Source organism: Taudactylus pleione, unplaced genomic scaffold, assembly GCF_031769625.1.
Source record: "Taudactylus pleione unplaced genomic scaffold, aTauple2 ptg000703l, whole genome shotgun sequence".
NCBI classification, from domain to species: Eukaryota; Metazoa; Chordata; class Amphibia; order Anura; family Myobatrachidae; genus Taudactylus; species Taudactylus pleione.
In genome coordinates, this window is record NW_028285105.1 from 158,127 (window position 1) to 446,484 (window position 288,358).

At 44.0% G+C, this 288,358-nt stretch overlaps 2 protein-coding genes and 1 pseudogene across 2 annotated transcripts; 1 reads left to right on the forward strand and 2 right to left on the reverse strand.

The window, feature by feature from the left end:
• Positions 1–14,087: 14,087 nt before the first annotated feature.
• LOC148477631 (5S ribosomal RNA) lies at positions 14,088–14,206 on the reverse strand (annotated as a pseudogene).
• Positions 14,207–50,192: 35,986 nt separating this feature from the next.
• Positions 50,193–170,347, forward strand: MCUB (mitochondrial calcium uniporter dominant negative subunit beta). The gene is made up of 8 exons (XM_088456436.1): positions 50,193–50,493; positions 137,129–137,198; positions 138,350–138,520; positions 143,185–143,289; positions 148,472–148,632; positions 157,124–157,327; positions 162,205–162,321; positions 170,158–170,347. The coding sequence occupies exons 1-8, from the start codon at positions 50,440–50,442 to the stop codon at positions 170,233–170,235; spliced, it is 960 nt and encodes a 319-aa protein (XP_088312562.1). The 5' UTR covers positions 50,193–50,439; the 3' UTR covers positions 170,236–170,347.
• A 44,780-nt stretch (positions 170,348–215,127) lies between these two features.
• FAM241A (family with sequence similarity 241 member A) lies at positions 215,128–263,075 on the reverse strand. Its single transcript, XM_088456414.1, has 2 exons — positions 262,598–263,075; positions 215,128–215,497 (listed from the first exon to the last, which is right to left on the reverse strand). Exons 1-2 carry the CDS (start codon positions 262,781–262,783, stop codon positions 215,258–215,260), a joined length of 426 nt encoding a protein of 141 aa, XP_088312540.1. The 5' UTR covers positions 262,784–263,075; the 3' UTR covers positions 215,128–215,257.
• Between the last annotated feature and the right edge of the window lie 25,283 nt (positions 263,076–288,358).

Here is a 288,358-nt window from a genome sequence, read left to right on the forward strand (position 1 = left end):
ACACAACAAGCTTTAATGCACTGTGTGTTCTGACATTTTTATCATATTCAAACAGGGAAAAGAACAGGACAGTACTCCTATCGGCGGGGCACACTCAGAAACTAAGTACATGCCGCTGATAGATTGGGAGAAGTGATTATGGTCTTGTTCACATTTCTCTTTCCCTCACTTTGAGTATGTATCTAACTTTGAAAACACTTTGAAACTGTGAAGTTACTAATTAAGTAATTATTGGCCTCGTTCCTATCTCTTGAGTATTCCAATGACTGAATAATTAAGCTGCATCAAACAACACCTCCTGCTCCCGCGAGACCCTGCTAGTGTTGGGAGTCTCTTTTGCGTCTAAGTCGAAAGGACACAGCAGGAGACTGTGCTGATTAATTTGACATGTGACGCTTGTATATCTGTGTGTGACTGAGTCTCTCAATTAGAATTTAAATTGCTGTGATGTAACGGCTGCAGTATTTCCCACACCAAGTTCCGTTTTCAGTCTCCGTTGCACACAGATATACAAGTGTCACACATCAAATTAATCAGCACAGGCTCCTCCTGGTGCATCTTAAGGCCCCCATACATCAGAAATTGATTGCAGCAATCGTGCAATTTGCAATCGATTGTGTATAAAAAATCTTTACATTTTTCAATCGATTGCAGATTTGCCACAATTCATTGAAAAAGGGAAAGATTTTTTATACACAATCGATTGCAAATTGCACGATTGCTGCAATCAATCTCTGATGTATGGGGGCCTTTAGTCGCATCACATTTCAACTTGGACGCATTTTCAGCAAAAAGATGCCTCACTCTAGCAGAGTCTCACAGGACCAGGGGGCTCACTCACGCCAGGCTTATTGCGCTGCATGGTGTATTGACGCTAGATGAGGCGGCCATATCTGTACCAATGTGGTCATATTTAACTGGACAATTAACAGGTTTGTGGTGATGTTTTTAATTTGTGTGATTACACAATTTATTATTTTTTTTCTCTTTCATCAATGGGGGACACTGGAGACATTGGGGTATAGTAGGTGCCGGAGGAGTCAGGGCACTCCAAGGTTAAGTCTGCACAGGCTCCTCCCCCTCTATACCCCAACCCCTGCCTCCACAAATCAGGTTTGGTTTTTTTTTGTCTGAGTTTTGGCATGTTTTTTGAGCTGCTTTAGTAGCTTAGTTTACTTTATTTGTTTTATTGTTTATTTTTACATAGAGCCAGACTGCACGCTGTACAGTCCGTGCTCCTCCATGGGAGCCTCTCTGTGGTCACAGCACTCGCTGGAGACAGTTGCCTTGATGCAGTGTGCTCCAGCGGGGATTCAGAGGATCCCCCTGTCCTGGCTGTAAACCGTTGCAGTGCGGCTGCAGGTAAGGGTGTTCCGCTTGGAGCTTGGCTCCATTAGTGGCTAGGTCTCCCATGGTAGTGGAGGCTGCTGCCAGGGGAGTACGGGCCAGTGATAACTTGGTTTACCAAGACCTCACTGGACAACCAGGGATAGAAGTATACCTATATTTGTCATAACAGGACGCCGCATTGTGTGACAGTGTTGTCCCTGGTCTGCTCTGGGGAGAGGTTTCTTCCCATTTTCTCTCCCTCTCTCTTAGAGCACTTCCTCTATTGGCTGCCACCCAGGAGTCACTCTCCTCATGCTGAGCAGCCATCTTCTCCAGCATTAAATTCTCCTGCAGTTGAGAATTTAAATCCTCCTCTATACCTCACAGTTGCTCTGTAGATATAGTAATAGTCTCTATACATTCTATAGAAATGGTATAGTTAGACCATCGTTTCTCTATTTCTTCATTTTGTGCATGAATGCTGGTTGTTGCTACAGATGGGTCCACATACTGTACATCTAACCTCTTTGCACGTTCAACAGCCCTTCTAGTTGTGCCATTCTGTGGCATGACTCAGTAGCGCTGAGCGTTTTTTCGTGCATCTTTTTATCTTCAAATGCATCTTGCACACAGCATAGTGAATAGATAGCACAAGCAGCTTCTGCTGCTTAAAATTATATGCTGCATGTCTATGTTCTATGTGCGTGTATCTTAATGCGAAACGCCACATTACAGTGTCAGCGGCTGTAACAATGTAGTGTAGCTTTTTGTATGCAGATACACACAGAACATAGGCTTGCAGTATATCATTTTAATCAGCTTGTGCTATCTATTCGCATTGCTGTGTGAATAAGATGCATTTGAAGGTAAAAAGATGCACAAAATTACCATCGGTGCTACAGTCACACAGAGCTCCCACGTTATGTGTAACGTGACTTGTAGCGCAAAAATGTATGTAGACACATCTGTATGTTATGTCTATAATGCATTTTCATAGCCTTGTGTAAGCTCCACAACTAAACTTGGCCTAATTTAGGTGCATTTTAGTTGTTACAAAGTACACAGCCCTTGTCACTCCTCTACCTGGTTTAGTGACTCTTAAAGTGGGTACACACTGCACAGATATATCTGCAGATCGAGTAATCTGCAGATGATTGTCGTTCATACACACTGAATGACCATCTGCTTCTGGCTGCGACTCCCGCTGCCCGGGGGGATCGTTTCCCGCACCCCTCACCACGGCCTCTGTTGTACCCACTGCCCAATGGACAGATATGTCTACAGATATATTTGCCATCGGCTGTGCAGCACATCCGACATAATATGTCTGTGAACGATGTTCACAGACATATCGGTGGTACACACTGGCCGATGGGCACCAGGTGTATTGGCCGATCAATTGATCAGCCAATATATCTGTGTACCCAGTTTAAGGGGTATATTTACAAAAGTGTGGGATTATAGAAGTGCCCACAGCAACCAATCAGATTCTCCTTATCATTTATCTAGCACCTTCTAGAAGATAATAGCTATAATCTGGTTGGTTGCTATAGGTAACATCTCCACTTCTATAAACCCACACATTAGTAAATATTCTCATGGCATCTATGCAGGAGCCCCCATTGGTCTCTGGAACATCCTAGTCTGTACAGGACCTAGTGCAGGTGTCATCCTCTCTACAGAGGATGCTTGACCGTACTGTACTACTTGGTTCCTAGAAGCGCCCAGTACCTACACAGGCTCAGCAGGAAGACAATTCAGATTCTGATGTTTCCTCTTGTGGAGAGGAGTATTTCCCACAGGATTCTGAGCTACTGTAGAGATGTCCTGGGTACAGGAGGAGGTACCTGGACAGCTTCATAATTGTAGCTGCATTAATTGCTTCTCTTAAAGGATGGCGATGATGCTCCAGAACAGGGTGCTTCAATGTTTAAAAGTAAGAAAAGGGAGTAGATACCTTTCCTTATTCTGGAGACAACCTTATCATAGGTGTCAGTCTTCAAGGTGGGTTATTAATTTTTAGTCTCTCCCTGCAGCTGATAGGACTAAATGGGAAACACTTCCTCTGGTGGAAGAGCCCATTGGGAGTTTAGAAAGAGCTACAATAACTCTGAACACAGCTTCTCTTAAGAATGTTACGGCTATGGAAATTTTGTCTACCTCAGTTATGTCTCTATGACCGGTCCTTGCTTACTCGTGAGCCTCTTGTTGTGAACATCATAAAAGCAGCCAGGTATATGGGAGAGGCAGCCATTGATTCAGGCGTTTTTGTCTGCTGGGATCTCCGCTTCAGCCATTGCGGCCTTAGAATCACTTCCATTTAATGGGACAATTCTTTTTGGAATAGAGTTAGAAAAGATTATTGCAGCTGTAATGGCTTCCAAAGCTTCCTTCCTCCCATCTACTACAGGGGAGGCCAAGGTCATCCCCCCCCCTTCACCCTGGGACCACACAGTCTTCTCGAGGGGGGCTCAACTTAGAGGCCATTATGCCAGGTCTGGACACCGTCCCTACCGCTGAACCACCAGAGAAACTAGCAGCATGACTTTGTTCTTTTCTTTCCTCTCTCCCTCCCTATCTTCATTAGCCTTTGGAGATTTAGCGGTGGGGTCCCATCTTCTAAAATTCAGTGACCGATGGCTTCTCTCCATATCAGAAACATGGATTCAAAACATTGTTACCAGAGGATATGGGTTGGACATCTGAGGTCCTCCTCCAGGTCATTTCTTTTCAAATGCCCTTGACAGTGTCCCTGAGTTCATTTGTTCCCTAATGGTATCAGCGGACATCATCTACTCCAACCTGTTCCTCGTACCAAAGCCAGATGTGTCCTATTTTTTAAATAATTAGCTCAGCTTATGTGCATTTTATTTGATGGTGTTTAGTTTATTTTAATTGGACTAAATAAGTTATATTTTAATTTTAGAGTGTGCCCCACTGATAGGAGTACTTTTCTGTTTTTTTTCCCTGTTTGCATACTTATTGTTCACTCCTGGGGGCACCTCTCTTTCATGATTATATTTATGGACTAAAGCAGAGTTTCCCAAACTCTACCATTACAGTCCAGGTTTTAAGGATATCCATGCTTTAGTCCAGATGGTTAATTCAAATTGATTAAGTCACCTGTGCTCAAGCATGGATATCGTGGACTGTAAAGACGGAGTTTGGGAACCACTGTACTAAATTAAAATTTGCTATCTGATCTCCAGTGATATCCCAACCATCCCGTCCTCATACCGTACACCTTTCTATCACAGCCAGCATTACATTTTTCAGTAATTTGTGCTACAGTAGCTTTACTGTGAGATTAGACTAGATGGGCTAGCCTTCCCTCCCCACGTGCATCAGTGATCCTTGGGTGCCATGACCCTGTCCACAGTTCACCGGTTGTCCTTCCTTGGGCCACTTTTGGCAGGTACTAATCATTGCACACCAGATAAACCCCACAAGACTCTGGCCCAGTCCTTTAGCCATCACAATTTGGCCCTTGTCATTGTCACTCAGAGCTTTGTTTCAATATTTTTCCTGCTTCCAACACATCAACTTCACTTTACCTGTCAGTGGTTTTAATGTTATGGCTATTTATAATATGCATAGTAATCCATCTCAGCATGCCCTTCCACAGTTTTAGCATGCCCTAACAACAAACCTGTGGCAGGGCATGCTGGGATGCAGTTTCACAGCAGCTAGAGGGCCACAGGTCATACTTGCCTACTCTCCCAGATGGATCATATCCTTGTGGCACTTTAATGAGAGGGAGGGACAGAGAATACCACCTATACAGGCTCCAATGAATCCCCCTTTTCAGGCCAAGAAATGGGCCAAACTCAATTCCTTTGCTTTGTAGGCAACTATATGACCTGGGTTCAGAGAATCCAGGCCCCTGAAGTGGCTCCCTAAGCCTCTGAGCCCCATGACATGGCACTGCCTGCACCCACTATAACTATACCCATGCCTGTATTAGGGAATTTTTTGCATTGCAGTGTCAAGCAAGAAAAGCTAAGTTAAATCGCTCATACCAGTTGCAAACTGCTAAAACCTAAAGCTCTGTATCAAACCTCAGTTGTAAGACAGGATATTAATAACAGTCTCCTCCTATATTCATAGGACACAGGTTCTCAAACTTGGTCCTCAGGACCCCAAACAGTGCATATTTTCCAGGTCTCCTCACAGAATCGCAAGAGCAATAATTAGCTCCACCTGTGAATCTTTTAAAATGGTGTCTGAGTAATGAATACACATTGAGTAATGAATACACTTGTGCACCTGCTGGGGGACCTGGAAAACATGAACTGTGTGGGGTCCTGAGGACCAAGTTTGAGAACCACTGTCATAGGAGACTGTTATCGGGACCAGTGGCGTAATTTCATCCCAGGCGCCCGAAGGCAAGATAAATGTTGGTGCCCCCCCCGCCCCCCCAATTAAAATGTACCACCCCCCAGCACCTATGCCAGCTTCAGCTGCCGCCCCCATATGCAGTTCCCCCAGTAGTGGTCCCCCTGTGCAGTGCCACCTATGTAGTGCCCCCCAGTAATGGTCCCCCTATGCAGTACCCGTGCTAGCAGGTGGGTGGAAGCCACTGTAGTGCCCCCTTTAGTAAGCTCCCTGTAGTGCCCCCTGTAGAAAGCCCCCAGTATTGCCCCCTGTAGTAAGCCCCCAGTAATGCCCCCTGTAGTAAGCCCCAGTAATGCCCTCTGTAGTGCTCCCTGTAATGCCCCCTGTAGTGAGCCCCCAGTAATGCCCCCTGTAGTAAGCCCCAGTAATGCCCTCTGTAGTGCTCCCTGTAATGTCCCCTGTAGTGAGCCCCCAGTAATTCCCCCTGTAGTCCGCCACCAATAATTCCCCCTGTAGTGACTTCTAACCCCCCCCGCGCGAGCGTACACGCATACAAAAAAAAAAACCAATACTTACCTGAAACCCCGCTCCAGTGCTGCTGCCTTCCGTCCACGGCGCTCGCTCCTCGGAACTATAGGAGTGACGTCATAACATCACTCCCATAGTGCATTGCGAAACCCGGAAGCGGAGCTCAGGAATGAGCTCCGTTCCTCCGGCTACCGCTGGGGGGAAAGGAGGAGCCGGGCACCCGCTGGTAACACACTCAGCGGGCGTCCGGCAAATAGGGAGTGCGACTGCACCCCCCATATTGACGCCGCTGGAGGTGGAGCGCCGATCAGTGGCGCTCCATCTCCATAGCAGTGCCCGGAACAGCCCGGGGGACAATGGAGCCAGGTGCCCCCTTAAGTGCTGGAGCCCGGCGGCAAATGACTCCATTGTCTCCTGGAGTTCCGCCACTGATCGGGACCTTATTGTTATTATCATGTGCACTAATTGTGTCATAGAAGGCCAAAGTGTAATTTCTGGAAAATAACAGAGACTTTTCCTTATATAACAGCTGATATTATGGCAAAACAATATGACACATAAAATGAGCTCACCACAGTTACTTCATTAAGAGCAAAAACACCAGTGGCCTCCTTAATAGGAAAGTGCAGTCCGTTGACGTAGATATTACCGACCTGAAGTGTGTGGGGCCATCTCCCCCGCAGAACTGCCCGCAGCTGCGATATTAGCAAGGAGCCTGCGGTGTTCACTTTGAGACAGCTCAGACGCGTCGGCTTGTGGGTAGCATCTGCTTGACTGTGTCGGCGGCTTCCACCCGCCTGCTAGCACGGGTATCACAGGCAGCTTGCACTTGAGTGGAACCTCCAGCTCCCTGCAGGGGAGTGCTCAATAGGCATACAATGGCAAGGTCTAGAGTCAGAGGTGGATTGCAGATAGGGACAGCGTTGCATTTTGTCTACCCGGTAGACTTTTTCAAGCTTAATCATAATTTAGACATGGGGCCTGATCAGGGGCTGGCTGGCAAGTTTTAGCCTGGGGGGCAGACACAAGTAAATGACCCGGTTTTTCCACCAGCACATTGCAATGGGGAAAGACATATGATAAAAGCCTCTGTAGGTAAGGTTTGTCTAATGTGGGTGTGCTTTACTTGGCCAATGGAATATATGAAAAATTTGTATGTCAAAGAGCTATAAACAAATACAACGACCAGCCCCATTCCAAACCATTCTAGTGACCCCTACAAAATGCACACAGCACTCTAGTGACGGATATACAGCCATGGCCAAAAGTTTTGAGAATGACACAAGTATTGGTTTTCTCAAAGTTTGCTGCTTCAGTGTTTTTAGACCTTTTTGTCAGATGCTACTATGGTATACTGAAGTAAAATTACAAGCATTTCATAAGTGTCAAAGGCTTTTATTGACAATTACATTAAGTTTATGCAGAGTCAATATTTACAGTTTTGACCTTTCTTTTTCAAGACCTATGTAATTCACCCTGGCATGCTGTCAATCAACTTCTGGGCCACATACTGACTGATGGCCGCCCATTCTTGCCTAATCAATGCAAGGAATTTGTCAGAATTTGTGGGTTTTTGTTTGTTCACCCGCCTCTTGAGGATTGACCACAAGTTCTCAATGGGATTAAGGTCTGGGTAGTTTCCTGGCCATGGACCCAAAATGTCAATGTTTTGTTCCCCGAGCCACTTAGTTATCACTTTTGCCTTATGGCAAGGTGCTCCATCATGCTGGAAAAGGCATTGTTTGTCGCCAAACTGTTTTTGAATGGTTGAGAGAAGTTGCTCTTGGAGGATGTTTTGGTACCATTCTTTATTCATGGCTGTGTTCTTAGGCAAAATTGTGAGTGAGCCCAATCCCTTGGCTGAGAAGCAAACCCACACATAAATGGTCTCAGGATGCTTTACTGTTGGCATGACACTCACTCACCTTTCCTTCTCAGCATTTTTCCAGATGCCCCAAATAATCTGAAAGGGGATTCATTAGAGAAAATAACTTTACCCCAGTCATCTGCAGTCCAATCCCTGTACCTTTTGCAGAATATCAGTCTGTCCCTGATGTTTTCCTGGAGAGAAGTGGCTTCTTTGCTGCCCTTCTTGACACCAGGCCATCCTCCAAAAGTCTTTGCCTCAATGTGCTTGCAGATGCACTCACACCAGCCTGCTGCCATTCCTGAGCAAGCTCTGCACTGGTGTTGCCCCGATCCCACAGCTGAATCAACTTTAGGAGACGGTTCTGGCACTTGCTGGACATTCTTGGGCACCCTGAAACCTTCTTCACAACTATTGAACCTCTCTCCTTGAATTTCTTGATGATCCGATAAATGGTTGATTTAGGTGCAATCTTACTAGCAGCAATTTCCTTGCTTGTGAAGCCTTTTGTGTGCAAAGCAATGATGACTGCACGTGTTTCCTTGCAGGTATCCATAGTTAATGAAGGAAGAACAGGAGGGGCGTGGCTTAGCGGCTGACTGAGGAGGACGCAGATTTTGTAGCTACTGCTCCTAAGCAAGATTTTTCCAGATAGATACCCATCAGTACCCTGTAATTACCATCCCCGGTCCCCACCTACCACAAGCAGACCTGATCGTGGAAGTCAAGGAGGGCTCCGTGCAACATTTCATATCCAGGCCTGGTCCTCGTGTTGAAGCCGTTGCCTCAGTTACAGCGCACCTCCGCTACTTCCGGTCTGAACACTCGTGGCGATTGCCGCATCCTCTAAGAAATAAGATGCACACATTCTCAGTCTGATGCGCGGACACCAGGTACCCTGTGAAGTGTCTTGAGAGGATCTAGTATTTTATATATACTCTTCAATATTGGGGCAACCCTGAGAGGACCCTGTATTCACTATAAGCCCTGATAGAGGGTACACAAGAAAAGCACACCATTCTAGATTGCCCCCAACAAGCCAGGGCATAATGATTGAGGTGGCTCTGTAGACTTGTTAATATACAAGTTATAGTTATTTCCGGTGAGCGGGCCTCAGCAATGGCCACTTTTAACTGATCTCCTCTATCCCTCCTCTTGACATACAGTACAAGGGTCCGGCTCCCCGCAGGCGAATACCGCCGGAAGATAGAAACGCTGATTCTCCCAGTGCAAGAGACGGCCACTGCTAACTGATGTGGCTGCATAATGCGGGTGTACAGACATACAGAGTAACACACACTACCTCCCTCAGCTAATGTGGCGTCCAGCAAAGACCCTTACTATATATCCACTCGCCAAGAAAACGCTCAAGATTACTGGCAGAGAATTCTTGGTGAAATTATCCATCTAATATTCAATTTGAAATAAAACACCTTATTGTTCATAATCATATCTACTGGGACATATTCGGAGTATAACTGGTTGTTTGCATGGAAAAATACATGGCTACACAACAGCGTGGCCCAAGAGGAGGCACTATTCCCAAAAGCAAAGAGAAAAATACTGTCTCAGACCCACCTTGTCTGTCGGGATCCCCAGCAAAGGAGAGTACACCCGACATGGCTGAAGAGAACTCCCAGTATAGTGCTCAATTACTTCAGAGAGCTCAGGAAATATCTGAAATCATATCTCCTTTACTAGATCAAAAATTGGCAGGGGACTCTGAGCTAAAACAATTTGTAGAATCAGCATTAAGCCAGCTACTACAACATTCACAACGTCTCAATGAGACGGAACAGAGAATTTAAACTTTAGAAGATGAACTCATGGAGTCTAAAGCTCTAATTCAGAAGCATGAGTCCACAATGGCTGTATTTCATGACAAATTAGAAGACCTGGAGAACAGAAACAGGTGCAACAATCTCCATATTATTGGTCTACCTGAATCCGTAAAACCAAGAGAATTGATTGATTTAGTATCACAATGGCTACCTACAACACTAGGTATAGATATCAAATCTCACCCTATTCTTATTGAACGTGTGCACAGGGTGGATCCGGAGAACCGCACCGATCAACGTAAACCACGACGGGTCATATTAAGAGTCCTAAACTATGCTGAAAAGGTTCATCTCTTAGAGGCTTACCGAAAGCACCTTGACCTCACATACCAGGGAGCAAAATTGTTAATTTTCCAGGACTTCTAACAATGTCGCTATGCCCAGACGTGAATTCTCCCCAGTTTGCAAAGAACTGTTCGAAAATGGCTTCAGATTCACCTTAATATACCCGGCTAAACTGCGATCTATCTGGTTCGTTCTTAAATGAAAACACACCAGGCTCCAGCTCTTACAATTGGAGATTCCCCACATATCTTAATAATTCAGAAGATTTCAAGAAAATGTTAGAACACAATTTTACAAATTACACCACGGACAACTCACAACATATTCCTGATATTAATCTATTCTGGAACGCCTCGAAACCGGTGATGAGAGGCCATATATATTTGTCACTCACCGCCATAGAACTCTTTTTAATAAACTAAGTGAACTTAGTCAAAAACTATCAGTGACATACTCTTATTTCATACAACGCCCCACGGAAGACAATAAAAACAAATATAAAGAGGCCAAGATACTCTATGACAATGCCTGTGCAGAGCAAGCTTTATTAGACGTTGCATATCAAAAACAAAGATATTTCAATTGGGGTAATAGGTCTGGCAAATTGTTAGCTTCCTTGCGTAAACAACACACAACCCCCAAACATATCATTAAAATTCATTCTTCCACTTCGGAGATTCTCATGGATGATAACAAAACAGTGGAGGAATTCCTCCAATATTACCAACAACTTTGACACCCCTACTACTGACCAGAACTTGGGGACTGAATTCCTACGTCAGGCAGGAATACCTAAACTCAATGAGGAAGAACGCTTTAGTTTAGATGACCCAATAACCGAGGAGGAAATTAAATGTACTGTATTATCAAATCCTTACCGGAAGGAAAAACCCCAGGCCCTGATGGACCGAGTGCAGAATATTACAAGATGCTGCTACCACATATCACCCCCTATCTCAAAGATTTATTCAACTCCATTTTGAATGGTAACACAGCCCCAACACAATTTAATGTGGCTTGTATTATAGTTCTCCCAAAGCCTAATCGAGACCCTACCTCAGTGTTGGCTAACCTTGACACTCCAGCTGTTATGGAACTACATAACCCAGCATGCACTGATACAGTTTTGCTATTAGGGCATGCTAAAACTGTGGCAGGGCATGCTGGGATATATAGTTCCACAACAGCTGGAGTGTCAAGGTTAGCCAACACTGCCCTACCTTGACTTCATCTTACCGCCCCATCTCTTTGTTAAACCAATATTTGAAAATATTCTCCAAACTAATAGCACAAAGATTACAACCTATTCTTTCTAGAATTATACACCCATCCCAGACGAGTTTTACAAAAGGAAGACACTCCGTACACAACATAAGAACCCTTATAGCGGCAATGACACACACCCATCAAGCCAAAGAATCATCCAACATCATTGTTAGCTGCGACGCCGATAAGGCATTTGACAAGGTTTATTGCTCTCGCCTGATCAGAATTTTTCAGCTACAGCACTTCGGCCCACACTTTATCCATATTTTTGAGACATTGTTTAGCTCCCCATTGGCCTTCTTAACGATAAAGAATCTGAATACCAGAAATTTTACTTTGCTGTGTAACTTAGCGATTGACCCATTAATAAGACATTTTATGCACCAGAAGGGATAGAAAGGTATAACTATAGCTAACCAAGAACTCAAAGTCTCAGCCTTTGCCGATGACCTACTATCATGATCAGGGCTGGCATTCTGCCAAAATCGCGGTCCTTACCGCTCTGGACGCTCTGGCGCGGGGCCTTCGGCGGGGGTGCAGGATCCTGGAGAGCGGCACTAGGTGCTGTGAGCCTCCGCAGACTAAAGGCTTCCAGCTGGAGGCAGGTGAGAGGGGCTGAAACTGGCAGCGCTTTCGCACTGTGAACACACTGGGCGTGGCCATCTTGGATTTAGACCACATGTCTGATCGGGCCAATCAGGTTACAGCCTGGACTGGTGAGGTTAGCAGCCAATCCTGCACTACCTGAGGGTACTAAAGGGCTATCAAGAGGCTCTTTAGTTGCCAGTGCAATGTCGCTGTGAGCTAGTTCTCTGAGCTTCCCATACTCCTAAAAGTGCCATAGCTCCAGTGTGTTTTTCTACAGTTACCCTCTCAGTCTTGTTGCGGTCCTGCTCCGGTTACTGTCCGTTCCCGGTTCCTGATACCCGCTATTCGGCCAGCCGACCCCGCTTCTCTGAGTACCAGCTGTATCTCAGCTTCATCTGCCTACGTGTGTACCCTTTTCTTCATGAGTCATACCCCCTAAGACCGGCTGGTTTCCAGTACCAGCAAACGAATCCTCACTTGCCATCTGACTCCACTCCGGGTCCAAGTGCACGCCCAGCCGTGACAGTTTGAACTGGGACAAATGGATTCGGCTAGTGGACAGGATTTGAGGGCCGACCTGCTTCAAGGTATCGCCAGTGGCTTAGAGGGACTAGAAGCCTCACAGCGGCAAATGGCTCAGTTCCTGCAGGAAATGTCTCTCCGTCAAGACACATTACAAGCCTCCCTGGTTACAGTCGATATGCCTGCCACCACAAACCAGCCAGTAGCTCCAGTCCCGGTTCCATTTACACCTTCCCACCTGCATCTTCCCACTCCCAATAAGTTTGACGGAAACCCCAAATTGTGCCGATGCTTTCTCAACCAGTGTGACGTCCATTTCACCTTACAGCCTACAAACTTTCCGTCCCCTAAATCCAAGGTGGCGTATATTGTATCTCTGCTGTCCGGCTCCGCCCTAGATTTCGCCCCTCTGGGAGAGGTCTGACCCCTTATTAGAGAACTATTCCGAATTTCTCACGTCCTCCCGAAGGATTTTCGATGAACCCGGAAGAACTACTTCAGCAGCAGTGGAGATCCTGCGCCTTCGTCAGGGGAATTGACCCGTTAGCCAGTATATCATTCAATTTCAAACACTGGCTTCGGAGCTGAAATGGAATGAGGAGGCCCTGATTTCTGCCTTTTGGAGTGGGCTGTCAGATCGTATAAAAGATGACCTTACCACCCAAAATCTTCCGCCTACCCTCAATGAACAGAGCTCCCTCTGTAATAAAGTGGATCTGCGGTATCGAGAACGACAGAGTGAGAAGAGCAGGAGAGATCGCATTAGATTCCGGCCGGCCACTACGCCTACCACCCTCCCTCCTGAAATGATGGATGAAGAACCCATGCAGATTAATTAGGCTCGCCTCACTGTAAAAGAACGGCAACGGCGCCGGCGGGAGAACTTGTGTATGTACTGCAGGGAGACCGGTCATCTGGTCGCAGCCTGTCCACGTCGTCCAGGAAACTCCCGATCCTATCCTGTACCGGAGACACCAGGTTGGGAGTGATGTCCTCGTCTCCATCAAACACTGAATCTACCTGAAATCAAATAAACCAAATCAAATGTAATCACTTATTATACACTGTGGGCCTGACTCAGAACCGGTCGCTCTGAATCAGGGCCGGTCTTTTTTTTTTTTTTTTTTTTAGAACGGCATCCTGGCCGCTCGCATAGCTGACAATCGGGCTTGCGACGAGACCCTCGTTGCCGCAAGCCCCAGAGAGATTTCGGCTCTAACAGTGATGTCAGTGGGGACGCCCCCAAATGGAGGCGTTCACATGGGAACGCCTCAGTTTGGGTAGCCACTCCCCTGGCTCACCCACCTAAGGGGGTGAGCTGTCACTCAACATCGACAGCTCGCCCTCTTTTTTGCGAGACCCAGAGCGACGGAGTGCCCGTCGCTATCCGGCTCTCGCGCATGCGAACGACGGAGCCAGCTCCGTCGGGCGCATGCGCACTGGCCCACCATCGACCAGGTTGCGAGTGCACAGCGCTTGCGACCGGGTCTGAATCAGGCCCTTAGTCCCATTCTGCTCCTAAATATTCCCTACAACACCCAATATTCCCTGGTGGTCTCCCATCCAAGTACTAATCAGGCCCAATACTATATAGCTTCCAAGATCAGACAAGATTGGGCATATTCAGTAAGGTATGGTTGTAGGACTATATAAACAGGAGATTGGGGGTCCTGGTGTAATATAGTTAAGGGCATTATATAGGACTAACTCAGAATGAGAAGTCCGCTTTGATTAAACAATGGACATAAATTCCAAACAAAGTATTGCACCAGCATACTTTGATTAATGAATACTTTGGTTATGTTACTTTTTAAAGTATGTATATCATATTCATATAGCCATATAAACAGATAATCTAAATGCAGGTATAAGTAATGTCAGTCTAATAGTGCCTGTGAATAATCATATCACATGTAAACAACATTTATATAGTATTCATATGATTGTACATGGGTATGCAAATCCCATATGTTTCGGTAGGGATGGTGCTAATTTATATTCCCCCTAGAGCACTTAGCAGACACCATACATTGTAACCAAACAATACGTAGCATAATTTTTATTATTAACATGAAATACGGATGTACATTGAATAAGTCATCACATGTTCACAACACACAGTGGTAATAAAAAAGAAAGCGAAATGTATTGCTAGTGTCCATTCCTCTAAGTCACCGGGGCAGAGACCGGGCGCCAATCAAGCCCTCATATAGGGATTGTACTAATCTGTATTCCCCTGGAACGTTTAATAGATAGCATACATTGTTGCCAAGTAATATAGTTGTACACAGTGTGTTTTGCTATATTTACAATGGATACAAGTGTCTCAAAATCATCACACAGTGATAGTAAAAAAGAGCCAAATAGGTAATTCAGATCTATTCCCCTGAATGATGGGGGAAAGAAAGCCGGACATAAATTATGTCCTCATGTGTGCAATGAAAAAATAACCATGTGAAATAATATCAAATCTACCCCAACTAAAAACTGGTGAGTTTACAGCAGTACATCCACTGTGCTGCCACAATAGTCAGATCATAAATGAGCCTGTGTAATCAGATGCCTGCAAGAAAGCATGAGCCATAGGGCAGACAGGTCTCCAAATTATACTATAAGATCAGAGTGCTGTATCTCCGTTCATGTGGAGTGTAATAGGCTGAACTGACGCTGCGGCCAGACAGGCAGTGGGTGGCACCCAGATTATCAACGGAGTCGTCTCTCTTCGTACCCAACCCGTGTCAGTTCATGTCGGGGCCCTTCATACAGAAACTATTACATTTTTGGTGATTCCCAAAGCCTCACATGGGATCATCCTCGGATATCCCTGGTTACGCAAGCATTCTCCCAATATTGACTGGGGCAACATGCAGATTCTGTCCTGGGGAAAGCTTGTCTAGCGTCCTGTCTTCCTCAAATCAAGCACATCAAATTCACATTGCAACCTCTACTCCAATTCCCAGCCAGTACCTCTCCTTCTCTGACATCTTCTGCAAAACAGGAGCCGATACTCTACCTCCTCATCAGGAGTGGGATTGTCCCATTGACTTGATCTCTGGCAAAACTCCACGTGGTCGCACTTATCCGCTGTCCCTGCCCGAGACCGAGGCCATGTCAGTGTACATCCAGGAAAATCTGCAAAAAGGTTTTATTCGACCATCTTCTTCACCAGCTGGTGCAGGCTTCTTTTTTGTGTCTAAAAAGGATGGAGGCCTGCGCCCCTGCATCGATTACAGAGGTTTAGACGACATAACATTCAAGAACCGCTACCCGATACCCCGCATTACCGAACTTTTTGATCGAGTAAAAGGAGCTTCTATTTTCACCAAGCTGGATTTAAGAGGGGCTTATAATCTCATCAGGATACGGGCCGGTGACGAGTGGAAAACAGCATTTAATACTCGGGACGGTCATTTTGAATATCTCGTAATGCCCTTGGCCTTTGTAACGCTCCTGCCGTTTTCCAAAACTTTGTGAATGAGATCTTTCGGGACTTATATGTTTCCATAGTGGTTTATCTAGACAATATCTTGATATTTTCCTCCAATATTGATAAGCACCGGTCTCAAGTCAAGGAAGTTCTAATCCGTCTTCGAGAAAATCACCTGTACTGTAAAGCAGAAAAATACATGTTTGACATTTCCTCAGTTCCATTTTTAGGTTACATCATCTCAGGTTCCGGTCTCAAAATGGATCCCAAAAAGGTACAGGCAATTTTGGACTGGTCCCGTCCAAATTCGTTGAAAGCGGTACAAAGAGTTTTAGGCTTTGCTAATTATTACCGAAGATTCATCAAGGGATTCTTCACCCTCATGGCACCCATTTCCGCCCTGACTCGCAAGGGGGCAAACCCATCACCATGTCCTCCAGAGTCCGAAACCGCCTTTCAGCTTTTAAAACAAGCCTTAATTTCTGCCCCAGTACTGAGACAACCTAACGTCAATTACCCATTTTTTCTAGAAGTGGATGCCTCCTCTGAAGCTGTAGAGGCGGTACTATCCCAGAGAATCGAAGATAACAAGTTTCATCCCTGCAGGTTCTTCTCTAAGAAATTCTCCCTAGCGGAGAAGAATTACCCCATTGGAGAGCAGGAATTTTTGGCTGTTAAATTAGCCTTTAAAGAATGGCGTTATCTTCTCGAAGGAGCTACGTTCCCGATCACCATTTATACGGATCATCGGAATCTCCTATATTTGAAGAATATCCAATGCATCAGTTCTCGTCTGGAGCGGTGGGCAATATTCTTTTCTCGTTTCAACTTCACTTTGACCTTTCACCCCCGGCTCACTGAATCAAAAAGCAGACTCTCTCTCCCGTTCACTTTCCTCCGACGCATCTTCTGAGAATCATAAAGAGACCCCTGTTCTTGACTCCAGAGTATTTGCTGTCACCTGCATCCAACCTCCTCCTGGGAAGACCTTTGTGACCTCAAATTTATGCAAACAGCTATTGAAGTGGGCTCATTCCTCCGGATTCTCCGGACATCCAGGCATACGAAAGACTTTGGAATTTCTGCAACGTTCCTATTGGTGGCCTGCTATGAAGTCCGAAATTGAAGATTTTATTTCCTCCTGTCCACAGTGCGCCCAGCATAAAACATCCAGACAAGCTCCTGCTGGCACACTGCAACCCCTGTCGATATCAACTCGTCCATGGACACACCTATCCATGGACTTTGTAACAGACTTACCCATTTCTAATGGGTTCACCACCATCTGGGTAGTGGTGGACCGCTTCTCCAAAATGGTACATTATGTGCCTCTCAAGAAACTGCCATCCGCTCCTGAGTTGGCCCAGTTATTTGTCAACAAAATCTGTCTCCATGGACTCCCAACTGAAATTGTCTCCAACAGAGGGGTGCAATTTGTAGCAAAATTTTGGAGAGCTCTTTTTTTCCATCTTCCAAATCAAATTCAAATTCTCAATGGCTTACCACCCCCAGTCTAATGGTTCTACAGAGAGGGTCAATCAGGACCTTGAAACCTTCTTACGAATCCATATGTCCTCCTCTCAAGATAATTGGGCAGACACTCTATCCTGGGCAGAATTTGCCTATAACAGCTCTTATCATTCATCAACAGGGCAAACCCCATTTTTTGTAGTGTTTGGTCAGCATCCTAAGGTACCAGAGTTCAAAGAATTGCCAGTCTTCGATGTACCAGCAGTAACCTCTACACTACAGAAATTCTCCCAAAAGTGGACTCAACTTCATTCCGCTTTACATAAAGCCTCCGTTCGTTACAAACTAGCGGCTGACAAGAAAAGGAGAGCGGTGCCCAACCTAAACATGGGTGACTTGGTGTGACTATCTACTTGTAATCTTCGCCTTAAAGTTCCGTCTATGAAGTTTGCTCCCCGCATCATCGGTCCATTTCCCATCATTCAAGTGATCAATCCAGTGGCCTGCAAACTGAAACTCCCGTCTTATCTCAAAATACCAAACTCCTTCCATATTTCCTTGCTGAAGCCTCTTATCCTGAATCACTTTCGCAAGGTCCTACCATGCACTCCCAAAGTCCTTACTGTGCGGGGAGTAGAGTTTGAGGTCAGGCAAATCCTGGACTCTCGTTTTCGCTACGGCCAACTTCAATACTTGCTGGATTGGAGAGGTTATGGTCCTGAAGAGTGGTGTTGGGTGAAGGCTGAGGATGTCCATGCCCCTCGTCTGGTGCTTAAATTTCATGCAGAAAATCCTGGAAAACCCAAGGAGTGTCCAGCGGCCACCCCTAAAGGAGGGGGTACTGTCACGATCAGGGCTGGCAGGCTGCCAAGATAGCGGTCCTTACCACTAAGGGGTCCTGGCGTGGGGTCTTCGGTGGGGGTGCAGGATCCTGGAGAGCGGCGCTAGGTGCTGTGAGCCTCCGCAGACTAAGGGCTTCCAGCTGCAGGCAGGTGAGAGCGGCTGAAATTGGCAGCACTTTCGCGCTGTGAACACACTGGGCGCAGCCATCTTGGATTTAGACCACATGTCTGATCGGGCCAATCAGGTTACAGCCTGGACTGGGGAGGCTAGTAGCCAATCCTGCACTGCCTGAGGGTACTAAAGGGCTGTCAAGAGGCTCTTTAGTTGCCAGTGCAACGTCTATCACAGCGTAAGCTGTGAGCTAGTTCTCTGAGCTCCCATACTCCTAAAAGTGCCATAGCTCCAGTGTGTGTTTCTACAGTTACCCTCTCAGCCTTGGTGCGGTCTTGCTCCAGTTACTGTCTGTTCCCGGTTCCTGATACCCGCTATTCGGCCAGCCGACCCCGGTTCTCTGAGTACCGACTGTATCTCTCAGCTTCATCTGCCTATGTGTGTACCCTTTCCTTCATGAGTCATACGCCCCTAAGACCGGCTGGTTTCCAGTACCAGCAAACGAACCCTCATTTGCCATCCGACTCCACTCCGGGTCCAAGTGCACGCCCAACTGTGACACCTACTTTTATACTTCCAGAATCCCAGACAGGCAATTCCACTACTTCAAAATACACTTAGTATATTTGAGTTTATAGCGATATTTCAGGTTAATGCAGTCAAAACATAGGCATTGGCTCTTCACCCGGAAACACGTAGAAGCTGGGGTGACAATTTCCCCTTTAAATGGGCTTCCTCGCATATACGCTATTTAGGTATCAACATACCAACACACCCCTCCCAATTATATGCTGCTAACCATGGTGAGGTTCTTGCTCAAATACTGAGGGACTTTAAGATATGGTCTAATCTACCCTTATCTTACATTGGATGCTGTCATGTTATTAAAATGGTGAGTTTTCCTTGCATCCTATATATAATTCAGATGTTGCCTTTGCCTATCGACTCTTGAACAAAGAAATTCAGAAATTTATCTGGGCAGGAAAGAGACCTAGAATCTCTCTCTTTAAACTTCAACAAACTAATGATTTAGGGGGAGTGCACTTACTATGCATTAAAACCTACTCTTTAGCGGCCAATTACTGGATTGCTATGTACTGGATAGGTTGTCATAGTCACTTCAGCAATTATAGTATTGAACAGGCGTTTAGCCCTAAAACACATCTGGCAGCCTTATTACATATACACCCAACTTCTCTCCCGATGGACATTAGAGAGAATATACTCTTGTCCACCATGTGTGCAGCCTGGAGACAAACTCGCTCAACATTAAAGTTTTCTTGGTCCCATAGTCTCCTTCTCCTATTGTCAGATAATCCCCTCTTCCCTGGTGGTTGAAAATCCCCACACACAAAGTTTTGGTCCCTTCAAGGTCTAAGATATTTGCATCACTTGATAGATACTAATACTAAGCAGCCATATTCACATGGCCAGCTTCAACAACGATTTCCTAACCTACTTATTCCTATATTTCTTTACTTACAAATGTCTAGCTACTTACAAAAAACAATGAAACTTGTTCAAAGTTCAAAGAGACAGACAGGCAATTTAAGCTCGATGATGTGCTCCGTCTTAGACTCAGTGATCCTTTTTCCTCTTTTCCCTTTTCTTGTATATATTCACATCCCATTTTGGACTTCTCTAATATTAACAGGAGGACTAGCTAAGTGGAGGAATAATTTTTCTGAGTTAGATTAATCCTTCTTAACCCAAGCCACCAAAAAACTAAATAAAGACATGATTTCCATTTCTTATGCAGAAATGAATCATACAATTTTACATAGGGTGTACTATACCCCTAGGCTACAATTCTTAACAGGGAGATCTACACACTCAATCAGCATGACAGAGTGATCTCCAGCCTTGTCCTCATTAACACTGTCACCTGTGTTAACGAGAGAATCACTGACTTAATGTTAGCTGGTCCTTTTGTGGCAGGGCTGAAAAGCAGTGAAAATTTTGTTTTTGGGATTAAGTCATTGTCATGACAAAGAGGTACTTTGCAATTCATCTGATCACTCTTCATGACATTCTGGAATATATACAAATTGCCATCATAAAAACTGAAGCAGCAGACTTTGTGAAAACCAATACTTGAGTCATTCTCAAAACTTTTGGCCATGGCTGTACAATGCAGGAACCATGCTACTCACCAATATACAATACAGGGACCATTCCTGTGATCCTTCTACAATACAGGGATTATTCTCGTAACCAAAATACAATACAGGGGATAAATTTTGTAACAGATATACAATAAAGGGACCATTCTAGTGACCAATATACAATGCAGGGACCATTTTAGTCACTAATATGCAATATAGGGGACAGTCTAGTGACTGGTATAGAATGCAGAGACCATTTTAGTGACTGATATATAATTCATGGACCATTTTAGTGACCAATATATAATACAGGCACAATTTTTGTAACAGGTATATAATATAGGGGCTACTGCAGTGACTGGTATATAATACAGGGACCATTCCCGTGATTATGATAATTTATAAAAAGTATGGTTAATAAATTTCCATTCTATAAGTAAAAAGTAAATAAAAACATTACAAATGTGGCATAATAATAATGTATTCTACTACTTGTTAGTGAACAATAAGCAAACAGCCCAGTTAGAATATCTGCATTATGCTCATAGGCTATGAAGCTGCAGCACATGTACTGTTTTCATTGATAAGTTCAAAGGCGATGGAATGGCAAATATCAATTAATTAAAAACCTCATATGAGAACTTATAGGCCACAGTCAAGCAAGAAATCAGCACATCTAACAATGGCAGCAGCAGTGAAAGTGTGAAATACATGTTTTTACTCATTCACTGACTTAAAATAGTTCAGCAAAAAACTGTAAATATAAGCAGGCTACCCAAGACACTGGGTCTGGCTCTTTTACAGAGCTATGTCCTTTGTCTAGTCGCACTGTTATATAGCTGTACCTAGACATTTTTGCACCCTGAGGACCCTGTCCTTAAGAATTCTTTAATTTCACCTAACATATTTATTTTTCTAGCATAAGGCAGGAGAGACTTTAGATTTGCCAGTAACCGGTATATAATATACAGAGAGCGTTGCAGCGACCACTATTGTAATTCAGAGAATATTACGGTGACCGCCATATAAAGCAAGGAACATCACAGTGACAGCCATATAATGCAGAGAATATTACGGTGACCACCATATAATTCAGAGATCATAACATTGGCCACAAGATAATGCAGAGAACTTCATAGTGACCAGCATATAATGCAGAGAACATAACAGCAACTGCCTGAAAATGCAGAGAACAACGCAGTAACTGCCATATAACACAGAGAACATAAGTCTCTGTTTTTGTGTTTGCTCATTTGCTTATGTACTTTGTGAGGTGCTACGGAACCCTTGTGGCACCATATAAATAAAGGATAATAATAATTGCAGTCACTGCCATATTATACAGAGAGCATCTCAGTGACCAACATATAATGCAGAGATCGCTATATAATACGGAGAGCATTGCAGTGACCGCCATATAATACAGAGAGCATTGCAGTGACCACCAATTAGTGCAGGGAACATCGCAGTGACCACCGTATTATTTGCAGTAACCGCCAGATCAGGGAGCGTTGTAGATGCGCACGCATCTGCCCCAAGTTAACTAGCGTCTTTATATCAAACCCCGCATACTCACACATTACATATCCACATAAAAGGTTTAATAAGCTTTAAGGTATAAGATTTAAGTTGGTTCAGTTAGTATAAATGCTGTGAAATAAAGATATTTGATAACTAAGGTTTTATACATGCAAAGAAAGCCGTGTTTGGTTTCGTATTGATGCGTACTCTTTCAACAGAATTCCAGTATTATCGGTGTGGATATCGCATCATGCATTCTCAACTTATGGACCGCAGAGACTTCAAGCAACAAAATGTATATTATGAACAACTGTTAGGATGATTGCATGGGGTGGGAGGGCAGAGACCCCCAGTTGTTAGAGGCTGGGATGAGTCTATTTGAACCAGCCTGTTAAACGCTCTGTAACAGATGCTTTCCCCCTGGGAACCAATGGCATAAGCAAGAAACTTCTCTATTGTCCTGTCTATTCTGGGGGGGTATAAATATGTGTGCTCCAACACTGGGTTCTTAGTCTTCTTGCTGAATGCTGACAGGGGTTTCTTGCTGATGCCTAACATCTGGTACCGGAAGCGCTGCATATGTATACTGTACTTGGGTCTGTATAATTCCTTTGCGCCGAATTGTGTCTGGATCAATAGCGTGTAACTGACTGTACTTTTACCTGAATAATACTTGTGCTTTGGAACCACAGATTCCAGGTCTTAAGTCTTTATTTACTGTATGACTGCGTACGCAAATTAGCGTCATCCTTAGAGGTTTATAGGTAGGATATTAGAAGGTATAGGCAGGGGTATATAGAGGTTCTGATCCAGTATCATCAAGAGCTTTGCAGTGACCACCATATAATGTAGAGAAGTTTGCAGGGATCCCCATATAATGCAGGGAACATCGCAGTGACCGCTGGATATTTGCAGTGACCACCAGATCAGGGAGCATCGCAGGATCTGCCAGATAATGCAGAGAAGTTCACTCTAATCGCCAGATCAGAGAACATCGCAGGGACTGCCATATAATGCAGGGAGGTCTGCAGTGTCATATAGAACACAAATATGGAGTGCAAATTCAAAGAAGGCCTAATAATACACTTGAATATATAATAAAAACAATTTAATATTCCATTGGTGGAAAAAGAAAAAAAGAGAATTAAGAATAGGACTTTACAGTAAAGATAAGACCCCAAAAAAAACAAAGAAAAAATGAAGAAAAAAAATATATGCATAAGATAAAAGAAAAAAATTAATAAATAAAAATATAAATAGCAATTGAATTACATACAATTATACAAAAGTATTAAAAGTAAAATATATTGGAATTGCAAACCACTTTGGTATCACTTCCGTGGTAAAAATTAACCTGCGTATCCCTAATTGTTAAATCAGCACTGGTGAAACACTGTTGCCAGTTTCTATCAATGTTATGAAACACTGTTGCCAGTTTCTATCAATGTTATGAAACACTGTTGCCAGTTTGTATTGTAGTGTATTTAAACCTCCAATTTCATGCTTATACTTATGAACATCAAGGAACTGGTTGAGTATAAATGTATACAGTGGTCAGTCACAGAGAGATTTTTTATATATAGCAGGTATCACTCCAATAGCACATAGACCTCTCTGATAGGAATCAATGGTTTATATTGTGCAGGGGAACTGAGAAAGATTCATCAGAAAACCACCGCTGTTAAATCTCCTCTCAGTAGAGGAGCTGCCTGCAGAGAAAATTTACAGCTTCCATATAAAGTTTAGATAGTCACCGGAGATACTAATGGATCTCAGACTTTAGATCGAATCACAAACTGTGAAAGGTGGTTTATTCCAACACTGGTTACTCGTGCGGTACCTTTATGTCCCAGTTAAATTGCTGCAAGTCGTCGGGTTTTACGGGATTAATCCATTGCAAGTGCACTCGCGACCACGACTGCTAACTCATTTGGGCTTGCTGGTCTATTCAGATGGAGATCTCTGCAGCGTGGGCCGGTATTAGACAATACTCTGCGGTGTGCAGGATGGTTTTCTCAGAGGATTCAGCTGGAACATCCTGCAACATGAACCTGTAAGTAGTCGTATTTGTGCGGTGTGTAAAATCTTAATCCTCAGAGGGCTCAGCTGTGCATCATGAAGCAGTTAGGGCATGAGGTTTGCAGTGTCCACCATAAAATGAAGACAACATCGCAGTGACCACTGGATAATGCATAGCGGTTTGCAGTGATCACCAGATCAGGGAGCATCACAGCGACTGCCAGATAATGCAGAGAGGAGAGCATCTCAGTGTCTGCCATATAATGCATGGAGGTTTGCAGTGTCCACCATAAAATAAAGACAACATCGCAGTGCGCTGGATAATGCATAGAGGTTTGCAGTGATCTCCAGATCAGAGAGCATTGCAGTGAATGTATATAATGTAGAGAGATTGGCAGTGACCGCCAAATCAGGGAGCATCGCAGTGATGTGCTATATAATGCAGAGAGGTTCACAGTGATCGCCAGATCAGGGAGCATCGCAGTGGCTGCTATATAATGCAGAGAGGTTCGCAGTAATCGCCACATCAGGGAGCACTGCAGTGACTATATAATGCAGAGAGGTTTGCAGTGACAACCAGATCAGGGAGCGTTGCAGTGATGTGCCACATAGTGCAGAGAGATTTGCAGTGACCGCCAGATCAGGGAATGTCGCAGTGGCTGCCAGATAATGCATAGCATCGCAGTATTCACCGGATAATGCAGTGACCCACATATAACACAGATATTATGAATACACCCCTCACACACAATAATAATACCCCCCTCATAATCATACCACTCCCACCACAGACAGTATAAAAAAATTAGATATATCTCCTTCCCAAGAATAAAACAATTACACCCCTTCCCATTGCATAAGTATCCCCCACTCAAATATAACTTAACTTCACACCTCCACTGGCACACCTGTCTGGAAGGAGGATCTGTCTGGTCCCTGCGGAGCTCCAGGGTACAGGAAAAGATAGCAGAGACAGGATAGACTAGTAAGGGGCGGAAACTCTAGGTGAGGGGGTGGAATCTTCAGCAGGGACAAGAGGAAGTAGATTAAAATAGTCAGACAGGGTAAGAAAGGGGGCGAGGTCTCCTGGTGAGGGGGCGGGGTCTTAGCCGGGGACAGGAAGGAGTTTAGAACAGTCAGGGAGGGTAGAGATGGGGGCGGGGTCTTAACCAGGGACAGGAGGGAATAGATTCAGTATTAGAGTGAAGAGTCAGATCTAGAGTAGTGACAGATAGGATAGAGAGGATAGCAGGGGCAGAGACTCAGGGGTCTCAAGAAGGGAGGGCCCAAGGGGAGGGACAGACTTAGAAGATACCAGTGCACACTGCACAGCCCCTGCAGCGGAGCCGTCTCGGAAGGAGTACTCATTGTGCAGCCACGAGCTGCATGGATGTGACAAACAGCCCGGTAACAGGTAAAGAATGCTGCCCAGCCGCTCTGATGGTGCTATAGTACACTTTCTGTCCGTCACCCAGCCGTCAGTTGTACATTTGCAATGTGTGACTGGGGCCCTCACTAAAGTAAAAGTGTACCGGCCCGGGGGGCATATGGAACCCTGCCCCCTGGCCCAGCCCTCCCCTGGGCCTGATTCAGATGTGGACAGTATTGTACAGCTGCAAGGAAGTGGTTGTGCAATATAATGCAAATGCAGCAGGAGGTGTCTGTAGGAAATAGACACCTCCTGCTGGCATCTGTGATCTGAGTTCATAGATGCTGTCTCGGGTTGCGATGATTGCTACTTTGGCCAGGCTGCGAAAGCTGAAGCTTACTCTGGCCAGCTCCTGACAACTTACTAGACCAGGAAAGCTGCATTCTTATTACCAGGGCCGTCCCAAGCCTACATTTTTTGGTAAGCGAATATAGATTAGCGCCCCTTATATGTATGATACTTGTGTGATTTCAATTTAGATGAAATATTGGTCCTGGACTCCAGGCACACCTGATATTAATAATTGTATAGTTTTTAATAATCTAGTTTATATATGGAATAGAAATAGATTTATGGGTTTCGTTTTCAGAAGATTTACAATAAGGCCAGATATAGCTTTAGGCATTATGGGTGGCAGACAGGTAAAGCTGAGAAAATTAGAAAATGTAACTTCATGTAAATGAGCCTAGAGGTGAGGATAAATGATGTAAGGTCTGGCACCACATTCAGCTCTGTAACACATAGCTACAAACAATGTGAGTATTGGATAAAGGTGCCCCAGTTATGCCCCAGGTTCAGGATAATAATGTGACAATACACGAGGTGAATCTTTAGATCAAAAGACCAGTTTTATATTAAAAAAAAAACATGTCATGAACACTCATAACATAATGGAAATGTGCAAATTTTGTTTAAAGTTTCATAAAATAAGATCGAAATAGCCCCTGTCATATACAAGTAATGCATTAAAAGAAGGCTAAAAACAGAAGGTATTCTCATAACTACTGTAGCAGATAACAACCAGCATTAGAACACAGAACAAAACAATCCTAGCAATTCTGAAGAACTGTTGTATTCCTAGACAGCACCAGTGGTATCTCAAACTTTCCAAGCTAATTATGATTACATTTTTCAGTGAAAGATATAGAGCACAGGTTCTCAAACTCGGTCCTTAGGACCCCAAACAGTGCATGTTTTCCAGGTCACCCAGCAGGTATACTCATTACTCACTGACACATTGTAAAAGATTCACAGGTGGAGCTAATTATATCACTTGTGATTCTGTGAGGAGATCTGGAAAACATGCACTGTGTGGGGTCCTGTGGACCGAGTTTGAGAATCACTGATATAAACACTGTTGCACTTATACAGTACTCAACCAAAAATGCAATACTTCAAGTAAAAATATTGAATGACTTTAAACTCTGTGAGCAGGCAGATTGCTCTAAATGCTTAAATACAGTTAGGTCCATATATATTTGGACACTGACTCATTTTGTTATTTTAGCTGTTTTCCAAAACAAATTCAAGTGACAATATATAATGAATATGGTTCTAAAATGCAAACTATCCTCTTTAAATTGGGGGTATTCAAATCCAAAATGTAGGAAGGGTTAAGGAATTACAGCTGTTTAATATGTAGCCCACTATCAATTCCTACCTATCTATACACTCTAAAATTGTCGCTATTTAGTGTTATGAGTCACACAAGAAATAATTGCTTTCAGACTTTGATTGTGGTTCCAAAGCACAAAAAGTTATTATTCACAATAAAAACAGATAGATACACGCTGTGATCTAAATTACAATTAGCGCAAACAAATTATACAGTCACAAGATACAGTTGTTACATATGCACGCGCTCTGGATCCAGATCCTGGCATCAAAGATGAAACCTCCGTCAACAGCAAAGAAAGATGACTGGCATCTAGTTTCAGAGAGCCTGCATATATACGCTTACAGAGATAGGCAATACAATAGAACAGGTTGGCATGATTCCATTGGTTCTTCCTGATTCTTCTGTTACAGTACAGTTCATAGGTCAGTTCGTATGGTCACAATCCAGCCTCCAACAGCTTTTTGTGTCCATTTTCCTGCTGCATAACAAATCTAGACTGGCTGCATTACAGGGTACATTTTAATGCCTAACTCTCTATGTTCCATAATTTGCAGACACATGTTGCGATTTCTTCACCGATGGAACCGGAAATCTGCAAAGACACAATGGTTTAAAATGACACCAAACACGGTCTGCTTATCGTGCACTAAACCTTAGATATCAAATAACATGTATTTCACAACATTACTGATAATGAATAAAACCTTAAATATTAACCTTAATGCTAGGGAACCTTTTTATGTAAGTGTGTAGTGTGTAAGTATTGGGGTATCAAGAAAAGACGCTAGTTAGCGTTGTGCGACTACGTGTTTGTGGAGTACACCGTGGAACGTGTTTTGCTGGATTTGGTCATATATGTTTTAGTAACTGGCTGTATTTATATAATGGAGACTTTTAACATCTTTCTATTGCGTGGGAATCACACGATGCTAAATAATAGCATCGCCATATGTACTTATAATGTGTGAGATTCGCTAAAATGGCACTGGGCGGCCAGTTGCAAAATGGCGTCTTGCGGCCATTCGCAAAATGGCGTTGTGCAGATTTTATTTTAAACAGATTCTGTCTCAGCCAATAATCCAGCTTCGACACCCTCTTTTCAAAGGGACCAAAAGTAATATTTTATTGGACAGGTGTGTGCCGTTCCTTTGTTATTTATTTTCCAATAAAGCAGGCAAAAAGGTTTGGAGTTGATTCCAAGTGAGGCAATTACATTTAGAAGATGTTGCTGTGAACCCACAACATGAGGTCAAAGGAATTCTCAATTTAAGTGACAGAGGTCATCCTCAGGCTGTAAAAACAAAAAAAAATCCATGAGAGAGACAACGTGAACCCTAGGAGTGGCCAAATCAACAGTGTGCCACATTCTAAGAAAAGAACAAAACACTGGTCATCTTGCAACACAAAAAGGACTGGACGTCCATGGAAGACAGCTGGATGATCGCAGGAGCCTTTACATGGTCAGTGATCGCGCTGAGTGAAAAAAATTGTGGGTCCCAGGGAGCCCTCAGTTTAAGAAATTGGGGTCCTAATCCACTGTTTCCGGGTCCATCACATATTATGGGGGGGTGAGGGCAGACAGCAGTTGTGACAGTGCTGGGGGGCAAGGAGGAGGCTAGGGGTAGGAAGTGGGGGCACGGGTAGATAGCAGCTGACAGTACTAAAGGGGCAAGGAGGGAGTTAAGGGCAGGCAGTACTGGGGGTAGGAAGATGGTAAGGGTAGATAGTAGCTAGCACAGTACTGTGGGGCAAGGAGGGGGTTAGGGGCAAGCACAACTGGAGGTAGGGAGGGAAGGCAAGGGTAGATAGCAGCTGGCACAGTACTGGGGGGCAAGGAGAAATTTACAGAAGGCAGTACTGGGGGTAGGAAGATGGTAAGGGTAGATAGAAGCTGGCACAGTACTGGGGGGCAAGGAGGGGGTTAGGGGCAGGCAGTACTGGGCGGTAGGAAGGTGGTCAGAGTAGATAGCTGCTAGGGCAGTACTGGGGGAGCAGGATAGCATTTGAGGCAGCACTGGTTGTAGGAAGGGGGCAAGTTTAGATAGCAGCTGGGTGCACACAATGTGCACTGTGACAGCATGCCCACCCCCCTTACAAAATGTATCAGCATCGTCCAGTTACAGTCACAAATTGTGACAGCACCCCTCTACTACACACAGGGCAGGCTCCAGGGGTAGCCGTGCCCTGTGCCAGAGTCCTCTAAAGTGTCCATTATTCGCACGGGCAAAAATGGGGGCGTGGCAAATTACCATAGTCCATGCCCCTACGTGGCTTTATTTGGGGGCATGCTAACATGGCACACCTCTCCCATGGTAACGTCAGGCTGTGGGCGAGCCCAGCACTCTGTCACTAGCTGGGCTTCCCTCAGCCCTCTCCCGGCACTGAATGGATGCCGCGCGCATGCGCGCAGCATCCATTCAGCTACTCTGGGGTCCAGCAGCACTGCATAGCTGCGGCGGTGGTGGTGCCCAATCTCCCGACCAGACCACCCGTAGGACACTTCGTCCCACAGGTGGAACACTGGGACAGTGCTGACCCCCTTGAAATCAGGATGTTGGGAGGGGTGCGCCCTCTATGAGGTAGCGCCCCTGTTCGGCTGCACTGGTCGAACACCCCAAGAGCTGGCCCTGCCTACACACACAGAAATTATAGCTTCCTCACCCAATACACACATACACAATGTATGACAATACCATTATACACAAAATGTGACAGAACCCTCTACCTCTAAAAACACACCATACCCTCTTACACATACTGTACACACTGCGACAGATACACCCCTTACACACACAATAGAGTGACAGCATGCCCTCCCCTACATGCACAAAGTGTGACAGCACCTCTACTCCTTCATACACAAAGTGAGACAGCACCCCTTCCCCCCCCACACACAGTGTAACAGTACCCCCACCCCCTCTACACAAAATGTGACAGCAGCCCACTCCCTCTACACAAAGTGTAACAATACCCCCACCCCCTCTACACCAAGTGTAACAGTACCCCCTTCACAAAATGTGACAACACCCCCTCCCTTACATGCACAAAGTGTGACAGCACTCCCTAAAATGCACACAAAGTGTGACAGCACCCCCTTCCCTTACATACACAAAATGTTCCAGCACTCCCTAAAATAAACACACAAAATGTGACAGCACACCCACTACACACATACAAAAAGTGTAACAGCATACCCACTTACACACAGGAACAGTGTGACAGCACCTACCACCACCACCACTTACACACACACACATACAGTGTGACTGCACTCCCCCTACAAACACACAAAGTGTTCCAAAAGTGCCCTCCTCCTGTCATGGAAGCATACCCCCACTCCCCGCTGTCTACGGAACCATACCAGCCCACTCCCATTCATAAAACCCCCTTACCTGACACACTGACAGTGTTATACCAACTTACCAGCAGGCAGCCCTGGGCCAGGAGGAATGTGGATACCCTTCCCGAATCCCGATGACGGCAACTGGAGGCCCGGGTGGGGCGGTCCTGCCACTCCAGCCCACAGGACAGTACTGGCAGTAGAAAGATGGCTGCTGGCACCAATATAACTCCTAACCAAACGCAGGCCATGGCTCCCATCCTGCTCTCTACCACCCTAGCCCTGTTAGCGAGATGTGCCTGCAACCTTGCAACGTGATGTCATGACGTCACGTCGCCCCATACAAGCAATCGGATGGCCGCCCATTTCAACCGCTGTGCAACTGTGTCACAGTGACACAGTCTGCCCGTGATCTGCCTCTGCTGCTGGCTGTATTGTTTAAGTAATAAATGAGCATGGTCGTGGCTGTGGCGCCTTATTCGGCCGTGTACCATGCATAATCATAGAACCGGCCCAGCCTACGATGCATACCCTAGGCCTCGGCACTTCCAGGAAACAGACGACATGCCCCTGTTTCCAGAAACACATGGCCTGATTCAGAACTGGACACTACGCCGCGAACACACGCAATGAGCGATTGTCGACTGTCTGCGCATGCGTATGCGGCAATATGCGCATGTGTGAGCCACACTGTGCTTGGGAATCGTGTGCTCGTAGTACATAGACTGGACGCTACTTTGAGTGACAGATAGTACTGTTTGTGGGTGGTAACAGGGAAAGGTGCTTGTGAACGGGAGAGTCATGCTGCGAACGCAGGCTTGACTGGGCGTCAAAAGGGCATTTAATGGGCATCCATAATTAGCATGAAAGCGTCATTGTACACATCACCTGGTTGTATTTCAGCCTGCAGTGAACGCAGTGCTTGCAGTGGGGTAGGGTCTACCTCATAGGTTGCGAGCATCTCCGATGGCTCTCGATGTTACTGATTAGTCATACACTTCCTGGAGATGACGTGTGCTAAGATAGAAAATAGTGGGCGTCTTTACACCGGTGAGCATTCACTCTGCCGTCGCTCTCTAAGACATAGGGGGCGTCCTTATGCTTGGACGTGCGATTGTGGCATTTGCATATCCGCCCCCTGACGGCTGCAAGAGAGCGCAGCTTAGCGTCCGGTCTGAATCGCCCCTACAGTTTGGCGTCGCCCCTTCCCCTTCTGCTAACAGCTGCAGCATGTCATGTCATGCTGCAACTTGGGAACACTGCGTGCTAACATGCAGGACTCGTTCTGCAAATGCGCAGACCCACAAACATCAGATATGTACGTAAACCAGTCATTATGTCGACATACAAAATATGGACATTGTCATAATGTTGACATTCTAAATATAGTAATGCCTATATTATGAATTCCTAAATTTGAATGTCAACATTTTTACATGGTCAGAAGGTTGACATATAAAATAGAGACATCTAGGTAAAGTTTGTGGACATGGTTCTTTTTCTTTCTGGCACATTAGAACTTTAAAACTAACTTGATATTAACCTAATAAACAGCATGTCTATTAATAGCATAACACACATTTCCGATAATAATGAAAGTCATAGGTTTTTTTTTCGGTCACGAAAATTACATAAGTTATTATTTTGCAACTAAACTGTACTAATTGGTAAACAGTATAAGACTTAGGCCATATTTAAAATGCATTTTATAAAAATGTCTACAGTCAAAATGCGCATGTGCAGTGCTCAGTAGGCAACCTGTGGCACTCCAGACCCTGCCAGCATAACCAGACAAAGATTTGCTGTAAGGGTATGCAGGCATATGTAGTACCACAGTAGCTGGAGTGCCACAAGCTTGATATGACAATTAAGCCATACATGCCTACTATCCCGGAAGTTGCGGGAGGCTCCCGATTTTTCGGGTAACCCCCCGAACTCCCGGTAGAGTAGGCATTTCTCCCGCATTCTGCCCACTCCCCAGTGAAGTGGGCAGAATGGGGAGAATTTCCACGGCGATTGCGGGTCCCTGTGTAGGGAGCTGGACTTAATGACGCGATTCTTCATGAATTGCGTAATTTAGCCCTGCCCCCTATTAAATTTGCTCCAATCGTAGCAATTTACAGTGAAGGGGTGGGGCTTAATGTCATGAACCATCAGGCCCCCGTCCCTGTTGGAAGTATGAATTAGGCATATCAAACAATGTGGCTGACATGACAGGATCAGTGTTTTCTCATTGAAGTGCTCTTCCCTCAGTGAGACACTATCTTGTACATTTATCCATGATGAATGGTGAGGTTTTTATTACAGAGTATTGGACCTAGCCCCACCAAATTTGGCATGATAGTGTAGTTCGAGCAGGATTAGGATTTTGACAAGTTTAAAGTTTAAACTTAGTCAGGGCCATACAATCGCTAAAAATAGGGACACTTTTAAATTACACAGGTTCCAGGGCTGGCTCTAGTGGAAATGGTAGTGCCAAAAACCTGTGAGAATGCACCCCTGGGTGCAACTAGAACTTTGTAGGCCACATAGCAAGACCTTAAAAGCCCCCATAGGTAAAAAAAAAAACACATACATTTGCCCCTACATAGACCCCATTAAGATTATGCCACACAGTAGTACCTTTTATACACATTATGCCATGCAGTAGTAGTGCCCCTTATACATTATGCCACACAGTAATGCCTCTTACATATTATACCACACAGTAATGCCCTTTACAGATTATGACACATACAGTAGTAGTATTGCCAAATATAACATTATTCCACTCAATAGTAGTGCCCCTTACGCATTATGCTCTCCCAGCAACTTACTTCACCCAAGTCACTCCTGCAGCCTCTTGCCTGCCTGTGTGCCAGCAGCAGCAGACATGGAAAGACAGCGCCAGTGTAATTATAATCAGGGGCCCGTCCTGAGCCAATTGGAGCTTGCTGACCGGCAGCCAATCAGGAGCTGCCACTGCTGATTGGCTGGCAGTCTGCGAGCTCAGATTGCCTCGTGACCGGTAATGCTGTCTCTCCATGACTATCTGCCAGTGCATCAGCAGTTATTAGCAGGCGGGCTGGCACAAAATCAAAATTGCCGACACCTGGTCCCCCCTTCGACGGCTCTGACTGGGCCGGCCCATCTTGTGTGCGTGACTGGGTGCAGGGGGAGTAGCGGGCCCAGAGGCAGCTCGGGCACCATAGCAGCCGCACCCCTTGCACCCATTAGAAATGACGCCACTGTGTGCAAGCATGTTAGCAAACAGTGGGGTCCTTTTCAGGGTGAACGGAATGGGGTTATAGGCAAGGACAATGTAAGCAAATAAAGGCTGTCGGTGTACTTCAGGGCAGAGTCGTAACTAGACTTTTTCGTGCCCTGTGCCAGAAAGAGCATTGGTGCCCCCCCTTTTTCAAATAGGGACATAACGTACTCAAAAAAGGGGAATGGCCTCATAGGAAGGGCCAGGGAAGAGATAGGGGAGGCCAGGAGATGCTGGGGATGAAATAAGAGGAAAATACAAGTGAGAATAATAATAAACAGAAAATGGACAGGGCCAAACATCGCCACTTGTCCTGCGGTGCCCTGTGCCATGGCACAGGCCGCACTACCCTAGGTCAATTGCGGGTATCCTAGCTAGTTTTATGTATGTAGACATTATGACTGTCATCATTTTGATTGTCAACATTTTAACTGTTAACCTAATGACCCTGTCTACCTCATGCCCATGTCGTCCTTTTGGTTGTCTGCATTTTGACCATGTCGACAATATGTCAGTCAACATTCTGGTGTTGACCTTATGATTATTTAGATTTTCATTGTTGATATTTTGACTAAATCCCCTCCATTTGGTTTCCACTACTGTAGGGTCAGCAATGGTGCCATCAAACAAATGCAATCCTGAGGATCTTGTACAATAATTGCTCTCTGTGACATTAGATTTATTTATTTTTGCTTCAGGACTATGGGTCTGATTTTGCAAGGATCGTAATTGCAAAGCTGCACGCAGGCTATAGATATATGATGTATGCACGCAGGCAGCTTTGCAATTGCGATCCTTGCAGATATGGTAATGCAGCAGGAGGTATCACGTCTCCTGTGCATTACTTATACGAGCTGCTTTGTTCAACACAGCATCGGATAATCTATGTACCATCGGCTGGCTGCGGTGACCCAGGGGGTCCCGCAGCCAGCCACCACAGTTTAGAAGAAGAGGCCAGGAAATCTCTGTCAGCCAACGGAGATCCTGGCTTCTTCCCTCCCCCGCAACTGCGGCAACACGCCTCCGTTTCGGGAAACGGAGGGCTTCGCCGCCCCCTCCCCGACCACAAATGGCACAAGACTGTCAATCACTGACAGTCTGCTGCCAGTCTGTGAGCGAGTTAGCAGGACTCTCTCTGCACACTCACAGAATGGGGCCTGGGCAGATTACCAAACATCCTGAATCTGCATTCAGCAGTGCACTAGCGTAACCTGCTGAATCAGGCCCTATGTTCTTTGCATGGAAAAGTTTGTTTGCTTTAATGTCCCTGTGTGACTATGGGAATGAAAATACATTATTCAACATTATCTAAAATGCAACTGAAACCAGACATTTGCTGTTAGCAGGCAAATAAATAACTCTCTGTAATCCCTTTACTTTTGTTTAAGAAAAACTTTCTACATTAATTGTCAGAAAATGTTGGCTGATTTCACAATGCAGTGTATCAAACTTCAATAATGATGAAGTGTGGAGGTCCATTCAAAAAATGTACTTACTAGGGCTAGAAGCTATGGCTCAGTCTGGCTATCAGAGTAGCACTGGAGCAGTGAGTGGAAAAGTGCTTAGTGGCAATCTCAAAATATAATGATTACATTATTGAGACTCAGAGCTCCACGGCCACTTCTCTGCAAACACAGATGCATGGCAGCTCACCGGAGCTCCCACTGTTATGTCCCCTCCTTAGACGTGCAGGCTTCTTCCATGTCTCGCGACGCGGGTGAGCGGCTGGATCACCCAGTCTCCACGCCCGCGTCCATACACACGGTCAGCCGGTACTCACGTCCAGGACTCGCACCCCAGCATCCAGAGTGTGTAGCCGTACTCCCTCTCCGGGAAGATATCCCCGGGGCACCTACCTAACAGCTCAATAGTCAGCAGGACGCCGCTGCAACCACTCGAGACATTTGTGAGTCATATCTCTCCATTTAAGTACATTCCTACTCAGACTGTTCTTACTCTGGTTTCCGTATACATCGTGCAACCCGCCGTGGTCAGATTCTACACATTGGATTGTTGTCACCGGTGTATGACCCGCCGTGGTCAGTAATCATGGATGGTTATTAATACCTATGATTTTAGATTGATCTGCCATTTTAGCGTCACGTATCATACGGCATTATCACATCAGCACTTCTGTTGACTTCATGTGTGCTATGAGTACTGTAATCAATGTAACTAATTTGATGCAGTAAACAATTAGTTGCTTTATCATTATTATTCCTTTGCATTGCTCAGTTATTTATTATATACATTTCTAGCCACACTATTTTAGACCATTGCACTGTGACACACTACATATTGATTACATAGGGTGCAGCGCTCCGAGGCTACCATTAACAATTTATCTTTAAGGAGAAGGGACATCTCCATTCTCGAAGCAGCTCCCCTTAACACCTCAAACGCTTATCCTGAAGTGCAAGGTCTCTTTTCTATATTAACATAGGGGGTGGGGCCAGCCAGCAACCCGAAGCACGGCAGCTGTATACACGGCAGGGTGCCTGCCAGTAGCAACCATTCCAGGCACCCTGCTAACCAGAAGCAAGGGCCATGGGGCTGCGACGATGCCTCCCACAGAGCCCTGGCTGCACACCCCTGGTTATGGCCCTGATTAGGTGGTGTTAGTGTGTGGATTGTACTCTGCTATTCATAATATCTCAAGCCCACCTTCTGTGGGTTGCTTGCTATTGCTCTCGGTGTTGCACAGATGTTGTCCTCTATTTTCCCCTATCATCCCATATTGTTCCCCCTTTCTCCCTCCCATCTCTCTTGGTACAACCTCTCTTAGCTTACGCTCCTTCTTTTCTCTGTTTCCCCTTTTTCCCTTTTCCTGGGGCTATAATACATGTAAGTAGCTGTGCACCATATTGCTGAGCAGCTTCTGGACTCTGTCTGCATCCCCTGAACTGTTCATGCCCGAGACTGATGGGAACATTGATTTAATCCAGGAAGAAAGAGAAGAGGACTCTCATTGAGATGTCAGCAGCCATGGAAGATGAGTCAACAAAGGAAAAAAATGGTATGGGCCTGCGGGAATCCTACTGTTACTTTGTAATTATAAACAACGTAGCAAGTCTTTTACAGTCATTTTCTCTACTGCTCCCCTTTAAATAGCCCCAATCATTTGCAAATAGGAAAACACAAAATAAAGGTGTGCAAATGGTGAAGTACATTTTTAAAAAGTTATCCCTAATGGATTAAAAACACGTACAATTTGAAAATGAGTAAAGTGCATATCAATTTATCAATCCTGTGTATCCCAGCACATTCGTACATTAGCTGTGCCTGCTTGTCTACATCAGATGCATCTGATGACGTCTCTGGATCTAAGCCTCTCTTCAGGATTAATGACTTTGAAAAAGGGTACAAAAAACAAATTATATTCTGTCTGGTAGTGTGTGTTAGTCTCTCACTACCTAGGGAACCGTTCAGAGGCCTGCTGAGATACACTGTGATTACTGAATGTAAGTGCTGTGCTAAGACTACTGTTCTGTGGTAGGGTTGTTAGGTCCTTACACTCTGAGAGAGGAAATAATTTTGTTTAGTTAGAGCCAAACAGGCCAGGATTTACTTTCATGTTTTGTTTCTTTTTGTGATGCTAATAAAACTAGCTGTACCAAGGACCTAGATTGGTGTACTACTACTTGGCTGCTGCATGACAAGTGCAACCGTTTACTCCAGGAGACTGCACACTTACCCTGATCTTGCCACACACGGTGCAGAAAGAAAGTATTGCACCTAAATTGCAGCAAAAAAACAAAACAATTTTTACAAAAACAGCAGAGAGAGAAAGTTGGCCTAAAAATCAGTGTGCAGGCCTTTTGGCACCCTTCCTGTCAGGGGAATCGCAACTGGCATATTTTGACTTAAGCCTTACTGATGCCAAGGACTATAATAAATGAAAAACTGCTATTTTGACTCATCTTACCAAGAAGTGGCTACAACTAGAGACTTAACAGGGTCGTAGATCATGCAGCTCTGTGGAAGTGGGTGGACCACAGGGACACTAAAACAGCAGACCAGCTGTAGGAAATGGTGAGAGGTATGCGGTGGCTGAGGAACTTTTGAGTGTACCTTAATGCCCCCTAGTTCCGCAACAGTGATTTCCAGTGAATTTTGGTGAAACAGTTCCAGGGGAAAAGTTTACCTGGTGGTGCAGTGAACTTAAAAATCAACAGACTGTAGGCTTGGAACCTGGAGATTGGCCAGATATGTCAGAAAGATTCCTGACTCATAAAAGACTTGATAAAAATATGATCAGAGTTTGTGGCTTGGGTCATATTGCAAATTGTCCACTTGCCACAAAACCTATGCACTGTGATACTGGTTATATATCTTTCTGTGCTCGGCTAGCCTGCACTGTAGATCAACAGATTTAGCCAGATAAACAAATGTGCATAATCACTGTAGATGGCAAACTAGCAGAGGCTCAGGGCCTGATTCAGACCAGGTCGCTATGAGCGTACGCTCTCTCGATGCGTATGCAAATATTTGAAAGTGACGCGGCGGGGATCGATCGCTTGCCAAGGCATAAGCACACCCATCTTACCTGTACGAGCGTTCGCTTTGTGTATGCAGACTCCCTTTAGCGAATGCAGAGACGCCCAATGCCCCACGTCATCTCCTGGAAGTTGGTGAAAACATTGGTACATCGACCAGTATCGGATGTGAACGCAGTACTTGTGGTAGCTTTTTTTACCGCAAGTATTGCAAGGAAAACAGAGGAAATAAATGGCTGGTGATGTGTACTATGACACTGCCTGTTAATTATGCACGCCTCTAAAAACGGCGTTGAAACACTCAGGCACGCCTGCGTTCACACCTCCACTCCCCCGTTTTTACTGGACTGCCCCTGTTACCACCCACAAACAGCCTCTCCTGTCACTCACTCTGCTGGGGTGGTTGTGCTGTGCGAGCGAGGGATCTGCGAACGCACTGTGTAGTTTGCGCACGCGCACTGCGATGAATGTGCATGCGCAGATTAGGAACCATCGGCAATAGCGAGCGCACTGCGGATAGCGTCCGGGTCTGAATCAGGCCCACTGTTAGATTCTGGTAGCCTGGTTACTCTTGTAAAAGCAGAGTTGGTAAACCCCTCAAAACTTCAGGAAAAACTATGTATGTAGCCTATATACATGGGTATACTCTGTGTTATGTTACTGCTGAAGTGAACATAAAAGCACAGTGTGGTCCAACTGTAGTCACTGAAGGATTAGTTCCTTTTTTATGTATGATGCTATATTGTGGAGAAACTATTCCCGACGCTGGAAGCTCAACCAGGGACTAAAGATAGGCGTCTAAATCCTGATGCATCCCGAACAAAGGTAAGCTGGGGCATTCTAGCTGTTAGCCGCGGGGGTAGGAGGTTTAGGTTCAGGCACTCCCCGGGGAGGGTTAGGCACCACTGGGGGGAGGTTAGGGTGAGGCACCCCCCCGGGAAGGTTAGGTTTAGGGTGCAGGAAGGGGGGGTTAGGGTTAGGCACCACTGGGGGAGGTTAGGTTAGGCACCACTGGGGGAGGTTAGTTTTAGGTACCACTAAGGGAGAGTTAGGGGGGGGGGGGAGAGGGGAGGGTTAGGGTACTTACCAGCCCTTGTCGGGATCTTTACTGTTCGGGCTTCCAGCATCGCTATTTGGTCTGCCGGGAATAGATCTGCCAGCATTACATACCGATTCTGAGAAAATATATATTTGCCTCAGAACAGTTAAAATACCGTTGTCTGGTAAAGGCTAGAGAGAATGTAATAGTGGTTGATGGAAACCCAGTAGAGCCTGATAGTAGGGTGTCATACCCTCACGTGGCAATACATCAAGATTTGTTGTATAAAATATCCAAAAAGGGAGAAGTTATTGGGGAACAATTGATAGCTCCTAAGGCATATAGAAGAACGGTGTTGGACCTGGCTCATGTTCACATAACGATAAATCTAGAGGTAGAGAAAACCCTTGAGATAATGTTGCAGCTGTTTTTCTAGCCAGTGGTCCATAAAACTGTATCTGTCTACTGTGCATCCTCCCCTGAGTGTCAGTACCATCCTCTCAGACCACATTATAGAAGTCATCTTGTCCCATTTCCCATTATTGAGGTCCTGTTTGAGAGAATATCTATAGATTTGGTTGGACCTCTAATAAAGTTTGCTCATATATATATATATATATATATATATATATATATATATGTAATGTATATGTGAATGACAGCAATCTCACTTCAAGAGACCACAGAGTGTGTTGGCATACCATGGGCCAAATGTAATGGGGTAAGAGTTTAGAAGATGTGAGCGTTTTCTCACACTTTTGAAGATACAACTCGTAATAGTGTGAGAGTTTACTGCTAAACTGTCACATTTTCTAAACTCTCACCCCATTACATTTGGACCCATATCTGTATTGTAAAGAACATATCCATTAAGGCTTTAGCCTTAATGATCAGAATTTAATTGCTTTTTGAGTTTGAGTGGTAGACATGCAATAGTTTTCTGAAATTTCTGATCATGTGTAAGAAGCCTTAATGGGACATGTTGAACCATACACAGTTTTTTGTCTATGGAATTTCATAGCTTTTTTAAAATTAAAAGACGGGCGAACACTGACGGAGAGTGGAGGGGAGATGCTGAGGGAGGGAGGGACACTGAAGGTGGGAAGGGGGTCACTGAGGGACAGAGTTAGGGACACTGAAGGAGTGAAAGGGAGACACTGAAAAATAGAAGGGGAGATGCTGAGGGAGAGAGGTTGAGACACTGAAGGAAAAAGGGGGGGGAGGGGGTTAATTGAAGGAAAGAGGGGGACATCGATGGAGAGAGAATGTACACTGAAGGTAAGAAGGGGGAACACTGAGGGAGAGTAGGGTGGATGCTGAGTGAGAGAAAGGGGGATGCTGAGGGAGGAAAGGAGTGTACGCTAAATGCTGGCTGCTGTGCGGGGGGAATGTGGTGGGGCTGGCTGTAGTATGGTGGGATGGAAAAGTGATCTGAGCTGGCGGATGCTGTGTGGTGGGATGATGTGGCTGGCTGCTGTTCAGGGTGATACATGATCTGGACTAGCTGCTGCGTGGGGGGTTGGGATAGGTGATTACTTTAAGGGGTGGGGAGGTGATGTAGCTGCCTGCTGTGCAGTGGGGGCACAGCTGGTCCTGTCCAATTTGATGCCTTAGGCAATATATTAAGTGCTCCCCATTGCCCAACCCTAGCATAGGGATGGACATAAATCATCATTGGTTCTGCAACTATCAATGGTCTATGGCCAATGGCAAATATTTTTGTTATTGATGGTGTGACATTGGGAGGGATCCGATTGGATCCCTCCCAAGATCCCTCCCAAGGGTAAGCATCCCGATAAGAAGCCCATAGGCTTCTATAGGGCAACGCGACCTGAAGATGGCGTTACCCATCAGTACGAATTGCATTCCGGTGCTTTGTGCATATGAGTAATGCGGTAAAACCCCAGAAAACTGAATTTTCTGGGATTTTACCGCATTTTCCCCTTTCGTGCATCCCGGCCAAAAGGCTCTATTTATCTTTTTTTTTTTTTCTAAAATAATAACATTATTTTAGTTTCACTGAAATGTATTAAAGGGCTTTTGGAGCAGTTTTCTTGAAAAAAACTCCAAGCCCTTTAATCTCTAGCAAGCAGATCACATTTCCCATACTCGTAATTGGAAATGTGAACTGTACTAAGGGGGCGTTAAGAAGGGTTCCCTTACAGGCAGAGCAGACCCGGGAGCCGGCCCCCTGTGATCAGCTTTGTGTCCACAAGCTGATCACCATCGGCAACACATGCCCAGATGTACTCTCAGGGCCGGTTCTAGACATTGTGGAGCTCAGGGTGAAAGTTCCCAATTGCGCCCCCCCCCCAAAAAAAACTTTTTAGATGGCGTTCATCTGCGCGTGCTGAAAGCGCGAGCGCTTCCGGAAAGGGGGCGTGTCCTTGTGGAACACCCCCAATTCATCACACTGTGGGGCGTGCCCAGCACTTACGAAGGTGCTGGGCTTCCCCCAAGCTCTCCCCTCATGGCGAATAATTGCCATGTGCAGTAATGCGCCTTACACAGTATGTCTTACGCAGTAATGTCCTGTATGACACATTATGCCACACACAGTAATGCCCTTTATAACACATTATGCCACACGCAGTAATGCCCTTTATAACACATTATGCCACACGCAGTAATGCCCTGTATAACACATTATGCCACACGCAGTAATGCCCTTTATAACACATTATGCCACATGCAGTAATGCCCTTTATAACACATTATGCCACACGCAGTAATGCCCTGTATAACACATTATGCCACACACAGTAATGCCCTGTATAACACATTATGCCACACACAGTAATGCCCTTTATAACACATTATGCCGCACGCAGTAATTCCCTGATTAACACATTATGCCACATGCAGTAATGCCCTGTATAACACATTATGCCACAAGCAGTAATGTCTTGTATGACACATTATGCCACACACAGTAATGCCCTTTATAACACATTATGCCACACGCAGTAATGCCCTTTATAACACATTATGCCACACGCAGTAATGCCCTGTATAACACATTATGCCACACGCAGTAATGCCCTTTATAACACATTATGCCACACGCAGTAATGCCCTGTATAACACATTATGCCACATGCAGTAATGCCCTTTATAACACATTATGCCACACGCAGTAATGCCCTGTATAACACATTATGCCGCACGCAGTAATTCCCTGTATAACACATTATGCCTAGGGGTGAGCTGGTTCGGATTTCTGAAATCCGAGCCCCCCCGATCTGAGGCCGATCCGAGTCAGGCTCGACTTTTCCCGCCTGACTCGGATCTGAAATCGAGGCAAAACGTCATCATCCCGCCTTCCGGGTCTCACGGGTTTTGGATCCTATATAAGGTACCCACGTCGGCGCCATTTTCTCACTCGGCTGTGGACAGTGAAGAGGGAGGGTGGGAGTTAGGGCTGGCTGGGCTGTGTAGTGTAGTGTAGTGTTGTAGTGTAGTGTAGTGGAGTGTAGTGTTGTGCTGTGCTGCGCTGTGCTGCTGTTGTCCATAGGGGCTGTGTCCACTACTTCAAAGTCCATAGGGGCTGGCTGGACTGTGTTGTGCAGTCAGTTGTCCATAGGGGCTGTGTCCACTCCAAAGTCCTGTGCAGTGTCCCAGTCCTAAAGGGGTGCTGTAGTGTTGTCCAGGGGATGCTCTGTCCGTCAGGGGTGCTCCCCCCAAGTGCTAAAAAAAATAATATTTTTTCTGTGTTTGTGAATTGTGTGCGCAGTAGCCGCACGTGCATCAACAAAGTAGTGCCAAGCGTGCGCCTGTATCCCATAAGTAAAAGGCCGGTTGGCTTGTCCGTTAAAGGGTGCTGTAACCCCCAAAGGGCACTCCAAACAAAATTAAAAAAAATATTTTTTTGTTTGTGAATTGTGTGCGCAGTAGCCGCACGTGCATCAACAAAGTAGTGCCAAGCATGCGCCTGTGTCATAAGTAAAGTGCCGGCTGGCTTGTCCGTTAAAGGGTGCTGTAACCCCCAAAGTACACTCCAAACAAAATAAAAAAATATTTTCTGTGTTTGTGAATTGTGTGCGCAGTAGCCGCACGTGCATCAACAAAGTAGTGCCAAGCGTGCGCCTGTGTCATAAGTAAAGGGCCGGCTGGCTTGTCCGTTAAAGGGTGCTGTAACCCCCAAAGTACACTCCAAACAAAATAAAAAAATATTTTCTGTGTTTGTGAATTGTGTGCGCAGTAGCTGCATGTGCATCAACAAAGTAGTGCCAAGCGTGCGCCTGTGTCCCATAAATAAAGGGCCGGCTGGATTAACCGCTAAAGGGTGCTGTAACCCCCAAAGTACACACCAAACAAAATAAAAAAATATTTTCTGTGTTTGTGAATTGTGTGCACAGTAGCCGCACGTGCATCAACAAAGTAGTGCCAAGCGTGCGCCTGTGTCCCATAAATAAAGGGCCGGCTGGATTGACCGCTAAAGGGTGCTGTAACCCCCAAAGGGCACTCCAAACAAAATAATAAAATATATTTTTCTGTGTTTGTGAATTGTGTGCACTGTGGCTGCACGTGCATCAACGAAGGAGCAGCGCCAAGCGTGCGCCTGTGTCTCATAAGTAAAAGGCCGGCTGGCTTGTCCATTAAAGGGTGCTGTAACCCCCAAAGGGCACTCAAAACAAAATAAAAAATATATTTTTCTGTGTTTGTGAATTGTGTGCACTGTGGCTGCACGTGCATCAACGAAGGAGCAGCGCCAAGCGTGCGCCTGTGTCCCATAAGTAAAAGGCCGGCTGGCTTGTCCATTAAAGGGTGCTGTAACCCCCAAAGGGCACTCCAAACAAAATAAAAAAATATATTTTTTTGTGTTTGTGAATTGTGTGCGCAGTAGCCGCACGTGCATCAACAAAGTAGTGCCAAGCGTGCGCCTGTGTCCCATAACTAAAAGGCCAGCTGGATTGACCGCTAAAGAGTGCTGTAACCCCCAAAGGGCAGTCCAAATAAAATAAAAAAATGTTTTCTGTGTTTGTGAATTGTGTTCACTGCGGCTGCACGTGCATCAACAAAGGAGCAGCGCCAAGCGTGCGCCTGTGTCCCATAAGTAAAGGGCCGGCTGGCTCATTTCTTAAAGGGTGGTGTAACCCACAAAGTGCACTAGTCTCCAGCAAAAATAAAAAATTATTTTCTGTGTTTGTGTGCGCCTTAGCCGCACGTATATATCAATATAACATAAATGGAGGACCAAACTTTCTCCGATAAAAATAAAATAGGGAAAGATCAAGAACCACTTCCTCCTAGCAAGAACCACTTCCTCCTAGTGCTGAAGCTGCTGCCACTAGTCATGACATAGACGATAACATGCCATCAACGTCGTCTGCCAAGGCCGATGCCCAATGTCATAGTAAAGGCCACATACAATCTCAAATGACAAAGTTCAGGAAAATGACCTTGAAAAAAACATTTAAATCGTCTGAAGAGAAACGTAAACTTGCCAATATGCCATTTACGACACGGAGTGGCAAGGAATGGCTAAGGTCTTTCCCTATGTTCATGACTAGTGGTTCAGCTTCACATGACGATGGAAGCCCTCCTCCCACTAAAAAAAATCAAACGAGTTAAGCTGGCAAAAGCACAGCGAAGAACTGTGCGTTCTAAGAAGATATCACAAATCCCCAAGGAGAGTCCAAGTGTGGTGGTGGTTGCGATGCCTGACCTTCCCAGCACTGGACGGGAAGAGGTGGCTCTTTCCACCATTTGCACGCCCCCTGCAAGTGCTGAAAGGAGCACCCACAGTCCACTTGCTGATATGCAAATTGAAGATGTCACTGTTGAAGTACAACAGGATGAGGATATTGGTGTAGCTGGCGCTGAGGAGGAAGTTGGCGAGGAGGATTCTGATGGTGATGTGGTTTGTTTAAATCAGGCTCCGGGGGAGACAGTTGTTGTCCGTGGGATGAAAAAGCCCATCACGGTCATGCCTGGGCAGAAGACAAAACATTCCACCTCTTTGGTCTGGCAATATTTCTATCTAAATCCGGACAACAACTGTCTTGCCATATGTACCATATGTAAAGGTGGAATAAGTAGGGGTAGGGACGTTAACCACCTAGGAACATCCTCCCTTATATGGCACCTGCAGCGCGTTCATAAAAAGTTACTGTCAAGTTCCGAAACTTTGGCTAAGACCGTAAGCAGTCCAGGGACACCTAAATCCCGTTGTCCTGTTGTATCCAAGCGCCTGCAAACCACACCGTCAACTCCCTCCTCGTAAATTTCCTCTTAGTCAGGATCGGAAGTAGTCCTGCAGGCCATGTCACTGGCATGACTGACTCTCCTATCCGGGATTCCTCCGGAGGATCCTGCATTGCTACGCCTCCTGCTGCCGCTACTGCTGTTGCTGCTGCTGGGAGTCGTTCATCATCCCAGAGAGGAAGTAGGAACACCACTACTTTTACTAAACAATTGAACCTCCAACAGTCCTTAGCGAGGAGGATGAAGTACGACAGCAGTCATCCTGAAGCAAAACGTATAACTGAGGCCTTAACTGCTATGTTGGTGTTAGACGTGCGTCCGGTATCCGCCATTAGTGCAGTGGGATTTAGACAATTGATGGAGGTAGTGTGTCCCCGGTTCCAAATCCCGTCTAGATTCCACTTCACTAGGCTGGCGATACAGAGACTGTACAGAAACGTCAGAAAAAGTGTCCTCAGTGTCCTGAAAAATGCCGTTGTACCCAATGTCCACTTAACCACGGACATGTGGACAAGTGGAACAGGGCAGACTAAGGACTATATGACTGTGACAGCCCACTGGGTAGATGTATCACCTTACGCAGCAACAGCAGCAGCGTCACCAGTAGCAGCATCTCAGAAACGCCAGCTCGTTCCAAGGCAGGCTACGCTGTGTATCACCGGTTTCAGTAAGAGGCACACCGCCGACAACCTCTTAGAGAAACTGAGGGAAATCATCGCCCAGTGGCTTACCCCACTTAGACTCTCCTGGGGATTTGTGATATCTGACAACGCCACCAATATTGTGCGGGCATTACATCTGGGCAAATTCCAGCACGTCCCATGTTTTGCTCACACAATAAACTTGGTGGTGCAGAATTTTCTGAAAAGCGACAGGGGCGTGCAGGAGACGCTTTGGGTGGCCCGAAAAATTTCTGGCCACTTTCGCCATTCAGCGACTGCATGCCGAAGACTGGAGCGCCAGAAAACACTCTTGAACCTGCCCCGCCATCACCTGAAGCAAGAGGTTGTGACGCGGTGGAAGTCAACCCTCTATATGCTTCAGAGGATGGAGGAGCAGCAAAAGGCCATTCAAGCCTATACATCCACCTATGACATAGGCAAAGGAGGGGGTATGCACCTGACTCAAGCGCAGTGGAGAATGATTTCCGTGTTGTGCAAGGTTCTCCAGCCCTTCGAACTTGCCACACGTGAAGTCAGTTCAGACACTGCCAGCTTGAGTCAGGTCATTTCCCTCATCAGGCTTTTGCAGAAGCAGCGGGAGAAAGTGAAGGAGGAGCTAAGATGGAGCGATTCCGCTCGGCATGTGGGACTTGTGGATGAAGCCCTTCATTCGCTTTGCCAGGATTCCAGGGTGGTCAATCTGTTGAAATCAGACCACTAAATTTTGGCCACCGTGCTCGATCCTAGGTTTAAAGCCTATGTGGTGTCTCTCTTTCTGGCCGACACAAGCCTGCAGAGGTGCAAAGACCTGCTGGTGAACACACTGTCAGCTGAAGCGGAACGTGACACGTCAACAGCTCCTTCTTCATTTTCTCCCGCAACTGGGGCTGCCAGGAAAAAACTTAGCTATCCTAAGCAACCCGCTGGCGGTGATGCAGGGCAGGCAGGACCAAGTTTGGACATCTGGTCCGGACTGAAGGACCTGGCAACAATTTCTGACATGTCTACTGTCACTACATATGATACTGTCACCATTGACAGAATGGTGGAGGATTACATCGGTGACAGCATCCAAGTAGGCATGTCAGACAGTCCATACCTGTACTGGCAGGAAAAAGAGGCAATTTGGAGGCCCCTGTACAAACTGGCTCTATTTTACCTGAGTTGTCCCCCCTCCAGTGTGTACTCCGAAAGAGTGTTTAGTGCAGCCGGGAACCTTGTCAGCGAAAGGCGTAGGAGGTTGCTTCCACAAAATTTGGAGAAGATGATGTTCATAAAAATGAATTATCAACTCTTCCAAGGAGACCAGCCTCCAGAACGTACAGAGGGACCTGTGGTGGTGGATTCCAGTGGGGACGAGTTAATACTCTGTGAGGATGAGGATGTACACAACACTGAAGAGGGTGAGGAATCGGTGGATGAGGAGGATGAGGACGACATCTTGCCTCCGTAGAGCGAGTTTGTGCAGGGACAGATTAATTGCCAGCTTGTTTTGTGGGGGCCCAAACGAACCAATCATTTCAGCCACAGTTGTGTGGCAGACCCTGGCGCTGAAATGATTGCTTTGTTAAAGTGTGCATGTCCTGTTTATACAACATAAGGGTGGGTGGGAGGGCCCAAGGACAATTCCATCTTGCACCTCTTTTTTTTCTTTGCATTATGTACAGTTTGGGGCCTAGTTTTTCAAACTGCCATCCTGTCTGCCACTGCAGTATCACTCCTAGATGGGTCACGTGTTTGTGCTGCCCACTCGTGTCGCTTAGCATAGTCATCCAGCTACCTCGGTGCAACCTTTTGGACATAAAAACACTATTGTGAGGTGTGAGGTGTTCAGAATAGACTGGAAATTAGTGGAAATTAAGGTTATTGAGGTTAATAATAGCATAGGAGCAGAAAAACCAACACATTCTGTGATTTTAGCTGTTTTTATGCTTTTTTTAAAAAAAATACAGATCCAAAACACAAAACCCAGAACCCAAAACACGGAAGGGTGGTTTTGGCAAAACCAATCCAAATCCAAAACACGAAGAAAGATCCAGATCCAAAACCAAAACACGAAAAGTGGCCGGTGCACACCCCTAATTATGCCACACGCAGTAATGCCCTTTATAACACATTATGCCACACGCAGTAATTCCCTGATTAACACATTATGCCACATGCAGTAATGCCCTTTATAACACATTCTGCCACATGCAGTAATGCCCTGTATAACACATTATGCCACACGCAGTAATGCCCTTTATAACACATTATGCCACACGCAGTAATGCCCTGTATAACACATTATGCCACACACAGTAATGCTCTTTATAACACATTATGCCACACGCAGTAATGCCCTGATTAACACATTATGCCACACGCAGTAATGCCCTGTATAACACATTATGCCACACACAGTAATGCCCTATATAACACATTATGCCACACGCAGTAATGCCCTTTATAACACATTATGCCACACGCAGTAATGCCCTTTATAACACATTATGCCACACGCAGTAATGCCCTTTATAACACATTATGCCACACGCAGTAATGCCCTTTATAACACATTATGCCACACGCAGTAATGCCCTTTATAACACATTATGCCACACGCAGTAATGCCCTTTATAACACATTATGCCACACGCAGTAATGCCCTTTATAACACATTATGCCACATGCAGTAATGCCCTTTATAACACATTATGCCAATGCAGTAATGCCCTGTATAACACATTATGCCACACACAGTAATGCCCTTTATAACACATTATGCCACACGCAGTAATTCCCTGATTAACACATTATGCCACATGCAGTAATGCCCTGTATAACACATTATGCCACATGCAGTAATGCCCTGTATAATACATTAACATTATCTACAATTCAAATTACGCCACACAGAAGTCCCTTATTCATGTTATGACACACAGTGGTGCCCCTTATTCATGTTATGACACACAGTGGATGCCGCGCATGAGCGCGGCATCCATTCAGTGCAGGAAGAGGGCTGGGGCCAGCCCAGCTACTGACGTAGTGCTGGGCTCGCCCCCAGCCTGATGTTAACAGGAGGCGTGCCATACGGGCTCACCCCCCAAATAATGTCATTTAAGGGGTGTGGCTTATTGTAATTAGGGCACACACCCATTTTTGATCATGCGCAGTTAAGGGGCGACAATTACCTACCCTGCACAAGGTGCTGCTCCCCCTAGAGCCGGCCCTGCCCATGAGCAGTGGCAAATGCAGGATTTCTAGAAAGGAATTTCCAAATTCCCGATTTTAGAGTGTGGCCAGTCCATAAAGAGGGCATAATTAGCACTTATGCAGCTTTGATATACATTATACAAAGTGTATAGTGTGTCATAATTCCAGCATTTCCAGGACCAGCGATCACAGTAAGCCACTAGATGCGGCAGTAGGGCCATCATGCCTGAGCTGAGTGTTTTTATGTCACGTGCTGGAACCATTCCAGAGCATGGGAGCAAGTCCGAGAGTCTGGGGGAGCAGCAGAAGTACCTAGCACTACCCTGGATACAGTATACATGTACATATTGGTCTCCTTATGCACTGGATAACAGTATTAATAATTAACCCTATATATGGTCTATAGCAGTGCAACCCTAAAAGGGTATGTTTTCCAGATCTCCTAGTTGGTGCACAGGTGCATTCATTACTGGCTGACACGTGTTAAAAGATCCACAGGTGATGCTAATTACTTCATTTGTGATACTGAGGAAAATATGCAGCAGTAGTAAAATTGCATTTTAATACTATCTCTAATCTGTTCATGGCGTGGACAGGGAAGGGGGGTTTCCAGGCAACTGAAACCCCCCCTGCGTTTTCCTATGATGAGTACTGATATGAGTAAGGGGAAGTGGGCTTCCTTATGTTAGGCTGAGATCGCATTACGAATGCAAATATTTATATATCACCGCTGATATTAGCAACTGCGTTGCATGCGTATATACAGAATAGCGATCCAGGCCCAGTATCCCTACATATTGCTGACCTTTCAGACAGCTCTCTCATCATAACTATCACATTATTTGATCCTTCCTAATCCTATCCACATTAAAAAGAGACTGTCTGTTGTATATGCTGCATTAATAGTGACACAATAGCAGCACATGAAATAAGTAACACGGAGCAGCGCATATTGCTCCTCTCCCTCTAGCGGCCAGGCCGCGTATCGCAGATCCGAGTGGCGAGGGAGGCGGCCGGGAGGAAGTGAGTGTTACAGTATATGCACAGAGAGACATCCACACAAGCAGCGGCAGCCGGGAAGAACGCGTGCTATGAGCATCGGGGTACAGGAGAAAGCTCGGTGAAGCGGCTGAGTGTGTCTGAAAGATGCCTGTGCTCGCAGAGCTGTGGAGGAGGCTCCCTCTGGCTGCTGGCTATCAGGTGAGAGCCCCAGGAGAGTGCAGAGAGCGCACAGGAAAGTCCTATCATATGCGCACAGACTTTTCTGTTATTGTTGTAACTTTGTGTTTGTGCCGTGCACCAGCTCTGTAACACGGACTAAGCTTTGTGTATCCCCCTGATCTGCCATATCTTCCTTACTTATTCTTCTCTGCCCCCCTTGTATGTGTATTCCTTCCTGATGTCCGGTGCTGTCACAGTGAGACCATTCTGTACTGCTGTCCCTATAATCTGTTGTTGTTGTTTCCTCCCCACAGCCCTATTATTATATGACTCATCCAGCTTACGGCGGCTTTATTAATGCTCTTCTGTAATGGGGGTTTTACATGTTTCGTTCTGATCACCCACAAGTGAGTCACTGCAACCCCAGGAACGGGAATACTACAAAAAAAAAAATTAGGAATAAGTATGTACCATGGTATGATGGTGTTGTAGAAATGAATAACAAAAAATGGGTGCATACCCAGCCCACTAGTGTGGCAATAATAATAATAATTTGTCTAAAATGCAAGTAATTGGATCTGACCCAAGAAATCATTGTCCTTAGTTACTATGTGCAGTTTTTTTTTATTCTGCATTTCTGTAGTGATTTTCAGACTTTTTTTTTTTTTTTTTTGCTCCATTTCCACATGGGTAGTTCAATAAGTACTAGTAAAAACCACATATTGAATGCATTTTATATTTTAAAAGGTACACTTAAAAGGCCAGATGAGCCATAGGGATTCATTTACTAAGCAGCAGATTTTCAAAACCATCGATTATTTTTTTTTCTTTGCAGATTTTTCCTCCCAGATTGAAAAGGGCGATATTTAATACAAACCAGCCAGATTTTACTTATTCTATTATTGTCATTTTAAATATGGCAGGCAAAATTTGTGAGTTTTGAAAATCCATTACTTGGTAAATATGCCCCTTAGGGAGTGCCGGTCAACTGCTTGGATAAAACTGATCTGTATGAAAAGGGTTGCAGCTTTTAATCAGCCCGCTGGCATTTTATGAGATTACTGTAATCCCTGCAGCTGTGAAAACAGGTGTGTGCTTTTTTTTTTTTTAATGAGGATCAATGCCACACATTGGGGGAGATTTTACTATATATAGTTTTTTTTACTTACCCAGTGAGGCGGAGGGAGGTTGAGACCAGAGCGGGCTCCTGCTTTTGGCTCCGAGCCCCAGACCCGCTCCGGGGATAGTGGCAGGGGGGGAGTTTGACTAGGGCAGTCAGTACACCTGCTAAACCATAACGCAGGTGCGCTCAGGGGGGACAGAAACCTCCTTCATCCCCCTCGCCCCCGCCCCTTCCTGGTGCTCCGTGCAAGAACCACAGGGCATCAGCCTAGTGCTGATGAGCTGCAAGATCTTGTGCGCAGCTGGACCTCCACAGAAGCTGCTGCAGGTTTGTTCACATACTCGCGGTTAATCGTGCGCTTATCATTTTTGTAAAATATCTGAATGATTTTCTGTCATCTAGTATGGCAACTGCCAAATTGTTAGATGTTTGCTGATAATGCACAGAAAAGTGATTTTTCTCTACGTTATCTGCTTTTATACATACCGAGGTTCGTTGTGTCAAATAGCTTTGGTTGTGTCAACATCAAATTGCCAAGATGTAATAAAGTTTAGTGTCCTGTATTGTATATATGGTATGTTAGGTGTATGTTATAACATATATGATTTTAATATAGTTAATATTTTAGTAAATTCAGTGTTCTAGTCAACAATGTAAAATGCATATTTTCCTTTTACTGTATGTGTAAAGGCACACACCCACTTGCTGATTTCTATGAGCGATTGAATGATAACAATATCGGTAAATCGCTCATGAATTGTGCATGAATCGGCCACATGTGGGAAACGACCAGTGATTCTTGTTCCCGCTGATCGTTTCCAACGTCAATCATCGGTTGAACAACCTGATAACGTCAGGTTGAGCATGTTAGGGGATGATTGATATGCCTACACTGAATGACTGAACGTTCGGTATAGGCACAGCGCAGACTGTCAAACGACTGCACGATTACAATGTCATAATTGTGCAGTCATTAGGTCTGCTAGTGGATGTGTGCCTTAAGACTTTATATACAGGAACATTGGAATAATGCTTATTGAAGTGTAGTGTAAATGTTGTGTTACAGCTTTTGGCTCTATGGAAGAAATGTATCAAACCTTTTAAAGAGGACAAGTGTAGAAGTGGCCTATATCATCCAATTTGATTCTAGCTATTATTTTATAGGATGTGCTAGATATGGGGTGCACAACCTTTTCTTGTCAGAGGTCCACATTGGAAGATCGCAGCTATTGAAGGGGCCACAATAAATCTTTACTTTCATAAATGTAAAATACATACAATTTACTCTTGGATAGATCTGTGTTAAAAGGTCCCTATGGAGACAGGTGTGTGCAATGCCGCAAAGCTGGGGGTGCCACCATATCTGCATTCAGGCTATCTCTGAATCTGTCCCTAAATGCGGTCTTGTGTGCTTTGCAAGCAAAAATTAGTTTGAAAGTAAAAGGGGCCTATTTATCAAGCTGTCTGCATAATTGTATGTATCCCTGCTATGTACTAATAGTGTAATGCAGGAGATTTCAGAGAAACCTCCTGCAAAAATCTAATTACCGCTGCGGACCGCAGTCCCCATTATTAGAATAAGCGTAGCTTTTTACAGTTTGACTTTTAGTTCATGCCATTCACAGATGGCGTAAACTGCTTTATGCCTCTGGAGGCATTCTCGCAGGAGAGGGATCGTACGATCCCCTCCTGCAGCTTCCATCCAGGTGGAGGAAAATTACTCTGTGCTCATGCACAGTGTCAGATTCTCAGGAGGAGTCTTTCAAAAATGCGATTAGCCCGGGATGTTACTTGCAGGTACAGCGGTTCTCGCAAACCGCTGTCCCTGCGAGTTACATCTTATACTTAGGGCCGTATTAAATTAGCTGCGAAAAGTGCCGTTTGGAGAAAAGTTTTTGCCGATTTGGACTTCTCTCCCTATTCAATTGAAGGCGTTTTCGTCTAAGCGGAAAAAAAACAGGAGAAAAGTTTTTTTCTATGTATAGGCAGGTGAATTGGAAATGCAAAATCTCTATATTAGGGTGCAAATGTGGGGATTTGGTCAAGAACCCTTTGGACACCCCCCCCCTAATGACTAATCAGTCCAACAAACTTTAAAACATTTTTAAGAAGATCCCAAAAATTATATGTCTTGACAAGAATGAAACAAGTGCTGGAAAATGGGTAAAAAGTGGGGGGCCTGGTACTTTAGGGGGCTATATAGATGGGACAGGTGTTTTTGGGATTGCACGAGGCTACAGCAGGTGTAATTTTTTGAGACCTCAAAATATGCTAGTACCCATTTTCATGTACCTCAAATTTGACCTTGGTACTTATTTTTCCAAAAATAAATTACTTTCCATAATTTTTCACCACTTATGCATATAACAGCCAATTCTGACACTTTAAGAACACAAAATACTTTTATTAGGGCTATTTGGACACTTCTATTGTAAGTGCAGTTTTTTTTCTGGGGTACAGACTGATTTCCCCAAAATCTTAGGACTTTTTGACAATTTCACTTTCCGCCGATTTCGCCTGTTTGCCTTTTCGCATATTTTGGATTTGAATACGGAGATAAGCCGGAGCGCACAGGGATAAAGTATTGCTTAAAAACAGGCAAAGGCAGTGAAAACATTGCGGCTCGGCTTTTCGCGGCTAATTGGATTCGGCCCATAGCGGGGATACTTTAATAGAACTTTAAAAAGTCTGTGAAGATACGGACTGATGATAATAGTGGCGCTGCCACTATTACTAATACATTGGCCCCCAGTTTGACTCTGGTTTCTGTTGCATTTTAGAGAATTTTGTATAATTTGTTTACTTTATTGTAGCCAGACATGATGCTCTCAGGCAATTAAATAACTCTATAATTCTTATACTTTTGTTTCAAATAAAAACCATTGGAAGTTTCCAATTAGCTTAATTAGTCAGTAATTTCCAAGGCGGTGTCTTCCTCCAGCGTCGGGTTCTGGTCTTCTGCAACAGCGATGTGTGTGTAAGCAGCAGCAGCAGCCAGCTATATCCCAGCAGCCTCCTCCCCAGTGCAGAGATGGAGGGGAGATGACCGGGAGCCACGGAGACCAATGAACCGGATAGTATTTATTTGTTTTCATTCCTCATCCTGCTGGGTTTTCTAAACAGAAAACCCTGTGTGCATTTGTTTTAAATTGGATACCGCAGTTTTTGAGAGCGCACATACCTGCGGTAATCCAAAATTGGCAACGAGGCCCGCAAGGATTTTTGCAGTGAAAACCCCGTACCCCCCATGTGTTTTACATAGTGCTGTGTCAGGCGTTCCCATTCAGTGCATTGCTATTTTACTGAACATTAACGATTGTGAACTCTGCAGGAAACTGTGAAACTGAATCAGATGCTTGTCAGAAAATGGAAGTACACAGGTTCATTTGATTCATTTATATTTCTTTTTTAAAACTGGGAACAGAAAGTGTTTTTAAGACTTTGATATGTGATTGTCAGATTTTAATGTCTGTGTGCGAACACTATGGGCTGTGTTACACAATGTTAGTGATTTGCCCAGTGTCTTCAGAAGCTAAACGCTGCACTGTTACAGAAATGTTCTTTAGAGGTTGTCCTGTTTCTGGTAAATTTTAATGACTAATTAAAGAAAATATCTTTTTTATTCTCTATAGAGTAAAATTTACTTTTTAGGTCTTTTCATTTTAATTAAGTCCCCTGCTCAAGTAACTTTGCTGTATCATGCTGTGAGAGGCGCTGGGTGCTGTTTCATGCAAATTGTACCCTGCACACTATTGTAAACACATTTTCTGGGTGCATAAAGATGACTTCCAGCTCAACATACAAAAATCCTTTGCACAATGGATCTTGAACGATAAGGTGCCGGGAAACAATTTATGCGACGTGGGGGGCTGTCTAATTATACAAAGGAGAGCGTGAAATCAATCAATCTTTTCCGTACAAAATAGAATTTCATGCCAGAGTCACACAACTCCTCTTTTCTTGCCATTTGATTCCCTAAAAACAGCAGGCCTTTTATGATCCCCCTCTCACACTACAAACAATAACCCGTGTTATTGCACGTGAACGCGCAGCAACCGGCATCTCAACCCTGGTCACGAGAAAGATTGAACACGTGTTCAACCCGGCTCGCGGTGCAGTGTGAACGATGCGACCCGGGTCCCGTTCACTGCATAGGAAGAACCGGCACTTGGAGAGGGTCTCATCTCTAAGTGCTGGCTCAGCACGTGATGGCGGTGACGTTATTGACCCGGCATTAGCGGAGGGTCGGGCCGCAAGTCTGAAAGGGGTCTCAGCCATGTCTCATCCGGGATGGACGCATGAACAAAATCCTGGGAGCGACCCGGCATTCAGATGTAAGAGGTATTACTGATGCAGCCATGCAGCCCCCATAGGTCTCAATTGGGATTGATCACTTCTGCTATTTATGAAGAAGAGAAAAACTGCTCACCTCCAAACTTTTCTGCAAAAGATATTGCTAGTTCTATATAGTGTTATGGTAGGAGAAGGCAGAGAAACACAATTCATCATGCAGACAGATTTATAAAAAAAATAAAAAAAAAATTACTAAAATTTAAATTTGAAATTTAAAAAAAGGATTTTTAAGTGTTATATACACATACACAATACAAACACCAAGAGGGCGCCAATAGTGTAGTAATTATATAAATATGCTGGATTGTTATAAAGTCAATAGTTAAGCATACATTTTAAATTGTCAATTTTGCTTATCTGAACTCTTTGGCGGTTCAAACCTTTGAGTCAACTCCCTTCTTTGGGGCAATGGGATGGATGGATCCTATAACCATACCCTCTTACTTAATGCACCTGAAAAAAAATGGCCACCCGCTGTTCAGTATTCAAATATTTATTGTTTAAAATACTTACTTTGTCACACAGTAATACAGTTTTTGGTAAAATGGTAATGACTTGATGTCACATCTCACTGCAGAGTGTGCGCTCTTAACAGGAATAACTTGTTTCTTAATCTGAGAACATTTAGAAGCCAATTCAATTCAGCATGATGTTCCAGGAGTTTGGCCAAACTAAAATTGTGGGTAAAGCTGGGTACTCACCTGTACAATCAGCGGCTGGTTGGGTAAAACTCTACCGATCAGCGGTGCAGTGTGTCTCCAGTGTGACCTGTCAGCTGCAGATATTGCACAGTGTGTACGGGCCTCTATGGGATCAGGGAGTCGGCTCGATAAATATTGAACAGCGCATGAGATTCAACCATCCGATCTCGGCTGTTGTAGAAGTGGTACTGAATAAGCCATTTATTAACGTTCCTGTATCGGGACAGTGTACACACCTATGCAATCCAACGGCCGTTCTCTCGATATCGAAAGAACGACCCGACGATTGTAAAGGTGTGCACCCAGATTTAGAGTCCTCTCCTCGATTTTTGCAAATCCATTCCAAACTCCCTGACATTTGTCAGAGCAAAATCAAATTTTTTTCTTGCTCCCCCCTGAGCAGAGGAAAAGTTGGCGAGTCCTTATCTTAAAGTCTGGACACAGCACGGAACCTTTGGTGCACCCCACCCAATGAATAATCATGCACTTGGAAGGGTTTAAATATTATAATTTGGCCAATAAGGACTGTCATTTTGTAAGTGGTTTTCTCTCAAAAGTTTCAAAGGTGGGCTGAGGTGTTGTATTGATGGAAAACTGATTTTGACCAAGCAGATGGGAACTAAAAGTGTTTTTTTTCCCATCTTTTTACAAACTTTTATAAAAAATATAACTTTACAGACCTTTTTCTGTACCCCAAAATACTGGAAATACTTTAATTTGCTGAAAAACACTTGCTATATTTTTTTTACCATTTCGAAAAGATGTAAAAATAAATAATTTCACACATTTTAAATACATCCAATACTTTGCTTATAGAACTGTGGTATAAAAGGTTGACTATATATAAAGGTTGACATTTAGAAGGTCTACAAGTTTTGAATGCTGACAGTACCAAGGTCAACATGGTCATTTAGGTTGACTATCATTCTGTAGACATGTATTCAGATCAAGAGGGTTTAATGGTTGACAGTCAAAAGGTCAACATTTACCATGTCAACACTAAAAGGTTGACATGTTGTTGTTTTTTTTTTTTATATTTTAGCCTAACCTTAACAATTCTAAAAAAACATGTGCCAAACTTTTAATCGTGCCAACCTAAATACATGTCTACAGAATGATGGCCGACCTAATGACCTTGTCAACCTTTTTCTGCTGATATTCAGAATATGCCATCCTTTTTTATTGTCGACCAATTGACCAGTATCAACTTATACTCACTGACTGTCTTTAAATACTGTTCTATCTTATTTGAAAATTTTGGGGAGGGGGGTTTCAGGACGATTTTCCCATTCTTTCACGCACTTCTCCCTGGTTGGACACTATAGAATTAGCGCACTACATTACTGCGAATGGTTAATTGCATCTTGAGAATCATTGGAGCCGCTTCATGAAAATTAGTTGCGCTGTGTGATTTTTAAGGTGCAAATTTGCGTCTCCAAGCTTCTGCAGAATTGAATTGGCCTCCTTAACAAATCATTGAAAACCTATACAGCATAAATACGTAGAACTCTTAAAGATGTGTCCACATAAATTTATTCTCTATATAAGTCTTATCTGTGCCATGTGACTTTTACATCAATTCCTCTGTGACTAGGACACAAAATTAAGGAAAGTATGCAAACATGGGAATCGCTACCTGTGGCAGAGTGTCTAAATTGCATCAGGCATCTTGGGCCAAACTGAGCTTCCCCATAGCTTGTGTTTATGTAGTGGAGTGGACCGTTAAGTTACATGAAATAGTGACTTCTACATCCCTTACCTCCTTAGTAGTTGCTGTTACTACTGTATCTAACTAGTGTCTTTTTACAACCAAATGTATGATTTAGTATTTTTTGGTCTTGAACTGTGGTAGCCCATCACTACTGCCTAGCACAGTGTTGGCTAACCTTGACACTCCAGCTGTTGTGGAACTATATATCCCAGCATGCCCTGCCACAGTTTTAGCATGCCCTAATAGCAAAACTGTAGCAGTGCATGCTGGGTTATGTAGTGTCAAGGATAGCCAACACTGGCCTAGCAGGTCTAACCTGTTGTATAGTGTAGAAATCCTTGGGGCATTCCACAGGTAACCTCTCCCTCTTGTGAATGCATTCCATTTACTACTGTTCTGTTGTCTACCCTTCAGCCAATATCTTATCCACTCAACCATCTTTCAATACAAGACCAATCTATTTATCAGTCTTCAATGTGAGGCAGTGTAAGGTCTTACTAACATCTTTATTAGCTACATTTATGGCTCCACCTTGATCTGGTTATCCATTCCAAAAAGAAAACAAAACATGATCTAGCCCAGTAAATCTGTTCTACTTGGGGTCTTAGTGAATTGAGAGATACTGCAGGTGTTCTTTCCATCAGTTTCTCAACTACCACTGTTAGGCTTAGTGGACTAATTATATTATATTATTTATATTGCTTGCATATTCTTTTACAATTGGGAACAAAACCATATTAAAACACTGGGTAATAACAGACAGAGAGGACCCTGCTCGCAGTCTTACAACCTATAGAATAACAAGTTTACTAGATAAGATATGTGCCAGATATTGTATATTGTAGTGTTCATTCTAGCACCCTGCACCTGTTACAACCTATGCAGTTCTTTTTCCTGCCTGGGGTGTCGCTCTCTGTTTTGGTGCCTCCAGCAGAGTCAGCTAATGCTACAAACTGCTGAGATACAGACCAGAGTGTGCTAGAATCACCAGAGCAGACAGAGAGAGACCCCAGGCAGGAAAGAGGAACTGCACATGTTGCGATAGGTGCAGGGTGCTAGAATGAGCACTATATTGATTCAGCCAGATAGCAAAAGGAAATTGATCTTGGGATAGATAATCCAGTCATCATACAGCAGTGTTGGTCTGGGGTCAGAGTTTCTTTTTTTTTTTTTTTTGTGTAGAAGCACATGCAAGTTTTGCGTGAACTGTATACAGAGGTGATGGTTGGTTGGGTAGAGTAACTAAATTTCTTACGTTGGTAGTTGACAGAACCTTTTCAAAAGCTACATACAACTGCTCTATAAAGTCATTTGGGACTACTGTTAATTAATTAAATAACCCAACACCCATTTATGCTCTTTAAAATATATGTAAGAATACTATCAGCCCCCACTGACTGGTCTATTTTCCATTTTAAGAGTTCTGTCAGGATCCTGCTGTCTACCCTGTTTGCAATATAATTCCTTGTACTTAACTGATATCCTTTTCTTTCTATTGTAAACGTTGAACAAAAATACTTGTTTAGATGACTAACACTATCCCTATTTCTCTCTGCCAGACTTATTATATACCTTCTATCATTTTTCCTTTACCTGATAGAGCTTTAAAAAACAAACAAGCTTTTGTCTTTCTGCTTGTCGATGGTGCCATTTTCTTCTCATCCTGACCCTTGAACTTTTTTTTGTCTTTTACCCTCTCTGCTTGACCAGATTTACTACTTGGGTGCGAAAAGTCCCAGACGCCGTAGTTTCTGCCGTCATCGCTGGTTTTGCATGCGGAAAAGTATTGCGCGCGTCCCCGCTTATCCCCCTATTCAATTCCAAAGAATGTGAAAACACGTCCCGGCGAAACTCTAACAGACGACACCCCCCAAATCAGCCTGACACACCCCAAAAGAGGCACTAACATTGGGGATCATGATAGATGCCTCCGATTAGCCCTGCTGAAGCTATTTGGGATACTTAAATGCTCTAATTAGCTGCTAATTTGCGTCTTTGCACAAGTGGTGAAGAATAGAATTTAGCAGGTTTTTTTGGTAGAAATAACTAGTCCCAGCAAATTTGGGGTAGATTAAAATGGGTGCAAGAATGGTTAATATTGCAAAAATGAGGTCTTAAAAAGTGTTAAAAACGCACCTTCAGCAAGCACCTGCAATTAAAAAATCACCTCCCCCATACTTGTAGACACCCCCCCCCCCCCCCAGTCTGTTTCGCTAGTTTGTACCCCAACTTAGTACTTTTTCGCCCTCTATTTCAAAGTAATTTTTTTATTTGGTCATTATTTTTTTTTAAGAATTTTTTGACACAGTTTACCTTTTGGAGACCTGTCCTAAGGGTGCAGGGTGGTTTCCCCACCTTTGCACCCCAAAACCGCAATTCTGCACTTTTTTCCGACAGCTGTTCATAGGCAAAACTTTTCTGGCAGGTACATTGCATTGCGTTTTCCACACCGGCGAAAAGTCACCACAATTGAATATGGGGATAAGTTTCCGCTGGCGAAATGACGTAATCGCCGAAACTAAATGCTTCCTTCCCTCTCCAGTGGCGTAGTGCTAGAATGGATAAAGCCGTTGCTGCGGTGCCACCTCCACTCGTTAGTATGCTCAGGGTTAGGGCACACTGCTCCGCCTTCCTCCCCTTATGTCAGGTATCCGCTTATCCTCCATGTGCCACAAGGAGACTGCCTTAGCAGTTACCAGGTTGAACTTGACCAGCTCACAGATCTGCTGGATGGTAGGTAGTCCTCAGGCTGAGCCTCAACCATATGGATGTGCCTAAAAGTAAGCCTTCTGACAGTCTGAGGCCTAAGTAACTTGTCCTTACCCAGCCATAGTAGGACTAAAAGCCTCAGCATACCCAGCCAGCATTTGGCATGTTAATGGTGTGTTAGTGATGATAATGAGGGATGCTTCCGAAACGGTGTCTTCTTCCTCCAGCATCGGGAGGCGGGTCAGTATATATAAGTGTGTATGAGTGTGACCGCCCCCCCTGTGAGTGTATTCCCAATGTAGCTACATCTCCCAGCAGCTTTCGCATCTCAAAGCAGTCCCCGGAGCCTCCCAGCAGCGCCCTACCCAAAGACAAGATGAAGGGTAGCCGCGGAGACCCCCGGTCAGGTCATTATATTTTATTTTTCTTTTAATTGGATACCGCGGGTATCAGGAGAGCACATACCAGCGGTAATCAAAAATTGGAAGCAAGTTTTTTTACTACGCTAAACCTCGCCCTCAATTGAAAATGCCCCTAAGAGCTTAGTGCATACTTAGTCTGGTAAACATAGAAAATAATTTGAGGATGCACTAGCAGATATTATTTATATTTTTATTCGGTCAGTGACAGTTCATAAAATAATAAAATGCATACAGTATGTGGGGAAAAAAAGCAATAGATATTTATCAACTAATACCGGTGTGCAACATAAAACTCATACAGTACAATACGACATTAGACATAAACTGTTAATTGTTGCCTTGATTGGAAACGCAGATTCTGGCTCCTTTGTGTGGAATAATATATCTTATGCTATGCTTACATTAAGACACGCCTAAGTGTTTAACTCCCCCTGTGCACCCTGCGTTTTACACCCTACCACGGGGGGTGATGGGAGGAATCCGATTGGATCCCTCTCAGGGGAGGTATCCTGAAAAGAAGAAGCAAATAGGCTTCTCTTGGGTAACGCCACAGGTATATGACGTTACCCATCAGGATGCATATGGGGGTATGCATTTTCGGAGGTTTCATCGCATTTTTGCATCCCGCCCTATATCTGTTAAATTCAGCGACAGAGCAGTGGCACAAACACAAGGCAGTTTAAAAGAATATAGCACGTCTATGAAAAACGATTGTTCACTTCTAACAAACCTACAAAATAACCTGTTTGCACTGGATTGCAGGTGCAACCAACATGCACTGTGACAAAGATGCCTGCAGTCTTTTACACAGTTCCCACCCACCCACTCTGCCTACAACTGTCCCTAATGTGACTAGTATGTAGTAATGCAGCATGAACTACATCTCACACCCTTTCCATACACTATGCTCTGTGAAATGGCACCTGAAATAACCAGGGAGGGACATAATGCAAAACATGCAAGATCCGGTTTTGAGACCTGAGATCTGAACTTACGAGAATACCTGGGTCAGGACTCTGTTCTCCTCGGAACCCCAAAGTGATTCTGAACCAAGTCTCTATTTAATGCGGAAGATTGATTGTGTTTGGTTTTCAGTAAGACCAAACCTCAATTACAACTAGATATATATATTTGAAATCATTAAGCTGTGCACTAGCAAATAGTTCCATGTGTTAGGTGTTTGACTGCTGTGTATGAGGTTGTGAGTTTGAGCCCCGTGTATGACAATGCTGAGAAATGTGTTTAACTAGAGGGAGAGAGCTCTCACACAAAGTGTATGAATAGAGTCCTGCCATTGTGTCCCAATTTTGGGGGTATCTGGGAGAAATTTTCCTGCTGCACAGAGGGGAAAAGGTTCCTCCAATTCACTTAAATGGTGTTTTTCCAGCTCTGAAGGATATGGTCACGCCCATTATAATGTGGCCACACCTGAGTGCCTATTTTATCCTGACTTTAAAACCTGGCTATGCCACTGGCCCTTTCTTAGTGCTATTTTCTTTTGTTTGCTTTCTAACTTCCCTGATGCAAAGATCACATTCTGCTAAAGTGTGTCCAGCTATCAAAATGTTAGACAGGGACTTATATTTTGAATCTGTAAAATAATTTGGCATTTAACCACTTGCCTGGCATAGTTGCATCAGATGCGACCACACCAGACTGGGCTTTCCCTGACATGGTCGCATCTGATGTGACCAGCCAGAAATGCCCACTAGGCGGCTGCGATAAGCTAATCTTCCCACAGCCGCCTATATCAGAGGTACCTGCTGGTCCCTCGGATTCCCCATTAGTGTATCCCGATCACTGCTGGCCACAGTGATCGGGCACCCAGCGGGACCCCCTCCCGGCGTGGCTGCGAGCAGCCGTGTTTTCAATAGAAGCAGCTGCTGCGTCCTGATCACTGTGGATAGCAGTGATTGGGCAGCCTGCTTGTCCCCCCTCCTGGAGTGGCTGCACTGGCTGTGTACCCCAACTCGGGTAGCTGGCTGCCAGGACCCTGTGGCAACTATGGAGGCAGCAGCTGTGACCGGCTACTGCTCAATCCCCAGCCCTAGAAGCCGTCGGGACCCCCCTCCACACACTCCTACCCCGGCTCAGCTACCCTGATCTGTCCCTGGCCCCTCCTTCCGACCACAACTCCGCCTCTGTCTCCCCTTGTCCCGATCACTGCTGGTCACAGTGATCGGGCATTGTATATTGCGAAAACACACACACGCGCAGATATATATATATATATATATATATATTATATTATATAATGTGTATGTATGTATCTACATGTTTATGTGTATGTACAAGTCGAGTCTCCCATATCCAAAATGCTCGGGACCAAGAGCATTTCGAATATGGGATTTTTTCAGTATTTAGAATACCTGGTGCTTTGGCTGCATAGGCAGGGGCCTGGTGGGGGTGCTTGGGGATCTGGATTGAGCTGCAAGGGTTCATCGGCGTCCATGGTGGACTGTCTTGTTGGATACATTTTAAAAAGACGTTCTTGACCTAATTCAGTCATAAAAAAACAAAATGTAAATTTTTGAGCTGTTTTTGGGGAAAAAATCATCAGTTAAGTGGTTAGGAAGTTTTACTTTGGCAACTTAAAGTATTTTGGTTTTGTTATAAAAAATTTGTCATAGACAGATTTTCTTATTTTGTTGTTACCTCTCTTGCTTGTTTACACGTCACATTTCAAAAAAACAAAACAACCTGTCAGAGTGGAGGGCTATTATCCTACAAGTTGTCTGTACTAATATAATAAGAACGTTGTGTCTGTCTGTCTGTGTCTGTTCCAAGTTGGCGCAAAAACTACTGAACTGATTCCCAGGAAACTCCTAGAAATAACATGCGCTTTGTTTCATCCCGATCCGTCAAGTTAAAGCTGAACAATAACAAAAAGAAAATGTATTGACATCATCAATGCAAGAGATAGGTGGCCAGTAAGGGGAGATGTGCTTTGGGCCCGCGTTTACTTGGATAGGATACATAGCAGTCTGTGCACAGGGTACACAGTGACATTGGTGTTAGTGGTGGGTGAAGGCGCTGCTGTCACCAGTCTGCATAGCACTGCGGTCACATGGGCAATGACCGCGACAGGGCCCTATGCAAAGCAATAGAACTGGAAAACATCATATAAAAAAATGTTGGCAGAAGAGATTTCATTATGGGAGAAGCAGCGGGCAACAGCGTACATACACGCTATGTTTAATTGGTTAGGCAGTTTTCAATGTAAATGACTGTGTTTGTTGGTGAACAGACTGCTGATCTCGATTAGGTTCTATCAGATGTTAAAGCTAGTTAGATGTGGTCATTAATGTAAATGGAGCTTTGTTGGATCCATACATTTAACAGTTTGTGGTGAAATCTGACTAAAATCCTGCCAGCCGGAGTTGCCAGATCGTTCCATTCCAATCTCAGAGGGGTATATTTACTAAATAGATTTGAAAAGCCACCAATTGTCAGCCGTTTTGCCTGCAGGATTTACAATGGTAATAGCAGAGCCAGGCTAGTTTTTGATTTTTATATTTTTGCCTTTTTAAATTTTGCAACTGATTCTGAGTAAAAGACGTACACGGACGCTGCTGCATTTTACGCTGTATCAGCCCTATTGAATGCTGTGCTCCCCACCGTTATTGTGTTTTTTACAATTTCATGCTAGATGCATTAAACATAATACATTATTAAATAGATTTTTTAACATTCCTAAGGAGGAATTCAAATGACGCAATGTGCTGTACTGTGACGGCACATCGCGCCCTCCAGCATCGCAAATTATCCCTCGCACTCAGAGGTCCTATGCAAAACTTGTGTAGTAGGCGCTACCGTAGCTGGCCGATATGTGTGCAATGAGGCATTGCCACGACGCACGGCGGCACATCACATAATATTGAATTTCCCCCTAGCCAGCAAATATTGTGGCTTTATTAGATGCCATGCCTAGACTATCTCACAAATATGGCAGCTAGATAGAACAGGTAGATAGAAGCAGGATCATTCATAAGCGAGATATCCACTAGTGCGTTCTCCTGGGAACATTCTTATATACACTGTTTCCTATGAATAGTAATAATATTCACCATGTATATAGTAAACAAACAAGATGTGTATATGTGTCTTGGAAAAGTCAGTATGCAAACTGGAGTCATTACAATGTTATCTGCAGTGTGAGTAATGGTAGTCACATTTCCTTTTCTCCAAATTATCAATAACTATATATTTTAATCAAACTACCTGCGGGTTGCATGTCCTTGTAAATAACACACAGCTTGGTGATTTGATTGATTTTGATTAGACAAGTGCATTAAGTTGTTATATACTGTAATTTGAAAAAACAAATTGGAAGTTCCCTTTCACTGTTTGCCCCTAGCTTGTAGACAGACCTGCACACAATTTATACACAGGTATACTGTTAAAGAATAAGGGTCATTAATCGTGAACTAGTATTTTATTAGACTTTACTGCCTTGGCTAATTTAAATTGATTCACAGAAGAACGTTTAGTGCAGAGCATTGATCTCCATGATTAAAATATGATAGCGGCTGTTCAGTATAAAGCTAGTAATCACTTCTCCAGCGTTTTTTTTGCTGACATAACTCCATTTCATTATTTGATGGCTTGGGTATTTGGCAGCCTTCTAGGTTTGCTTTGTTGCCATCTATCCACTACCCATTAAAACATCATATATAATAAATACAATATTTTGTTATATTAAACTCCTGCCCTGGTTCCTTCTTTTTTCCTTCTCTCTTCGAGAACTTAGTGACTTTGAAAAAGAGGTGACTGCTGGGGCATGTTTGGCAGAAGCTTCAGGTACCATGACATCTCAACTTGCTAATGTTACATTAAGTAGAAAAAAAGGGGGGGGGGTTAACCCCCTATTGTTCCTTAGCCCACTGAATTATACTTGCAACATTATATGAAGACTATATGGTAATAGAGATTCAGAGGTATTAGATGCATGCATTTGCAAATACATGGGAAGCTGCTAGGCTACGTCACGGTTTCTCTGTCACTAGCAGTCCCTAACACTAAGGGGTTCACATCCGGGGTGCAGGGCACCCCAAAAAAAAAACATCCAGCCCAGGACTCCCTCAGGGCATCACACGAAAAATGGGAAAAAGGGTGACAGTGCAGTGTAAAGTATAGATGTGTGCGAATAAGTGTTGAAAAAGGGGTTAAAATACAGATGTGCCCAGCTAGTTTGTTGCTCATAGCGCGCCACTCAGGCCTCCTGTGTTGCACCATGGAACATTACGTGATGGCTGTGCTGTGGCGTACCATGGTATTCTACAATGAAAGATAAGCCATGGCATGTAATGCACTGCTTAACCTCTAGGTGGCGAGTGCTCCACTGATAAAATTTGTACTGCGGTGGGATGCTGAGAGAAATGCTTTTAGTTCAGTAGAGTTCTTTTAAATAATTGAACTTTAGTTGCTCTATCATTATGTAATGCTTTAGTGTGCGTCTTCTGGTCAATGTTAGCTACTGTACGGCTGCTTTATTGGGACTCGGTACAGTAATATGCATCTACTGTAGGGTCACTTTTGGGGACAGGCACTTTGCAGCAGAGTAATAGAGATATGTCCACATATATCTGTCCTCCGTGCGCTACAACTTGCTCCACACATAGCGCAGGAGTGGCTCGGTAGCACCGAGCATCTTTTATGCGTATGTTTACCCTAAAATGCATCTTATTAGCACAAGCAGCTTCTGCTGATTAAAATGATATGCAGCATGCCTATATTCTGTGAGCCAGTTCGGGTATATCTGCACGCAAAACATTATGCTACACTAATAGCGACTGTAAACACTTTAACGTAGTGATTTGCTTGCAGATAAACCTGTACTGGCTCAAAGAGCATAGGCATGCTGCATATCCTTTTAATCAGCAGGAGCTACTTGTGCTATCAGTTCGATTCGCTGTATGATTCAGTTGCATTTGAAGGTAAAAAGTTGCATAAAAGACGCTCGCGCTACCGATTCACCCCATGCCATAACAGAATTCACAGGAGTGCTGTGTGACTCGGTAGCACCGAGCGTCTTTTTTTTGCATCTTTTATGCGTCTTTGTACCCTAAAATGCATCTTAGTAGCACAAGCAGCTTCTGATTAAAATGATATGCAGCATGCCTATATTTTATGAGCCAATATGGGTATATCTGCAAGCAAATCACTATGTTAAAGTGTTATAGTCGCTATTAGTGTAACGTAACATTTTGCATACAGATACACCTGAACTGGCTCACAGAATATAGGCATGCTGCATATCATTTAAATCAGCAGAAGCTGCTTGCTCTATCAATTCAATTCACTGTATGATTCAGATGCATTTGAAGGTAAAAAGTTGCATAAAAGACGCTCGCGCTACCGAATCACGCCATGACATAACAAAATTCACACACACCATCAAGTGATTTATTTTTAAACTAGTAATGAAGATTCTAAAGAAAAAGAAAAAAAAACTCCCATTCCATGATTCGAACCCCAGCCCTCAAGTGCAAGGCGCAGACCTTACCCACTAGCCTACATACTTTAGCCATGTTGAAAGCTGCACCTGTCGTCTAGTGTACCCAATCACAGCTTCTGTCAGTCAATCATCGGGCGGTGATGCAGAAAATGCATTGGAGCACTGACACATGTGCTGTGTAGTTTAGGAAAAGTGACACCTGGTGGACAAAAAGTTGTATTACACGATATGACTTTTTTCCAGTTCAACATTATGTTCCAGTTAAGAAACATTCTGTGTGGCGCGCGCTACATGGCTGTATGGAGCAACAAACTAGCTGTATATGTGGAAAAAATTACATGAATAAAAAACAAACTTAAAAGTGATGTGAAAAGTAACTATGTTTTTTAAGTGGTGATGACCTGAGGAGGCCCAGCCAGAGTAGCCTCGGGGGCCCTACGCCCAAACGCTCACCCCAAGTGTAATATATACCAATTATAAGGCCTCATGATAAAGGCACATATATAATTTGTCAAATGTAAGGCCTCATGATAAAGGCATAAATGCATCCAAATTCGCTTACCTGGGAGTCACCCCTGGGAACTCCAACTAGCACTACTAGAACCAGCATGCCCTAATACTGGCTCATTCATGCATCTCATGACAACAAACAAAAAATGGCAGCTGCTCAATCAATCTGGCAGTACTTTTCAGGTGCATGAAAGGGAGGGGTCATACCAAGTACAAAAAGGGGGGGGGGGTAACCCCCTATTGTTCCTCAGCACACTGAATTATACTTGCAACAATATAAGAAGACTATATGGTAATAGAAATTCAGAGATATTACTTGCATGCATTTGCAAATACATGGGAAGCTGCTAGGCCATGTCACTGCTTCTGTCACTAGCAATCCCTAACACTAAGGGGTTCACGTCCGGGGCACAGGGCACCCCCCAAAAAAAACATCCAGCCCAGGGCACCACACGAAAAATGGGAAAAGAGTGACAGTGCAGTGTAAGTATAGATGTGTGAGAGTAGTTAATAAGTGTTGAAAAGAGGGTTAAAATGTCCCTGAAAAGTACTGCCAGATTGATTTGCGCAGCTGCCATTTTTTGTTTAATGTTACATTAACAATGGTGTCTACAGTGATGCCAACATGGAACACTATGGGGTGAATCCAATTAGGTGCTAGTAGGGTCCTGTAAGCTTTTTTCACGCCAAACTCGTACTGCTAAGTGCAGTTGCAATCCAGTTCCAAATTCACATTGCTTTTCCAGAGGAAAGTCACATTTTTATTGTGCACTCCCCCTCAGGGTGTGAGTTGGTAGGGAAAACCTGTACAAAAATGTCAGGACACAGTGCAGAACCCCTTGGACACCCTCCTACCCAAAATGACGAATTAGCCATTGAAAAGTTTTCAATTTGTTTAATTGTCCCATTTAAATTCAAAATGGCCTCACATTACCAATTTTTACTTTTTTTTGCATTTCATGTTTAATTTATTTGAGATTAAACGAAAAAAGTTTTTGTTTTTTTTAACTTTTTTTTTTCTTTAAAAAAAATGCACAAATCAGCTATTTGACACAGTTTAAAAACCTCCAGTACTTTTCCTTATGCCCACTAACAGCCTTTTAGTTGTCACTATTTTGGGGTCCAGGATGGTCTCCTCAATTTTTTACACACTTCTCCCAGGTCACATGTTGTTGAAAAATCACACACACTTATGGCGTTTACCGCGAATAGGCATTCCTGTTTGGATCTTGCATTTCTCTGGTGTGCGATGTTTGCGATTTTAATGAAACAAACCTTCGTTTGCAAGCTAGCACCTAAAATGGATTGAACCCTATGCAGCACATTCTACAGGATCCTGATATTTTGGAATTCTTGGTGCAAGACAAAACGGAAAAACTGTATTTGTGTTGTCTGCAAATTATAACCTGTGGTTGAAAGAAACCGTTTAATAAGAAAAAAAAAAAAATTGGACAGTGCAGGATTTTATTCTCTGGTTTAAGTGCAGTGAATTGCTGATCAAACTCAATTGAGAGTTTATAAAGGCACAGTGCACAGGCGATGTACTACAGATTACTGGAAATAGGTAATGTGGTCAGATGAATCCTCTGTCACCATATTCTAGACAAGCTGTATTGGATGGTTCAGTATTGTTTGTATTGCCTTTTCCAATTGTGTCACATCTATCCACATTAATCATTTGTTTATAAACTAATTCCTGCACCCACTACTCACATACCTCTCCTTTATATATCACTTTTGGAGCTGCGCTCATACATTAGCAGCACTGTTCTTTACATGTATTTTTGAACATTTAACAACTTTAATCCACACTGACTCTATATCTCTCTGTCTCTACATCACACAGCCTCCACATTACACTGTCTCTATATCACACTGACTCTATATCTCACAGCCTCCACTCCAGTTTACATCTCAATTATTACCTTGTCCACAGCATGAACACCCTTACTTCACACAACCCCCATATACTATGTCCACATAATCCTCTACTTTATCCGTCCCTCTCTTCCCCCTCCTGTTTCCTTCACTTGCTGTTCTTCCTTTTTTTCTCTCATCAGTCTGCTTCCAACCCTCTGCTTCTTTCCCCCACTTCTCCTATACCTCCACTCTCAACCACCTCCCTCCATGGTCTTGTTACCCCACTACTAAGCCCCATTCCCTCCTCGTTCTGTCTGTCACCTCCAGGGCTGCCAAGAGAAATTCTGGGCCCGGGTACTGCAACATCCTGTGGGACCACATCATGTATGGCTGCACCCATTTGTGAGTGGGTCTAGCATGTGAGATGCACCCACTCACAGGAGCATGGCATAGCACCCAGCAGCTGGAACTAAAGTAGTCACTACTGTATTAGGATGGCGGGACAGTCCCATAATAGCTGCATTTCTTGTCAGGCTGTATATAGATGCTAAAATGTAACACACAGATTAAAGTGCTTCTACTTTACTTTGTACATCTCTCATGTAAATAACACAAACAATCTATTTTCTATCATAGAGATAGATGTATGAAGGACTTAATTTTTACAAAACATCAGGTCGTCTTATACACACACATTCCGCAGCACATATCCTAACCCACTGCTCCATGCTCCTTCTTCACTATCTACCCCTCTGTGTCGCCCCTGTCTGTCTGCCCTTCCCCTTTAGAATGTAAGCTCTCACGAGCAGGGCCCTCATCCTCACGTGCTTCTCCTCCCCCTACTTATAGTATAATTTACTCCTAACTCCCTACAATGGCACCTACCACCTGGTTGCTCATGTCCTGCTGCTTGTGTTTTGCAGCTGAGTTTATAACCTTGTCCTTGTCCTGCATTGTTTTGTATTACTATTAACTGTTTTTCTTGTGTGCTCATTTATGTACTGTGTAAGGCGCTGCGGAACCTTTGTGGCGCCATATAAATAAAGGATAATAATAATAATAATAATATTGTTGTGGGGTGTATTTTTCTTTCATGGTTTGAGTATAGTCGTTTCCCTAGGAGGGAAGGTTAATACAAATGGTCAATTCCCTTCACTCCACATTGACCATATCTATTAAAAGGGACAGTTTCCCCCCAGATGACAATACTCCATCTGTGTAGCACATGTATTGTCCCAATGGACTGATGTGGCTAACATCAGTGCCAAACTCGTGTCAGTGCCTTGTCATTTATATATATGTGTGTGTGTGTGTGTGTGTGTGTGTGTGTGTGTCAGAATTTTTAGGTTTCAAACCATTCCCCCCCCATAACCTTGCAATTGTAAACCTATTTGTTGAAGCTCTCAACAGTGATACCAGTAAGTTTTCCAATTGCAAATGTTAGATGCTTGTGTGTATGTGTGTGTGTGTGTATATATATATATATATATATATATATATATATATATATATATATATATATACTCAAAAAAAAAATTTCACACACACTACAGTGGTATACACATTTGTTAGTCATATTGACATTGTAATTTTTCAAATTAGACGTAGTGCATTCAATTTTGTATTTCTAATGTAGTAATACTATTTTGCAGAGGCTTTTGCTTCTCTGGCTGACAGAGATGTATTTTTCCAGCTTGTGAAGCTACTGACACAAGCTCTCTGAATATTATCCCCAGGACCTAGGTCTCTAGCTGTGCTGTGAAAGGACAGCTGCGTCAGAAAGCAGCAGGGATTTAGGCTTGGCCAAGGAATGCATGCAAACTGTTCATAATTAGATCTTCCTCAGATGGGCAGTTGAATCATCATGTTATTATGTATTATGAGTAATACTTTTTGAACTGCTCTGTAATCACAGTGGCTGTAATAATGAGCCTAAGAATACTATAACCTAAGTTCAAAAACTGAATGATTGAAATGGCTTACGGCTATGCATCTCGGTTATAGAATCCAGTGACTGCGCACAGATCCTACGCTAAGGATACTATTTAAACACTGATATTAATTGTCAGTTTACTGATCTTAGCTTATGTGCAGTTAGTGATCACTGATTTTGTAATGTATGAGTACTTGGTAGAATAAATTATTCATCATTGTGTCAAAACCCCTACTTTGTTTCAAATAGAAGCAACCTATCATTTTTTAAGTCTCATAAGGGCAGATGTATGAAGCCCTGGAAAATGATAAAGTGGAGAGTGATAACCAACCACTTAGCTGCTGAGTGCGTGGTCCTTTATTACTCTCTTTATTACTCTCCACTTTATAGCTTCTCAGCACTTCATACATCTGCCCCATGGTTTTATTTAATGGCTTTGCCTGATGTAGCACCAGTCTTTAGCAGCCATGAGCAAATATGGCCTTGAATGGGTGTACTGGTTTCTTGCAGAAATAGGCTAGACCAGTGGTTCCCACAGTGCCGTGGAGCACTTGCAGTGGTGCCACGGGTTGGTGGTTCAGGACCATATAAAATTATTTATGCTCCATGTTATAGGTAAAACCACTGCTGGGGCTGCCAATCATAAAATATGTGGCCCAGCCCTGTCCTCCACTACACAACTGAACCCAAGGATGACAGATGAGCATTATTTATTTAATTTAATATTTTTTCAATAAAGATTTTTTCTACTTCAGGGTCCATAGGGTATCCACAGGATACCTTGGGGTATAGGTGTGACGTCAGTCGCAGGGCACCAAAGAGTTAAGCTTTCAGCCTCCCAGGATGCACTAGGTCCCCCTCCTATACCCCGCCCCCGGGCCAAGGCACCCCAGTTTAGTTTGGTGCCCGGCCGGCGTCGGGTGCACCTGTCGGAGTGGGGGCTAGAAGAGCCCCTGAAGCTTTCTTCAGTGCAGCTGTGGCTGCACATCTGGATGTACAGCATGGACAGTCAGTCCTGACGTCCATGCTGTCTTCCCTACACCCCCGCCGGTACCAGAACGCCGGTACCGATCCGGGGATGCTGGTGAGCATCTGGGGTTACAGCTAGCGGTGACCCCAGATGTTCCGGACCATGGCCGGATCCAAGGGGGACAAAGGTAAGCAGCGGGGTCCCGCGGTGGGTCCCCGCTGGTCACATGGTCCTAAGTCCCCAGGCAGGGGGCTCCCTGGGGACTGGCTGCAGCGTGGAGCCAGGTACTGAACCTGCGCTTTCCACTACCCCCTGGGACAGCGGACCGCAGCAGAGCGGTAGCGCTGCGGCGTCCCAGGGGTTAAATGCATGCCAGGGGAGCGCGCCTTCCCTGTCTCACAGCCGGCGCCTCCCCCGCTGCACACAGCCCTCTCTGCACTGTGCTGACTGGTCCTGTGTCAGCGCTCCTCCCCCAGGCCAGCTTCTCTCTGCTCCTCGGCGGCCATCTTCAACGCATGGTGAACGCTGCTGGAAGTCTGGAAGGAAGCATCGTGGTCTGGGTCCCCCCGCATACCTCTCCTCCGCTGTGGCTCAGGTCTGTGTATGCAGCGCTGTGTCCTACCAGGCCCTGTGTCTGTGTAGTTGAGTGATCAGCGCTGTTAGTGCAGGAATTGTTATTTCTCTGCATTGTATGTGACTGGGCTAGCGCTGCCTGTAATCTTTTCTTCTCTAAACTGTCAGCTTTATTACTGTCCCTGTTCTTTCTGCTAAAGCCCTTGCGGTGCGGTGCTGCAGGGTGGTCTTTCGCCTATTTAATACTTAATTGGTGAGAGAGGTCACATACGTGGTGCCATCATGTCTGAAAGTGATTTTCCCCTCCGGCTACAGTGTACCACGTGCAAAGTACCGTTAGCGGAGGGGGAGGGTAGCGCGGAGGGCCTTTGCCGGCAGTGTTTGTCCATGGCGCGGCCTATTACGGTTACAGCACCGGTACAGGAGCCGCCCTGGGCTTGTTTCGCTCAGGCGTTAACAGCTTTAGTGGGCCAGTTAGCTCCGCAGCCCGCGTTTACTCCGATGGGTTTGTCCCAGCAGTCTGTGGTGTCGTCACCCATGCAGGGGTTCCCACGACAATTGGTGGTACCCCACAGTCTCCCTATTTCCCCGCTCCCGGGTTCTCAGGAGCCAGCGTGGGTTAACTCCCTGACGAGTTCTGTACAGCACTTGTCGGATGTGTTGCAAGGGGAGTCTGTGATGCGGCCTCATAAAAGGCCGGTGGCGTCTCTGTCCGCTCCTTATGAGGATGACGAAGGGACGTCTGATGATGGGGAGATTCTGGATCCTTACGATCAGGAACCTCTCCATACTAAGGACGCTGATGCTAAGTCCAAAGTATATATTCCTGGACTTATTCGGGTGGTCCGCACAGCCTTGGTGATTGAGGACGAAGTTCCCCCAGCGGCTAAATCTAAGTATGCCTTTTTCAAAGATGTGAAGGGCGATGCCAGTCTTTCCTCTTTCGGGTCAGTTGGTGGACCATTTAGAGGAGGCGTGGAAACAACCTGGCAAAAGATACCAGCCGCAGAGACGCCTGGCGGTGGCTTATCCGTTCGCGGATAAATATTTTGCTAAGTGGGAATCCCCTCCACAGGTGGATTCTCACGTGACCCGTCTTGTCCGTAGTGCCACATTGCCGATGCCATCCATGTCCTCCCTTAAGGATGCTACGGACCGCAAGGTAGAAATCTGCCTGAAGTCCGCTTATTCCCTTGCAGGGGGGGCAGCACGGCCGGCTATGGTCATTTGCTGGGTTGCCAGAGCGATGGAGCGCTGGGCGGATTCATTAGAGGCTTCTTTTGAATCCGACTGTCCGGCCGAACAGGCGGAGTTGATTGGCAATCTCCGTGATTCGGCCACCTACATCAACGAGGCGGCTCTAGACATTAGTACTCTGGTGTCTAGATTTCTTCAGCAGCGGTAGCTGCTCGTCGCACCTTGTGGCTACGATCCTGGAAGGCGGACGCAGATTCCAAGAAAGGTCTGGAAGCGTTGCCGTTTACCGGAGAAGTTCTCTTCGGTCCGGATCTGGATAAGATTGTGGCCACGCTGGCGGCAGCCAAATCTGCTTGTCTCCCGTCGGCCGCTGCTCCTTCTGGTTCTGGACCATCGTCCTTTCGGTCATCTAGGGCCCAGGGCAGGCCCAAACCACAGTCGTTTCCTCGACAGGCTGGCCCTAAGAAATCGGTCAAGCCCCGGAAGCAGGCATGGAGTACCAGACGTCCGGCCCCCAAGCCAGATGACAAGCCTGCGGCCTGACGGTCCGGGTCTCCCCTTGGGGGATCCCAGGGCGGGAGGCCGCCTGCTGCAGTTCTCCCGGTGTTGGTCGTTCACTACGACAGACACTTGGGTTCTGGAGGTGGTCTCCCACGGGTATGCCCTCTCCTTCCGGCACAGACCCCCGGCTCGATTCTTCACCACGGGTCTACCATCAGACCGGAACAAGGCTACGGAGCTGCGGAAGGTATTGCACACTATGCTCCAGGCTGGAGTTATAGTGCCTGTTCCATTCTCCCAGAGGGGCCAGGTTTTCTATTCAAATCTATTTTTGGTACAGAAACCCAATGGGTCATATCGTCCGATTCTCAACCTCAAAGCACTCAACAAGTCTTTGCGGGTCCTGAAGTTTCGGATGGAGACCCTACGGTCCATCATTCTGGCGCTGGAACCTGGGGACTACATGGTGTCATTGGACATACAGGACACTTACCTGCATGTCCCTATTCTTTTGCGCCATCAAGAGTTCCTTCGGTTTGCAATCCGCAGCGACCACTTCCAGTTTCGGGCGTTACCTTTTGGCCTGGCGACAGCACCACATGTTTTCACCAAGGTGATGGCGGTCATGGCGGCTTCTCTGCGGCTGCAAGGAGTCCGCATGTTGCCGTACTTGGACGACCTGTTATTGGTGGCAGGATCTCCAGAGCTCCTGTTACACCACTTGGACCTGACCATTGCACTGCTGCAACGGCACGGCTGGCTAATCAACTGGCAGAAGTCCACTCTAATCCCGTCTCGGAGGATTCTGCATCTTGGAGCCTTATTGGACTCGGGACAGCAAAGGATCTTCGTGACGGAGGACAAGATCTCTGCTTTACAGTCAAGGGTGCGCAGTTGTCTGCACAGCCGCCGGGTGTCCTTACACTCGGCGATGAGGTTACTGGGCTCCATGGTGTCGGTGTTCGACATGGTGGAATACGCCCAGTTTCACTCCAGACCTCTGCAGCACCTGATCCTGTCCAAGTGGAACGGGCTGCCTCAGTCTCTGAAGTTCCAGACGATTGTGCTCACCCCGGAGGTTCGCCTGTCCCTTGCGTGGTGGTTAAAGACGACCCACCTCAACAAGGGACGTCCGTTCTGGGTTCCAAATTGGGTCCTGTTGACAACGGACACCAGTCTTCGGGGCTGGGGAGCAGTTTCGGGTCCACACTTGTTCCAGGGCAGGTGGACGCCGACAGAAGCGGAGCTTCCAATAAATATCTTGGAACTCCGTGCGGTCTTCAATGCTCTCCTGCAGGCACAGCGGTTTCTCCAGGGTCACCCGGTGCAGGTCCAGTCGGACAATGCTACCACCGTGGCCTACATAAACAGGCAAGGAGGAACTCGCAGTCGGGCGGCTCTCATAGAGGTCTCTCGGATCCTGGTTTGGGCGGAGCGCAATATTCCGGCCATATCAGCGGTCTTCATCCCGGGAGTGCTAAATTGGGAGGCGGACTTTCTAAGTCGCCAGGACGTTCATCCAGGGGAATGGTCCCTGCACCCGGACGTTTTTCAACTACTGGTGGACAGGTGGGGTCTTCCAGAAATCGACCTCATGGCGTCCCGGCACAACAGCAAGTTGCCGGTGTACGGGTCTCGCACAAGAGACGAAGGGGCGTCTCTGGTGGATGCTCTGTCCGTCCGGTGGACGTTCAGGTTCGCATACCTGTTCCCTCCGGTCTCCCTTCTTCCACGGGTAATCCGGAAATTCAAACAGGAAGGAGGGACGCTCCTGTTGATAGCTCCCGCGTGGCCCAGACGGCACTGGTTCTCAGACCTTCAGGGTCTGTCCGTGGACAGTCCTCTGCGGTTGCCGCTACGACCGGACCTTCTGTCTCAGGGTCCTTGTCTTCACCCGGACCTGACTCGGCTGTCTTTGGCGGCGTGGCTGTTGAGACGGCCATGCTGAGGTCCCGGGTGTTTTCCAGCTCTGTGGTGCGTACCATGTTACGAGCTCGGAAACCGTCTTCCGCGAGGATATACCATCGCGTGTGGCATACGTTCTTCCAGTGGTGTCGACCGAGAGGTTATGCACCGCGGGAGTTTCGTCTGTCTCGGATTCTCGCCTTCCTGCAAGCGGGACTAGATCATGGGCTTCGCCTTGCTTCTTTGAAGGTACAGGTTTCGGCCCTATCTGTCTGGTTTCACCGTAGGATTGCTACAATCCCGGATGTGCGCACCTTTATGCAAGGTGTTCTCCGTATTCAGCCGCCCTTTGTTCCACCTGTGGCGCCTTGGGATTTGGCTGTGGTCCTGAGGGCTCTCCAAGGACCGCCGTTTGAACCACTGGGCTCAGTGGATATTAAATGGCTAACAGCTAAGACTGTTTTCCTTCTGGCCGTTGCTTCGGCCAGACGTGTTTCTGAGTTAGGGGCTCTTTCTTGTAGACCCCCTTTCTTGGTTTTTCATGGGAACAGGGCAGTGCTCCGCACTCGGCCCGAGTTTCTTCCCAAAGTTGTTTCCCAGTTTCATGTTAACGAGGAAATAGTTGTTCCGGCCTTTAACTCACCAGGTCTTTCCGTGGGTGAGGCCTCTTTGGATGTTGTGCGGGCCTTAAGGACTTATGTTGACCGCACTTCTTCGTTTAGGAAGTCGGACGCTTTGTTGTCCTCTATGGCTTCTGTAAAAAGGGTTGGCCTGCTTCAAAGCAAACTTTGGCAGCCTGGATCCGTATGGCTATTTCTGAAGCTTATCTTCATGAAGGCCTACCGGTCCCTCCTTCTCTGAAGGCTCATTCCACTAGGTCTGTGGGTCCTTCGTGGGCAGCTAGACGTGGTGCCTCGGCAGTTCAGATCTGCAAGGCTGCTACGTGGTCTTCTGTCCATACCTTCGTGAGGTATTACAGGTTTGACACCTTCGCCTCTCAGGATGCTTCCTTCGGGCGGCGGATTCTCCTTTCTGCACAGGAGCGTTCCCACCCTTAAAGGATACTGCTTTGGGACATCCCCAAGGTATCCTGTGGACCCTGAAGAAAATATGAGATATGGTAAGAACTTACCCTTGTTATCTCTATTTCTACGAAGTCCATAGGGTTCCACAGGACTCCCGCCCTGTCGCACCTGTGCTGCAGATGGGCTTTGCTCTGGTCACCGGTTTTCCGTCTCCCTCTGGTGAGAATGTGATTCTTGTATGTGTCCAGATCTTTGTTCTCTCTCTTCCTTCTCCTCCTCCGGCCTAGGGCTTGGTAACTAACTGAGGTGCCTTGGCCCGGGGCGGGTATAGGAGGGGGACCTAGTGCATCCTGGGAGGCTGAAAGCTTAACTCTTTGGTGCCCTGCGACTGACGTCACACCTATACCCCAAGGTATCCTGTGGAACCCTATGGACTTCGTAGAAATAGAGATAACAAGGGTAAGTTCTTACCATATCTCATATTTTTCGTTTAAGGTTGCTCAAGAAAGTGTGTGAACCACTGGGCTAGACTTTACAATTCTCATTGCCACTACTGACTTATGCCCTAAATGATGATTCCTGAGCGCACACACAGTTGTCATGACTCCTTGTATTTTTTATAGTCACCTTTCCTGTATACTCTACTCTGATGTATTAATGCATACGCATATGTCTGATTTAGTTCATACTAACCAGTTTTGTGGCAGCCACCTCTGGGAGGGGGAAGCCAGGTCTGTGCAGCAGGGGGATTGGGGTGCGGCTTATGTGGGCGGTGCGGGGGCCTGCCAGCGCAATCACAGACCGACATTGTTAAGAAGGGGGAGGGGTTACGATGATGCTCTGCTCCCTTCTTGGACCGCCCACTTTTGCTCACTAAGTGGGTGCTACCGGGTGCAGGTGCAGGGTGCAGCGGCCATTCTTGGAGATTTGCCTACTCTTGCGGGGGGCTGCGAGTGGTACATGAGTTTTGGGAGGCTCCCATCCGTCCTGGGGGAGTAGGCAAGTATTATTTGGTAGGAAGAGGAGAAAAGGGGACATTTAGTTCTGCTAAGGAGCATCCCAGGTCAGGTAATTGAAATGACCTAACAGACAAATTAATTGTAAGTCCAGAAAACCTACTGGAAGAAAGCAAAGTTGAAAAAGAAAAGAGAAAAATCCCCCCCCCCCCTGTTATAGTTGGATGCAGTAAACAATGAAACAACATTTAATTTACAAACCCTTTCATTTGTTGCACTGTGCTAGTATAATGCCTTCTCAGGTTTTATTATTTGCAATACTTTCCTTTGCCATCCCAAGCATTGTTAATCATGCAATGCCGCAGCATAATCGTGAGCTACTTGTTTCAATACAGCTGTAAGAAATTAAAAACTGGGTTATAAACTGTAGCTGTTGCTAGTTGAAATCAGATTATGTGGTTTACATTAATCCTGAGAACTAATATTTGCTGAAGGCTGTTGCAACTGACATTCTCATTTCTTGTGAACTCGGTGGGTCAATTGCAGCTAGGCATGGAGGAATAGACAAAGCCATTTCAGTAATCTACGTGGGACTTTTTATTAGGTGGTTGAAATGTTCCTGAACTTTTTTATTTATTTTTTTTATTTGCTGTTTTTAAAAAAAAAAGTGAATCTATAATGCACATTGTACATTTTAGTGATATCTACAGTTGTATTTTTAGCAGTGACTATCAAACGCCATTATACGCAAGTATACATTTTATATTTCTTTGTTTATTTGTTGAAAAACTAAAATAATATGGTTACTTGCTGTTTACTTTTTTTTTTTTAATTGACTATAACTGTGCCTGATCTTTTGTCTAGAGTACATAATTTCCTGTAGATGTTTTGTAGGGTTGTGCAGGCACACTATGGGGCATATATATCAAAGTTCGATGTGTGATATACATACATACATACATACATACATACAGTCAGGTGCATAAATATTGGGACATTGACAGTTTTCATATTTTGGCCTCTATTCACAACCACAATGGCTTTGAAATGAAACAAACAAAATGTGCTTTAACTGCAGACTTTCAGATTTAATTTGAGGGTAATTACATCCAAATCATGTGAACGGTGTAGGATTTACAACTGTTTCTATATGTGTCTCCCACTTTTTAAGGGGCCAAAAGTAATGGGACTATCAACTCAAAAGCAATTTCATGGACAGGTGTGGGCTATGCCCTCATTATTTCATTATCAATTAAGCAGATAAAAGGTCTGGAGTTGATTCTAGGTGTGACATTTGCATTTGGAATCAATTGCTGTCGACTCTCAATATGAGATCCAAAGAGCTGTCACTATCAGTGAAGCAAGCCATCATTAGGCTGAAAAATCAAAACAAACCCATCAGAGAGATAGCAAAAACATTAGGTGTGGCCAAATCAACTGTTTGGAACATTCTTAAAAAGAAAGAACGCACCAGAGAGCTCAGCAACACCAAAAGACCTGGTAGACCACGGAAAACAACTGTGGTGGATGACAGAAGAATTATTTCCCTGGTGAAGAAAAACCCCTTCACAACAGTTGGCCAAATCAAGAACACTCTCCAGGAGGTAGGTGTATATGTGTCAGTCAACAATCAAGAGAAGACTTCACAAGAAGGAATATAGAAGGTTCACCACAAGATGTAAACCATTGGTGAGCCTCAAAAACAGGAAGACCAGATTAGAGTTTGCCAAACAACATCTAAAAAAGCCATTACAGTTCTGGAACAACAGCCTATGGACAGATGAGACAAAGATCGACTTGTACCAGAGTGATGGGAAGAGAAGAGTATGGAGAAGGAAAGGAACTGCTCATGATCCAAAACATACCACCTCATCAGAGAAGCATGGTGGTGGTAGTGTCATGGTGTGGGCATGTATGGCTGCCAATGGAACTGGTTCCCTTGTATTTATTGATGATGTGACTGCTGAAAAATGCAGAAGAATTAATTCTGAAGTGTTTCTGGCAATATTATATGCTCATATTCAGTCAAATGCTTCAGAACTCATTGGACGGCGCTTCACAGTGCAGATGGACAATGACCCGAAGCATACTGCAAAAGCAACCAAAGAGTGTTTTTAAGGCTAAAAAGTGGAATGTTATGCAATGGCCAAGTCAATCCCCTGACCTGAATCCGATTGAGCATGCATTTCACTTGATGAAGACAAAACTGAAGGGAAAATGCCCCAAGAACAAGCAGGAACTGAAGACATTTGCAGTAGAGGCCTGGGAGGGCATCACCAGGGATGAAACCCAGTGTCTGGTGATGTCTATGCGTTCCAGACTTCAGGCTGTAAGTGCCTGCAAAGGATTTGCAACAAAGTATTAAAAAGTGAAAGTTTGATTTAGGATTGTTTAGTTTATCCCATTACTTTTGGCCCCTTAAAAAGTGGGAGGCACATATAGAAACCGTTGTAATTCCTACATCGTTCACCTGATTTGGATGTGATTACCCTCAAATTAAATCTGAAAGTCTGCAGTTAAAGCACATCTTGTTTGTTTCATTTCAAAGCCATTGTGGTGGTGAATAGAGGCCAAAATATGAAAATTCTGTCAATGTCCCAATATTTATGCACCTGACTGTATATAATTATCCAACCAATCAGCTTCTAACTTACATTTTGCACCCTGTGTTTAAGAAATGATAGTTTGGAGCTGATTGGTTGGTGATATATATTTCACAATTTTATCTCACATCAAGCTTTGATACATATGCCCCTAAGACAAATAGTATGTTCTATGCCAATGTTTTCTACCATTGGGCTCTCTGTAGCTCAGCCAAGGAGATGTATCCCAACTGCATTCATAGCATAAGGCTATGCTTTTGAGATCTGATTCCTCATTGTATATATTTATCATAACTATTGGGAAAAAGACCTTGTTTGCCATAAACCCTTTATCATAAACCAAAAAACTTACTATGAGTCTATTGTATACTTATCTTGCAATACAACAACTTGATAGTACAGGTTCAGTATACCATATCCAAATATTCTGAATTACGGAATATTCCAAAATACAGAACTATTTTAGCATGACTGAGATAGTGAAACCTTTGCTTTTTGATCGTTCAATGTACACAAACTTTGTTATAAGTCATAAAATTCTTACAAATATTGTATAAAATTACCTTCAGGCTGTGTGTATAAGGTGTATTGTGAAACCTAAATGAATTTCATGTATATACACAAACTTTGTTTGAGCCACAAAATTATTGAAAATATTGTATAAAATGACCTGCAGGCTGTGGTGTATAAGGTGTATATAGAACATAAATGCATTCTGTGTTTAGATTTGGGTCCCATTCCCAAATGGTATGCAATTATTCCAAAATACGGAATATTCCAATATCCAAAATACCCCTGGTCCCAAGCATTTTGGATATGGGAGACTCAATCTGTAATATAAAGGGTGTGTCATCATTTGAGGTGTGACCATGCCAAATCTGCCGAGGGCATGTAAGGGGGAGATGGACATAGGCTCTTGAAATTGTGCGTAGCTTGTAAAGTGCAATAGTATAGATTGATGCATACTGTACAAGTATTAATCATAAATAAGCATACTGTAGAAATACTGAGTATGTCAAGCCAATAAATAGAGCAATGCATCGTATTACTGTTGAATTAGAATACTCAGCATTTTTTGTCTGCTTTTGGATGGAAGAGCATTCCATAGTAGTTGCCTGAGGCATTTAGGTATAACTTTTATTCCTTTCAGTCCTTAGGATATGCAAATAGTTTGGTTATTTTTTAGTTTTGTCCATTTATTTTTTTTTTGCATATAACTTGAATTTCTGAGCACTATACTGCCTATATATAACTCTTCTCAGGATTATTTTATTAAAGATTATGGTTATGTAATTGTCAGTTGTTCATTTATGCATGCAATTGCAAGAATTGGGTGTGTAAACGTATTCTCCCTCTGGCAAATTATATTACTGAGAACGTTTGGAAGCTTTCATTATGAAAGTGTACAGTACCTGTTGTGGGATTGAAGAGTCTTAAGCTGGCCATACATGGTGCAATTTTCTGTTGTTTAGATGTGTTGTACGATTGCCCTTGAAATTCTTCCCTTGAAATTCTCCATACGATGTGGTCAAATGGTGTACGATTGATCGTTACGATCATACGATCCCCATATGCATATGTATCACATTGTACATGAGAGATCGCAATCTTACAGTTTTGTCATTAGATCTACGATCCAGCTCTACGACGGCGGGGATGCGCATTGGCATTGTAAATGGACATAAACATTGTTACAATCAATCGCAGTCGTGCAAAAAATCGCACCGTGTATGGGCTGCTTTACATTACAGAATAACTCAAGTAAAGCCTAAAGGTGCATACACACACACGATTTTTGAACGATTATTGTTCAACCGTTGAAAAAATAGTTAACTTTCTGAGTTAAAACGATGAACGATTATCGTTCATCCGCGTTCACGTTTGTAGTTCAGTCAGACTGACCAACTCAACGATTTTCAGTAAGGCAATATGCAAAAATCGTTTGTAGTTCAAAAAAATCGTTCATTACATTTAGTAAATGAACGAAAATAGTCTACTAAAATCGTTAATTTACTAAATCGTTGTGTATGCAGCTTAAGTATGAATAATAAATTGTGAAGGTATTGAATGTTCCCATTCACTGTAATTTGTTGGCACATAGATATTTGAGGACTATTAACACTATTACTTAGAGCAATCTAAGTGACTGTGTGACACCAATCAATGCTGCAATGTCAAAGGGATCAGATGTAATTCTAAGGGTTATCCTTCTAATAAAATCAAGTACTGATAACAATTATGTAATCATGTTGGTGCGTGCATGTTGGACAATGTGTATGAGGCGTGCTTACCGCAGAATCTTATTTAAAAAAAAAAAAAAATGAACCACACTCTAACCACCCCGCAATCCTTCTCCCACCCCCAAAATAAGTGCAAAACTATTACACTCGCCCTCCTTTAAAGTTTTTAACCACAATCCAGATCTGAAAATGTGCATGTTAGGTACAATGTGCATATGAGAGTAGGCCAACGTAGTGATGTGAACAGCGCATGCTGCAGCCAGATTCAGGTTGGCACAACAACTGGAAGAACTAAAGGTGGACCCGCAGAGTGGGTGATACTGAAGTCTAAAAAGAGAGGGGGAGAAAAGCATGAAACAGAGGAGCAGGAGAGACACATCAGAGGCTGGAGAGCGAGAGAGGGGGTGGGGGTAGAGTGTCGGGGAGAAAGAAATAGAGAAGGGAGTAGAGTAAGATGGGGACAAGATGTAATTGAATAATAGGTAGAGAGAGGAGCAGATAAAGGTGAGAGGAGGAAAGAAAAACCAAGTGGGAGATGTATCAAACCTTCAAGAGCGATGAAGTGGAGTAGTTGTCCATAGCAACCAATCAGCTTCTGTCATATTATATTCTGTGCCAGATAAATTATATCTAGAAGCTGGTTGCTGTGGGCAATTTCTCCACATCAGCAAAGGTTTGATACATCTACTACCTGATGCAGTGGTAGATGTTGCTGGGGGGCTTGTGTAGCTGATTATACAGCTTTTTAGACTGTTGGTTCTGTATAAATCGAGAGAAAGATTTAAAGTATAAAATACAATGCCCTGGCAGAGCACTACACTGTTTCCGTTTGCTGCTTTATGAAGTGAATCGGTGGTAATAAATAAGAAACCTAAAATAATGTATGAGTTGGCAAATGCTGTGATGTTCATGTAGCAGTTTATATAGTATAGTCTTTATCACTGACAGTGGGCAATTAATCAACTGTACTGGATAAATATAAGATGTTACACACACATCCAGATTGTGCAGGACGGCTTTTCCTTTTCACTAATAGGAGAAAACATACCACATTTCTAATTATTGAAAATTACTTACCTCTGTATGAAACCTTTTATTGCATGGTTTTTATCTATGGGTTAGGTCTTGAAACATACTATGTTATTTATGGTAGATTGCTGATGGAAATCCAGACTGTGAATGTATCGGCCAACCCTAGGAATAGGGGAATACATGTGGTAGGAATAGGAGAATATATGTGGTCAGTCGTCTTTGCATATAAATTATCTGATGTTAGTAAATTAGACTTCCGTGATGGCCAGAATAAGTTACAAGTTTCCATATTGCAGTATACTGACTCTTATATCCAGGAACAGTTTTGGCATGATCGCTATTTTCCATTATTGGCTATCTGTACAGTAGTAGTGGTCGGAAGAAAGGACTGCAGAGCCACGAACAGATGTGTGGGTCCTAACACCTCATTTGTTTCTCCAATTGCTGACAGGACCGTCACCAGAACGCATGTAGCTGAACAGCAGGGACATGGCTAATTCAAACCCTAGAGAGATAAAGTGGAGAATTTGCCCATAGCATACTTCCCAACATGACCCTCTCCAGGAGGGACACAATGCTCTGGTCCTGGACTTCCCTGGTAATTTATGATTGGTGGAGGCTCCAGAGGTCGGGCTGCAGGACAGTCCAAAATTCAAATAGGGGAGTCACACCAACTGCCAGTGAGTCCCAGCCAGTGATGTTAGGCAGCGTGTGAAATTACAGTTGGTGTTGCTCCCCTATTTGAATTTTGAACTGCGCTGCAGCCCCACCTCTTACCAGGGAAGTCCAGGACCAGAGCATTGTGTCCCTCCTGGAGAGGGTCATGTTGGGAGGTATGCCATAGCAACCAATCATCTCTGTCCTTTTTTAAAGTATGCTAGATAAATGACAGCTAGAAACTAATTGGTTGCTATGGGCAACTAATTCACTTTCTCTCCTGTAGGTTTAATACATCTCCTCCATAGTGGCAAGCCAGGGGGTTACAGTGAAGAAGTTACCCATAGCAAACAATCAGCTTCCAACTGTCATTATATAGACCAGGTGTAGGCAATACCTGCTGTGGAACTACACATTCCAGCATGCCCTGCCACAGTTTTAGCATGTCCAAATGGCAAACTGTGGCAGGGCATGCTGGGATGTGCAGTTTCACATCATCTGGACTTCCACAGGTTGCCTACCCCTGGTGCAAGATAAATGATATCCATACCTCCCAACTGTCCCGCTTGCCCACCCGCGGGCCTCAGTGTCCCGCGGTGGGGGGGAAGTTGGGGGAAGCATACACCGCTGCTCTGCATAGCAGAGCAGCGAGTATGCACAGCGAGAATAGATGCTGTGCGCATGTGTACAGCATCTATTCACTGTTCGGGGGAAACCCGGGGGCAGCCCAGCACGCCCCACTAGTGATATAAACAGGGGCGTGTCTTCAGACCACACCCCATTTACGATTAGGCCACACCCCCTTTTCGGGGTCCCGACTCTGAATCACAAAATGTTGGGCGGTATGGATATCTAGAAGCTGTTTTATATGGGTAACCTCTCCACTTTATCGCTTTATAAGGTATGATACATCTCCCCCCCCCCTGTGAATAAATAGGTGAGCATTAAGGTGTGAGGTACACTGAAAAGGATCAATGTTTTAAGACTTTTGGGTAGTGTCGGCAATATCCAGTAATCACCAGCATTATCTCAGCAGGGGGAGGCTCAGTGGATTGTCTGTACTTATTGGGTATATAACGGTTTTATAAGGTGCTGCTTCCCTGGGGTTGCAGGCGAAAATATAAAATGGCACCAGCAGTCAGTGTAAAGCCCGTTGTGCTTTGTGAAGTTTCACCTGCAACCAGCCAGGAAGCCCCTGCTTCGTAGATAAATCCCTTAGTATTTAGATATAAAAATTTCTTCTTCAGGGTACGTAGTGTCCACAGGATCTACCTTGGGGTATATAGTTGGAGTGATCCATTGCACCAAACCGCTTACAGCTTTGAAGCTCCCAGCATACCCCGGTCCTCCTCCCTATATACCCCGCCCCCAGCCACAGGCATTCAGTTTTTTGTTTGGTATGCAGTAAGTATCCAGACGCACCATTTTAACAGCGGGACTGCCTAGGCAGTCCCAGACTTTTTTCTTATTTAATTTACCTTAGTTTTTTTGAACTTCTGAGTTAGCAGTATTAGGCGCTGAATACGACGCATATACTATGACTCCTTCTACCGATGCCGAAGCGACAGTACCACTATATGCCCTGGGGATTTCGGCGTACCTCAGCGTGGCTTAGCTAGCAGCATCACTGGGGTACGGACTGCGATCAGATTCACGGAGATGGCATTTAAGATGATTCCTCATGTGAGGAGTCATGCGCGGAGCAGTCCAGGCATCCGGTGTTCGAGACACATTGGAGGCAGCTGCGGGTGAAGGTCCCGTTCAACGTGTCCTCACTAAGGTGGCCGGGCCATATCATCTGTCGCCAGGGACGGCTAGTAGACGCACTTGGAGCGTCTACTACTGTGAGGCCAGCTTACCAGTGCCTTCAAAATCGCAGCTAAGGGGAGGTAGGTGCTCCCTCGGCCGCTCCTCCCCCAACTTCGGTTGTGATTCCCGCGTCTGGTTTGCTACTTCTGACCACCTCGTGTGTGATACGCTCATAGTCCACTTTTGGTGCGCTGATGAAAGCTGTTTGTCTCAGAGGTTAGGTCTCTCTCCTACCAATACCCCTGAGGGGCTGGTCAGTTGAGTCCATTTGCATTAGCATTTGAATATATGTATGCATTGTATGTGACTGTGATGCTAGCTGCTGTATTTATACTGCCTTTTTGTTTTCAAAACGGTCAGATATATCTATCACTGTGTTTCTCCTCATTCCTCTGAAGATGTGTGGGTTTTTCATTTAAAGTCGCAGTGCATTTATACTCTATACCGTATACCTGTTACACATTATGTCTAAAGGTAAAGGAGAGAAGAATGAGCCTCCTGTGCTAAAATCATGTAAATCCTGTTTTGCAGGCCTGTCTGAACAGGATTTTGTGCAAGATGGGTTGTGTAGTGTCTGTTGTAAATGGCCACCTTTTCTATCTTGTACACCAGCACCAGAACCACCCTGGGTGGCCTCTTGGTCTCAGGTGTTTCTCGCATTTGGTGGACAGGGCCGCAGCATCGCGTGCTCCTGCCACGATATTGCCTCCTGCTATGGGGTACCCACAGCATTTGCATCCTTCTATGTATGTCCCCCATGATCCCTATTGGTTTGATTCTTCTGCTCACTCTAGTCAGAATATGCTTCATCTATAGCTCCTTAGCAGGTGTTCCAAGCGAATAGACCAGTGGCAGTAAAGAAGCAGGGACATAAGAGAGGTTCTCTTCAGACATTGCCTCAGGATTCTGACTCAACCTCCTCATCACTCTCTCTGATACTGAGCTCAGGGTCTTGCTCAGTTGAAGAAGACCATCAATCCTCTGTGGATGTCCCCTCTCTGGTGAGAGCGGTAAGATCTGTCCTAAGTATAGAGGAAAAGGAGGTTCCGCCGAAATCTAATGCTGGCCATATACGGGACGATTTTAACACGATTTTGGCATTTTCTACAGGTTGGTAAGACCAATCGTTTGCAAATAGTTGTATTTTGAGTCTTCTGCGGCCCCGATGCGCGTCCCCGCCGTCGTCTAGTTGGATCGCAGATCAGATGGTTTTGCAGAGAGCTCTCATCTGATCGTGTACTATGTGATACACTTCTATGCATCTTATCCTATGATCTTAATGGTCAATCGTGCACCATTTTACCACATCTTATGAAGAATTTCAAGGGAAATCGTACAACTGATCTTACCAACTTTGAATCTCACCGTGTATGGGGGCCTTAAGACTCCGGTCTTTAGGCGTCAGAAGGTGACTAAAGATTATTTTCCTCAGTCTGAACAACTGACAAATCTCATGTCTGTAGCATGGTGTACTCCAAGTAAGCATTTTTCATGTTACAAGGAATTTAACCTCTCGATACAAATTTGCACTTGGTGAGTGTAACTAATGGAAAGTTCCTCCATCAGCCCACCTGCCTCTACGACCGCATTTACTAGTGCAGGGTCCCTGCCTATATCCGGATTCACCTCGGCTGGCTTTGACGGCACGGCTCTTGAGTCTTCCGTCTTAAAGGCCAAAGGTTTCTCTCTTTCTGTGATGCAGACAATGCTTAGGGTAAGGAAGCCTGCTTCGGCCCGCATCTATCACAGGATTTGGCATTCATTTTTTTCTTTGGTGTTCCCATAGAAATATGATCCTAGAGTTTTCAGGGTCTCGTGAGTGCTTGCTTTTCTTCAGGCGGGTTTAGACTTAGGTCTTCGCCTGGCTGCCCTGAGAGTTCAGGTTTCTGCATGGTTTCAGCGCAAAAGTGCTCCCCTTCCGGATGTTTATTTTGCAGGGTGATTTTTACAGGGGGTTCTCCGTCTGTAACCTACTTTTGTCCCTCCGGTGGCACCGTGGGATTTATCTTTGGTTCTCAGGGCACTGCAAGCTTCTCCTTTTTAGCCCTTGGGTAAGGTGGACCTTAGATGGTTGACAACGAAGACTCTTTTTCTCCTTGCTATTTCCTCCGCTCGCAGAGTTTCTGATTTGGCAGCACTGTCATGTCGCTCTCCATAGTAAAAACTAATTGTGGCGCCCGTGGCCATATACAATAATCTAGTTAAAATGTAATGTAGGGTTGCAGCAGACTATAACAAACTCTGTGTAAATTTGTAGTGGAGAAACAATGAGAAAAAAATTTATAGTTTGCGCTACCTCTATATTACCAGTCAATAAAATTATAATAATGTGAAAGATATAAAAATATAAACAAAAAGTACAAATATTTATTAACCACTAAAATATACCCATGTTGCCATGAGAAAAAAACATTTATTATAATAAAGCAATAGAAAATACTTAGTACAAAAGGAAAACAATAAAACAAATAATTAGCAATATTGCACAGTATCATATAAAAGTAAAAGTGTTGCTAATCACTTTGATACTGAATACCGCATGTATCCATTCTAATGTATGTGTGACCAGTCCGGAGCTAATAGCTCCTGTGTACATGTCACTGATCACATGTCGAGCAGACATATATTTAGACAGGTGGAATACGTACGGTATGATCGTATTATGTAAGCGGTGAAATAGTAGTAGTAAAAAACTCAGTCCAGTATACAGCTGTTTGCTTCAGATAGTTAGCTCAACATTAATACAAGTATACGTATGTTTAAAATCACTTGCACCTGCTTATTCCAAGGGTTGTTAATTCCACCTCAGGCTGTGTCAAATCCTGTGGACAGTTTAGATCATTGAAAAATAATTCTCGTTTCAGAAGCTCAAACCGCTGTAGATGAACATAAATAATTCCTATGCATAGTCCCTGCTCGGCAAGGCTGATATTGCAAGTCACACATTTGCAAGTCACAGTATTTTCTATTGCTATATTATAATACATGTTTTTTTCTCATGGCAACATGGGTATATTTTAGTGGTTAATAAATATTTGTACTTTTTGTTTAGATTTTTATAACTTTCACATTATTATAATTTTATTGTCTGGTAATATAGAGGTAGCGCAAACTATTAATTTTTTTTTCTCAATGTCGCTCTCCATATTTGATTTTTCATCAAAATAGAGCGGTTCTTCATACTAGAGCGAGTTAACTTGCAAAGGTGGTATCCCGTTTTCATATTAATGAAGAAATTGTAGTCCTGGCCTTTCAGCCTTTATACTTTTCTAAGGTGAAGCTTCCTTGGATGTGGTTTGTGCCTTACGTATCTACGTGGATCGTACCAGCTCCATCAGGAAATCAGATGCGCTCTTTGTGGTATATGGGTTTCACAAACGAGGCTGGCCAGCTAACAAACAGACTTTGGCTTGCTGGTTGCGTATGACTATTTATCAGGTCTATACACCGGCTGATCTCCCTGTCCCGAACAAGATGACGGCGCATTCTACTCGGTCTATGGGACCATCGTGGGCGGTTAGACATGGCGCCTTGGCTGAACAAGGCGGCCACTTGGTCTTCCGTCCATACCTTTATCAAATTTTATGCATTTGATACTTTTGCTTTCCAGACTGCTTCCTTGGTGCGGCGGATAGTCCTCTCTGCTCAGGAGCGTCCCCACCATTAAGGGAACTGCTTTAGGATGTACCAAAGGTAGATCATGTGGACTCTATGGACCCTGAAGATAACAACATACTTCAGTTAACTCTTTTTCTTCGAGGTCCACAGGGCGCCTTCCCCTGACACACCTGGTCTCAGTTGGGATTTGTTCTTTACTTTTTTTTTTATCACTGATTCCCTCTTCGTATTTTGAGTGAGTTTCTTCGGTACATTGTTCTTCCTTCTCCACTTTCTGTCTCTTGCCGTTTGGCTTGTTTACAAACTGAATGACTGGCTGGGGGCAGGGTATATAGGGAGGAGGACCATTGCATGCTGGGATCAACATTGCTGTAAGCTGTTTGGTGCAATAGATCACTCCAACTACGTATCCCAAGGTAGACCCTATGGACCTCGAAGAAAAAGAGTTAACTGAGGTATGTTATACCATAACTATGATTATATCATACGTTCGCTGTGGTTTGAGGTCAAAGCACCGCAATTACAATTTAATCTAAAATATCTACTGACATGGTTTTTTGAGCGCCAAAGGAACAGGGCATGTTTGAGGACACAAACACCATGGGTTTGGTATAAAAGATACAGTAAAAAGATAAACAATGTCTAGAGAGACACCAAATGGTAGACAGTTGTGGCAATATCATGCTAGGTGGTGGTAGTGAGCCATGGATTCTGTGTGGGGCTGGGGGGATCCGTCCACACAGGGTATAAAAACTAAGTTTGACCACACCTAGAGGCTGCCCAGTGGATTCGGTCCAGGGAGGACTGAGGCAGACCAGTCAGGCTGCCAGAGAGTCCAAATGGGACAGTGGCAGCTACAGAGCCCAGTGTGCCTGGAGGCTAGTGGGGGCCAGGCTTGGCCAGTGTCCAGACCTGCAGTCAAGCAGGGAGGACCGCGACTCAATGGGACTGTTTCTGTGACTTTGTGGAAGTCAAGCCAATGGCCAATGTCCAGACCTGCAAGGCAGGCAGGAAGGACCACAAGAGAGACTTTGTGTGAAAGCCAAGAGAGGCTGTGTTTCTGGGACTACAAGAGGCTGTGTTATATTTGCAGAGTAGCTGCCCATTATAGTCAGGGTTCAATCAGTGAGGTAATGCCCTGCATGAGGGGCTAGGTGACTTATTATTTTGTTCCTGAAATGCTGACAGGAAGAGCGTGTGAATCTTTATTCTGCACCTACTCACTGACCTCTGTACTGAGATAATTACCCCAGATATATCATACAGTCAATAGGTAGACAGGGACAAAAGGTTGACACACACAAAGGTAGACATGGATGAAGATAGAGGGGTACAAAAGGTTGACAGGGTCAAAAGGACAACATTGAAATAGTCAACACAAAAATGGTTTCTTATGCAAGGCTTTTCCTATACAACTGTTCATATATTTTGGTTAGGGACAGTGGGCTTGATTCAATTGAACGCAAATTAAATAGCGCTGGGTGGGAGCTCCCGGAGCACTTCAATTCAGCGTGCTGTTAGGTCGGAGAATGCCTGTTCTCCCGCCCCTTGCGCCTTAAACAGGGTGTTTTAGTTGCGAGAACGGGCATTCTCCGACTAAACTGCCCGGCGCTATGCTGTTTCCACGACGCTAAGGGCAGGAAACAGCATTTTGTGTGTACTTTTGTCGGATGTCTGCTTGCACCCCTGGAGGGATGTGAGAAGAAATCCTTGACAGCGCACTGAATTGAATTGCTCCGGGAGATCCCTCCCGACACTATTTAATTCACATTCAATTGAATCGAGCCCAATGATGTGGCTCCTAAACTTTTAAGCTGGCTCTTAGATTTTGCAAAAATATGTCAACCCCTTACCTAGACAGCACTACACCCGATATGCTTGGTGCTAAAACTTTACTGGAATGTAGCCCTTGAAAATTCATTAAAAAATCTTGTCATCTTGGAAAAATAGGTTTTCTGGTATTTGCCTGTAGACCAGTTACATATAAACAGTAGATGCAAGTGGGAGTTAGCGGAGCTAGTTCAAGCAATTAGGACAAAAATCAATTGTTTGCTAGAATGTTACCCAGCAGTGCAGAGACACATTCAAAGGAAGAACACGTATGAGAATAAATAATACCTGTGTGAATACACTCCCAATATAAACTTGTCAAGTGCTGCCTTCTAGATTGCTAACATTTTAGAAAATTAGATAGGGAACATACATTGTTACTGGAGGAAGTCCAAGAACCAAACAAAATATCCAGATGCTATTTTTTTTTTTTGCGGGGGTAGAGTTAAAGAAATAATGCTTTTAATTATTGGTTCTTAGATCGTGGTTAGAAATTCTGTGAGCTTTGTATGTGTTTGTGTGTGTATATGTGTGTATATTTGTATATATATATATATATATATATATATATATGTATGTATGTGTGTATATATATATATATATATATATATATATATATACATACACATACAATTAGTCAGACGCTGGGTCTGGCACTCAACGTATAGGATGTTTATACTGGCTTCGGTGCCTGCCTTAGGAGATGTGCTGTCCCTCAATCTTAAAGAAAATGAAGATGGCGGCATTGGTGACTTTTCTCCCCAAACAAGAAATCCCCAAGTCATGTAGAAGAACTCAGCCCGCCCCGCCCCCCCCCTCCCTCCCACTCAGGTGTGTGTGTAATAGACTGCAACTGCTGACCCGGCATAGAGGCTCCCACTACCGCTTTCGCACAGCTGTAAGACCTCACAATCCTACGTATACATCGGTAACATTGGACCCTCATGCAGAATTACAGCAGGTCTGACCTTTCTCAGAAATTGCATTCTCGTCGTACACAGTGACTACTCTGCGTATGCCATCACAGTGGCTAATTTATGCACGCCTAGGAAACTGTGTTCAAATGGACAGGGACGCCTGCGTTTCTCCAACCACTTCCCTGTTACCACCCCCAAGCGCTGCCGTTCCCGTCACTCACACTGTGATGGGTTTGTATCTGCTATGATTAGTCTTCCATTTTTGTTATTATAAAAAGCCCTTTTCCTGCATTTGCTCTCTGCTTGCTCCTGCTGTGGTATGGAGCACAGATGGGAGATTAAATACCCAGGAGTAAATTAGCTATGGAATATGCTAAAATATTATTATAAATTTTTTTTCTTGTAAGGTAAAAGGAAATTGTGAAAAAAAAATATAAAGCTTAAGGCAATCATCTGTACATGGATGGACGGTGGGTACCACGAATCTGCTCATACAACTTGTACTGCTTTTTAAAACGTGAACAATCCTGGCTTCACTTTCTTGGCTGTGGTATGTTCCATAATCATGCTTAGTGATGAACCTGACAGAAACCATCTCCTCTGCTAACAGGATTTGTTTAACACTGGATACCAAGGTGGATAATGGGAAATATAATTAAAAAGGTCAAATTTCATACTGCAGCTGCTCAGTGTTTATCAAACACCCAGCCTTGATAATAAATTGCCACCTCCTAGTCACTGTGAAGAGCACTGCTATGCAGGCTGGGGAGTGGAATGAGTGGCCAATTATAGGAAAAGAAGGGACATTTTTAAAATAACTGAATGATATTTTGGGCATGGTCTTCTAAGTAAAGGAATAAAAAATATCCAAAAACCTGAAGTCTTTAAACATTTTGAACAACAATCCATTCCCTACTTAGTTAACATGGTTTCTGATTTTGACTGTCGAGGCTTTTTGCTGCTGGAGAATTTCTTTCCTGTGAACAGTGTGTTCTTTAGGAGCACGCTGTATAACATTGACAGATCCTTTCACAATGTAAATTATACAGGCACAGCAGGTGCCTGGCAGGCTCATCAAGTCCTTTGTGTGGTGCGTTGCTGAGCTTTCTGTAGGAATGATGTAGAGAATGTGTCCCATCTAGACCCACTCCCTGCTGGTAAATACAGGTGATGAGGATTGCATGTTTTTCAGCTCCCTTTGCCTTAAAATTTTATATACTCTAGCCAGCCATAACATTAAAACCACCTGCCTAATATTGTGTTGGTCTCCCTCGTGCTGCCAAAACCGCTCTGACCCATTGAGGCATGGACTTCACAAGACCTCTGATGTGTCCTGTGGTATCTGGCAAGAAGACAGCAGATGCTTTAAGTCCCGTAAGCTGCGAGGTGGGGTCTCCGTGGCTCTGGATTGCTTTTCCAGCACATCCCACACATGCTCGATCAGATTGAGATCTGGGGAATGTGGAGGCCAAGTCAACACCCCGAATTCCTGAAAAAATGTAGCAGTGTGGCAGGGCACATTATCCTGCTGAAAGAGGCCACTGCTGTCGGGGAATACTGTTGCCATGAAAGGGTGTACTTGGTCTGCAACAATGTTTAGGTAGGTGGTATGTGTCAAAGTTACATCCATGTGAATGCCAGGACCCAAGATTTCCCAGCAGAACTTTGCCTAGAGCATCACACTGGCTCCGCCGGCTTGCCTTCATCCCACAGTGCATTCTGGTACCATCTCCATCCCAGGTAAACTATGTCCACGCACCCGGCTGTCCACATGATGTAAAAGAAAATGTGATTCATCAGACCAGGCCACCTTCTTCATTTGCTCTATGTTCCAGTTCTGTCACTTACGTGCTCATTGTAGATGCTTTCATTGGAGGACAGGGGCCAGCATGGTTTCTCTGACCAGTCTGCGGCTACACAGCCCCATGTGCAGCAATCTGCAATCACTGTGTGTTCTGACACCTTTCTGTCATAGCCAGCATTAACATTTTCAGCAATTTGTGCTACAGTAGTTCTTCTGTGGGATAGGACCAGACCAGCTAGTCTTCGCTCCCATCAATGAGCCTTGGGTGCACATGACTGTCGGTTCACCGCTTGTCCTTCCATAGACCACCTTTAATAGGTACTAGCCGCTGCATACCGGGAACATCCCACAAGACCTGCCATCTTGGAGATGCTCTGAGCCAGTTGTCTAGCCATCACAATTTGGGCATTGTCAAAGTTGCTCCAATCCTTATGCTTAGCTATGATTCCTGCTTCCAACTCATCGACTTCAAGAATTAAAGGTGCGTACACATGGGAAGACAGCACGACGATCAGATAACGATAACTATCGTTATCTGATCATTCTGCATGTGTTGGATGATTATCGAACATCCAACACATGCATTAACCTATAACAACCCGTAATTAACGATCGCGGGTCCCTATAGTAAACAGGCTAACATGGTCGAAATTGACCATGTATGCTGGTTTTCCCTGGCGACGGTCGATAACGTCCATTTGTGCCCGCGCATCGACCATCGTTTGGTCATTTGCAGGGGCATTAAAGTGAACAATAATGATATCCTTCTTGTTATCGTTTAAATCGTTCACTTAATCTGAACGTGCGTACGCAGCTTAACTGTTCACTTACTGCCTAATATATCCCACCCTTTGATAGGTGCCATTGTAATAAGATAATCAGTGTTATTCACTTCACCTGTAAGTGGTTTCAATATTATGGCTAATCGGAGCATGTACTCCTTTTCCAACTGGTCTTTTGCATGACCATGAACACCAGGTATATAAACCAGGAAACATCCACAAACTGGACCTACTAAAGGCACCACATGTTCCTGTTCTTTAAATAATTGACATGCAAAGGTCAAAGTGATCGATTCATATCCCAGTATGTCAAGAAACTCCACTGGGAACTGGAATAAGGTTTTGTGGTGGACCTTTACAGTTGTAAAAGAAAAATGCAATTTGACCCATTTATAAATATAATTTTCCCTTAAAATGCATTTTATGGATGACTCTCACACTCTGCATAATGGCCCATTGCCTCTCAGTATTCCTAAGGTTTTGTTGCATGATCTTACTTTAAGTTTAAACGTTTCAGATTGCACATTTATTTCTAAGATATAGATGAAAAATGTATTTCTACTTCAGGGTCCATAGGGTATCCACAGGATACCTTGGGGTATAGGTGTGACGTCAGTCGCAGGGCACCAAAGAGTTAAGCTTTCAGCCTCCCAGGATGCACTAGGTCCCCCTCCTATACCCCGCCCCCGGGCCAAGGCACCTCAGTTTAGTTTGGTGCCCGGCCGGAGTCGGGTGCACCTGTTGGAGTGGGGGCTAGAAGAGCCCCTGAAGCTTATTCTTCATGCAGCTGTGGCTGCACATCTGGATGAACAGCATGGACAGTCAGTCCTGACGTCCATGCTGTCTTCCCTACACCCCGCCGGTACCAGAACGCCGGTACTGATCCGGGGATGCTGGTGGGCGTCTGGGGTCACAGCTAGCGGTGACCCCAGATGCTCCGGACCATGGCCGGATTCAAGGGGGACAGAGGTAAGCAGCGGGGTCCCGCGGTGGGTCCCCGCTGATCACATGGTCCTAAGTCCCCAGGCAGGGGGCTCCCTGGGGACTGGCTGCAGCGTGGAGCCAGGCGACCAACCTGCGCTTCCACTACCCCCTGGGACAGCGGACCGCAGCAGAGCGGTAGCGCTGCGGCGTCCCAGGGGTTAAATGCATGCCAGGGGAGCGCGCCTTCCCTGTCTCACAGCCGGCGCCTCCCCCGCTGCACACAGCCCTCTCTGCATGCTGCCGACTGGTCCTGTGGCAGCGCTCCTCCCCCAGGCCAGCCTCCTCTCTGCTCCTCGGCGGCCATCTTCTCCAGAACGCATGGTGAACGCTGCTGGAAGCGCTGGACGGAAGCATCGTGGTCTGGGTCCCCCCGCATACCTCTCCTCCGCTGTGGTCAGGTCTGTGTATGCAGCGCTGTGTCCTACCAGGCCCTGTGTCTGTGTAGTTGAGTGATCAGCGCTGTTAGTGCAGGAATTGTTATTTTTCTGCATTGTATGTGACTGTGCTAGCGCTGCTGCCTGTAATCTTTTCTTCTCTAAACTGTCAGCTTTATTACTGTCCCTGTTCTTTCTGCTAAAGCCCTTGCGGTGCGGTGCTGCAGGGTGGTCTCTCGCCTATTTAATACTTAATTGGTGAGAGAGGTCACATACGTGGTGCCATCATGTCTGAAAGTGATTTTCCCCTCCGGCTACAGTGTACCACGTGCAAAGTACCGTTAGCGGAGGGGGAGGGTAGCGCGGAGGGCCTTTGCCGGCAGTGTTTGTCCATGGCGCGGCCTATTACGGTTACAGCACCGGTACAGGAGCCGCCCTGGGCTTGTTTCGCTCAGGCGTTAACAGCTTTAGTGGGCCAGTTAGCTCCGCAGCCCGCGTTTACTCCGATGGGTTTGTCCCAGCAGTCTGTGGTGTCGTCACCCATGCAGGGGTTCCCACGACAATTGGTGGTACCCCACAGTCTCCCTATTTCCCCGCTCCCGGGTTCTCAGGAGCCAGCGTGGGTTAACTCCCTGACAAGTTCTGTACAGCACTTGTCGGATGTGTTGCAAGGGGAGTCTGTGATGCGGTCTCATAAAAGGCCGGTGGCGTCTCTGTCCGCTCCTTATGAGGATGACGAAGGGACGTCTGATGATGGGGAGATTCTAGATCCTTACGATCAGGAACCTCTCCATACTAAGGACGCTGATGCTAAGTCCAAAGTATATATTCCTGGACTTATTCGGGCGGTCCGCACAGCCTTGGTGATTGAGGACGAAGTTCCCCCAGCGGCTAAATCTAAGTATGCCTTTTTCAAAGATGTGAAGGGCGATGCCACAGTCTTTCCTCTTTCGGGTCAGTTGGTGGACCATTTAGAGGAGGCGTGGAAACAACCTGGCAAAAGATACCAGCCGCAGAGACGCCTGGCGGTGGCTTATCCGTTCGCGGATAATTATTTTGCTAAGTGGGAATCCCCTCCACAGGTGGATTCTCACGTGACCCGTCTTGTCCGTAGTGCCACATTGCCGATGCCATCCATGTCCTCCCTTAAGGATGCTACGGACCGCAAGGTAGAAATCTGCCTGAAGTCCGCTTATTCCCTTGCAGGGGGGGCAGCACGGCCGGCTATGGCCATTTGCTGGGTTGCCAGAGCGATGGAGCGCTGGGCGGATTCATTAGAGGCTTCTTTTGAATCCGACTGTCCGGCCGATCAGGCGGAGTTGATTGGCAATCTCCGTGATTCGGCCACCTACATCAACGAGGCGGCTCTAGACATTAGTACTCTGGTGTCTAGAATTTCTTCAGCAGCGGTAGCTGCTCGTCGCACCTTGTGGCTGCGATCCTGGAAGGCGGACGCAGATTCCAAGAAAGGTCTGGAAGCGTTGCCGTTTACCGGAGAAGTTCTCTTCGGTCCGGATCTGGATAAGATTGTGGCCACGCTGGCGGCAGCCAAATCTGCCTGTCTCCCGTCGGCCGCTGCTCCTTCTGGTTCGGGACCATCGTCCTTTCGGTCATCTAGGGCCCAGGGCAGGCCCAAACCACAGTCGTTTCCTCGACAGGCTGGCCCTAAGAAATCGGTCAAGCCCCGGAAGCAGGCATGGAGTACCAGACGTCCGGCCCCCAAGCCAGATGACAAGCCTGCGGCCTGACGGTCCGGGCCTCCCTTTGGGGGATCCCAGGGTGGGAGGCCGCCTGCTACAGTTCGCCCAGTGTTGGTCGACCACTACGACAGACACTTGGGTTCTGGAGGTGGTTTCCCACGGATACGCCCTCTCCTTCCGGCACAGACCCCCGGCTCGCTTCTTCACCACGGGTCTCCCATCAGACCGGAACAAGGCTACGGAGCTGCGGAAGGTATTGCACACTATGCTCCAGGCTGGAGTTATAGTGGCGGTTCCATTCTCCCAGAGGGGCCAGGGTTTCTATTCAAATCTATTTTTGGTACAGAAACCCAATGGGTCATATCGTCCGATACTCAACCTCAAAGCACTCAACAAGTCTTTGCGGGTCCCGAAGTTTCGGATGGAGACCCTACGGTCCATCATTCTGGCGCTGGAACCTGGGGACTACTTGGTGTCATTGGACATACAGGACGCTTACCTGCATGTCCCTATTCTTTGGCGCCATCAACAGTTCCTCAGGTTTGCAATCAGCAGCGACCACTTCCAGTTTCGGGCGTTACCTTTTGGCCTGGCAACAGCACCACGTGTTTTCACCAAGGTGATGGCGGTCATGGCGGCTTCTCTGCGGCTGCAGGGAGTCCGCATGTTGCCGTATTTGGACGACCTGTTATTGGTGGCAGGATCTCCAGAGCTCCTGTTACGCCACTTGGACCTGACCATTGCACTGCTGCAACGGCACGGCTGGCTAATCAACTGGCAGAAGTCCACTCTAATCCCGTCTCGGAGGATTCTGCATCTTGGAGCCTTATTGGACTCGGGACAGCAAAGGATCTTCGTGACGGAGGACAAGATCTCTGCTTTACAGTCAAGGGTGCGCAGTTGTCTGCACAGCCGCCGGGTGTCCTTACACTCGGCGATGAGGTTACTGGGCTCCATGGTGTCGGTGTTCAACATGGTGGAATACGCCCAGTTTCACTCCAGACCTCTGCAGCACCTGATCCTGTCCAAGTGGAACGGGCTGACTCAGTCTCTGAAGTCCCAGACGATTGTGCTCACCCAGGAGGTTCGCCTGTCCCTTACGTGGTGGTTACAGACGACCCACCTCAACAAGGGACGTCCGTTCTGGGTTCCAAATTGGGTCCTGTTGACAACGGACGCCAGTCTTCGGGGCTGGGGAGCAGTTTCGGGTCCACACTTGTTCCAGGGCAGGTGGACGCCGACAGAAGCGGAGCTTCCAATAAATATCTTGGAACTCCGTGCGGTCTTCAATGCTCTCCAGCAGGCACAGCGGTTTCTCCAGGGTCGCCCGGTGCAGGTCCAGTCGGACAACGCTACCACCGTGGCCTACATAAACAGGCAAGGAGGAACTCGCAGTCGGGCGGCTCTCGTAGAGGTCTCTCGGATCCTGGTTTGGGCGGAGCGCAATCTTCCGGCCATATCAGCGGTCTTCATCCCGGGAGTGCTCAATTGGGAGGCGGACTTTCTAAGTCGCCAGGACGTTCATCCGGGGGAATGGTCCCTGCACCCGGACGTTTTTCAACTACTGGTGGACAGGTGGGGTCTTCCAGAAATCGACCTCATGGCGTCCCGGCACAACAACAAGTTGCCGGTGTACGGGTCTCGCACAAGAGACAAAGGGGCGTCTCTGGTGGATGCTCTGTCCGTCCGGTGGACGTTCCGGTTCGCATACCTGTTCCCTCCGGTCTCCCTTCTTCCACGGGTAATCCGGAAATTCAAACAGGAAGGAGGGACGCTCCTGTTGATAGCTCCCGCGTGGCCCAGACGGCACTGGTTCTCAGACCTTCAGGGTCTGTCCGTGGACATTCCTCTGCGGTTGCCGCTACGACCGGACCTTCTGTCTCAGGGTCCTTGCCTTCACCCGGACCTGACTCGGCTGTCTTTGACGGCGTGGCTGTTGAGACGGCCATGCTGAGGTCCCGGGGGTTTTCCAGCTCTGTGGTGCGTACCATGTTACGAGCTCGGAAACCGTCTTCCGCGAGGATATACCATCGCGTGTGGCATACGTTCTTCCAGTGGTGTCGACCGAGAGGTTATGCACCGCGGGAGTTTCGTCTGTCTCGGATTCTCGCCTTCCTGCAAGCGGGACTAGATCATGGGCTTCGCCTTGCTTCTTTGAAGGTACAGGTTTCGGCCCTATCTGTCTGGTTTCACCGTAGGATTGCTACAATCCCGGATGTGCGCACCTTTATGCAGGGTGTTCTCCGCATTCAGCCGCCCTTTGTTCCACCTGTGGCGCCTTGGGATTTGGCTGTGGTCCTGAGGGCTCTCCAAGGACCGCCGTTTGAACCACTGGGCTCAGTGGATCTTAAATGGCTAACAGCTAAGACTGTTTTCCTTCTGGCCATTGCTTCGGCCAGACGTGTTTCTGAGTTAGGGGCTCTTTCTTGTAGACCCCCTTTCTTGGTTTTTTATGGGAACAGGGCAGTGCTCCGCACTCGGCCCGAGTTTCTTCCCAAAGTTATTTCCCAGTTTCATATTAACGAGGAAATAGTTGTTCCGGCCTTTAACTCACCGGGTCTTTCCGTGGGTGAGGCCTCATTGGATGTTGTGCGGGCCTTAAGGACTTATGTTGACCGCACTTCTTCGTTTAGGAAGTCGGACGCTTTGTTTGTCCTCTTTGGCTTCCGTAAAAAGGGTTGGCCTGCTTCAAAGCAAACTTTGGCAGCCTGGATCCGTATGGCTATTTCTGAAGCTTATCTTCATGAAGGCCTACCGGTCCCTCCTTCTCTGAAGGCTCATTCCACTAGGTCTGTGGGTCCTTCGTGGGCAGCTCGACGTGGTGCCTCGGCAGTTCAGATCTGCAAGGCTGCTACGTGGTCTTCTGTCCATACCTTCGTGAGGTATTACAGGTTTGACACCTTCGCCTCTCAGGATGCTTCCTTCGGGCGGCGGATTCTCCTTTCTGCACAGGAGCGTCCCCACCCTTAAAGGATACTGCTTTGGGACATCCCCAAGGTATCCTGTGGATACCCTATGGACCCTGAAGTAGAAAATATGAGATATGGTAAGAACTTACCCTTGTTATCTCTATTTCTACGAAGTCCATAGGGTTCCACAGGACTCCCGCCCTGTCGCACCTGTGCTGCAGATGGGCTTTGCTCTGGTCACCGGTTTTCCGTCTCCCTCTGGTGAGAATGTGATTCTTGTATGTGTCCAGATCTTTGTTCTCTCTCTTCCTTCTCCTCCTCCGGCCTATGGCTTGGTAACTAACTGAGGTGCCTTGGCCCGGGGGCGGGGTATAGGAGGGGGACCTAGTGCATCCTGGGAGGCTGAAAGCTTAACTCTTTGGTGCCCTGCGACTGACGTCACACCTATACCCCAAGGTATCCTGTGGAACCCTATGGACTTCGTAGAAATAGAGATAACAAGGGTAAGTTCTTACCATATCTCATATTTTCAAATACAGCATTAAAACCATAAGTGTATGTTTGTTCATTTCTGTGTACATCTGACAGCAGGGTAACTAGGATACTCGTCAACATGATTTTACAGATGTATAGAGAGATGCATACTGTAACACACAAGTGCCCAATTTATAGCTGCCCACACACACAGCGATATTTTACCCAATCTGGCCGATTCCGACGCATTGGAACGACAGATTGCGTAAAATATGCCAAAATCGTGAGTCCCCACTCACGATCACGATGCGATGTGCGTCCCCGCAGGTCGCACATCGCATCTTCAGATCTGATAATCTCAAGTCAGGATGCACTGGAGTGGTTAGGAGGCAAGATAGATCGTGTGTCACATTGGCAGCTTTTTCATAACAAATCGTGTGCAGGACTGCCGGGGAGAGTTCAGGGGGAAATCGTGTACATCGGCTGATCGGGAACACATCGCTATGTGTGTGGGCATTAGTGTTTGAAGCATATTCCGCTTAGCAGCAGATAACACCTCAATCATACTTGCCTACCTTTCAGAATCTCTTCCCGGGAGAAGCCCGGGTAAGAGAAGCAGCAGGGGGCCGATGGGGGTGGGGCCTAACAAATCGCGTCATTAAGCCCCGCCACCTCGCGGCAAAACTGCCGCGATTAGGTGAAATTTACATAGGGGGCGGGGCCAAATGCTGTGATTCATGCAGAATCACATCTTAAGGCCCGCCCCCTTCACGGAGACCCGCGATCGCCGCGGGTATTCTCCTCATTCTGCCCACTTCACTAGGAAGTGGGCAGAATGCGGGAGAAATGCCTACCCTTCCGGAGGCACGGGGGGGTTACCCGAAAAATCGTGAGCCTCCCGCGAAAACCGGGAGGGTAGGCATGTATGACCTCAATCCACTTACGACAACTAAGATAAGACAAGAGTACAAGAGGGGCCAGGAACAGAAGCACTACTATACTTTGATGCCATTATATGGCATAAATAAAGTAAGTCAATGAAGCTATTGTGTCAGGTATGAACAAGACGAGTGGCAGTGTGAGCATTTACAGATATGTGCATCATATAGAAAAACAGGTCATAGACAGGAATTGTTCAGGAATGGTTCTAACTTAACAAATTGCATTGAGCATGTGTGGATTGAGGTATAGAAAGTTCAGTAGTTACCTACCAATGTCAAATAGACCTTGTGAAAAAAGTTCCCTGGGGATTTTTGGCTTGTCTTTTTGCCAAGATGTTTTTGACTTAATTGTAGGAGATTTTAGGGCTGATTCAAGTCTGTTATCTGGACAAACCTTGCTATTTTCCCCACTGTGTCATGCAATATCTGCAATATGAGATGCAGTTGAAATGCCCTGCATGCGGGATGCCAGCGCTCAGAATGCTGCGCCGGAATCCCAACACCAGTCGGCATTCCGGCGGTAAGTAGTGGGGTTAGGGGGAGGGTTAGGAGCTAGGAGGAGGGTTTGGCACTGGGGGGAGGGTTAGGGTTCGGTACTGGGGAGGAGGTTAAGTTTAGGGTGCAGGGAGGGTTAGGGGTAGGATACTTACCTGACAGGGGTCTGTATCCTAACCATGTCTGGATGCCGGCATCGGGATTCTGACCGCTGGGATCCCAATCGCCAGCATCCCGTACCCAACCCCTGCGATATAGCCACTAAATTTAAAGTGGGAATCAGTTTTAAGGCAAAACCAGGTTCATACTGGTGTCTCCAAATCTCAGGCTATTACTTTTAGGTTTAAGAGTCTCAAAGATACCAAGTTAGGGGCCTATTCATCAAATGATAAATGGCCCGGGAACCATGCTGTAACGCTAGTTTCCGCATATATAAGTTACTGGGCCATTCATTATGAAGGGTCCGATAGGACCCTCTTGGTATTAAGCAAACTCAGAAAACTAAGTTTGCGGAATTTGCTGCCGAGAACAAGTGCCATCTTCAGACGGCGCTTGTTCTTGGATCCCCACTCCTTCCTATGGGAAGGAGTTCCGGGGATGTGAAGAGGGATCCGAGGAGATCCCTGCGCCGTCTCCTCACTACCTCCCTGATGTCTTTGCGCATGCATGACCCGAGGTCATGCATGTGTAGCCGGAACAACGGGGAGCAGGAAGTTAAGCAGCTACAGAAGTAGCTAGGAAACTAACCACGGGAACAACTGCTTTTCGGAGCAGTTGTCCCCTTACCAGAGCAATAATTGCTCTGGTGTCACTTTTACCCCACTGCGAGTTGGATACTTAAGTATCCCTCGCAGCGAGTTCAATACTTCATCATCGGAGGCCATGTTGCCTTCGATGATGAATAGGCCCCATAGATAGCACATGGGCTGTCATAAACTTTGGAGTTCAGAGCACACATGTATGTATGCCATGGCCGGACTGCTCATCTGGCCCTTCTGGCAAATGCTAATGATCAGTCCCCCATGAACCATGCTTTGCTATGCTCTGCAAGATGGTAATTTGTGAGGGGGTGGGTATTGCCCCACCTATTTATTGAAGTGGGGGGTGTATATAAAAAATATATATACATGTACACACACACATATATACACACACACACATATATACACACACACACACACACACGTGGGTCCTGCACTCACATCACATCTAAACGTGGTGGGGTGCTGATAAAAGGCTTTTTTTTCCACATGGTGGAACAGACCCATGATATACCACATAGATCTGAATATGGAAATGATGGCACTCACCAGACTAGTGCATTTAATGTCCATATAACACAATCCAGAAACAAAATATATACATACCATGCCAATGTTTCGATCCCACCCAGGACCTTTGTCAAGGCAGTATCATCAGTGCAATATTGATTAAATTGAGCCACAAAAAAAAACAGCAAAAAAGAGCACTTATTGAGACAGACATGTCTCCCCGATCCCCATACTTACGTTGGCATGGTATGTACAGTCAGGTGCATAAATATTGGAACATTGACAGAATTTTCATATTTTGGCCTCTATTCACCACCACAATGGCTTTGAAATGAAACAAACAAGATGTGCTTTAACTGCAGACTTTCAGATTTAATTTGAGAGTAATTACATCCAAATCAGGTGAACGGTGTAGGAATTACAACGGTTTCTATATGTGCCTCCCACTTTTTAAGGGGCCAAAAGTAATGGGACAAACTAAACAATCCTATATCTAACTTTCACTTTTTAACACTTTGTTGCAAATCCTTTGCAGACAACTACAGCCGGAAGTCTGGAACGCATAGACATCATCAGATGCCGGGTTTCATCCCTGGTGATGCTCTGCCAGGCCTCTACTGCAAATGTCTTCAGTTCCTGTTTGTTCTTGGGGCATTTTCCCTTCAGTTTTGTCTTCATCAAGTGAAATGCATGCTCAATCGGGTTCAGGTCAGGGGATTGACTTGGCCATTGCATAACATTCCACTTTTTAGCCTTAAAAAACTCTTTGGTTGCTTTTGCAGTATGCTTCGGGTCATTGTCCATCTGCAACTGTGAAGCGCCGTCCAATGAGTTCTGAAGCATTTGACTGAATATGAGCATATAATATTGCCCGAAACACTTCAGAATTCATTCTGCTGCATTTGTCAGCAGTCACATCATCAATAAATACAAGGGAACTAGTTCCATTGGCAGCCATACATGCCTACGCCAGGACACTACCACCACCATGCTTCACTGATGAGGTGGTATGTTTTGGATCATGAGCAGTTCCTTTCCTTCTCCATACTCTTCTCTTCCCATCACTCTGGTACAAGTCGATCTTTGTCTCATCTGTCCATAGGATGTTGTTCCAGAACTGTAATGGCTTTTTTAGATGTTGTTTTGCAAACTCTAATCTGGTCTTCCTGTTTTTGTGGCTCACCAATGGTTTACATCTTGTGGTGAACCCTCTATATTCACTCTTGTGAAGTCTTCTCTTGATTGTTGACTTTGACACATATACACCTACCTCCTGGAGAGTGTTCTTGATTTGGCCAACTGTTGTGAATGGGTTTTTCTTCACCAGGGAAATAATTCTTCTGTCATACACCACAGTTGTTTTCCGTGGTCGTCCGGGTTTTTTGGTGTTGCTGAGCTCTCCGGTGCATTCTTTCTTTTTAAGAATGTTCCAAACAGTTGATTTGGCCACACCTAATGTTTTTGCTATCTCTCTGATGGGTTTGTTTTGATTTTTCAGCCTAATGATGGCTTGCTTCATTGATAGTGACAGCTCTTTGGATCTCATACTGAGAGTCGACAGCAATTGATTCCAAATGCAAATGTCACACCTAGAATCAACTCCAGACCTTTTACCTGCTTAATTGATAATGAAATAACGAGGGAATCGCCCACACCTGTCCATGAAATAGCTTTTGAGTTGATAGTCCCATTACTTTTGGCCCCTTAAAAAGTGGGAGGCACATATAGAAACCGTTGTAATTCCTACACAGTTCACCAGATTTGGATGTATTTACCCTCAAATTAAATCTGAAAGTCTGCAGTTAAAGCACATCTTGTTTGTTTCATTTCAAAGCCATTGTGGTGGTGAATAGAGGCCAAAATATGAAAATTCTCTCAATGTCCCAATATTTTTGCACCTGACTGTATATGCTTTGTTTCTGGCTTGTTATTTGGACATTACATGCACTGTTTTATGCTCCACTTAGTCTGGTGAGTGCCATAATTTCCATATTCGGATCTGTGTGGTATATCATGGATCTGAGAAGGGGTACCTTTGGTGTGCTACAACTTTGAGTATTAATTGAATAGAAGAAATTTCCACCACTTAGGGGGATTTATTGCAATATTAGCTGTTGGTCAAACACAACCTTCTAGTTAGTCTTCAAATCACCATAAGTTTATGTTTTGGATATTGTTCATAAAATAAAAGCCCTATGGCAGCCAATAATTCTTATACCTGAATATTTTATTATTGATATATCAACAGAGGTAAAAATATAAACAATTTACAATACAAATAAATACATAAATAACATAAAACAACTTTTAGTAAACCTGCCCCAGTACAGAAGGATATATGTTATCTGCCACCTACACCTGTATATGATTGTGTGTGTGTGTGTGTGTGTGTGTATGTAATGTATATGTATATATGTGTGTGTGTGTGTGTATATATATATATATATATATATATATATATATATATATATTATATGATAGATACAGATGTGTGTGTGAATGTATATAAGTATAAACCACAAAAATCTCTCCCTGTCACTGTGTAGAACTCGGTGCGGCTGACTCTAGGCAAGGTGTTTGCAGTCAATGGAGCGGACAGTGCCGTGGTTCTTCTACCGCAGCTTTCTGCTTCGGCTTGCATCTTGTCCTGCCTCCTCCTCCTGCTCTGCCTATGAGGCTGTGGTGGCAGGGAGGGAGGCAGGGACAGAAGGTCCAGTACAGGTGCAACATCGCGCGTCATTCATAACTATTGCTGGTGACTTCATTGCTTATTTGTTAATGTGCATGTAGCTGCTGTAACTCTCGACCCGGGATGGGTGTACCCTTTGTACCCCCCTGTTGCCTGGCCTGTATATACAGGGTGGTCCATAAGTGTGGAAACAACCTTAAAAAAAAGGAAATGAGTAAGGAAATAGTAATCCAATGTCTACATGTATGTTATAGGAGTGGGGACAAACTTTTTAGGTTATGTCACCAGTATGGCGGCCATCTTGGATGCAACTCTAATTTTTTAAATGGGAAGTTAGTCATGACATAGCTAACAGATGCAGTATTTCATAAGAAACAAATGGTGTTCCTCGTATTAACATTCATTCTTGAGTTTTAACATTAAAGTTTATAGGATATGTTCAAAGTGCTGTCCACCATGTTGCAGTGTTAACGTGCTGCTGTTACTGTTCCATCAATGAAGAATGGTCCCACAATACCCCACAAATCACACATACCAAGTGTTTTGTGAGGATACAACCCTACAAGCATCCATCCAGTGAGGGTTTGGATGCTTGTAGGGTTATAGCCTCAGCACTGGGGATCTATAACCACTAGGGGGTGGGGAAAATGCCAGTATGGTTCTATCACCGCTGGGAAATCTGTTAACACTTGATGGTGGGTGGTACAATTAAAATGTGGGCCTATGTAGATTGGGGGGGGGGGGGGGGGAGTTGCGAGGACACCCTCAGGAATATTTTTTATCACATTTTTAAATACATTTAAAAAACACATTCTAAATGTCATTAAATAATTTAAAAAAATGAGCCAGTTAAAGGGTTATGGTCTGTAATTACATTTCTTTGCTGAGTTTTATGGATGGACTTCAAAATCATGCTTCACATTTTGGTGGCGTCTTTGGAACTGTTCTTGATGCAACTAGAAAAGGTCCAGGGAGGGAGAGGCTCGTGTCGCTGTAATTTTTGCATATCTCAAAACAGGAAGACAAGTGTGTGTGTGTGTGTGTGTGTGTGTGTGTGTTTTTAGGTAACCATTAATGCTATATATTTCCTGAGCTAACTTGTGAATCAATGTTTTTAAATGCATTTCCTCCTTTAAACCTTCCAATTCTTTTTCTTGCTAAAATTGCATTCTAAGCATGACTTGTTAGATTAGCTTCCATTTGAGCTCTCCTAGAAAACTATTTCCTGTTCTGTTGCTTTGAATCAATTTAATTCTGCACCTGCTTCATCCATTTTATCATACTGATGCTTAAATGTTTTTCCATCAGTCTCCTCATTTCTTGTTCCAGTTTCTGATATACTGTATCTATTTTTCTTTTCAGCCTTGTAGTGTCATCTCCTCCATTCATAGCTGCTTCTTCTGCGACCCCCATTTGCTTACTGTCGTCTGTTGCTTCACGCTGTTTTCTAGTGTTTTCAGTATGCTCATGTACTCCATATACCTGGATTACAAGAACACTATGGTATTTGCACCCTTCTTTAATTTCATTTTTCCTTAATCGGTATCTTGTCAGAGCCGGATTAACAACAGGGAGGCCCCACACATAGCTACATCACCACCGTGGGCAGGGGCGAATTGGGATGAAAAACCAGCCCGGGGAAATTTCTGCAACAGCCCTAATTGGTAGGAGGTGGAGTCTGTGAAGGGGGCAGGATCTGATGATATATAGGGGAAGTGGATGAGAGACAGCAAGAAATGTCAGAGAGATGGAGGAGGGGGAGAAACAAACAAGAGAGATAGATGAGAGCTGTTTTTTTCTTCATCATTTATCAATGTACAGTCGGGATGAAGTCAGGAAGCAGACGGTCGAAATTCCGACTACCGGCTTCCCGATTGTGCAATTCCGACAGGGGACTAATGATAGGCTTTTGAAATCCTGACGCCTATCGTTATCCCGATGCCGGGAGCCCGACGCCCGGTATACGGAATGAAGGTAAGCCGGGCAGTGGGCACGGACAGTCGCTGGGGGGAGGGTTAGGTTAGGGGGTCCCAGGGGGGGGAGGGGGGAGTCTTAGGGTTAGGCATCCTTCCCGGGAGGGTTAGGATTAGGCATGGGGAAGGAGGGGTTAGGGTTAGGCACCCCCACGGGAGGGTTAGGTTTAGGTTGAGGGGTTAGGGTTAGGCACTAGGGGGGGAGGTTAGGGTTAGGCATAGGTCCGGCGGTCATTCATACCGATCCCGTACAGTCCCACCTCCTCTATATAATAATATATCAGTGTGTGCTGGGGACTGTTTTATTCCCCCTCATATCACTGTATAGTGCCTTCACCTCGATATTATAATAATAATACCACATATGAGTGTGTGCTGGGAGCTTTGTTAATCCTCCTCATATATCACTGTATGATCTTCTCTCTATATAATAACAATACCAAATATCAGTGTGTTGGGAGCTGTGCTATTCCACCTCATATAACACTGTACTGTCCCCTCTCCCCTATATAATAACAATACCACATATCAGTGGGTGCTGTGTTATTTCCCCTTCTATATCACTGTACTGTCCCATCTCCCCTATATAATAATAATACCATGAATATTATCTGCTAGGAGCTGTATTATTCCCACTCCTATATCACTGTACAGTCACCTCTCCCCTATATAATAACAGAACATATCAGTGTATGCTGGGAGCTGTGTTATTCCCCTCCTATATCACTGTACAGTCCCCTTTCCGCTATTTAATAATTAATAATACCATATATCAGTGTGTGCTGGGAGCTGTGTTATTCCCCCTCATATATCACTATACAGTCCCCTCTTCCCTATATAATAATAACAATACCACATATCTGTGTGCTGGGAGGGGTGTTATTCCCTCTCATATATCATTGTTTGGTCCCCTTTTCCTTATATAATAATACCACCACTTAATATAATAACAGAACATATCAGTGTATGCTGGGAGCTGTGTTATTCCCCTCCTATATCACTGTACGGTCCCCTCTCCGCTATTTAATAATTAATAATACCATATATCAGAGTGTGCTGGGAGATGTCATTCCCCCTCATATATCACTGTACTGCTCCCTCTCCCCTATACAATAATAATAATACCACATATCAGTGTGTACTGGGGGCTGTGTTATCTCTCATCATATATCACTTTATGGTCCCCTCTCCCCTATATAATACCCAGGGGCGGATTGGGGATTTACAGTGGTCCCGGAAAAAAACGTGAAAGTGGCCCCATGTGCGCGTACCCGAAAAAGTGGGTGTGGCTGCATGTTAAATGCTAACCACGCAAGCCACTCCCCTTGTTTTAATCAGGCTGGGGGCATGCCCACCGCTCCGGGAGCTGATGGATATGACCACCGTCCCTCTCTCCAGTGAATAAACACAGCAAGCATGTGAATAAGTATTTTATTTTCTATATGATTTCTCTGCAACAAGGAATCTCTGAAGAAATTGATCCTCCCAGGACAGGCTGTGTCTTGAGTCGGTATTCACTATTCATGGAGGAGATCACATGGTCCGGAAGACGCCTGTTATTGTAGGAATAAAGACAATGTCATCAACATGCAACAGAGGTTCTCGCCAGCACCGTCCCCCTGTCACTCTCCAATACCATCCGCCTGGGTCTCTCTAATACAATCCACTGTCCAGCTCCTCTTTGCCCCCAGGGCATCTCCTTTTTTTCCCCAACACCATCTCATCTGTGCCCCTAGTGTCAACCCCCTATGTGCACCCAATGATATCTCTTCTCTGTACCCCCAAGTGCCACCTCCTCCTGATCAGTGTGACAGGGTGTGAGTGGCCCCTGGTCAGTGTGACAGTATTTGAGTGGCCCCTGGTCAGTGTGAGTGTCTTGTCAGTGTGATAGTGGCCCCTGATCAGTGTGAGTGTCCTGGCCGATGTTGGTAGAGCCAGGGTGATGCTCTGAGCTCCGGCAGCCATGACCTCCACTCTAACCCCCATCTCCTGCCCTGGCTGGCCATGCACATTACCTTGAGGACCTGGTGAGGACTTCTGTCTGGCCTGTGTACTGCTGAATCTGCAAAGCTGGAAGGGGTGAAGACGTGGCGGCTGCAGCTGCAAGGGGAGCGTCGGATCCAGGCTGCGCTGGCCGCAGGGCAAGTGGAGTTTCGGACAAGTGGATCCTGAATACTGCTGGGTGCTGCTGCAGGCTGCGATGGCCATGGGGTGGACAGGCGCTCCAGTAGGGACTGGTGGCCGGCCTACTGTACAGGGGGATGGTCCGACTGATAGACTCAGCGCAGCATCCACAGCAATAATGGTGTGCACGGTATCAGGAAGAGGGGGGCTGGATTGATCCTGAAGCACAGCAATAGGTGGCTGGTCCCTGGGGAAGGAGGGGCCAGCCACCATCAACAAATCAATTTCTGTTTCAGCTAGCTCCCGAATAGTGCTGGCCGGGAAAAATCCCGCTGAGGTCTACGGCCAATCCGCCACTGACCGTGGGGCAGGGCTGTCTTAACAGCAGTGTGGGCTCTGGGCAAAGCAATGCATCGGGGCCCCTACCCACCCATTCATGGGAATAAAATATACTCTGTCTGGGTAATAGATAGGCTACAGCTACCCAAAATTACTTGCAGTCAAATCATGTGATGTACCTGCAATTTTTTTTCCCCCACATGTAAATCAATTTCCCGCTGCAATGGAGATAGGCTGCCATGTATGAGCAGTCATGTCTCTCACACTGCCCCGGGGCTTATTGCTGCAGTAATACCATATTATACTATAATATGGTATTATACCTTATCATAGTATGATATGGTATTATTGCAGCAATAAGCTCTGTCATACTGTGATTTTGTCATGTTATTATAATTATAGGATTGCGCAGTGATTTGATTCAGCCCTTACCTTTGCATTGCAGTGGGTGCGTGCGCCTGTGGCCGGGTGTCGCCGGGGCAGTGGCTGGCAGAGGAGTCTCTTGAGGAGGCTGAGACGGGGCGAGACGACGGATCCTCCAGTCCTGGACACCACACAGCAGGGGCGGATTGGGATGGGAAACCAGCCTGGGAAATTTGTAGAAGCAGCCCTAATGGGGGCAGGTTTGCAGAAGGGGCGGGGTCTGTGGAGGGGCGGGATACTTCCTCCTCATAGGGTCTGATTCTGAGTCGGATGTAATTGCTGCTTTCCTTGCGTCTTTTGCTGCATCTGCGACTTTATGCTAATGCAGCTACAATGCCGTTCCCTGGTGTACATCCATGTGCCCGAATGTGCAAGGACTGAGACGCCCAGTGTCAGTGTCTATAGATGCTGCAATCATGCTTTGTGCTTCTGTACATGCCAATCATCAATTGCACAATTAAAACTTGCACCAGTTTTGCTAGGTGCAGATCATCCGTCTGAGTATGGCCTCCAGTGTAAGCAACGCAGCGTCTCTGTACGCAGCCACTTTCATCAACACCCCTGTGTCACTCCAATAACACGCCATACTGCGCTACATATGCGTCTGATTAGCCACCCTTCTGTAACCACCCAGGATCGCCCAAAACATTTCTATTACCCCTCAATATGTGCCTCCCTAATGTGCCGCAGTACACACAGAACCCCCATAATACCTATCAGTATGCAGTGTCCTCCACCACACTAGTCCTCAGTACACACAGCGCATTCACAGAATTACCGCAGCTGTGACCCCCCCCCCTCCCCAACCACCTCCACTCACCTCCCTGTTCCCCACCTACCTGGCCGCTGCAGACACCGACCTCCCGTCCGAAGAGGAGAAAACCGTTCCAAAAGAAAACTTTTTTTTTAAACTTTACTGTGTTCTGCTGGGAGAACACAGTCTGAGAGGCAGCCGGAGCCGAGGAGGACCTGCCCAGCTGAAAGCAGGAATCACCCGCTATATGCCACCTGAGAGTGGCATATAGTAACACTATTAAATTCCGAAAATACATAATTTTCGGAATTTGATGAATAGCCGAATCTCTCCATCCTCATACTGATGTATGGGGAGTGTGGAAATTAACGCAGGCGGACTTAACCAAGAGATATCAGTGATATCTCCTGTATTAAGTGTGTTAATGAATGCTAAAATATCTGTAATTAAGGAAAATGTCCTTTAAAACTGTTATTTTAGTGTTGATGAATAGGCCTCCAAGTATGAAACTCATGCAATCAATATTTTCCCACCCGATGTCTGTTTTGAGATAATTAGGGTACGGTAATTTACCCATCAGTTCCCGTCTCTAGATGAAAGCTCATGTGTAACCCTTAACTATTTATGTCCACCAGCTGCTCTGCTTCTAAGAACAAGCTTAGCAATTAATTTGCTTCTTATTTCTGAGTGCACATATAATGTAACATTACGTAGCATAGACCTCATACATATATTACTCAAAATACAGCTAGTGTCATTTTTACAAAATTAAAACTACACATCCATATATAGTTGTGCAGTGCCGTGTCTGAGAACTTGACTTGATCAACATTACTGTCTAACCTTTAACACTGGAAACGATTACCATTTCTAGAAGGGTACAATCCAAAGGGCCCATTAATAGCTTTCTTTGAATCATATCTCTGACAAGCAATAGTTACCTGCGATTAGTCACTCACCTTCCCCCATCATCTTCATATTACCTCTAGAGGTAATAATCCGAGTGAACAGATTTGCAGGCGATACACACTTGCCAATCTGCCGCTCGATATGTCAGGCCTGATATCACAATTGGTTGGGCATTTAAATTTGCCCAACCTGTTGTGATGTCAGTGTCAATGGTCTCTGTAGCCAGTGTACAGGTGGTTGGCGGGTCGCCCGTACACACAGCCAGACATACCGCTAAATCTGCTTCGGCTGTGTTGCAGAGCTGACCTGATATGTCTGTGAACGACGTTGTTCACTTGCTGTTTCACTGGCGATATATATATCGTTCCACAAACGAACAACATATATCGACATGTGTGTGCCCAGCTTTACCTGCTGAATAAATGGAAGTGCATGCTGGTTACATCAATACACACCAGAGAGTATGTTCATAAACTGCTTGTGACCATAACAGGAAACAACTGCTGTTGTGATCATTAAGTGTGTTGCATTTTATAGTTTTTCAAAATACCATGGAGACTGCTCAGAGATCAGGTCCAGAGGTCAGAAGATCAGGGTAAGGGTATAGCTTTAAAAAACTTTAATTATAAATGCCAGGCAATTAAGCCTGGAACTAGTGAAGTGTCTATTTTTATTTTTTTATGTTTTTTTGTAGCTTTAGAGTTTTTTTTCCTCTGGTTTAATATAGTTTCCTCTTTGTCATGCCAGAGATGAGTTCCGTTTTCCTTTAACATTTTACTTGAAATGCTTTATCCTCAGGTAGAGTTCCACGTAATGCATAATCATAATATATCTCTTTAATATTCCATTACACCTGTTTATTCTAATAGCTTGTCTGGTGGTTGCTGATTAAGCCTACTTGTCTTTTCTGCCCCTGGTGTGTTATAGCTCCCTTAGCTAGCAGACAGGTTAATGCACAGATAGCAAAAAGCATTAAGATCATGATTAAAAAATACTCCAGAGCGAGAAATTTTACAATTTGTGTTCCTGAAGCAGGAAGCAGAGTGTTAAAAAGATTTGTCTACTGTGCTCCAACAGTATTGATTATGGCTTTGATCCTTGAAAACAAATGTGCCATCAGCAGTTCTTGAAGTATATATTACTACTGGGCACACAATTTACTATGCCACACCAACTCTTTTTAGAAGGACAGGTGACGTTTAATCTGTATGAGTAGGGAAGCAGTATCTCAAGCATTTGTCTGGTTGCAGAAGTCAGCCGAATTGAGAAGAATTTAGGTAATAGAGTTGGTAAAACCACCTTAGCCATGATTTATGTATTTTTAAACACATGTCCTAATTAACATATTGCTGAAATATCAGCGACCATTACAGCTGAAAATGAAAAAAAAAAATGGGGGTGCGCCTTACTGAGATTTCTATTCTTCGATCAGAGTCCTAGCTTTTTTGATGGTTGGATGACTGTGAATGAGCCCACCTCTAATGCCAGTTTGAATGCCCCTAGGTTATTTCATAGTCTAGTCCAGTGGTTCCCAAACTTTCTTGAATCGCGTCACCCTAGAGTATCAGCATTTTTTGCACTGCACTCCCAGGCCAAAAGTTTCTTATTGAGAAATTCAGCAAAAAAAATGACATTAAGTAAATTGTATTTTCCTGTCATCTTTAGGATCAGATATGTGGAGGACAGGGTTGCGCTTCTGTTTATCCACATATTTTATGATAGGCAAAACCAGTACCAGTAGCTGCCAATCACATGGACCATAAATAATATTATTTGGTTGTAGACCAACAACCCATGGCACTCTGTTTTGGGAACCACTGGTCTTGTAATTTTTTTTTTAACCCACTGGAATGTTTGTGTATTTCTTTTATATGCCTTGAATCACTCCAGAGAAAAGTCTAAATAATTATTTTTTTAAAAGCTCCTATTTATTGTAGGAGGTGGTCCATAAGCTGTGCTGTGGTGTTGTTGATATTTATCATACTTGTGTTTTGTGTATATCTTTGTTTAAATATTTATTTTGTTTGCTAAATATTATTCTGCAAAACGGAATAAAAGTTATTGCTCCTAATTTTGTTGCATATTTGGATTTGTTAATGTGAGAGCAATGTTGATGAATTTGCTAAAGAAATTATTCACAATGGGGAAACTATCTCTTATGACAGATCTTCTACGTTTTGCAGTAATTCTGATATATTGTGTCCTTAAAAAATGATACAGTATGCCTAGCATGTGCCCATCTTGGAGTTCATTTCTAGATATGTGTTGGAACTACTGCTATAGGAAAATGTGTGTTTTAAATGTGAAAATATGATGACTAGTGATTATTACAAGCTTCCAGTCATTAGATTGTAACATTTTGGATTTCATATGCCAATAGCAACTTCTGAATAAACCCAAGAACTCATTAGCAGTCACACTGTGTTCTTAATTAATCCGACAATGTGCCTCAGAGCCTATGGAACATCTAGTTCTCTAAAATGTTATCACTACATTTGTTCATGTATTTTAGAACAAGATGTGTCTCCAAATTTGCTAGATGTAATACAGATACATGATAAAGAATGATAAAGAAGACACTGTGAGAGCCGACAGTTCTGCATTTTTATACCTTGTAACATTAATATAAATATATATACAGTATGTGTGTGTGTGTGTGTGTGTATATATATATATATATATATATATATATTTCATTGGTCTTTGTTCAAATAATTACAGGAGTGAGTGAGGAGCACAGCTCTGTGTGTTATGCAACTGTTATACACACTATACTAGTCCACAAAATGGTCACAGTTGAATGTATACAGTAACATGGAGGCCCCGTCACTGCTCTGCGCAGCTCCCCTGCTCCACCCTCCAGTAATAACGGACCACATTTCATATAAAACAATGGTGCAAGAAAGCCCCCTCCCCTCGTGGTCACATCACTATCGTTCTGTAGCTGCTCCGCAATCCCTGGCCATGCATAGACCCTATTACTGGGGAACTCTATGCAGCCTGAGATAGGAGACGGTAGACAGCCGGGACATACAGGAGGATCAGCGTAGACTGAGACAGACAGCATGGGTCAGAGCAGGACAGGATGGAGAGGAGTCATCAGCGCAGGATGGAACGGACAGGAGTCATCAGCACAGGCCAGGACGGACACAGGCACAGCAGTCACCGCAGGTGACACTCAGCACATGCACTCCTGTGCATGAAATGAACGCCGCAATACTATAGGTACGAATCTCCGTGGGGGCTGATGAGGATCTGCTTCCTCCCTCACTGCAAAATTTGGTAGCCAGGCAGCAAAATCTGGTAGCCATGGTGACCTGGCACCTGGGATTTGTCAAGCCCTGTAGTATGCTACCATAAGTTTGGGGCAGTTTGTCCATAAAACTGCTGAAATGTCCATAAAATATATTTTAATTGAGTAATAAAATAAAAATACAACACATTCATTTGAGCAGATCAACTCCTATAATGGTTGTTTGGCATAAACAAATGTTTCTTCTACTAATTTGCTTTGAAGTTTTTGGGGGTGTGTATGCTTTTTTTTTTGGTTAGGGTCGTTTTGTAGTTTACTGAATGTTTTCACATTCATAATCATGTGACACTAATGTAGATTCTGGGTGTGGTGTGTTAGATCGACAGTTACCATGTCGACATGGTTGACATGTTGCATTGCAGCATGTTAATAGTGACCATGAACATTGACATGATAGAATGTCGACCTAAAGAGCATGGCAGTCAAGTGGTCACTTACCTTGTTGAGACGTCTGCAGCGTCTCCTGGTATTGGCGGTCATGTCACTGCCACTTCCAACACCAACATCTAATGGAGCTCCCCATAGTCCCTAACCCTCTCGGTCAGTGTATTAACCTAGCCTGTCAACATTCATTTCATAGGCGTGTGCAGGGTGTACACCAGGGGTATACAATATGCGGCCCTCCAGTTGCTGTGAAACTACACATACCAGCATACCCTACCACAGTTTTAGCATGCTATAATAGCAAAACTGACAGGTCATGCTGGGATGTGTAGTTTCACAGCAGCTGGGGGGGGCGCATGTTGAATACTCTTCGTGTACACCCTTATACCCTTTAGGCGACGCCAACTCAACTCTGCACTCGCTAATTCCTGGGATTGGCAGACCCCTATCTTGGTCATGTTCCTGGGGGAGGGGCGGCAGAGCAGTGCCAAACAAGGCCAGACTGTCTGAGCTCCCTTTCTGAGGGCTGATGTGACCTGGGTCCATTTTACTAGTAATTGTATGTGCTCTCTGAAAGTTCCTAATGCCAATGTGTAAATTCCATGACTTCATAACTTACACTGAGCTGTGTCCTCTAAAAGCAAACTAAGGGGTCAATCCAATTAGGTCGAAGTTACGAGTTTGTTTCATGAAACTTGCAGACTTCGCACAAGTGTGCGCACCCGAGAATTATTCAATCCAATTAAAAATGCCTATTCACAGTACTCGCAGCGGGGGGTTTGCAAATTTTTGGCCAAATGGTATATGAGAGAAGTGCATGAAAAAGTGGGGTGACCTTCCTGGACCCCAGGACAATTTTATTTGCAGAATCATACATATGGTTGTTAGTGGGCATAAGGAAAGTACTGGAGCTTTTTAAATGATGTTAAATGGCTGATTTTGTGCATTTATTTAGAAAAACATTTTTTTAAAGAAATTATTTAAAAAAAAAAAGCAAACTTTTACATTTACTTTCATACAAAAAAAGGAAAAAAATGCACAAAAAAATAAAGATAAAGATGCTTTTGGGTACTTTTGAGGTGACTTAAGATGTAAACCAAATAAAAAACATATATTTTTAAAAATAAAATAAATACTTTAAATTAATTTGTGGTGCATAATCAAACTAAAAAGTTGATTTTGGGGTAACTTGAGACCAATTTTTTTTTTTTAAACCCAGAAATACTTGAAATTATTGGACTAATTAAGCTAATTGGAAACTTCCAATTGCCCAATTAGTCATTAGGAGGGGGGGGGGGTGTGCAAAGGGTTCTGCACAGGGGGCCTGATTCAGACCTGCTCGCAAGCGGGTCGATGGTGGCCCAGTACGCATGCACGATACCTGGATAGCGACGGGCAAGCCGTTGCTCCTGGTCTCGTACCAAAGGGGGCGTGCTGTCGATGTTGAGTGACAGCACGCCCCCTTTGGTGGGTGTGCGGGGGCGTGGCTGCCCAGACGGAGACGTTGGGAATGCCTACCATCTGGGGCCGGCCCCACTGACATCACAAGTGATGTCAGTGGGAGTGCTTTCGGCTCTGTTTGAGCCGAAAGCACTCCAGGGCTTGCGGCAACGAGACCCTACCACAAGGGTCTCATCGCAAGCCCGATGGTCGCTATGGTCTTGACCATCGCGACCATCTTCCTGGCCGCTCGCTATAGCTGTGGGTAGTCACCCACAGCTATACGAGCGGCCAGGAGGCCGGTCTTAAAATCAAGAAGGCCGGTCCTGATTCAGAGCGAGCGCTCTGTCAGAGCGTCCGGCTCTGAATCAGGCCCAATGTCCTGACATTTTAACCTTTTAAAATAAAGATTTTCCCTACCATCTCTCCCCAGATCGGAAAAATTGGATTTTACCCTGACTTTGTTCAAGGCGAGTTTCTAATTGTATTGCAAAATTCTCAATGTGAATTTGCTGAGAAAATTGCAACTTGCACCAAATTGAATGGACCTCTAAAGGTGCCCATCCACTAGACAGGCAAAAGACTGCACGATTATGACATTGTAATCGTGCAGTCGTTTGTCAGCCTGTGATGTGCCTACAATGAGCGAGCAGTCGTTCAGTGTAGGCACATCAATCATCTGCAGACATGTTGAACCTGACGATATCATCAGGTTGTACAAAATATTTGTACGATGATAATGTCTAAACGACCAGCGGGAGTGCGCATCGCTGGTCGTTTTAGACATTTCTTAAACAATCTGCAAACAATTATCGAACGATTATTGAATGATATCGTTATAGTTCAATCACTCAATTGTGTAGTGGATGTGTGCCTTTAGGGGCATAAGGTATATATCGATGGATGAAGAGCCCTTGGTGTTAGGACTCCTAGTTGGAACAGCCAGCATGTGAAGAGGGTTACCACTGGGGAGAATATTATTTTAACTGTCAGTAAGATTTTAAAAGTATTTCAGTGTGGTGGTAATAGAATATATATTTTTTTCTTTTAAATGCTTTATTTTTGGATATTGTGTTTTGTTTTTGTTTTTATTGTAATTTTCAGTGGAACTGAAGCTATCAGCTCCACTATGCATGTGAACAACTTCTGTGACTTCAGGCCAGCCTTGCTGGGGCACTGTGTATCGCTCACAGGCCTTGGAGAGATTTTGTTTTTGTTAGTTTGCTGCGATAGCTGAGCTCCCCTAAGGCCACTAAAGTCACTGATCCTTATGTAGCTAGTAAGTAGAGATGTATTTCTATCATGGAAAGGGTGGGTGCGTGTAAATATTTTTTAAAACAAATATTGTGACTTTGTCTGTGGACTTCCCAGTGTTAGTGCAAAATATTTTAGCGGATTAATTCTAAATTATGAACTTCTTAATTTTGTTTTAAACTATTTTTAAACCAGATGAGTATCTTCAAAGCGGAAAGGTTACCTGCACTAGATTGGTGCTGTATAGTTCAGGTATTACTTGTGCATGTGTAAGATGGCAAGCTGGCCATCGCATGGGCACATATGGCCAAGCGATGCTGTAAGTTAACTTTTATTACTCCGGGCCAGTATTGCAGGGCCAGATGAGTGTTATTCATTTGACCAGTGATCCCTTTTTGTTAAAGCTCAGCATTTAACTGATTTATTACATTGATTAGAAAAATGTAATTGCCTTATCACTGCATTCAGGACTCTGAGCGAGAGGCACGATAATGTCAAGGTAGAGAGAGAGAGTCCCAAACAACAAGCCTGTAAAGAGTATTTTGCCAGATTACAGTATTGCTCCTTAAATAGTCTGCTGCCATGAGTTGAGGGCAGTTTGCCCATTAGACTGTTAAACTTAAATTGGAAAAATATCTTGAAGAAATAAAATTAAAAATCCAGTCAGTGCGAACTGTGGGTGACGGGGGTGCTCCCTGCAGTTCTTTGCTGCCAAGCTGCTATACACACGTCTAGCTGCATTAGCTAAAACAATGATGTGTTCTTAGCGGCAGAGTATCTCCACAACCCAATTCCAGTACCAGGTTGTCTCTCTAAAGCTCGACCAGTAAGTCTATAATATTCCCACAGTGACTCTAATGAGCCCCATGTTCCAGAGTGTGCCAATAAGGCTCTGCCACTTCCAGAGTGCCTCTATAATGCCTTTACCTTGTCATAGAGTGACTCCTTAATACAATAGAGTGCCTCTATAGTACTCCACAAGAGGTGTGATACAAAAGGTCGACATCAAAAAGGTTAACATTGAAAAGGTCTACATGACAAAAGTTAGCCTGTACAGAAGGTCGACAGGTTGAAAGGTTCAAAAGGTTGACATGAAAATGGTTGACTCAGAAATGGTCATCACATTTTTTATTTTTTTTTCTAACCCTAATTGTCATCCTAACCGTCCTACCTAGTCCCTAACCGTCCGGTAAGTGCCTAACCCTAACAAAAAAAAAAAGTGTCAACCATTTCTGTATTGACCATTTTCATGTCTGCACAGAAACAGACAAATCTCAGGTGCACAACTCCAAATTATTAATATATATAAATGCAATAAAATTTTGCCATCAATAGAGGTTTTTAGCATAATCATGGCCAAGGTTATGGGCCTACCCACCATATCCAGGTAACCTCTTTCGGGTAGGTCCCTAACCTACTAGGGTTCAAATACAGAGCGCAGGACCCCCCAAAACTGGCCCAGCCAAGCCGCCCCAGGGCACCACCATAGTAAGAAAAGTGCAGTGTAAAGAGATGGTTAGAAGCAGCTGCATATAAAGAATGAAAATAAACAAGTGAAGTACATATATATTAAACAAGCACAGTGAAGGGTTAAAATGTGTTTATAAAGGAAAAGGTGTTATAATGCGGTGCCCTTTCCCATATACTCCATTTAATGTGCTTTATTGCACTTCTGAGGGAAAGGAGACGTCCTATTCTGGACTAGCACCCTTCCTTATTGGTTTCAAAGCATGGAGTATGGTAATGTATATGCACACTGTATTAGGCACAATTCTAGGTAAGTCCTACAAGTTATATACTGTAGTGCAACTTTGGTTAATTTTTGGGGTGTGGGTCCCCCTGGATTGTATTGGTTAATTTGTCTCAGGGCAACGCACAGAAATCTTTCCCATATACTCCATTTTCATGTCGACCTTCTGGTTTTGACCAAATCATTGTCAACCTTTTTTTTATGGAACCCCTCCACAAGTACCAGAATAACTGTATAATGCACCCCACGTCATATAGAGGCATATTTATTATGTTGTTCTGTATTCCCCCATTAATAAAGATTCCTTATCACTGCAATTTACGTCACTATGGAATAATTGGTCACTGGAATAGATCATTACTGAGCTGTAGGGACAGAGGCTCCAAAGCAGTGACGTATGGTGAGGTAAATGGTTGTGGAGGCATATATATATATATATATATATATATATATATATATAGAACAGTTTTTTTTATCAAAACTCTGTAGCATGACAGGGTATATGATAGGGGAGGGAGTATGACAGGGTATATGATAGGGGAGGGAGTATGACAGGGTATATGATAGGGGAGGGAGTATGACAGGGTATATGATAGGGGAGGGAGTATGACCGGCCTGCCTCCCCTGACCGCACATCCCAGCTCCAAAGGGAGCTCAACCTGGCGATCAGTAAGAAGTAAATAGATTGCATATGCGATCACTTCCTCCTTCTCCCCTACCCCACCTAGGGCCGGCATCAGGGGTAGCCGCACCCTGTGCCGCCTGGGTAGTCGTCGCCTTTGACGTGCATGACCAAAAATGGGGGCATGGCCTAATTATCATAGGTCACTTCCCCTAAATGTTGTTATTTGAGGGCGTGCTCGCACAGCACGCTTCCCATGTAACGTCAGGCTGGGGGAGAGCCCAACGCTTAGTCACTAGCTGGGCTTACCCCAGCCCTCTCATGGCACTAAATGGATTCCGCGCACATGCGTGCAGCATCCATTCAGCTACTCCCGGGTCCGGCACTGCTGCGGTGGTGGGGGTGCCCAACCTCCTGACCAGACCTCCCACAGGACACTTCGGCCCACGGGTGGAACAGCGGGACAGTGAAAATCGGGATGTTGGGAGGGGTGCGCCCTCTATGGGATGGCGTCCCTGTTCGAACGCACTGGTCGAACATGCCTAGAGCCGGCCCTGGTGAAACCAGCTTGCTAAATTTGTCAGTGAAGCAGCCCCCATCCATGTTTGTTTGTTTTTTTTTCTTTCATTGCAGGGTCTGACTGCCAAATGTTAGTCTGGTGGCCAAGCACACAGCAGTGTAGATATGTGCCTGCATAAGCCAGCTAACTGGTTACTTTGGGCAACTGCTCTACTTCTCCAATCTTTAAACTGCTTGATACATCTTCCCAGGCTTACCTACCCTCCCGATTTGGTCAGGAGCCTCCTGAATATCAGGTGCCGCTCCTGACCCCCCGGAAAGGTAGTAAAGCCTGCCGTCTGCCCCCCCGGACTACCGCTAGAGACCCCCGCAGCAGGGGGGGTAGATGATGCAATGCGCGTTGAATCGCGTCATCGTGGCTCCACCCCCTGCTTCACAATGCCTTTATTTTCGGCATTGTGAAGAGGGGTCAGGGCCATGTTGACGCGATCGTCACACCCCTGGCCCCGCCTGCATGCGGAGTCAGTGCCCGGCCACGCCCCCCACTGTATGCAGGCATTCGGCTCCTTCACGGAAGGAGGGAGCTGAATGTCGGCAAGTATGCATCTTCCCCAAAGGTTTTTAGAAAGTGCTAAGATGATTTTACAAACTGTCAGTTCTTGGTGATCAGTCTATTGGGTATACTTTCTAGACTTCAGTTTCTTAACTTCAGTAGTCACCTTAATCAGGTTTTGTTTTAAACCTTATATAAAGTCTTTTAAATCACCTCATAGTTCCTCCACAATTTCAGATCTATTTTAGAGAAAAGCTATCCGATTCCCCTCAGATAATTCAGATTGCTCCTTCTAGAAAGAAATGTCTAAATTCTGTGATATTGTGATATCAAAATACCTGTTAAAAGTGCACTTACAGGTTTGATGGAAATCTCAGGCTTTGAATAATTAAATATCTGCAATGTGAGAGGTTTTAGTCGCCGTTTCTCCTGTCGTCACCTCAATAACCATATTGTCACTACGTGTTTTATAAGATAGATTTGTATATCTCCGATGCTGAACTAGGGACCACCAAAAAATCATAGTCTAGTTATATGAAGTACCCCCAAAAATGTGCAAACCATAAGAAATTGTGGGCTCTAATTTGAGAGTAATTCTAGTAAACTGTGTTTAAAAATAGGAGATCTGCTAATTACTCCTTTTCATGAGATATCAATAATAGAGAGATATTCCAGTAGTAAAATAATATTTTATTTGGGGTGTTCAATCATTCACTATGTTTAAATACAAACAGGTGACAGCAGGTAGAGAATGTTAATCTCTTTATTCTCATAGTAGGAATAATAATTGTGAATAAATAACCTTCTAGTAACATATATAATAAAATAAACAACCTAAAAATAACATACAATTAAAAAAAAACCACTTGTAATAATAAAGCATAACATAAAAGATGAAATCTCACTCATACCTCTTATATGGGCCTATTCATCATCGAAGGCCGCATGGCCTCCGATGATTAACTTTATAACTCGCTGCGAGGGATACTGTAGTATCCAACTCGCAGCGAGGGAAGCATCACAATGGAGCAATTCATCATTGCCCCGGTGAGGGGACAACTGCTCCGAAAAGCAGTTGTCCCCGTGGAAAGTATCGCAGCTACTTCTCTGCTCCCCATCGTCCTGGCTGGAATTAAAATCTGGTAATGTATGAGAGTAATTGACAATCAGCCTTGTCAACTGTGTAATGTTAACTGCACAATGCCGACATGGTATCAATGTGATTTTAACGCATTTTAACTGTGTCCGGCATTATGTTTAAAGTTATAACTGTTGAAATGAGTGACCGTTGCAATGAGTGACAGTTGCAATGAGTGACAGTTGACCATTTTTTTAAGAACTGCCTCCAAAGAAGTTATGGCTAAAACAAGTACAAATGTTCATGCACTATTTCCATCTAATAGGCAGGAAGATTTTATCCTATAAAGCTTTAATGAAAACTGATATATTCATAAGAAATGATAAAAAAACAGTCTGTATTACAAGTATAAGTACCCTTGACTTCACAGCTTTTATTACATAGTTTCTCCAGCAACATAAACATGATCATTAGTTACTTTCACATACTGTATTGATTTAAACTGAGCACATTGTAAATGAAATGCCTCTGGTACTAGTGGTATGTGAAAGCTCTGAATTACTTGGTAGTAATTTAGGAATGCTGTGACATTGGGCTGATTTATACATGCAAGCACAAAATTTATTAACCGTATCGATTGCCTGATTCTTTCAAGTACTGTCAAAGGAGTGAGCTAAAACCTTTGTGCTTTGCAGCGTTCTGTACTTTCCTAATTATTGAACTTGCAACCTCATTTTATTTCTTTCACACCCGGTGCAATAGGTTGGTTTGTGCAATACCGCTTATCTAACTAGCATTCCCCATTCTGAGGGTAATGAACACACAAGGTTAGGACAGCTGTTCAATGTCGTTTTATAGCTACCTATACCATATAATTAATGATTGCAAATGAATAATCAGTATGACATATACAAAATACACTGCAGTTTGTTTCATTTTTATTTAAAATATTAAAAAATTCTACTAGCTTTTATCCATATACTGTCATTAATGCAAATATCTAATCAGTCAATCAAGTGGTAACAGTGCAATGGATAAAAGCTCGCAGACATTATTAAGAGGTTCAGTTATTGTTTAGACCAAACACCAGAATGGGGAAGAAGTATTATCCGAAGTAATTGTGGGGCCTATTCAGCAAGATCTCCTGACCAGATAGTATTGCAGAAGCGTTTGCGTTATTTTTATGACAATAAGGCCCGTATTCAATTTGAGCCGAGCCGCGATACTTTTTCGCCTACATCGAGTGTTTTGCAGGCGGAAAAGTATCGCGCGCGCGCGTGCGTATCGCCGTATTCAATTTGAAAGGCAAAAACGGGACCCGGCGGAAAGTCATGTCAGATTTGGGGAAATCAGCCTGACACCCCCCATAAGATGCTCTGACATGGGGGTTAGGTATGGTACCCCCCGATTTGGCTTGCTGAAGGTATTTGGTGTTTTTAAACGGGCTCAATAGCTGCTAAATAGCATTTTTGTATAAATGGTGCAGAATAGTATTCTGCAGTTTTGTTTTCAGAAAATAACTTATCCCAGCGAATTTGAGGTACTTGAAAATGGGGTCCAGCATATTTTAAAGTTGCTAAAGTTAAGTTGAAAAAATCGTGAAAAATCCACCTGCCGCAAGCCCCTGCAATGAAAAAAACACCTGGGGCATATTTGGGGACCCCCCAGAGTCAAGTTCGCTAGTTTTTCTTTGTCCCCCAACTTATTTTTTTCCCAAAAAAAATCAGTGATTTTTTTGGGTGTCCATAAGTGTTTTTTTTATATATTTTTGACAGTTTACCTTTGGGGGACTGTCTGAAGGCTGCACGGGGGTTCCCGCAAAGTTGCACCCCAAAACCCAAATTCTGCACTTTTTTCCGCCTGCTATTCATAGGCGAATCTTTTTGCCTATTACATTGCATTGACTTTCCGCCTAGGTGCAGAGTCTTCCAAATTGAATATGGGCCTAAGTATTGTCTCTATTAATGAAGGCAGGGGCATATTAAAAAATGGGGGGCCCATGTGCAGCCACCATGAAGTGGGCCTCCACCCCTATGAAGTGGGACCCCGCTCCTCTAACCCTCCCCAGTACCTGATGAAGTGTGCCTCTTGCACAGTGCGCCAGCTCGTTATGTGTTCTTCCGGTGATAAATTCGGAAAGATGTGCATGTGTAGAAGTGAGCAAAGACTCCAGCACAGTGCCAGAGTCTTTGCTAGCCCCTGTGCGGCACCATCTTTCTGAATACATCACTAACAAGATTGCGCTTTGCCAGTGGCGCTCCCTGCGGGGAGGGATGAAGTCCATGCAGGAAAGGGGTGTGGCCACGTGGGAAGGGGCGTGGTCTTGCGGGTTAAACCCCCGTGTTTATCACTAGGGAGGGGGGTTGCTGCAAGTGCGGACTGATCTGTGTGCAGTGCTGGCTCCCTCACTGTGACAGGAGCCGAGTCTACAGTTATAATGCTACAGTGAAGCACCCGGCTTCTGTCACTGAGGGGGAGTCGGCACCTTGGTGTCACCCCATGGTGGGTGACATCTGGGTGCTGCGCGCAACCCCTTGTACCGCCACTGTGCTTCGCAAGGAGCATAGGGAGCCGGCGCACTGCACGGGTTGCATAGTGGTCAGCAAAGGAGACGTGTTCCCTGCAGAGAGACAAAAGAGAGCCAACAAGTGCACACATATCGGACCTCAACCATTATTCAGTCAAGAGAAGCAGAGTCCCAGGATATAAAATAGCAAACAGTTGATCACTGGTTCCCAACTTTCTTGAATTATGGTGCCTTAGAATATCATAATTTTTTCATGACTCCACTTAGTAAGTTATTAAATTAAGTAAACTGTGCTTACTCGTTACCCTTGGGGCCCGTTATGTGGTGGTGGACAGGCCTGAGTTTCTGTTTGTCCACATATTTTATTATTGGCAGCCACCAGCACTAGTTTTGCCTATCACTTTGACCATAAATAAGTTTACTTGGTCCTTGATCATCAACCTGTGGCACCCCAGCAAGTGCCCTGCAGCACCCCTTATGCTTCTAGCTGGTATTACTTAGATACTTGGCTGGATACTTACTGTTTTCGATTTCCTGATGTACTCACTGTAATTTTGACATCGTATAGGGGTTAATCCATTACGTTGTCTTTTTTTCCGACTGTCACTGTGCATTCGATGCTTATTTTGCCATCTTTCTGCTTTCAAAATCCCCCTATACTACATTTAATAATAGATTGGCTTCTCAATCCCTTCCTTTACTCCACCTGGTCTTTAGAACTTAAGGTGTGCTTTAACTAAGCCAGATCTGATGATGCTTCTATTCACTCCTTGTCTGTCATCGGGCTGGCAGAAACCATCACCCAGGTACTTCTGTCCCATATTGATAGGTGGGAGGAGAAAATCTATTTCAAACTAAATGCTGCTTTCCCTAAAACTGAGTCACCAGCAAATTGTGAAACCATGGTTGTCGATGGTCCTGGCGGTCTGGAAAACATCTCCGATTGTTATGGATTTGCTCCTGCACAGGACCCGTTTTGCGCATATGTTGAATGGGTCCTGCAATCTCACTAGCAGACCCTCTAAGCCTTAGCATGATTGACATGCTGTGGCGTCTGGGCAGCAGAGTGGGGGGGGGGCATGCCTAGTCACCATTCCCAGAAACGTTGCCCCTGTTTTCCGGGAGGATCGAGGACATGGTCTGCGTCGACGGACGCAGATTCCTGACCTCTTGTGTGTTCTGCACCTGTTCAGCTCCCACAGCCTGATGGAAGGAGCAACCATCACGACCATTGGTTGCAATGGTGATCCCAGTCTGCGATGTCGGACGCAGTGCTGGGATCGCGAATACATTAAAGAAGTGTCTGACACCTTCTTCTGCATTTGCATTGGAGATGGACGGATTTGCACAGCCGCTTGCGTGCGGCTCTGCAAATCCATCATCTCTGAATCGGGCCTTGGGAGAGGTACAATTATAATGCAAAATGTGCAACTCCATTCCAGAATCTCCCAGATCTCCCAGAGGGGGGCTCTAAAATGTCAGCACGTATGGGTAAGAAGCATGCAGAATGCCATCATTTAGTTTACATTATTAAAAACACACCCTCATCCCTATTGTTGACCAAGTGAAGTGTGTTTTTAATTTAAATGTCATTCATACAGCGGGAGATGTACTAAGCCTTGGAGAGAGAGAAAGTCGGTGGAGATGAAGTACCAACCAATCGGCTCCTAATTGTCACTTTACAGGCTGTGTTTGAAAAATGGCAGTTACAGAGGTGTCCTCATACATCTAGACTAATACGCCACACAGCGCGACTTGCCTGGCGTAAGTGAGCCACCATGCAACTAGAACGCGCCAGCAGACTGAGCTGTTTAATTTGATATGCGGTACTTGTATATCTGTGTGCACCTGAGTCTGTATACACAACGGAACTTGGAATGAAAAAAGCTGCGTCCAATGCATTGTAGCACTTCATATACAGATTCAGAGACTCTGTCGCACACAGATATACAAGTGTTGCATGTCAAATTTATCAGCACAGTCTGATAGTCACATCGCTTTGCGACTTAGATTCATTTTTGGCAAAATAAAAGATGCCCGGAGCAAGCAGAGTCTCACGCTACCTGGCGTGCCGAGAGGGGCATTTTGGCGCAACTACAGCAAAGATGTGTATGACACATCTGTAGAAGCAGATTTGTTGGTACTTTACTTTCTCCAACGCTTAGTACATCTACCCCTCCAAGTTTAGGTGCCTCTTAAAATGTTGGTGATATATGCTCACATAAATAGACCTTTTATTTGTGTTTCTGGGCAAGCACTCGACTCTGCAGGCTTTTCCCACAGTTTCTTATAGAATACTGCATGCTGTACAGAGCTGTACATACCAGAAAGGGACTTAAACACTACAATAATATATAATGCATGTGAAATAATACCATTCTGATTTATGATGATGCTAGTGGGATTTATTGAAAAGCAACTGTTTCTGGATCTTTAGAGCAGATTGAAAAGAAAGGAAATGTGTGCTTACAGTGCTGATTTCTGTCTCATACTGATTATATATGTATATTTATTATGGGATATTTAACCTTTTCCTGACCAATTATGGTATTTATAAGAGAGAAATGTTTGAGACAGGTTTTTTTTAGACTCTTTCCCCTACAGTCTATACTATGGACCATCTATAGTTTTAATTATTAATACTGTATTACGTACATTATCCAGTGTATAAGGAAACCATTGTGTACGTTTATGTTCAGGGCGGGTGCTAGGTTTTTCTGCCACTCCCCCAGACTCCTGGACTTGCTCCAATGCATCACAGAGCAGGAGACTTATTGTGGAACGGTGACCACATCTTGGGGGAATAAAACATTTGGCTCAGACTAACTGGGCTGAGTGCCGCATGTAACTATTTACTGTGGTCGCTGGCCCTGAATATGTTATACATTTGCCTTTTGTAAGAGGCTCACTATGGCCGGTATCCAATTAGCAGCGAAGAAAAATAGGGTTGTTGTTTTTTTTGTTTTGTTTTGGGTTTTTTTGCAGATTTTCCAATCATTTTAGCAGCTTTTTTTCGTGGTATCCAATTAAATTACGTTTTCTGCGTCCGAAAGTGTTCTATTTTTCTCACGAAAACACATAGGATCTGCGATAAGTCGCGGACCTATGTATTTTCACTTACCACGATTGGGAGCAATGTGGCTTCTTGAAATAAATAAATAGGAGCACATAGCTGTATCCAGAATACATCATGTCAAATTAAGTAGCCGTTATGGGTGATTCACAGCTATAAGCCCAATACGTCTGTTAAACTCTTCTGGAAACTTCCTATGTCTTCTAGGAGTTTTTTTTATCATGGATATACACAGCATGCAGATTTTAGGGTCTAATGCAAAAATAATTAAGAGTAATGTGGACATGATTTCAGTACTTTTGATTTTTTTTTGGCACCTGATCGCGCTATATGGATAACAAAACATGGTTTACACCTATTCTGTCAGGAAAAATACAGTTTGTGTAGGTACAGATGTGTCCTCATACACTATTGCCACAGTCATGACCCAACAGCCCTTCTTGGCGCACCAAGTTCTGTGCCACTCAAGTTGACGTCTTTTCCGCTCAAATGTGCGTCCTAGTGGCAACACGATACAACAAAACCATTTCCCGATACCGCACTGATTAATTTGATATGCGACATCTTTGTGACACTGAGTCTGAATCTGCTACGATTCAGAGGCTTTGGCTTTTTTCACACCCAGGTCTGTTCTATAGATTCAGACTCGGTCACACAGATATGCAAATGTTGCAAATCAAATTAATTATTACCGTGAAGCAGGTTTGTTGCCGCATTGTGACTAAGACATACATTAGAGTAAAAAATACATGAAAAAAAAGCTGCACCGCTCAGCGCAGCTCATTTACGCCAGGTGTCTCGTGCCACGTGACATATTGAGGCTAGGTGTATGAGGATACATCTGTATTTGACAATCGCTGTGGCTGCTTTTATGTTACTTGCTGGCCAGGTCAAGGCTCTGTTCTTGGACCATTACAGATTTCTGTAACTTTAAATGAGCATCCAACAATCTGTAACTCTGCTTCTATATTGAACAGTATCCATGCTATTTGGTACTAAGGCAAAACGTGAAAGTACATTACAACTGATTTACTATTTAGAACAAAGTCTAACAGCTTTGTTTTCCACACTGGTTGTGTGGTGTTTGCCTCACACACATTGTCACTAACCCTCATTTTGGTTGCTATGCTGTTCTGTCAAGTACATTGTCAGGTGAGCGCGTCTATTCATATTTACGTACTGTGTGGATCTTGTGGCTTGATGTTAACCTTTTTTCATCTGGTTTGCATATAGGTCACTTGACATGCAATAAGTATTCCAAATTGGTCTTGCTGTTACAGATACTAATCCTAGTTATAGATTATGTAGATGTAGTTAATGGTGTAAGATCTTCAAATTCACTTTACCAACCTTTATAGACTTTAAAACTCACTCTGACATTTTCATTGTTCTTTTCTATCAAATTGAGGGGCCAATGTAACCAGATGGATTTCCCCAAAGAATTGCAATGAACTATCACATGATAAATGTGAAAATATAGTATGACATATTATTAAGCAGGAAATTAAGATTTGTTTTCATGGTAATGATTGTAATATCTATTTAGTGAAGATTGCAAAACCGCTGTCTTACAATTGAAATATAGTAGAAATGCAATATTCTCGTATGTATCATTCAAACATCGCAAATCTTTCTCAGATTTTGTTGCTCCTGTTTATCGCATGCCTCAGATGGCGTAGTAATAGCTTTTTGATAAGAAGAAGGTTTAGGAGATGGAAATCTAAGAGCCCACCCATGAATGAGAAGACCTCCCATGTAGTGCAGCTCCTCCTTTTCCTTGGCCTACTTGTTACTAGTGAGCAGGAGCCTTCATCACAGACCACGTCAATTGAATATTGTATCACTATTAATCTGCATGTGTAAGTAAATGGATCCTCACTATTTCATAGGATTACAATTACTGAATTAAAATATATCTTACTGGTAATGGGTAATGTAAAAATACTTGCAAGTTATTCAGTATGTCATGTGTCTATTATTTCAAACCATATACATATTTAATCATTTGTTGGAAGTATGAGAATGTTATAATTTGTTCAACTAGGGCCATATTTATCAATTATTGGGTCTACACCAGATAATTTCATATTGCTACTTACTGTGACAATGTGTTTGTTCTTGCTTGATTGTGCAAGCTCTATTTTTTTGCGTGGTCTGAGCACTAAGAAATTCCAGGGTGAAAATGCGATATCAAGAATAAATAGAGCTCGCATCTCAAAAATGATTGTGTAACAGTTTTCACAAAGCTACTTTTGCATCTTTACATTCCTGCAAAACAAATGTTTAACGCATTGTGAAACTAGGCATCATGGTGTGTGGATCATCGCATTCTTTATGCATAAAATGGTACATGGATCCCCAGACTGACTGTGCCTGGAGTTTAGATATAAAAACAATCTTTTTGCACTTGGTTCCACCATTCTTTGGGCCCCCTTTTTTCTAGGCCCCACAAAGAGTTCATAATATGACAATGGTAGTGTGCCACATGAATGCCAAACAATATAGATAGCATCCCAGTTTCTAATATAATCTGTGCCCTTGTTAATCAAATTATAATATGTGCCTGCTTTAATCAAATAATTTGTGCCCCCTTTAAACTCACTAGTATCTGATGTCAGCAGTGCTGCTTGGAGGCTCCGCAGATAGGTCTTCTGGCAGAGGCAGACTGATGGGTAAAAGCAGAGGGTAATGGGCAGATGGTGATTTAGGGAGGGAGACAGGGAGGGTCCTAGGGTGACCTGCAGTCTAGGCGGCAGCGGATCAGTAATCGGAGGACTTGCAGGGGCGCTCTTCTCCCGATTGTGGCACTAGCAAGATCACCTTACATAATCCCCCGCAGCTAGTGCATGCACAGCAGCCCTGCCCGTCCGAGATTGCTGACAGTCTAGATTGTCCAAGACAATCTCAGATTGATAGCAGCCACTGACAGCTGTCAGAATGATGGCTACTGATGCTACAAGTGATCAGTGATGATCCGATCAGTGACGGGGCCCAGAAGGCCCTTCCTATCCCCAAGGGTAACAGTGCGACAAACCGGCAGCAGTTTCGCCCTGTATAGAATTTTATTATAAGTTTCACGTTAATTATTTTCAATACTAATTGGACAAAAGTTTATAAAATTGCCTACTCCTGCAGTACTTACATTTAAAATGTGACTCCAGGCGCCTGCTAATGGTTCGTAAACTCAATACGGGATCTGGCATTCTGGCATCTGATATTACGGCCCCCATTTTTGGAACATTGTACTGCAGTCCTTTAATTCTGCCACCTTTCTCTGGCTTTTCAAAACTTCTGTCAATCAGCTCTGGCTGTAATAGTTATGCTTAATCTTAATTTGTTTTTCTGTTTTGGGCAATCTCAGCACTTATGGATGTGTTTTTCTGCTTAAAGTTTGTTGGGACAGAGAGAGACTTGAACTATATTGACTCTACTTTGCTCTTCATTACAGGAACATAAGGAGCTTCTAATCTGACAAACACTTCTGCTTAATGCCAAAAATGCAAAGATAGTATCTAGCATTCAACTAATTAATCAGCTGCTGTAATCGGAGACTCCAAATGTCTTACTTTTATCAACACTATACAGAAACAAAATACAGCACTCTTATAACATGTAGGCGAATGATCTGCAGCTGAAATTGTGAAAGTATATACCTTTTTTAATGTAGAAGATATAAAAAAAACATATTGTAGAAACTATAAGGGCCTGTTGCTGAGTTGAATGCAAATTGGTCCTAGATGCTTCTGCTTTGCATGCTTGCAAAGAAGTGTGTATATTTGAATACAGTATATGCAGAGTTTTATGTATCTATCTGTAGGCTTGGTTTGCTACTCGTCAACAGTGCGGTCTTGAAACAACCAATACTGGATACACCTGGAATGAGCCGTATTAATACTCTAATCCAACCCTGCATGGCCCACAGATCATACTTTCTTACTTTTGAAAAAGCATGTCAGGGAGATTGTGAAAGCAACACCTATGAGCGTGGCGGTATAGTGGACGTGTACTGCTACATCTGAGAGGCGTGTCATAAAATTGACTTTCCTCCAAATGTAAACAAGCCCCATAGCAGTTAGTAAAATCCACTAGTTTAAAAAAAAAAAAAAAAAGTTTTATTGAATTCAAAAGTACTAAAGACAAAAAAATATTTTCTATCTTCTGTTATCAGAAATGAATAACAAATAGTATAAAATATCTGATGGAAAAAAACAGAATACATAGAAAAATAAATACATAAGAAATATCGTCTGGATCACAGAATCTGTATCACATAACATTGTACTATGAAAGATATATGTAATAAAATATTGGAGATTAGCTGATTTTAGTATTTTTCAAATATCCATTCAGAAACAGTGTGTTCTAATTATCTCAAGAATTCTATTTTTTTTTTTAGTTTTTTTAAATAATCGATAACAATAAAACTCAGAAAAAAAAAAAAAAAGCATATTTCACACGATAGCGTGTTCTCAAATGCCCAATTAGATGTATCCATGAGTTGTCTTATATAAAGTCAGACCAATCTGGGCCAGCTGAGCTTGATGGATGCTGGGCGCGGGCAATGGGACATCGCCGGAAAGGGTTGCTTAGTCGCCTGCCTGGTGGGATAATCATCATGCGTCTGTTTGGTTGACAGAACACAAAGCTAATAGCCAGTTTGTCTCGACACCTACCCCATATGCTAATCCATATTACTAGGGATATTGGAACATTGGGATGGGAAAGTTAAAACGAAGTATAGTGCATATTATATTTATAAAATGTATAAAGATGATTACAAACTGTTTGTTGGCTTAGTTATGTACAGTATATCCAAATCATCCAAATAAGGAAGGGGGGGGGAGGAGAGTTATACTAATGGCCGCTAGGAGTTCTGTAGGCTCTGTCATTTGCCTTGTTATACCTCTGTATAAATGTGCAAAGCAAATGCAAAATGCTTGTATGCTTATTCTTTAGATTGGAGTGAGTGCAATACTAATGTGGTAGAAAGAAAGTTCTTGCTTATGCATGAAATATCTTTTCCCTGTGAAATTCTTTGAACCCTACAGTAAATAAGTATTTGTGTTAAAGCTTTTCATGTTAGAAATATTGTCATATTTGGCTAGCAATTGAATTATTTGACCTATGAACTTGAAATGTCAATGAGCATTTGTTGTATATTATTATTGTTGTTCATTCGGAAATGTACATTGCTAAGTCTCGGCTTTGTAATAAGCTCACAATACGTTTAACAACTACTCTGAAGGCACAAACTGCTACGATGACTTGACCGTCTTGAAGGTAGTTTAATATTATGATAAATTAGTTCTATTATTTTTAGTACACAACTGTGTTAAAAATATTGTTAGAAAACCAAAGTTCCTGATTTAAATTAATGTTTTGAAATCATGCTGTATTACAATATTGATTTCAAAGCTTTAATCTATCACTCCTAATGTTGTTAAACAGAAACGTGTCCTGACCTTCTGGTTAGGAACCACTGATGCGCACTAAGCTACGTATTACAGATTTTCTTTCCAATGTGATTATTTATAGCATAGTATAACTCACAATAGTACATATTAGGCACTGTCATTTTTCAGTATTTTTTGTCTGTTTCTTTAGGTTAGAAATTTAAGACACAAACTTCAGCTGAACACTGTGTTTTTTTGCTGCACACAACCACCCTCTAGTGGTAAGTTATTACTATAAATAATACCAGTTGGGGTTTTTTTCCGCTTTGTTGGGTTATTTTGAAAAATGTAAATAATTTGAGCCTATAAAAGTTGTTTATCACTAGTTGAATTGCTGGTATTACAGAAAAAAATGTTCCTCCTTTAGCCAGCAATTATTATGATCCATTTTTCCTTCCATGGTCTGATCTATTCAGGCTATGCAATTATGGTACATACTGTATCTTCCTGATCACTATGGATACAGCATTTTAGTGATCCTGGTTACTAGTACTAGATTTAAGATTGGAGTTCTCTAAACATTGAACTGCAGTAAGATGTAACTTTTATGAACTTTTTTTAACAATGATTTCTGGGAATTAAAAGAGATTTCACTGAAAATATTTAATGTAGTTTCATATCCACCATATCAGCCACACTAAGTAATACTAAATAATTTTGGAGGGAATATATATCTCAAAGCACTGAGGTCGTGAGTTCGAATCCCACTATGGCCCTAACTGTGTGGAGTTTGTATATTCTCCCTGTGCTTGCGTGGGTTTCCTCCGGGTGCTCCGGTTTCCATCCACACTCCAAAAATATATTGTTAGGTTAATTGGCTCCCAACAAAATTAACCCTAGTGTGTAAGCTCCACTGGGACAGGGACTGATGTGAATGGCCAAATATTCTCTTTAAAGCCCTGCAGAATATGTGTGCGCTATATAAATAACTGGTAAATAAATAACCTCTATCAGTCTGTTATGCAAAATGTCTAGCTTAATTATTGAACTATTTTAACATTACTTATGTCTAATGTAATGTGTGTCTGATGTCTTGACAATTCATTTATCATTGTTTTATTGGGTTAGAAATTGGATAGAAAGCTATTTAATTGGTGGTGCTTTGGAGAGAGTTGATTTGTGGTTCTTGTAATATAGTGTGTTAATAGCAGTCTTGGTAAAAATTCATTATAGCTAGGTATGTTTTAAAGCCATGATTATAGTGTACATTATTAACTAGGATCAATGAAGGACAATCCATCAGATTCAGAAGTACATGTAGATGACCATGTTTTGTGTAATATTACAATGAGGCTTTTCCTAAGTAACCCAGTCCTATATGATTGCTGAAGTGTTACATTTATTTTCTCTAATTTGTTTTCTTTTGCTTTAGATGTGACTGTTCATTACAGACATGGACTCCCTGTAATAACACTCACCCTGCCGTCTCGGAATGAGCGATGCCAGTTCACCATCAAACCCATGACCACCACAGTGGGGACATTCTTAAAGGATATCAAAAATGAGGACCGAGGCATTGACACAGTTGCTGCCATATCTGCAGGTGCTAATTTATCCAGTCACTTTTAGCACAAAGTGGATCGTAGTATATGCACACACTTGCCATATTTCATCCTTGTCGATATATTTGTGACTGGTCCATTGTATATTACAACCACTTGTGTCATTTGGGTAATTTATGTAAATATAGAGAAAAGCCGTAAGTACTCAATGTGTTGAGGGCACAATTATAACATGTAGTATGGTAAGAGAATAAAATATAACTTTTAATGAATATACATTAAAATAATGGGACCTAAAGATCTTCAGATGACATGAAACAGATAACATAAATGAATTGCGTACCATGACTGTGAGGTAGTCTATTTATCATGTGAATAAATAAAGGTAGGTCTGTGACCATTTATGGTAGCAGAGCATTACAGTTGGTTATAAAGGTGGTGAAACATGACAAAAGTAAACGTTGTGAAAGACCACACTTAAATGGTACTCCACATTCTTGAAATATGTCTCTGGGAATGTAGGCATATCCTTTTGTGATGATTCATGTGTACCAATGTAGTTTTACTGGTCCACTTTATGGAGATTTCCATGCAATAAATAAGGGAGTACACTAGATTTAAGTCAGATGAAGAAGAAATTCAGAGGAAGAAGAGGGGGTATTCGGAAACAGAAAAAGGATCCAATTGCACTAAATCAGAGAGGAATGTTTAACATTTCGTTAAAAAAAAATCTAGACGACCAACTCAAACTACTAGATAGAGGACTCAACTAATATTCCAATATGTATGATCTTTTTATTGAAACCAACCGGTTTATATGAAAACTGTGTAAACAAAGATACTTTTGTCCTAAAAAAAAATAAATCTGTGATGGGAACTCCAATTGTCTTAGAGAAAGATATATAGGCATCCAAATGTTAGAAGAACCTCTAGAGGAGAATACTCACAACCAGGACTACCAAATAAAACTTAATAATTCAAAAACCCTTGAGAATTAAAGAGTTTTATAGAGAATTATAGCAATATAAACAATTCAAACCTGCCCCTGAAGTTTTTACTTTGAATTACAAAAGTCTAGATATCACCATCTTTTATGAAAAACAAATACTTCAATCTACTGTGTGACAGTATTCGGACAATACAATTGTTCAAAAGCAGGGAGAACAACTCTAAACGACTAAACAATGAAACCTCAATAATAATAATAAGAGAAGCAGATAAAGAAGGGGGTAGCAGTCATGAACCGAGATGATAACATAGTTGAACCTTTACGTCCACTTTGGTGATTATAACATCTTGACAATCGGTAGGCGGTTATGTAAATAGATTCATATTTCAGGGATGTTTGGAGGTCAGACTCCCATTGAAGTTGGGTTTTAGTTTTGTTAATAGGGCCCTTGCCAAGACAATGGCTACCAGAATCCTTTGCTCCCCCTAGAGTTGCCCCTCTTAATTTTAGAGAGGAACTTGGGTGGGGGTTGTCCTAAAGGACCTCTTACTTTAACAGTGTTAATAGTTCACTAGAAGTGAGGTGATATTAATACTGTATTTGAAAAAAGGGAACTAAAGTGTTAGCACAAGGGGCATTTGCGACTCGTGTGATCTCCTTAGGCCACCAGTCTGAGATGAGAGAATGCAATCATGGAAAGGTTCCGACCCAGCAATGTAAACCTTCAGATCCATACAACATATTGTATCACAGTCTGTGGGAATCCAAAACAGCTTTGGGGGTATTAGCGGGTAGAGGGCATAGTTATTTGGGTGTCCAGATTGGATCGAAAAGGGGATAATCTAAAACTTAATTCCCTTTCTAGGTTTACCCAAGGTTTACAATTAGGTGGAAGTGCCGAGTCAATAATCTGTGGCACTAGACATGCAGAATGATAAGCAGACATCCGTGCACTCTGACTTTTAGAACTAGTCAAACTGTTATAAGCCATCCATAGTGTTTTACCCTTCCAGATGTAAGATACAATCAACTTATGGGCCCTAACCAAAAACATTTTAGGTATTCTATAGGGAATTATATGATTACGATACATTAGTTTCAGCACCTCGAAGTGGCCCAGTCAGAAGCCCTTGAAGCCCAATCAACTCTTCAACAGTTCGGCTATATGCACTAGCAGTGGCTCTAAATTAAAGTCCTGTAAAACCAGCAATACTATTTGGTATATAAATTCTAAGAAAAAAAAAACAATTCAGAAAGCAGGGGAGACAGGCAACTGGCTATCATCTTGGCATAGATTTTGATGTCTGAATTGAGAAGGGCTATAGGTCTGAAATTCTGACAAGTGGTGGGTGCTTCCCCTGGTTTAGGTAAAGTGATCAGTTGGGCCTCTAGCATTTCAGCTGAGAATGTATCCTGTTAGGGAAGCAAAGTTTAAAAAGGAATGTAAGCACGTGGGGCCATTGGGTCAGCTAAATATTTATAAAAGGAGTTAGTAAAACCATCTGGACCTGATGCCTTCTCCATTGGGTGGGATTTGATAAAAGCGAGAGTTTCTTGTTCCATCTATGGGGCATTAAGAATATCTCTTCCTACCAACTCCACTCCCTCTCTTTCTTTGCCTGTTACCATCTTGCTCATCTCTTCAAGCTTACCCTCTCATCAGACACTCTCACCCTCTGTATTCAAGCAGGCCCTTGTCTCTCTCATTCTTTAAAAACCCACCCTTGATCCTGAAACTCACTCTGATAACTTCCCCCATCTCTCCTCCCCTTTGCCTCCAGACTCCTTCAGTGAATTATCTACAACCTCCTCACCAGCATTCTTTCCTCCCACTGCCTGCTTGACCCATTTCAGTCTGGTCTTCATCCTCTTCACCAAACAAAAATTGCCCTCATTTAGCATTCCCTAATGGCAAAACTGTAGCATGCTTGGACTTGTAGTTTCACAACAGCTGGAGAGCCACAGGTTGGCCGGACCTGCACTATAGGAAGAAGGCAAGCTGGCAGAGGCAGTGTGATGCTCTTGGCAATGTTCAACTGGGGAACCATGGGTCCTGGCATTGATGTGGATGTTACTTTGACACATACCACCTACTGTACCTAAACATTGTTGTAGACCTAGTACACCGCTTCATTGCAACAGTATTCCCTTACGGCAGTGGCCTCTTTCAGCAGGATAATGCGCATTGCCACACTGCAAAAAAAATATTCAGGAATGGTTTGAGGGACATGACAAAGAGTTCAAGGTGTTGACTTGGCCTCCAAATTCCCCAGATCTCAATCCAATCAAGCATCTGTGGGATATGCTTGAAAAACAAATCTAAGCCTTGGAAGCCCCACTTCACAACCTACAGCACTTAAAGGATCTGCTGCCAACATCTTTGTGCCAGATACCACAGGACTCCATCAGAGGTCTTGTGGAGTCCATGCCTGGAGGGGTCAGAGTTGTATATTAATGTTACATTTGAATTGTTTGAAACCAATTGCCTTCTCTGTGGCTGAATATTTTGACTCACATCATATTATAAAGTGTTGTTTCCTCTCACATCTTTAACAGCATTTTAGTACAAGCGCCAGTTTATTGCCTTTCTTGATATTAAATCACACGAGTGACTGCTAAACCTAATATAACAGTTGCTTTTATCAACTAAAAATTACTTCTTTCCTGCAGTTGACCAGAAAACGTAGAAGAGACAGTATGCAGGGGCAGAACTATGGGAGACCATGGAGGCACCAGCTCTGAAGGGGCGCCTCCTCCATTGCCAACAATATATTCAACCCACTTACGGTTGTAGCTATGTACTTGGAGTGTACCGTCATGGCTGCCCAATACATGGCACCTCTTCCCAGCACCTGATAAGCCACCATACACTAGTGGAGAGCTCTGTGTCAGACCATCACCTGTTGCCTTCATCTATCTATCACCTGTCCCTGCTCATTAGTGTCGCTGCTTCTCATCAGCTTCTTTTGTCAGTGTGACATATCCGGTGCCCTCATCATCCACAACGCTCTGTCTCACTCCTACCTGGCTGGTGTATCTGCATGCGAAATGCTACGTTAGTGTTTGCGGCTGTGAAGAGGGGCACCAAATTATAACTTGCCTCCGGACGTCTGGGATGAATTTACGCCACTGATTGTATGGGAAATGTAAATTAATAAAATTTGATTGCCTTACAGTAGAAGCAGTGGATGTAGTGGTATGGCATATTGCCGTATACCATTTTGATGGTACAGTATTTGAAGAATGCTTACACTAAGATATATAGTTCAACAATTATGCTATTATAATTGTAAACCTATTGAAAATAACTGCTTTCTGGTCTTGTAATAATACACACAACTGTGACTGCTCTGAGGTAAGTGTGTCTATAGGGTAGTCCCATGTGACATCACCAGGAACCATGTGTGAGGTACGCTTGACCCTTCTGGTGTCTCTATTGCCAGGGAGAAGAAATAGATCACAGACCATTAACCTAATATTAACTGGCTTCCCAAAAACTTGCATTGGGCGTCTTACTACCCTAGTGGTTGTCTTTGTGATCTTATGCCTTTTCATATTAGATTAATTTGTATTGTTAGGATGTGTGGCTCACTGACTGTTAGTTGGACACAATATACTTTTATATTATAAAACACAGAGATCGTACTCAAGGTTAGAAGTTGTTGATATAATATTTGCATGTGAGACCTATTTTAGAATAACTGAACCAAACTATTTACATTTTCTGTTCATGCTGTAAAACTTTTGCCTTTTCAGATGGCACCAAGTTCTCCACTACCACACTGATGGATACTTTACTAATAAATGATTTCCAGCTAGTTCTAAACCACACAACACACCACGTCCATTCCCCTCCCAGAGGTAAGGGGCAACGTTACCTGTATTACTTACTGTTTAGTCTCTCATTTCTTTTAACTGTCTAATATTCATACAACAAAATATTATAGAAGCAAAAAAAAATTACAGTACAATAAACTGTATTTTTCTTAAATCTTATTTTTGTTGCTGGAAATGTAACCCGTAACCTTTTATTTAGAATGGTTAGTGCCGGTAACAGGAGAAAGAGGTTAAAGATCATCTTTAAACTTATAATCACGTTCTCAGTACTAAGGGGTGAATAGTTTGCCAAAAGAAGCAATATTGTTTCAACAAACTGAAAGTAAAAAAACAGCCTCACAGAAGTCTTGGCTGTCTACGCTACAGCATATTGCAGAGGTTCCCAAACTAGGTCCTCAAGGCACCCTAACAGTCCAGGTTTTAAGGATATCCATGCCTGACCACAGGTGACTTAATTAGTACTCAGTCAATTTGATTAAACCACCTGTGCTCAACCGTGGAAATCTCTAAAACCTGAACTGTTGGGGTGTCTTGAGGACCGCGTTTGGAAACCTCTGGCATTTTGTATACAGAAGGGGATATTGGGGTCTTGTCAAATCTCTAGCTCACACCTAGGGGTAAATTTACTAAAATTCGAGATGGTCCCGATTTTCAAAGTGACTTATCTCGCTGGTACTCACCAAAACTCGGGTGATTTAATCCATTTTTTATTCCAAATTTACCAACAGGCGATTTGAGGCTAAACGAGTTTGCCGATGGCGAAGATATCTCTTCCGAGTAACTTGTTTTGCAGGAGATTACTCACCTGAGATTGCAGTGTTTTCTCTCTGCAAATCTCTCACGAGCTAGCAGCCAGCACATATCAGTGAGATATGTGCTTGCTGCTTCTGTGTTAAGACTTGTAAAAAATAGATAAATGTTTAAAAAAAAAAAAAATTACGTGATTTCTCCCCCAAAAACACTAACCAGCCCCGGACATGCCAGCTAGTCCTGGTTCTTAACATTACAGGGAAAAAAATATGTAGGGTTCCACTGTAATTTAAGAACCAGCAGCAGGGACAGAGTTGGTTTTAAATATACGGAGAAAAAAAATTGACGTGAGGTACCCCGTATATTTAAAACCAGCCCTGGACCCTTTCTAACGGGGGACTGATGCCACAGCCAGGGGTGTCTTTTCACCGGCCCCCCCAGCCGCAGCATCAGTCCAGACCGTTAGTCAGTCCAGGCCAGGGATCTCTGGGGAGTTGGGGACCCCCCCAATAAAGGGGTCACACTCTCCAGGGCACCCCTGGCCCAGGCTGATAGCCCGGGGCTATCCCCGCCACCCCTGGGCGTGGGTGGCAGGTTGATAGTGTTAGGTGTAGTGTAAAACTTAGAATTTTCAACATTGTCTTTACAGTGGAACTACAGGTCCCAGCAAGCCTCCCCCGCATGCTGGTACTTGGGAGAACCACAAGTACCAGCATGCGGGGTATTATGGGCCCACTGGTACCTGTAGTTCACCTGCAAAGAAATGGTTAATAAAAGACAACACACCGTGAAAATAAAGCTTTATTGCATCCATAAACACACTTACACATACTCACCTGTTTCCAGATGTTCCCGTCCCCTTGTCAACGTAAAGTATCCCAACGAATTACCTGTTAAAAAAGATCCAGTACTCACCTTTATGTCCCCCGATGTTTTCTGCAGTAATCCAGAGCAGCGCGGCTACTCTGTATCAACACGCATCAGCATGTTGATACAGTAACAATAATGAGAACTCCGGCCTTGAGCTCTCATTATTACTGGGACGTCAGCCATTCAGCGGCCGCTCATTGTATGGGACCCACGTGGACTTAGCCAATGAGCGGCTACTCCACGTGGAATGTAAGCCGCCCCTGATTGGCTGACGTCCCAGCAATAATGAGAGCTCAAGGCCGGAGTTCTCATTATTGTTACTGTATCAACATGCTGGTGCGTGTTGATACAGAGTAGCCGGGCCGCTCTGGATTACTGCGGAGAACATCGAGGGACAAAAGGGTGAGTACTGGCTTTTTTTCAGGTATTTCGAACAGATACTTTACGTTGAGAAGGGGACATGAACATCTGGCAGCAGGTAAGTATGTGTGTGTATGTATGTAATAAAACTTTATTTTCACGTTGTGTGTTGTGTTTTTTTACACATTTCTTTACAGGTGATCTACAGATCCCAGTGGGCCCTTAATGCCCCGCATGCTGGTACTTGTGGTTCTCCAAGTACCAGCATGCAGGGGGGAGGCTTGCTGGGACCTGTTGTTCCACTGTAAAGACAATGTGAATTATTCTTATTTTTACACAATACACTAACACAATGAACCCCGCACCCATTGCCCAGGGGTGGCGTGGATAGCCCCGGGGTGCCCTGGAGAGGAGGACCCCTTTATTGGAGGGGTCCCCAACTCCCCAGGGATTCCTGGCCTGGGCTGACTAGCGATCAGGGCTGATGCTGCGGCTGGGGGGCACGGTGAAAGGGCACCCCTGGCTCTGGCATCAGCCCCCCGCTAGAAAGGGTACAGGGCTGGTTTTAAATATACGTGGAACCTTACTTCATTTTTTTCTACTTATATTTAAAACCAGCTCTGTCCCTGCTGCCTGTTCCTGGTTCGTAATTTACAGTGGAACTGTACACATTTTTTTTCCCCTGTAAATTAAGAACCAGGACAGGCTGGTAAGCCCGAGGCTGGTTAGTCTTTTGGGGGGGGGGCCTCATGTCATTTTTTTAAGTAAATTAACTCAATTGTAACCATTTACAGAAATAAACATACACAAATCACAATGATTTGTGTATGTTTCTGACCATCTCGCAGCTCAGGGGGTTGAGAATTTGAAAAGTGATTTTGACAGAGTTTGCTTCTATCTCACCCGAGCTTGTCATCCCGATTCTTGGTAAATTTGAGAGATGTATGTTTTAGGTGAAAAGTACTTCCAATTTGGTCCGATGGTGATTTGATTCGAGATTGCTATCTCACCCGAGTTTTATGAGTGAGATGAGAGAAATCTCTCTCTAACTCACCCGACTTTGCCTTTAGTAAATTTGCAAGCAGGAAAAAAATTTAAAAAAATCACCCGAGATGGTCATCTCGAATCTTAGTAATTTTACCCCTAAGAATCGAGTGTGGGAGAGTTTGCAAACTCTGGAGAGTGTGGGCATTTTTTCCCACTCGCAAATTTCCTAATGTAAAACACGGGAGAAAGATCTCCTTTGCTACAGGAAAATACTGGAGAGTTAGCAAACTCTTCAATTCACCATCGGCAAAAGTTGAGAATCTTTTCACTAGTGAAGATAGGATTTGGGAATTTACCAAGCGGAGAGTTTCTAAACTCTCATGAAAAGGGAGAACTCTCCTGTCAACTTGTGAAAAACAATACACCTGCCTGTGATCTGCGAGTTTGGTAGAAACATACACAGATCACTGTGATCCATTTATGTTTCTGCCTGTAAATAGAAAATAATGGTTAAAAGTTTAAAAAAAAAAAAAAAAATGACATAGGGTCCCCCCCCCCCTAAAGTTTAACCAGCCCCGGACTTGCCAGCCAGTCCTGGTTTTAAAATTATGGGGAACAAAATGTGTAGGGTTCCACCATAATTTAGAAACCAACACCAGGCTGCAGGGCCAGTCCTGGTTTAAAATATAGGGGGGAAAAAATGCGTAGGGTACCCCCTATATTTAAAACCAGCACCGGACCCAAAACGGCTGGGCTGTAATGCCACAGCCCGGAGACCCTATTACTGTGGCTCCGTGGCCAAAGCATTATCAGCCCAAGCCGTTCAGGCCAAGCCGGAGATCTCAGGGGAGGTGGGGACCCCCCAAGAAGGGGTTCCCCCCTGAAACCACAGGCTAGGACTGAAGCCCGGGGCTCTTCCCCGCATCCCTGGAGCGTTTGGTACGGGGGGTAATAAAGTGTGAAATATAAGTAAACTATTGTATGGGACTACAAGTGCAAGCATGCAGGCCCTTTGGCACTTGTGGAACTTCAAGTGCCAGCAGACGGACGGCACCTGTACCCCCCACTGTAAAATAGTTAAATAAAGACAAAACACACACACTGTGCCAAGTATAACTTTATTGCATACACCTACCCACTCACATACTTATACCAGCCGGTCTGTCCACTTGTCCCATGTAGAATCCTTAATGACTGGCCCTGCAAAAAAGATTGCATACTCACCTATATCCTGGCGCTGGTCTCCGCAGTATCCCATGGACTTGGCAAAATAAAAAAAAGTCTTACCAGAGCCATGGACCCGGTATCAGTATCAGTATGTGTGTTGCCTTACACACTGATACCTCGTGAATGCCAGCTGACGGGACTGCACAGGGTTTGCAATCCCGCCAGCCAATCAGCGGCCGCTGATTGGCTCCGGCTACTGACAGTTCCCACATAATTTTAGAAACCGGGACTGGCTGGCAAGTCCGGGGCTGGTTAGGCTTTAGGTGGGGGGGGGGGAGCCCTATGTCATTTAAAAAAAAAAAAAAAAAAAAACTTTTAACCTGTTTTTTGATAGGCTAGAAAACAGGCACCCTTCACATATCTCACTGATATGTGCAGGCTGCTTGCTCGAGAGAGAGAGAGAAGACGCTGCAATCTCGGGTAAGTAATCTCCTGCAAAACCTGCTATTCGGGGGGGGGAGATATATAATTCTGCTTCACCATCGGACATCTCACTCTCAGCTAAACTCACTTCTTGGTAAATTTGAGAGTTTCAGCAGCCTCAAATCTCCCGAGTTTCGGCGTAGCTAATCGAGTTGAAAAAAAAGCAAACTCTCCCAGACTCGATTCTTAGTAAATATACCCCCTAGACTAAATACAACTTTATTTAGAAAGCAGAAGAAACCTTAATAACATTAATTTATAAATGGTCTTATTAGCTGCTCACATAAATTAAAAATTGCTACGCTTTCTATAGTAACTGATGATGATAATTTGTGTCAGTAATGGCTTCTACACAGAAACACAGCTGGATGTTAAACATTAAAGCATTCCCTAAAGCAATAAAATTGGAATGATTGATCAGTCTAATGCTATAGTAGATTCTTAAAATCATTGGTTAAGTAGGCTTAATCTACTGAATATTTGCAATTTCCTACTTTATATTACTCAATGTTCTATATAATTAACATTTGCATGCTTACAATTTCTAAAGAGACAGAGATGAGATATAATGTCCACTGCTCTCCTTCAGAAACGCTGCAGACTCAGGACTCCGACCAAATGGACTCGGTGAAATGCTTGGTGCACGGCCTGTATTCAGCTTTCTACTCAGAAGGATACTTGCTTAAGAAGGAGCAGGTTCTTTTACAGAGGTTGGAAGCACTGAAGGAAGAGTTGCAGCCAATGCAGCAGGTCAGCTATCTGATTTTACTGTCAGGGAAACTGGTATAGAATGCTATTTATGAAAGGAATTAGATGACAATTATGTCCCTGAAGGCAATCAAATGCAATCTGATCATCTATTATTGTAATATGGTTTTGGTTTGTTAAAGTTACTGTCTGCTCGCACTTTAATCTGATCACTAAGACATGTTATTATACAGATTTTTGGTTTTGTGTGCATATTAGCGCCTGAAAAAGACTTACACAGACATTTAATTCCAGTGTGTTAAGAGTAAATGAAGACTATACATTGGTGGCCAAATTGCCCAATGTTTAATTTTAATGCAGTTACCAAGCAACACTTTCTCTATTGTGCCACACACAACACCATAACAAGCCGTTTGCTAAAACCTGCTTATATTTATTTTTCAGGGTCCATAGGGTTCCACAGGGATACCATGGGGATAATGTGATTGGAGTGATCCAGGCACAAAACAGTCAAGCTCTTCAGCTCCCAGGATGCTCCAGATATACCCTGTCCTTGGCCACAGGCATTCAGTTGTTTGTTTGGTGCGGCAGGATTCAGACGCATCTTTTTAACGGGGTCTGCTCAGGCAGTCCCAAGCTTTAATTTTTATGTTTTATTTAATTTCTATGTTATAGAGTTAGCAATGCTGAGCGTAATAAGACACCGCAACACCAATAGCGTGTCTGGTGACTTCGGCGGATCACAGCAGAGCTTGCTAGCGGCGACGCCGGGGCCCGGATTGCAACCGGACGCACAGAGATGTCAGGTAAGGTGATTCCTCACTTATGGGGAATTGCGTGCGGCTGTCCTTGCTTCCGGTGCTGGAGATGCTCCGGAAGCCGCTGCAGTGAGGGCCCAGGGCCGTCCGCTTCCTCACTAGACCACCGGGGCCTTCTAGTCTGATGCCAGGGATCGGCAGCAGACACTTCTGCAGCCATGAGGCCAGCATACCTGGCCGGTTGGTGCAGCTTAGGGGAGGTAGGCTCTCCCCCGACTCAGACGCAGATCCATAAAAGGTTTTCAGGATTTCCCACGTCTGGGTCGCTCCTCCTACCCACCTTGTGCATATGAGACGCTCACAGACTGCTATCGTTGCTCTGCTGTAGTGGTTTTGTTCTCAGGAGGTTTTAGGTCAGTCTCCCTGTATACCTCTCCCCTGGGTCAGGTATATAGTGCTCTATATCCTACCATGATTTGAGTAGTTGATTCAGAGCTCATTGCAACTAAATTGCATATGCATTGTATGTGACTTTTGCTAGCTGCTGTGTTGATACTGTCTTTTATTTCCAACTGTCAGTTATAACTATCACTGTTTTTTTTCTCCTAATCCCTCTGTTAAGGTGTGTGGGGGGTTTACTTATACTTCACATTTACTAGTTCCTTGTGAAGGCTGTCACATTACATTGTATTCTCACCATTTTATAATTGATATGTCAAAAAATAAAGGGAAACAAGAGGTGAAAGCCCCTGTGCTGGTTTCATGTAAAGTCTGTTTGGTGGGCTTGTCCCCTCAGGACTTTATCCAGGATGGTTTGCGTGCTATCTGTTGTTAAGAACCACCTCATCAGTCCAATCTACCAGCCCCTGTACAGGAGCCATGTTGGGTGTTGTTCTTGTCTCAGGTGATAAGCAGCTAGTGGATCGTTTGGCTACTCCCACACAGCCTCCTTTGTTGGGATACCCACAGCAGTTTCAGCATGCTATGTTTGCTCCGCCTATACATCCTGGATGGATGTTTATGCCCACTCAAGTCAGAATATGGCAAATAGACCTGTAGTCTCTAAGGCGCCTAAACGTGCGTTATCTTTTTATTAGTTTGCTCGGCATGTAGATGCAGACGCATCATCGGAGGAATCAGATGATGCACCAGGTTCTTCTCCAGGGTCTATCTCTGGAGAAGTGGACCTTCCTTCAATCCTAAATATACAGGATAATGAGCCGGCTCCTAGACGGAAGGCTCCAGTGTTTAAACACCAGAAGGTGGTAAAAGCTGAGTTTCCTAAATCTAAGCAGCTCACTGAACTTAAGGAAGAGTCATGGAGTAACAGCAAACTAAAAGGTCCTGGCCAGCCAGACATCCAGCTTCTAAGCCCGATGACAAACCCTCTGCCTGATGGGGGCGGGCATCCTCCTGGGGGATCCCAGGGTGGGAGGTAGACTACTTCAATTTACTACTGGCATCAAACAACAAACAGATGCTTGGGTCCGAGAAGTGGTCTCTCAGGAGTATACTCTCACTTTCTGGAGGCATCCTCCCCATAAGTTTTTATGTACAGCTCCTCCATTGGAACCAATCAAGGCTTTGGCACTACAGGAGGCCATTCATTCCCTGCTGCAGGCAGGGGTGGTAATCCCGGTTCCTGTGGTTCAACAAGGAAAGGGTTATTATTTCAGTCTATTTTTGGTTCAGAAACCAAATGGGTCTCATCGCCCCATTCTAAATCTGAAAACTCTCATGTTTATCTGGATACCTGAGTTCCGTTTGGAGACTCTCCGATCAATTATTTTGGCAATGGAACCTGGGGATTTTATGGCTTCCCTGGACATTCAGGATGCATACCTGTATGTACCTATTACGCCATTCTACAAACAATTTCTACGATTTGCTTTCCTGCAGCAACATTGCCAATTTCAGGCACTGCCCTTTGGTCTATCAACGGCCCCTCTGGTACTTCACCAAAATAATGGCGGTTATGACAGCCTACCTCAGGCGTCAGGGAATCAGAATACTTCCATACATGGATGGCCTTCTGATATTGGCACAGTCTCCAGCTGTTTTTTACAACCCCATCTCCAAATGACCATTGCCTGTCAACAGAGCCGGATGGTACATCTGGGGGCACTTCTGGATTCTCAGACACACACAAAGGGTGTTTCTGCCAGGAGACAAGATTGCGGCCCTATCATTGCAAGTACACAAATTGCTAGGCTAAGGGTATCCTTTCTATTGACAATGCAGGTCTTTGGGTCAATGGTATCCACCTTCGACAAGTTGGAATATGCTCAGTTCCACTCCAGGCCTCTGCAGCAATTGATTCTCTCCCGTTGGAACGGACAATATCATCTAATATGGTCCCGGAGGATCCTTCTCACTCCGGAGGTTTCTCTCTCTCTCGTGGTGGCTACAAAAGGATCATATGGACAAAGATCACCTATTCTGGATTCCAAATTGAGTGCTCCTCACCACAGACGCCAGTCTTCGCGGATGGGGGGGCGATGACAGGTCGTCACACCTTTCAGGGAAGATGGACAAATCAGGAAAGTCATCTGCCCATAAACATTCTAGAGCTTCGAGCAGTATACAAAGCACTTATCATGGCACAGAACCTGCTCCAGGGCAGGCCATTCCAGATCCAGTCCGACAATGCAACCACAGTAGCCCATCTCAGTCATCAAGGAGGCACGCAAAGTCACGCAGCCATGAGGGAAGTGACAAACATTCTGATCTGGTCAGAACAACGTCGTCATCCGGCTATTGCGGAAATATTCATCCCAGGAGTCCTCAACTGGGAAGCGGACTTCCTAAGTCGTCAGGACATACACGTCGGAGAATGGGCTCTCCGCCCAGGGATTTTTCAACACCTGGTGAACAAATGGGACCTACCAGATGTAGACCTCATGGCCTTACTTCACAATCACAAGTTCCCCAGGTACGGGTCCAGATGAGATGGGACTTCAAGCTGGCGTATCTCTTTCCTCCAATTTCCCTCCTCCCAAGGGTCTTCAGGAAATTCAAGCAGGAAGGCGGAACAGTGATACTAGCAGCTCTTGCTTTTCCCAGATACTGTTGGTTCACCGACATATGGAATCTATCCATAGACACTCCGTTTCCTCTACGACTGGATCTGTTAGCGCAGGGTCCCTGACTGCATCTGGACTTACCCCGTCTGTCTTTGACGGCGTGGCTCTTGAGTAAATAGCCAAAGGTTTCTCCAGTTCTGTGATTCAACCATTGCTTAGGGCACGAAAACCTTCCTCTGCCTGCATCTATTACAGAGTTTGGCATTCTTTTGGTCAGTGGTGTTCCCACAGACAGTATGACCCTAAGGTTTTTCCGGTTTCCCAGGTACTTGCTTTTCTCCAGGATGGGTTAGGCCAAGGTCTCCGCCTGGCCAACCTGAAAGTACAGGTTTCTGCATTGTTAGTTTGGTTCCAGCAAAGGATTGCTTCCTTGACGGATGTTAGAAGTTTTTTACAGGGTTTTCTCCGAGTTCAGCCACCCTTTGTCCCACCGGTGGTAACGTGGGATTTGTCCTTGGTTCTCAAGAGCCTGCAAGTTCCCCCATTTGAACCTCTGGAATCAGTAGATTTGAAATGATTGACAGCGAAGACCCTTTTTCTCCTTGCTATCTCTTCTGCACGCAAAGTCTCTGATTTGGCAGCGCTCTCTCGTCGCTCCTCCTTTTTGAATTTTCACCAGGATAGAGCTGTTCTCCATACACGGGCGGGTTACCTTCCTAAGGTAGTGGCCCGTTTTCATGTGAATTAAGAGATTGTGGTTCCAGCTTTTCAGTCTTCAGACCTTTCTGTAGGTGAAGCCTCCCTGGATGTAGTTCATGCTCTCCGGATCTATGTTGATCGTAAAGACTCTTTCAGAAAATCAGACGCTCTTTTTGTGTTATATGGTTTTCACCAACGAGGATGGCCAGCAAACAAACAAACTCTGGCTCGATGGTTACATATGACTATCGCTCAGGCTTACACACAAGCTGATCTCTCAGTCCCAAACACTTCGACAGCACATTCTACCCGGTCTGTGGAACCATCGAGAGCATTTTGTCGAGGTGCTCTGCTGAACAATTGTGAAAGGCAGCCACATGGTCTTCTGTCCACACTTTTCTTAGGCTCTACGCCTTTAATACTTTTGCCTCTCAGGATGCTTCCTTTGGTCAACGAGTTCTCCTTTCTGCTCAGGAGTGTCCCAACCCTTAGGGGAACTGCTTTAAGGTATCCCCATGGATCCCTATGGACCCTGAAGAAGAAAATGAGAATTATGGTAGACTTACCTTTGTTAACTATTTTTCTTCGAAGTCCATAGGGTCCACAGGGCACCCACCCTGACGTACCTGGCTGCATTGGGTAATTTTTCTTTCGGTCACTGATTCCCTCTTTTTTTTCTGTGAGTGTTGCTGGTGTAAGATTGTCCTTCCTTCTCTTTCCTTCGGCTGGTTTACAAAACTGAAAGCCTGTGGCCAGGGGCGGGGTGTATGTGGAGGAGGACCTGGGAGCTGAAGAGCGTGACTGTTTTGTGCCTGGATCACTCCAACCACATTATCCCCATGGTATCCCTGTGGACCCTATGGACTTCGAAGAAAAAGAGTTAACAAAGGTAAGTTTACCATAACTCTTATTTTTTAAGTGTGGATGACCAGCATGTTCGTTGTGTAAAGAGTGGCCCTGGTAAAACATTTCCTGAAAGTTGCCCCATGTAGCCAGGGCCAAATAAACTGGGGGTAAATCCCAACACAAATGTTGGTGGGTTTGACAATACACTGAGCATCCCAAAGTCTGCTACAGAGTACAAATTACAGAAAAGGAGGAGATACATTAATCCGCACAAGTCTAGTGTTGATCTCTTGTAAACAATCTTTTATTTTTTATTGTATGTAGTTGAAAACCTGTCTTTTGTATATAATTATTTTTTAAAACAGCAGGGGGTGCCATCACAGACAACAATTACAACAGTTAATACAATTAAATAATTAAGGAAAGGTGTTGACTTTTGTTGATGCACACATATAAAATATAACTTTTATTAAAATGGTCCAAAATAAACAGTCAGTGAAATATAAAAAAAAATAGAAAATGTGAGTAAAATTCGGACATAGTGTTTAAAAAATTATTAATGAATCTGTACCGTACAGGTCCACTTGTTCGTTACTAGAATAGATATATATATATATATATATATATATATATATATATATATATATATCCTTCTCACTTTATTATATGTCGGTATGTATTGAATTAATTAATTGTATTTCCACTTTCACAATACAGATCAGTGTTTTCATTTGCCCCGTATTTTGGATTTGTATGTCTCTATCAATTCTTGTATGGTTTTACACATACATTACAAACTTCCCAATTTTATATTACTCAGGGAATAACACTGAGATTCTATAGTATCACAGTTCAGTCAGCCAATTTGCAACATATTAGATATTGTATCCACTGATAAAGTTCTCACTTGGATACTGTATCCACTTCACAGTTCACATATTTTCCAGGGAGTCTGAAAACTCTCCTAGTTGTCAATCATGAACTTATCAGTGACAATCAATTATCAGGTTGCAAATAAATGTTAAGGAGATATTAAAGCTTCTAACTATTCCACATAGGTCTCCAATCCATTATTATAAGTATAGTAGCTTATCACCCATCTTTAACCTCATTGTCTTATTTATACGATTTTAAGATCTCACCTAGTCATTGACACCTTTACTTTCTAGCATATGAGCGACTCTCATATGCTAATTAATGATATAAAAACAATATTTGTAATTTGATGTGCACAATAAATTGCGTTTTTCTCAGTATATCAATAGGAAGAAGATCCTATATAAACATCTGTGCATTCAATATTGATGTAGAAACAATAATTATTTATTTTACATTTTACTGTTACTAACCGAGTTTAAATACACAGATATACGTATGTTCACATCAGTTAAGTTATGCAGTATTCATTTAGCTTGAGTGGGTAACTCTCACTATTATCCTTATATAATCAGATGGTCTTTTAATGTGTAAATCCATCTTTACATATTGTGAGTCTAGGTGATGCTTAGAAAATACAACTGTTGCATATGATTTATTAAAATCTGTCATTAATAATATATTTAGGGCAGACATGAAATTCAAGCGATAGTATGTTAATCACTTTGATTGCTTTGATAAGATGAGTCGATGTCACTCTGTCACTGCCTCCCTGTACTGCGTTTGCCTATCACATAGGGAAATTTTTTCTTAGTGAAAAATAATGACCAATCCACCTCTGCTTGGTCCCTTAAGGCTGCACTGCCCCCTGCAGTAATAAAAATCAGTTGCTTTTAGCTGCCCTGTGGCTCTGACGGAATCAGTATGATTTACTGGCGGCCGCATGGCCAGCGGTTCAAATCCCGACAGCGGCAGCCTGACAGCAGAGGAAATCCTGATCGTCCGAAGGTAAGTACTAACTTACCTAATTCTACCCCCTAACTCTAACCCTCCCTTAGGGGTGCCCAACCCTAACCTCCCACCCAAGTGCCCAACTCCCCTCTAACCTCCCACCCAAGTGCCTAAACCTAAACCCCCCCCCCCCCGTCTCCGATCGGTAAGCTGGGTGTCGGGCTCCCGGCGTAGGTCTAATGACAGGCGTCGAGATTTCGACACCTGTTATTAGTCCCTTGCCGGGATTAGACAGTCGGGAAGCCGGCAGTCGGGATTACGTCCGTCGGCTTCCCACTCTGACTATGTATAGAGACAGCTTAGTAAAATCTGTTACCTAGGTTGGTAGTGCAGGTTTAATTTGCGTACTCTGTATATTTTGGTTTCTCCAGCACTGTTGTAATATGTATTGGAGACCGTATTAAGTTGTGGTGTGATCTGGTTTAAGTTCAGAATCTGTGGATATGAAAAAAAACAATAAAAGTATAAAATGTGTTGGGTGCTGAATACATTTTCAAAGCACTATGTATGACATTGGTAGATAGGCACAGTTAGGTGCTGTTAGTTTCTTCATAAATTTTAGCCTGAGTTGAGATGAGCCAAGGTGGATGATGATGAAACTGATTTCACTATGTAGCAATAAGAAATGTCATTTTATTTCAAATTAATCAATCGGTGTAGCCTTGAGTGTCAGCTCTGTCTAGACTTTTTTGCGGGACTAATCCTAGTCCTGACGTATGAAAGTGAGCATTATTTTGTAAAGACTGACATTTATATCAACAGGATTTTGTGTAATATTTCTATGTGGCAAATCACCTTGTATCCCTAGATATGTTTACATTGGACAGATGTAATTTATAATCTTTGATCCATTTCATATTTACCACATGTTTATCTGGACAGTTTCAAATATTCTATCCAATAAGCAGGGAGATTCTTTATGTACCCAGGGGTGTTTTTTTCTGTTTCTCATTAAAGAGATAAGATTTATTCATCAACATGTGCCGCAAATTTCATCATTATTCTTTTGTATTTAATGCAAATTTTTACAGAGTGCCATACATACAGGTTCTTACAAGAAGTCTATTTCTAAGCTGCTAGAGAACTTTTCATAATTTCAACGTGACAGACTGAGGAATCAATTGATTTCGATGTATTTTACAAGTTGGACATGGCTACTTCAATAAGAAAATGCAGAAGTACTTAGAACATGAATAAGCCTGTTGTGATATAAAATAGCTTATATTATCAAATGGAAACTCTGATAGAAAAGTGATAATAACGGTAAGAAAAGGATTGGCTACATACCATCTAAGTGTATTCCCTTTAACTTTCCCTTAGGTGAAGTTGAATATAATGTCTATATCGGAAGCCAAAACCATACGTCTCAAGTGGATTGGGTTAGCGTTCCTGTCTACACAGGGTGGGGCTCTGGCCTGGCTTACCTGGTGGGTCTACTCTTGGGATATCATGGAACCTGTGACGTACTTCATTACATATGGAAGTGCCATCGCCTTCTACACCTACTTTCTTCTAACCAAAGTGGTAAGTCCATTTTATAGCCCAGAAAACTGATCTTACAGTTAGACAGGTCTTGGATAAAATTGCAGATGATAGTAACAGTAACATGCAGGGAAGCCTGCATTGAATATGTAATATGCTGGTAAGAAATTAAAAGGCTGCCCAAATCATCTTGTATTGAAAATAACCACATTATAAATTGTCAAATACTAAAGTTACTTGTCTAGCACTAAAGCATCAGAATGACATGACAACTACACTTTAAATACAAATTTCCTAAATCAAGAGCTACTAATCACATTCACAAATATGTGTAAATATTCCATCATCCTGATACCTGGCATTGTATTTACATTTGTTGTGCAGCTGAATGCAGTATAAGCTTTTGGTTCTATTATCCACCAATTCAGGCTCAGAGAGATTATCTGCTACGCTCTTCAATAGGGCTGTAGACAGTAAAGGTGGGTACACACCTGGTAGATATATCTGCAGATCGAGTGATCTGTAGATCTATCTTTAGATGATGGTCGTTCATACACACTGAATGACCATCATCTAACCAGCAGCCACGGGTCCCACTGGCAGGGGCCGCCCCCCCTCCCCGCGGCTGCCACTGTGTGTGTATGGGCAGTCTGCAGGCCGCCCGTACACACTTGCCAATGGACACATGTCTGAAGAGATATCTATCCATCGGTTGTGCAGCACAGCCAATACGATATGTCTGTGAACGACGCAGTTCACAGACTTATCGTCTGTACACACTGGCCAACGGCCAGCAGATATATTGGCCGATCAATTGATCGGCCAATATATGGGCCAGTGCAGGGACGGACTGAGGCTTCTTATCAGCCCTGGCAGTCACGCCCCATTTGTACGCGCCTCACAAAACACGTCTTTCAGTATCCAGGTCGAGCAGAAGGCTGGGAGGCAGAGCTGCTCGGCCGGGTTTTAAGGCCAGAACTGCCCATCAGGCCATTGGCCCTTCTGGCATTTGTCAGAAGGGCCAAATGGCCTGTCCGGCCCTGGGCCAGTGTGTACCCAGCATTAGGCTGATGTCAGAGAAGTAACTAGACATTTTAGTGCCCTGGGTGAGAGATGGCACCGGTGCCCCTCTCCCCTCAAAGCAAGGTGTTGAGTAAACACCAGTGCAGGTAATGGGGCTGATTCGAAGTCAGACTTTAATCGCAATGTGGACAAGTGAGTGGCTTTTAAGCTTACTGAAATGCGTGCTTTTGGGCGGCAGCCAGCGATCACATGGAACTGATCAGTCTCATGGGCGTGTCATGGACTTGTAGGGCGATTCAGTGCAAATTCACAGTTTGCAAATGGAGATGGGATGACTGTTTCAGATGAATCTTTTGCACCCAGCATGGGGCTGATGTAAGTCCTGATACTAGTGGTGATGGCTGCGGACGTAAGAACCATGGGCTGAATGGGCATTCACATGCAGTTGCACCCGCAGCCAGATAGAAAATCTGCCGCATTTCAGAATCGGCCTCATTATCGCCAAAATGTAAACTTGACCTGGTACATATCAGACCAATGTGTTTCCCAGTCGATGGGGCGATCGATGGAACGACATTACGGTTGCCCGTACACGCTGAATGATATAGCGCACAACTGTGCTGTATATCGTTCAGTGGCCGCATCCAGAAGCATGTGGTCATACACGATTTCTTCTGATTGACCATACAGCACGGCCAATTAGAAGATGTCGTATATGGTGCACGGGAGCACTCATTTGAGCGTACACAGTGTGTGAGCTGCGCGATATTTCGTTATTTGCCTCAAAATGACATATTGTGCCGATATCGCTTTAGTGTTTTCCCAGCCTAATAGCATTAAATCTAGACCCCATCATTTTTACCGGTTTAACTGTGAAGAAATAGATATTTTGCCATATACTTTTTCCTTTGCGACTGCAACTTTCTCATGCCAAGTTACATTGTGCTTCATCTGCGACTTTGTATATATTTAAAACTAATTCAGGCGCAGTGCTGTGTACAGAGGGCCTGATTCAGCAAGGAATGCAGTTGCTAATACGCACGCAATCAGTCGATTAATTCGCACTGCATATGCATCTCAGTGCGCGAGCCAGACGATGCTCTCAGACCCATGGCAGACTGATTGACAGGAATGCGGTTGGTGACGGGGATGGTTAGGCAAACGCGCCAGTGCATTTCAACGCTGTTGCATGGGCGTGCATAAATTAGCCACTGCGAAACCAGACGCTGCCTGAGGTCTCATAGCACATGCAACTGTGCATATGGATCTGATGTTACAGATTGTTTCGCTATGTTGTCAAAGTATACGGATGTGAGTAAGGGGAAGTGGTCGTCCTTATGTCAGGCTGCGAATGCAAACATTTAAATATCTCTGCTGATATTAGCAACGCAGTTGCATGTGTATAAGCAGAATAGCGATCCGTAGTGAATCAGGCCCAGATTCAGTGGTGTTTTGCTGCGCCTGCAGTGTGAAAAAGACGTATATTTAAAAAAAAAAAATCTACATTACATTACTCAGCTTGGTGTCTCGCGCCGCATGGTGTATTGAGGCTTTGTGTAGGAGGAAACATCTGTAGTTCCTCTGTTATGCCAAGGGCATGAGGGGACCCTGCTGTTTTATATATATTTTCGCATACTACCAAATTATTGTCCGTCACATGGATGACCTGTACTTTGATGAGACAGTTGTACTAGAAGTTTGTACATTTTGTAAGAAGTTTGGTTAGGCTAATCTATTTAATAAAATCGACTGCTGATAGAAAACTTTGTCATCACTTTGGAATGTAATGATATTTGGCCTGAGCTCTGACCCCTACCTCCATTGGCAGTTATTTCACTTCCATAACAACCATCTGCAATCTCCCAGAGCCTGGATTAAAGGTTTAGGGGGCCTGGGGTATGTAAAACAGGGAGACCCCTGTGGGCAGAGTTACACAGACGCACGCAGGGTTGTGCACACACAGGTTCACACAAAGATACAGACTGGGACACAAAATAGTGCCCCCCTGTCTCCCTTTACATTACAAGCAACTTCAGTCTAAGAACTGTAGCAGCTCCTTTCTCTCCTATATCCCATGGTGCTGCAGGAGCCTCATCCCCCTATTCAGATTACACCTTCATACTTCTTGGGCCAACTTGCATCTCTGCAGTTGTAACTTAATGGACAAAGAACACTGAGTACGGGATGTACTAAGGATTGTATTCGCGATACCGTATATTCCACCAATTATCTGGTACATACCGGCAATAATATCAGTATGTACCTAGAAATGAGCAAAGGACCTCTTTCCCGGTTAGAGCTGTCCTTTGCGATAGAGGAAGTCCCTCTGGTGTCATTCTGTGCATGCACAGAATGACGCTCAAGCCACGCGGGGTGCTGGGAGGGATCCGATTAGATCCTTGTCTGGGGGGAAATGCGAAAAAGAAGCCCATAGGTTTCTATTGTTTGCATCGCATTTCGGAGCTTGGTACATTTGGGGGCATATTCAATTGGGTGCGAGGTTTAGCGAGGAAAAAATCTTGTGCCCAAATTTGGTTTACTGCGGGTATGCGCGCTCCCAATACCCGCGGTATCCAATTTAAAAAATAAGTGGTCACGGGTTTGAAAACCCTGCACCGCGTAAAAATAATTCTCCACTTACCTGCCCGGTGGTCTTTGCGGCTCCCGGTGGCCTCCCCTCCATCTTCTCACTGGAGAGGGGGCTCTGCTGGGAGTCCCGGGGGCTGCAGGGAGGCACATGGGCTGCTGGAAGATGTAGTTCTCCCAGAACCCGTTACGGGGGGCACGCTGACCGGGGGTCACATACACAACACTCATACTCACACACTCCCTTATACAGACTTAGAAACTCTCACACACACTGACATACTCACCGCTGCTGCAGGAGACTGGGTCCCGACGCTGGATGCAGAAGACCAGCTCTTCGGAAGGTGAGTATTACAGACTAAGCTAATTGGAAACTTCCAATTGCTTAATTAGTCATTAGGAGGGGTGCGCCGGGGTCCCAGAGCATTTCCTGACCTTTTTTCCAAAAATTGGGGATTTTAGGAAAAATTGGTCGTGCTCTGGAGGTGCGCAAAAAAAACCTCCCGGCGCTCAAAATAGAAGAGCAAAAATCCAGCGCCTGCAGGAAAAACCTTGCAGATGCGGGATTTTTGCTTTTCTCGCCCCCAATTGAATATGCACCATGGAAATACAGCCAAAACTAGTGCTTTTATTGTCTATCTATCTATGAATTTAGTGTCAATATAATCATTAGTAGTGGAAAAATCACAGCACGAGTACCTGCCCCAGGGTGGGTATCTCAAGTTGGGTACACACTAGATGATACATTGGACGACTTGTCGCTTTTGAGCCCAATTGGAATGACATATCGTCTATTGTGTACGCACTTTTGCGTGTTTCTGTGAGTCATTCCTCGCATCTTCTTATCTGATGTACTATACGGCAAATGAGAAGAGATATTTTATGATTTTGAGCACATTGTGAATTGTGTGTACGCCCTTTCTGGACGACCAGGCCATACGTCATTCTGGTCTGGGCTCTGAAGACGTCACCTCAGCCACTCCCATACCCTCCACTTTCTCTTCCTACAGTCGGCTCGACGCATGCTGTTTATTTAACATTAAATTAAAATTTTCCAGAAATCATTTAGATGGTCGTATGGTGTTTTTAAAAGCACATTATATATCGTTAACGATCTAACAACCAAACGATGCAAGATATATTGTTCCGAGAGTTGCAGTTCTGGCTATGGCATAGACACACTGTTGCGAGGACAACTTGCACCCTTTGCAAAATCGACATCTTAAAATGTTTTACAACCATGTACGGGTTCATTTTGCAAAGGCATCTTAAACATTTAGACCAGTGACCCTTATATGCTTCTGTTGCAGGACTATGTGTATCCTGATATTAGAGACCGCCAGTTCCTACACATCTTCTACAAAAGAGCCAAGAAGCTTCAATTCGACGTGGAGAAGTACAATACATTGAGTAATGAGGTTACAGAGGTATTGCCATCTTGAAATTCCCTTCTCTTTGCTGTAGTAGCTTATCTGTTCCATCCTATATTCGCATTGCAAGAATACAAAACCGCATAAAGCTGTTGCTGAATAGTAATGATCAGTGGTGGCTCCAGAGGTGGGGCTGCACCAACTGTCATCCCAACTGCTGCCAAACATCACTGGCATGGTGTGGCTCCCCTATTTGAATTGCGGAACAGCCCCACCTCTGGAGTTGCCACTGGTAATGATAATAAACTACTTTATGCTGAAAGTTGCACAAAGCTAGATTATCCTGATGTAGAAACCAAGTTAATGTGGGTGGTCTGTCATATTTGGGTGAAATTAGGATAGAACTTGGTGTCATTCAAGCGCATTCCATCTGCTAAAGTATTGTTAGTCAGACAGCTCAATCCACTAGTGGTCATAGAGCTCAATTAGCTTTTTGCTGACACATTGAAGTGAATGAGAAATGCTCATTCCCTTGCACATGGGAGGGATTAGGCTCTGAAGATGTTACATGCAGCATATTCTGGGTTCAATCACATCCATGTGACCAGGACCAGCAATGATTTAAGCGTGCCAGCAGAGAGCAAGCTAGCTCCATGAATGCTACTGTAGCACTTTTATAGCTGGAAAAGCGCCAGTGTGTCACTACTTAACAGAATGTGATAGAATTTAATAATCAGCATGTGGACTGTAGTTTAATTAAGTCTCATTTTCCTAATTCAATCTTTTACTTTGTCTAGTCCCCAGTGTAATTATTTTCTATTTAGTTTTCTGGGCTTTAAAACATAATCAATTGTTTGCTTCCTGTGTCCTTTTCTCTTCTCAAATGCCAATGTTATGCAGCAGTTGTAGATTATACAAAGGGAGACCCAGCTTCACAGGAGACGGATGTATACTTTCAGAGGGGCCTAATAAACAACCAGGTGGTGGGTTGATTTACTGTATGTGTGTAAACAAAAAACTGTGCTCTCATACTATTGGGCCCAGTAATTGCAAAACATTCCCGTGTGTCCAATAAAAATGAAACTATGGTTTTAGAAGGAATTAGGATATTGGATCAGACCTACAGTACCATTAGCAGCTAACTGTACTTTACATAACAAATAAATAAATATTACATACCAGTATATTATATGGAAACAATCCCAAAAAATATTTTCAGAACATTTCTCAAATCACTTTTTGTGGTTTGAACTAGATTATAATCCAGTCATTTGTAGCAATTGACATTTGCCAGTTGTCAACCAAATAGAATAAATATATTGCCAAATTCTGTCTTCTACAGCTACGAAATAGTTTAGTTTAAACTCAAATGAGCAGAGTCATCTACCATATGTGTCATGTCTGTCTAATCTGCCATCCTTGTTTGTCATGTCTTATTCTGATTTGTTTTTTGCATGCTACATTATATGATTTGTTCTGTTAATTGTATCCTTGCATTTATTGTTGTACTTTGTAACCTTTACATCATATGTTTACTGTGTACATGTATATTATATCTGTATGACAATGTACAGGCAAATGTGTAAGATGTATTGCTCTAGGTGGGCGCCATCAGTTACGATGGCCACCTCCACATTGTTTTAAGGGACCAGCACAAGCTAGAATCTTACCTAGGGCTCCAAACTGTTCAGGGACTGCTGTGTGACTAGGTCAGGTGGTACAGAATCTATGGCATTATACAAATAAACAGTGATGTCTATATTCAGTTATTTCTAGCTGAATATGGTGCTGGTGGTTACTGGGGCCTGTAGGTGTCTGCATTCACACGCTACGTTGTTTAGTCATCAGCACAGCTGCAATGTTTGTCCTTCAAAGCTCTGGATAGATAAATCCCTTTAGCCATAAGCTTGAGAATGTTGTAGGACGTTTTTGCTGCTTAATATCATGATCAAATGGAATTTTCCCCTGAATATGATATTGTTACTAAAGCTTATGATGGGGGAAACAAACCTCTATTTTACTTCTCTTGGTGACACCATGGAGCACTTTTCTACTATCGCACAATTTTCTATTGTGTTTTTAACATCATGTTTGAAATGCAATAATATATGTTTGTGATAACTTCGGGTTTTATTGTGAATACTACTGGTGCCATTAAAATATTTCACTGTTTTTCATTGCTATCTGCACAGGATTATGTACAGTAATTAGGCTGTGGATTTGCTTTTTGTACAGTTGGCACACATTAACATTACAACTAGCTAACTGGTCAAAAATCTGGTACTGTACGGGAGTAAACGACAATCGGCCGTACGTTCCCAAATGCCGGAAACTGTTGTTCAGACAAGTTGGTTAAATAAAACAAATTTAACCAACTTGTTTGAACAACTGTTTTTTGTTGATATGTCCTATTGGTGTAGAACAATAGGAACCAGCGGAATTATGAAGAGGAGATTAATGCAGACAGTGTTCCTTAACCAGGATATTGGGTTTATTTGTAACAGCAGGTACATGGTTAATAGCAGTGGGAAAAAAAAATCCCTTCAGCACACTGCAGCAATGTCAACAAAAATTCTTGAATCCTACATAATAGAAATTCAGAGGTATTCGCTACATACATTTGCAAATATATGAATAAGCACCAGGCCAGTGTCAAGGCTCCTCTATACTGGCGTCCCTAACATTAAGGGATTCACATCCGAGGAGCAAGGTACCCCAAAAAATTCCAGCCAAGGACCATCCCCAGGGCATCACACGAAAAGGGGAAAGAAGGTGATAGTGAAGTGTAAAGTATAGATGTCACACAACAACAAGGAATTGAATCCGCACTAGAAAAAATATATTGGTCTATACAGATGAGCCTATAATTGGCACATTAATATTTGTTACACAGAAATCAACTGAAAGAATTTAATACAGGTTCTCTGTATATGGAATAAAGTGTTGGTGGTGCTCCCTCTGAGTCAGAATACACAAAATTCGTACAAAGAGGAGAGAAAGCAGACTTTTTTTTTTTTTTTATGGGGCACTCTTATTGATTTGTATGATTCAGCTAAAATATTACTTTTATTAATGTATTAGTTAAAATGAATGAGTCAAAAAATTAATTAGACAAACTTATGTTAATAATTATGCTCGGGGTATACACAGCAAAATTTTTTGTTCAGAAAACATCAGATCCGCAAATATCACTTGACATGAGTTTAGTTTCTCTCATAATGTGGCTACCCAATTCTGCCACTCCTACTAATCATCAAATATATACAGTAGGTAGGATAGGCAAGCTACAGCGAATTTTGAGTTCCACATAAATGCACCCACATGTAATAAATTGCGTATTAATTGCAAAATAAAAAAACTCAAAAGAAAAAACCTTTAGTGCAAAACCTTTCAGTTCCGCACTAAATCATATAGGCCAACAGAGCAGGTCTGATGTATATCGTATCACAAAACCATGTAATGGGCACATAGTTCCAACCCGGTTTATCACATTCATTAAATACACCCTGTGACTTTTTATACTTGTGACATGTACCACTTTTACTGGTAACCGAATAACTAATGTTCTCAGTATATTATCATAGGATTAAATCCTGTTTATAGTAACACAATTACCACATCCATATATCCGTTCTAAACATGAGCTGCGGTGTTAGATCTGAGTACCGGTGTCATATGTATTAATTTATACAGAGAAAGCATGTGTTTGTGCGTCAGTGTTAAATCTTCCAACTACTGTCCGTATATATATCAATTGCCACAATATTATTAGTAAGTGAATAAAGGAAAAATGAAATAACAACCTCCACTCTCATGACATCTGATCTAATCTCAGCATGCCCGTAGATATAACCATAATGTCAGAATATAACACATCAAACCACACATGCTAATGAGTGCTCTAATTGAGATAGGACTCTCAGAGCTCTCAGTTCCTGTATCACATAAGATAAATGCTCGTTTAGTGGGTGTAAAAAAGATTCCCTCCAGCATACTGCAGCAATAACAACAAAAAAACTTGAATCCTATTTTTGTTGATATTGCTGCAGTGTGCTGGGCGGAATCTTTTTTTTTTTTTCTCTCTGTGGTTCAGCGTTAACCCCGCCCTTTACAAGCACCTGTGCAATGTCATTAAGCTGATGTGAGCGACCACCATACTTTTTGTTAATAGCAGTTGTACTGTATACACACAGTGATATAGGAAACCTACAGTGGCAACCTGGAGCATACAGGGTTTGCTGCGTGTTGTAGTGTGCCTGGTGCAGAAAGCACCATTAAGCTGTCCCTTTACTGTAGTGGCAAGCGAGGAGCTTGTGGAGCTAAGTGGTGGTGGTATACGGTGTCTGTTTCAGGGTCCAGGGAGCACATGGTGCGTCCTTGTATGTGGGACGCCAGAGAAGAGAGACCCGCAGTAGCAAATATTGGAGAAGAGACCGCCAGGTAGAGCCACGGTGGTTCCTAATGCTCGCCGTATCCAGCAAACATGGAGACAGACCAGAGTCCTGCATATCTCTCAACAGCCCCCCTCGCTCAAGGATGTCTCCTGTCACAAAAATACAGGATTCCTAACTTTTAGCTGACATGTCAACAATACTATTCTCGCTGGTCATACAAAATGCATTTGCTACTGTACAATCTACAAGCTAACTGACAGAATGACTCTTGCTAGCGACATACTTAGACCGGACATAACACTCTAGACAGCCAAAAAATTCTACTTTCTCGTCACATACAGTGCTGGCAGTTTCATCACTGCAAAAAAACTTCAGTCAATCAAAGTCTCTTTTAAGCATGGGAACTCTTTAACAGTCTCTGCAAACGTCATGCACTCGCCTCAATAACAGACCATTAAGTTGATGACCTCTCTCCTTGAGCATCTCACTGATCACAGAAAGTGACACCTGCTAACTCCTCACAATAGGGCAGATGTTTGAAGCTCTGGAAAGTGATAAAATGGAGAGTGATAAACGACCAGCCAGTCAGCTCCTAACTGTCATGTTACAGGCTGTGTTTGAAAAATGACAGTTGGGAGCTGATTGGTTGGTCATTTATCATTCTCCACTTTCACTTCCCAGAGCTTCATACATCTGCCCCACTATCTCCAAGAGGGTTGTCTCCCGTCTGCCCTTACAGAACTCCTGTTCTGTGATTGGGCATACATACTGGCAGTCTCTAATTTAGACACTCTTCCAGCTGTAGGCATATCTAACAAAACAGAATGTTTGGACTTCAAAAGCTTTTTATTTTTAGCTACCTAAAGTCTCTTTTGCTCTCATCGGCTGTCATTGCACAACACTCCTCTTTGTCTAGGACGTATAGATGCTGGCAATGGGTTGTTGTCGCTTTCCCAGGCTCTCTTTATTTTGCACAACGCATTTGCTCTCTACTTACTTGATTCTGTATGCTCTCTCATCATGGACACCTGTGACAATGAGGTTTGTCCCCAAATCTGGTGCAAATAACACATCTTGGATATCTGTGACTATAGTTTCACCATATATCTTCAGCCGCACTGTGATTATCCTGACTTTTCTGGCTGCAAGGGTTTTGTTTCTAATAGGTTTGACCGTTACAGGTTTACACATGCTTAGTGATGTTAACTACTCTCGACTGCAGCTGAAATGCCTTGTGGATCCCGAGTCCAAACGGTCTTTTCTGTGACTGCCTGTAACACTTAGGACTAACTAATTTTTCTTGCCAAGCTTCTTTTGTTGCGTGACATTCGCATCTTTCCGTTTACACTCTGAGGCCTCATGTCCAACTTTGTGACATAAGTAACACCTGCACTTGGGTCTGGTATTTCACTTCGTTCAACTGGTAAGCATTCATTGAACTGCAGCAGTTTTGTCCTCACGTTCTCGGTTGATGGCTTAATCATTTAGGTTCTAAATCTACTACTAAAAAAACGAATTAAGACGTTTGGTTCTGTAGCATCACCATTGCAACCTCCTCATGACGACTTGTACTCCTATAGATGTTAGCTGCTGAGATAGACATATACTCAATTATGTCTCTGCATTCACATTCAATTTGATACCGTACAGTGTATGCCTCAAATGTATCCTCCTCATAAGATCTCTCGGCCTGATTCAGTATGGATCACAATAGCGATTACGTACAGTCTCACTGCGAAGATATGCTATTGTCTGCGATCGCTATGCCATACTCAACCTAACATAAGAATGCCCACATTACCTCCGTACACATGTAATACTTAGCAAGACTGCAGAACCATCGGTAACATCGAGTACCATCACGCAGCCTCATGCACACTTGCACAAGATCTGACCTTACTCAGAAATTGCTAACCTCATTCCACGCAATGAAAGCCCAAGCTGCAAAGGCTAATTTATGCACACCCCTGCCACAGCATTCAAATACACTGGCACGCCTGCATTTCACCGACAACCCTCCTTTCAGCACCCACAAACGGCACTTCCTGTCAATCACCCCTGGGTTTGCGTAGTCACTGCAATCGCAATCCCAATCTCAGTAGAGAGTTCGAACTGTGATGCTTGCACAGAGCGCAACACTTGGCTGATTGTGTGCGTAATCACAGTTGTGATCACTGCTGAATCAGGCTCTCTGTCGGCATATGACATGTGGATAGCCCTGCAGACAGCATATGAAGACAATTTCCAGTGAACTATGAAGTAAACGTGTAGCTCCACACTTAGAGCCATGTGGACCATAGGCCTATCTACTTCATCTGGGTTAGGATTGTCACCTGGGTTAGATGTAGTCTCCCACATCTCCTGATATTTGAGCTGCATCTACATAGCAAACTTCCATGTGGTATAATTCTCTGAGCCTCTATTTCATTGGTGCTGCACAGTGCATGCTGTACACTGATCCAAATGCAGGACTTGCTGTATGCTTCACATGCAGGATTCTTTGGCACCTATGGTGCCTGGGCCTATAACCTGTTGATATATCTTATTGATGTAGAACAATAGGCACCAGTGGAATTGTGAAAAGGAGGTTAGTCCAGACCAGACAGTGTTCCTTAACAAAGTACTGGGTTTATTGGTAACAGCAAGTATAGGGTTAATAGAGGTAATGCATGTGCAGTGGTATAGGAGACATACTGTAACAGTCTGGAGCATGCTGGGTATTGTAGTGCGTCTGGTACAGAATGCAGCATCAGGCTGTCCACTTAAGCTTGTGGAGCTGAGCAGTGGTGGTATAGTGAAGATCTATATCGCTTGTGGTTGTAGGAGACAGGCGCATGCTCATATTGGAGGAGAGACAGTACAGAGTGCCGCTGATCTCTCAACATTTTTGTCCATTTTATGGCATTTGGGAGCATAGGGGTGATTGTTGTTTCCTCCCATGCATTACCAGATTTTCGTTCCAACTAATTGGCTGGTTGAAATTATAATCTATAGATGTGTGGCCATCTTAATTGTTTCCCATAAAATCTTTCCCACAAGCTCTTCTAACATAAAGCTATGCCATACTAAACATGCTCAGGAGCAATGGCACCCAATGAGGCCAGCAAAGTCCTTGCACACGACAAAGTTTGCGTGTGTCAAGAAGGGGGCGTGGGCCTCATGGCACACTCCCGGTTTAATCACTCTGTGGGTGTGCCCAGCAATCCTGAAGAAGGCGGGCTCCCCTCAGACAGTCTGCCTGCTCTGCCAGCTCCTCCTTAGTGATCGGGGAGCCAGGCGCTACACTGTGATATTAGTAAGCAGTGCTCTGCTCCCTGTCACTGAGGAGAAGCTGGAATTTTGATGACATCCCCTCGTAGGGTGACAACCGGTGCGGTCTGCACCCCCCTAGTGATGCCACTGCCCAGGAGTGTTGTACAGTCATTCTTTCTACCTCGCACTATATGCAGTAAAAGTTTGTTGCTGTAGTTTCACATATTTTATTTCTCTTTTACCCCAGGTTGAAGAAAGCTTGAGACGTCTGAGAAACCCTCTACGATTGAAGCTTCCAATTGAACAGCTGCGTGAGGGAGAATAGTTTTGATTTTTCTTTTTATGCAAAATAGATAATTTTTCATGTTTTACATATTTTTTGTAAAATGGGTTATTAGAGTCATACTTTTAGAGATTACAATAAACTATAAGGAAGACCTCGTGTTTTTATTTTTGTAGCATTTATTTAGACACAAGACCACATTGAGAATTTTTTAATACTCCGTGTATAACAGCATTTAAAGGAATTACTGAGGTTCCATCTGAAACCAACTAGATCAAATGATCATTTTATTCTGACAGTGCTGAGAAGCAGAGATTCCGTGCATGACATTTTGGTAAATTACAAGAAAGTTAACCAAAGGACAACAATGCGCTCATTAAAGAGCAGGTCGGCACCAGTGGTTTAGCCCCAACAGTCTACTTTATTGTTAGGCTAGTGCAGTGGTTCCACAACTGGGTGCCGTGGCATATCGGGGAACCACAGGGCACTTGCAGGGGTACCATGGGTTTGTGGTCTAGGACCAAATAAATTTATGGTAAATGTGCTTCGCAGCCACCAGCATTGATTTTGCCTCTTAAAATATGTGGACAAACAGAAGCAGGAGTCCATCCCCTCCGTCCAGGATAAGTACAGCTTTCTTAGTTTAATAATAATTGCTGAATTTCTCAATAAGGGAACCACTGAGCTAGTGTATTATTCAGCGCAGTCACTAGCCACTGTATCTCCATGGCATCCAGGATCACACTGATGCCAGGAGATGGCGAAAAAAGCTACCTCAGAATAAGAGGGAAGCAGGGACATCAGCTCTGGGTAGAAGAGGCAGAGGGGGAGAATTATTTCTGCACATGTTTATGGGAGGTATAGTAGATGAACACCCCATTAGACAACTAGGGGCAGTATTGTACACTTAGGAGTGGTGAGTGGCGTTCAGTGTTATTATGGAATAATCTTATGTTAGTTGAGAGGAGAACATCTCTAATAGTGAAAGAACAATGGGAGGGAATAAGGTTGGCTTCCAGGTTCGGTGCCAGGTTGAGGTTATTTAATGTTGCTGGTGGAAGCATTTGTAAGGTAATTAATGATTGTCAAATCGAATACTAATTTACAATCAGTGCGCTTCAAAAAACGAGAAATGGTGCAAATAGGTTTTTTTGTACACCCAGAAACACCATATGACATATGAAAAAAAGGGGATTTAAACCTTGCGCAAAGCTTCTAATCGGGGTTCAGTTTCAGTTCAACTGTATCCCGATTAGAGGATTTGCACAAGGTTTAAATCCCCTTTTTTTTTCCATAATTAATGATTGTGACAGGGCATGGATTGTGTCATTTTGTGGTGGGGAGCATTGTGACGTTAGAGGAGTCTCAAAACTATTACTCTGTTAAGGAATGGGAATTAAAAGTGGCCCTGAGAAGTATACTGAAAGTGGCCTCATGCTGTAAGAAAGGCTAAATTATATGAACACTGGAGTTGAGAAGAGAACACTGTAAATGAAGAAAGAACAATGGGAAGCAATAAGGTAGGCTTCCAGGTAAATAGGTGGGGTAAAATCAACAGTAAATGAGGCATACCTGTGATGCACAACACCAGTTTGGCTTGGTACCATGCAAGGGATGTGAATGTTGCTTTAGATAATGTCAGGCTGCCCTCCAATCCCTTCCCTTCAAACACATGAATAAGATTGTGAGTGCCATTATTTTATCTATTATTTATTAACTTTTATTATGGAAACGGCATGATTTACCGCCGGTTCAAATCCCGACAGCAGAAGCCCGGCTGTATTTTTTCTACTTACTAACCTTAGGGGTGCCTAACTCTAACTTCCCCCCCCCCCAAGAGCCTAAACCTAACCCCCCCTTCCTCCGCAGCCTAACCCTAACTTCCCCCCGAGGATGCCTAACCCCCCCTTCCCGTAGTCTAACCCTAACTTCCCTTCAATCGGTAAGCCTGGGTGTCGGGCTCCCGGCGTAGGTCTGTCATTAGACACTTGCCGGGATTAGACAGTCGGGATGCCGATGGACGTCATTTAGACCATCGGCATCCCGACTGCATATCGTTATTAGCGCACACACATTATGCAGCACAGAGAATTTCAGTCATTCACATCAGTCCCTGGTGCAGTGGATATTCCTCATCACATGGATATAAATACAGTACACACTTAGGTTTATTGGATTCTGACAAAAAATTAACCCACCAGTTTCTTTTTGGACTGTGGGAGGGACCCGGAGCACCCAGAGGAAACGTATACAAACCCAGAGAATGTACAAACTCCACACAAATAACTGCCCATTATAGGGTGCATGCAGCTTGCCTCTCGAAGCCGTGAGATGTGGGATGTACCTCCACAGAATTGGGACAGATAAGAGACCATGGGCCAAATGTAATAGGGTGAGAGTTTAGAAAATGTGAGAGGTTAGCAGTAAAACAAACACTTTTTTAAACATTTAGATGTTTTCCCATTTTGAAGATAATAAAATGTGAGAGTTTAGTAGTAAACGCACATTGATCAAGTTTTAACTCTCACCCCATTACCTTTGGTTCCATATCTCTCCTATCTGTGCTTTAACTACCACTGTTGTGGGCATATGTATCAAAGCTTGATATGAGATAAAATTGTGAGATCTAAATCGCCAACCTATCAACTCACAACTATCATTTTTAAACACAGCCTGCAAATTGTAAGTTAGAAGCTGATTAGTTTGTCATGTATATCTCACAAATCTATCTTACATCAAGCTTAGATACATATGCCCCTGAAGCCCGTATTCAATTAGGGAGGGTTAGGTTTAGGGCTCCCGTGGGGACTTAAGGTTAGGCACCCCTCCCCCCCCCCCCGGGAGGGTTAGGGTTAGGCTAGGGGAAGGGAGGGTTAGGGTTAGGCACCCCCCCGGGAGACATGGGTTTAGGCAGCGGGGAAGGGGGGGTTAGGTTTAGGCACTTAGAATTGGGGAGGTTAGGGTTAGGCACCCCTAAGGGAGGGTTAGAGTGGGGAATTAGGTTAGCGATACTTACCTTAGGTAGGACAATCAGGATTTTCACCCTTGCCGGGCAGCCGCTGTCGGAAATTTTAACCGCCGGCCGTGCGTCTGGCGGTAATAACACACCCTTTTTTTGTTCATAGAGAGCAGGCCTGGCCAACCTGTGGCTCACTAGCTGTTGTAAAACTACAAGTCCCAGCTGGCTTTACCAGCTGATCAGTGGGAGGGTATGCTGGGACTTGTTGTTTTACAACAGCTGGAGAGCCGCAGGGAGGCCAGGTATGATATAGAGGAAAATTTATTTCCAGAGACATTTCTAACATTATAAAGCTACTGAGCTCATTTGGTACAAAAAGTGTTTTTTTTTAAACCCTTTAATTATCTCATTTAATGAGATATATTTATTATACATGGGTTATTTCCTATCTTGCTTTGGTTTTAGAATCTACATAGTAATATTTTTCATTGTTATATATTCTCGCACAAGTTATTTTTATTAGTTTTCTTTGGTACTGTAGTGTCTGAACGTTGTATTGTGCTGCTATTGTTTTTTCCTCTATCTAATGGCAGCAGTCTGTGCACACAGTTTAACACATTTGTTATTAGTATATTCTAGATCTCTCAATTTTATATCTATTTAGCAGAATTTAGAATTTCTAATTTTAAATATATTATTACATATATATTTGTATTTATTTGCACCTTAGTGACTCTTTTGACAGCGCCAGTGACACCCTTTCCTTTCTATTTGACTGATATTTGATAAATGTATTTTCCCTTAAGCCCTTAATACATAGACTCCACATTGCATTATTAGTCATTACCATATATTAATATGCCCACCAACCCTAAATTACATTAATCCATTTATTCTGTATGTATATCTGTATAGTTTTGATCACTTATTTATGGGTGAATGCGGCTAACAATTCAGTATATTCCTGCTGAATTCTCAGATATAGGTTTCATATGTAGAACAATAATAATAAAACTTATAATTTAATATCTATTATACCAGTGGTTCTCAAACTCTGTCCTCAGGACCCCACACAGTTCACAGTTTCCAGATCACCCAGCAGCTGCACAGGTGTATTCATTACTCATTGATACATTTTGGAGTTAATTATTTCACTTTGTGATTCTGTGAGGAGACCTGGAAAACATGCACTGTTTGGGGGTCCTGAGGACCGAGTTTGAGAACCTGTGTATTATACAATTCAATGACACAGAAAAATGTAAAAATCCGTGCTCTCATGCACACTTTGGATAAGTGCATGAGAGCATCGGACCAGAGCTGCTCACTGTAGCTAATCATAGCGCCACAGAGCAGTCAGCCGCCACAGCTGCACGCATCCCAACCAGACCAGCCTGACTGGGAATTGCATAACGGAGAAGAGGCTCTAGGCAGGCGAGACCGAGGACGTTTAACACAGGGCCCTTAAAGGAGGAAAAGAACTTACCGGATAGTTTTCTCAGCGGGATGTCACCGACGACAATATTATCATTAAGTAACCATTGGCCGTTTCTATCACTGAGCGTTTGGACTAATGCGGACCAGTAGATGTTACAACTGGATCCTCAGTATCCCCATACTCTACATGTATACGTGCTCAATAAGGAGAAGAATTACAAGAACACCCAGATCACACAAGCCCTAACCGTCTAAACACAGGACGAAGGAGAATCGCGGATCACCGACCAACACAAGGGCTTGGTTCAGCATGGATCGCTGTTGCGATCGCGGCAGTCTAATCTCTCGCAGTTGTGCTGCGAAAATAAGCTAATGTTTGCAACCACTCAGCCAGCATAGAGACGCCCTCTACCGCTTTCTCACATCCGTAATACCTCGCAGTCCTGTGTATACATCAGTAACATCGGCCCGTCGCACACAATTACAGCAACCCTGACCTTTCTCAGATATTGCAAGTCTTGTCACACGCAGTGAGTACTCAAGCTCCGCATGCCGTCGCAGTGGCTAATTTATCCATGCCCATGTAACGTCGGGTCAAACAGACTGGCACGCCTGCATTTCTCCGACCACTCCCCCGTCACCACTCCCAAACGCTGACATCCCATCACTCACTCTGTGATGGATTCCTGTCTGCGTGTGTGATCGCAGTGCAATTGCAATTCTGTCCTGCGCAGTGCATGCGCAGTACGCACCATCGGCCAATCTGTGTACGCGGTTGTAATTGCGATCCATGCTGAATCAGGCCCTAAGATCATTAACCTTTGGGTTCACCTGACAATCTATAATAGGAGTATGAGCTATTGTATTACAGAGCTTGTAGCTATAGATGCAGGTGTGCTGAGGAGGATCATGTATGCCAATTCATCTGTTTTATTTGTTCATGATCTGTGTAAATTGCAAATTTTAGGCTCTTTTTGCTACATTTTGCCAATTTCAATTCCAACTGATACTGTGTATCTGAGCTGAACAAGGGCACTGCCAATATTCATTGTATAGTGAAGAGATTTTTGTGTGTTTTATGTTAGCAAAAAAAAAAAAATGTCTTTTATTTATGCAATTTCCTTAGATAACTAATTCTGGTGCTCTTAACTACTGTTTAGATGAAGCTTATCCCTATTGAAGAGGCTACATTGCACATATCATCTCAGCGCCACTCTCATTGACTTCTACACATTTTGTAATTTTGAGTAACGGGGGAGGGACCCCCCAATGTCTAGGAAAAGGCTGCAGAGTTTGTTCAATAGGAAGTGCCATCAAACAACCATCCTATCATATATTATCCACAAAGCTCTCCCCCAAAGACCTTCCCCTTGTTTTAGTCTAAAGAAAACCTCCCATACATTTTTTTTGCCTAAAAAAAACAACCAAAAAACAGTTTGTAAAGTCTAGGTGTAAATGGCCAGGCCTTGGCACTGTTCTGCATAGATACTTGGATGGGCGGATCGGTAAATAAAGAGGCCCATACACTTAACAACAGATTGCGGGATCCTGCGATAAGATCAGACATGCTGATCTGCCGGTCGGAAATGCCGATCAGTGAACATCGATGTTCTGCGATCCGTGGGAGTATTGGTGACATTCTTCATGTTAAACTTCACCGCTTTGCCGATCACGATCATATTTTGATTGTGATCGGCAAATCAGTGAAATCCAACATGTTGGATTTCACTGATCCTACAACCCGGCTTTTCTGGATAACAGAAACGCGACAATCCGTCGCTAGTGTATGAGAAGACTAGATTTGCTGGTCAAGCCCAGGTTTTTATTTTTAGTATTTGCATAATTATTATTATTATTATTACCAGTTATTTATATAGCGCACACATATTCCGCAGCGTTTTACAGAGAATATTTGTCCATTCATATCAGTCCCTGCCCCAGTGGAGCTTACAATCTATTCCCTACCACATCCACACACACACATACACACTAGGGTTATTTTTTTTTTGTGTTGGGAGCCAATTAACCTACCAGTATATTTTTGGAGTGTGGGAGGAAACCGGAGTACCCGGAGGAAACCCACGCAAGCACAGGGAGAATATACAAACTCCGCACAGGTAGGGCCATGGTGGGAATCGAACCCACGACCTCAGTGCTGTGAGGCAGTAATGCTAACCATTACACCGTCTGTGCTGCCCATAATGCCATATACTTGTCTTCTTTGCTGTGCTGGGATATACTGCTCCATTTCATTAATGTCATAGTGCTGGTTGGTTTTTATATATCTTTCCCTATATTAAAAAAAAAAAAAAAAAGTATGAAAAATTGAGTGCACATCTACACAAGAGAATTGTCAGTGTGTTTATGTATCATGTTTAAGACTCGCATATCTAGGTGTATAATATCTTTGTCTATTTTAAATATAATAAATTTGATTATATTACCCCTGTGATTCTCACCTGATTGGATTATGCAAATTAATTGACTGACATGTGCTCCTCTCTTGGCTATTCATGCTGCTAATACTCAAGTATGCATGTCTGAGTTGTAGAGGTAGGATCCAGAAAGCATAGAGGTCATTAATGTTGGAAGTGTTCAGATTGATTGCACAGTCACACCTGTACATGATCTGCATCATGCGAGTGGTTGGAGTTGGTGATGTGAGAGGCATCTGGCAGTCCCGGAAATGGGAAGGGAGAGAGTGACAATCCCACAATGAGATGTGCTGTGAGGCATACTCTTTAAATAAACTGTGCTGGACACCAACGTTGCAAGATTGAAATATAGACTCTCTATTAATTTTGTCACTGGTGCACTGCTATCCCTTATCCTGTATCTGTACTACATGTACATTGTTTTTACAAAACCTGCATGTCCAGTAAGATCTGTTTGCTGTTATCCCACATAGGAGACTGATCTAGAGCCGGGTAATACACCAAAAGGTGCTACAGAGATAAGTAATTTAGTGATATATATCAAAAACAAGGCAAAGTGAGTTCGTGTACAAATAAGCAGAATCAGACTGGTAACACAAAGTTGGCTTTTATGTCACGGTCATAGTTTTGTGAAAGAAGCAGTGTTGGAGCAAGTTAACATATGCTATTGTAATGGAATGGCTATGTAATGCCGGCTGTCGGGATGCTTCCTGTTACAATACTGACAGTGGCATCCCGATGGTATCCTGACAGGGGTCGGGTAAGTATACTTACCCTCCCCACCTCTCCCCCTAACCCTCCCTACCTCTCCCCCTAACCCTCTCTTCTTGTAGCCTAAACCTAAGTTTCCTCCCCTTCGTGTCTGACCCCTAACCCTCCCCTCCCCCCTAGGTGTGCCTAACCCTAACCTCCCTCCCCCAAAACCTAATGCTAACCCTGCTAACTTACCTAAACCTAACCCCCCCCCACACGGCTAACACTTAGGGCGCCCCGGCTTACCTTCGTTCGGGCAGGCGTCTTTCTGGATTCCGGCATCGGGATTAAGATAGGCGTCAGTATTTTGACTCCTATTTTAACTCCCTTGTTGGGATTCCAGCATCAAGATTGAGATTTGCGGCTGCCGGTCTCATAACTACATCCCATTGTAATAAATGTAAACAAATACAAAGTATTTCCGCAATTGATATAAAAAAATGCTGTTAAAGTGTGTGTGTGTATATATATATGTGTGTATGTATATATATATATATATGTGTGTATATATATATATATATATATATATGTGTATGTATATATATATATATATATATATATATATAGTATATAGTATATAATATGGGCCAGTACTGTGCTTGGTGGCAGGCAGGGGATGGAGCTCTGAGACACTGGCTTCAACTGAGAACAGCTGGAGAACAGAATAGTGTTTTATGGTATTCTGGTGGCCACAGGATGCAAACAGGCATTTTCATGATCGCATCTTCAAGCGCCAGGAAATCCAGATCTCCCCATACTATAAACGGGCCAGGTTACAAATTTACACTGCCCCTTAACCCAGATTCTTCCAGTGTCCAACCCTGGTTGCTACTCGGGTCACTGGCCCCGGGTTATTTTTTTGGGACCCTTTTCCACTTAGCCACGACCCAGGTTGACCCGGCAAAAGTTTTGTCTAGGGTGCCCAGAAACCTTGCACCGGCCCTGCATTCAATACAGCATGGGGTCCCTTTCCCAAATCTCAATGTTTTTACAAATACAGGTTGAGTCTCCCATATCCAAATATTCCGAAATACGGAATATTCCGAATTACGGAATAATTTTGGCATGACTGAGATAATAAAACCTTTGATTTTTGATGGTTCAATGTACACAAACTTTGTCTAAGGCACAAATTATTAAAAATATGGTATAAAATGACCTTCAGGCTGTGTTGTATAGGGTGTAAATGAAACATAAATTTATTTCATGTATGTACACAAACTTTGCTTGAGCCGCAAAATTATTGAAAATATTGTATAAAATGAGCTGCAGGCTATGTGTATAAGGTGCATATAACACATATATGCATTCTGTGTGTATATTGGGGTCCCATTCCCAAGATATTTCATTATGATATGCAATTATTCCAAAATACTGAATATTCCGTTATCCAAAATACCCCTGGTCCCAAGCATTTTGGATATGGGAGACTCAACCTGTATTAACATTTATCAGGAAGCATTCAGAATTTGGAGTTTAACCCAACTAACATTGGTCTGTTCATTTTGTTAATCTTTTCAATACTTGCAGGCCGCCGTGACCCATGGCATGACGCAGTGAGATTTAACCAAGCACCGTGAGGTGAGGTCATGCCCCTTTTACATGAGCACGTGACTACGGTGCACGCACAGTGGGGAATGCCAGGGCTGATATAGTGCCCCAGTCCGTCCCTGAAGTGTGCAGTCCATACACTTAAACATCTAATTCTACAACTGTACAAAACATATTAAACATAGCATGTTAAAATGGATTAAAACAATATTTCTCTAGTCCCAGTGCCCCACGCTGGACATTAACTCCTTTGGTGCTGCAGATACCAGATCTGTTTAGATGCCACAGCTAGCTACAACGGGTATTAAAACTTTACAAATTACATAATTACATATGTAGCCCACGTAAGGAACACAGCATTAACATTTCCCCTTGATGGAACCGCAGAACAAAAGTTTATGCAGTGCTGGCCTTTTTACCTGTATGGTGGCTCTGGTCTCCAGCCACAGGTGAGTTTTCTAGTTGTTAATGAAACTGCATCTTAGGAAATCTAATTTGTATTCAGAATACGGAAAAACTAAAATCAGGATGGTTAGTTATAGCAAGTCATGTCGGGGAATCACGGTAGTTCTGGTGATTTTAAGTCAAGTTTGAAAATCCTATATCTGGCGGTTTTTGCATTTCGTCCAAAACCAAAGAAAATGAAACCAGAATTTTATCAAATTCCCAATGACAGATTAACAAAGATGAGATTTAGATTTCTCCAGCTTTCAGTGACAGGCGACTGAACCACTACTGAGCAGTAGGGATGGCCATTGTAACTTGCCTTGAGATGGCTTGTATTAATTGCAAGTAAACTTGTTGATTAATATAACGATCTGTTGCAAGCGCAACACAGCTGTGCTGCGGACACAGCTTTCGATATTGAATGGAAAAAAACAATTTCCCTTGAATTTGGAACATCAAATGGATGCCAACTGTCTGTTACCCTTCTGAGCGGGTTGTGGGAGTGTTATCTCCAAAATGTTGCCCACTGTACTTTCTTTTATTTACTGTCTAAGCCATATGATGTGCATGGTAAAATGTGTTTTCCTCGGGAAGGCTGGCAGAGATGTCTGTTTGTCTTTTCTCGCACTATGGTATCCTAGAACAGCATTTAAGCTTTCTGATATTTTGCAAATGAAATAAAAATGCTTGCTCTGCTTCCACAAGCAGGAAGAGAACAAATAATTACTATTGATTAAACTAGGTGAGTAAATCATCCATGTTCTCTGCAACTTGGCTCTGTTTTGTGATCAAAGGTTAATTACTGCCCACATTTTATTTGCTCTTGTTAATTGTGGAATGTTTGACATATGCCTAATAAATGTCAGCTGCCTCTAACCAGCCTTGTGTAGGTCAGAAAGATGAGCAGCACTTGTCCTTCCTGTAATACCTGTTAGTAACGTGCTATCAATGCAATACAGGTCTAGTACCTATGGACGCCCGGTAAACACTAGAATATCATTATATTAATCACATAGGGTTAGTTCCATGTACCATAGGGTTAGATCCATCTATCTTTTTGGTCACTGACCCACCTACGGGCCACAAGGGTACCATGGACTGCGGTGGTTGCGGAGACACTCTGACACTGGTGCGCATCATCCACACACACAGTTTTGTCTCTGGGAGAGGCTGTGGACTGTCCAGCAGTTCTCGGAGCACTGGGCAAGCCCCCAGCATTATGAAAATGGGGGTGTAGCTCGCGGGTATGGCATTTCCCACAAGGTCACGTCCCCCTGCCGCTAAGCCACACACCCTAATTTTGGACACAGGCAATTTTCTTGACCACCACCGGTGGTCAAGAAAATTGTATTACTGTGGTAAAAAATAAATTCTATGGGTTTTATTTTTCATTGGTTACTAAGTTGTGAACACTAGAAAAAGATCATTTACTCTTTCCATAGATGCATCGGACAAAACCTTTTCCTAACACATTTTTAAAACAATATGGGGGAAATGTATCAAACTGTGGAGAGAGAAAGTACCAACCAATGAACTTCTAACAGTTAGTTTATAGGCTTTAAAATGAGTTATGTGCTGATTAGTTGGTACTTTCTCTCCCCACTTCCTCTCTCTACAGCTTGATACATCTCCCCCTATAATGTGATAGCTGATGAAAAAGTTTTCAGAACATAAGCTAAGAAAAATCACACAAAGTAACAGAGACCGTAACCTTGTACTTGCTTACATGAACTTTACAGCATGCTTGTAATTCAAGTACGATTGAATGGAATCACAATTAGTATTAGTGATAAACAACAAACTATAGTATACTAACATTTACTATAGTTTAACAGAATTGTGATAAAGTTGCAGTGGTGTATGTATAGAGGGCAGGGCCGGATTAAAGCAAGGCGACAGGGGCGGTTGTCTCTGGGCCCCCATACATTGTCCCTGGCCATATGCACCAGGTCAGGTCCGGCGAAAAGGTTGATCGCCATCTACGGGAAGGGAAGCTCACAGAGCTTCCACATGTAGATCGCGACCAAGATAACTGGGAACGCTGGCCTCTGAATTCTCTGATCGCTTCGGAGGCCAGTGTTCCCAGTGATGCAGTGCGCGGGTGATGTCATGACGTCACCCACGAAGAGAGGAGCCTGCATGCCTTTACTGGATCCAGCAGGCAGTAGCAGCGATGGTGGGAGCCCTGACGACGTGGAGCAAAGACAGGTAAGTCAGGGATGTGGGCGGGGAGGGAGAGCTAGTACTGGGGGCATGACTAGAGCGGACATTGAAGAAAGGGGCACAACTACAGGGGGGATTGGAGAAGAGGCACAACTACTGGGGGCATTGCAGAAGGGGCACAACTACTGGGGGCAATAGAGAAGGGGCACAACTACAGGGGGCATTGCAGAAGGGGCACAACTACTGGGGGCAATAGAGAAGGGGCACAACTACTGGGGGCATTGCAGAAGGGGCACAACTACAGGGGGCAATAGAGAAGGGGCACAACTACAGGGGGCATTGGAGAAGGGGCACAACTACTGGGGGCATTGTAGAAGGCGCACAATAACAAGGCATTGGAGAAGGGGCACAACTACAGGAGGCATTGGAGGAGAGGCACATCAACTGGGAGCATTACAGAAGGGGCACAACTACTAGGGGCATTGGAGAAGGGACACAAGCCCAATAGCCATTCTTGCCAACATCCACAAACAAAAATTTGTGGTTGGCATTCACCACTGCCATGAGAACGATGCTGAAGAAGCCTTTATAGTTGTAGGAATATGATCCGGTGTTAGCAGGTGGGTTGATGCGTATGTGTTTTACATCGATGGCTCCTCCGCAGTTAGGGAAATTCCAACGTTGTTCAAACTCTTCAGCGATGCTGGTCCACTATACCACGGCGTTTGGAAACTAGAAAAATAGTAAAAAAGATGGGATAAAACATGACTATAATATTGTTTCTCCATTTTATTCCCTATATTGACTCCCACCCAAGAGCCTGATATGTCCTCCACACTCTAAGTTTGACTGGGGCCAGCCATTTGGAGAATTCTTCCCCAGTGCCAACATCCATTCAAACCCCCACCCCCCCACCCCCCATCATGTTCTGCACCTCCCCAAAGAAAAAAAGAAAAAGCAGAGGAAAGAGCAGCAGCAGCAGTACACAGAGCAGGAGGACATATTTCTGCAACAAGTGAAATGCATCCTTCAGAAACAGCTGGATGACATTGATGATTTCACAGCACATATCAATAGTAGAATGCGTAAAATGGATGACCCAACAATAAATTTACAAAGGCTCGTGTATGAGCTATTAATAAGGTCACTAAATAGTAATTTACATGGGTCAACTTACATTGCAGACCCACTTCTGTATTCATCTGTCCCAACTGCCTCTGTGAGGCCCCCTCCAGCCCAGTTGGAGGTTACTCCCCACCCAGTACCCCATCCACAAGCCAGGCTATGTATACTGCTCTGCTGGGGGCAGTGGATGATTTGCCCCATTTTTAGCAAATGTTATTTTTTTAATTTTTTATTGTTGCCTGTGCTATCACCAAATGTTATCACTCCCAATAGGTGCTGTATGGTATATGGTGGTGATGACGCTGATTGGACAAGGTCACTACACACATGGCGCAAGTACAGATTGATGGAAGCCGGGGCCACAATCTGTACTTGTGCCGTGTGTATTGGCCTATTCAATCTGGCGTCTGACCCACCCTATAACACAGCAGCCTGCCTATTGGGATTGATAAAATTTGGTGATAATGCTGTTTTCTTCATTTTATATACATGATGTAACATTTATATATTAAAAAAACCTAAACATTTTTATTTACTACTGTGCAGTGTTATTGGCACAGTCTTGTTAATGCAGCCTTATTGGCTAGTTATTATAAAGAGTTAAATTTAAAAAAAAAAAAAAAAAAAAATTTTCTTTCACAGGAAACTAATGTGTGGTGTTTTTTTTTTTTTTCTTACCTTGCAATACTGGTACTGCAGCACTTTAACGATAGCCTTGCAGGTCTCCGGAATGATGACGCCCAAGGGCTGAGGGGAGATGAGTGTCCCAAACTTCAGGTTTTCCAGTGACTGTACCCAGGTACCTCAGGGTAGCCACCAGCCTCTTTTCAGCAGGGATTGCCCTCCGCCACTTTGTGTCCTGCCTGCTGATGTGGGGGGTCACCATACTCAGCAACTCCTGGAAAGTGTCGTCATCCATGTGGAGGTAGTTGCGGTAGTTGTCCGGGTTCTCCTTGATCTCCATCAGCAGGGACATGTGAGAGCGAGTATCCCTTTGTAGCAGCCACTCCTTGGTCCAGCATGCTCTCCTACTTCGCTGGGTCCTCTCCTTCATCACCTTGACCCCAGCATAGGCAACCATCACTCTACACTGATAGGGCTCCATCAGCACAGAATTCAGGAACAGGAAAAAATGCAGGTATCACACACTTGCAGGTAGAACACACTCTGTATAAGCAAGCCAAATACAAAGCAGAGCACAGTAGCAATGTACAGGGGTTCAGCAGGTATACACCTAGTCTCACTAGTAGCAGAGCAGAATGTGCACAAAGTTTAATGGGCGCCTGCTTTTATACCCCCTTGCTAGCCCTGCCCATTATTTGAATTTCCCCCAATCGTGAAGATCCTCATGTGTTGTTTGGTAAAGTACGATTCATCATGCACGATCTCACGATTTGGACTTCCGACAAGTTGCAAGATAAATTGTGAGATCGTGAATCAAATTGGCGGCTTTTTTGACCTAATCATGACCACGACTGCCGGGGAGAGTTCAGGGGAAATCGTACATGATGTCGGATCGTGAGCACATTGCTATGTGTGTAGGCACCTTCAGTGAAAAGCTGTGGGAGGGAAAGATGGTGGACAGATGTGCATGTGAGGGAAATGTTGGAGGGCAGATTAATCTTTGCCTAGGGTGCCGGGAAATCTTGCACCAGCCGTGGGCGGACGAGTGTATGAGATAAGGTCAGAGATGTAACGGAGAGGAATGGGTGAGTGTTTTATACGTGAGTGTTAGAAGGTTTAATTTGATTCCGAAAAAGGAATGGCCATAAAATGCGATAATTGCTGCTCGGATCTGACCATTGACATACTCACTCTCTGACCAAGAGACAAATTATCTGACCGTGTATGGCAATGTCAGATAATTGGTCTGTCTGTCTGATGGGCAGCATTAGAAATTGGTTGTAAAATATATGTCTATTTCGAGTTCCTGCTGTCTATTCATTGTGTTTAGTAAAAGCATTGGAAGTTATGGGCGTGGCCTAACTGGCATGGGAAATTAAAGCTATTGACCCGAGCTCCTGTCCAGGTGCTCTTTAAAACACTCTTTCCGGTGCTCCATCCTACCTATCTCAGCTGTCTACTTGTGCCTCGATCTCCCCCACACATTTGGAACTCCTCTCACCTGTATCTGTGGCGGTGCTGCTCGTAGCCTATGTCCTCCTCTGCGACTGGTCGCATCGGCCTTGATTGCAGTTGCTGCTTCCTGTGGGCAAGAGGCAACTGCCCTGACTGCATCCCAGGCCCCTACCTTCCTCTTTTGGCTCCCTGTACCTGCCTGCCAGTCTCCGTGAAGCTTCATCGAATGTGGTGCCAGTGGTGGAGCTGCTGAACATTGGCACCCCACTCTCCTGCGTACTGCAAGTGAGGTGGCCCTGGAGAGCGCCCTATAGTCTGGAGCAGTTGCTGCGCTGGTGGTGTCCCGCTGTCTGCCCTGGATCTGGGGAATCTCCCCGCTCTGGATTTTCCTGGCACTGATGGCAGACCCCCACTGAACCTGCTACTGTGACTCTGGTGAATACTGGTAGGTGTTTGCAGCCCTCCTCTGCCTGGCCCTATACTCGCTACTGCTAGGCGTATTGGCTCACTGTATAAGCGCAGACCGCAGCTGTTCTGATAAGCTGCTGACCCTTGCCTGGTTCCTGGAACAGGCCATCATTCAATTAAGAGAGAGGTGTATTTTCCCTTCAGTATTAGTACCTGGAACTAACGTGGAGTGAGGGTGGAAGTACGTTTCCATGCCCATACAGTCCACCAAAAAAAGAAACTTGTCCCCTCGCGGGCTCGCTTCACACGCCACACTTTGGTTTATATTCTCCCCCAATGTTCGCGTGGATAGTAGAGAATGATGTTGGACAGTAACTGATGACGTCAGGGTACAAAAACTGAAGGGGATCTATCCACTTCCTTCAGTTAAGGGGCCATATTTGCAGTTCATTTGTGGACTATGTAAACCCAGTTTTTGTCTTCTGCCTGTACTTTTCAGTTTCTGTACAGACTCTCATGCACAAGAACGCTTCTAAAGGTAAATAAAAGGGACTCAAATAAGAATTATGAAACATCTCTCCTGTTCTGATCCCGGCCTGGTTTCCGCATCTACAGCCTTCCCCTAGTGAAAAATGTACCACATTTACCATCTGGGGATTCTACTGCAACCAAAAATGACCTCCAAGCCATATTCAAAGAATGTGGCAGTCTCTTAATGCAGACATTGGGCCTGATTCAGAGATAAACGCTAATGCAATTGCATCTGCGATTTTGCATGGATCATATAATGAATAATGTACCTGAGGGCCCTATTCGTCATCGGGGAATCGCAGCAGAGTATACTTATTATTGTTCCAGTAGCTGCACTACTTGCCTGTCCCCGTCACCGGCTTCTACGCATGTGTGACCTGTGGTCACGCATGCGCAAACCCACCAGGGAGTCAGTGAGGAGGCAGCGGAGAGATCTGCTCGGATCCCTCTTCACATCCCCGGAACTCCATCCCATAGGAAGGAGCGAGGCTACGAGTACAAGCGCCATCTGAAGATGGCGCTTGTTCTTGCAGGCAAGCTTCAAATACTTTTAGTTTTCGAGGTTTGCTGAATATCAGGTGGTCTATCTGGACCACTTAAATATGCGTAAACTAGCGTTTCCACATGGTTAACAGGCCATTTTAGTTATGATGAATAGGCCCCTAATTCTTTTACAGAATCTAGAAAACTACTTGAAACGCCTCTTCCACTCACTGGTCCTTCCTCTTATGGTTCAGACATTGCATATTGAAATACCTTATAGGGCCTTGCATTTGAAACCCAAAGACAGACCACCCAGTGATGTGATCCTGAAATACCTCTCATTCAAGACAAAAGATATTAATATAATTGCCGGTTGAGGTCATCACCTCAACTCTCTTTGAAAGGACCAAGATACAGATCTTTCAGGATATGGCCCTATCTTCAATCTTAAAGGATAGAAAATGATGGGAGGTTGCCAGAACGTTGTGGGACAATGGCTATGAGTACAAATGGGGCTTCCCTTTCTGACTGATCATTGAGGTTGGAGGCCCTCTGGTATTCGTGAGATCTACTTCACAGACTTTACCTTACTTGCAGTGGTGCAGAGCTTTCTTGATGACTCCAACACTTCCCATTTTTCTGATATTCAAAATGTTTGAATCTATTGCATAGTTTTCTAAAGTTTATCTTGTTGGTTATTTTTTTTTTCTTTTCTCTCTTGGGTTCCTCGGCCACTTGCTTTATTTACCTACAGCCAAAATTAACTCCATCTGAACTCTCTATGGATTCCGTCCTTTGTAGATCTTTTACACTTGTTTGCCTGTGGGAATGGTGATGAGCTGTGGAACAATATTTGTAAACAATTCTGTTGTTTGTGTGTGATTTATTGTTTACAGTCAGGTATTTGTACTGTATTAAGGTTTTGCTAAAATTTCTGAATGGGTGGTAGTTTGATTTATTAAGTTCCCCCAGTGTCATCGCTCATGGAGGTTAAATGAGGCCATCCTTCGGCTCCCTCAGTTTAATGATCATTACTTCCCTCATATGGAAATATTTTGACCAAACTGTAACACCAGACATTCAATTTACTACAATCTGAGAAGTTCATAAATCAGTGGTTAGAGGGTCTGTGATTTGATATGTCACTCCTAGAAAATATTTACGGACTCAGCGAATTGTTGACCTCTACTCCCAATTGTAGCAGCTTGGGCAAACTCATGAAAGGACGCATGCTACCTTAAACTGGGTACACACCTGAAAGATATATCTGCAGATATACAGTATATGCAGATGATGGTTGTTCATACACATTGAACAACTATCAATATATACTATAAAGATTTTGCCTAGGTTGCTTTATTTCTTCCAAACATTACAAATTTCCGAACCCACTTCCTATGTCATAACTCTTCAACCACTATGTGGTAACTTTATGTGGGGCACCATCTCTATTCTTTATTCCATGATAGTCATCCCACACACTTTTGAAGCAGAACCATTTCAACTTGCTCGGAAAACAGATTTAGGGATGTGTCTGGATGAGGAGGGCTGGTCGCTCATCCGTCAAAAGATTGCAAAGACTTTTATTAATACTAATATCAAGATAAACACATATAAAGTTTATTTTCATTGGTATACGGTTCAACTAAGCTACATACCCACTGACGACTGATCCCAGTTTTCCACTTATCTCCACATTCTGGGATGAGGTCCTGATTCTAAGTAGGTCTGTGGGAAAAATGGTTCCTAAAGAACCATTGCAAACCACTTTGGACAGTTTAGAAGCCATGTGATAATTTGTATGCAAGGGCAAAGCGGCCAAGTTCCTTATAGCCACAAATTGGAAGCAACCCACAGCACCCTCTCTTACTGCTGTTTGAATAACGCAGGGCTTGAATAAGACAGGAGTGTCTTAAACCAGGAGGCTGGGCTTTGGCCTGGGGTAGTGATCATGGGGTTGGGTGCCAACCTATTAAATCCTTAGTGGGAGTAGTAGGGACAGAGCTTATTTAAGGCCAGGCTTACAAGCCTGTGGCCTCTTTCCTGTATCGTTTGGGTCAGGTACTGTGTGCTTAAACATACTTTTATTATTTTCCACTTTCACCTTGCTTTTCCATTTTCCTCTAATTCTGTCTCTGTCCCTCTCTTCTCTATATCTCATCTATCTGCTCTTCTCTCACTGTGTCCCTGCGCCTGAGCCAGCTCCCCTGTGCAGCTTCCCCGTGTCACTAGTGCTGTGACCAAGCTGGTCCATGGACCGCCCGCGCCGTTCCACTCACCCTCCTGCCCGTTTCTCTCCCGCTCCAGCGGCTGCTGGACTGGACCCCTCCACATTGGTGAGCCCTGCGTCTGCTCTCGCCGGATGGCGGGCATCGCGAGGCTCACTTAGCCGCGCCCGGAGTGCGCGCGTTACCCAGTGCTCTGACGGTAGGAGCAGTGCTTCCTCACATGTGGTCTCCCCCCGTGCTGCCGGACGTTCCCGGGCTGCTAGCGGAGGTAGCGCGGATGACGCCAGGTTGGGACTCGGCTGGGGGCGGGGCTTATGTTTTCTAACCCTGCAGCCCCACATGTAATGCCTGGGGCTGCTGCTATGCATGATGGGCCCTCTATGTCTACCACTGTCCCTGGCCCTGTGTCTGTTGCTGGCATGGTGGCTCCCTCCCCTCTGCTATCAGCTGGCCACCATACATACATTTGACCCCAATGCTATGATGGGGCTTTTTGTTAATATGGCCACCACCTTGGCTCCAATGTTTGCGGCCTTGCTGCCTACTACTGCGCAAGCAGGGCCAAACACCCCGGTTGCTCCCCCGGCTGTTGCATCCACGTCGCAAGATGCGTCGCGGTTAAATTATGCTTCAGATAGCCGCATGCCTGACAGCGTTTCAGGGGTGGGTCCTCCTGGTGGGCCTCTGGCAGTTGGGGTCCCACAACCTTCTCTGGCCCCGGACGGCCTTTCTACATCACTTGCAGGTTCCATGGACCCCTCCTGGGATGCTGGTGATGAGGCGGCTTCTGGTTCTCATCAATCCGGTAGCCGTGCTGATCCCACAGCGGGGACGGTTGATGAGTGTTCGTCTAGTTCCTATTCTACGTTTAGCAATGTAAGTTATTCTACCTCTGACGACTCCAGTGACAATAGCCCCTCCCAGAAAGCTCGCAAGGCGCGCAAGCGTGCAGCTAAGTTTGCTAGGATTGAGGCCGACAGGCGCTTGCATAAGCCTCGGCATAAGCGCCACGCCCCGCGTGATGACAAGGCGCTCGCGGACAGTGCTGACGCCGGGGTGGTCCGTTGCGCAAACTCGGCGGTTCTGCGGGGCCTCCGCCCGTGCGTAAAAGACAGCATAAGGAAGGATGTTATGTGGATGTATTCTCCCTTACAGACAACATGCGCAAGGAGTTTCGAGCCGCTAAGCGCAAGGGCGGTATTGGTTTGGAAGCTTCTCCAGGCTTATTCTAATTTGGGATATTCGTCTTCTCGGCATGCCGAGGGGCTGCTTGGCGCGTTTACGACGAAGAATTTCGTCGTAAGCAGGACCGGCTGCACATTATTGATTTTGGGTGCAAGGATGTCGAGGTCTGGCTCGACGTCACACAGGGACCCAAATCTTCCCAGGCTGCAGTTGGCAAACGGAGCAAATTCGGCGCTAGCCGGCCGGGCCCATCCAACCATAGTAAGGGTAATGCTTCACATTTAACTCGTTGCAGTGTTCGTTTGGACAGCGGTGTCGTTTTCACCACCTCTGCAGCAAATGCGGCGATGCCCACCCAGCTTCTGGCTGCTCGAAACCTATTTCTTCCCCAGCTCCCAGAAAGCCTGCCGGCCCCGGGCCTGCTAGTTAAAGCTTTCTCCCCTGTTAACCTTGATGCCATGGCAAAATGGTACCCTGACACTGTTGCGGCGCAGTTTTTAAGTGAAGGTTTTAAGTTTGGTTTTCGTTTGCCGGTAGCTTCAGTGGTGCCTGCGGGTTCTCCACGGAACCTTCGATCTGCAATAGAGCTGCCGCACATCGTTAGGGACAAAGTCCTTAAGGAGGTGCGGCTTGGTCGCATCATTGGTCCTTTTCTTGTGCCACCTATAGCGGACTTGGTGTTGTCCCCCGTGGGGGTGGTCCCTAAGAAGACGCCCGGTGCTTTTAGGCTCATTCAGCATCTATCTTGGCCATCTGGCCAATCAGTTAATGACGCCATTCCACAGGAGCTTTGCTCGGTCTCTTTTCAATCTTTTGATGAGGCGCTTGAGCTAGTTAGGGCTCACGGACCCGGTGCATTGATGGGAAAGGTGGATGTGGAATCGGCTTTTGCTTGTTGCCCCTGCACCCGGACTCGTTTAGGTACATGGGTTTTTGTTTGGACGACGGATACTACATAGACAAGTGCTTGCCTATGGGGTGTTCTGTGTTCTGTGCCTATTTCGAAAGGTTCAGCACCTTTCTGCATTGGTGCGTCGAGGCTGGTACCGGTGGGCAGGGCGTGGCCAATTACCTGGACGACTTTCTGTGCGTCGGCTCTGCTGATTCCCCCCATTGCCGTTTTTTGTTAGAGTCCACTCAGGCCCTTTTTTCCTTTTTTGGAATTCCTATTGCCAGGTCTCCCGGCTGTCCTATCTGGGCATCGAAATTGATACCTTGGATGGCTGCTGCAGGCTTCCAGCTGAGAAAATTCTCAAATTAAAACATGCCATTCAGGGTTGCCTGGCTGCGGGTAAGGTGACATTGCGGCAAGCGCAGTCTCTCCTGGGTTTGCTCAATTTCTCATGCCGGGTGATCCCCATGGGTAGGGTATTTTCTAGGAAACTACAGCGAGCCACCGCAGGTGTTCGCCGGGAGCACCATTTTATTCGGCTCTCTGCCGAAATAAAAAGGGATCTAGCTATTTGGCTCTCGTTTTTAGCTGACTTTAATGGTGTTCTCTTGTGGTTGCCTCCTCCTGTTCCCAGCTATCAGTTGCAGTTGTTCACTGACGCGGCCGGCTCGTCGGGTTTTGGGTGTTACCTCCGAGGGTCATGGTGCGCTGCCCCCTGGCCTGCGGAGTGGTTTTCCAGGGGTTTAACTAAAGACCTAATCCTCCTGGAATTGTTTCCCATTATGGTGGTGCTGGAACTTTGGGCTCCTGAGTTGCGCGATAGGAGTATTGTTTTTAGATGCGACAACCTAGGCGTTGTTCACGCTGTTAATGGACAGCGCGCCTCTTCCTTGCCGGCTTTGTGCTTGCTCGCGCAGCTAGTGCTGCGTTGTTTACAATGTAACATCTTGGTCAAGGCAATTCACATTTCAGACTCGGACAATAACATTGCTGACGCGCTCTCCCGTTTTCAGTGGGATCGGTTTAGGTCGCTTGCTCCGGAGGCTTGTTTAATTGGTGAGCCTTGCCCCCCCTATGTTTGGCAGGTCATCGAGCTGGCATGGAGGGTCTAGCGGAGCAATCCCTTGGCCCAACTACGTTGCGGGCCTATCAGAAGGCATGGTCCAAATGGGAAAGCTACCTACATCATCACGGAAGCCAAGGTGAGAGCACGCATTGCTCAATGCTTTCTTTTGTTTGGAGCATGTATGTCTCTGGTCGGTCCCGCGCGGTAGTTTCGCGCATGCTGGCTGGCATTTCTTTCTTTTCAAGACTGAAAGGGGGCACAGACCTTACGAAGAGTTTTGCAGTTATCAAGGCCCTTAAGGGTTGGGCTCGTGCCTCACCTCGGCCAGTCGATAAGCGAAGACCGATTGATATTCCCCCTATTGATTAAGTTGCTAGCTGCGGTTCCTCATGTGGTGATTTCTCCTTTTGAGGCTAATCTTTTTTGTTTAGCATTTTCGATGGCATTTCATGGTGCCTTCCGTATTTCAGAACTAGTTGCCCCTTCTAGATTAGCGGTTTCGCCCATGTCCCGTTCCGATGTCAGTATTGGGGAGGGGGCTTTGTTGTGCAAAATACGGCGTTCTAAAACTGATCAAATGGGTCACGGCCGTTGGGTCTCCCTAAGGGCCTGCGTGGATGACCGTGTTTGCCCAGTACATCTGGCAAAGCTTTACATGGCAATACAGCCTGTAGTTGGCGGCGCATGGTTGCTTCATGCTGACCGTTCGCCTCTTACTAAATATCCGTTCCAATTCATTTTTAGACGCTGTTTGCTTCACATTGGCCTTTCCCCTGGGGATTTTGGTACCCATTCATTTAGAATTGGCGCAGCTACTTCGGCCGCGACGGCTGGCTTGTCTGTTCCGCAGATCATGACTCTGGGGCGTTGGAAATCAGCTTGCTATAAGCGTTACGTTAGGCCTGTGGCTACTGACTAAATTGCTGTTGCATTTTCTCTTGATGTTATGTCTGCCTATGTCTCATGTGTTCGTTCATTTTGTTTGTCGTGTTTGTTATGTTTGTCGTTTGCCTTGTTTTGTCTCCCCTGTCCATCCTACTCGGGTAATACTTGCCACTTGTTGTTTTAAACAAGTGGGGGTCTTGAGGGATTTTATTTTACCTGGCTAGACGGACTAATTCGGCCAAACATACAGTCCCTCAGCAGGTTTTTGGTTTACCTCTCGTCGAGTTGTTTTGTTTTTTCCTGTTTTCACCCAACCCCTCCCCTTCCCTCCCTGGTTTTCCCCTATCGTTCTCTATTGTTGTCCAATGCTAATTTAGATTCAAAACTTAAACTTAGTTTGTTCAATGTTTTATTAGGCAGCCAAAATTAAAATGGTTATAAAATTAGTTAATGTAAATTTAAGTTTTAAGTTTAAAGTTTGTTATTTTGATTAGTCTATTCAAACTAAACATTAATTGTGCTTAGTTTACAATCTAGTTATAATCAGTTTCTCACGGCTGCTAAAACATGTTTTACATCCCTGTCTGTCTCTCTCCTGTTACTCTATTTTAATTTACTAATTTTTCTTTTACATTCCTTCCCTGCCCATTATAGGTCCGATATTTGATGTTAGGGATGTTTGGATCGTGGGCCACTCATTTGTGTTTTGGGCTGCTAGGGCCTCCCATGCCAGGGGCCAACTGTTATGGCCTGATTCCGCGAGGATTCGCTGGTTAGGTTTTAGGGGTTTACGTTGGGAGTCTCTTAAGCCCAGATTGATAGCTGCAGTACGGCAATTTGGTGTCCCCAAAGTACTGGTAACACATCTCGGTGGGAACGACATTGGTTCCAGGATTGCCCTTGATTTACGGCTTGACATAGTGTCAGACCTCCTCCTCCTTATTATGGGTGCTTGGCCTTTCTGTAAGGTGATTTGGTCCTGCATCATCCCTAGGCTGCAGTGGCGTGGTGCTCGTTCTCCTAAAGCTTTGGACGAGGCTCGTAAGAAGATCAATGCTGCTGTAGGGAAATTTATGCTGTCTCAGGGAGGTCTTGTAATTCAACATCCTTTAATTAGGTTTCGTGATAAACATCTTCATAGGCCTGATGGGGTGCATTTGACGGAGGCTGGTTTGGTATTGTTTGTGGGAAGTTTGTTTGTTGGCATAGGTCAATTGGTGGTCTAATGTGTATGGTGGTGGGCTGCGGTTCTCTGAGGTAGATCATTGCTTTGGCGAGAAGTACGGCTTATCATCAGCCCGGGTGTAGTGTGTGTGCATTGGGTGTGCTTACCTTCTATTAAGTGTTGAGAAGTACTGTACCACCTCTACGGGGGCAGTACAGCCATCTAAGGATGGTATTGTGTTTGGTAGAAGGTCTATGATTAATACTCATGTGCAGGTTTTGACATCCATAGGGCGGATATACGCCCGCAATGCTGTGTTTTGTTGAGTTAGCATTGTTGGGCTGCTCTGTGTAAGTGCCGTCCTTCCAGCCACCATACAATATTTAAAATACAATATTTAAAATATTTAAATAAATAAATTAACTTTCTTAAATAAATAGCTGACCTGTTTTAAATCCATTACTGTCTCCGTGTCGTTATTATTAGATAAGTTTGAAGTGTTTATATTGTTATGGTTAATGATCACATACACTGGGCAAAACATCAGCCGTTTCTAGGTTTATTAACAAGATATGGTACATTGCTTCCATGAGATACATAATAGGTCTCCTCCATGACAAAACTGCAACATTCCATGATGTTTGGGAACCTTGGTTTACTCAGAACAGCCGAACCTTACCTGGGACGATATAACGGATTTCTCATTGGGGATTGCACAACACTGACCCCTGGATGGAGAATATCTTTTCTGTTTTCCTCTATCAGATAAACTCTGAGAATGGGTGTTGCCTACACCCCCAACCTTCCTTCCCCTCTCCTTACACCGGATATGGTATAAGAGATCAACAGACAATAGGTTAACAATATATAGGTAGACCCCAAAAGGTCGACAGGAACGAATGGTCAACCCAAAAAAGGTCAACACATTTTTATTTTATTCTAAGCCTAACCCTCCCCATAGTGCCTAACTCTAAACCTCCCCCTGATGCCTAAACCTAACCATAGCCTAACCCTTCCCTTAGAGGGATGCAGTCAGGAAGCCGATGGTCGAAATGGCGACCGCCGGCTTCCCGACTGTCTAATGCCGGCAGGTGTCTAATGATAGGCGTCAAAATCCCGATGCCTATCATTATCCCTATGCTGTGAGCCCGGCATACCGAACGAAGGTAAACCGTGCTGCGGGCGTGGACAGCCGCGGGGTGGAGGGTTAGGTTATGGGCTCCCGGGAGGGTGTCTAACCCTAAATCCCCCCTGGGGTTAGGCTAGAGGACATACATACGGCCGGCATTCATGCATACTGATTCCCCCCTAATGCCTAACAATCCCCTCTAGCAGCCTAATCCTAACTTTCCACCAAGTGCCTATCCCATACCCCTAACCCTATAAATGTTGAACAAAAAACCCCCAAAAAATGTTGACATTTTTTGTGTTGACCATTGGTATGTCCACCTTTTGAACCTGTCGACCTTTTGTCTGTCGACCCTTCATTCTGATACCATTTACACTCCCAGTTTGTTGGTGTGCCAATTACAAAATTAATAATCCATCAGATTAAGCCTCTTCTGAATCAGCAAAGAGACTCTTAGGGGTATATTTACTAAAGTGTGGGTTTTTAGAAGTGAAGATGTTGCTCATAGCAACCAAACAGATTCTAGCTATTATCTTCTAGAAGATGCTAGATAAATGATAGAATTAGACTCTGACTGGTTGCTATGGGCAACAACTCCACTTATAAAAACCTGCACTTTAGTAAATATAACCCTAAGTACCAGTACTTTTGTAGGTTTAAACTAGAGATGAGCGGGTCTGGTTCTCAGAGAACCGGACACACCTGACTTCCAGATACGAGGCGAGAACCAAGCTCGGCTCGAGGTTTCCCGCTTGCCTCGGATCTCAAAACGAGGCAAAACATCATCCTCCCGCTGTCTGATTCTTGCGGGTTTTGGATACTACAAAGGTCCCAGTGATCTGCGCCATTTTCACTCCGGGTGTGGATGGTGAACTGAATAGGCATGTTGCTGTCACTGTCTGTGTCAGTGTGTTGTCTAACTTGTCATGTCGGGGTCTGGGGCTGAAGGCTGCTGCTGTGTTGTCCATAAAGGGGCTGCAGTACATAAAGGGGGGCTTCAGTGGGTGCTGCAGCTGCTGTGCCACTTGTCCTGTCAATCAAGGGTCTAGTGCTGCAGTCCATAAAGGGGTGCTGTGTTGTCCAGGGGGGGGGGGGGGTGCTCTGTCAATCAGGGGTGCTCTTCCCCAGTGTAAAAAAAGATAAAAGTGTTTTTTCTTCTTTTTTTGTGTGTGCGCGTTAGGAACTTAGCTGCGCTATTGTTGTTTGGTGACACTGCTGGCCAGACCGCAGTTTATCGTCCACGTATTTGTGACTCTGCACTGCAGGTGGTCTGTCCGCACTCGGCAGGGGTGCTTTGTTGTCCATAAAGAAGGGGTGATGTCTGTGTTGTTCATCAAGGGGCTGCTGCCTTGTTCAGGGGTGCTCTTCCCCAGTGTAAAAAAACATAAAAGTGAAATAAAATTATCATTCCTCAAAAAATAAAAGATCTTTTTTTTCATTTTTTTTGTTTGTGTATGTGTTAGCAACTTAGCTGTGCTGTTATTGTTCAGTGACACTGCGGCCAGACCGCAGTTTATCATCCACGTATTGTGACACTATGGGGTAAATTTACTAAAGTGAGAGTTTTTAGAAGTGAGTTTTAGAAGTGATGTTGCCCATAGCAACCAATCAGATTCTAGCTATTATTTTCTAGAAGGTGCTAGTTAAATGTTAAGTAGAATCTGATTGGTTGCTATGAGCAACATCACTTCTAAAACTCACTTCTAAAAACTCTCACTTTAGTAAATTTACCCCTATAAGTCGAAGCACAGCATGTTATTCATAAAAAAATTTGTGACACTATCTGGTAGCACAGTGTTTTACTCATAAAAAATCTTGTGACACTGTAAGTGGTAGCGCAGTGTAATATTCAACTTTTCACTTTTCCTCAATCGTGAATAAATGATTAGTCTACATGCAGACTACAATATCACAACAAAGTGCTAAATAACATGCGTTATCTATAAAACATAATTACATCACTGTAAGTGGTAGCGTAGTGTGTTATTCTTTTCTTATTCATAAAAAATCTTGTGACACTGTAAGTGGTAGCGCAGTGTGTTATTAATTTCTTTAAAAAGTCTTGACACTGTAGGTCATTTATACCACAGTGTAATATTTAAAATTGGTACAAATTGATGGGTGTGCTGTACCCCACTTCATTCGTGTTTGTTGATATGGAGAGCGATCAGTAGAACCACATAATAGTGCTGGAGCTGCTTCCAGTGCCACCAGTCATGACGATACTAGTCCATCTACAAAAGCCGATGCCCAAGGGCATACAGGGCTTAAGTCAGGGCATTGCAGTGGTAAAGAAAAAAGCTGCAGAAATACATAAAATTTGCAATATGCCTTTCACCACACAAAGTGGCAAGGAAAGGCTAAGGCCTTAGCCTTTTATTTATGACTGGTGGTTCTGCCTCTTATGATGATGTAAGCACAAGTGAACATGCTGACATAGAAATCGAGGATGCTTCTGTGGAAGTGCACCAGGATGAGCAGGATATTTGCATAGCTGATGCTAATAACAATGTTGTTGATGAGGATGTTGTTTCTGTAAATCAAGCACCAGTGGAAGAAATAGTTGTTGCCCATGATAAGGAAAAGCCCATTGTCATGCCTGGGCACAAGACAAAAAAATTCACTTTTTATGTGGGAAATTATTTCTTTTTTTTTATTTATATATTTTTATTGAAGCAATCCACAAAAATCATGAACACATAATACAATGCAAAGTTACATGTATGAGTTCATAAACAGATAGACCCAATAAAAAAAATATTACATAGGCCGAATGTTTAAATCAATAAAGATAGCAAATATACAATATGCCATCATTAGAAGATAAATCTTACAGCAAATTGGTCTAATGAAATTATTAACTTCTCATACAGGCAGAATAAAATATAACAAATGTTAATAGAATATGAAAGAAATTAAACTAAGACAAAACTTTCTGCATCTCTCTCTCCCCCTCACAATTACTTCGGGCAACCGGCGGGACACCCTCAATCACTCGCAGAAGATACCAGAAAGTATAGCATAGGGAGTCTCGAAATTGGTTTTGAAAACTCGTAGAAAGAGTTGCAATAAAACTCGCCCACATCTCAAATTCTTATTTCCGTTTTAGCCTCCTTTTCCTGTACCACCTCCACCCAGGCCATACGAAACAAATAAAATAATTTAGTTTTGAAGAGAGATAGGGTGGGGGGCTGTGGGTGTATCCACACCTGCAAAATAGACTTATGCGCGGCAGCGCTGACTGCTAATAATAATCGTCTACCACCTTTTGTAATTCGGGTCCCTCTTGGGATACCAAAAAAGGCCCATTCGGGGGTCATAGTCATGTAATTAACTAAATGGGCTTTAGAGTAATTTAGTACTTGCAACCAAAATCTGCGAATTAGTGGGCAAGACCATAGACAATTAAATAAATCAGCCTGAGACTGACCATACTTTAAACAAGAGTGAGATGTTGCGAGACCAATAATAAACCTTCTATGTGTGGACAGATAGGACCTGTGTAGTACTGTATATTAAGAAACATCTCTGTTTACATGGTGGATGAGAGTATATAACATGACATATGATGAGCTTTTAATAAATCTGCCAATTGTACACCGGGAAGTTGTGAGATGCATGTCTGGGGCCCTCCCTGAGAAGTAGAATAGTCTAGAAGATGTTGGAAGTGTCTGTAGGCTATATTCTTGACGGTGCCTGCTGAAGAAAAACATCCAAAGGGTTTGACCAGTCAGCTTGGGAAAAATATTTAGTGGTTTGGCTAACATAGTGTTGAGCTAGGAGGAAGGCCACAGGATATGCAGCCAATACAGGGGATTTCTCGGTTGCCTCCCGGAACATGAGGGGTCATCTTGCAAATATATCTACCAAGCACCCAATGTTAACCACCCCCCCACCCTCCAAATATTAAAATGGTGCCTAGCTGTGCCCTCTTGGAAATCAGGATTACACATAAAAGGAAGATAAAGGGATTGATGTGCATTTAAATTATGCTTATGTCGCAAAATGTGCCACAATCTCCGGGGGGGCAAAAGCAACGGGTTCTCTCTCATATGGGCCAGGACCTCTTGGTCATGAAGATGCATGAATGATAGCAAATCTCCCCCTTCTAAAAATTCTCTTTCCAAAGAAGTATTTGTGTAAACTTCCTTGTCATGCAACCAATTGTTAAGGTAACGTAAAAGAGCCGCTTGAGAGTACCACTGTACATTGGGGAAATTAATACCACTGTTTGATTTAGGTTGTTGTAATTTTAATAACCCAATGCGCGTTTTTTTCCCTTGCCAAATAAATCATCGGAAAAGAAAGTGAATATGAGTAATATCTTTGGGAGTGAGGGACAATGGTAAAACTTGTATCAAACACATTAGACGGGGAAAGGTTATCATTTTGATGAGGTTTGTCCTGCCAATGTATAACACAGGGAGGGATCTCCAGCTCGTTGGCTATCCCACATAATTGATGGGTCAAATTAAGGTTATAAAGAAGACCTGGCTTCCTCGAAATTTTCACCCCCAAATAAGTAAAGTGATCAGAGCACCAGGAAAGTGAGACATTATCTGTTCCCGCAGAATTATATATATTGCGACTTAACGGAAGTGCTGTTGATTTAGACCAGTTAACAGCAAAGCCAGACAGCTCTCCACACAAACACGGGAAATTATTTCTACCCAAATCCAGATAATTGTCAAGCCTTTATAAAGCCAGAGTAAGTAGGAACCTTAACCAACTTGGAATCTCCTCCCTGTTATGTCATCTGCAGCGCATCCATCCAAAAAGTCTTTTCAAAATTCAGAAACTTTGGCTAAAAAAAATCCATTCTCTCTGCTAGATCTAAGCACCTGCTATCTTCACCACCAACACCTTCATCAACAATATCAATCATTAAGTGATTGGTTTGTTTGGGCCCCCACAAAACAAGCGACCAATTGGCAGCTGACATTGCTGGCAATGATCTCTACGTGCACAAACTAGCTTTACAGAGGCAAGATGTTGTCGCCATCATCATCCAATTCCTCACCCTCATCACTGTGTACATCATCTTCACACAATATTAATTCATCCCCACTGGAATCCACCATTACAGGTGCCTCTGTAATTTTTGGATGTAAATCGATTTGCAATTCATTTTGCTGGACATCATCTTTTCCACACTTTGAGGAAGTAGCCTCCTATGCCGATCGCTGACAAGGTTCGTGGCTGTGCTAAAAACTCTTTCTGAGTACACACTGGAGGGTGGGCAGCTCATGTAAAGCAAAGGTAGCTTGTACAAGGGCCTCCAAATTGCCTTTTTTTCCTGCCAGAAGTCAAACGGACTGTCTGACATGCCTATTTGGATGCTATCTTTAAAAAATTTCAAATAGTCCTCAACCATTCTTTTAATGGTGACCGCATCAGATGGAGTCATGGTATAGGTCTCATTAATTGTAGGCAATTCCTTTAGACCCAGCCAGATGTCAAAACTTGGTTGTGTTGACTCATCTGCATCACCAGTGGGTCTCTTGAGAAAGCTCAGTTTCAGTTGGAAAGAAAGACATGACGTACAACTTAGACCTATGATCAAGTATGGTTGACAAAATGTAGTGATCCAATTTCAAGATGTTGACAACCCTTGGATCCTGGCAAAGCAAATAAAGACTTGATCTACAAGTCCATCATACTTAGCAGAATCTCTTTGTTTCATATCTTCCTTCAGTTTCTTGAGCTGCTTTTCCAAAAGTCTAATTAGGTGAATGACCTGAATCAAGCTGGCAGTGTCTAAACTCCCTTCACAGGTGATTACTTTGAATGATTTAAGTACCTTGCACAACACAGAACATCTTCTCCACTGCGCTGGTACATCCAACCTCCTCTCCTTATGGCAATGGCTTGTGTGTAGCTTTGGATGGCTTGTTGCTGTTCCTCCATTCACTGAAGCATACAAAGGGTGGAATTCCACCTTGTTACTACCTCCTTGCTTCAGTTGGTGGCATGGCAAATTGAACTTTTCTTGTAGCCGCTGCAATCTTCTACATGCAGTTCCTGAATGGCGAAAACATCCCCAAATTTTTCGACCCACAGACAGCATCTCCTGCATGCTCCTGTCATTTAAAAAAAAAAATTCTTCACCACCAAGTTGAGTATGTGAGCAATACATTGGACGTGTTTGAATTCATCCAGCTGTAATGACAAATCCTGAGGAGAGTCCAAGCAGGGTAAGTCATTTTTCTATGACATCCCTTAATTATTCTAACAGGTTGACACCGGTATGCCCCTTAGTGAAGCCGTTGATACAGCGAGTAGTCTGCCTGGGAATGCATTGATGTTTTTTGTTACCTATTGCTGTTGCTGCTGAAGGTGATACACCTACCCAATAGGCTGTCACAGTCATGTAATCATTAGTTTGCCCAGTACCGCTTGTCCACATATCTGTGTAAAGTGGGTATTTTGTAGGCCAAGAGTTAGTTTTTTTTTTTTTTTAACGTCGAGGTACAGGCGAGGAAATGCTTTTCTGGTAAATTGGAACTTGGTAGCGGGGACACAGGACCTTCATTAACTGTCTAAAACCAAATGCATTAATGGCAGATGTTGGATGCATATCTAATACTATGCCCAAACATGACAATAGTCTTCTTCTTATCACGGGCAAGAACTGCTTACACTCGTGCCTGACTTACACAAACAACATCCTCATTATCAACATCTTCATTAGCATGGGCATCAGCTACACCAATATTCCCCTCATCCTAATGCAGTTCTGCCGTAGCATCCTCAATTTCTATGTCAGCATCTTTACTTGTGCTGCTCATCCCCACATATGAGGGTGCAGAAATAGTGGAAGGAGGCTTGTCTATGAGTCCTGTATCTGAAAGATCAGACTCACACATGGCACTCATGGACACCCTTAGACTTTTAATTTTTTTGGCACCCCTTCTAGACTGAGGGCCTGATTCAGAGATGGACGTTATTGCGATCACAGCTGTGATTTTGTATGAAACACAGCTGCAAAAATATGCTGTTAGTAAAGATCTCCCAAGCATGATGACGCATACCTGCATAAAAATCTGTAACATCAAAGCACATCGGTGGCCATCTTACTGTTGCGGAAAGTCTGACCTGTCACAGCCTTGGGTGCTCTTCTGACACGCAGAGCTGTGTATGCAGTAGCAGTGGCTAATTTATACATGCCCATGTAACAACGTTTAAATGGCCAGTCACGTCTCCATATCACCGTCCATCCCCTCTGTTAACACCTCCCACTGCTCACTTCCTGTCAATCACTCTGCAATGCTTCTCCGTGGCCTGCGTGATCACAGTGCAATTTCATTGCTGCCCTTGCACACTGCGATGCATGCACAATGGCAAACAATTGCTCGATCTGCTTAAAAATTGCATTAGCGTTCATCTCTGAATCAAGCCCTGAGTGAGGTCTTGCATAGTCATGTGAGACAGAAGATGCCTGACTGACAGCAGTTGCAGAACCACCACTCACAAATAAAGGCCATGGCCTGAGCCTTTCCTTGCCACTGCATGTGGTATATAGCATGTTGGCAATTTTATGTTTTTCTGCAGGAAACTTTCCCTTTAGTAGAAGTGCTGTTTTTTTCAGCAATGTAAAATATTGTTTTGATTTCAAATGCCCTATATGCCCTTGAGCAACGGCTTTAGTATATTTTGAAGGACTAGTATCGTCATGACTTGTGGCTGCAGTGCTAGTACTTGGTTGCTGCTTCTGCTGTTCTATTGATAGATCGTCGTGATCCATATCAACTTACAGTGCTGAATTTAATAATACGGTGACCCTTGACTTACTGGCCATTAGTGGTCCTAAACACTCTGTCACGGCCTGCCAGAAGTGTTTTGAACACACAAAAAAAGTGTTTATTTTTACAGAACTGCCCACAGCGACGCACTGCATATACATTAGGGCAGTGGCCCTTGACCTACTGACCATTCGTGTTCTTCTTAAACACAGTATCATGGTCTGCCTGAAGTTTTTTAAAACAAAGAAGTTTTTTTTTATATTTTTAGATTAATTTAGATTTTTACACACTGCTGCAACTCACTATAGTACTGGTAGCGCACTGGTGTCCAGTCCACACTAATGCAATATCCCTGCTGCAGATATAAAGTCCTAGGTGGAAGGTTGTGTTGATGTATGTTTGAGTCTAACTCTGCATATGCCTTAAAACAGAGAGTGAAGTTATATATAATTATTTATAACCTATAGTCTAATGTATGTATATCTCAACTTCTCAAATGTGTCACTCAGAGGTGGATGTACTAAGCTCTTGAAAGTGATAAATTGGAAAGTGATAAACTACCAGCCACTCAGCTCCTGTCATGTGACAGGCTGTGTTTGAAAAATGACAGGAGATAATTGGTTGGTATTTTATCATTCTCCAAAATATCACTTTCCACAGCTTAGTACATCTGCCCCTTAGTCTTTTAACTGAAGTTACTGAACTAAATGAGGTCAGTTCAGTCAGCACACAGGTCTCTTGGTGGTCCCGTGTGAAATAGCCTAGGTCAGCTGAGCTCAGCAGTGTCACACTGTGAAATGACGCCCGAATCACTGCGGGAGGAACTTATTTTGGATTCAAAACACACGAGATCTGACCCAGGAAAATTTATGTTTTGCCTTGTTTTGGAATCCGAAAACAGTGGGAAGATTTGAGTTGCTGCTCAGATCCATTCGGATTGGGTAAATAATGACCAGCTACTGGGAGCATTTTTTGGTGAAATTTTGTCCCACATCGAAACACTCTGAGTAGTTCCTGCTTTATTTAAGCAACTTTGGATAATGACTACTGATATGGAGTTTGACTTACATCTTCCAATAAGGTCCTGTACAGGTATATTTTCAGAAAAAGAATCTGAATAACATCTTCATTTATGGATTATATAACAAACTATCTGAAGTACCTGGCGTTGCCTGGGTTGAAATCTTCAAGTTATTAAGTTAAGCATGCCAGACCATTGCCACCCCTCTATGAAGTTTTTATCCAAACCCATCCAGTGGAAGGCCCAGAACAGGCTCCACGGGCCAAAGCTCTGCCTAACATACACCAACAGGGGGTCTGACTGGGACCTAATCTTCAAGTTATTAAGTTAAGCATCCCAGACCAATTACCACCCCTCTGTGATGTTTATATCCATATGCATCCAGTGGAAGGCCCAGAACAGGCTCCCCGGGTCAAAGTTCTGCCTAGCGTACACCAATGGGAGGTCTGACCGGGACTCTAACACCTCTAAAACCTGGCCGGGATCCAACTGGACCACCTCACATTTGTTTCATCCCAAACAGTGCTGGCGTGTCCAAATGCATAACCAGACAGACAAATAAGCTGACTAATGAATTTTATATATAAGATTTTGGCCTGCCACCCTTACCCCTTCAGACACTTCCCCTCATTTTGTCTGCAGTTATTTATTTAGAAACAATGGATGAAGCAAATTATTCATTTGATATGACGCTGCATGTACTTAAAATGAGTACACAAATCTCCGGGGAACCAACTGCAGGCCAGACTATTTACACAATGCTACTGGAGACCTGGATGCAGATTCAACACCCAACATATGCCTCCACACCTGTGCAACTTTGCAGCAGATCTCAAATCTGCATCTGTTGTAACAATATACTGAAATGATTGTGTCACTGTACACACTCTTCCAATCTTTGGCCGTCCAGTTGCCACTCATAGGCAAGGGCGTAGCTACAGTATGTGTAGATAATGGGGCTGCTATGGGGACCAGGCCACCTCTGTGGCCCGGCCCTTTCTCTGCACCGAGTTACAAAGCTATCTCCTTTTTATTCTCACCAGTGCTGCTGCAGGACATCTTCACCTAGAGATGATATGAGCTACAGCCATCTTTAGCTGCTTTTCCTGCATTGTGATGTCACAATGCAGGTCACAGCCCTATATAAAGGTTGCCAAGCTACTGGCAGCCATTTTGTGGTGAGATTTTGTCCTACATCGATACTCCATCAGTAGTTTCTGCTTTATTTAAGCAACTTTAGAAAAGGAGTACTGATATGGACTTTGGATTGCATCTTCCAATAAGGTCTTGAACAGGAACTTCTTCTGACAAAAAAAAGACTCTGAATAATATCTTCAGGTAAGGACTATATAAGATTGGAGATGTGCACCAACCTATGTGTTTTGGTTTTGCCAAAACCACTCTTAGGTATTTTTCGTTTTGGATCTGTATTTTTTTTTTTCCAATGATAAAAAAAAAACAGCTTAAATCTTCTAATTTGTACATTTTTTTGTTCCTACAGCATTTATAACCTTAATATTAATTTCCAGTAAATTTTGACCACCTCACAATATTGTTTTCACTTTTCACCAATATAGGCCAAAGACTGCAGTAAGCTAGCTGGCTAAACTAAGCAACAGAGCAGCGGCACAAACACACAGCAGTTTAAAAGAATATAGGACATCTATGAAACATTATCGACAGGATGGCAGTTTAATAAACTATAAAAATGTTTGTCTTCTATGCAAAAAGACATTCATCAATGCCCCAATTAGTGCATAATGCAAAGAAAAGGTGCAAGATGGAATTGTCCTTGGGCCCTCCAGACACCCTTATGTTGTATAATAAAAAGGACATGCACAATTTAACAAGCCAATCACTTCAGCAACAGGAACTGCCACTTTTGTGGCTGGTGTTTGTTCTGTTTGGGCACCTACAAAACAAGCTACTAAATGTGCTTAAGGCAGCTAACAGTGCTGTTATTAATCTCTTCTTTACAGTGGCAAGATGTCGTCATTCTCATTCTCCTCCTCACCCTCATCAGTGTTAAAATCACCTTCACACAATATTAATTAATCCCAGGTGGAATCCACCATTACTGAAGTCTCTGTACTTCGATTTATTTGGCGGTTAAGGTCTTCCTTGTGGAATTTATAGTTCACTTTGATGAACATTCTCAAAATATGGAAAAGATGAAGTAGCCTCCTACACCTATCTCTGAAAATGTTCCCGGCTGTGCTGAAAACTCTTTCAGAGTACACACTTGAGTGAGGGCAGCATAAGTAAAATAAGTTTGTACAGGGGCATCCAAATTGCTTTATTTTCCTCCCAGTAGTCAAAGGGACTGTCAGACATGTCTATTTGTACACGGTCATTAAAATCCTCCACCATTCTATGGATAGTGACCATATCAGATTGTGTTACAGTAGAGGGGTCACTAAGTTTGTGCAATTCTTTTAGACCTGGCCAGATGTCAAAATGTTGTGTTGACTCATCTGTATCACCAGTGGGTTTCTTGGGAAGTTTTTTCCTGGCAACAGCAGTTGCTGTAGAAACTGAAGGAGACATTGTTGTGTCATGTGCCACTTGAGCTGACAACTTACACACCAGGAGCTCTTTGCATCTCTTAAGATCTGTGCCAGATGGAAAGAAAGAAAGGACGTACAACTTAAACCTAGGGTCAAGCATGGGCGACAAAATGTAGTGACCCAATTTCAAGATGTTGACAATCCTTAGATCCTGGTGAAGCGAATAAAGGACTTGATCCACAAGTCCAACATCATACTTAGCGGAATTGCTTCGTTTCATCTCTTTCAGTTTCTTGAGCTGGTTTTCTAAAAATCTAATTAGGAGAATCACCTCACTCAAGCTGGCAGAGTATGAACTCACTTCACAAGTGACTACTTCAGAAGGTTTAGCACCTTGCACAACATGGAAAGTATTCTCCAGTGTGCTGGACTTCTCTCCCTATGTCATGGCTTGTTGTGCAGATTTTGATGGCTTGTTGCTGTTCCTTCATTCGCTGAAGGAATTCCACATTGTTGCTACCTCTTGCTTCAGTTTGTGGCATGGTAAATTGAACTTTGCTTGCAGCCGCTGAATTTCTACATGCAGTTGCTGAATGGTGAAAATGTCCCAACATTTTTTGAGCCACAGACAGCATCTCCTGCATACACCTGTCATTTAAAAAAACATCTGCACCACCAAGTTGATTGCCTCAGCAAAACATGGGGGGCAAAATGAAATAGGGTCAGAGTTTTATGTGCGCGACAAACTCAGGCCTTTTCGCACATTTAAATGTCCGAATTTATCCCACAACTTGGCAAATGTAATAGCCTTGTGAACTTCGAGGATATTACATTGTGCGAGTCCATGTGAGTTTTCTAGAACATTACATCAATAATATTACATTTATATTTACAGCAGAGATGCAGTATTTATCTATAAAACAATACATATCAAATGCTTTTTAAAATAAGACTAAACATCAATATGCAGTAACACAAATTGAATAGAAAATAGGTAATTACACTTATAATGAAAATAATATTGATAATAACGTACAGAAAGTGTTGTATTTTATTGTACTTCATTCAGTTCAATATTTTAGCTTTGCAAAAGTGAGTTAGCCAAGGCCAACACAATCATTAAAACTGAACCTATGGTACACCACGAAAGGGAAAGTAAGAAATGTAATATATATGGAAAATGTACCCTGCATTCTCCACAAATAAGTGAAGTGATCAGTAATTTGATAAGTATTCAATAAATCAGTAATTTTTTGTGTCTGTAGAAAATATATTTACATGTCATATGATATAAATGATATATTATATTAGATTATAAGAGCTATATAACATATCAGTGCATATACTATAGATCATTTTGCGGAGCCTGAAGCTACCAACTGATTATCTATATGACTATAAAGGCAAATTTATCAAAATCAATTATGATGTGAAATTTTTCTCGGAAAGTGTAACTAATATAACAAATGTAAATTAACAACACAGGGCCTGATTCAGAGCCACTCGCTATTTGCGGTCGTTAGTTTAAAAAAAAGGGGTGGCTATTCAAATGAATCGTTCGCACTTTGCGGTCTGTTCACGCCTCTAAGTCTGAATGAGCGAGCAAAACTTGTGGTCGAAATTTTGAAAAATACGCCCCCTGGCCGCTCGCATCATACGTCATGTCTGCTATTTATTAGATTAATCGAGTACATCGAACAGCGTATGAACTGCTCGCTATTCTTGTGGTTGGTTTTTTTAACCGCTATTTTGCGAGTAGTTCTGACTAAAAAAAAACCAAGTGACGTGGTCGCTGACGCTGCTGTATTAATTATGCACACCCATAAAACGCCCGTTTTGACCTTTAAGCACGTTCTGAATTCCACTCCCCGTTTTCAAGCACCTTCCCCTGTTACCACCCACATACGCCTCCTCCTGTCACTCAAAATAGCAGACATTCGCTAGTTTGCGAACAAACGAGTTTCGGCCGCACTGACTGGTTCGCGCATGCGTATTACAATCCGTATGCATGCGCAGTTGTGCGAACATCGCTCAGTGCGAATGAGCGGCCGCTTACGAGCGGCTCTGAATCAGGCCCACAGTTCACTGCTCGAGAATACAAGCAAAGCTGTTACTCTATAGCAGCGTATTTCATCCACTGTGCCGTTGGACACTAGTGTGCTGCGAGCAGTTGTCAAGTGTGCCATGAGGTCAGTGCAGTCAGAGCTGACTTTACTTGTACTGCTGGCCTGGGCAGTGTTGGGCTCTTCAGGGAGGCCAATGTGATTTTTTTTTTTCTGTGGGGGCCAGCCAATGTGATTGTGTGGCTCCCAATTCTGTGGGACCAATGTGTGCGTTTGTTTTCTTTCTGTGGGGCCCAATGTGTTTTTGTTCTGTGGGGGTCATTGTTTTATTTTTTTTCTGTGGGGCTAATGTCTGTTCTTTTTCCCGTGGGCCAATTTGTGAGTGTTTTTTTTGCCATAAGGGACAATGTGTGTTTTTTTTCCGTGAGGGACTGATGGTGTGCCTTAGTAATTTTAAAACCTTGTTCGGTGTGCCGCGAGTTGAAAAAGGTTGAAAATCACTGCTCTATAATAAAGGCTGAATTATGTGCGATGCAAATGACAGTTTAATCATCATTTCTCCAATACCAGGACTTTTTGACAAATAAACATTACATGACCTTTTTAATTCACTATTTTTCTTGCTTTATTCACTTTTTATATTTCAGCCTCATTTCGCCAAATAATTTATGATCTTGGATGTTATAATCTTTAATATGTAATCAATATAATAAAGGGATATGTTTTAAGATAATTAACAATACATGATACATTAACAGAGCATGTTTACGATAACTCCTAAGTGCACCAATAATTCTCATTCTTATCTCTTTTGTATACAACACAGTGCCACTGCCTGGCCCTGAACACACACTAGTTTAAAAAAAAAAAAAAAAAAAAAAACTTTTCTGTTTTTTTAACAAACAACTACTTCACACTTCAACTTACACAGCGTTTATATTAACGCGGTGGCACGGCAACTACTGAGCGTTATTGTAACACAATGCCACTGCCTGGCCGTGAACACAGAATTTTATTTTTGTTTTAGCTTTTTTAACAAATGACAACTTCACACTGCGACTCACAGCGCTTACATTCTTAACACAGTGGCACGGCCTGGCCCTGAACACACACACACACAAGTTTTTTTGTATTTTTTTTTTTTAACACACTGCTGCAAATCACTGCGCTTTATATTATAGTAATGGTGGCACACACTAAAAACATTTTGCAGGCACCAGTGTGCACTAATAAAGGGTTAATGCTGCACTGCAGTCAATGACTAAAAAAACACCATTGTGCACCAAGGGTTAATGCTCAATAAATTACTTACAGCACCAGTGTGACAAACTTAGCCAAAATGCAATTAAACAAAACATAAGTAGTAATATAGATGTTCATGCACTATAAAAATAAAAAAAAAACAATGGTTTTGCTAACTGCCTACGTCAAAACTAGCTCGCCCATTCTTACACTAAAGTAAGGGACATGTGGGTGTCACTGCCCATCAAACAGGGTCCTCCTGTGCACTTTGAACTGAATGCCTGAAATGGTCCTCCAATATCCAACACCTCCAGCGGTCCTATATGAAATGGCACCCAAATCACATCAGGAGGGTTTTATATTGAATACAAAACATGCGAGATCCGACGCCAAGAAGATGACGTTTTGGAATCTGAAAATGGCGGGGAGATCTGTGTCCCGGCTTGAATATGCTCGGATTGGGTAAGTTCGGATGGGTTCAGTTTGGAGGAAACCAAACCCGCTCATCTCTAATTATCTACAACTGACTTTAGTGATAGCAGAAATAAAGTGTGGAGAATGCATAGTTTGTGACACAATATATTTAAAACAGGTGGAAATTTAACCTAGGATAGCTGCTGTGAATTTCCTGTGAAAACAATAAGCCGTTATAGACTTTAGTTGATACTCTGATGTGTACTGCTAAATGCTTTTACAGTAGAAAAATGGAGACCTGCTTTTTGGATGCTGAAATTATGCACAAACCCCCTTTTTAATATCTATATTATTTTTATTTTACTGCATATGGAACTGGAATTTCAAAACTTGATATATTTTTGCTGTATGCAAATACTTATTACATTTTGGTGCAAATAAATGCAGATTTTATGTCTCCTTTCTCAACCGGCATCCTGTGTTTGTTCCAGCACAGTATTAATAGCAGTTTCATATCCCTCTTCTGTCCGCTTTAGAGTGACACTTCCTGTCCAATTGCGGCACGGCACAGATTCTTTCTGACATCTGACCTGATTTCTAACTGGTGTCTCTGTACTGGGGGCTATTCTAAGCTACCCTGTTTACAGATCTGCTTTCATTTGTATATGCAGTTTCCAGGCCTTTTTATACATGTAATTATAGCCTACGTAGTTACTGTAAATACTACAATTATATAGTTACAGGTCTTCTAAGACCAAACAAAACTTTCCAGCAACAATTCAACTTTATACTGATTTGTACACTAGATGGATTATTAAAGTTGCACTACCTCCTAATCAGCAAACTATTTAAGATCATCACTTTAAAGTGACTGCTGAGGCAGAATTGGGTGGGGGTGGTTGGCGAAACACTCAGAAGTTGCAATCAACGATAGGTTTTGGATTGGTCCTCTTGTTCACATCACAGTACATCCTTCCCCTCTCCTGTCTACAGCATCACTCAGTCCTAGCTTTCAGCCGCACTTGTGAGATAAACTGCGTAGCCCTATAGAAAAAATTGGGCCCAGCTGCCCCAGAGAGCATCAGCTCATGCATGGTCAGTGGACAGTGTCAGCTCACACCCATTTTCAGTGGCCATTTTGGAATGTCAATCAAGCAACACTCAACTAATCAGAAATGTTGCATTAACTAATTTACAATACAGGGTGCACAATTATATTGGATTGATCGTGTGTACCCTATAACCTAGACTCTACCTAGTAAAATTAAACAGGATAAATTGAATACATACTTGCCGATGCCAGCAACGATGGAGCGATGGCGGGTGGCCATGCATTCGGCAGCATGGCATCGCTAGCCACATTCTCCGATTTTTCTGCATGTACAAAAGATTTGAGGATGCGATGGACTGGTGGGAGCATGTGTCAGCATCGTGATAGTACGTACACACTGGACAATTTTAACGATTTGTTGTTCCAATACAGTGGAATCATCCAAATCGTTCAAAATATCATCTAGTGTGTACACAGCTTTTGAATTTCTGGCTCATCACAGAAACTCTGTAATTAATATATAATTTAAATAATTATAGCATAAAAATGCACATACTTCTGCAATGAGTTATTAATATGAATTTATCAGAACAGGCATTTTGCAGTCACTGGCATTGGTTTATTTGCTCAGCATCACAAACACCATTCCACAAGTACAAGTCAAAGCTACAGCAGATTCCTACACGCTAACCCAGGCATGTCAAACTTGCGACCTGAATAAACATTTTATGAGGCCCGACAGTGCGGGCCACATATATATATATAATATGCAGCCCACACCCCTGCCATGATCGGAGCTCAGCTCTAATCGGGCATTGTTTACTTTAGTTAAAGCTGGCAACGCTGCTCTCAGAAGCGATCAGAAGCCTCTGATCACTTCAGAGGCCAGCGTTCCCAGTGATGCAGTGTGCGGGTGAAGTCATGATGTTACCCGCAACGAGCAGAGCCTGCGCCTGCCGCTCTGGATTTAAATAGGTCCAGTCAGCGGCAGCATGTACGCGGGACGGTGGAAGTGGAGACGGCGCAGACTGGAGCAGTGCCTAGCGGCCATCGTGAAGAAAGGTCAGTACTGCATAGGTAAGTGGGGCCTGTTCTATACTGAGAGGGGGCACAGCATAAGCGGAATTAAAGGGGGCACAACATAAGAGGCATTACTCGGGGTTCTGCATAAGGGGCATTACTGGGGGCACAACATAAGGGGCATTACTAGGGACATTACTGGGGGCTCTGCAAAAGGGGCATTACTGGGGGCTCTGCATAAGGGGCACTACTAAGGACATTACTGGGGGCTCTGCATAAGGGGCACTACTAAGGACATTACTGGGGCATTGCATAATGGGCACAAATTCAGGGGGCATTGCATAAGGGGGACTGCATTGGTTTTTATTAATAAACCTTTCAAAATAGCATACAAGACTTTTTTTTTGTTGCGGCCCACATACTCTTAAGACCTTGAACATTCGGCCTTGTTGGTATCCTGAGTTTGACCTGCCTGCGCTAACCTTTCACATTGGCTGCACCAGTGACCTGTATTTTTAATACTTTTAAATCCTGATGCTCCCTGCATAATTGAGCCAGATGCCTTATAAAGCATACTGTCAGCCTTCTCAAAATGACATACCAATAATACAAAATACTGTGTATTACATGCATTTAATATTGCATTTTAAATGTAACCCTGGCTCACCATTATTGGTCTGAGATCCTTACCACTAAGGTTACTTTTCTCTTCTAGTTCCTCCACACTAGCATTTTATTATACCTTTTATCCTTGAAGAGCACCTGGGAACATCTCCATGGTGAATATCTAATACACTAACTGGTAATAAATAATTTGATTAAGTTAATTTATATAGCGCATACATATTCCGCAGCGCTTTACAGAGAATATTTGACCATTCACATCAGTCCCTGCCCCAGTGGAACTTACAATCTAAATTCCCTACCATATGTACACGCACATACTTACAGGGTTAAATTTTGTTGGGAGCCAATTAACCTACTGTACCAGTATATTTTTGGGGTGTGGGAGGAAACCGGAGCACCCGGAGGAAAGCCACGCAAGCACAGGGAGAATATACAAACTCCACACAGTTAGGGCCGTAGTAGGCATCGAACCCACAACCTCAGTGCTGTGAGGCAGTAATGCTAACCTTTACATAGTCTGTACTGCCCATGGTTAATACGTTATGAAACCTATGCCTTCTGACTTCCTTCTTTTATTGCAGCATAGGACAACAATAACGACACAGAATGTTTTGTGTGGAACTTTCCGCCTTTCTCTTAGAAGATACAAAATATAACAATTACCAGATACAGTTCATTACAATTTCACTTTTATCATTTGACATTCACTGAGAAACCTTATTTGATACTTACGTAAAGTATCAATCCTTTACTAATATATACCTGAACAATAGAATCTAATTTCTTTTGTTGAAACTACTATGTCGTCTTCATGTAAAACCCTTCCAAATTAGGGTACCATATATAAACCCCTCTATCGTTAGAGTAGAATAACATTCCACCAATTAGTATATCCCCCTGAAAATTGGCAGGTACAGTCTCACTCACACAGAACACACACTAACACCTTCTCACAGAGAGATAGAGAATGAGAGAGAGAAGAGAGAATGAGAGAGAGAAGAGAGAATGAGAGAGAGAAGAGAGAATGAGAGAGAGAAGAGAGAATGAGAGAGAGGAGAATGAGAGAGAGAAGAGAGAATGAGAGAGAGAGAGAATGAGAGAGAGAATGAGAGAGAGAGAGAGAATGAGAGAGAGAGAGAGAGAGAGAATGAGAGAGAGAGAGAGAATGAGAGAGAGAGAGAGAATGAGAGAGAGAGAGAATGAGAGGGAGAGAGAATGAGAGGGAGAGAGAATGAGAGAGAGAGAATGAGAGAGAGAGAGGGAGATCAGATATCATTGCTTGTAAGTCTGTCCATTACCCATTGGTGCACTTCTCCTTGAAAAATAGGACCCAAACTCATGTACTGGGATCCTTTGTAGTAGTTAAATAGATTGAGGTTGACCAGTTTGAGCTATCCCTGACCCGGTCTAGGGAACAGAAATTGACACGGATGCATACAGTGACTGTATTTATACTGGTGTCCCCCAAAGTCCCGGATATTTCCAGCTCAGATCTTGTGCCCCAGCAGTAGTGTATCCCAAACTGGGGTGTGTGTGTGTTTGTGTTGCTTTTCAGTCACAGAGTCTTTCATAAAAACGTTAAATACACCACAGATCTCCTACTGTATCTTTCGTCCAGCCTTATAATAACCCTTAAAAAAAAGTCTATACTGATATATACTTCTAAAATAAATTTGTATATTACTTAAACTCCAATAAAGGTGTTACATAAATAAGAGCGCAATATGTTTCTATTTATAAATCAGCTAGTCATGTTTTTATACAACAGCATTATTTGATGATAAAACCAAACAATTAGTCACATGTATCACTGAACACAGACATCTTGTGGTTCTTTGACAATGTGATCATATGATTACATGTATTACCAACAACAACAAAAAAAATATAATATGATCTTTCCCCGTGAAAGTTACCTGTTATCAATAAAGTTTAAACCATTTGACATTTGAGCCTGTGCAATGTAAATAGCACAGAAATCTCATGATTTAAAGCTCTCTCATATGATTTATCTAATGGAGATCGATAAATTAAGCAGTGTCACTCCTATGCCAGGAAAGGGTTTGTAAAATAGAGCACTCTGAATGCTAATAGGTAGCTTAGCACTGTTTACAGATCATCATCTTCAGTAAGGTTCTCGAAGTCATGGGCATCCATTAAAAAAATGTTTTGAATACAATTGTTAAAGCTTATATAAATGCATCAACTGTCCTGTGGTACAGAAAGAAAATAAAATGAAAAGAATAGCAAAAAAAGGATATTTGAAGAGGTTTTTTTTTTTTTTGAAAATGTTTTAATTGTTCAATGCAAAACATTTACATAACTGGAGGTTATGAGCAAATTCTCTAATTTAAAATATTGCTTTTGCCATTTTCTTTGATAAAAAGTTTTTTTTTTTTTTAAATATATTCATTTTACATAAAACAATCCATTCACACAAAGAAACGTGCCATATTTCATTACTGTATATGAATAATAACAAGGCAGAGTATACACACTAATCCTAGAGCTTGTAAGCCAAGGAACCAAAGCATTATCCCAAAAAATAAGAGGAGTACAGGTTCCACAGTCCTTTCACCAAAATACATCCGAGAGAAGCCAGTGTCAAGCAGAATTTTATTGATTTCACCAAAGAGTGTCCCCATTTTTGCGTAGTCATCTTTCATCTGTGCAGGACGGTTGTTCTGAACGATTGTTGTCTGCGGAGAGAGATAATAGGATATATTATTTTGTCTATCAGGCTAGTAAAAGACCATAACCTACATTAAATTTTGAAACTCACACCTCAACACCCTTTATTTCAGGTGAAAGAGTATGTCAATGTGTGAACAACGCTTTTTTTTCTTTAGCACCTGCACCAATTCATCGGATTTCAGATGAGAGATGATGTATCCTCGCACCTTGCAGTCAAATGCCAGCCAGGCTGCACATTGACCCATCTTTGCCGTCATACTCAATACAAAGTGACAGGAGAAGTTCCATACAATTCCTTTATTTGTGTTCTGCAGTACTGGTGGGCAAATCTAATTAGCCCCATAGAATTTCCGGGCAGACATATCGATTGCTTTTTTATGCTCAACTATAGAGGTGCAAGCTAAAAACAAACTATTTTTGTAGCGTAACAGTCGGAAATCTGCGCACCAGAAGATTGTTGGAACAGTGTGTTGACATGATGACTAAGGTTCATCTAGGCAAAAAGAAACATGAAAAATTCACAGCTACCAATTTTAAAGGTCTCCCACAAAAAGTGGACAACTATACAGTACACGGAATAAACTACTACTCAGTTTAAAAACAAAAAAAGGTTGCCCAGCAGTTTCTAAATGAACATACGGTAAAGTATTTACAAACACTTTGCATATTTCGCTTTATGTGCTGGAAATCCATAATAAATGAGGTTTCCGTCAAATCATGCTAATGGTTTGTGATTATTGCAAAGGGTTTTGCAAACCAAGCTACATATGCAAAATATATTTCTCTCAAATGACAACTGTAGATTTTGAACACAAGGTGCTACGGCATATCTGTTTGCTTTGGAGTGCCATGCAGTGCTTTAGTATTGTAATTTGGGAGTAAACAGTCCAACAGCACTCTAATTACCAATCTATATCTAAGGAACTTTGTAATAAAAGGGGTGACGCAGACATAAATGTAAGGCAGGAGGCCGACTTATTTTGCGGGTTTTCACATTGCGCATGTCCCTGCATATGCTAGTATGGGTAGTGCAGAGACATTCGCAATTCCGTCACATCTTCACTTGGGGTTGAAGGGACACAACTAGGGTGTTACAGGGGCATTTGCATGGAGGCAATGTTCAGTCAACGGAATTGCAAGATATGCAGTTATGCATATGTGTCATTATTCCTGTTTTCTGACCAATTTTTTTGCACCAATGATAGATCCGGTGCAAGTGCACACCGGTAATGATGGCCAAGTGTACAAATAGGGGTTGTCTGGCTGTAGAGATGCGTACAACTCTGCATACGGGCAAGTATAAGCATTTTCTCCTGTGCACGTAATGCAGAAGCAATGACTGATGACTTGCGTTCAAATCTGCATCTACCAACAAAATGTGCATGTCATTGTGACGTAATGGCGATTTCATACGCAGACCGAGCAATTGTTTGCCATCGTGCATGCATATTAGCCGCACTGCAAGCACACAATGATCGCAGTGCGACTACGAGGAATCCATTGCAAAGTAAATGACAGGTAGTCAGAGTTTGGGGGTGGTAACAGGGGGTGGTCAGAAAAACACAAGCGTGTCTGACTATTTAAACGCCGATACATGGGTGTGCATAAATTAGCCCTTGCAAACTCCTACGAGCCCTTTGCGTGTCAGGAGAGCTGCAGAGTCAGTGGCAGCCCAGATGGCCGCTCGATGAACGAAGATGTTACCGATATTTACGCCGGTAAGCGTCGTTGTACGCATATGAGAAGGCAGCAGTGGGCGTCCTTATGCTCAGGTAAGTTTTTCAACCATAGGCAAATTTTTTCTTTGCTGACGATGTTTTCATTGGTGTAATTGCAGGCAATATGCAGAGAGACTAATGGTGGGTACACACTATAGCGATATATCTGCAGATGATGGTCGTTCATATACACTGAACAACCATCATCTGCATGCTGCAGCGGGTCCGGCCGGCCTGGGTAGGAGGTGTGTCCCATCCCCCTCCCCACGGCTGCCGATGTGTGTGTACGGGTGATAGGCTGATCGCCCGTACACACTTGCCGATGGACAGATATGTCTGCAGACATATCTGTCCATCGGCTGCACAGCACAGCCAATGCAATATGTCTGAACATCATCATTCACAGACATATTGTCTGTACACACTGGCCGACGGGGGCACGATATATTGGCCGATCAATTGATTGGCCAATATATCGGCCAGTGTGTACCCAGCATAACTCAGGAGGCTGAAGGCTAATTGAATCAGAATCATATTAACAATGCTCTATTTTATCATTTGCCTTTGCAGCAAGTGGAAGCAGTACCAACTTTAGGCTATCAGTTCATTAATCTTCGATGGTGTAAAAAAAAAAAAAAAAAAAAAAAGAAGAAGCTGGAAAATATAGTAGTAACCTACTGTATTGTCAAGCATCTGAAACATTGGCTGTAGCTCTAAAGGTGCCCATACACATACCGACTTGCTCCCAATCAGCCGATGTACACGATTTCCTCTGAACTCTCCCTGAACTCTCCCCAGGAGTCGTGGTCACGAGTTAAAAATGTCCAATCTGACTTAAGATCTATCTTGCAGCCAGTGCATTGTATCCCAGATTGGCTAATCTGCCCTATAGTACGGCAGATCTGAAGATGCGAGGTACGACGAGCGGGGACGAGCATCGGCATCGTGATCAAGAGTAGAAACTCACGATTTGGCCATTTTTTACATGATCTGTCGTCACGATTCGTCGAAATCAGCCAAATTGGATGAAAAGTCGGTATGTGTGTGGGCACCTTTACACCTAGTTCAATGTTGAAACAGGTATACACGCTTTCTGGTTTAAAATGTAACAAGAGTATAGGTTGAGTCTCCCATATCCAACTATTCCAAAATATGGAATATTCTGAAATACAGAACTTTTTGAGCACGACTGAAATAGTGAACCCTTTACTTTCTGATGGTTCAAACAAAAACTTTTTTTGAAGCACAAATTTAAAAAAAATATTGTATAAAACCTTCAGGCTGTGTGTATAAGGTGTATATGAAACATAAATGCATTCTATGTTTAGACTTGGGTCCCATCCCCTAGAAATCTCATTATTGTATGCAAATATTTCAAAATACGGAAAATTCCGATATCCAAAATACTTCTTGTATTTTGGTTATGGGAGACTCAAGCTGTAGTATCTCTATTAAATCAATCTTTAAAGTGTTTAGATGTAGACTACAAATATGACTGCACAGTTAGCTCAAAACGTTTCAAAATCCTATTTAAAAATATTGGAAGAAGTGGACTAAACATGTGCGGAATCCAAGAAAACAAAAAACAAAAGCATGGTTTGCACTGTCTCTTGTGAATCTTTGGTAGAGTTATATAGGGAATTCTTTAGAGCAGAGGTTCCCAAACATGGTCCTCAATATACGCCAACAAAACAGGTTTTAGCGATATCCATGGTTGAGCACAGATGGTTAAATCAAATTGACTGAGGTACTAATTAAGTCACTCCTGGTCAAGCATGGATATCCTTAAAACCTGGACTGTTAGAGGTTCCCAAACTCAAACCTCAAGGAACCCTGCTTTAGAGGATCTTTTATGATCCTAAAATCTCTAAGGACTCATTAGTAACAACCTCACTGAAAGTTGTATCTAATACCTGTATTTTCTTCAACTCTAAGAAATTCAGCATTATGGTTTCTCTCACAAGAAATGTAAACATACATGTTAGACAACTGAATATCACCATAGTAGCTAGGGTATGCGAAGATGGAAACATTGTGTTTTTGGGTGGAAAACAAACAAAAAAAAATAACTATCATGGAATGCTGAAGTCTTTTTCTTCATACAAATCATCATGTAAGTGGTGGTTTCTGTAAAACTGTAATAAGTAACCCTGCAAAGCTTCCTTACCACAATACCACACAGCACAGTTGCTGTACATGATGCATGGCAGGATCAGAAAGAACCATTTCCTGACAGAAACAGTATAATGAATGCACTTGGCAGACCCCCATCCCCCGCCCTACGCTGTATATTTGCTTCATTATCACATAAAGAGAGAGTTAAATTCAGGTAGATTATATAAAAAAAAAAACTGAGACGTAACACCCGTGAATCCTACTGATAGAGAAATATAACAGACTGTGGCCCCCATTATCAACAAAGCATAACCCTTTAGCACTCACTAAATGGGTGATTATTATCCTTTATTTATATGGAGCCACAAGTGTTCCGCAGCGCCTTACAAAGTACATAAACAAATAATTTGACAACTGACTTACAGTAAAAAATAGGACAAGGACATGGATAATAAACATTGATACATAAGTGACCATAACACCTAGATATGTAACAGAGCGTAAGCAACCAAGTGTTAGATGCCCTGGTGGGGCGTAAGAAGTAGCACAAGAGGATAGAGGCCCTGCTCGTAAGAGCTTACATTCTAAAGGGGAGGGGCAGACAAACAGGTGTGACACAGATGGGGTAAACGAAGGAAGGAGCATGTTGCAGCAAGTTAGGATGGGAGCTGGAAGGCTTTGATGCAGTAGTGGGTCTTGAGAGCCCGTTTGAAGGATTGTAAAGAGGAGGAGATTCTGATAGGGAGAGAGTTCCAAAGGTCGGGAGCAGCACGGGCAAAATCTTGGAGGCGGGAGTGGGAGGAAGTAATCAGTTGGCATGAGAGGCGGCGTGCATTGGTTGAGCGAAGTGGGCGGCCAGGAGAGTGGAGGGAGATGAGGTCAGAGATGTAAATGGGAGAGGAATGGGTGAGGGCTTTGTAAGCAAGTGTGAGAACCTTGAATTGGGTTCTAAAAGGGAAGGGGAGCCAGTGGAGGGCTTGTAGGAGAGGGGAGGCAGATGTAGAGCGTTTGGAGAGGAAGAGGAGTCGAGCAGCAGCATTGAGGACAGACTGGAGAGGAGAGAGATGGGAGTTGGGGAGGCCAGATAGGAGGTTACAGTAGTCCAATCTGGATATGACCAGTGAGTGTATGAAGGTTTTGGTGGCATCCTGGGTGAGAAAGGGTCTAATCTTGGAAATATTTTTGAGATGGAAGCGACAGGCCTGTGAGAGGCTCTGGATATGTGGTTTGTAGGAGAGGGAGGAGTCCAGGATAACGCCAAGACAGCGCACTTTGGGGCTAGAAGAGATAGTTGTGCCATCAATTATGCCACCCTTTCTGGATTTAACAAAACAGCGGTAATCTTTTAGATTGCGAGAGCAATGGGGTCCCCATTGCCGGCAATGGAGACCCAGAGAAGCCGTCCAGGCACTGCCGGGTCCTCGTGTCATGCACATAACAGTGGAGCCCCGGCGCTGGCAGTGCTAGGCTACCAACAGAGGACCTCACAGATGAGGAGGTCTTTTGCTGGACTTTGCGGGACCTTGCCAGAGGGGTAAGTATTGGTAAATACCTGTAATTTTTATTTTGTTTGTATCACGGTAATACTAAACAAAATAATTGCGCTGGTGTTAACCATGGTTGATAAATGGGGGTGTGTATTTGAAGAAACTTGGCCATGTAGATGGCTCATAGTCATCCTGGAGCATCTATGTAAGTACTGACTGACACCACACAAACTAACAGGATGCTTACAAGAAATATATTAAAACACATTTCTCTTAAAAGACACAGACTGTTTCGAATGCATACCTTACCATAAATGAATGGCACATTTGTACAACGTCATGCAGATATGGCATTTGTCTATTCGGAATGGGATTGAAATACTGACAGCTGCTAGCCGAAGGGCGGAAACCTCGACAGCGGCACGTAAGTAACTTAACCCTCCCCTCTCCCCCCCTAAGCATCCCTTAGGAGTGCCTAATCCTAACATCCCCCCAGTGCCTAACCTTAACCTCCCCCCAGGGGTGCCTAAACCTAACCCCCCCTCCCCGCACCCTAAACTTCACGAGTGGGGTGCCTAACTCTATCCTCCCCCCGGTGGTGCCTAACCCTAACCCCCCCTTCCCCTCGCCTAACCCTCCCCAGGTGTGCCTAACCCTAAGTACCCCCAGGGTGCCCTAAACCTAACCCTCCCCCCCCGCAGCTAAGAGGATGGGCGCCCTGGACTTGCCTCGTTCGGGCCCGCGTCGTCCTGGATTCCGGTGTCAGGATTACGATAGGAGTCAGTATCTCAACGCCTATCACGAATCCATAGCCGGAATTCTGCAGTCGGGATTGTGACCGGCCGCCTCACATAACTACATACCGTCTACTCAGTTAACAATAAGAATTGCTTTCATCATATAATCAGATTTTTACAGAAGTGATGAAATTGCTTTTATTACTGATCCATGTCACGGTCTACAAGGTACATAAACCATACATCAAACATACATAAACTCCTGTCCACCCTCTTCATTCAACATATGCACACCGCCTCTCATGCCAACTGATTACTTCCTCCCACTCCTGCTTTCAAGATTTTGCTCCCCACCTCTGGAACTCTCTCCCTCTCCCATAAGACTCTCCACAATCCTTCAAATGGGCTCATAAGACCCATTACTTCATCAAATCCTTCCAGCTCTCATCCTAACCAGCTGCTACATCCTCCTTTCTCCCTGTCTACCCCATCTGTTTCACGCCTGTTTGTCGGCTCCTCCCTTTTTGAATGTAAGCTCTTACGAGCAGGGCTCTCTACCCTGTTGTGCTTCTCTTTAGCTATACTTTCATCTACTCCTTACTCCCCACTAGGGCACCTAACACACTTAATTGCTTACACCCTGCTGCTTATTTGAGTGTTATAATCGCTGATGCAGCAATGTATATAAACCTTGTCCTGCAATGTATTGTACTGTAAGTCACTGGCTTCTTGTTCACTTATTTGTTTATGTACTATGTAAGGCGCTGTGGAACACTTGTGGTGCCATATACATAAATAATAATAATATAAAAGTGAGATGAAACAAGTATTGCCATTAAAAAGTAACATTATATAGATCAGCTATAAAATGCTGTTTTGTAAGTATACTCAATATAGGGCATGACCTTCAGTAGATAAATCCGTACGGCTTTCATATTTCATTATCACTTATTGATAAGAAGCCAGAAATCTCTGCAGGGCTGGCCAGTCAGTACTTAATACTGTCCAGTAAGTACTGGGACTCAGAGTGGCAACTGAAACTGTAGCTGGTAAAACACTCAGTAGGAATAATATAAGGTGGTGTGTCAATAGGTTATGGTGAAGGTTAGTTTTGAGAGAGCGTTTGAAAGACTAAAGCTGGCCACACACTAGACCAACTTTCATCCAACCATCCAACTAGTTGATTGCTTGGAATGAAAATCTGGTAAGGAATGGGAGTAAATGATGATCAGCATTTGCTCCTAAATGCCAGAAAACAGATGAAAATGGTCGTTCAGACAATATTATTAAATGTTTGATCTAAACAATTTGTTCAAACAACAGTTTTTGTCCATTTTCTGGTGTTTGGGAGCAAATTGCTGATTGTCATTTGCTTTCATTCCTTACCAGATTTTCATTCCAACCAATCAACTAGTTGGCTGGTTGGATGTAAGTTGGTCTAGTGTGTGGCCAGCTTAACATTTAGATAGTTCCTCCACTTATTTTAATGGACTTGACAGTTCCCTAAGGATATTAAAGGTCTTAAATATTATAACCATCCATATGGGTGCATTTTATTAAACGGTTTTGTTCTAAGATATGGCCCTTGTCAGGAAATGGCTCCATAAGATGTCCGCCGCAGATCGCGCATGCGTGGCACCAACCGCAAGGCAATATGGGTTATCGCGGATGCCACAAGATGGCCGCTGCGAGGCAATATGGGTTATTGCGGACATCACAGATGACTTCATAAACATGGCCGCGGCTCACTGCGCATGCGCAGAACGATTAGCGCCAAACCTAAATCTCAGCCCATTACTCCCATTAGTGAACTATATAAGGGGCACCCATGGAGACCCAATATCACCGCTAAGGAACTCCAGCAGGACGAAACGCATTGGGACCACTATACCAGCCTCTTCTAGAACACTGACTACATGCAGATAAGACCTCTCTCTTTTCAATTGATTTGTTTTATTTTGTTCCTGTATTCCATATCCCCCTCGTCATGTTGTAATAAATCCCTTTTGGAAAATCACCACTGGTGATGGGCCACTTCTGCTTGGTTTAAAGCTTATAACCTACCCATGTAAAAGGGGCTTGGGTTACCAAGGGTGGAGGAGCGATCAGGAATCTCTAATTACATGCTGTTTTACAAGTGCAATCTAGTATGCATATTATACTAGTACCGCGACATAACTAATATAAGAAATACTGCACTATATTATCTTTCTAATCTGGGTCTGACCGAGCCCCTCCACTAAAGGTTTCCAAATCATCAGAATCCCGGATTCATCTCATCTATCGTCTTCCCTGTGTGGAATCTCAGATAAGCTTAAAAGATTTTTTATTTGGAACGCACATTTATTTCAGAGCAGGTGCACCTTATTTTTTTTTACTTACTACACTATCAGGCGCATGCTCTTTCCAACCCCCTTTTTTCAGATCACGTTCATCTGGCTGCCACATGGAAATACGGAAAGACTGCTGCCGCCTTTACCAAAATGGTGTGTTTTCATTTTGTACATTGGAGCTAAATTCCATATCATGCTATTTGCACCAAAAAAAAATATTTGGGATGATAACTTGTGTGCTCTCCTACAATCACCGTCTACACACACACACACGACGCACGCACGCACGCACACACACAGGTGCATAAATATTGGGACATTGACAGAATTTTCATATTTTGGCCTCTATTCACCACCACAATGGCTCTGAAATGAAACAAACAAGATGTGCTTTCACTGCAGACTTTCAGATTTAGTTTGAGAGTAATTACATCCAAATCAGGTGAATGGTGTAGGAATTACAACAGTTTTTATATGTGCCTCCCACTTTTTAAGGAGCCAAAAGTAATGGGGCCATCAATTCAAAAGCTATTTCATGGACAGGTGTGGGCTATTCCCTCGTTATTTCATTATCAATTAAGCAGGTAAAAGGTCTGGAGTTGATTCTAGGTGTGACATTTGCAATCAGTTGCTGTCGACTCTCAATATGAGATCCAAAGAGCTGTCACTATCAGTGAAACAAGCCATCATTAGGCTGAAAAATCAAAACAAACCCATCAGAGAGATAGCAAAAACATTAGGTGTGGCCAAATCAACTGTTTTGAACATTCTTAAAAAGAAAGAATGCACCGCAGAGCTCAGCAACACCAAAAGACCTGGTAGACCACGGAAAACAACTGTGGTGGATGACAGAAGAATTATTTCCCTGGTGAAGAAAAACCCCTTCACAACAGTTGGCCAAATCAAGAACACTCTCCAGGAGGTAGGTAAATATGTGTCAAAGTCCACAATCAAGAGTGAAAATAGGGGGTTCACCACAAGATGTAAACCATTGGTGAGCCTCAAAAACAGGAAGACCAGATTAGAGTTTGCCAAACAACATCTAAAAAAGCCATTACAGTTCTGGAACAACATCCTATGGACAGATGAGATCAACTTGTACCAGAGTGATGGGAAGAGAAGAGTATGGAGAAGGAAAGGAACTGCTCATGATCCAAAATATACCACCTCATCAGTGAAGCATGGTGGTGGTAGTGTCATGGCGTGGGCATGTATGGCTGCCAATGGAACTGGTTCCCTTGTATTTATTGATTATGTGACTGCTGACAAAAGCAGCAGAATGAATTCTGAAGTGTTTCGGCAATATTTATATGCTCATATTCAGTCAAATGCTTCAGAACTCATTGGACGGCGCTTCACAGTGCAGATGGACAATGACCCGAAGCATACTGCAAAAGCAACCAAAGAGTTTTTTAAGGCTAAAAAGTGGAATGTTATGCAATGGCTAAGTCAATCCCCTGACCTGAATCCGATTGAGCATGCATTTCACTTGATGAAGACAAAACTGAAGGGAAAATGCCCCAAGAACAAGCAGGAACTGAAGACATTTGCAGTAGAGGCCTGGCAGAGCATCACCAGGGATGAAACCCAGCGTCTGGTGATGTCTATGCGTTCCAGACTTCAGGCTGTAATTGCCTGCAAAGGATTTGCAACAAAGTATTAAAAAGTGAAAGTTAGATTTAGAATTGTTTAGTTTGTCCCTTTACTTTTGGCCCCCTAAAAAGTTAGAGGCACATATAGAAACCATTGTAATTCCTACACCGTTCAACGGATTTGGATGTTATTACCCTCAAATTAAATCTGAAAGTCTGCAGTTAAAGCACATCTTGTTTGTTTCATTTCAAAGCCATTGTGGTGGTGAATAGAGGCCAAAATATGAAAATTCTGCCAATGTTCCAATATTTATGCACGTGTGTGTGTGTTGATCAGAACAACAAATTCCGGAAATCACATTGTATGATTTTTAAACAAATTATTTGTATATTCTTTCTGAGAAAAAATATTTGGACATTCAAAAAGTTTAACGCAATACTTTGTAAAGTAAACTGGGTTGGCAATTACAGAGGTCAAACGTTTCCTGTAGTTCTTGACCAGGTTTGCACACACTGCAGCAGGTATTTTGGCCCACTCTTCAATGCAGATCTTCTCTAGATGTGTCATGTTTTGAGGCTGTCGCCGGGCAACACAGACTTTCAACTCCCTCCACAGATTTTCTATTGGGTTGAGTTCTGGAGACTGGCTAGGCCAATCCAGGACCTTGAAATGCTTCTTACGGAGCCACTCAGTTGCCCGGGCGGTGTGTTTGGGGTCATTGTCATGCTGGAAGACCCAGCCACGTTGCATCTTCAATGCTCTTACTGAGGGAAGGAGGTTTTTCCCCAAAATGTCACGATACATGGCCCCATTCATCCTCTCCGTAATACGGATCAGTCATCCTGTCCCCTTTGCAGAAAAGCATCCACAAAGCATGAGGTTTCCACCCCCATGCTTCACAGTGGGTATGGTGTTTTTGGGATGCCACTCATCATTCTTCTCCCTCCAAACATGGCGTGTGGAGTTTATACCAAAAAGTTCTATTTTGGTCTCATCTGACCACATGACATTCTCCCAATCCTCCTCTGGATCATCCAGATAGTCACGGGCAAACTTTAGATGGGCCTGGACATGTGCTGGCTCAAGCAGGGGGACCTTTCGGGTGCTGCAGGATTTGAATCCATGACGACGTAGTGTGTTACTAATGGTAACCTTTGTGACTGTGGTCCCAGCTCTCTTGAGGTCATTGACCAGGTCCCCCCATGTAGTTCTGGACTGATCCCTAACCGTTCTCATGATCATTGATACCCCACAAAGTGAGATCTTTCATGGAGCCGCTGGTCGAGGGAGATTGTCAGTGATCTTGTATTTCTTCCATTTTTTACTAATTGCGCCAACAGTTGTTCTCTTCTCACCAAGCTGCTTGCCTATTGTTGAGTAGCTCATCCCAGCCTTGTGCAGGTCTACAATTTTGTCCCTGGTGTCCTTAGACAGCTCTCTGGTCTTGGCCATGGTGGAAAGGCTGCAGTCTGACTGTTTGAGGGTGTGGACAGGTGTCTTTTATACAGTTAATCAGTTTAAACAGTTGCCATTAATACAGGTAACGAGTGGAGGATAGATGAGCTTCCTAAAGAAGAAGTAACAGGTCTGTGAAAGCCAGAATTCTTGCTGGTTGGTACGTGTCCAAATATTTATTTTCCGCAAGAATATACAAATAAATTGTTTAAAAATCATACAATGTTATTTCCGGATTTTTAAAATCTGATCCTGTCTCTCACAGTTAAAGTGTACCTATGATGGAAATTACAGACCTCTCTCATCTTTTGAAGTGCAACAACTTGCACAATCGGTAGCTGTCCAAGTACTTTTCTGCCCCACTGTGTATGTAAAATATATATATATATATATATATATATATATATATATTACACACTCTAGTATAGAGGATGTAGACAGTGGCAAGGTGTTGTAGCCTTTTTGACACACAATAATATGAAACTCAGTCCTTATTGACACGCCCTATGTGTGACTATATGTGAGCGGGTCAAACCAAAAATATAATTAGAAGGCAAGATCACCAAACAACGACTCTCGTATTTTGGACATGTCATGCGGGCCAATTCCCTAGAATCAGCACTAATGCTTGGATTCGTCAGCGGGTCCAGAAGAGGACGCCAAAGAACTCGTTGGCTGGACACAATAAAGGCTGAAACGAACATGCCCATAAAGGAACTGAAGGAAGCGGTCAGAGATAGAGAAGAGTGGCGTTCACTGATCCATAAAGTGTCCAAAAGTCGATGTCGACTAAACGGATAATCATCATCATCATCATGTGAAAAAAAGGGCAACACCCCTAAGTAAAATAGGCAATGGTAAGTCGCCTTTGCAAACAAATGATTAAGTAAAAATAGGGTAATAGAGCGACCATAGGTGTCCAAACCACATTAAAATATTACAGAGTAGAGAAAATGACACAGCAAAGTGATTCCCAACTATGGCAGACAGTAATAGCTGAAAAGTTAATTAAGCAGAAAGGGGTTTGTTTTAGAACTGGGACTACTTGAAGTGCTCGTGATAGTGACTGATTTTTCAAATGATGTAACAGTAGGTCAATTAGAAGCAATAGTAGATAGCCAGCAATGTAATGTAGTGTATAAGGACTGTTCTACTGTCAAGTGAAACAAATTTAAATTCAACACATATGACATGCATGCTTTGAAAAAAAAAGTATAGCACAGTAACAGAACAACTTCTAATAACAAAGAAAGCTTTCAGTTACATATTTGTGTGGATTAAAAAAAAAAAAAACATATAATCTTGCTAGCGACACTACCTGGATGCTCAGCGACACTTGTTAGTTGTATGCTTTGAAACAACGTGCTGTTATATATAAGTAATAACCTAATACACAGTTGAGTCACATTATTATGACCCCCTCCTATATTTGACATGGGCAGCGTGTAGCCCATGAAGTAGGTCACGGGCCGTGCTCTGGCTTGGTGGGTATATAAGGTGTGCGATAGGCCATCTGCACACATCACTCGTTGCTGTCATGGGTAAAAGGGGTGATTTATCAGAGTCGCAAATAGGGATGATTATTGGCTGTCGGGCCAAGGGTGACAGTATTTCTGAAACAGCGCAGTGTTTGAACTGTTCGCATGCTGCAGTGGTGAAGGTTTATCATGACTGGACAAATTGCACCACTGTGAATAAATGACGTGGAAACTGCGGAGCACTATGTGCCATTGATGTGAGAGGTGGATGTCGGCTACGAAGGTGCGTGAGGGTCGACCGACACGCTACAGTGGATCAGCTCACCGTCAAAATGAACCTGGGGGCAACCAGACATGTGTCTGAAACAACAGTTCAGCGAACCCTGCTGCATATGGGGCACTGAAGCACGGATGGTAATTGCACCTATGCCAACAAAGGTGCATCGGCAGAAAAGGATTACATTTTCACCCCTGTATTGGAATATGACCTCCGCTGATTGGTGAAGGGTTGCCTTCTCCGATGAGTCACGTTTTCTGCTTCATCGAACAGATGGACGTTGGCGTATCAGGCGAGAAACATCGGAGAACAAACACCCAGTAACCATTGCTGGAAGAACACAAGCTGGTGGTGGCAGCGTTATGGTCTGAGGAATGTTTTCATGGCCATCTCTGGGACCACTCATCCATGTGGAAGGTACCCTCAACCGATTTGGTTATGAAGCCATCCTTGCAGAGCACGTACACCCATACATGCGGATTGTTCTCCCTGAGGCGTACAGGATCTTCCTGCAAGACAATGCGACATGTCACACGGCTAAAAATGTCCGACAGTGGTTGGACGAGCACGACCAAGACTTCAAAGTACTTCCCTGGCCCCCTAATTCCCCAGACTTGAACCCAATTCAGCATCTGTGGGACCACCTCAATCGTTGTGTTCACTCTATGGATACTCCACCCTCCAGCAGCTGTGGGATACACTGCAGTCAGCATGGCTCCAGATACCTGTTCCAAACTAACAGTCCTTTATTGAGTCACTCCCAGCCCGTCTAGCTGCTGTCCACGCTGCACACGGCGGTTACTCTGGCTATTAGCTGGTGGTCATAATAATGTGACTCAATTGTGTATATTTAGTGTAAGATGTCTTTACATCTTCCAAATCAGAGCAGTGTTTATACTGTAAACTGTCAGAGCAAAGGAGTGTTTATACTGTATGACTGTCAAGAAACCATTATCAGTTCTTCCAACAGGCAATTACGTTCAAAACATTAGCAACAAAACATTTACCAGCATTTGTACAGAACGTTTTACTTTGCATGTAATTCTTTATGCAGAAGACTGTTTATCACCACAACAGGAGAGCACAAAAGGACAGATAAGAGCTCAGTAAATTTACAAGGCACTTTAACGATGCCTGTATTAAACTGTTTATCCAAGATTGCAAGCAAACAAATACACCAAAATATTTATGTATATCAAGTGTGGAAAAGGAGTTTAGCTATTAAACCACATCATTTAACTGCAATTAATTGAAGAGTTGTGGCATCATAATTATTTTTTAAAAAAGTTGTAATTTAGCATTCTATTTTATTATGTTATGTTAGCCATAAAAACCCAAGTCAAGCCAGTTTCCACTAGTCCACAACTTCTTTCAAAGTTCAGCCAGCAATCTCCAAAATCACAACTAGCAAATATAATAATTACTGAAATGTTCAATTACCACTTGACTCTTTAGCACACTCCCCTACTCTCCCCGATTGTCAGGGAGACTCCTTGACTCCCAGACGAGTCTAGCAATCTCCCTCCTTGCTCCTTACCTCAATTATGAAATTATATATACTGTATAATATATATGTATATATATATATATATATATATATAATTATATATATATTTTTTTTTTTTTGAGATATATACATTCAAATGGGATCAGTAGTATAATTTCCCTGCATTGGATATAAGGCACAATGATCCCTATGGCTGCATGCATTTTCTGATAAGTATCAGAGTGTTTTCATCAACAAATAGATCTTACTAACTGCTTTGGGGCTCATTTACATGTGGCTTTAAGTCAATTTTATAGCACACCTATAGTAAGGAGCCCAAAGTAAAGGCCCCTACACAACAATGAAAACGATTTTGCCGATTCCAATATATCGGAACGACAAATCGTTTATATTGTGCAGTGTGTATGTACTACATAGTGTACTGCGCGCTCCCGTGGGGTCAGCAGCCGAATCGCCTGATCTTTTGTACATGCAGTAAAATCAGGCGATGCGGCTCACGATCTCATGCTGCGCCTTAGGGCAGGGGCCAGCATATCGGATAGTCGGGCACCGGATCGTTCAATGTGTACGGACAACCCGTTGGCGCTGGGGCCGTAGGTCTTCGCTGGGTACAGTGTCGTTTAGTGTGTACCCAGCTTAAGCAGTCATATCATATATGTCAAAGTAAACAATGCCACAATATCCATGGACATATATAATTTATTACACGCTGTATAGAAAAAGTAATTCATGAGCCACACCATGGAGATAGAGGATATTCCATTTTGCACAAATGCACTTAGTTGGCTGCTTCATACATAATACATAACAATATACATACACACTTTCCAGTTTTCAGAATTGCCTAAATTAGTCTATATAAGTGGTTCTCAAACTCTGTGCTCCGGGTACCCACAGTCTAGGTTTTAAAAATATCCATGCTTAAGCACAGATGATTTAATTAATACCTTAGTCAGTTTGATTATACCATCTGTGCACAGGCATGGATATCTTTAAAACCTGGACTGCTAGGACCCAGCATGCGAACCAATGGTCTATATCTACTTTGACATTACGGATTTGGCTGGACATACTGTTTGCCTGGAGGAAACCGTAAAAAAAACACCCCTGTAAGTCCAGCCTACTAACTTTTTAGGACCACCCCTTCATTCATTTAAAGTATTCAATAGTTCTCTTGACACTGCATAGTTTTGCCTCTATTGTTTTAAGTTAGTCTGAAGGGGCACTGGTACTGTTTGTATTACATTTCATCAACATATAAAAATGCATTTTGTTATTAACGCTTCTGATCGGTCCAGGTGGGATGTAGTTACCAACCCAGCGGTCGGGATGCCGGCGCTCAGAATCCCAGCGCAGGAATCCAGACAGAACTCGGAATCCCGGCGCCAGAATCCTGACGGTAAGTATTAGAGTTAGGCACTAGAGGGAGAGTTAGGGTTAAGGATTCTGACTGTCGGGATGCTGCTGTCGGTATTCTGACCGACTGCTTTGATCCCATATCCAACCCATCCAGATTTGTTCAGTTTTACAAACTCCAAACAAAAAACCTCCATAGTAAGTGGTGCTAGGATTCTTCTGGACACAAGTAAAAAAAACCTAAAATCAAATCAAATTAAATAAATTATATGGGTATCAACAATAATTCAAATAGGCATACTTACATTTTTTTTAAATGTTAAACTACAGCCTCCTAAAAACTAGCAAATTACATTCAATGAAGGCAGTCATGAGGTGGGCTGACCCTATATTCGGAGCTGGCACTAGGCATTCTAAGCAAATGCCTAGGGCATCTGGAATGCCTTAGGGGCATACCACGGCTCTGCAGCTGCCGGTTGTGATATAGTAATGTAGCCGCCGCCCCGCCAGCCGGGCGCAACGACTACCGGCTCCTCGCCTCTAACGTGAATGGAGTTCAGCTCCATTTGGGCAGCACAGCGGCCTGGTCAGAATGTGCTCATTCTGGCTATAAGACAAGTAGGATGGCTGCAGAAGCCGTGGCCATTCCTCCCATGGGCCTCCGCTCTGCTGAGTCGTGAGTGACAGCTCACGGCTCCGCCTCCATTAGATGCCGCCCAGCGCCCATCCAGGCATCAAGAGAAGGCACTGGAACTGCAGCAGGGACGGTTCCAACTCCCACTCCCAGGCCTCGCTGACTAACAGGCAGACTGTCTGACCACCACCAGCCAAGAGTGTGTCTGTCTTAGCTCAGGCTGGAAGAGGGGTGGGCACTGAGCAGAGGGGTGCTGCTGCCTGCTGGATCTAACACACTGAGGAGTCTAACTCAGAGGTGCTGCCTGGGGTGCTGATGGGCATTGGGGTGCTGTGGTGCCTTCTGGGTGGATCATCATCTGACTGAGTCTAAGAGGTGCTGCTTGGGGTGCTGAGTGACTGTGCTGGCCTGGCTGTGTGTTAGAATGGAGAGCCATTGGTGGCCTGTTATACTATCTTTGAAAGCATACTTTGCAGCATTTTTTTCCCCACACCTGCCTAAAACTTTTGCACAGTACTGTATACTATATATTATAAGGGCACAGTCGTGCCCTTATGTTAAGGCTGAATCTAACAAAATGGAATTCTCCCATGGAGATCTCACAAGGAAGGGGGACATGGTGTTTATGGCGCTACACCTCAAAAGCTATTGGAGGTACTGAGCTGAAATTTGCCATGGACGGGACCACTTTTCTGCTGTTTTCTATGGGGTATTTTTGGGAAGGCATAACTCAGAGTAGGTGGTGGATTTGTTTTATTACGTATCTATTGTTCCAGGGTTATTTGCTTTTGGGGTTTAAGTAACTGAGAGAGGTATAGTTTTTAAACTATTACCTCACTTATCCGCCATTACAGAGATAGGAAGTTTCAACTTGTTGCACAACCTCAGTAGGAGCCTCCAGCAGGTGTACTCACTGTGGCTTCACCAAGATGACTGGTCAGTGCGGGCGGTAGCGGCGGTGGGCTCGGGGGATGGTACCCGGAGAAAGGGGAGGGGATGATCCGTGAAAACGGCATTGGTGTATAAATAAACAAACACAGAAGCAGGGACGGGATCAGTGAGACCAGTCTGTACTTCTGTGTTTGGAAATGAAAAAAAAAAAAGGAAACAGTGTGTAAAAAAAACATAAAATGGAATGCCCCCCCCCCCCCCCCCCCAAAAAAAAAAAAACACAAACAAACCACCAGCACCGACCGGGCTTTGGAAACCCTGTACTGGTTGTGCTAAACACAGGGCACAAATGACGTAGGGGTCCCCTGTATGAAGCACAACCAGCACCAAACTTTTCAGAAACAGTCCTGGTTGCCAAAATACGGGGGACAAATGACGTAGGGGTCCCTCATATTCAGCGCAACCAGCACTGGGCTCTGAGCCGGTCCAGGAGATACAGGGGAAAAAAATGTGTAGGGTTCCCCTGTATTATTCAGAACCAGCACCTGACTTTTTCTAGCGGGGGGTTAATGCCACAGCCAGGGGAGCCCTTTCACTGGGCCCCCAGGCCGAAGCATCAACCCTGACCGCTACTCAGCCCAGACAGGGGACCCCCCCAATAAAGGTGTCCTCATCTCCAGGGCACACCAGGCTTATAGTCCGAGGCTATTCCCGGCACCCCTGGCCGGTGGCTCCCAGGTTGATTATGTAAAATGTGGTGCAAAATAAAAAGAGTTAAAATATTGTCTGTTGCAGTAGCACTACAGGTCCCAGCAAGCCTCCCCTGCATGTAGGTATTTGGAGAACCACAAGTACCAGCAAGCGGGGACCCCATGCATTTTTTCCCCGGATTTTCAGAACCAGGACCGGCTCAGAGCTCAGTTCTGGTTGCGCTGAATACAGGGGACCCCTATGTAATCTGTCCCCCGTGTTTTGGCAACCAGGACTGGTTCTGAATAGCCCGGTGCTGGTTGTGCTTAATTCGGGTGACCCCTACGTATTTTGTCCCCTGTATTTAGCAAAAAAAAATAAAAAATTGCCAGCGTTAAAATTAAAAACTAAAAAAATGGCATGCACCCCCCCCCCCCTTTAGAGCCCCAGTGGTGTTTGTTCTTGGGCATGCACACCATTTTTTTTCATTTTTCATTTTAACGCTGGCATTTTATTAAAACATAGCAGCACAGACGGATCTCACTGATCCGTCCGAGCATCTGTGTTTATTTTTATCACACACAGATGCAGGCATCACGGATATCCCTGATTAGAGTCTGCACCTGTCTGCCACCGGGTCGCGCCGCCAACGCCCGTTACCCCCCCACTCGGGTCCCGGCAGCGGCTGACGCCCTCTTCCTCTCCCCCATTCCACACACTCCAGTCTCTGAAGAGACCGTCTGGGCCCGGGGATAGTGCGCACAGGCAGTCAGCGTGGTCCTAGGATGGCGGGCGCCATCTTGCCGGGCTTCTTGTCGGCAGCTCCTGTGGGGAGAGTGCCGACTACAGACCACCCGCAGGTGATACCTACAGCGACACCACACTGGAAATGCTGGTCTTGAAAGCTATTCAGTGTTGGGCCTGGTTAGTACTTGGATGGGAGACCACCTGGGAATACAAGTGCTTTCCCCACTGAGGGCAGTAGCACTTGAGGGAGAGGCCTTAGGGCTTGCTCAGTATAGCAGGGGGGGGGGGGGAGGAGCCATGGACTGCTGGTTCCCCCTGCTCTCCAGCGGCAGAATGGAGACTCCAGGAAGCTGCATGGGCTGTTCCTGTCTTTACAGTGGGACGAGCCTGGCCAGCATTGAGGGAGGACAGAGAAATCTCAAGCTCCTTTCCCTCTGCGGGGTGCAGCTAAGTATTTTACAGCTATTGTGAATTATTTTCTGTGCCTGTTTGGGAAGTTTTGCAGTATTCATTGCCACATGTGCCACATGTGACATATTTATTTATAAAGTCTTTATTGCTATTTCTGGGCTGCCTGCCGCAGCAGGGTTGCGCAGGAAGAGGGGGCTCAAATGACGGACAAATGAAAGTCCGCAAATGGCCAGAACCCCACTGGCCTCTATATATACACACTATACTTGTGGGGCCTATGTATGTACATTATACTTGTGAGGCCTTTGATGTACACGGTCACAAATTTACGTGTCTTATGCTTCTATATCATTTTGATTGCCCATGTCACACGGATGGTGTAAGGGTTAGCATTGCTGTCTCACCACAGTGTTGGTTATCTTCCCGCCACAACCCTAATTATCAGGAGTTGATTGGCAGGGATATTGCTAGTGGGTCTCATGCTGCATAGGGCCCGGTGATGCACAGGCATCTGGGGTGCCGAGTCCACCATGGTGGGGCAAGCATAGGCTCCGGCTCTCAGCAGGTCCGTAGTTACTCTGGCAAAGTGGATTCTGCTCCTGGCACAGACTTTGGCAGGCTCTGCTGTGCGAGGCACAGGTGGAGATTGTTCTTGGAGGCATCTTCCTCCCTCCAGGGCTTCATAGGCAGTTCTGCATATGTAGAAACTTCCGAAGCCATGGCCAGTCTCAAAAGGTGAGGGCCTACTGTCCTCTTTGACTAATTGCTGCTGTGCGCCACTTTTTAGTGAATATAGCTTCCCAAGGTCATTATTCCTTGCACATTTGCTTCCAATGACTTAGGTACCCTAGTGGAAGCACATCCCACTGTTCTCGCTGCGACAGACTTTTCGCTCAAAGCATACTATGGTCACTTCGGCTGACAAACTACAGTAGTTCGCCCTGGGATTCTCTGCCGTTTGGGGGGGCAATTTCTATGGTGCAGCACAGATGGTGTACTGGTTAGCATTCCTGCCTCACAGCTCCAAGGCCGTGGGTTCGGTTCCCACTTCAGTCCTGGCTGTGTGGAGTTTGTATGTTCTGCCTGTGATATTCTGGTTTTCTCACACACTCCAAATATCACTTGTCTAGAGTCTCTGTGTGGGAAGCCATGCAAGACAGATAGCTGAGAGAGAACTACGGCTGTCTGGGCTCGAAGGGCCCTTTTTGGCGCTTATACCAGAATGTTCCTCACAATATTGTCTGTTGGGTGGGAACGTTCCTTCTGTGCCAGTACTGGCTGCCATGTTCCCCACAGGTTCAGAAAAATATTTTTTCTTCCGGCAGCTGGGGGGTAGGGGGGGTTGGGACTAGGGTGCCACCATGAACCTCTAGGTCCGCTGCCAGGGCAGTGCTTTTGATTTCTCCGCTCTTCCCCAGGTGCAGCATGGGGGCATTGTCCGAGCCATCGTTCCGATCCTCGACCGGCATTTTGGTTCCAGTCCTGCCGCAGAGGAAAACTAGTTTTCTGGATCCTTTCTGGTTCGATTGCTGGACGGGTTTTTTCCAGCCGACCTTGGATCTTCATGCCTCAAGCTCCACGGGGTGGGTAGTTCCATTCAGAACCCACAGAAGGGAGGCCAACTCAAACGCGCTCTGTGTATGGAACACATACCCTCACCGTTTGGGCAGGTCATCTTTCTTCCTCAGTCGTTGATTGAATCTGTCCATTCTGGGCTGGGCTCTACTGTTCGGTGGAGCCCAGGCTCCTTGGTTTGCATCGGACTACGGACGGTGATACCACGCATATTGCACATACAGGTATTAGAACTAGGCTCTTTTTGGATTTCAGTTTGTGACGGATACTTGGGCGTCACAGCTACAAACCTTCCTAGGTCGCTGGTTTCACGATGTCGCAGGGCCTCCCGTTTTCTTGTTGGCACCCTCAGCTCGGAAAGTGGTCTTTGACAGTTCTCTCCAGCGGGGTTGTGTCGCTTGGGGTGGCCAGTGCACGACCCTTACTGACCTTGGTCTCACCCATTCTGTGGGTGCCTTGTCCGTCGCTCTTGCAGATCATTTGCTTTTTGGGCATGAGAGTCTCCACTTAGCGACCATTCATTGGGCTAGAGTCACTCGTGGGAGTTCCATTCGGTATGTCTCCAGCCTTGTAAGGGTTGCTCTGCAACCCTCCAGTCTAGGTTGCTGGCGCGGTCCGACCGCACTCCTCACTCTCATTAGGTGACTGTTTTCCGGTATTCTACTATAGGTCCGTTCCTGGGTCTCTCCTGGATGGGCTTGTGGTACCCACAGACATAAAAGTCTCCTGGACTATGGGGTCGTGACATTGCCTTTATGACTCTAGGGCCGTTGGGTAGCTGTGCACAATGGCTCGAGCACTGAGCCATTTTTTCTGCCTCTCTTGGGGGCCAGCAGATTTTTGCAGTCGGTCAAACAACTGCAGAGTGGCAAATGTACATCATCCAGGAGGCCCTAGAGCGCTGACACTCTCAATGGTAATAATGCCTGTAATATGATAGTGGACAGCTGACTCCCTCCCAGGGCAGTGGTCTTGCTATGCAGTGGTCTCTCTGGCGTTCGTTTGGTTAGGTCTTCAGCGAGAGGATATTAGGGCCTCTCGGTACATCTTCAAGACTTCACAGGGTTGTCTGTGAACAGGGTATCTGCTGGTTCTGCAGAGAATACCTTGACTGTTCCGTGCAAGTTTCAGCTAGCGAGTTGGTTCTGCCGTCCCCACTGTTACCTACGGTTCTCCAGGCGCGTAAAGCCTTTCCGGTGTACGGGTGATCCTGGAGGCTACAGGCTGGCACCACTGTCATGATGTGGGGCCATTCTCAGGCAGTCGGTATGTCCTGGATTGTGTCTTCTACACAGGGACCTTCCTCAGTTGGTTTTCCTGATCTGGCCTTGGGACCAGCGGTTGGAAAGCTTATGGCCCTCATTCAGAGCCACTCGCTAGCGGCAGTACGCTCGTTCCGAGCGTTGTTCGCACATCTGCGCATGCGTACGGTTTTTAGTACGCATGCGCGAACCAGTCAGTGCGGCCGAAAATCGTTGGTACGCAATATAGCGAGGGCCTGCTATTTTGAGTGACAGAATGAGGCGTATGTGGGTGGTAACAGGGGAAGGTGCTTGAAAACGGGGAGTGGAGATCCGAACGCAGGCGTGCTTAAAGGTCAAAACGGGCGTTTTAAGGGAGTGCATAATTAATACAGCAGCGTCATTGACCACGTCACTTGGTTTTTTTAACTCAGAACTGCTCGCAAAATAGCGGTTGAAAACACCAACCACAAGAATAGCGAGCAGTTCATACGCTGTACGATGTACTCGATTAACCTATGGGCCGGATTCAGAGCAGTTCGCTATTTGTGGTCGTTCGTTCAAAAACAAGGGGTGGCTATTCAAATGATCCGTTCGCAAATTGCAGTCTGTTCCCACCTCTAAGTCTGAACGAGCGAGCAAAACATACGCTCGTTTATTTGATAAAAACGCCCCCTGGCCGCACGCACCATACGTCATGTCCGCTATTTATTAGATTAATCGAGTACATCGTACAGCGTATGAACTGCTCGCTATTCTTGTGGTTGGTGTTTTCAACCGCTATTTTGCGAGCAGTTCTGAGTTAAAAAAACCAAGTGACGTGGTCAATGACGCTGCTGTATTAATTATGCACTCCCTTAAAACGCCCGTTTTGACCTTTAAGCACGCCTGCGTTCGGATCTCCACTCCCCGTTTTCAAGCACCTTCCCCTGTTACCACCCACATACGCCTCATTCTGTCACTCAAAATAGCAGGCCCTCGCTATATTGCGTACCAACGATTTTCGGCCGCACTGACTGGTTCGCGCATGCGTACTAAAAACCGTACGCATGCGCAGATGTGCGAACATCGCTCGGAACGAGCGTACTGCCGCTAGCGAGTGGCTCTGAATGAGGGCCTATGTCTCTTGTTTCCTCTGAGTTGGGAAAAACTGTTTTTTGTGGGGGTGGATTACAAGTTTTCACTTCTCACGTTCCTTGGCCTTCCTTCATGGGGGTTTGGAGGCCGGTTGATTACTTCATTTTGTGACTATACTGGCATTGGCCAGTCACTTTATTTCCGGCGGCATGTGACCTTTTATTCCGAAGGTCCAATTCCTTTTTACTAGGTATGCTGCGTATTCAGACACTGTTCATCTGCAGGTGGTGGTGTGGACTCTGGCTTTGGTCCCATCGGCTCTCACACAGGCGGCATGGGTGTTGGAGCGTTCAGTGGATCTTCAGTTAGTTGCTTCTGAGCTGGTCTTCCTTATGGGTATTGCCTTCAGTTGGCATGGTTTCGTGTTGGCGTTCCCAAGCCACCTTTTTTTCTGCTCTTCCAGGAGGATGGAGCGGTGCTCTGTACAGTCTTTTACTCAAGCCGACTTTTGTTTTTCCGCCTTTTCTTCCAACAGGAGGTTGTCTTTCTGATCTTTGGCGACTTCCTGGGAATAGGATGAGATGGTTTTGCTAGCTGGGTTGTACGCCACACTGTTCTCTGCGGCTGCTTTTGTAGCGCATTAGGGGGTTAACTGGCTACTCAGCAGACCCCTGTGTATTGGATCCACTCGGGCATCACTCATGCCTCTTCTGGAGCGGGGCGACCGCCACCAGACCGGGTGTCAGAGCCTTTTGCCAGGGCGTCCGGTTTCTGAGGGGCAGTCTTACCTAAGACCAGCAGCACAGTCCATTATACAGTTCTCTGGTCTCCTGTCCGCATGTTTGCTCATTTTTAGCATTCAGGTTTCCTGCCTCTGGCGGCACCCTCTGGGGTCGTACAGTTCTCCTGTCAGGCAGCCTGAGCATTCCCTCCCCTGGGTGCGGCTTTTGTACGTCCCATGGTCCAGTGTCCCCCAGCCTTGAGAAAAGAGAAAAGAGGATTTTTGGTACTTATCGTTGAATCCTTTTCTCTGAGTCAGGCTGGGGGACACTGCGTTCCCTTCCTCACGGTCAGTCGTATTGAGTATGAGTTATGATTCTTCATTTGTGACTTTGTACATCTGTTATATCAATTTCTATACACGTAAAGTCTAAACCTAAACATCTTTGATACACTTTGAGCAGCTTTGCGCTGCAACTAAGACAAAACTTATAGAAAAAAAATCGACATACTACTGGTTTCGGTGTGTTCCAGTTGTACTGGATGTCTTGCCCCAGGTGTATGAGGACACATCTGTACCTGTGGCTCTCCAAATTAGCCTAAACAGTTTGAGTGTGTGTGCACACTACGAGGTGTGTATATTATATAAGAGAAACTGAACTTGTAAAAAAAGGAACCATACTGTATGAGTTAATGGGGAGTGGGGGGAACATGGACCTTGGACTATCCCAAAACACAAGTTTCACTCCTCTCGCACAGATAGTTTGCCATCACAAGGGGAGTACATAGAAGGGGAAAGGAGTAAAAATTTACTTAATATAATTAAACATTAATAATAGCATCAGTCTCGTTATTTAATAGCCACACCTTGTATGTTCCTAAATCTATTTTTACTGCCTAAAATTTGTATAAAAGCAAACAAACAATGCAATTTATTGCTTATACAGTGGTAAAACAAACAGATAAGCATACTGAATACACTAGCATATGGCAGAATGTGCAGCTCCTCAATGCAAGCTGTGTATCCCCATGAGAAAAATCAAAGCACCAGAGACAGGATTTCAATTTGGACAGAAGTCATAACATAATGGAGGGTAACAGTTTGTAATTACAGTCACTGATATGATTGGAATGTAGAGGGCTTCCTCGTTTCATGTGAATAACACAATTAGAAGTTCTATATTCTACATACACAGGTCAGTAGACTGCATTTTATAACACCACCCGGTTCTAATTTTAGTTTGACAGCAAAATTATAAACTAGACAGAAATTAGAAAAGCAATTATCATTGCTGTGGCATCTGTAACCCTACCACAATAATGGGAAACACGGGGCTTTAGGGCTACATGCACTTGTGGCCCATACAGCTCCTTTGCTGCTGTATTGTCAGATACAGTTGTTAGAGCTTGTAACATGTTTATTGATTATTACACAGATGTTTCTCTTTATTATTGAGATTACATGTACAGAAGTTAGAAGGTTAGCAAGTCACTGAAGTAGCTCCTGAAGTGTATCAGATTGCCTAAACATCATGGTGTCCTTAGTAGAATGGGACTAAGGGCCTGATTCAGCAAGGATCGCAGTTGCGAATACGCATGCAATTGGCCGATTGTTGCATATGGTACATGCATTGCAGTGTGCAAACTAGCTATTGGGACTGCGATTGCAGAGGCTACGCAGACCCAGAGCAGAGTCATTGACAGGAAGTGCCATTTGGGGGTGGTGATGGGGGGGTGGTCGGGCAAACGGAGGCGTGCCAGTGCATATCAAGGGCATTGCAGGGGCGTGCATAAATTATCCACTGCATGGCCATGAGCAGCCATAGCACTGAGTAAGGTCTGAGCTTGTGCAAGTGTGCGTATGGATCCGATGTTACAGATTTTTTCGCTATATTGCTAAGTATTACGAATGTGAGATAAGTGAAAGTGGGCGTCCTTATGTGAGGCTGTTATCGCAATACTATACTGCGGGCGCAATGCATTTGCATATCACCGCTGAAATTAGCAACTGCGCTGCCTGCGCATTAGCAGAATAGCGATTCATGCTGAATTAGGCCCTAAATGAGCATATAAAATTGTCATGACTTTGAAATGATAAATATTGTGAAGTATGTAAATGTATTATAGACATGGTGCTCCTAGTTACAGAAACACGATCCCTAGTATCCAGAATAAATCATCCCACATCTGAGCGTATGTGTAACTATATACAAAAGGTGAATATACAAAATCATTCCTATGTTTAAAGTAGAAATATATATACATTTCTGTAAGTGTCAACTCTAGTATTACTTTAATGCCCGAGGCTGACCAGTTTGGGACTGGTTGCCGTTATTGCAGGGGGATCCCACCAATAATCACACAGAGCCACAAAAAAATGTGGGTCCCAGGGACCCCTCACTTTAAAAAAATTGGGGTCCTACCTGACCTTTTCTGGGTCCCATCTGCATTAAAATTTTCACAGAATAAAAACTTACACAGAATAAAATAATAAAATCTAATCAGTTTGGTAAAGCATTATTTAGCTTTAGTACAGCATTAAAGCTCCCACAGTGCGACAGCCCCCTCTATCCTGACATTATCCCCTACATGTAATATTCATCACACAGTCATGCCCCCCAGCCCCCCTCTACCCTGACAGTCCCCTCTGCATGTAATATTTGTCACACCCTGTTTAACATGCCCCTCTCTATCCTGTCCTCATACCTCTCACTTTTTCTTTTACAAGATCCCACATCACTACACTTATCCGGGGACACACACAAAGACCCTTCACTTAAAAACACGCATGCAAATAAACACAGCCACCAATCATTTTATTAAAGCCACTCCCTCCATCTGGCAACTAGATGTACACCTGCGGCTATCGGGACAGAGTGGAAGGCGGTGAGTCAGTGCGTCACCAGGTCCCTCAAAGCCCCATGGGAACGGATGAGGTACGTGCTGCCACTGCACCTTCCCATAGATTCAGCCAGCCTCTCAGTTATGATGTGGTGGATATAAGGAGGCAAGTAGCTGCAGCCGCGTTACTGGTACAGCTTCCTGAGCTTCTCCGTCTAACGAGAAAAAGAAAAAATTCTCACATGCAGCGATTAATCATTGGGTAGAGTGGATTTCTAGGTAACTCAGAATCCCCACCCCCTGCATGTGCACCAGCCACCCACTCACACCTGAAGCACCCCCACCTGCAGCACAGCATCAGTCAGCCACTCACCCCTGAAGCACTCCCACCCATGGCACAGCAACAGGTACACTCACCTCTGAAGCACCCCTACCCACAGCTAAGCATCACCCCTGAAGCACCCCCACACGCAGAACAGCATCAGTCAGCCGCTCACGACCGAAGCACCCCCACCCGCCACAGCACCAAAATACTATTCGCTCACCTCCACCACACAACAACCAAACCCCAACTGCACCTAACTAATCCCCAGTGTACCTAACCAAACCCCACCTGCTACCAGCTTAAAAGTTACCTGTCTATCCTCCTAAGCCAGGTCAGGGAGTGCAGCCACATGCGTAGTGTCATCTCTGCCTTGTCTGCCTTCTAAATACAGGGTGCTGTCTGCACGCCGGGGGCCGGGGAAGTCTTCAAGCTGGGGGTCGCTGCATCGAGGAAAGGCATCAAAGGGCTGGCTCCACCTCCTTAATATAGTCCTCCCTGAAGCTGGGCCAGGGAGACATCAATCAGGAGCCAGGAGATTGGCTACAGCAGAGCACATCTCCGGGGACCTACCCAACGAATCCCCGTCCTCATTTTCAGGCGAAATACGCGCTATAGCTCATATTTGCGATCACTGCCCCACGCACTCTGTGTCCCCCTATTATAACTTCAGCTCCTGGCTGGTTCAGCCTAGTGCTGGTTATTGGAAAATTACTAGACCTCAGGCTGCGTCCGTCGCCGCAAGGGCTTAATTATGCGCGCCCCTGAAACACCGTCCAAACGCACAGGCACGACTGAGTTTGCCCAACCAACCCCCCGTCACCACCCACAAACAGCACTTCCTGTCAATCACTGTGCTCTGGGTCTCCGTATCTAACGCAGTTCCCATCACAACAGCTAGTTCGCGCACTGTGATGCTTGCGCAGAGCAAAAACATCGATAGATTGCGTGAGTCTGCATCCGTGCACTTTTTGCTGAATCAGGCCCCGTGCACAGAAACTCAAGTAACATGCTTACAGTAACGATATCCATCTAGCCATCAGTTCTTGTTCAGCTGCATTCTTAGATATAATTAGGGTAAACACAATATAAGACAGCTTTTAATGACATTTCAAGGTTGTGTATGGGAGTGAGCCTAAAGGGCCAATAATTAGATTATATGATTGCATAGCAGACAATGAGAATGCTACAATATGATCTACAACTTCAGTTCCCAGAAAAAAAATATCTCCTTTTATAATGAATTACAGATTCTGCTCCACAAGCGGACCTCCTAATATCTTCAGCTTACATGTATATAATTAGGAACACAGAGGAGGCAGTCATTTTATATGCTGTAACAATATAACAATATATATATATTGTATTATATATATATATTATATATAATACAATAACGCATTCTATCAATTCACTAGGAGCTTGTAACCACAGACCTCTTCATATCCAATATTTATAAGGCACTGGTCTCAAGAATGGAAATGGGGGGCATATGTGTGCTACCTCTTCCCTGGATACCCCTGCCAGGAGGACCCAATCACACCCATCCACAATTATAATGCTTAATATGTCTAGGGAGTGTTATGTAGTATTGATTCTAACACTCTGCACCTGCAACAACCCGTGCAGTTCCTCTTTCCTGCCTGGGGTGTCGCGCTCTTCTCTGGTGCTTCTAGCACACTCAGCTGATGCAACTAACTGCTGAGATACAGACCATAGGATGCTAGAAGCACTAGAGCAGAAAGTGACACCACAGACAGGAAAGAGGAACTGCAGGATGCTAGAATGAACTAATATGTATAAACTTCTACAATGTGATTTGGGGTTCGCTGACTGCTTTGATCTATCATGTGGTTACTGTGATTTTACCTCGTACTTACCCCCTTCTCCATCCTCCCGACTGTATAATCCCTGCAAGGGTTAAATGACAGGCGTCAAAATCCCGACGCCTGTCATTTTCCCCAAGCCGGGAGCCCGACACCCAGCTTACCAATCGAAGGTGAGCCGGGCGCGGACAGCTGCGAGGGAGGGGGGTTTAGGGTTCCTGTGGGGGATTTAGGGTTAGGCACCCCCCGGGAGGTTCGGCTTAGGCTAGGGGAAGGGAGAGTTATGGTTAGACACCCCCGGGGGGAGGTTAGAGTTAGGCACCCCCCCGGGGGACTTAGGTTTAGGCACTTGAGGGGGAGGTTAGGCACCCCTAAAGGGTGGGTTAGGGGGTAGAATAGTTTAGTCAATACTTACCTTTCGACGATCGTGATTTTCACTGCCTCCCGGGATTTGAACCGCCGGCGGTAAATCATACAATATTGTGTGTGTGTATATATATATATATATATATATATATATATATATATATATATAAAGCATGTGAGTGCCCAGTTTGTATGATTGATTATTTATATATATATATATATATATATATATATATATATAAAGTAGGGGAGAGGAAAACGCGTCTAATAGTGTAAAATATTAAGCAAAATATGGGTAGACATACAACAAGTAATCCTTTGTGCATGCGTACCAGATATTTTCTTTATCAGGTATTCCGTGAATATATTCTGGGGCCCAATGTATAATGTCCCAGATGTGCAAAAATATCCAGATGAATAAACATAAAAACAAAAAATAAAAAAAATAATAAAGGTGAAAATGTGACTGTGAAAATCAAACTATATTTATTAAAAATGACAAATGAGGAAAGGGAACAGAAAAATAAGGGGATACAGTACTATACCACAAAAAACAAGGAGTACATGGTGCATCAAAATATTAATAAAAATAGCTCTTAAAAAATTCAATAAACTTAACTGAGTTTAAAAGCACATAAAGTGCTAAATAGTGCAGTCCTTCAAATGGAATAGTCCGTTTTTAATCCAAATATTGGCAGGTGGAGGAGGGTTAAGCTGATTGAATTTTTTAATTCAAATTTCAAATTCCCACATTATACTACTTGAATTAAGTAGATTTGTATTACCTGTGCTGGAATGAGCCCCCTGTGGTAACACAAACCTTGCATATTTATCAGTTTCTGTACCCTGAGAGTCTCAAAAAAACCCACAAAAAAAACCATTAAATTGGTTGCCTCGATTTTTGGCCACTGAGCTATAGGTGAGGCTGCTGCTCTCTTTGCATCCTCATCAGCTCTCCTTGTTTTAACAAGTGTAATTCCTATATATAAAAGTGCTTAGACATTTTATTTCTGTCACTGCCAGTGGCAGAATGGTCGTCAGTAGTCCTTTGTGTGGTGTTCTAGTTGTTTGTCATAAACATAAAACCAGATTCTAAGCTGTCCTAGGACCCAAACTTCATATATGACCTCAAAAACTTATCTTTTAGTTGGCATTAGTTTTGTCTTCTGCCAACCAACATGATCTATAATAGTGCTATCAGTTCATACCTTCATACTCTATAACAGTGTTCTCCCCAGGCTGTTTTTTGCGGGTGCACCACCCGGCAAGAACCAGCCTACCATCCGGCACTTTGGGAGCCTGCAAGTGGGGACAGTATCTGGGAGCTGTATAAAACGCACCAGATCCTACAGACTTTGCAGCTTTTTTATAATCAGACGACCGGGCCTCTAATATGAGGAGAATTAATATATAAAATGTTATTTTAAGTTTAATTTATTATAAGGTCAGGGTTTAAAACATTTTATTATTGCAAAGGCCCCCATCCGCCTAGTTCTTGATGCCACCCGGCTAATTCTAGATGCCACCCGGCTGGAAAAAAAATTCTGGGGAGAACACTGGTTAGCAGGGATAGAAGTGGAGTGATACAGATTAAAGAGATAATGGGGGAGATGTACAAAGCCCAGAAACGATATCAGCGCACGTTATGTGCGCTGATACCGCTTCTCCCCGATGTATGATCAGGGGTCTGGGCGGTAAATGACAGGGGCGCTGTCATGGCAGGGCCATGTACGAACGGTCATAACTCATGACCGTTCGGCCGGCTGTAGCTGTCATTATCGACAGCTACAGCCTGGCGTTAGCCTATCCCCACAGCAGGGACAGCGCTGTCCCTGCTGCGGCGGCTGCCGGCTCCAGGGCTCCACACGGGGATCTCGCGATACTTGCGAGATCCCGCGCATGCTCAGTGGAGCCGGCCGGGAGAGAGACACAGCGCATCAGCACTAGGCGGATGCGCTGCTGTCTCTAGCGGGTAGCGCTGGAGGGGGGAGTTAACGCTCCCCCTCTCCGGCCGATGAGATGTTTATACATCTCATCGGTAGTGCTTCCTGCTTCGCCTCGGTAAAGAGGCGAAGCGGGGAGCGTTATATCTACCCCATTATCTGTAAGGAGCATGCCGTCTGTCCCGGGCTAGAATAGTGTTCCATATCCTGGGTCAGACCTGTGATTTTGGTGTAAAAGGAGTATTCATTACTTAATATTTTATTGCTATTTTAAGAAGATAGTCATGCAAAGATTTACCAGTTTAAAAAAATGGTTGTCAAATCTACCTTTTTCCCTTTTGTTGTGAACACACACACATACATTATATATATATATATTTATTTTTTATTACACGAAAACTTTGTTTGAGCCACGAAATTATTGAAAATATTGTATAAAATTACCTGCAAGTTGTTTGTATAAGGTGTATATAAAACAAATGTATTCTGGATTTAGATTTGGGTCCAATTCCCAAGAAATTTCATTAGGTTATGCAAATATTCCAAAAAACGGAATATTCTGATATCCAAAATACCCCTGGTCCCGAGCATTTTGGATATGGGGGACTCAACCTGTATATATACACAGCGGGTAAAATAAGAATTGAACCCATCAACATTTTTATCAGTAAATATATTTGTAATTGGGCAATTGTAATGAAATTTTCACCTAATATCAGCAACAACCAATGCAATCCACGCATGCAAATATATCAAACCATAGATGTCCATAAATTAAGTTGTGTGTAATAATATGAAATGACGCAGGGAAGAAGTATAGAAAACATGAAGAAAGGGAAGTGCAAAAAAGGCATGGAAAGCCAAGGCACCAACTGAAATCTATCAGTAATTATAAAGCAATCATGCCCCTTGTCAGTGCAAATTAATAGAAGCTGGTTCAGTCCCAACTGATGGCCTATAAAAAGGTGTCTCATTACTAAGGTGTCACACAAGAAACATCTCATGATGGGTAAAATCAAAGTGCTCTGTCAAGACCTTTGCAACCTTATTGTTGCTAAACATATTGATGGCATTGGTTATAGAAGGATTTCTAAACTTCTGAATGTTCCAGTGAGCACTGTTGGGGCCATAATCTGGAAGTTAAAACAACATAATTTCACCATAAACCGGCCACGACCGATGCTCCTCGCATGATTTCTGAGATAGGAGTGAAAAGAATTATCAGAAGAGTTGTCCAAGAGCCAAGGACCACTTGTGGAGAGCTTCAGAAAGACTTGGAATTAGCAGGTACAATTGTTTAAAAAAAAAAAAATCAATAAGGAATGCACTGAACTGCCATGGCCTGTATGCACGCTCACCACGCAAGACTCCATTGCTAAAAAAAAAAAAAAAGGCATGTTGAAGTTAAGTTTAAAGTTTGCTGCCCAACATTTGGACAAGTCTGTGAAAAACTGGGAGTATATAGTCTGGTCAGATGAGACCAAAATTGAACTCTTTGGATGCCATAATACACACCATGTTTGGAGGAGAAATGGCACTGCAAAAACACCATACCAATAGTGGAGTTTGGAGGTGGGAACATCATGGTGTGGGGCTTTTTCAGCATACGGTCATGGCATACTTCATATGATTGAAGGAAGGATGAATGGAAAAATGTAGAGAAATTCTTGATATAAATCTGTCGAAATCTACCAGGATGCTGAAGATGAAACGAGGGGGGACATTTCAGCAAGACAGTGATCCCAAACACACAGCCAAGGACACGCTCAATTAGTTTCAGAGAAAGAAAATAAAGCTGCTAAAATGGCCCAGCCAAACACCCGACATGAATCCAATTGAAAATCTATGGAAAGAACTAAAGATCAGAGTTCATAGAAGAGGCCTACGGAAGCTTCAAGATTTGAAGACTGTGTGGAAGATTGGCCAAAATCACACCTGAGCAATGCATCTCCATACAGGAGGTGTCTTAAATACATTTCAGTAAGCATGTTCAATACTTTTTCCATGTGTCATTTAACATTATTACATATAATTTAATTTATGGACACCTATGGTTTGATTACTTTGCATGTGTGGATTGAATGGGTTGTTGCTAACATTTGGTGAAAATTTCATTACAATAGACCCATTACAAATATATTTACTGAGAAAAATGTTGATGTGTTCAATGTATTTGCCCTAGATTCCTGACCTATGTCTTTTGAAACCTCAGGAAGGTATTTGTGTTAGGAGATTTTTGGGTTATTAGCTTCACAGGAGGCTAATTAGGGTTTTCAGCTGTGTGGCTGATTTTTAGTGCTGTGAGGCTGAGCATTACAGGGAGACCCTGCCTGGGGAAAGGACAGACTTTCGTGTCTCTGTGTGAGAATCAGGTTGATGGAAGCAGGTAAATTAAACCTGAAAAACCCTTCTAATACTTTGTTTGTTAGTGAGCTAGGATCACTTTTGTATAGTTGGTGCCAGACGGCAAGGTGTTTATTTGCCTAATAAAACTGGTGGAGACCAGTTGCACCAGACCAGTGGACTTTCTGTGATTTCTCAGCTGCTGCACAGTGCCATCTACCCCAGGAAATGGTACCAGTTCCCTGACCTTGCTACATGTGCTGGAGAATGCGGGCACAATGGTCTGCGCATAGGTGAAGATAGCAGCAGCTTTGAGAGTTCTGCAGAAAGCAGGTCTGCGTCTGTCTGGACTGAAATTAAATGTGGCACAGAGTAAAACTGCAGGTATGATACTCTGCACAGTGGGACATGCTGGAAGCTGTGGTGCCTCACAAATAGAAGCAAGTCCAGGTGGTGCTTTGCCTGCAGAGTTGTGGAATCTGGTACAGTTAAAGGGCCAGACCTTCCTTTTGCTGGAAACCAGTACTAATACATGTCCTGAGTGAAAGAGGCTATAAAGTTGCTGGAAAAGCCCAACAATACAGAGGATATTGTCACGGCCTTACTACAAGCGACAGCAGTACAGTAAGAAGCCTCAAGGGTACAGCAAGAGGCTACCAGGCAACATCAATTGGAGATTGAGATACGGCGGCAACATCAACTGGAGGTTGAGGAGGCGAGGCGGCAACATCACCTAGAGATTGAGGAAACCTGACGGCAACAGCATGAGGACCATGAGGTCCTAAAAGAGGTGGTGCAGCATCTTGCAGCACCACCTGGAAATGCTTTCTCCAAATGTTCAAAACGGCTCCATAAGGGCAAGCCATTGTCTTCAAAAGTTGACAGAGACTGATGATGGAGATGTACTTGACTGCCTTTAACAGGATGGGTGAGCGACAGAGTAGGCCTAAGGATCAGTGGGGAAAAAAAACAATATCGTTTATAAGGCGCTATTAGAATCCCTCTAGATGTGTTTTCGTATAAAGTAGAAAAATAATTTAAAAAACATATGTAAAAATACTTTTTGTACAAGTTGATATACTTATATATTATATATTAGACTATTCACACTCTAAATTGCTGCCATATACCAGAGTAGTCTCTCTGGGAAAAGATATACATGTACAAAAGATGAAGCAATAAGGCGCATGTGTGATATCTGTAAATTATATATAAATGATATAAAAATGTTGTGTGGATATCTTTATAAATGCACAATTTATTATACACAATAAAACACTAAAAAAAAAAATATATATATATATACATACACACATATATGTGTGTGATAATGCACAATAACTAGAATAAAATTGCTAATTAGCATATATCCGATAGAGCATGAATGTTCTTTCTCAGAGGTACATCTCCCACAAAATTGGTTTTAGGAATGTGATGATAGCATGTAAAGTTCCATATAGTTACCGCTTTTACCACTCTTGTATTATAGATGAGATACGGGATGTGTCCAAGGTGGGTTAATAATATCCTGCAGCCTGTGCAGTCCCTTTTTCCTTAGTCTCCAAAATCACAGTTCATAACAGCGGGTTCCAGATAACTAGGTATGCAGCCCGTGTGATCTCTGTGTCCCGCTCTCCCAGACGGCACAAGATGTGCAGGTGTGGCTTCAACGTATATTCCAGTTTAAATAGGATATTCCAAATGTGGAAGTTGGTAGATTCCGTGTGGGGAGACCTCTCCGTTAACAGCCTGACGCGTTTCTCTGTACCAGACAGCTTTATCAAAGGCAATGAATAGTCTAAGCTCCGTTTGTGCATATAAATACCTCTTTCAATTAAGTCATTTTTATATCATTTATATATAATTTACAGATATCACACATGCGCCTTATTGCTTCATCTTTTGTACATGTATACTAAGGATCAGTGGGCTGGAATGCTGGACCCCTATTTCTCTATGGCGAGCCTCAAAAAGCATACCTTGACTTAAGCACGGCGGATGCTTTGAATTATGAAAAGCTAAAAACAGAAATTCTGACTCGTCTGGGAGTTACCTTGTCGGTCCGAGCGCAACGTGTGCATCGCTGGGTGTACTACTTGGGCAAACCTCCCAGTTCACAAATGCACGACCTAATTCACCTGACCAAAAAATGGTTACAATCAGAGACATTAACTGGACCTCAGATGGTTGAAAGAGTTGTCATGGACCCTTACTTAAGGTCCCAGCCCACGGCTTTACGCAAGATAGTGGAGATGGTGGAAAGGTATCTGGCGGCAGAGGAACTGTTGGCTATGCCTCAGTAGCCCCCAGATCTACAACAGCGCACTTCAGTGAAACCTGGTAAGACTGTTCCGTGGGAAAAGGGTCCTGGGCAGATAAGGGAACTTAAAGCTGAAGAGACTGAGTGCTCAGTTCAAAGATGGGTCAGTGGGGCCAGAAAGGTCTCACATGCCTAAAAGACTGGACAGTTATGTGATTAAATGTTTTTGGTGTGGTATGCCAGGACATATTGTTGCTAATTGCCGAGTTGTTCAAGAACCTATGCAATGTGATGCTGTCTTTGAACGTCGCAGAATGTCTTTCTTTGCCAGGTTAGCCTGTAATGTTACACCTTCAACTGAGTCAGAAAAGCAAATGTGTAAGGTTGTTATGGGAGGCAACTGGGTAGAGGCATTGTTGGACTCAGGAAGTGTAATCACCCTGGTGAAAGATGGGTTGGTAAATGCTTTAAAGGGCCAGCGAACAACTGTTGGTGTAACTTGCATACATGGTGACACCTGTTATTATAATACTGCTGAAGTGAATGTTGAGACCTCTTGTGGCTCAGCTGTGGTTAAAGTGGGAATGGTCCCTTCCTCAGTACATGATGTTATGTTATAATAGGAAAAAGACTTTCCCCATTTTTGGAAAAACTGTTGCTAGTATGGCTGGGGAAGTGGTAGACTATAAGGAACAAAGTGAGGTACCTCCTCCAGAGGAGGCAGAGGTGATAGACCGGGTGGAAAGCATACCTCCCCTGCCGGTCATGATCTGGCTGTATTTTATGTCCGGTTTGTGTATACATTTGATTTGATAATAGGCCTGTATAATAAGCTGTAAACATCGGCGATTAACAGTTCCTATCTAATAGTGATAGTGTGATTTTGTTGAGCCGCATGAGAGAAGTGCATAATTGCGGACCGGACATTTGATTAATGAACAGGAAGTGCGTCAGCCTGGTGGAAAGCACCATTGGATCGCAAGGCTGGAGGACCAGAAGGACGGCAGGTACGCCGAGAGGGCAGGCACATGGAGCTGTAGCAATTTACTACAGCTGTTGATTATTGGCGCGTGGCAGGGAACACATAAAGGGGGAGAAGTCACTGGTGGTGAGTAATATGCTGTTACTCTGTGGTATGAAAAGATGATGTTATGTTGTTGGTCTTTAAAGGTCTAGAAGGGACCGAGGTCGACAGACAGTTTGAGTATGAATATGCCATTATGACATGCATTGAATATATGGGTGACTACGATACAACCTGAAGGTTGATGAATTTGATTGTGTTGGAGATTAATGTTGATTTTATTTTTCACTGTGTGGTGATGAAGAGTTTCCGGATTAAGCAGGATGAACATTGGTGATTTATTATGGACTAAGTTCATATAAAGAATAAAAGTCTTGTGTGTGTGTTATATATATCTATCTATCACACACACACATATATGCATACATACATGCATACATACACACACACACACACACACACGAGTATAAATACAGAAGAACTGTAAGTCGAATGATACACATCAACATTGATTATTGATTTTTCAAAAGTGACAGTCTATGCCAATGTAAACTACAGAAACTGGAAATGTGGAATAGATTTCTTAATGAACAGATTTAGATTGAAATTTATTGTATTTAAGAGTATTTATATAGAAAATGCACACACAAAACTAGTTTGCTTTCTTGGTTAAAAAAATAAAAGAAAACAAGATTAAAGAATAAAAAAAGTTATTAATAGTCATGGACAGGAAAATCTGATACGTATCAGCCACTACTATTTCTGGACACACCTCAACCATGTCCCTGTGATGCAGACACTATAATAATGTTTATGGGGCACTTTATAATAGATGACAGCAACAATTATGACTATGACTGTAACACAGGCTTCTAAATGAAATGTACCTGTATTCATAGTTCTTACATTGTAGAGTTATTGCATATGCCTTTATGAATAACACCAATTAAATCTCAATAACACCAATTAAATCCCAAACATGTCATAGTTATTCAGAGCTTTTTTTTATCGTTATGCTCTAGGTAGTTGCTTGTCCAGAGAGTAATTTGAATCATATCATATAGCTCAAAGCAAAAAAACAAAAAAAACAAAAAACCTAAAACCTTTCTAAACCCACCATGGACTGCGATTGCAAACCTGCCATCGACTGCAGTAAAACAGTACACAACGGTCTGATGGCATATTGAAGGAGTACAATTTAAATTTTATTGCTTCATGACTTTGGGACTGATTTAGCAAGGAATGCAGTTGCTAATATGCACGCAGTCGGCCGAGTGCGTAAACTAGCTATTGCGATCGGGACTGTGATCGCAGAGGCTACGCAGACCCATCGCAGAGTGATTGACAGGAAGTGCCGCGTGTGGTTGGTGATTGGGGGGGGGGGGATGGGGGAGGGTTGGGCAAACACAGGCGTGCCAGTGCGTTTCAACGCCATTGCAGCGGAGTGCATATATTATCCACTGCGTGCCCATACGCAGCCATGGCACTGATAGTATGCTTGGCTGTTAGCAATTTCTGAGTAAGGTCTCGGCTTGCGCAAGTATGGGTCCGATGTTACCGATTGTTTTGCTATATTGCTAAGTATTACGGATGTGAGACAAGGAAAGTGGGCGTCCTTATGCGTACACAGATATACTGGTGTTGCATATCAACTTAATCAGCACATTTTCCTGTTGTGTCCTAGTCACATCACATTGTGACTAATGCTGGGCATACACTACACAATTTTCTGCCCAATCTGGCTGGTTGGAATGAAAACCTGGTAATGTATGGGAGCAAATGACAGACGACCATTTACTCACAAACACTGGAAAACAGACAAAAATGGTTAATGGTTTAAAAACACGTATTTAACCAAGCACCTTCCCCTGTTACCACCCACAAACGCCTCACTGTCACTCAAAATAGCAGGCATTCGCTATTCAGCGAGCACACGATTTTCGGCCGCACTGACTGGTTCGCGCATGCGTATTACAATCCGTACACATGCGCAGATGTGCGAACATCGCTCGGAACGAACGAGCGGCCGCTTACGAGCGGCTCTGAATGAAGCCCTCAGTTGCACATACAGTCAGGTGCATAAATATTGGGACATTGACAGAAGTTTCATATTTTGGCCTCTATTCACCACCACAATGGCTCTGAAATGAAACAAACAAGATGTGCTTTAACTGCAGACTTTCAGATTTAATTTGAGGGTAATTACATCCAAATCAGGTGATTATTAGCTGCTTGCATTGTGTGACACAAAATAGAAACATCAAACATAACATCAGTCACATTTGATAGTATCGATTGTACTCTGGTGCTTGAGAGAGCACATACCCAACCTGAAGCTGTACTATCAGCCAGGCCTCTAACCTGCTCGCAGAGTGACGTTTTACTACTTCCGGTCTTCTATGTCGGTCGTAGCAGGAAATTTATGTACGCCCCTCAAACTCCCTGAAAACGGTGAGGAACGCCTGCGTTTTTAGACCACCACCCCCTTCAACACCCACAAACGGCCTTTCATGTCAATCAACTCCCGAAAGCCATTTCCTGCTCGTAAGCCATACGATCGATAGCATTTTGGATCGCAAGGTCTCGTACGCACATGCGCACAACTAACCGTACGCATGCGTGGTTTGGAAACATCGGATGCGTACGACCGAGCGGCCGCTTACGACCGACTCTGAATGAGGTCCTCTGTTCTCAAGGCACCACAATAATGTTTTCACCTCAATTCATTCTCACACATGCAGAGTTACACTCATGATGGATTGTTCAGGTCGTTCTTCTGATGATTTCAAGCATTGATATGAACATCGTTCAGGGTAAGGAGGCACTAAAAAATTGTTGCAATCGATCCAGAACGTTGTACCATGAGTAAAATCTTTCAGTGTATGGCCAGCTTTAAGGCCCCCATACACTGTGCAAATTTTTTACACGATTTGGCCATTTTCGATCGATTGTAATGACCAATCGTGTAAAAAGTGACGTTTTTCTGGACGATGATGATGCCGATGCGCGTCCCCAGCGTCGTGCATCGGCATTGTTGATCAACTGAACCTGCAGAAAGATTTCAACCTATCGTGCACGATGTGACACACATTGGACCTCATTCAGACCCACTCGCTAGATGCGATCGCTCGCATCCAGTGTATGCAAATTTGTCAAAGTGACGACATGGGAAGTGATCGCTCGCCAAGGCATAAGCACACCCACTTTCGCTGTGCGAGCGATCGCTCTGTGCATGCAGACACCCATTAGCGTATGTTTAAACGCCCACTAACGCACTTCATCTCCAGGAAGTGTACAAAAACATTGGTACATCGAGCACCATCGGTAGCGATCCCAGTGCTTGTGGTTGGCTTTGCCTGTAAAAAACAGGCATGTGACCACCCACAAACAGCCTCTCCAGTCAATCATTTCACTGGGCTGTCTTTGCTGGGCGAGCGAGTGGGCTGAGATCGCACAGAGTAGTTCACGCACAGAACGAAGTGCGCGCATGCGCAAACCATCGGGCCGCTTGCGAGCGCACAGCGCCAGCGAGCGGGTCTGAATGAGGTCCATTGTTCGGTGTTTTGCTTGATGAACGATGTGATGTACAATGCACGATGTGTTGACAAAGTACCTGGCCACTCCCCACCTTCATTTTGTGACAGACGATGTGGATGAAGAGAGCAGCTGGAAGCAGGAGAGTGATCCTCTGTCTGGGGAGATTTGGCTTTTCTCGAATAGTGAGTATATACACATCGCCTGTACACAATGTATTCTACTACAACACCAAATGTACACCCTGCTACCAATATCCACTGCAGCACCAATGTTTACCCCTGCTCTGCCAATGTTAGCCACTATGCCACCAATGTGTATTAACCCCTGCCCAACCAATGTTATACCCCCTAGATAAGCCCTCCCCTACTGACATTCCAGCAGATGCATCGTGTGGTTGTTTGCAGCAAACGATATATCATTAACGATTTGCAATCATTAACACATCTATATCGTTTGCTTGTTTGTACAATCTTTCCATTTGTTGGCACAAATCGTTCATTCAGAATTTCAAGGGAATTCATAAACGACATTGGATCATGTATACAAATCACACAGTGTATGGGGGCCTTTAGAGAAAGCAATAAAAACATCTGACATAGGAGGGGTGGAGCTGATGCAGTCCACTGCTGGCCCCCCGTAGTGATGCTATGCAGTTTCTGCCCCAGAGGGACTACATAGCATCACTATGGGGAGTCAGCAGTGGACTGCATCAGCTCCACACCTCCTATCTCCCTTAAGTGACATTGTAATGAAAGATAGAACAGCACACTGACTGAACAATAATGTTTCCCAATCCTGACAATTTGCAAGTGCATGTACATGAATGATAATCGTCTGACGGTCATGATAATTGGTTTGGATTTTCAAACATGATGTATTGTTCAGGTCGTTATTCTGGTGATTTCAAGCATTCATCTGAACATCATTCAGCGTATGGAGGGCAGTGTTCTCCCCAGGTTGTTTTTTGCGGATGCACCACCCGGCAAGAATCAGCCTACCACCCGGCACTTTGGGAGCCTGCAAGTGGGGACAGTGTCTGGGAGCTGTATAAAAAGTACCAGATCCTACAGACACTGCAGCTCTTTCATAATCAGACAACTGGGCCTCTAATAAGATAAGAGGAGAATATATAAAATGTTATTTCAAGTTTAAATCATTATAAGGTCAGAGTTTAAAACATTTTATTATTGCGGAGGCCCCCACCCGGCTACTACTTGATGCCACCCGGCTGGAAAAAAATTCTGGGGAGAACACTGGAGGCACTGCAAAATTGTTACAATCGATCCAGAATGTTGTACCATCAGAAAAATCTTTCAGTGTATGGCCAGTTTTAGAGGAAGCAATAAAAACAGCTAGAATAAAACTATAGTATAATGTAACATTGATTAAGAATCAAAGAATTGTACTCATTTGTGTCATTGTTTCAAATGACTTTTCTGTATCTACAGTACATGATAGAGAAGTAGAGACATGGAGATCTTATGCTGGGTACACATTTAACGATGTGTACCCAACACAATTTCGTTAGACACGGGATCAGTTGGGGTCCCGGCATCGGCAAGTGCATACACACTTGCGATGTCGGGAGACCGGCTATTAGATGGCTATTGTGTATAAGGGATTGTTATGAGCCAGCTGGATACAATGTGTGGCTGTCTAGTGGTATTGTACTAATTCTGCTCTATGTGCCAATTTCAGCACAATGGGGCTACCCTACTGGCCACAATTGTGGTAAAATATTATCATCAATATTAAAATTATACTGTTAAACGTTTCCGGGCGTTTTTATAGTAATTAATATTATTCTAGAAATTCCTTGGAACCAGTTTCTCCTATAGCAACTTATCAACCTTCTAGATGAGGAATTAAGAGGCCGAAAACTTTTTGTAATGAATCTGGTAGCTTTCAAAATATTGGAATAAAAGTCAATAAAATTTTAGTAATTTTGATAGTCAATTATACACACCATTTAGGTTAACAGAAGGCATGTGCATCGGAAACTGATGGTTAGCAACCATCGATGTTCCCGATCCAATGAAAGTACTTTTTCCATCAAATAGCAGGTTTGCGATGGTTGCCAGCCATTGGATGCTTCTTCCAATGCCCATCTGAAGGCTTCTTGAATTCAGCTCAGTTTATGTGCACATGCGCGATATTCCGGCTTCATCTGCAAACAGTATAGCCATCGATGTCATAAGCCCAGCAATTATTTTATGCTGGGCCTCCGATGTCCATTCCTAGTTAACAGCATTGTGTTTTCTTTTATTTTTATGCTGTATCTAGGTTAATTTTATACATGTAGCTATAGGGTAATTATATACAGATATGTTACCCTGTGCCTCGCCTGGTTGATTGAATGATTACTGCAGTGGATGAATGACCAATTTGCATTGCATACCTTCACAGCTCCTAAAATATCACATTTTCTTTTTAATTTTAATAAATTTCAAAACTAACATTTAACTCGACTTGAGTAAAGCTACGTACACATGGTGCGATTTAGTTAACGATCCAATCTCGTTAATGATTTCCCTTGAACTCCTGAACACTCCCGGACCAACGATATTGTGCATAAATATGGAATGATTGTACAAACGATCAAACGATATAGATGGGTCATTAATGACTGCAAATAGTTAACGATATATCGTTTGGCAGCAAACAACCTTATAATGCATCTTCTATCTCTCCGTCGGCTGGCACAAAATGGAGGAGAGGAGTTGCCAGAAACAGTGACAAGAAATCGTTCATTGTGCATACACACGGAACGATGTGTGCCAAATCGTGAAAGATAGGTATTGATCTTCTGCATGTTCAAGAGATCACAGACCACAACCAGCGGGAACGCGCATCGGCATAGTTATTGTACCGAGATACGTCACTTTTTAAACGATTTGTCGTTCCACAAGCACAATATCGTTTAAAACATTGCACTGTGTGTACGCACCTTTAAATTTTAGAAAATGATGAATATTGATTGTTAAATGAGAGCTAGTGCTGACTTCCTATTTTTCTCCGCTTGGTTTGCTGAGGGCTACAGATACTCTATGGTCTTTAGTGTATTGTAGTTTAAGCTGAGGAAAACCAGCAAACTATATGGCTGTACCGAGACAGGGATTCCAGTGCTGAAGCTGGGGTAAAGATCTGCTGTCACTCAGGAGAGGACAGGTATCCATGCATTGGTAAACTTAGGAGCAGATTTTTGAAGTTGCAAATAACCTTAGTTGTCTACAACAGCGGCATCTACCCTCTTGGATGAAGGAGCTGCCAATCCTGAAGGAGAGGAAGAGACAGACCTGGCTGGCCGGGTCCCGGTGCTTGCGCAATGGATCTGGCAGGCGCCGGGACTGCAGCATGCGCACAAATGGAGGCGATGCTGCACATTCGCAAAACACAGACTTCTAGGGACTACAAATGCTGCAGCCCCTAATATCTGGGTAGAATCCCACTAGAAGCCACTCTCTGCTAATGGCAGCCCAGAATGTCAGTCCCAGGGGCAGAAAACGCCTCCCCCTGGGACTGTCTGTCCGGTGTGTAACTGGCAGGTAGCATTTCCAATGGGAAGCCACTGCCAGTCACAGTGTAGCCAGTTAATAAACAGACTGCAACTGGCTCACTGAGGTGGCAGATTTTCTGGTGGGGGGGGGGGGGTTGCAGCCACAAGTAAAATCCATCACTCGTTGTCTATGGATTTTACAATAAGGGTGACAGCTACTTTATTAAAGAAAAAATATATATGTATTTACCAAACAGGACAAAATGTTCTGTGGAACTGTAAACTGGTAGTAATCATTAATAGTGTATAGCAGTGGTTCCCAAACTTTTTCAGTTCAAGGCACCCTTAAGGTCTCCTTAATTTTTTCAAGGCACCCCTAAGCCAAATGAATTACCTGTACTACTGCCCTTTATGTAGTGCCCATTATGCAATGCCCTCAGTAGTAGTGCCCCTTATGTAAAGTCCCTTTTAGTTGTGCCCATTATGCTGTACCCCTTGTAGTAGTGCATCTTAGGCAGTGCCCCCACACCCCTGTGCAGAACTTACCTGACTGAAGTTCATGCTGGTGACCGCTCCTCCTGCTGTCACTCCCGCTGCGCTGACGAGATCAAGCTGGATCCAGCAGGCACGCATGGTCCTCACAAGTTCCCAGGGATGCATTGTGCGGGGCCGTGGGTGCATCACCTGCGCACTGCATCACTGGGAATGCACAAGCGATCAGAGGCTTTCTTAGCCTCTGACCGCTTCGGAGCCACCGTTCCAGTTACTGTTGATCGCGATCTACCGGCGGGAGCTACCGGTAGATCGCGATCGACGTTTTAGCAAGGCCTGTAAAAAAAAAAAAAATAACTGCAGCTTCCCTCTGGCCGCAGCACCCTGGTGACAGCGCCGCGGCAGAGTTTGTGAACCACTGGTGTACAGGATTGAGACCATATAATTAGAAGCACAATGAACATTCAAAACATATGGCCCAAAATCAGGAGACCAATCAATGTACTGCAACATATCATGTGTATGGAGTTTATTTGAATACAAAAAATACTAAAATTAAATAAAAGACAATTCTATGTAACATCAGCCATACACGCCCTTGACAAAGAGAGATAAGAGAGCTAAACCTTGACATGGTGTAAGTAAAGAACGCACAGCATATGACGGACATAAAAAAAAATATTTCCAGTCTGCTTCAAACCTAAAAGCAGTGTTTGGTTAAGAAATTATTATTTTTTTATTATTTTCTAATGATCATTTACAGTAATTTCCTGCATAGGAAAGTAGCATTGTGACCATGGAAATGCATGAGATGTCGATTAGGTCACAGAACACTAATTAACTCACCTGGGATAAGGAAATAATTGTAATGAAATTTGTGCAGTGGATAAGTGTTTTGCCGGTCTCCGACCTGCTCTGCATTAGTGCCCCAAGGCAAACTCACACAGACGATAATAATTTGAACCCTAATTATTTATTTAACAATTATGTAACAAAAAAAAATACTTCCACATCTTTAGCATAGTGCCCTAATGGGACAGATAAAAAAAAAAAGCTGTGGCTAGATTGTGTTCTGCTGACATTACTAACACTCATCTCACAAAGTGCCTGATTCAGAGTTGCACACTATGCCGATGTTTTCGCAATGAGTGATTATCGGTAAACTGCACTGCGTGTGCGCTAAAACCCATCCAGAATGCATTGCTTACCTCCACGCAGGGCAATTGACAGGAAGGCACAGTTTGGGAGAGGTAATGGGGGAGTGGAGGAAAATATGCAGATGTGCAGCGGCAGTTTTAAGGGCATGTTGATGGCTGAGTCTGCGATCCCGTACGCTCCAGCGCCTGAGTTCAGGGGAAACGGTGTGTAATGCCGGCGGCTGTTTAGCCGTCGGATGAAATACCGACACCAGAAGACCAAAGGCTCTACATCCCGACCAGGGCTCTCAAGTACCCTAACCCTCCCCTGTCCCTAACCTACCTCCGAGGTGCCTAACCCTAACCGCCCCTTCCTAAACCTAACCATCTATGGGGGGGGGGGGGGTCTAACCCTAATCTCCCACAGGGGTCCCTAAACCTAACAATCCCCCCTGTAGTTAACGCTTACCTTTCCCCGCTTACCTTTGTTTGAGGTGCCGGCTATCGGGATCTTGGACGCCTGGTAACGTAACTACATTCCCTTCCGGGTAGAATGCTGTGTGGCCATAGAGTCACTCGAGCGGCTGAGTATCTGCGAATGTGTACACAGTTACTGTGACTTTTACCATGGCTCCTGCATGCGTCTCTATTCACTTCTGGGCGGCTGCTACACTTGCACACCATCTCACATCTGCAGCCTGCAAAATCACAGCTGCTATCGGCATAGAGTACAATGCTGAATCAGGCTCAAAGTGCATTTCTTCAGAACAATTCTGCAAATGCATTGCCGGTTTGAAGTAAATGTAGAAAAATGTCAGTACTTGAATTCAGTTCCTTTCAAATAATTAATACTAAAACCATATACATAGCAAAGACGGTAGCTGTATCGAGTTGTAAAACATAAGACTAGTGATCAGGACAGCAAAAAGTTACTGAAAAAAAAAACAAGCTAGTGATGTTAGAAACTATATTATGGGCAGCTAATTCCAATTTTTTATACACACAAGTTATAGAGCTGAACACCCTGGACAGCTTCTTCTAGTGCTGGGACCCATTCTCTCTGCCTGTCAGATCCTATTAGGTCACAGTGGGCATCCCAGGGAAGAGCTCACTAAAAAGCTACACTGGGGCATTGTCACTAGCTTGACAACCCTTATAGCATACTGCAGACTCTGCGTGTGTATACATATTTATTTATAATATATTAGATATCATTTAATATAAATGCAACACAAACAGTTAATATAAAACTGAGAGAATGTTTGTTGACATCACACAGTATGATAAGTAATAACCTTTCCCTGAACACTGTAAGATACTGTAGGGGCCATATGGCTCTCCAGCTGCTGTTTAACTTGGAGGACCAACACGGAGACAGACCTATACTCCCACACCATGCAATGACAGCAGTGTTATGTTATACTGAAGTCAAACTCAGGTTCTCCCCATTGAATCTGCCCGTGTGTGCACCTCTCACCTGCTGCTGCTGTGCGGGAGTGTGTGCGCTATATGAGTCGCTACCCTGGGCGGCGGCGGCGACTGCTGCTGTGTGCACGCCGGTCATGTCGCTCCCCGTCTCCGCAGCACCCAGCCGCTCATCCTGCTGTTGCTGGCTTCTGCCCGGGCTCTGCTGCTCCAGTGTGGACTTCCCTGGGTGCTCCATGCTGCTGTCACTGTCTCATCGCCACCTCCTGTGCAGCAGCTAGCTCAGAATTCCAGCCACCAGCCCCGCCTCTAGTGACACAGGGCCGCGCCCCGGCAGCTCTGTCATCCGGCCCACACCACCACTACCACAGCGGGGGCCGCAATCAGTAGTGTGTGCTCTGTGTACCCAGTGTAGCGGCCCGAGTCACTACAGGGAAGTGGGTCAGGCAGAGAGAGTGACTCCGGGGAAGAGGTATAAGAAGACTGCTTCCTGTTACCCGGCGTGTGGAGGGAGGGAACTAGGCCGGTGTGGTTGTGTGTGGTGACTGTCACTAAAAGCAGCAATCCCTCTCTTTCTCTAAAATAAGAGGGGATAGAGTTCATAAGTGTAGTATGTACAGACAGTTATTACCCTTACATATTGTGCCAAATTATTTTGCATGTACATTTAATAAAGGAATATAGGCTTATCTGATAATTTATAAGCCAAAAACAGTTATCCAAAAAACGCCCGCCTCAATATGAGTATAAACTACAATAAAAAAACACTAGTGCAAAACCATAAAACAATATAATTTTTTTATTCAAAATGGAATGAACCCCCAATTCAAATATGCTCACAACTAGCAGCTGCACGTACCCTCTTACATGAGGGGTACTGCCACTGCTGCTTGTCTGTTCGGGTGCCAACGCCTGCGCATAGGATCTGACAGGTGCGCACAGAAGCTGTGACAGCCCCGCACATGCACATAACACCAGCTTCTAGGGCAGGGATGGGGAACCTCAGGCCCGGGGGCCGTATAACGGAATTTTGGTCTGGCCCTTTGAGCTTTTTTCTGCTAGCCTCATCTGGCTAGCAAGATGCCTAGAATGGCACCCTGCAGCCAGAATCTATGCAGCAGTGCTGCCTGGGGCGTCCTTAGGACGCTTCAGACGGTCACACCGATGCACTTATAGCTCTGCTGTAATCACTGGTGATTGTGGCCCCGCCCCTGAGTCATGTCACACAGAGGGGGTGTGGCCATATACGGTCCCGCAAATAATGTTATATATATCAAATTGGCCGCTAAAAAAAAGGTTCCCCACCCCTGTTCTAGGGACTGCATCGGCTGCAGCCCTTAGAAGCCGTGTAGGGCTGCCCGAAAAGCAGAGCAGCAGCTTCCACTAAAAGCTGCTCTCTGCTAATCTAAGCCCAGACTGGCAGTCCCAGGGGTAGAAAACACATCCCCCTGAGGCTGCTTATCCTGTGTGTGACTGGCAGGTAGCGCTTCCAATGGGAAGTCACTGCCACTCTCACTGTGGGTGGGATGCATGATGCAACGCACTCCCGATGCATTCTGCCGGTCATCGCATGCATGCCTAGGTAAAATCCGCCACCATACTTACCTACTTTTGAAAAGCATTTCAGGGAGACTGTGAAAACAACACCTATGCGCGTGTTAAAGTGGGCGTGTACTGCTACATCTGAGAGGTGTGCCATAAAATTGAAACATCCAAATGTAAACAAGCCCAAAAGTAGTAAGTTGATGAAATGACACTGATACGTTTCAGAAAATTAATGTAGCAATAGGGATCATTGTGCTTTATAACCAACACAGGGAAATGATACTAATGGTCCCATTTGAAAGAATATATGTTTTTTTTTATATAATGGGAGTAAGGTGCAATCAGGGAGATTAGCAGACTCTTCAGGGAGATTGCTACTATTTGAGGGAGTCTCCCTGGCAATGAGGGAGAGTTGGCAAGTATGTCAGCCACTGCTCTCAACAGAAAAAAAAACAATATAGGCTTTTCTGAATTCACCTCCACGTCTGGAAGGATCTCCAAAATTGCTCTCCTATATTGCCATAGAATCACCGCATTATTCAATGGATCTACAGTCCCATAAAATCCAGGTAAAAATCTCCAACCGTTAGAAACGCAGTGGGAGGTAACATGTTTTGTTTAACCAAACATCATCAGGGGTGTTCCCTCTCCCCTCTATTTTGTAGGAGTTGTTTGACTTGATCTGTAGCTGGAACAGGTCGGAAGAGTGGCTGGTATTATATGATATTTTGGACTTGTTATCATTTCAGTTAGCACTGAAACATCTGTAATACCCAGTTGTGGTAAGGGTGTACATTTTGTGGTGCAGGCACAGGTCAGTGTTACACTGATGGGGGTATTCTTCCTTCAGCAGCAGCTCTTCACTATATCACGCACCGGCAGAGAGGCAAGGGCCCCCAGAAAGAATTAATTCACAACCATTTGTGCCAACATTTATTTCTGTTAAAAATAACCTGTTAGGATTTTGTTAAAGTAATGGTAAATTTCAAGTAAATATATTGCTCCTTTAAAGGTATAAGTGATAGCACAATTTGCAAAGTTAAAATATACAAAGATCATTTTTCACAAAATTAAAATATAACAATATCACAACTTCCTAATATATACTCTTAACAATGCACTAATTCATAACTTACTGCTAAAACTAATGCAATAAACTTTATTCAAGCACATTTTAGTTATCCTTCAAACTAAGGGGCTCATTTATTAATGATCGCATTTTGCAATGCGATCAGGGCATCCAGTACCGTCCATGATCGCATTGCAAAATGCGATCATACCGGCTGAATGTATGTACCGGCACATGCAGGGAGACGGGCTCCGAAAGGAGGCCGTCCCTGCGATGTGGCCAGAGTGCATGCAGGACTGCTGCGCATGCGCAGTCCCGCGGACTCACATGACCGGCGCCCATTGCCGGCGGAGGGATCTGGGAGATCCCTCCGCCGGCTGAAATGCGGTAAGTCCCCATAGACTACAGCGGCTAACGCTATCTTCAGATAGCGTTAGCTGCTGGGGCCAATATCGGGAATGCTTTGCATTCCCAATATTGATACTTTTGGCAGGATCGCATCCCCCATAGAAACCTATGGGGGAGGCGGCTGCTGGCGGCAATGGAGGGATCGCAGCAGGTATTGGAGATAGCTGCTGCGGTCCCTCTTTCATACATCCGGGGGATACTTAATATTTGAGGTAAACCCCCGAAAACAGGTGTTTTCGGGGAATTTACCTCAAATTAACTTTGATAAATGGGCCATATAATAACATTTAGTCAATTGCCTAATTTTATACTACCAATGTCTTATCTAATGTTAACTCAATTAAATGTCCTGGACACTACATGAATCGAAAACCCTACTCAGAACACTTAAACATAGGCAACTTGGGTCTGTTTATGAAACCCTAGCCAAAAAATGCATGCATAAAGTGAATTTTTACTGAAATTGGGATTGTTGCAGCGCTTCATTAGATTTAAGGGCCCCATACACAATGCGATTCAAAGTTAGTTAGATGTGTAGTACGATTACCCTTGAAATTCTTCATACGGTGTGGTCAAATGGCGTCCGATGTTCCAGTTCTCATATATCATTGGTCAGGGGCCCCTAGTATAAACCCACCCCTTGGACCCTTTGCCCAACAACCCAGGGCAACCAATCAAAAGGGTCCATTTTAAGCCAGCTATCAAAACTTCATCCTGGGATGCGCAGGCTCAGAAGCCCCAGGGAGAGAGAGGGGTCACCTAAAAGTTCATCAGCCCTGCTATTACAGGCTAAGGGCTGTGTATTACATTATACCCACACCTGTAGGGGCCAGTACTTTATAGATCTTTTTTTTTTTTTTCAAAGGTGGGGTACAACATATGTATGTTTGTATATGTATGTATATATATATATATATGTATGTGTGTGTGTGTATTTCTCTATCTGTAATAATTGTAAGCGTGTGTGGACCCAGCATGTTTGTTTGGAGGACGAGTCAAGGAGGGGGCAATGGGAGGGGGAGGGTTGGGAGCCCCTGAGATCCAAGTGTACCGGGCCCCAAGATTTCTGTTGCCGACCCTGGGTGTAGTGATTCAATGAGCATAAGGGTAAATTTACTAAGAATAGTGTTTGGTCAATTTGGTGTTTTTTGGAGATTTTGGTGCGATTTTGCAAATTGGGGATTTACTAAAACCCAAATCGCACCTCAAACACATAGGACCAAACCTCGAACTCTTAGTGACACACATACAAATAACTGATTTACTAAAAATCGTGTTTGTCAAATCGCATCTCAAATCACAAAATCAATATACGACCAAATCAGTAGCGTGTTTGGATGTAGAAAGTTTTTATATTCGTCTAGATTCAATCATGATGCTTATAAAAGGAGACAAACAAAGCTGCATCACTGTCTGTGATTTAAACATTACAGAAACAGGCTATTTTGATGTGTTTGGGCAAAGCTTTCTCTATTTTGGATTTCACCATCTGCATGAAAGGACCCAGAAGCAATAGGAATATTTATGGAAACATTTTGCTATTTGAATCGTATTAGTCTTTTTTCGCTTGGATTCGCAAAGCTAACAATTATGAGTTGAATCGGTTTAAGGAGAATTGCTGGATTTGCGAGTTCAAGCTTAAAATAGATTTCCAAAGTAGCTATTATTCTGCTAATATTACGTCTTGGTATTATCTTATGTATACCAATTTTTAGATCTGGCCACGCTACAGCTGTATACATACACATACGCAAATAAAGGATATTTATCCACATTTGACTATTCTTTATTCTTGCACTTCCAGTTAAAAAGCTAAATTAATACATTACTTCTCAAACTAATGAGTGTCCAGGATGGTGTGCTGCACCGTTGCCATTCAGAAGGTTGTTCCACTTCCCTCATTTATACACTGTCAAAGCTGGATAATTGGCTGAGACAAGATCAGTTTAAAATTCAAGTGTGCGCGACGCCATCTTGCGAATGGCAGCTAGACTCCATTTTAGAAACAAGAATCTGCAAGACGCCATTTTGCGACCAGCGTCACTTTAAGCTACAACTCACGAGCTAAGAACAGATGGTAATGTTTTTGATAATCTAAATTGAATAGACAATGCACCAGAAACTGTGAGTGATTTACATACAAATTGGGAATCCCTGTTGGCAATTGTAATATAATCCAGGCATTGATCTACACAATTGGATTTGTCTGAATCCAAACAGGTTTTAGTTTCATACCCAGACAGGATGGTTTAGTTTCTCAGCTGGAAGTCACATTTGCATTGCAGTCTGAAACTGTGAGTGAGGAATGATATGTGTGTGTATGTATGTATATATATATATTAGGGGTGTGCAACGGCCACTTTTCGTGTTTTGTGTTTTGGTTTTTGATCTGGATCTTTCTTCGTGTTTTGGATCTGGATTGGTTTTGCCAAAACCACCCTTCCGTGTTTTGGGTTCTGGGTTTTGTGTTTTGGATCTGTATTTTTTAAAAAAAAAAGCATAAAAACAGCTAAAATCACAGAATTTGTAGGTTTTTCTGCTCCTATGCTATTATTAACCTCAATAACCTTAATTTCCACTCATTTCCAGTCTATTCTGAACACCTCACACCTCACAATAGTGTTTTTATGTCCAAAAGGTTGCACCGAGGTAGCTGGATGACTATGCTAAGCGACACGAGTGGGCGGCACAAACACGTGACCCATCTAGGCGTGATACTGCAGTGGCAGACAGGATGGCAGTTTGAAACACTAGGCCCCAAACTGTACATAATGCAAAGAAAAAAAAGAGGTGCAAGATGGAATTGTCATTGGGCCCTCCCACCCACCCTTATGTTGTATAAACAGGACATGCACACTTTAACAAACCAATCATTTCAGCGCCAGGGTCTGCCACACAAGTGTGGCTGAAATGATTGGTTCGTTTGGGCCCCCACAAAACAAGCTGGCAATTAATGTGTCCCTGCACAAACTGGCTCTACGGAGGCAAGATGTCATCCTCATCCTCCTCATCCACCGATTCCTCACCCTCTTCAGTGTGTACATACTCATCCTCACAAAGTATTAACTCGTCCCCACTTGAATCCACCACCACAGGTCCCTCTGTACGTTCTGGAGGCTGGTCTCCCTGGAAGAGCTGATAATTCATTTTGATGAACATCATCTTCTCCACATTCTGTGGAAGCAACCTCCTACGCCTTTCGCTGACAAGGTTCCCGGCTGCACTAAACACTCTTTCGGAGTACACACTGGAGGGGGGGCAACTCAGGTAAAATAGAGCCAGTTTGTACAGGGGCCTCCAAATTGCCTCTTTTTCCTGCCAGTACTGGTATGGACTGTCTGACATGCCTACTTGGATGCTGTCACCGATGTAATCCTCCACCATTCTGTAAATGGTGACAGTATCATATGCAGTGACAGTAGACATGTCAGAAAGTGTTGCCAGGTCCTTCAGTCCGGACCAGATGTCCAAACTTGGTCCTGCCTGCCCTGCATCACCGCCAGCGGGTTGCTTAGGATACCTAAGTTTTTTCCTGGCAGCCCCAGAGAAAATGAAGAAGGAGCTGTTGACGTGTCACGTTCCGCTTCAGCTGACAGTGTGTTCACCAGCACGTCTTTGCACCTCTGCAGGCTTGTGTTGGCCGGAAAGAGAGACACCACATAGGCTTTAAACCTAGGATCGAGCACGGTGGCCAAAATGTAGTGGTCTGATTTCAACAGATTGACCACCCTGGAATCCTGGCAAAGCGAATGAAGGGCTTCATCCACAAGTCCCACATGCCGAGCGGAATCGCTCCATCTTAGCTCCTCCTTCACTTTCTCCAGCTGCTTCTGCAAAAGCCTGATGAGGGGAATGACCTGACTCAAGCTGGCAGTGTCTGAACTGACTTCACGTGTGGTAAGTTCGAAGGGCTGGAGAACCTAGCACAACACGGAAATCATTCTCCACTGCGCTTGAGTCAGGTGCATACCCCCTCCTTTGCCTATGTCATAGGTGGATGTATAGGCTTGAATGGCCTTTTGCTGCTCCTCCATCCTCTGAAGCATATAGAGGGTTGAGTTCCACCGCGTCACAACCTCTTGCTTCAGGTGATGGCGGGGCAGGTTCAAGAGTGTTTGCTGGCGCTCCAGTCTTCGGCACGCAGTCGCTGAATGGCGAAAGTGGCCTGAAATTTTTCGGGCCACCCAAAGCGTCTCCTGCACGCCCCTGTCGCTTTTCAGAAAATTCTGCACCACCAAGTTTATTGTGTGAGCAAAACATGGGACGTGCTGGAATTTGCCCAGATGTAATGCCCGCACAATATTGGTGGCGTTGTCAGATATCACAAATCCCCAGGAGAGTCTAAGTGGGGTAAGCCACTGGGCGATGATTTCCCTCAGTTTCTCTAAGAGGTTGTCGGCGGTGTGCCTCTTACTGAAACCGGTGATACACAGCGTAGCCTGCCTTGGAACGAGCTGGCGTTTCTGAGATGCTGCGACTGGTGACGCTGCTGCTGTTGCTGCGTAAGGTGATACATCTACCCAGTGGGCTGTCACAGTCATATAGTCCTTAGTCTGCCCTGTTCCACTTGTCCACATGTCCGTGGTTAAGTGGACATTGGGTACAACGGCATTTTTCAGGACACTGAGGACACTTTTTCTGACGTTTCTGTACAGTCTCGGTATCGCCTGCCTAGTGAAGTGGAATCTAGACGGGATTTGGAACCGGGTACACACTACCTCCAGCAATTGTCTAAATCCCACTGCACTAATGGCGGATACCGGACGCACGTCTAACACCAACATAGCAGTCAAGGCCTCAGTTATACGTTTTGCTTCAGGATGACTGCTGTCGTACTTCATCCTCCTCACTAAGGACTGTTGGAGGGTCAATTGTTTAGTAAAAGTAGTGGTGTTCCTACTTCCTCTCTGGGATCATGAACGACTCCCAGCAGCAGCAGCAGCGGCAGCAGGAGGCGTAGCAATGCAGGATCCTCCGGAGGAATCCCCGATAGGAGAGTCAGTCATGCCAGTGACATGGCCTGCAGGACTACTTCCGATCCTGACTAAGGAGGAAATTGACGAGGAGGGAGTTGACGGTGTGGTTTGCAGGCGCTTGGATACAACAGGACAACGGGATTTAGGTGTCCCTGGACTGCTTACGGTCTTAGCCAAAGTTTCTGAACTTGACAGTAACTTATTATGAACGCGCTGCAGGTGCCGTATAAGGGAGGATGTTCCTAGGTGGTTAACGTCCCTACCCCTACTTATTCCACCTTTACATAAGGTACATATGGCAAGACAGTTGTTGTCCGGATTTGGATAGAAATATTGCCAGACTAAAGAGGTGGAATGTTTGGTCTTCTGCCCAGGCATGACCGTGATGGGCTTTTTCATCCCACAGACAACAACTGTCTCCCCCGGAGCCTGATTTAAACAAAACACATCACCATCAGAATCCTCCTCGCCAACTTCCTCCTCAGCGCCAGCTACACCAGTATCCTCATCCTGTTGTACTTCAACAGTGACATCTTCAATTTGCATATCAGCAAGTGGACTGTGGGTGCTCCTTTCAGCACTTGCAGGGGGTGTGCAAATGGTGGAAAGAGCCACCTCTTCCCGTCCAGTGCTGGGAAGGTCAGGCATCGCAACCACCACCACACTTGGACTCTCCTTGGGGATTTGTGATATCTTCTTAGAAAGCACAGTTCTTCGCTGTGCTTTTGCCAGCTTAACTCTTTTGATTTTTTTAGTGGGAGGAGGGCTTCCATCGTCATGTGAAGCTGAACCACTAGTCATGAACATACTAGGGATCGACCTTAGCCGTTCCTTGCCACTCCGTGTCGTAAATGGCATATTGGCAAGTTTACGTTTCTCTTCAGCTGATTTAAATGTTTTTTTCAAGGTCATTTTCCTGAACTTTGTCATTTGGGATTGTATGTGCCCTCTATTATGACATTGGGCATCGGCCTTGGCAGACGACGTTGATGGCATGTTATCGTCTATGTCATGACTAGTGGCAGCAGCTTCAGCACTAGGAGGAAGTGGTTCTTGATCTTTCTCTATTTTATTTTTATCGGAGAAAGTTTGGTCCTCCATTTATGTTATATCGATTTGATATATACGTGCGGCTAAACACAGAAAATATTTCTTTATTTTTGCTGGAGAGTAGTGCACTTTGTGGGTTACACCAGCCTTTAAGAAATGAGCCAGCCGGCTCTTTACTTATGGGACACAGGCGCACGCTTGGCGCTGCTCCTTTGTTGATGCACGTGCGGCTACTGCGCACACAATTCACAAACACAGAAAATAATTTTTTTTTGGTTTGGACTGGAGTGTACTTTGGGGGTTACAGCACCCTTTAACGGTCAAGCCAGCCGGCCCTTTACTTATGACACAGGCGCACGCTTGGCACTACTTTGTTGATGCACGTGCGGCTACTGCGCACACAATTCACAAACACAGAAAATTATTTTTTTTTTGGTTTGGACTGGAGTGTACTTTGGGGGTTACAGCACCCTTTAATGGTCAAGCCAGCCGGCCCTTTACTTATGACACAGGCGCACGCTTGGCACTACTTTGTTGATGCACGTGCGGCTACTGCGCACACAATTCACAAACACAGAAAATCATTTTTTTTTTGGTTTGGACTGGAGTGTACTTTGGGGGTTACAGCACCCTTTAACGGTCAAGCCAGCCGGCCCTTTACTTATGACACAGGCGCACGCTTGGCACTACTTTGTTGATGCACGTGCGGCTACTGCGCACACAATTCACAAACACAGAAAATAATTTTTTTTTTGGTTTGGACTGGAGTGTACTTTGGGGGTTACAGCACCCTTTAATGGTCAAGCCAGCCGGCCCTTTACTTATGACACAGGCGCACGCTTGGCACTACTTTGTTGATGCACGTGCGGCTACTGCGCACACAATTCACAAACACACAAAAAATATTATTTTTTTAGCACTTGGAGGGAGCACCCCTGATGGACAGAGCACCCCCTGGACAACACTACAGCACCCCTTTAGGACTGGGACACTGCACAGGACTTTGGAGTGGACACAGCCCCTATGGAGAACTGACTGCACAACATAGTCCAGCCAGCCCCTATGGACTTTGAAGTAGTGGACACAGCCCCTATTAACAACAGCAGCACAGCACAACACAGCCAGCCCCTATGGACTTTGAAGTAGTGGACAACAGCAGCACAGCGCAGCACAGCACAGCACAACACTACTCTGCACAGCCTAGCCAGCCCTAACTCCCACCCTCCGTCTTCACTGTCCACAGCCGAGTGAGAAAATGGTGCCGACGCGGGTACCTTATATAGGTTCCAAAACCCGCGAGACTCGGAAGGCGGGATGATGAAGTTTTGCCTTGATTTCAGATCCGAGTCAGGCGGGAAAAGTCGAGCCTGACTCGGATCTGCCTCGGATCGGGGGGGGCTCGGGGGGGTTCGGATTTCAGAAATCCGAACCCGCTCACCCCTACTACAGACCTGAGATCAGTGTGTTCACATACAGTCTATATAGGACTGCCACCTTTTCTTGCCTTCCTGTGCTGAATCATTGTTTATCTCCTGATAATATGGGGAAGTCAGGACAGGCTGTTGCTGCTGCTGCTAAGCTGGAGAAATATGCATGATCCTCTGCCCCACAGCTGCCCCCTGGAGGTGCTGCCCAAGGCCCCTTTTCACCCCCTCCTTCTACATCTTCTGGCTCTGAGCAGATTTCTACAACTGAAGTCACCCTAAAGCAGATTCTAGAAGCTGTCACCTCCTCCGAAAAGCATCTGTCTGATAAAATGGAGAAGGTACAACTGGATCTTTCACTATTGCGTCAGGATCTTCAAAGAGTTCGGGAACGGGTTAGGGAGGCTGAGACACGCATCTCCACACTGGAGGACTCTCACTCTCCTTTAAAAGAACAGGTCACCAACTTGTCGACTCAGATGACTGCCATGCACAGTCAAATTTTGTTTATGGAAGGCAGTCTGAGGCGAAACAACGTGCCTTCCCGAAAAAAAAGAAGGTTCTGCCCCAGAGGATTTTCTGGTGATACTGCTGGTTGATACATTTGGCGTGAATCTTTTACTCCTCAACTTGCTGTGAAAAGAGCACATTGCATACCCACCGGGCACTCCACCACGTACTTTCATCGCAAAGTTTCTACATTACCAAGATCGGGACACTGTGCTTCGACTGGCTCGCACTAAGGGTCCATTGGAGCGTAATGGAGTCCGTATCTCCGTTTTCCCTGATTTTGCGATGGAGGTCCAGAGAGACAGGCCCTAGTTTCTTCCTATAAAACGACGTCTTCGTGAATTGAAATTGTCATATGCTATGTTGTTCCCATCCAAACTTCTTGTGGCAGTTAATGGTGAAACCAAGTTTTTTGCGACCTCAAGAGAAGCATCGTCATGGTTAGATCGATACGCACCAGGAAGAAGGCAACTCTTGAGGACTGATCCTCTGACTCTCCTTTGGAATAATTTTGTATCTTTGGATGGTTGAGATGGGTTACAGGTTTCGCTGTCTTCTTACATATGAAGCTCAAGCATTTCCCTGTTGCCTCTGATTGGTTTACATAATACTTATTGCTGTATATAATACAGTACTAACTGCATCACCAACATTTTTTTTTTCCTTTGATGTTGTATATTATGTTTGCCAGGTTTTTCTATTTCAGGGGGCTCTCATTGCAATGGTGACTATTATAATTAATTGCCTCTTATATATTTTTCTTTTTTTTGTCTCTTCTTTTTGTTTTTCTGTCTCTATTATTGCTCCCTTGTGGATTTGATATCAGATTAATTTTATAATTTGTGTGTGTTTGGGATATAGGTATGCCGATTTTAGGTGTGGTATACGGGGTGGGGGGCAGTGGAGGATTGGGGGTTTTGGGAGTTTTTGTTTTTTCTCTTTTTTTATTATTTTTATATCTGGTGTTATATTAGGTGTTATTTTTAGTGTTTCTGTATGCTGGGTTTGAGGGGGAAATGTTGTGAAATTTGCAGTTATGGGCTCTCCATTGTGCTATGGCTAAGGTAAATTTTCTTACATAGAATGTCCGTGGAATCAATAATAAAATTAAACGCTCTCTGGTACAGAAGATGCTTAAACAATATAATGCTGATATTATTTGTTTAACAGAGACCCATTTAGTTGCTAGTAGACTCCTCTCTCTTCGACGGCCATGGGTGGGCTGGGCATACCACGCCTCCCACATGTCATCGTCCAGGGGGGTCTCGATTTTAATTAAAAAATCTGTCTCCTTTGTGTTAAATTCAGTTAAGTCGGATCCCTATGGTAGATATGTGTTTCTTGACTGTAAGATACATTCCAGGCTTTTATATATATTAGCTGTATATATACCCCCTCCTTTTTCATATCAGGTGCTGTAGCGTGCAGCTGAGTTTGTGGCTCTATCTACAAGTACTCCGATACTTTTTTGGGGGGACTTCAATAATCTCCTAGACCCCTTTATGGACAAATGCACGCTACCTCTCATGTACAGTTGGTTAGAGGGAAATCGTGTTTTGCTAGTTTTATAGAGAGCCTGGGGTGGGTAGATGCCTGGAGGGTTAAACATCCGGGTTTACAGCAGTTCTCATGTTTCTCCGCGACTTATCATTCTTTTTCTAGAATTGATTTGGCTTTGGTTTCCCCCAGTCTGCTCCCCAAAATATGTCACATTACTTATAAAGCCAGAGGGGTGTCTGATCATTCTCCCCTCATGATGTCCTTGGTGGTAATTAGTCCTAGAGGTCAAGTATTTTGGAATTTACATCCCTTCTGGCTTATTCAAATGAAAGCTGGTTCTGAGTTAGAGGCTTTGTGGGATGGGTATTTTGCAGATAACATTGGCTGTGCCTCAGTGGCCGTTGTATGGGACTCCTTTAAGGCATATATGCGAGATACTCTGATTAAGCGTGTTGCTGAATTGAAGCTGTTTTATAGAAAGAGAGAAGCTGAACTGGAATCAGAATCACGTCGATTGGAATTGGTCTGTTTGCGGGACAAATTAGATACGTCTAAGATCCATTGGTTGGCAGCTCAGTCTGCGTGGACAGCTCATATCTATGATAGGAATATGCGTAGTCTATTATTTAAATCGCATACATACTATGTGAATGCAGATAGGACAGGGAGTTCTCTAGCACACCTAGTACACGCTGATCGTCCATCTCCGATCGTTGCTGAGCTTGTGCGTCCTGGTACGGTTGTTACATCTACTCCAGATATAGCTGACATTGTCCTCACTTTCTATAAGAATATCTATAGTACTAGGATGTCCTGCTCCATGGCCGAACTGAAGTCTTATGTGGCTAATATTAGGTTACCTTCCTTGTCGCCTGAGGCACAAGCCTTTCTTGATACCCCATTCATCCTGGAGGAGATAGAGGTTGCTATCAAGTTCTTCCCTGGTGGCAAAGCCCCGGGTAATGACGGCATACCAATTAGATTATATAAAAAACATGCTGGGATATTTATTGCTAGATTGTTTCAGTTATTTAATGATTTGTATGAGGAAGGTGTATTTCCATCCTCTATGTCGGAGGCTGTCATTATTGTCTTGCCAAAGCCTGGGAAAGATCCTAGATACCCTGATGCCTATGGACCAATATCACTGATCCCTACCGATGCCAAAATACTTGCAAAAATATTGTCCCTGAGACTTAACTAGGTTATTGATTTTATAGTGCATCCGGATCAGACTGGTTTCATGCTATGTAAATCTACCTCAATAAACATTAGACGTCTTTACACTCATTTGCAGGCATCTCACGAGCAGGAAGCAGCTTCAGTCGTTGTCTCATTAGATGCTGCAAAAGCTTTTGACTCGGTCGAATGGCCTTATTTGTGGGAGGTTATGCAGTGTATGGGGGTGGGGCCTGTCTTCCTCAAATGGGTACAACTTATATATGATAGACCCAGTGCTAGAATATCTGTTAATGGTTTTATTTCCCCTTCATTTTCATTATTTCCCGGTACGAGACAGGGTTGTCCATTATCCCTTGCTCTTTTTGCCCTAGCAATAGAACCACTGGCATGTATTCTGCGGGCTCACTCAGATGTTGTGGGATTACAGCTGGGGACTAGAGTTGATACAATAGCTTTATACGCAGATGATTTACTTTTGTTTCTTAAAGATTATAGGAAAGCCATGCCCGAGGTTCTCAAAGTATTTGCAGAGTTTAGCGGCTATTCAGGCCTCGTTACTAATTGGGGTAAATCTTTTATATTACCATTGAGGGGTGCTTCTCCTGTTGCTCCTGAGATGCCTTTGCCTTTTTGTTGGGTTCCTAGATTTAAATATTTGGGGGTCTGGATATGTAAACGAACAGGAGACTTTATAGACTTGAATTTAATGCCATTGTTCACTTATTTGAGGGAGAAGATTGGGTCTTGGACTAAGCTTCCTCTTACAATTATGGGCAGAGTGAACCTGATAAAAATGGTGTTGCAACCCAAATTTCTCTATATATTGCAACAGTCCCCAGTATATATTCCTGCATCTATATTTTGGAAATTAAATAGTATGCTTTCTTCTCTTATTTGGGCAGGTAAGAGGCCTAGATTGAAAATTGATTGATACTCTCACTAGATCTAGGGTGAGTGGTGGTATGGCCCTTCCACATTTTCGATTCTACTATTATGCTGCACAGTTGGCTCATGTTCGGTCTTGGTTGCAGGATAGCCATGCTGACTCCTTACTTACTCTCTTTGTGTCGCGGGCAACGCCGGGACATACCCCAATGCAGGCCTTGCTAAGTGGTAAGATTTCCAGGCGTAGTCCTCCCCTCCTTGTTCAAGCAATTAAAATATGGCGAGAGATACATACACTAATCCAGTTTGATTGGATTGATCCGGACATCCCTTTGTGGTATTCGTGTCATTTCTCTGAATTGGACACTAGTTCTGTTAGACAGGTTTGGGATAAAAGAGGTATCGGTACAGTGGGGCAGTTATATTTAAATGGGGTTTTGAAATCTTTTACTCAACTGAAGGAAGAATTTAATCTTCCGGCTACATATTTCTATAGGTTTTTGCAACTCAGACATGCCTTACCTGCCCAATTTCAGGATGTTCCCCCTTCTATTTCCAATTCTCCAGTAAAATAATTTGTGTTATCTTTAGGTCCTCGGAAGTCAGTGTCAATTCTATACTCTTATATGATGTCAGCGCATCATGGGGATGGTTTAGCCAAACTGTGTAGTGGTTGGGAATCTATAGTTGGTGTTTTCAGTTATGAGGAGTGGGAATCAGCTTTAGAGTTTCCATGCACGGCTACTGCGTATATACATTTTCAGCAGATACAGGGGCCTATTCATCAACACTAAAATAACGTTTTTAAGGACATTTTCCTTAAATAACGTTATTTTGGTATTCATGAACAGACTTAGCACAGGAGATATCACAGATATCTCCTTGCTAAGTTCCCCTGCGTTAATTTCCACACTCCCCATACATTAGTATGGGGATGTGGAAATTGTGGTATTCATCAAATTCCGAAAATTATGAATTTTTCGGAATTTTATGCAGTTACTATTCGCCACTGTGAGGTGGTGAATAGCAGAATCGACTTACCTGTATCCGCGTGTGCAGGTCCCTCGACGAGTCTCTCCGGCGCTCTGCTCTGTCCTCAGGCTTCGGAGGCTGGTCGGACATGTGTGCTCCCCAGCAGAGCACAAGAAAGTTTAGAAAAAAAAAAATATATATATTTTTTTCTAATCTGTCATGTGGTCTGCTGGGAAACCACATGACAGACCAGCAGTACGGAGCCAGAGGCTGCTGCGCGGACAGGTAAGTCGGGGGGTGGGAGGTGAGCGGAGGGGGGTGGGGGGGTACACAAATTTAACGCATCTGTAGGCAGTGCTGCGCATGCGCTGGTTTTACAGATGTAACAGCGCATGCGCAGCACTGTTTCCAGATGCGATAAGGTAGTGTAGGCAGGGAAAAGTATCTATTTCCCGAAAAGCTGTCATCGCAAAAATGACAGCTTTTCGGAATAGATACTTATGGAGAGGTGGAATGATGAATTCCACCTATAATTAGGTAGAACTCCATGCGAGTTCTAAACCTAATTATCTCTAGAGAATTTTTAGGTTTAATGAATAGGCCCCAAAATTATTTATTTTACATAGAGCATATTTAACCCCTGTGAGATTGGTACGTTTTGGAGGTAGACAGTCTGATCTCTGTCCTAAATGTGGTATTATTCAAGGCACATTTTGGCATTTATTGTGGGAATGTTCGGTGGTTCAGGTTTTTGGACTAAGGTAGGGGCTGCTATGTCTCGCACCAGTATTCCCATTACAGTACTTACGCCGAAATTCTGCACTTTGGGGGCTAGAGAAGATGATGAGCTGGACCGTTATAGCACTCAATATGCGATTAATTTATGTGCTCTGGCAAAAGTCTGTTTGGCTCGATCATGGTTGGCTCCTAGTGGGCCTGAATTTCAGGAGTGGGTTTCTTTGGTTAATGCTACTGTGGAACATGAGCGATATTTATACCTTGTCCGTAAAGCAGAGCTTAAATTTGACCATATTTGGACAAGATGGATAGAGTCGAGAGTAGAGACTCCCTTGGACTTAGCTATAGCTATAATTTATATGGTTGACTTCATTTTGGATTATAATATGATTTCCCTATTTTATTTTATTGTATATTATTTGTTGCTCAGGAATACTGACTGCGGAATGTTTTTTTTTTGTTTGTTTATTTTGTGTATGTTCTATTTTGTATATGTTTAAAATTAAAAAAATGTTAATAAAGAATACTTTATCCAAAAAAAAAGAACCTCTGTGTATCATCCCCAGAGCGAAGGGGTTAGTGGAGAGGTTTAATAAAACTTTAAAACACATGCTAAGGAAAGTAGTGGAAAAAGATGATAGAGATTGGGATTACTTGTTACCTTATTTGCTGTTGGTCATAAGAGAGGTTCCCCAATCCTCCACAGAGTTTTCCCCTTTTGATTTATTGTACGGGAGACATCTAAGGGGGTTATCTGACATTGCCAAATAGACATGGGAGGGGCAGTCCAGTCCGTATAAAACAGTTATTGAGCATGTTTCTCAAATACAAGAAAGAATTGCTGCTGTGGTGCTGATAGTAAGAGAGCACTTGGAACAGGCCCAACAGGCATAGCAGAGGGTATACAACCGCAATGCTCGCTTACGCAACTTTTCTCCTGGGGACAGTGTTGGTGTTGGTTCCCACAGAAGAAAGTAAACTTTGGCTAAATGGCAAGGACCCTTTGAAATCTTAGAAAAAGTGGGGCAGGTCAATTATAAAGTGCAGTCCAGAAATCTTTCCCATATGCTCCATTTAATGTGCTTTACTGCACTTCTGAGGGAAATGAGACGCCCTCATTCTGGACTAGCACCCTTCCTTATTGGTTTAAAAGCATGGAGTATGGTAATGTATATGCACACTGTATTAGGCACAATTCTAGGTAAGTCCTAAAAGTTATATACTGTAGTGCAACTTTGGTTTATTTTTGGGGTGTGGGTCCCCCTGGATTGCATTGGCTGATTTGTCTCAGGGCACTGCATTATAACACATTTTCCATTATAACACATTTTAACCCTTCACTGTGTGTTTAATATATATGTACTTCACTTTTTTATTTTCATTCTTTTTATGCAGCTTCAGCTGCTCCTAACTATCTCTTTACACTGCACTTTACTTACTATGCTGGTGCCCTGGGACGGCTTGGCTGGGGCAGTTTTTGGGGGGTCCTGTGCTCTGGATTTTAACCCTAGTATGTTAGGGACCTACCCGAAAGAGGTTACCTGGATATGGTGGGTAGGCCCATAAGCTTGGCCATGATTATGCTAAAAACCTCTATTTATTGCAAAATTTTATTGCATTTATATATATTATTAATAAGTTGGAGTTGTGCACCTGAGATTTGTCTGTTTCTGTGCCTGCAATTAGTCTCATCAGGTAGCACCTCCCATTATATATAGAGTCAGGTTGTGCAGTCTAGAAATCTTTCCCAATTATAACGTTTACCAGCCGGGGAAAAGAAAGTCAGAACATATATACCATGTAAATCTTATAAAACCCTGGAAGGATAGAGCAGCACTGTCAGCAGTCCGAGCCCCTCCAGTAAACCCTGGGCCCATGGTACCCGAAGTGACAGTGGCAAAAACCCTGTCAGCCAGTCAACAGCAGGAAGTTAAGGAATTTCTGATCAGAAATAGGGTGCTGTTTTCTGACCTACCAGGGAAAACCACGGTCATTAAACATGACATAATCACTGACCCTGTGGTTAAGGTTAACCTAAAGCCCTATAGGTTACCAGAAGCCCAAAGAGAATCAGTGTCGAAGGAAATTAAAAAAATGTTAGAGTTGGCAATAATTGAAGAATCGCATAGTGAGTGGTCAAGTCCCAATGTGCTCATTCCAAAACCCGACGGCAGTGTGCGATTCTGCAATGACTTCCGGAAATTGAACAGTGTGTGAAAGTTCGATGCCTACCCTATGCCTATGGTGGATGAACTAATTGAAAGGCTTTGGACAGCCAGATATTTAACTACTCTTGACTTAACCAAAGGTATTGACAAGTGCCGTTAACTGAGAACGCCAAAGAAAAGACAGTTTTTCTGCCCCAGAGGGGTTGTTTCAATACAAGATGTTGCCCTTTGGGCTACATGGGGCACCTGCTAACTTTCAAAGAATGATGGATAGGATTCTAAGGCCCCATAGACAGTATGCTGCTGCTTATCTGGATGATGTGGTCATTCATAGTCCTGATTGGCAGTCTCACTTGCCCAGAGTACAAGCAGTGTTGGACTCCATCTATAAGGCAGGTTTGACAGCCAACCCAAAAAAGTGTTCTCTGGCGATGGAAGAAGTAAAGGTTTGATAAAGCCACAGCTCAATAAGATCGAGGCAACACAAAACTGGCCACGACCCCTGAATAAGAAGCAGGTGAGAGCCTTCTTAGGGATCACTGGGTATTATAGGAGGTTTATACCCAATTTTGCCACCATTACAGTCCCACTGACTGACCTTACCAAAGGCAAACAGAAAGTTATAGTGGAATGGGGTCCTGAAGCAGAGAAGGCTTTCCAGGAGTAGAAAATAGCGTTATGTACCCAACCAGTTCTGATGACCCCTGATTTTGACAGAGAGTTTGTTGTACAAACCGATGCGTCAGATGTAGGCATCGGAGCGGTCGTGTCCCAAAGCAAAGAGGGTGAAGAACACCCGATTTTCTTCTTAAGCTGGAAATTAAATGTACATGAAAGAAACTATGCTACGGTCGAGAAAGAAGCATTGGCCATAAAGTGGGCGTTAGAGACTCTCAGGTACTACTTGGTGGGAAGAAAGTTCAGATTGATCACTGACCATGCCCCTCTGAAGTGGATGTCATAAAACAAAGACAGTAATGCGAGAATAATGTGATGGTTCTTGGCATTACAAACCTTTAAATTTATGGTAGAACACAGGCCAGGAAGCCAGCTGGCCAATGCAGATGCTTTGTCCATTGTTTGGGGGCTGCTGAAGGTGCGTTTTTTAAAACCTCACTTTAGTGATTTTTAACCATGCTGGCACCCATTTTCATGTACCCTACATTTGCTGGGACTACTTATTTTTGCAAAAAAACCCTGCTAAATGCTATTCTTCACCACTTGTGCAAAGACACTAAATAGCAACAATTGAGAGCATTTAAGCACCCCAAATACCTTCAGCATGGCTAGTCGGGGGTATCCATAGTGATCCCCCTTGTCAGAGCATCTTTTGGGGGGTGTCAGGCTGATTTCCCCAAATCTGACAGCACTTTTCGCCTGTTTGAGTTTCGCTGGGAAGCAATTTCGTGTCCTTTGGAATTGAATAGGGCGAAAAGCGGCTGCGAGCACGGAAAGTGTTTTCTCCTAAAACATGCGATGTAGGCGGAAAGTCCGGCAGGCGAAAAGGATGGGACTTTTCGTGGCTAATTGAATACGGCCCTAAGTAAGGAGGGTTAGGTTTAGGGGTGCAGGGGGGAGGATTAGGTTTAGGGTGCAGAGGGGAGAGATTAGGTTTAGGCACTAGGGGGGAAGGTTAGTATTAGGCAGCAGGGAGGGAGGGTTAGGATACTGACCGACAAGTGTTGGTATCTTAACCCTGTAAGGATGCCGGCGTTGGGTGTTTTTGACTAGCGGGATCCTGAGCACCGGCATCCTGTACCCAACCCATTGGTGTATGTATATATATATATATATATATATATATATATATAGTGACAAGATCACCAGGGATGACGATGGTGAGCGATGGATTTTGTGTGAGGTTGGAGGGATCCGCCCACACAGAGTAATTAAACTATGTTTTGACACACCTAGGGGCTGCCTTGTGAAGAGTCCAGGTGTGGGCTGATGAGAAGGTAGACCAATCAGGCTGCCGTTGGAGACAGTCTAAGTGGGACTGTGGTGGCCAGGGAGCCCAGTGAAGCTAAGCCAAACCATTGGGGGCCAGGGGGCCTAAGTCTAGATCTGCAGGAGGCAGGGAAGACCACAAACCTCTCAGACTGTGTCATGTTAAAGCAGCTAAGTTGCAGGTAAGCAAGCCAGAGTCCATACCTGCAGGAGGCAGGGAGGACCACAAGAGAAACTTTGTGTGAAAGCCATGCCGGAGCCTGTGATAGACTCTGCTGGAAGCAGAGAGAGAATTTGGACTTTATTTACAGACTAGCTGCCCAAGGTTAGTCAGGGGCGAAGAAGTGAGTCAGTGCCCTAAACAGGGACTAGGTGTTTGCTATTTTCTGTTCTTTTATGTTGCACCATTTCATTCTGGAAGTAAAGCACTTATTTATACCTGAAAAGCTGTGTTGGATCCTGATTGAGCACCTTAGACACTGCACCACTGACACCCGTCTACCAGCTAATTACTCCAAGTCACTACAATATATATATATATATATATATATATATATATATATCTGTGTATATGTGTGTATATAGGGAACTGCTGGATCAATGAGGGGTGATTGATGATCAATCATAACCTTCAGAGGTGCCACAGGCCGCAGACTACAGTTGTGTTTGTCCTTTCACAAAAAAAACACAACTTTTTTGTTATAGTTCCACTATAAAGTTGTTAAAGGTACGCGCAAGTTATGCCCCCCCATGGAGATAGCCACACCCCCTGTAGAGACCACACTCACACACTAGACATGCCCCCACATCACTAGTCACACTGCCACAGAGTTTGTCACACCCCTGCAGCGGCACACAATAGGCCCTTCATAAATCTCAGCTCCAGACCTTAATCTGGCACTGCTCCAAGGTCAGCCCTGTTCACACTGAACCCAGGTCTGCCCTGCTAAACCTGTGAGGTCACAAAAAGTGGGAGGTGACTGCTCCACAACCACCAAGCAGTTTATTTTAGGCATGACCCAGGTCGGATAACCCGGGTTTGCACCGTTTACACTGCACCATTACCCAGGTCCACCCTGAGTCCAATCCTGGCAGCTACCTGGGTTGGATTCACCGGTCATTTGGCCCAGGTTATTTTTCAGGGACCCTTTTACACTGAGCTGCAACCCGGGTAGACCCGGCAACAACTCAGGTTTTTGCAGCAGTGTAAAAGGGGTATCACTTGCTTTTTTTGAATTGCTCCCAACTCAAAATCAGCCCCAATAGGTGTAGCGGACATAAAGGTATTTCCTGATACCGTGACTGTGGTATCAATACAAATTTTCACATGCTGTAAATTGAATCAACACTAATATCAATGCCAATTGGCAATAGGAAAAAAATGTAAGAGCACTAATCACCAAATATACAAGCATTGTCATTATATTTTCTGTACTCAATAGAAATAATACATATTCACATCAATTATTTTACTATCTAAAAATCACATGCTCATTACATTTATGCTCATGCTATTAGTCTAAATTAAGTTACATATATTTATATGATGGTGTAGTTTAAAATGAAGTGTGTCTGCATTTTGCATTGCCAGCATTTATTTTACTTATACATGACTTCAAGAGATGTATAACATAAGATGTAACACAATTTCTGAAATCAAGTACCTTAATATGGGTTCCTCTCAAAGCTCTGTAATATATTTGTTGCATCACATTGGGACACTGAACAAATCTAATATTGGCTACACCTGAGCGACCCAGCGGCCAGTTGACTATTGCGCAGTGTTTGAAAAATGACAGTTATACCGCTTTTATACCTAAACTCCGGGTCTGATCCAGAGGTTGGAACAGGGTTCCAAACCGGATCAGACCCAAGATATTCCTGAGTCAGCGCCGTTTGCACCGGAGTTGGACTGCAGTGACCCGGCTCTTCCGGCGTGGAAGTGGACACTTGGAGATTACGCCAATCGGCAGGCAAGCGGCGTGCTCCAGGTCATCGTGACCTGGATCACGCCGTTTACACTGCAGGGTTTCACGGGTCATTCCTGTGTTAAACCTTGCAAGTTACCTATGTTGGATTGCCGGGTCACTCCACCCGGGAATCCAACCCTATCCCCTTTTACACCAAGGAGCTACTAGAGTTAACCCTGCAATAACCCGGGTTTTAGCTTTGGTGTGAAAGGGGTATTAGGAGCTGATTGGTTTGTTCCTTATCTCCATCCACTTTATCTCTCTCCAAGGTTTAGTACATAGACCCCATAACCCCTACTGTTTCTAATGTTTTGTATGCATGTGTTTATGTCATTTGCATTTGATGATTTATTAATTATGTACTATTTTAAGAACATACTTGTGCCTAAATAATATTAGTTTTTCAAAACTTTTATAAACCAGCTTCATAGGCAAATGCAGGGGGGAGTTCCGGTTGCCTGGAAACCCCCCTCCCGAGCCCACATCATTAATCACAATAGAAATACTGTAGTAATATAATAGGAATTTACTAGTGCTGCATGTTCTTCTCAGTATCACAAATGAAATAATGAGCACCCGTGGATCGTTTAACGTGTCAGCCGGTAATGAATACACCTGTTCACTAACTAGGAGATCTGGAAAACATCCACTACTAGGGTTACACTGCTATAGACTATTAATCTCCATTTGTGCTTGCTTTCATGTTGTATCACTTGCTTTAGATTTTAGGGTGATTATGGGGTTTACTCTATTTAATGTGCACCAGTGCTCCTGGTATTTTGTGTACTTCAGTGCCCTTCGATTGTGACCCTATAATCTCCTAAATGACTGTGCCAGGATTGGGTATGCAGTCTTCAGGCATCTGAGGTAACCAGAGCTTCAGTAGCAAATATTCTAACTCGACACAGCGTTAACTATAAATCACAAAATGCTATACTATATACTGTATTAAAGATAGATAGAATTGATGGTTCAAACTACCCTGAAATATTATTGCCAATGTCAGTATAAAATATGTAGGTCATAACATATATAATTGGTATCTTGTAGGCAGGAATATTTGCTGGTATTGCACAAAACACCGCCTAAAAATTGACAAATCTGGTTCCACTCTACTGAGAAACGCTGGGTTATGACATTTCAGCCTGTTTTATACACCCAGTAATTTACTCTACCTATGATATGTAAAGTATTATTTACATTCCAAATATATAGAGCTTCTCACTTCCCCGCTTAATAAAAGCTGTCATAGATAGTTAATTGAAATGACTGATTTTATAATAACTAACATTGGTGCAGATAAAACTATGATCGTCTCATGTTAGAAATTAACTTGAAATTAATAAGAAATAATATATTTTTGTTTGTATATAGTTTGTATCATTTTATATAGTGCTGTACAGATTATACAGGACCCAAGAAGGTGAGAAGATAAATATATATATATATATATATATATATATATATATATATATATATTACAAGCTTTCAATAGCCATTATTGATCAAAAATGACATATTGTCAGATCTGGGGATTGCCGCGGACATCTACGGCTGGCAGCCGGCCAGATAAAATGTCTGTCGTATGCATAATGCTGGGCATACACTATAAAATTATCTGTCAGATCTGGGGAGCCTCGCTAATGCTGGGCATACACTATACAATCATCTGTCAGATCTGGGGAGCCTCGATAATGCTGGCCATACACTATACAATTATCTGTCAGATCTGGGGAGCCTCGATAATGCTGGGCATACACTATACAATTATGTCAGATCTGGGGAGCCTCGATAATGCTGTTCATACACTATACAATTATGTCAGATCTGGGGAGCCTCGCTAACAGTGGCCATACACGCTACAATTATCGGGGCGATCCGCCTGATATCGGCGTATCGCCCCGATAATTGTAGCGTGTGGGGGGGCGACCGAGGGTTAAATATTGCTCGGTCGGGCATGCAGGATTGTTCAGCATGCCCGTCCGATGCGATATTTACCCGGTAAACCGTCGGCCGCATTGGGCAGTGTATGCCCAGTGCGGCCGACAGACAGACATTTCCTGTGTTCCTTCCTATGGAAGGAAAAGGGAAATGTCTCCTCCCCCGGGGGCGGAGCGCAGATGCCTGCCGAATACACTGTGAGAGAAATCAATTATCTGTCAGATCTGGGGAGCCTCGCTAATGCTGGCCATACACGCTACAATTATTGGGGCGATATATTGGCGGATCGCCCCGATAATTGTAGCGTGTGGGGGGGGGCGATGCGATATTTCCCGGTAAACTGTCAGCCTACGGAAGGAACAGGGAAATGTCTCCTCCCCTGGGGGCGGAGCGCGGATGTCGGGCTGATACACTGTGAGAGAAATCTCACAGTGTATGCCGACGACATCTGCGGCTGGCAGCCGGCCAGATAAAATGTCTGTCGGTCTGACAGACATTTTATCTGGCCGTGTATGCCCAGCATAACTCTGCAATCTGTATGAAAATTAAGGAGAATTCTATAAACACTTTAGTGACTGGTATTATGAGTCATAAAATGTTTCCTTCAACCTCTAATAGGTATTGGAATGGATGTTCCTTTTTTATATCTGGTGCAATTATTAACAGGGTTCTGCTGGGTGATTTAAGATTTATTTGTTGTATTGACTATTGAAGTAAACATAACCTTTCTTCTCAAATATTTTTGCTTCTCCTAAGCATCTTCTGCATCTCTCAGCACCAATACAAGCTTGTGTTATGGAATAGTGTCTCACCAGATAAGGCAGGAAAACTTGGTTTGTAGAGTAGCCTGTGAGGAGGGCAGGATAACTTGGTTAGATGAGTTGCCTGCCAGGAGGGCAGGATTTCTTAGCTAGATGAGTTGCCTGCCAGGAGGGCAGGATTTCTTGGCTAGATGAGTTGCCTGCCAGGAGGGCAGGATTTCTTGGCTAGATGAGTTGCCTGCCAGGAGGGCAGGATTTCTTGGCTAGATGAGTTGCCTGCCAGGAGGGCAGGATTTCTTGGCTAGTTGAGTTGCCTGCCAGGAGGGCAGGTTTTCTTGGCTAGATGAGTTGCCTGCCAGGAGGGCAGGATTTCTTGGCTAGATGAGTTGCCTGCCAGGAGGGCAGGATTTCTTGGCTAGATGAGTTGCCTGCCAGGAGGGCAGGATTTCTTGGCTAGATGAGTTGCCTGCCAGGAGGGCAGGATAACTTGGCTAGATGAGTTGCCTGCCAGGAGGGCAGGATAACTTGGCTAGATGAGTTGCCTGCCAGGAGGGCAGGATTTCTTGGCTAGATGAGTTGCCTGCCAGGAGGGCAGGATAACATAGGCTGAAAATAGTTCAGGTGTAAATGTACAGTTTGATTACACACAGTAGGGCTGAGAAAACTGTAGCTGCTGATTATACAGAGGAAGCACAGACCCAAAGGCTTGGGCCTGCATACACTGAGCACAGCATGTGGATGGTGAATAGTTCAGGTGTAAATGTACA

Coding starts and splice junctions, on each gene's coding strand:
- FAM241A (XM_088456414.1), bottom strand. CDS start 262,783: ATGGAGCACCCAGGGAAGTCCACACTGGAGCAGCAGAGCCCGGGCAGA. Junction 215,498..262,597: donor CTCCCGCACAGCAGCAGCAG/GTGAGAGGTGCA, acceptor CTCTCTCCGCAG/ACAACAATCGTTCAGAACAA.
- MCUB (XM_088456436.1), top strand. CDS start 50,440: ATGCCTGTGCTCGCAGAGCTGTGGAGGAGGCTCCCTCTGGCTGCTGGC. Junction 148,633..157,123: donor AGTTGCAGCCAATGCAGCAG/GTCAGCTATCTG, acceptor ACTTTCCCTTAG/GTGAAGTTGAATATAATGTC. Junction 162,322..170,157: donor TGAGTAATGAGGTTACAGAG/GTATTGCCATCT, acceptor CTTTTACCCCAG/GTTGAAGAAAGCTTGAGACG.